The sequence below is a fragment of the Passer montanus genome, unplaced genomic scaffold (genome assembly GCF_014805655.1).
Source record: "Passer montanus isolate IOZ18808 unplaced genomic scaffold, ASM1480565v1 scaffold38, whole genome shotgun sequence".
Lineage (NCBI taxonomy): Eukaryota > Metazoa > Chordata > Aves > Passeriformes > Passeridae > Passer > Passer montanus.
This window is the reverse complement of record NW_024368596.1, coordinates 871648-1160005: the sequence shown is the minus strand read 5'-3', so window position 1 is coordinate 1160005 and position 288358 is coordinate 871648. Positions and strand designations below refer to the sequence as shown.

General features: G+C 42.8%; 3 protein-coding genes across 13 annotated transcripts in view; 2 read left to right on the top strand and 1 right to left on the bottom strand.

Moving 5' to 3' along the window:
* LRCH2 (leucine rich repeats and calponin homology domain containing 2) overlaps nt 1-6105 on the top strand; it is a 23076-nt gene extending 16971 nt beyond the window's left edge. For both annotated transcript variants that reach the window (XM_039717390.1, XM_039717391.1), the window contains 3 exons: nt 656-793; nt 1092-1169; nt 2319-6105. In XM_039717390.1, the coding sequence (XP_039573324.1) occupies nt 656-793; nt 1092-1169; nt 2319-2438 (336 nt within the window). In that variant the 3' untranslated portion in view covers nt 2439-6105. The remainder of the gene's footprint in view (nt 1-655; nt 794-1091; nt 1170-2318) is intronic.
* A 17258-nt stretch (nt 6106-23363) lies between these two features.
* On the top strand, nt 23364-37980 carry IL13RA2 (interleukin 13 receptor subunit alpha 2). 6 transcript variants are annotated; one of them, XM_039717648.1, is made up of 11 exons: nt 23364-23534; nt 24240-24354; nt 25240-25380; nt 29187-29338; nt 30991-31144; nt 31623-31743; nt 33498-33682; nt 34939-35096; nt 35862-36006; nt 36646-36748; nt 37634-37980. In XM_039717648.1, exons 3-11 carry the CDS (start codon nt 25299-25301, stop codon nt 37674-37676), a joined length of 1143 nt encoding a protein of 380 aa, XP_039573582.1. In that variant the 5' UTR covers nt 23364-23534; nt 24240-24354; nt 25240-25298; the 3' UTR covers nt 37677-37980. The 6 variants fall into 6 exon arrangements, with proteins under 6 accessions (XP_039573582.1, XP_039573583.1, XP_039573581.1 ...); XM_039717649.1 differs by having other exon boundaries at nt 24237-24354; XM_039717650.1 differs by lacking the exon at nt 23364-23534 and adding an exon at nt 23668-23795.
* Nucleotides 37981-48392: 10412 nt separating this feature from the next.
* HTR2C (5-hydroxytryptamine receptor 2C) lies at nt 48393-264829 on the bottom strand. 5 transcript variants are annotated; one of them, XM_039717617.1, is made up of 5 exons: nt 264708-264829; nt 124642-125020; nt 90599-91241; nt 63141-63341; nt 48398-52239 (listed from the first exon to the last, which is right to left on the bottom strand). In XM_039717617.1, the coding sequence occupies exons 3-5, from the start codon at nt 90981-90983 to the stop codon at nt 51407-51409; spliced, it is 1419 nt and encodes a 472-aa protein (XP_039573551.1). In that variant the 5' UTR covers nt 90984-91241; nt 124642-125020; nt 264708-264829; the 3' UTR covers nt 48398-51406. The 5 variants fall into 5 exon arrangements, with proteins under 5 accessions (XP_039573555.1, XP_039573551.1, XP_039573553.1 ...); XM_039717619.1 differs by lacking the exon at nt 264708-264829 and adding an exon at nt 183646-183991; XM_039717618.1 differs by lacking the exon at nt 264708-264829 and adding an exon at nt 132842-133086.
* Nucleotides 264830-288358: the final 23529 nt, after the last annotated feature.

The following is a 288358-nucleotide window of genomic DNA, read 5'->3' as shown; positions in this document are numbered from 1 at the left end:
TTCTGTTTTCAAGGCATTTAGCAGTTAGAGTAAACTAAATCATAGCTGCTTTGCTTTTCAGGGCAGTGCTGATTTGTGGTGTAACTTCTGTGAAGGATGTTTGTCTGTTCACTTCCTGAACAGTGAAGTCTTGTTGGGGCGGGAAAAAACATTGGTTGCCTTCTCTGTTTTGCAAAACAACTTTTCCCAGTTTTGTTCCCTTCTTTTTATTTTCCTCTTTCTCATAAAATCCTGTATGGTTTCAACTCACAGATTCTGCCCACTAAGCACTGATCACATATTCAGCATAACAGTTCTATCCTTCAGTTCTGTGCTTTCCTGTTACGAGCAGCGAGTTTGTTACATGGGCTTGAGAGCTGTGTATTCTAGTCATTGTTGGCAGAATATCTTTCTCGATGTATGTTGTTGTGTCATTTTAAAAAACCCCACAAAATAACATAAAACACATGAAAAACCCAGCAATACAAACAAAAGGAACGCAAGGCCTGTAAGGAGAAAAGGATGTTTATACTGAGTAAGGCGTAAATTTACTCTGTTTATTTCACTTCAGTATTAAAATGTTCCTTTTAAACATCTACATGCTTTAAAATACCCTGCTTTTAAAATGAAAAAACAGCTAATGTTGAGAGTAACTTACTTATGGCCCTTTTCCTAGAACCTTGAATCCAGGTTGAAGGTAATTTTGCCAGATGACATTGGAGCAGCGTTGATGGATGGGGTGGTTCTTTGCCATTTAGCCAATCACATAAGGCCACGTTCTGTTGCCAGCATTCACGTCCCATCGCCAGCAGTGGTAAGGCACAAATCATTTATCTCATTTTTGGTACATCTTACATGAAAAGAAGCTTTTGAATTTCAATATTAAACATTTGTGACTCATGTTTACCGCATTGATTTGCTACATTACTCATGTAGGTTTTTCTTGGAAGAAGCATTAAGTGAGGCTCAGAAGTTTAGTTTAAGAGCTATTTTCCTCATACTGAGTCTTCATAGAATGTGTCTTGTGCTTTAGTAACTGTAAGTGAATTTACATCAGAAATATGCACTCCTTCAGGAATGTCTGATGAAGATTTAATATCCTGTCTTCACAGCCTAAACTCAGCATGGCAAAGTGCCGAAGAAATGTTGAAAACTTTCTTGATGCTTGTAAAAAATTGGGCGTTCCACAGGTACACTAATTGCTTTATTGATTTATTAATAACTATGGAAAACGTCAGCAAATACTGAGTTTGGGGGGTGAGGGGAGCTTTATTTAGGGAGCAATAGTGATTATGACACTGACCAGGGGACTTGAAGATCTGAACAGAAATTCCATTCCAGGCTTATGGGGTGAACTTGAAGAAGCTATTTTATGGGTTTCTAGTCAGTTCTTAATAGTAAAAAAACCACTGACCTCCTTGTAAAATATATTGTCATCTAACCAAAGGAACGGACTTGAGAGGGTAATGTTTTATTACTTGAAAGTCTTGAGTTTAGCAACTCATTTTGGCATGAATTCAGGCTGCCTAGGAAATACTCTACACTTACAGAAATCTGTAGTCTGAATGACTGACTGTCTTTTTTAGCATGGCTGTAGTTGCAGCCCATTACTTGTGCTTCTGTTGGCCAAGTGTATCCTCTTACCTCCTTTTATGAGGGGGAAAAAAACCTAAAAAATAAATAATTTCCTGCATATTATAAGACAGAAAATTGCCTTGATCTTCTTTAGTGCAAGAAGTAAATTAGTTGATAGATTTAGAAGCTGGGTTTACTGCTCTGCCATGGCTTCTGCCTCATGTGGAGCCACAGGCCATTCAGAAGCTAGAGGTGCTCAGATTTACCTTGTGAATTATTTGTAACACCAGCTGGCAGCTGAGAGGACTGTCCAGCTTGTGCTGAATTTTGAGACTGAATGATGACTTTCTTGGAGAATGGTTCATTATTGAGTCTGTCAGCTCTTCTAAGTTATCCCAAGGCAAAGATTGGTAATAACTTTGCAAAACAGGGGAAGGGGGAAGAAGGCCACTGAGCCAACAGCACCCACCAGCTTGTTTTTCTGACTCTGCTTACGAAAAGAAAGTGCTTTACTTTACTTTAAGAATTTAACAGTCTTTTTTGTCTTTTCTGACATTGTCATAGTTTAACACTTCAAACAGATCCTAACTATAACAAGTTTCTGCCCATCCTGTTGCTGTAGAGAGGCACAGGGACATTTAAGGCCTAAGGTGTTTTCTCTGCAAGTGTCTTCCTGACATGTGTGTGGCTTCAGAGAATGTGTTTGTTACCTGCCCTGGGGACAAAGGCATGGAACTGGTTAAATGTCCTGTGTTCTTTTGCAGGAGAGACTTTGCTTGCCTCATCACATTCTGGAGGAAAGGGGTCTGGTGAAGGTTGGCCTCACAGTTCAAGCCCTGCTTGAGTTGCCTGCATTGAAAGTATCTCAGCTTTCTTCCATGTGACATGACTTCTTGGCAGCTAGACAGCTTCCCATTGCTCTGTTATGGATTGCTCTGAGGCATTTCAGTCTCCTACACGGGAACACCCAAGCCATCAAAAACTAAAACCTGTCCAGATGCTGTAGAGAGCCTTACTTTGGAGCTGTGTGTGAAAACCTTGGAGTCAGTTCACAGTTAAAAGAACATAACTATTCTTTTTTTTTCTTTTGTAATTGGATGTACTAAGAGAATCTGGTAGCATCAGGTTCTCTTTCCAGTTAAGTTAAAAGCTGCCATTTAACATCTCAGTGTTAGAGTTAAATGCTGGATTTCTTTTTTTACATTGAAAATGTTGTTTGAGTTACTTTTGAAAGTACAAAGCACACCCCCCGTCACTTTAATTTTTTGAGTCAATCATTTGATTTAAAGATGAGTCAAAAATGTAGCGATGGTATGATGGTAAAAATGTGAGCAACTGATCACTTGTAATCCCCTTTCACTCTCTGAAAGCTTAATATTTGCGTTCTTTGTTTTTTGCACTCCTGATTGTAACTTACGCACTTCTAACATTGCCAGTATTGAGTGTGAGTGTCTGGTGATTACACAGAACAGGATACAGTGAGAAAAGGACACAGTTTATTGAGTTTTTCCAGTCTTCTAGGTTGGTGCCAAATATTTTTTTTCAGTTGTACTGTAGATTGTTTACCTGTGAAGTGCCTGTGTAATTGATAACTCTTAATAGTCTTAAACATTTTTGAAGTTTCTTTGTTTAAAATAGATAAAATGGAAATTTTTTAATATTTTAATAGTTTTTTTGTAAAATCAGTATGTGAAGATTTAAGTAATACTTCACATTTTTGATGTTGGGTGTTTTAAGTTTGTTGCACAATTTAATTGTTGTCTAATAATTAGAAAATACTGTAAATACTTTTTATTTATGCTATTTAATTTGATAATACCTAATTACTTTTGATTTATTGTATTGTTGGACAAAAAAAAAGTTGTCTACTTTTTTTTCTTTGGGACAAACAAATACACATGATGAATAAGACATGAGGACTAGTGATTCATACAGAGTAATTTAGGACATTTTGATAAAACTGCCAAAATCTCAGGTTTACGCTGTGATGTTCAGGATTTTGTGTAATATTGCTCCTGATCTCACATGACATTTTTACAACAGGTATATCCATAATTTAGCTGGGAAGTATCAGTGTTTATCTTTTTAGTGTTTGCAGGGTTTAATGTGTAATTTACGTGAGTGTTGCATTAGCACACAGGTCAGTTTCTACAAATGTCACTGTGCTGAGACATTGGATCGATGGATAAATGTGAAAACGAAACATTTCCATTGTGGTGTTCTTTTGAAACTTCTGAGTTGATGTATTTGTTTGCTTCTGAACAAATTCTTGGTGTGTTGAATCATACACAGTTGAGTTCTTCTCCAAACAACTTGCAAATAATTTCATCATTTTGGTAGTACATCTGTTTGTATTAGTTTGTTATTCATGAATAGGTAGCTCAATTAAAGAAAAATGTTTTGACTGCCACAGATTTTCTATTTCAGGCTAAGTTATTTTCAGTTGAGGGATATGTTTGCCAGGCATGTGACAAGATTTGATTCCGTTCTTTCCAATTGACCAAGACCCTGTGTAAGATAATTCATAAAAGAATGGGGAAGGAGTATTGTCTATTGTACTGTAGTCTTATAGGCAATAGCTGACAGGAAAAATAACCTTTTTCTGGTAAGTTTAAAAATACCACTTATTTTTAAATCCATTGAAACAAGTTTGTGTAAATGTAATAGCTAAAATCCACTATTGTTCATATAGTGTTGTCTTAAAACACAGCTTATGGAGAGGCTGGTGTATAAATTACTTTGAAAAGTCATAGATATAAATCTTAGGTTAGATAAATACGTGTTTAAGGAAACTGGATTGCTTTGACGTTTGAAATATTGTATTTCAAATCTGTCTCTAATTGGTTTTTGTATCTTTTTGAATGGTTATTTTAACAACTTCAGTCTCTATTTTCATTAATGGCACTATTTGAAAAGTCATGTAAAAACTAAAGAAAAACTTATAATTCACTAAGCAAAATGTTTGCCTGCTACACCTAAAAAACCCAGCCACTCAAAAAGAATAAGTCCTTGTCTTTGATTTCCCTGTTGTTGCTACTACCAGAGCAAAGTTCTAGTTCAGTGTTAGCCATGGAAGTGCTAACTACAAATTATCACTTTGTTATCTGAAAAGTGATCTCCACTATTTCCTTGCCATATTTTAAAACATTTTCTGTGCTTAAGGTAACATTTTTCCTTCTTGAACTAATTTTATTAAGTTACATCACAATGTAAACATTAAGAATTCCCTTGATGTAGCATGGCAGCTGCTGACTACTAAGGGGTTTTTCAAACTCCTTAGTAAGTTGAAAACTGGATACGAAACTTAAGTACTCATTTTAAACTGAAATCTACTAAAACAACTTGGTTTTGGGGTTTTTTTTGTACTCTGCAGTTCTTCCCCCACAGACTTGCCACCAACAGTCTTGCTTTGCCATTCCTTGGAAATTATTATGGCTGCCTTCTTGCTTATGGAGGAGGATAATTATGATTCTTCCAAGGCTTCTCTTTTACCATGCAAAGATTAAAGCCTTCAAGTACCCTTAGGAGCAGTCTGAGAAAAGATCCTCTGTGGATGAAACTTTTTCTCATCACTAACTTCATTTACTACTACTACTAATAATAATCTAAAGCCTTGCTAACATTGGCTTGTATCCATTGTGATTTAACATCAATTTCAAAAATGATGCTAAAAAGACTTGAATTTGAAGTTTATTTCCAGGTAGCCTGTGGAGATAGTTGTGTCATTCCTGTACAAGAATTTGCATATACTCTACTCCTTTCCCCTTTCCTTTTGATTCCCAGCATCTTACTTATCTTTGTTCATTCTCAGATCTAGTGCATTCAGGTTGTTGGTCACTCTGGGCCACTTCCCTTCTTCCTCTTGAATTTGTTTAAGAAATTGTTCCAGTGGCACTGGTAAACCACTGTGATTCCAGAATCCTTGCTCCAAACATTTCCAGTGTTTGAGATACCCATTTTCAGTTTTGTTTAGGATATGATGCCATTATTTAATACTTGATACAGCTGATAGGGTAGGTAAAAACAGGCCTGCTCAGTTCCTGTTGCACTCTTTTTCCACTTACAACTTGAAAAGTCATCATTAAAAGCTTTAGGAAGGTGCATTAAGTTTTCCTAATAAACTTTGCAATAATGTGGCATGAACTGTAAATTACAGAGTGGATCAGCATAGTGACAGGGCTTCTGGCCTTGTGTATTTTTTCTGTGTTTTATGTCACTGCATGCAGTATGTCACATGTGACTGATCTTTCACTTGAGCAATAATGTCCCAGATATGGTGAGGTCTTAAAGCAGTGACAATAAAATAATTGTTGTGAAGTGTGATGTCTTCCCAGAGAGTATCTCAGAAATGCTTTTCATCTGTTCTCCAGCACTGCTAATCCACTGTGCTCAGTGGGGCACTGCTGGGGATGCAGAAACCATCCAGACCCCTGATCTGGAGCTAAATTCCAAAATCTAACCAAGAACTATGAACATAAAATAGGGAAGAATGGATTTGAAAAAATAAACAAATTTAAATGAATAATATTTTTTTTTTTTTTTTAATTCTAGGCTTTACTGAGATAGGGAAGAATGGATTTGAAAAAATAAACAAATTTAAATGAATAATAATTTTTTTTTTAAATTCTAGGCTTTACTGAAGTCAAGGCAGGTTTTACCCTTGACTTCAGTAGATTCTCACCTTTTTAATTTGTGGAACACCTGAGCTGGAGACCATAGCACACATGGCTTAAACTTCTTTGGCACTAGCAAACTTTAGTGTCAGTTTCTTGACTAAAATAGTGATCTCTGGTAAGTCAAATGAAGTTGTAAAATGTTACATGGATTCATTTAATAAAAAACTTCTGATAAGCCAAACAGTATTTAGATGGAAGGAAAAATTACATTGAAGTGAGGTGGGAAGGTGTTGTTACCTCAGTAAAATTGTAGGTGAGGACAGCCAGTAGGTGTTTACTGCACTAAAAACTTCATTTGAAATACTGTATCATTTAGTGGCAGTCTCATCAGATTTTGACATAAATCTGTAGCTAAATCCAAACAAAAACAAAGATATTTATTTTCACTAAAATGGAACTTTCATATGTCATGTTGGTACTGAAGAGAAGGACAAAGGTCTGGCACTTCTTCCCTCTGCTGATTATTCCTTAAGTGTTTATTTGAAAGGCTAATGCCACTCATTTCAGCTGAAAGCAACCTGTGGGAGTTCTTAGCCCTTCTGCAGATAGGAGATGTGGTAAATCAAATGTCACTTTTCCCTCACCAAATCAAGCTAATGTCTGTGTTTCTGTTAGAGAATCTCTACTTGAAAAGCAAAAGTAAATAAACACACCCCAACACACACAATTTGGAATTAAGACCAGCAATGGGAAAGGCAAAGTAGAGTTGTCCAAGCAGAGAGTGCTCTGAATTGATTTCACAGTGAATCACTTCAGGCTCAGTAAAGAGGGGGGATGTGTTTTGTAGCCAAGGGATGAGGACCCTGGCGTGTGTGGAGCTTTCAGCAGAGCTTAGAACAACAAGAGATTTGCCAGCTTTGTGTTCCCAGAGCCTCTTGGGTTTAGACAGCTTTGTGCCAGTGCTGCAGCAAGCGTGGCTGATGGTGCAGGGGGCACTGCCTGTGCCCAGCCCTGGGCAGGGGACCTGGCACGTGCCACTTGTGCTCCCCTGCTTTTGGGCCAGTGAGGCTGTGCAGGACAACTGCTGACAAAAACACCTCCTTGCTCTTAAAGAGATGCTGCAACCTGAGCAAAACCACCTAGTGATAATTTGACAGTAATCACTAATAGATATTCAGGAATATTTAACTTTCCCCAGCAGTGGGTGATGTAGTGAGGCAGAGGATGCTTTTGCTGTGGGAATTGCAGACCTTTCCTGACTGAAAATGGCATCCTGGCTGTGAACTGGTCAATGTGGCCCTCATGCCCTTCCAGAAGGGAATGCAAGCAGTATTGCTGAGTTTGTTCCATATGCCACACACCGGGTCATGTGTCATTCATTTACAGACAGAGGGACAGGTGAATTCTGTTCTTAATGATATGCTATGGTACAGGTTTGTTTTGGAAAATATGAAGAAAAATTCTGCTGATCTTCACTGCTTAGAGAATATATGATTAATTCAATATGATTAATTGAATTTTAGTTTAAACTTGTCACTGCACAGAAGCAGTTTTGGCTCCTGTGTTTGTTACATAATAAAATGCCCTTTGCTTTGTCTTTAAGTATTTTGCATAGTACAATTTTGCTAACATACTATCTTAAAATTGTGGTTATATGAAGTGTTCGTTCCCTCATTGGATTTGACCATTATTTTTTCAGCATGAGAGACAAAGGGCAGCAAAATTTCTGCAAGCTGCTTGGTCACTTTTAGGTAAGGCACAGCAGTTGTCATGAAACGACATCTAATCTATCATTTTTAGTTCAAATTATATATAGCTAATTGCATTTTCAAAAAAGAATTTTTAGAGTGTTTTTTTACATTTTTAGAATCCTAATCTTAAAACAAGCAAAAACCAAAATGTTTTTCCATGGCTACTCTAGTATCTTAGGAAATTCTAAAGGAAAAGGACGGCTCGGACTGACAGCAATTAAATTGTTTTGGAAAAACTTTGGTTTTGGCAGTGTTAAATTTGCAGTTGAACTTGATCCATTTAAAGTCTCTTCCAACCTAAATAAGTCTGTGATTGTAAGGCTTCAGTGAGACCAGAATTTCCCTCCAGAGTTTTGTAGCTCAGTTACTGCATAAACTCAGTCATTTACAGTAAATTCTTAGCACTAAGGAGGATTTCCTCACTTCATTCAAAGTTAAGTGAAATAAGGCAAACATAACTTTTTCCATCATAGTTTTATGAAGGCAGATTGTAAAATAGAGAATATTTGGAAAGGCCACAAGGATACCTTTTTGCTTTGTTTCATTTTAAAATGAGTGAACCAGTGAAATATTTCCAAAATGACTATAATATTTGTGTAGGGTTTCATTGTGCCATACCTGGCATGGGAACTTGCAGTAGCTGTTTAGTATTAATTTGTATTCTGAAGCTGTGCAGGACTGTGCTCCTCACGTGGAGCTGCTGATGCAGTTGTGTTTGCTGAAGGGATGTGATACCTGAAGCAAATTCCTGGCTGTAGCTGCTCTTGGCTGTGGCACCAGCAGCAAGGCAAGGCTGACATTCCCAGGAGGAGCACACACAGGTGTAGGAAAGAGGGTGGGTTGGTGGAATACATTGGGAGTAATGTGAATACTTTTTACTATTGTGGAATGTCTAGAACAATGAAAATGTGATTGCTTTACAACTATCATTCAGTTGGTATTCGGTTATTTTATTTTGTAACTTGTGGTTATAAAACTCAGAAGATGCAATGTAACCAGATGGTCAACATGTAAATGTGTGCAGGATGTGGCAAAAGTAGTTCTGAGGGCACAGCAGGAGAGTTATCATTAAAAACAGATGCTCAGATTGTGTATATACTTGCAAAGTTTTTGATAGTGCATTTCAATTGATTTTGCATTTCATGTTCTTGTAAAGTGCATCTTTCATACTTTTGAAGATTGTCTACTTGTACTATACTGTATTAAGCCTTTTTTCAGGATTTCCATTATTGCTGGAGCTTCCAACATGTTTCTTTTGAAAAATGTTCTTACTGTTATTTTGGTTTTGTAAATAGTGTTTTGTATTAAATTTGCATGGATAAACCCCACATTTCCAAAACCAGTGTACATACGCTGTGTATAAAATACAAACTGTTTCATAATTTTCATGTAGTCAAGTTATTCAATTTGATTTCATTTCAGTTTATATATTTGTAGTAAATAATGAGAATTTGTTGTATGTTCTCTCAAATGTCTGTGTTTTCATTTTGATAGATAAGTGACCTGCCTCGTTATGTGAGGAAATACATCCTCTGACAAACAAAAGGAAAGCTAACTCCTGGTTCAGGGAAGTAGGACACATCCACATATGAAGTATGCTGGGATTTTGGTTTTGACCAACACTGATGAGAATATACAAGGATCAAGATGCCCTCACTTGTGGCAATCTTTATACATCTACACACTCCTCTGAGAACCACCCAATGTCTCCTCACATTTATATTTAGAACAACATAGATTTTTGAGTCTTGCTAATGATAACCTTAAAGCAGCACAGAAATTCCTCCTGACAGAGGTGATCTGCTTCCCTTCTGTTCCCTGGGCTGGCTCTGGCACTAGCACAGATAATCTGTGTGGGTTTGCAGTCATCAATTGCTTGATCCAGCCTTAGGGAAACTGAACTGACAGGTTTTGGAGCTGTAGTTAAGTTGGGTTATTCTAATGTAGGTTAACAGAGTGTTTTATAGGACCAAATTTATTTTATTTTAATTTCTTTTAGATTATTTAAAAATGTAATCCATTTTATTATTAGACCTGAATATTGAAAATAAATACTCTGTTTTGAGAGATGTTTTTCCCTGTGAGACCTCATTCTGCACCTGCACACACCCAGCTGCTCTTTGCTTTCTGATGAGGCACACTGGGGATTGTAAAGCAGAAACTGAGGAACAGCATTCCAAGGAAAGTGAACACCATTCCTTTAGAAAAGCATCTCAACAGCTGGAACTTTTTTTTGGGAGTTACCAGTGATGGGTTTATAGTTGAAATATTCTGAGTCTGTTGTTTAGTTTTCAGCTCTGAAGAAAACTTGTTATGAAAAGGCTTTGGGGATGTTCAAGGGCAGTGATGCCACATTCAAAAGCCTCTGTTCTGAGCTGAACTCCACCAAGTTCAGGTCTGAGGAGGAGCTGCTGAGGGAGCTGGAGGGGCTCAGCCTGGAGAAAAGGAGGCTCAAGGGGGACAGTATCACTCTGTAGCTCCTTAAGGGAGAGTGGAGCCAGCTGGGGGTTGGACTTTTTCCCCAGCTAACAACTAACAGGATGAGAGGAAACAGCCTGAAGTTGTGTCAGGGAGGGTTAGATTGAATATTAGGAAAAATTTCTTCTCAAAGGGTGGTCAGGTATGGGAACAGGCTGCCCAGTGGAATCGCCATACCTGGAGTGGGCAAGAGCTGTGTGGATGTGGCACTGGGAAAAGGGTTTAATGGTGAGCTCAGTGGTGCTGGGCTAGTGGTTGAACTCAAGGGCCTCAGGAGTCTTTTCCAGCCTTAATGGTTGTACCATTCTAACTCTGTCCCTGTTGAAACCAAGACACTGATATACTATCATTTTTATCTTCCATGAAACTGTCATAGCTAAACTTCCTACTCTTCAGCAGTCCAGTGATGTGTGTTACTTTCTCTCCTAATGCAATTCCAGATATTTTTCTTCTCCACAGTTAGTGGAGGCTGAAATCCTTTTGTACCTTGAGTGATATCTGATATCTTCAGTGTAAATGTTATTTTGTTTTAATAAGAATGACATTCCAGGCAGGTCTGTCATGAGGTAATGCTGTGTTAATTTCATCCTCTCCTTTTTGATCTCAAAAATCTCTCAGAAAGAGAAGGCAAAGGGACAGCCAACACGGTATTTCCTAGCAGAAGATTCCAAGTGCATGAACTTCTGAAGAATACTTAATAAGACAAATCATCCCACACTCCCTGTATTCTTCAGGCCCACAGAAACAAAAGAAAGCAGGATTATCTCTGAAAACTCTCAGGGGTATAATTTAGAAATAGATAAGTAGTACTGAATGCAGTTCCAAATAATGTTTATGTGAAAGCTCTTCTCCACAAACCATTGGGTGATGTGTCTAGCTTGCACTTTTCACTGTGTACTGAAATAGTAAGTGCATTCTGTTCTTTCTCCAGTGAGGACAGTGATCATCTTGTAATTTTTGGCTCAAGCAACATAAACTTCTATTTCCCAGGAATAGTTTAAATGATGGCTATATTTTTTTTCTGGTGAAATCATAGGGGAATTCCCAAAGTTTTCTTCCTCCTGTATATGCAATAGGATTACAGAAGAAAGGTAGCAGATAGACCCCCCAGTGAATGAGCCATGGTTTATTACTCAGTGTTGCTGCCCTTCTCTGAGTAGTGCCATGCTGCTTTGATTATCAGTTTTTGTGTATTTCCTGCATATGGCATCATTGAGCCTTATTTGTGTATTTGGGAACTTTGAAACTCCCATTCCCAATTTGTACTTTTCCTGCTGGCTCAGAAACAGCTTTATCACCCAGACTGCTTCTGATGTGTGCTCTTCTTGATAACTTGCATTAGCATTTTATTCAAAGCGCTTTCATTGCAAATTCAGGAGTTGTGTTTGATGCATAAATTGAAATGACAAACATTTTATTTAGGAAAAATACTTGATTCTTTAAGGACTTATGTGTCCCCAGACACCAGACTGGGGTACATTCCTTTTTTTTTTCGCAGCGAAATCATTTGCCCTTTCAGATATCAACAAATTGCAAGGAGTTCTGTTTTGACTAAAAGCAAACTCAGAATTGCTATAATATACTTTGAAGACATCTATAAAACAGAGCAGATCCTACCACTTCTGTTCCCACAGGTACAGATGGGGAAAGAAACCTCACCACCATCTGTCTTTTCTCACTTGGACTGTCACATAAACCAGGAAAGCCTTATGTGCAATTTAGTAAATTTAGTTTCTGTAAATACAAATTTTTAAAACTAAATTTATTATTGTCTTTAAAAAAAACACAACAAATTCATGTCTAAATTGACAGTTTACTCAACAATGGTAAAAACATGAGGTATTTTTCACTTTCTGACAGATTGCATCTGCTTGACAACATTGCGACTTGAATTAATCCCATGTTTCCTTGTGAGTGCAGGTTGTGCTGTGCCTGCAGAGAGTGAAGCCCCTTTACTTTGGCCAGAGAACTGCTCCTGCACTCTGATCTCCAGAACTAGAGCATTCTGCTGTTTGCCACTTTTGCAGCCTGTTTGTACAAATAAACACTTCATGCCACTGAAGCTGTTACCCTTCCAAGCCAATAAACATGAAAATCCAAGCCAAGGATGTGGCAGTCAAAAATACACACCTGGGTGGTGCTCAGGGCTGCCCAAAGGAGTTTCAGCTCTCTGTTAGCTTCCAGCAGTCTCTGAGCCTTGGCTTCCCTCCACCCCTCACCAAGTCAGCTGAGCCCCCACCTGCCTGCCCTGCAGGGCTAAAACACATTCTGCTCAGATTTAACCCAGCTGCCCACTGCTGGTGTGTTTGAGCCACCTCTGCCAGGAGGTGGAATGGAGAATCTCCTGCAGTCCCTCCAGGCTGAGCTGCAGTGTCCTGCCCTGCCTGCAGGCTCCGGGCCCCCAGGATGGTGTCTCAGGCTGTCCTTGTTGGCCAGCAGGCTCTAAGCAGCTGTAGATGCTGGTTTGTGACAAATCCCACTGGTTTTTTTTTAGGAAAATGGCTGGGGAGCACACAGGTACTCCTGTCAGCTGGCAGAACAGAGGGTGGGATGTTTCTTCACAAGCAAGAGCATCGTGTGCTCTGGTATGTTCCAAATGAACAGCTGGATTGACATGAAATGTATCTCAGGTGCTGGTTAATTTGTCAGGCGTGCTGAGATTCTGGTGGACCAAAGAAGGAATCCAAAGGTGTTTTTACCCTGCCCCACGTTACACTCTTTAGTTGGGCTCAGTTTTGAGTGGGCAGTTCATGCACTGTGGTGCCATGAAAGTGCTGCTGCAGAGCAGAAATATTTTAGACAGTGTAGGAGACAATCTGGAAGTCAAAATAAGGCATTTAAAATTAGGCTGTCAGAAGTGATTAAGGCTGGGGAGTTTATTTACTTGCTTCCCACCCAGCAGGAAGAAGACAGTGGTTAACTCGTGTTCTGTTGACCAATCCTTCTCACAGGGGACAAATTTCTGACTTCTGATGAATGTTTTCTGTGCCAGACATTCACAGAGATAAAACCTACACGTACAGGAATATTTGGTTTATGCTTGATACTTCCAAACTGGGAAATAGGAAACCAGTGAGGGACAGATGCTGTGGGCTGGATGATGAGCCAAGGCTGTGGCTCCTCAGCTGAACTGCGGCAGTGTCCCTTTTGTCCTGGGCAGTGCCCTCCCCTCTCCTCAGCCCAGGAGCTCACCCCTGTGCCCAGGGCAGGGCAGGGTGGGCACCAGGCTGAGCTGGCAGCTCTTGCCCCAGCAGAGACAGCAGGTCCAGCTCTCTTTTGCTCCCTGCAATCCCAGCCTGTGGAATTAAAGGTGATGCCCTGGAGCATCCACTGGAGCAGAACTGCTGCAGCAGACCCACTTCAATGGCTCAGTGTCCGTGGAGACTTTCCCTGTTTATCCTTTTCCTGACATTATGTGGGTTTGTTTAAATATATTTTGGTGTGTAATGAGCCATAAAATTTGTTTAGGGCTGAGCCAATGCAGGGATCAAGGGAGTTCAGGCCTCCAGGGGCTTAGTGTGCTGCAGGACTTCACAAAGAAAGCAGCACAGGGTGCCTCTGTGCCCATGGCATCTTCCCATGGCATCTTCCCAGGGGCTTTCTTCAGAGACAGGCGGTGTAGGACTGGAAGATGCATCAGAAGAAGGCAACTCTTCAAGTTGCAAGGCTAGTAGTGGGATTAAAAAGTCACTGCTCAGTCACCTCGTGGGGAATTAAGGAGAGCACAACTCAATGTTACAAGAGTGCAGATTGCTGCACCCACAGGGTAAAGGAATGTCTTTCACAAAGCAGGCAAACTACTGAGATCCTTTCATTAAAATAAATATTTTTATTTTCTCTGTTAAGACAAATCTTCCCCCATCAGGTAAAATCCATCTTGTAAGTGGCAGTTGATTAATACACTGGTGAAGGATTTATTGGTATATTTCTTAAAACTTGTTGAAATATTTGTTTTTGCTGTTGTCAATCTTTTGAGTAGTATTACTCAAATCCATGAAGTCATCTCTAATGCAGGGCAAGCCCCAAGAACAGAGCATAACACCAGGGAAAGTCAGAAAAGGGAACAACTAGGAAATAACAGGATGATCTTTGGGCTTAATCCTGTACACCACAAGAGCCTGTACCCGTGGGACCTCTAATTTCTCAAGAATTTGCATGTCAGATATTAAGTCTTAGCCAATATTTTTCTTTGCAAAAGCAGTTTTTAAACTGTTTGAGCCCTGCTTTCAAGGTGAAATGGAGCACTCATTCTTTCTCTACCAGCAGCAGATCTGCAATGAAACCATCCCAGCATGGATTTGTTTAGTAAGTGTTGGTTCACAGCAGAGATGTGAATCCTTAGAGTCCTTTAACCCAAGCTAAAGTGCAGTGGTTAGTGCAAATGCTGCTTGGTGAACCCCTCTGAAAGGAAAACCCAACACAGCCTCTATTGAAAAGGATCCTCAGGACACTTACATGGGAATGGCCCTCTCAGGGCTCTGGCTTTGGAAATTTGCTGTGCTTTTGTAGAGGTCTGAACAGTGTTGACATCAGGTCTGGTCACACTGACCCAAGCCTTTATCAGTGCTATAAATTGTTGGTAAATTATCTGGAAAAAAAAAAAGAAGACCCCAACATGCCAGGGACAGCTCTGGCCAGAGCTGGTCTCTCCCACTGCCAAGTGCAGGGACAGCGTGTCTGTCCAAGCCCAGCTGGGGGGGATCAGCCTGACCACCCCTCAGGAGGGTCAGGGTGTCCCCCCCTCTCCCCCTGCAGACCACAGCCCTGCAGCAGCTGCTGCAGGAAAGCATCCTGCCAGCAACGCCTTCCAGCAGCACAGCAGCTCACCCACCCCTCTGCTTCCCTTTCCTGCTCCCTGATGGGGGTGTGCTCCTGGGCTGTGCAGGCATTTCAGAAGAGGCTGGCCTACCCTTTTGCCCTAATCATATTTCCTAATCATATTTCCTGCTGCAGAACAAACCTAGTAAGAGCATCCACAAACCTGGGGAGATCAAACCTGTGCCTGATTTCACTGGCCAGTCAGTGCTGGGAAGACCAGCCCGCTGTGCCTTGGGGAGCAGTCCTGTGAGCACAACCTTCAGCACAATGATTTATGGCTGGAGAGCTGCTGAGCTGCTGTCTGAGAGCTGCACTCATCTGGGCAGGACCTTGGTCACAGTTGATCTCACAGGAAATAACAATGGAGCAAGATTTTTCTCTGATGAAGGAGCCCCACCCAATTTGAAAGGACCCAGTGGAAGCCAAGAACAAAATTTCTCATTGGATAAAAAGTGTTTTACCTTCTGAGACTTATGTTTGTTTTTTGGGGGGGTTTTCCCCATAAATGGAGAAGTCCAGCAGCCATCTGCCTGTGCACACCTGTGCCCAGCTGAGATGCTGGTGTTAGTCCAGGCTGCAGCAGTCACCACATCACAGGTGATGGGGGCTGGCACACCTGAGACCAGCCAGGATTTCCAAGGTTTTCCCATCTGCTGGACACCGAGCCCCAGCCCGAGCCCCTTCCTGCAGGGCTCTGCCTGTGGCACTGTCCCCAGGGTGTCCCACAGCCAGCCAGGGCTCCTCAGGTCTCACTAATCCAGGTTTCTCCAGCCAAACTGCATCCTGTGAAGGGGAAGTCCCTCACACATGGCTGTGTGGCCACACGCCACATGTGCAGGGAGCTGTGCTGCTGGGAGGGGATGCTGAGCCTGGGCGAGCTCTCCGTGCCTGCCCCGTTTCTTCATGTGCATCCTGCACACACAACACTCCCAGGCTGCCTTCGGAGGCAGCTCATCAAAGATCACACTCTAGAAACAGGAACATACACAGGACTTTTTTTTTTCATTTCAGTCTTCCAGCTTTATTTTTTTAAGAGCTAATAAGTATTTTGTCTAGCACTTTACCTGGCTTAAAGGAAAATCCCAACATGTGATGGTAAGTTTTTGTTACTTTATATTATGATTTTATTTTGTGTGTGTGTGTGTATGTTTGAAACTCTCCAAAGCTGTTCATTTGTAATGCAGAATATGGATTTATGTATACCATAATTTCTATATAAATTTGAAATAATTTCTAGATAAATTTTAAAAAAATCTGTAAAAAAAATTTCCAGCACCTCTTTATTTTTAAGTAAGTGGCACTGATGTTTGTGTTCTTGAAATAACTTTGGTTGTATCTGCTCAGAGTGCAGGGCGATGTTTAAACTGCAGAATTTCAGACAGTTGTGTATGTATGTGTGTGTTTAAACCATTGTTACACCAATATGTCTCATCCTTTTCAAGCCACATTCTGGCCATTCTAAAATCCTTGTGGTGATCACTCCTTAAGTCTCTTCCTCTATTTTTTTTTTCTTTTATGGGAAGATTTAAACAGCTTTTTATATCCTTAACAGCCTTTAGGCTTGTCCTAATCCAGCACTGGCTTGCTGATAAGAGCTGTCAGCTGATATCATGCAAGGGCTGTCTGGCCAAGCAGTTATTCTGGGCTAACACTTCTCTCCTGGGGGAGGTGTCAAAGATCTGCCTCTGAAATGGGCAAATCCATTCAGCATTTTTGGACTTTTTTAAAGAATTTCTCTCAGTTTGTTCACTTTCAGGCCAAACTGCACATCTAATATTTCACAAAGCAGCTTTCAACACCAGAAGTTGTTGATGTGAGCAGTAAAGGCTCGGGCTGCTGTTTGCATTGGTGGTCCCTGGTCACCCCAGGGAAGGCACAGGAGAGCAGCCCAGCACTGCTGCCCCTCAGACTCCAGGAAAACCACCTGCTTCCAGGGAAAATGCTGGTTTATATGCCCAGGGTTGCAGCTCAGGGTTCCAGGACCATTCTGTGAGGCTGACCTGGAGCTTGCCCTTTCTCCTGAGTGTGCCAGCTGCCCTGCTCAGGCACTGAGCCTGGAGGCTGCCAGATCCTGCCCTCAGCAGCAAAGGCAGGATTCAATTCTGGCTGCAGGGCCCCTCCAGGGCTCCCTGGCTGACCACTTCTCCCTGCCAGCCTCCTGGCTGTGCTGCTGTCCCTGCAGTGACTGGGGGGTGGTGGCTGCTCCACCCCTGGCAGATCCTGCCCTGCCCATGGCACCGCTGGAGACAAAGGCAGGAAGCAAAAATGAAGAGACTGGGAACTGCCAGCTCCCAGGTCAGGGCGTTCAGCTGTACGAATAGCAACTGCATGTATAAAAAGCAGAATATCTGTTTTTTCACTTGTTAGTCCCATTGCACAGTGGTTGCACCAGGACACCTATGCCAGCATCTCCATAAACTCTCTGGTGCATGGAGTTTAAAGGAGAAGTAAAGGGAAATTTATTTTCCTTATTTCAAGGGCTTGGAGGCTTGTGGAGGACAAATCAGCTTTAAAAGACAAGGCAGAGAAGAAGAAACCAAGAGATTATTCTCATTTTCGGATGGTCTGACTGGAGCACTGGCTCCCTTTGCTGCCTGTGCCAGAGCCATCAGAGGCAGCTGATCCCTGCCTGCCCGGATCCCTGCTTTGCCTCCCCATCCTCACTCAGAGCCTGCAGAGTGCTGCCCTGCTGCCAGCCCTGCTCTCACAGTGTCTGGGACAGCACCTCATGTGAAACATTTCTGCCTTAATAACAACTCTCAGCCTGGATTTCTGTATGTCTAATTCTGGAGCAACCTGAAAACGAGATTGGAAGTGCTTACCACTGGGGATAATTACTTTAATTACTTTTACCACAAAAGCAATTACTTTTGAGGGCAAATGCTGCTGGGATAAGAGTGGTCCAAGGGAGGGCAGGTGGCCAGGGGAGATGGTGATGGCCTGCCTGCAGGATGTGCTGGAAGAGGCTGGGCTGGCACCTGGGCATTCCTCACAGCAAAAAGGCTGGGCAGGAGGGTCCCAGTGGGGTGTGTCAGCCCCTCCCAGGATTTAGCACTGAGGAAGGGATTGCACACCTGGCTGCCATTGCTCACCTCACTCTGGTGACAAAACTGCTCTTGTGGAAAGGCAGCAGCCTCTTGGCTGCACTCAGGTTTTCAGGATGGCAGCTAGCCTGGGAGCTTGCTCTGCCCACTCCAGTAACTGCACACTGGGTTCAGGATTGCAGCAAGATTTAGGACGTTTGCCTTTCCAGATAAACTCAGTCTTGAAGCCAGGCTCACAGCCATGTGGTGGGAAGATTTTGGTCTTTCCTAAGGCAGCCTCTGGGCCAGGTAGGGAACAGTTGTATTCACCTGCCCCCTCAACAGGCTGGTGGATTTGGTGGCAGGAGGAAAATGGAGAGTGTTTTCCTAACTCTCAATGAATGCCTGCAGGGTCAGAGCCTGGTGCCCAGGAGGCTCCTGCCCACCCTGCAGGACAGGCAGGGGAGCTGGTGTGGGTGAGAACCATTTACCTTTGGATGTCTCCATTTTCTCTGCTCCAGCAGGGCTCAGTCTGCTGGATACAAGGTGTTCTTTCTGCCTGCCCTTGCCTGAAGAGCAGAGAGGGCTCCTGGAGCAGCCTTGGGCTGCCCTGCATGGGTTCAGCAGCTGCCCCTGACTCTGGGCAGCACAGGTCCGAGTCTGCAGGCAGAGGGGAGCAGGAGCAACAGGGGAAATGGCACCTTTCCCAGAACAGGGGTGCACAGATCTTCCCTGTAAGCCCCATACCCCTGGCAGAGCCAGGCAGGGCCCCTGGCAGGACACCCCTGCACCCAGTGCTGGGAGCAGCCACGAGCAGCCACATGGCAGAGTGCTGCCTGCACAAATAGGTACAGTGGCTCCTTGTCCTCCCTAATCCTTCTGTGGCAGAGCTTTTCTGCTCTGGAGATATTTTTTGCCTTCTTTTACATCTCCCTCTGGATGTATTCACAGCCTGTTGCAGTTGTTGCTCTGCCAGCTTTGTGTCTTCAGCTGTTTCTGTGATGCCCTGGTGCATTTAGTAGCAAAATTTGGCATTCCAGGCTGTGCTGCCATTCCCCTTCCAGCATCTCCCCAGCCTGCCCTGCACACCCCCAGCCCCTGGAGCCCTGTTTTTCCTGCAGGCTGGTTCCCAGGCACTGCTGTGCACTTTGGTCAGCACTAATTCCTCAGCCTGCTTTGGAGCTCTTTCCTGCTAAAGTTTTGTGTGCACTGCTGCTCCAGGGTAGAGTCACCAAGTTCTTGACTCAGCCTGGCCCTGTGCCATGAGAAGAACTCGATTATCTCACGGTCTCTGCTAAACCTAAGCCCAGCTGCATCAGAGGCAGAGTCAGAGCAAGTCCTTATGTGGGCTAAGGGTACGTGCAGGCTGTGGAAGAAATTGCTCCAGGGGCAAAAGGTGACTCAGTGTGAAGACAGGAGCCAGCAGGTTGTGCAGACTTCAGTCAGGGTGTGCTCCCAAGACACAGCACACAGAAACCATTTCGTCAGGAATTGCAGGAAACTGCTGGTGGATTTGTGCAAGGGCTGCCTCATAGGCAGTGGAGAGGCTGAAAGGCATCCACTGAGAGGCTTTCAGTCATCTGAAAGGCAGAGGCAGTGTGTGACATTTGACTTTGGGCTGGATGGGTCTTTCTGGGAGCAGCACTGGTTACAGAAAGCAAAGATTTCAGTGGAGCCAGCTCCATGGCAGCTGCCTTGTTGGCTCACAAGATACAGGCACATCCAAACAGCTGCTGTCCTTCCTGAGATGCCATCTAAGCCAGGATAGGAGCCATCAGCAAAGAAATATGAAAAGCTGAGGTCTCCACTCACCAGAAAAATAAATATTGACAGTGGACATTGCTAGAGAGTCTGGATTCCTTCCATCATTTCCTGAAATCCTCTAACAGCCATAAGTGTTTAATTTACGAATGTAAAGAAGGGATTTTTTCTTGCAACACTCAGTCTGTCTCCAGCGCCTCGTGCTCCTTTTCCTAGCCCTTGTCCTTGTGGTGACATCCCCTCTCCAGTGCAATCCATAACTCTGTGCTGGAGGCCACAGGTCTGCTTGGAATTACTGAGTCCTTCATCCTGGCACCTTGGAAGGAGCTTGTTTAATGCAAGTTCTGTAAAAGAGACTGATTTCCCTGAACCATGAGGCAGTTAAGAGGCTTTTATAAATCATCCATTTTCCATGCCCCTGGCAATTTAAAAACTATCCTTCTGGATCAAATGAAACATGCTATTTTATACCAAATGGTCTGTTCATAGCTGGAGCTTTTCTGTTTTTATTTTGGTGATTAGGAAGCTGCTTCTAAACATGGAGGTTGCAAAGTTGAGAGCTTTTATTTTGAGCTATGGCATCCCAATATTTTAACCTAGGTTTACAATGGATTGCTTGACAGAACCAATTTAGCACAAATGGGACAAATATATCAAATATATTTCAACCAGAAAGGATTTGGCCCATTTTTTATATTTAGCTGCATTAATGATCTTTGCCAACTGCTTTGCCATTTGCAATGAAGTATTTCAGCAATGATGCTGCTGTTCCTTTATTTCCTCAATCAGAAGCAGATTTATACAGAAGGGCTTTTTAATTTCTTTGTGCAGCTGCATATCTGTCATAGTCCAAGAACCTAGCTCAGGGGATTCTTGGCTCTTTGAAATCTCTTTTTCAGCCTGGTGGCACCTTTACAAGCTTGCATTCCCTCAGCTTTAGTGTTTTGATTACTCTTTCCCCCCAGGGCAGCTGTGGGGCTGGCCAGGCTCAGGGAGGAGGAGGAAGCTGAGGTGTTCCTGAGCATACAGTGACTCCAGGGTTCAGTCACCGAGCTGACAAATCCTAAAAACTCTCATTCATGAGCAAACCAAACGAGTCAGCTTCCAGATATTTGCAGCAGGGAAGGCAGACAATCAAAGGAGACACAGTGCCTGTGGCTCTGCTCGGTGCTGGGCTCAGGGGAGCTTTGCTGTGGCACCAGGGGCTTCCAGGAAAGGTGGCACAGGGGACACAGGCAGGGCTGAGCCCAGCCAGCAGTGATGGCACCAGGCTCAGCTCATTGCACAGAGCTTTGGCAGGGCTTGCTGGTGAGCCAGAGCTGCTCTGGTTTCATTTATGTCTTTTTCCATGATCTTGTCATCACCTTATGATGGATATTTTTTTATATTTTTTTGCAACTTAATCCCATTTACACAACAGTTTAATAAGATGTAAATCCACTGCCTGTCCCTGCCCTGACCTTGGGGCTCTGAGGCTCTGGTACAGCACACACAGGGATTGTCCCTGCCTGTCCCACAGCTGGGACACTGCTCACAGCTTCAGTCAGTGAGGCTGGAGCCAGCCAAGCCCTGAGCACGTGGCCTGTGCAGAGCTGTGCCCTGGGACACCCATGTCTCTCCCACCCGTGGCAGTGCCTCCCCCAGCGTTGCTGGAATGGGCATGGATCCTCTCCAGTGAGCCTCAGCTGAGCCCTGCAGGAGCAGCCTGGCTGCAGCAGCACTGCCAGGGCAGGAACAGAGCAGGAGGAGCAGTGCCAGCACAGTGGCACGAGGAGGGGAAGGGAAAAGCACCTGTAGTACACAAAGGGGTTGTTTTGGGCAGGACATGGCCAGAGCAGCTGGACCAGCAGGTCCAGCACAGACCTGCACCCTCTGCTCCTTCCCAGGTGCTCCAGTGCTGCTGGATGTGTGGTGGAGCTCTACTGTTGCAAATCCCAACTATTCATTTTTTCCAACCTAATCTTCTCAGGAATTGACCCAGTTCTAGCATTTGGGAACTGGCATTCACTCTACTGGCAAATGTTTCTTATTTGTTTCGAACAATGTGTCCAGTGTGACCTTTTCTTTTTAAAGAGCTTACACAACGGGAATACATGAATGCTAAATTCTAATCTTGCATAACTCTGAAAGCAGGGCCGTACATTTACCAGCAGTAAGGGACTTTTCCCCCCCATCCTTTGCAGGAAGTAAGAAGGAAAATCCAGCAGTGTGCAATTCCAGAAAGAGCACAACTCTCCCATAACCCCCTTACCCCCAAAATTCACATGGCTCTCAAGGTTGCAGTGTTAGCACTGCACATTTCTGCATGTCTGTGCACACTGAGAAATGGAGAGGACACCTGGCAGCTGGAAAGGGGCCTGATCCTGCCCTTGCTGCTCCAAAACAGTCCCACTGACAACAGCTGGGAAGTGACAACACATCCATTCAGCCTCCCATCAAACAGTGATACCCTGAGTCCTGTACAGGTGCTGGGAGGACACTTTTCTTCCTAACAAGAAGCACTTCTTCAGTTCCTGATGTCATTTCTCATGCTCTTTGTATGCCTGAGCTCTTTCCCAATATGCCTAAATCTGGCCCACGGGAAGAGTCAGCCTGAGCCACAGCCTTGTCAGGGCACGCACAGCACAGCTCTGCTCTTCCCAAAACATCCCATTGTCCCTCCTGGAGGGCACTCGCTGCAGTCACATTCCTGCAGCTCACAGGAGGCAGCAGGGCCGTGGCTGACTCATGTGTGACTGGCCATGACCTTGAATGATCCTTGGTAGGTCAGCAGGAACCACCAGATGCTTTTCCAGCAAGGTGTATTTGGTAATAGATTTCTCACCTGGAATAAACCAGGTGTGGTGGAAGCACCTGCTCCTTGCAGGTTCTCCAGGCTGGGGAGGGCTTGCAGGAGAGGAGGGGTGAAGGAAATGGAGGCAGGCAAGGCTCCACAAACTCGTGGCTGAATGCCTGGCTAGAGCAGAGGAGTGAGGAGAGGGATAATTCTCTGCATTTCCTGCAGAGCCCCAGGAGCCAGGAGAGGCTGGATTGGTTCCAGAGGCAGGGAGATTCTGGGAATGCTCTGTGGTGGGTCCCACTGGGGGTGGTCCTGGGGACCTCCTGGTGGAGCCACAGGGGTGCAGGCAGTGCCTGGGTCTGCAGTGAGCCAGGGCTCCAGCCACAGCTGCTGGGGACAGCTGTCTGTCACCAGCTCCAGCAGACAGCCTGCACTGATTCTGTCATTTGGTTTTCATCTTAATGAATCACTTCAATATTTCAAACATACCTTTGACCCACTTGAGCACGTAACAACAACAATTAGCACCAGAACCTCATAAAACCCAGCAATGTTCCCTCTGATCATTAGTAAAGCCTCTGACCGTGTGGCCAAAGCCACCACATTGCAATGCAACATCTGATCCCTGGGGAGCACAGAGAGGAGTCTTTAAAAACCACAGGATTTCTGTGAAATGCAAAGCTCTGAGCCATGGAACTGCCGAGGAGTCCCACACTCCAGAGATAGATGGGTTCCCACGCAGCTAGAGGTCAAGGTAAGAGCACTCTGACAATTTTAAACCTCCCCATGAAAGCATTTGTTTATTTTTACCTGCCTTCTGAAATCATATGAATATATTCAAATCACCTTACTGGAAAGGAAAAGAAGCTTTCTGTGCTAGCATGCACAGTCAGTCCTTGGATGCTGCTGCTCATCAGCTCTGAGCTAGAGCTGCTGCTTCTCCAGCTCTGCAAGGCAGCTCTCCTTTGCCTCTGCTCCCTTGGACCTTTCTGAAACACAGACCCCCTGCCTACAGGTTGGTACTGACACTGGTTTTATCCTGTGTTTGATAGGTTAAAGAAGTAATTCCTCTGATTTCTTCTGCCTACATGTTCTCGCTTCACGGTGAAACAGAAAAATTACTGCTATTGCTGTAATAATAATACTTATGTAATAACTATATTTATGTGATGGATTTATGTGATATAATAGTTACAATTATATGATGGACTGGGGGGATTTGATATTAATTTAAATAGAAGATTTTTTGTTAAAATTGTTGTGTATTTTTAGTTGCTGCTATGTGCAGCCAGCTCGAATTTCTGGTTAATTTTAAACACATACAGACACCCTGGCCAGCACAACCTGTCTCCTCCTTTGGCTCTCCTGAGCCACTTCGTCCAGTGATGGAGGGTTTGTGTTGGCTCCAGTCCTCAGATTTCTAAAGACCCCTCTGACCTGAAGTTCTGTTGTTCAGCAGAGCCCAAGTTTCCCATTGCTGCACAGTAACTGTGGCTGCTGAAGAGGAAGCAGCTGTGCCAGAGTCTGACCTGGGATTTCACCTGCTTAAGCCAGGCTTGTGTAGGCAATATAAAGTGAGTTTGTTTTCTGAATAGATCTCAGTGATAAATTGCATGCTCACACTGAGGCTGCCAATTTCTTACTCAAGTTGAGCTCAAGCAGTGGCCTCAAGGTTCCAGGAAGATTAATATCTATATCTAGACCTATTCATATACCAAGATCTGTATCTATATCTAATCTATATCTCTCTCTCATCCTTCATCTCTATCTAATTTATACCTAGACCTGTATCTATATGAAAAAAATTAAAACCCTGTCAGAATCCATGTGCTTTCTGGCATAGGGAAGCGTGCTGACCTGGGGTGTCTGTAGGCAGTAATTTCTACCCACCTTTAGCATGAAGTCTGAAGGAAAGAGCAGCCCCCTCCCTGCAAACTCTGCTCCTTTCCCTCTCAGTCCCCATCTTCCCTCCAGCAGACTTGCACATGTATAGAAATTTGTCCCCTTCAAATATTGCCATGACAACTAAGAATTCTCACAAACATTCCTACCATTCTTACCACGTCCTGAAACAGCAAAGGCAAAAGGTGGGGATAGTTGCATAAGATGTGCCTAGATAAGACAAGGCTCAGGCATTCTGTTTTCATTTTTTAAATGAGTATCACTGGTCCAAGGCTCTTCCTGTGGCAGGGAGTTGAATCACTTTCCACAGAAGGCATGAGACAGAGGGCTGGTGATTGAAGTACTGACACACTTCTGTAGAGTGTACTTAGCTGGCCAAAAACTATTTCAAATGAAGCCACATTTGGCCATCACCAAAAGTTGCAAAGAGAAGTCCTCTGGGAAATAATTAATCAGCCTTGGTAAACAAGTAAAGCCACGCTCATTGTCAGTGCTGAGCCTGCAGAGGGAATACCAGGGTAATGCTGAAGCCTTCCCCCTCTGCTGTGTCTCCACAGCCCCTCAGAGCCCTGCTGCAGCACTGTTCTCCTGACCTGCCACTGGCAGCCTGGCCCAGATGGCTCCCTGGAGGCTTCCCCTGCTCGCCGTGGCTCTGCTGTGGGGCTGGGTGCTGGCCTCCTCCTCCTCCCCCAGCACAGGTAAAGCTCAGCATGCTCTTGTGTCACTGCTTGGTGCTCACTTGGGCCCTTTGGGGGGTTTGTTCCTCTTTTCTTCTCTCTGTGTGCATTGCTCTGTGAGTGCTGGTTCATAACCATGTAATCCATTGTAAATATGGCATGTGTTTGGTGGCTGTTTTGTGAGTGGATTTGAAAGGAGAAGAGGCAGTTTTTGGTGCACAGCAAGTATATTTGTTTGATAGAGAGTTATCAAATAGAAACACTGCTATAAATGCTCCTGAGCATCGTCCCAGACAGACAGACTGTGCTGGGTGTAAGAAACACAAGGCTTATTTGTACTTGGAGATTAATGCTTCTGAGGGAATAATGCTCTGCAAGCTGTCATTCATGCGATGGCACTTCAAGCACCCTTTGCTTCCAGCCCTCGAGCCGCCCTTGCTGCACTGCACCTGCAGGCTCTCTTGGCAGCTGGCATTTGCACCCAGAGAGATGCTGAGCAGGTGTGGCCCTCCCTGATGGAAGCAGTGCATGGTGCAGAGGTGAGAACATGCCCAGGAGGCCACTGAGAGACTGCCTGTCCTGCCAGCCAGCATGCACAGAAAGCTGCCACAACCCCCTGTTGGAATAAATCAGGCAAGGCTCCATTTTCTTCATGTGGGAAAAGCCAAAATTTTGTTCACATAACTTGTTTTATACAGTTTTCACAGACCTCATGCGCAGCATCTATTGGCTGGTAGTTTTCTTACTCCATTTTTTGGTCAGAAGGTGATTTGTGTGTACATGCTAAGGTTCAGGGTGTTCACATTCTTCTTTTGTGGGTTCTCATGGAACAGATCTAATGTTTGTGCAGGTGTACTTATTTTTCACCCAAGCATAGGTTGTTATGTTAACAAACTTTTCATACCAAGATTGTTTTCACTTGGGATCTTGCAAAGTACAAACTGCTCTTAGAAGAACTGACAGGCCAGCTATGAATCCAGCAGAACAGGCATGATTTTATGAGGCTTTTCTTTTATAGTTCTTTTACCTGTCTATGACACGCCCCCTGCTTCCACTCTGAGCAAAGCCTGCTGCCTTTGAAATGGGCTCCAGAAAACATGAGTGTCACCTCCACCTGTCTGAGCAGCACGGGGAAGGGCAGACATAGAGGGGGGACATTTGGGGGGACACCTGGCAGGCTGCTGGTTTTCCACTGGCAAAGTAGGTGGAAAATTGCAAACCCAACCTGCATCTCAGAGGGCGTGGTGTGGACAGAGGTGGTGAGGGGCAGCTGACGACAAGCAGGGGTTTGTCACCTGTGAAAAGCTCCCCCTGAGTTTCCCCTGACGTGGACATTCCTAAAAGGTTCTGTGCCAGGATTGAGAGGTACACAGCACTTTTGTTTTTTTCTGTCATCATCAGGTTGTTGTTTATTTTTCTCTTATCAGCAGTTCAGCACACTGTCTAGACTCCAGACTTAGCACACAAAGAGAAAGGCTCCAAAAAAGTCACAAGACACACAGGTTCAAGGTCTTTTAAAACTATTTTGTCCAATTAACTCTTAGAACATATTTTATTTCTACCTTTCTACCAATAACTAATTATTTGTCTGTTCACACAACATCTGCATTGTGGCTCTTTCTAACAAATCACCCTGTGCCACCAACACTGCAGAAAATGGAGCAGATGAAGAGCAAGAAGGAGATCAGACAATGCCCCAAATCCTCCATCTTGTCTTCTATCCACCTCCAAACTGAAACCCCAATACTCTGAGTTTTTCACTCTGTGATAACCTATACCACTGTCTATTTCACACGCTCGGAGATTCCAGTCCATCCCAAAGTCTTGGCAGCTTTCTCCACGAATGAAGATTAAAAGCAGTGTTCTCCTGGGGGTCACACTTCTCAGGAGAGCCAGAGGAGCATTCCCTGTGCCCTGGGTTCCAACAGTCACCAGAGCAGCGATGCTGGTGGCAGCGTGCCCAGCCAGGAGGGTGGCAGTGAGGGCTGTGGCTGCCTCACAGCCAGCTCAGCATTACCTACTCACCACCACAGACATTCTCAGGGGGAGAAGCTGTTTGTTTGGTTTTTTCCAAGAAACATCCAGGAGCAGCTTTCCTTCCAGACTGCGTGGTGAAATAGAGCGTTTCTAGTCCTGTGTTCTGTGTGAGTGATGGGGATGTGAGTGAGACTGCCAATGTATTATTGTGAAAATGAGAAACTGCAAGAGGCAGTGCTGACATTTAAAAAACAATGAAACTCCAGAATGCAAGCAACATCCCAAAGAGAAGCTTTTCTGTTCCCTCTGAAATCCAGTCAATTTTTTTTGCAAGAATTGCTGTTTACAATTACAATTGTTTTGAAAAAATACTTCTGTTTTGCTCAAGCTCAAGATATAAATAAATTTCAGAGCATTCTCTTATCCAGACAGAAATTCCAGTTCTGACCAATCTAATCCTCTCTTGACAGCTTATCATGACAAAGGCTAGCAGTTCTTTGCTTCCTTGTTTGCACTTCTGTGAGGCACAGCATTTATACACTCAGGAGGAGCCTCCCAAGTGCTTGGTCCAGTATCATCCTAAATGCATTCCTACTTCACCATCTGATGTAGTAAAAAATCTCCCATGGAACTTCACATACTGGGAAAAGTGGGATTTTCAAACTGCTGCCTGGATTGTGTTTTATTTGGGAAAATTCCTGTAGAAGAAACAAATCCTCCAGCAATGTACCCTGCAAACTTTCCAGGGAGCACATTGAAGCTGGATTTATATCACCATCTTCCACTGAAAAATATCCTTATGGTCTGCTTTCACAATGGATTTATTAAAAGAATAAAAGAAAAAAAAATGGTGTAAATCCTGATGAAGACATGAAAAGGGTGTTAGAGAAGTCAGTGATCTGGAGGCCAGATTCAAAGGGAGAATGGTGGTAATTCTGGACTGGCTCTGCCAGGACATGGGCTCCAAATTCCTGTGAAATGAAGTGTATCATGCAATGAATATGTAAAAACCAAATGGATAATCTCACCTCTAGATAGTGGAGAAAAATTACCTTAGATGTTGACAAAAATTGGCTTTGTTTCAGCTAATAAAACTGAGCAGCCAAATGATTTTTGTCATGTGAATGACAACTCCATATAGAGCTGGACCTTCAGGACATGTCTGAGTATGGAATTCATCCATACTTCCTTATTTATTGACACATATCAGCACCTTGAAATAGGTTTATAAAAGTCAGCTCAACTGTAAAGGCACATTTTTGTATAGGTGATAGATGTCCAAAATAAGAACTATTCTAATTCTCTGCTTTTTACCCTTTTTTCCCCTGTTTTTTTTTCCTTCACAATAATCTTTAATACACTTGAAAGAAATATTTAAAGCAATATAGGTTATTTGTGTCTATTATGGCAAAGGAATATAAATCCCCCTGAGAGCATGCTTTGATCTGTGTTGTTGGATGTGCTGAGCACAATGTTTGCAGAGATAAGTGTCCTGAAGGTTGGTAAATACCAGGGGTTGAAGGTAAGCAAATACAGGACATGAAAGATCATCCCAGTTCAGCAGTTTTGCTTAAAACATCTTGAAAAAGGGTGTGAAAAAGTGTCATTCTGTGTCCTTTTCAATGATCCTTGAGTGCTTTCTCAGCAAAAACTGTTTTTTGGGGGGTGGGCAGGGGCAGAGCTCGTGTGTGTTTGTTGGACAGCCAGGGCTGCAGCACTGCCCTGCACATCCAGCAGCTGCATTTCAACAATTCACAGCAAAGTGTCACACTGGCTGTTGCCTGACTGCCTTGGGTTTGTTTTCTCCACTTTCACTCTCTGTTTCACCCTCTGCTTTGTTTTTAATGCAGTTGCTCCCCCACGGGACCTTCGGATCACCGACCCCGGGCTCCTGGGCTCTCTGGATGTGGAGTGGAAGCCTCCGCCCCACACCCAGACCTTGGAGGAGTGCACAGTAAAATACAAGTTTGAATATCGCAGCACTGGGGATAGAGACTGGAAGGTAAGGCACAGCAATAATCCTCCCAAACCAGGCTGTTGTTCTGCCCTTACTTCCTGCACAGATTTATGTCTGCACTTCAAGCAGGAGTAGAACCAAAGCTGTTCCAGTTTTCCATGAGAAACCAGACTGTTTCAGTGGTTTGAATGGGAATGTGCTTTGAAATGTAACTGCAGCAGCAGCCAGGGAAGGGGTTCTTTCTGTCACAGGGCTGGGTGTTTGCTGATGCCCAGAATAATAACATTCCTCATTGTAAAAGGAAAAAATATTTACAATTTTCTAAAGCATCTTTATGGGGCTTGAACTGAAACAACAGATCCTTAGGGATGCAGAGCGGTGAACAAATAAAAGTTAAATATCATTAATTATCCTAATGCTCTAAAATTCCCTGTACACATAACTGTGTTTCTAATTACCATTTACTTTATCTTTTAGATGTGGTTGACTCTAACTCAGCTCTTTGACAAAATTGTCAGTCATCTCTCATTGACGTGTAGCAGGGCAGAAGCAGGCACAGCACAGGAAGGGTTGTTGGAATATATTTTGTGAGTGCTTAGAAGATGAAAGCTGCTGAAGGGTTAGGAAGGTAAATGGAATGGGGAGAGGAGAAACCCAGCAGTGGGGGGCTCTTTGGTTGGCACAAGGTACTGAGGAACACATGAAATATATGCTGAGGATCTCCCCCAACAACCTAAAATACAGATTGAAATCCTGAAAGAAAAAGGGATTTTTTGCACAATCCTAAAGCAGGAGAGATAGAGGGCTTAGCCAGGAGAGAGAAGGAGCACTCAGTCAGGCTGGCAGTGCTGGAGCCCAGCTCCTTGCTGGAGCAGGTCACTGCTTCACCTGCCTGGGGCAGCAAAGCCAAGGCTGCCAGGCTGTGCTCAGCCCCCACAGATATGGGGTTAGGCCCAGCCACCCCACAGGAGCCTGCAGAGGGGAAAATCCTGTTTCAGCTATGGGTTGCAGTTGCAAGGGCATGGAAGGGGCTCCTGGACCTGATGCAGGTCATGATGCACCCCATGCTCCCAGCTGTGCAGCAGTGTGCATCTGTGCAGAGCCCTCCAGGATGATTTTAACTGCAATTTACAAGAAAACCATATGCAGTTTAAAAAAAAAAAAAAAAAAAAAAAAAAAAAAAAAAAAGAAACCTTCAAAGGGGGTGCTCAAAAAGTCCCACAAAGGCCAAGCCAGCTGGTACACAGTGGTGGTTGAGGCTGGGCTGCACTGCCTGGCTGTTGGTTCACCCTTTGAGGGGCTGCTTGTGCTTCCCACAGGAATCAGCCTTACAATACTCATTGTTCTTTCTGTTTCTGATTATTTCATACCATTAAAAAAAATGCCTTTGATGTGGATTTGTGGTGGTATCCTCCTCTGCAGTGCTTCTTGCTGCTTGGGGTCCCATTAATCAGCCTGCTCTGCCCTGTCCTGGCTGGGTCCTGTGGGGTGAAGGGACTCACAGCCAGCAAGGCTGGGCACAGCAGGCATGGATTAGTGCTGGAGGAGCACTGGGCAAGTGAGGCAGGACAGAAATATACAGAGACAGTAAAGCACACAAATGAGACTATTTGCAGCTGGAGCAAGAGCAAGGGTACCTAATTCTGCAGCCCACTTAGTGACAGAAGAGGTGCTTAAAAAGTCTGTCTTTCAACCAGGTTATTTTTACTAGGAAGCTAAAACTCAGAGTTGGATTTGACCTGAGCAGGACTGCTGAAGTGAGGCTGCAGACACTGCTCAGAGGACAGTGTACAGGTGATGTGGAGGTGCAGAGTGACTGGATTTATGCAACATTTCAGATCCCACCACAAGGTTAGGACCAGCTTGTGGTACGTGCTGCAGTTGGGTGCTTTGCTTGAGCCTGTTGCATGAGCCAGTGCTGGCTTGAGGGTTCCTGGATGGATAAATTATTGCAGGGCTTGCTGCTGTTTAAGACACTAGAGTAGCTCTGCTGCCAAAGGCTGTGGTGGTGGTTACTGGATACCTGGGGCTTCTTTCCCTCTGCCTGTGCCCAAGCTCTGCTCAGCTGCCCTGCAAGAGCTCCACTGCTGAATGAAAAGGTCATTTAAGCATCTTTCTACTCTGAGGTGGACTGGCTTTTATGAGAAACAAAGCACTTGGCAGTAAAACTAATAATTCTGACTGGCTGACTTTTCTTTTTTCCTTTCTTTTCTTTCCATTTTTTATCTTTCAACTGCAGCACACAGTTGTTCAAAGGCATAAAACTGTGGTTTTGCTGCATCTGACTGATACACTGCTGAACAGTGGTTATTTCCTTCTCATTTGACAGGAAAACTTGAATCAGAGGTCCAGAATTTCAACTGCATCTATCATGACTGGGAATACCTGAAGTGCACCTGGCAGCCAGGTCTCCTCACACCTCGTGGTGTACATTATGGGCTATATTATTGGTATGTAACAGCAAAACAGGAAAACATCCAGACAGCAATCAAGTGAACCACTCAGAGTACAAAAATGCCACAGTAAATATGCTTTTACAGCTGGCAGTGCTATTGCCCAGTTCACCCAGAATGAGCCAAAATAATGTCCTAAGCAATACACAGCTTCTGGCAAGAAAACACCAAATCCTTTCTTACTTTCTTGAAATCAGGCCCATGCTGATCTTTGCCAGGAAATATCTTCTCACTTCCTCCTTTCCTTTTATTCATCCCCAGGAGGTGTTTTCTGCTTGTTGTCCACCATAAAGACTTGTGTTTTCACTTTGCTAAACACACCTGGATAGCTCTGGCTGCACATTTCCCATGATCACAGTGCATATATCTCAATTGGACAGGATTTAGCACAAGGCTACCAAGCTCAGTGAACCCTAGACACAGAGTGGAGCTTCTCAGCAACTTAGAGTTTTAGTGTTCAAACATATTTTCATAGCCTCAGCACATCCCATACAAGCAAACATGCTGCCACAAGGTAATAATAATAATAATAATACATAACTCTCAGCTGTTTCTTTTAAACTGGTGCCTAAATTCTGTTCTGCAAGAAAACCAGCTAGAATTAGTGGTTTGGACAAAAAAAAAATGCTGTGTTTGTGCTTCAGCTCCTATGATATTACGGAAAGGATGACTTAGGCTGGGTTTTGTGCCACTGGGCTATGTGGAGAAAAGCATTTTAAAGAGATTCCATGTAGTTCTTGGAAATAGTCTTCAAAGGAGAAGCACCAATTCAAAACCATCTTGCTAACTGCAAAGATCTGCTTAAAGGAAACCATGGAAATGCATGATTCATGCCTAAAAGGAAAACAAACACTAAAAAACCCAACCTTGATTCAATTGCCTTCAATAAAACCAGGCATTTGGATCTGGGTCCCATTTTATCACAAGATTGGGTGGACACCACGGCATCCTTTGATCCCTGTGAGCAAATTTTTATAGTACTAGAACATGAAGTTTTTCCCCCAAACATAATGAGCTGTGCAAGGAAACTTTCATTAGGTCTGGAGTACAGGGGCCAAATTCAGCCCTATCATGAGGGCATAAAACAGCAGGAATCTTAAAAGGCAATATGAGACACCAGTCAGTATTTCCAGGATGCAGCCAGCAGCTCAGCTTTGGGGAGTGGCCCCCAAAGGCAGAAGGGACAGGGTTGTGGCTGCACATTAAATAACAAACAGCAAACCCCTTCCTGGCAAACCCTGAGTTTCCATGTGCCCAGGGAGCGCCATGGGAACCACCTGCTGTAAGCCACAGCAGCTCAGCAGCACTCACGACGTTCATGGCACACATCTCCTGCCTAAAACCACTTCATTTTGGTTTGGGAGGGGACTTTTCTGCAACTCCAGGGTCTGTGGATGATGATGCAGGAAGGGCCCTAGAGGAGCAGGACTGTCTCTATGAATAGAGGCCAGATCCTTCCCCAGCTCCAGTAACACAGTGGCACCTGTTGTGCTCCAGGAATGGGCTTGGGGAGAGCCTGGCATAGCCTAAAAACTGACCTGAAAAGCTGTCTGTGCATGTTAATTTGGGTTTTTTCTCTTCTCCACACTTTTGCCATAGCAGGAGTCCAGGTGACTGACCCACAGCACTGTTCTTTGGACAAAGGCTGGGATATGAGCAGCACTTGAAACTTAGGTCCAATCTAAAAAAACCCATCCTACTAAGCAGTAATTTGCTTTGGTTCTTTTTTCTGTTTCCCTGCCCGCTGCCAGGTACGAGGGGCTGGAGCAGGCGCTGCAGTGTGATCACTACATCCAGGAGCACGGCGTGAACCTCGGCTGCGTGCTGCACAACCTCAGCCAGGCAGAGTACAGGGATCTCAACATTTGTGTCAATGGCTCAGCAGCAGCCACTCTGCTGCGGCCACTCTACACCACCCTGCGCCTCCACAACCTCGGTAAGGATGGCAGGGAAGCCTCTGGGGACCCTCGTGCCACCACACACCCCAGGCCCGCTTCCTGCCTTAGGGGACTCCATTCAATGTGTGCTTTTGTAGCTGGGTGCTTGGGACGTGTGCCTTTCCCCCAGGGAAGGGGCTGTGCCATGTGCCAAGCAGGACTTCAGTTTCCAGGAGTGTTTGGAGGCAAGCAACACCACCCAGCACAGCCCTGGAGGTCGGTGGGTGCCTCCAAGTGCTGCATTTGGCAGCTGGACAACTCAGGACATAAATGCCTGCTGGGCATGTGGCAGAGCAGCTATGGGGTTTTTGGCTGCAGCAGCACGGTCACAGAGATATCTTCATTTACTCCTGCTGGAATTTAAACCACTGCTGCACTCCTTGCAAGCACAGGAGAGATCTTTGGGCTTTGCTGTTCAAACCAAGCTAAGGTGTGGGGTGAGCTGAGTGCAAGGTGTCATGGGGTCTGCCAGAGATGGATTTCAAACCCACGGGAGACAGGAGAGAAAGGGAGCAGAGCACGGCATGATGTGCAAACATTACATGTACTTAGTGTTTATTATGGTGTATATTAATTAAATGCACTCACTGTGCTGGAGCATTTGCCTACATGCCAGAAGGACAAATAGCCAATCGTCCAGCTGAGCCGCTGGGCTAACGAGCAGCATTTCTGAATTCAATTAGTGCTGCCACGTGCCTCGCATGTGGCTCGGGGTATGGGACACGAATCAGAGCCTTTCCTGTATGCAGAGCGTGCAGGTTGGGTATGGGACATGAACCAGAGCCTTTTCTGGATGCAGAGTGTCCAGGGTTGGTATGGGACATGAACCAGAGCCTTTTGTGGATGCAGAGTGTGCAGGGTGGGTATGGGACACGATCCAGAGCGTTTTGTGGATGCAGAGTGTGCAGGGTGGGTATGGGACATGAACCAGAGCCTTTTCTGGATGCAGAGCATTGTCCCTGCAGGGCCAGGCTGCCCCGGCAGCGCGGGGAACGGCCGCGCTCACACCCCGCGCTTCCAAACCCCTGCACCCAGCCCAGAACAAGGACCCCGGCCAGCCTGTGTGTCAAGTTAAAATAAACAACACACCCTCCACTCTCGGTGACATCCTGCAGCATGGTGGCCGAGAGCCAGGAGCGCTCACAAATCCCATCGGCGGGGACAGGCGCAGCGGCTGGCGGCGATGAACCGCAGCCTTTCCGCCAGGAGCTGTCCGAGCGCGCTGCTGACCTTGTCCCTGTCTCTCTTCCCCCAGCGCAGCCCTCGGCCCCGGAGCAGCTGGTGCTTTCCGTGTCGGCAGCCCAGGAGCTGCTGGCCGCCTGGAGCCCCCCGGGCGGGCGGGTGCCGCCGCACTGCCTGGAGTACGAGGTGCAGGTGGCGGAAGATGCGGGGCAAGCCGCGGCTGCCTGGGCGGTAGGGACAGCACCCGCGGTGTCCGGGGACGGGGAGGGGTCGGGGAGCCTGGCCGAGCCGGCGGTGGGGCACAGGCTGCGGCAGGGTGGGGATTACCCCGCGGGATCGTGAGCGCTGCTGCACCGCACACGCTCCTCCTTAACCCCCTGACCTGCAGCTGCAGCTCTGCTGGAGCAGGGACAGAGCCCAGCAGGAGGCTCCAAGAGAGCGTTTCCTCCTGCCTGCTATCTCAGAAAACTGCCATCGAGGAAATTTAAAGGTCGCCGCGGTTTGCTCCCCTGAATGGGGTGGCATAACTTGGACCAATGAAACTATAATTCTAATCTCTCAAAAGGAGTGGCCTGGCACAGAACATGTCTTTTATGCACGGTGCTTTTTCCTTGTATGTAATCCAGGTGCAGTTTGGAGGCAAAATCGAAAAGGGATAATTAATCATCAATTAATCATCGGGGACATCTCTTTTTTAATTGCCATATTCCACTCCTGAGTCTACTTGGGTAATTAAAAGAAAGATTCCATAAATTAACAGACATAAATGGCAATATACATGATGACACCTCCAGAAAGTATTTTCAGTAGATTTGTCTTCATAGTCATGTTATTTGCATTAGCTTGTACAAACTATTGTGAAATCATTTAAAACTGCCAAAAGATAATTCAGAGGTTCACAGAGCCTGGATAACGTGCAGGAACATCACGCCACACCAGACAGATCCAGGTGGTGACACATTGTTCCTTGATATTTCTTTCTGTTTTGTTTCTCAGTCTGTTTCGACCCAAATGGAAACTGCTGTAACAATTTCCAGAGCAAATCAAAGCCACGTTTCATGTGTTCGTGTCAGGGGGAGAACAAACATTTTTTGTGCTGACCAGGGCTTTTGGAGTGAATGGACGCAGGATTGTTTCTCTGGTATGGAACTAAAATAAGTGGTTTTTCTTTTATATGATTTATAAAACCTGTTTGGGTGCAAGTGCTGATGGCTGCCCAGGGGATCTGCTGGTGTCCAGCTCTGGAGGTGGGCTGCTGGCTTAGTTCCACCTTCAACCTGCTGCAGCACAGCCATTCCTGCAGCTTTTCATCTCCAGTGCACTTAGCAGGCGAGCCCAAAATATTAATGCTTCTGCAGCAGCACCTTTCCCTGCTGCAGGGGGACAGCTGGGGTGGAGGAGTGGCTGCTGAGCAGGAGAGGGCACGGGGTACTTACAGTCTCTGCACAGGGCATCCTCCTGGCCATCCTGCACCACAGATCAGCTCCTCTGAACCCTGTGAGCTCTCTTGGGCTGTCCTCGTGTGCACTGGCTCTGCTGCAAGGTGCAGAAGGCAGGGGAGAGGCACCTAGCATTGACTGCATCAATGTGCCAGAGATATAATACCCTGAAGGAGGATGTGACCCCACCCAGTAACACGTACCTGTAACAAACAAACAAACAAACAAACAAATAAACCATGTAGGATAACATGGGCAAAGTGAGTTTGTGTCTGAGTCCAAGCTTGTAGGAGGTAATTTATCCATTCTAACATCTTATTTCCTGCCATTTATCTTTGCAGTGCCCAGAAAAGAGGACAAGCAGCTATTTATTCTCATTCCAGTCATCCTGAGTTTGTCAATTAGCCTCATAATATTTATGTTGATTGGCCAGTGCAAGAAAAGGTAAGCACCAAGGATGCCTGTCCAAGCAATGTGCTTCTTTTGTTGGTGTCTGTAACTAGTTATAAGTACAGTTGAAACCAAAACATCACATTAAATATCTAAGGGCCAAACCTTAATAGATGATCTAAGATTGGACACCAAACAAGAGTTCATTTTCAGTAAACAACCTTCCTGAGTGTGTCTGTTTCTGATATGAAATGCCCCTACAGCAACCCATAAACTCACTGCAGAGACTCAAATACTGCTCATAAGAGCTTCTGTTAAATTTGTTAAATGCAGCAGTTACTTGCATGCACAGCAGCATAAATAAAGCTATTATCATGCCCCAAACCACTCAAGAGCAGAGATTTGTCCTAGCTGTGTTATAGCAGTGCCATTTTAATGGGCTAAATCCTCATTCTTTTGGCACTCACATCCCAGCTGTTTACATTCATGTCAGTGATGGCACGAGGGGAAAGCAGATGAGTGGATGAATTTGTCTGGTTTTACTGATGATAATTTCTTCAAGTCAGAGAGAACTGATGCCCCAGTACTATTTTATTTTCCTGATGGCTATGTAGCATAAGCAAGCAGGAAGCTTTTCCAATAAGCCTTTTAAGGCATCACTCACAAGAGAGAACTGGCTCTAGAAATACCCTTCTGTGGTCCCCAGAGATGAACTGACACCTGTTTGCAGTGCCAAACTCACACTCCTCCATCTTTGCTGTGCATCTGCCTTCCAAATGTTTTGGTTTGTGAAATTCAAACTTGTAGATACTAGTGAGAAATCTGTGGAAAGCAAATGCTTCCTGTATTGCCACTGGGATGGGGCAATGCCTGACAGGGATGCTGGAGCATGGCCTCAGCTCTCTCAGTGTTGGGAATAACAGCCTGTGTTCCTTTCAGATCCCCAGCAGGAAAGCCATTGCACACACCTGTGGGATTCTAACTGCCTGTGTCTGCTGTACTGCTCCTGTTTGGTGGGCTGCTCATGGAACCACCCCAAGGACAGCCCAGGAGCCCTGAGCTTCCTGCAGTCCAGGTGGGTCTTCCCTGCCTGCTGCCACTTGTGAAGGCAGCTGTTGCAATTCCAGTCCTTAACGGCCCAGGAAAACTGGAGGGGCTTAAAGTGACTGCAGGAAAACTGGAAGAGATCTAACCTGACTCTGAAGCAAGGTGTTTCTGAGAATAGGACAAGGGAGAAAAAGAGGCAGTGGAAACTGCCATAAATAAAGACAACAGGTTGTTCTGTGGGCTTGTTTGGGTTTTTTCTTTTGTGAGGACTCCAGAAATCTGTCAGCAGGACACACACACTGAAGGGCAGCAGCTCACACACAATGCTACACGTGTGCACACTCCTGCATCCAGCCCCTGTGCACCTTGCTCTCACCAGGTCTTCCCTGTTCCCACACACTCAGCCTGCTGAGAGCATCTGAATGCTGAGCAGGAGATATCTGAGATATTCATTTCATCAGCTGATATGCCTCATCTGTTGAAAAGCTGCGGTGCAGAGGCCTTGAGATAAACTTTTACTCTAAAGAGGCATGACCACAGCTACTGCAGGGGACAGATGATTCAGAGAAGAAGTGAGGGTCACTCCAGCAAATATGACATTGGAATTTCTCTAGGAATTGGACATTGACATCAGAATTCAATGAAGCACACCTGATGTTTCTCAACACCATATAGTCAGGTGATGAAATTGCTGACTGATTTTTTAGGAATCATTCCCTATGATGATGATAGAAAAAAAAAAGATTTAAAAAGCATCACTGGACGAGATACCCTTTTCCAAGCCCATTCTGGGTTTTTTTGCTTGAAGAAATAACCAAGACAAACACTGGGGTTTAGTGTGGTTTCATTTCATCAGAACGACCCTGAAAATGTATTTTCTTGAAGGAGCATTTATTCAAACTGGGAATTTCTAATGAGCAGTGGAAGCTCAGACAGAAAATCAAGTTTGTGTCTATCAGCTATGTAAAGAGCCATACTAATCCAATCAGAAACAAAACAACACAGCAAGTGCTGTCTTACACATCCAACTGCAAAATTATTCATTCACTATCAGCTGCTTCCACTACTAAATGGGCAACAGCCCAGTGTAATTTGGGGAGCAACCTAAGGAGGAAAGAAGCAGGAAAAAAAAAAAGGTCAATGCAGAGACTGAAGCAGAAATGAAGTTTCATGGTTGCTGTAATTCTGCTGAGACACAACCTGGGTCTCTACTGTCTCCTGGGCAGCCACCACAGGACGGCTTTACTTTGAAAAATACCTGTGAGCATGCACTGGGTGTGGATTTTCAGAACTGCCATCAGGCCTCTGATGTTCTGCCAGACTCTTAAACAGTTAAAATGTCTACTAAAAACAAGCGAGTGCATTGTGAATGTCCCCAAGGGAAAAAGTAGGGCAGGCAGCCAAGCCCAGCCTGCTGTCCTGGGTACATCTGGTGCAATCTCACCTACTTTACCAGGTGGGAATGCTGGGCAAGGCATTTGGATTGGGACAAATACTGCAGCAGCCCCAACCGGATGGGTTTAAACTGGGCTAAAGCCTCTAGTTTAATTTTACCCCAAAAAAAGGCAAGAAGAGAAGAAGAATTAAAGTGCATGGGTGCAAGTAAGAGAGAGCAAATGAAAGGCTGTTGTACCTCCACAGCTAGAACTCACCCCAAAAAAGATCAGAGCTATTTCAGTAACCACAAAATATAAAAGTTAGGCTGAAGCCTGCCTAGAAACCTGCCTAGTAACAGAGTGATAAATTAAGTACATCTACTTATGGTATCTGTATGCTGCAGATTCACAGGAGCATTTAGGTGAGGAAAGCTGGGCTTGGCCCCAGTGCAGGGCTCCCTGCTCCCCAAACTCATCCCTGCAGAGGGTCCTCACTGCAGCAGCAGCAGCAAAACACCTCCCTCCTGCTTTCTCACAATGTCACGTCTGCAGCATTTGCAAAATCCAGCCCTAATAGACAGCACTTGCCTTCCTAACATCCTGAACCTCGCTGGAATTTCAGCAGTGGTTTTTTATTCTGTGTTTATGGAATGACACCAAAGTATTTCTTTCACACAGTTGTCTCATGAGAGTGTTTTAATTCATTTGCTGTAGTTCATAATTAGTATTTTTAGTAAAGCACTTTTAAAATCCCTTCTTTAGCATGCTCTGCTCTTATTGTTCCCAGCTCATGTCTGGGTTCCACGTATTTTTACCAACTAAGCTCCACATGTTTGGTGAGACATGTCTTTGTCTTTGCATACCCATGAGTTTAGAGTCTTCTTTCTGTCTTTGACTGATAAAGCCTTAGAGCCATTTGTTGAAGAATAAACCCAACTTTTCCTACACAGCTTTTTTCTCCCTAGAGAATGTCAATACTTGTCACACATACAAAAGTACACTCCTGTGCATGCTGCAGGGAAATGCAAAACCCTTTTAGTCTGTCATATTCAGCTGCTTTTGGGAAGTAGCAAAACAGGAAAGAGGAACACCAAGGTCTTTGAATTCAAAACTCACCATTCTTCTCTCACTGACATATATTTTCAAGCTGCCAGCAAGAGAATTTGAAAATGAGCTTACATTCCATTTCCTCATATCCATCCTCATATTTTAAAATTTTTTTGAGTGGCCTCTCAGTACAAGTGTTTCAACCACTGTAACTTGACACAAAGCAAGGCTGAAAAGGAACACAGGAATTTCCACCTGAACATGAGGAGGAACTTTTTTACTGCAAGGGACACAGAGCACTGGAACGGGCTGTCCAGAGAGGTTGTGGTCTCCTCTGGAGATATTCAAAAGCTGTCTGGACACAATCCTGACCAAAGAGCACTTGGGGACCCTGCTTGAGAGGGGTTTCAACAAGATGAGCTCCAGTGTTCCCTCCCAGACTTGCCCATTCTGTGATCTCTCAGGAACTCTTCACTCCTCCTGCACTCGAGGAAATGAAAAGCTGGGTGTTGTATCTCACCTGCTGAGGCATCTCTGCCGAAATTTTCCATCTTGTACAGGTGCTAGAAATCCCATGGCCACTGGGTGTCAGCATCTGTGCTTGGATGCAGAGGACATGGAAAGCAGGTGCAGCATCGTGCCGCCAGAATTTGGTACTTAGTGCATGAAAATGAAACAGAAGGGATAATGTCTCTGTCACCATAAGGAAGAGGAGTCTTGTTCTTTCTGTCCTGCGAAGCAGAGATGTGTCACAGCTTTGCTCCATCATTCATCTCTGGTGTGACCGAGGGGTAACCTCACCTTGTGTCTCGTGCCCACAGCCCACTGCTGCTCCTCTGACCAGATCTGGGTCCCCCATGGCATGTGCCAGCCCCTGCCACTGCCCTCCCCCATGCTCGTGCCACTGAGCACCCACTGGAAGGTCCCATCAGCCCAAACGGGTCTGACCATGCCCTGCTGTGTGTCCCTGCCTCTCTGGCAGCAGCTCCTGCACCCCTGAGCCCCCATGGATCTCAGCAGCCACCCCTGAGCCACTGCAGGCATCTTGGAAGGACAACACAGCCCTTCTGGCTGCAGCTTCTCCATGTCAAGGCTTTGGGACTGCAGCAGCTAATGATTTAATCTGAAATTTAAAGAGCTTCACAGGCCATGGCAGGTTTGCAGCTCACTGCCTTGTGTGGCATTTGTACATTTGAGAGCATTGTCAACCTCTTTATTTCTATGTAGAAGCTAAATTTTCTCAGGAGGGTCTCTGGTTTTCACAGCTTCAAGGCAAGCAAATACAGCTGATGCATGTGCTTGACAGAACAATTTGAGGCAACATATTGTGGCTGAGCTGTCTGAACAGCTGAAATGGCTCTGCAAACTGTCTGTGTCAAGATACCCTTCCCAGAGCACAGAGAGATAAAACAACCAGCTGAAAAATGACACACCACAAGGCTTAGCCCCAAATTGAGGATTCATGTCCCTGCCATCCTGGGCTGCTTGCCTCCTGTGTGGATCTGCATCCAGACACAACACGGGACTGCTACAGCCAGGAAATAAAATGCCACTTCAGCAAGTCTCACACCATCAGACAAATTACCAAAAAAAAATTTTAAAAAAAATTAAACGTGGCTTTGATATTTCCTTTCTTGATGGGTCTGCCCAGGAAACAATCTCAGTGTTTAAGTGGGTCTCAGCCAGGGAGGGCTGAGTGTGGGTGCTTGCTTAGGCTGGGAGGATGGGAGGATGGATGAGCACGGTGGCAGTGCTGCTGTGGTCCCCAGTGATGCATGCACTCCTCTGGGACAGCAAGGACAGCCTGCACAGCACCTCTGACTTCTCTGAGATGCCAAATCAGGTCGCACTGCCTTGCCTTTGATGGAAGGTGTGAAAGGTTCCTGCAGCTGCAGTGAGGAGCTTTGAGCCGTGGCCATCAGCGATCATCCACAAACGATGGGTTTTGTTTCCTTGCCTGGGAAGCTGTGAATGGAAGTGACAAAGGCATGTCACACCTTTGGTGTGCTTGGAGGTCCCACCTCACCACAGCACCAGCGACTCCCGGGAGTTATTTTCATTTGAGAAGAAAAAAAGTACTTAATATTAGAAGTGTCTTTGCAAGTCACAGAACACCTTCCTTTAATGTTATCTAGATATCATTGTGATTTAAAAACAAACAAAGAGTGGCAGAACACTTTTCACTGTAATTCATGCAGTGATGGAGAAAGCATGCATAGCAAGCAGACATGCAGAGCCTGACCTTCCTAGGGGTTAGAGCCTCTCTCCAAGGCTGCTCTTGGCCATGTCACCCACCTCAAGCACCCTTCCTGCATGGCCATGGCACACAGGTGACAGCAAGCAGATGCCAACAGTGTGTTAAACCACGCAGAGCAACAGATATCCTGCAGGAGACACAAACTGCAGCAGCACACACAGGTGTGAAGCTGCTCTAAACATTAACAAATGCAACCAGGCAGTGGTCTAACATGCAGGCGAGTGTAACATGACACGGTTACAGAAAATTTACACAGGATAAAGAAATAAAGACAGCAAACACAGGATCCCATCCTGTCTCTAGGTACCCAAACATCCTTTGTACCCCCACAGGGTCTGACTGCAGAGCCAGGGCTGCTCAGGGAGCCTGGGAGAGTCATGGTGCCACCAAGAGTTCCCCACCTGATGCATGAAGACCATGCAAGAATAGTCCTTGCCTTTTATCTGATGATGTTCCAGCTCTTACCTGTTGAAATGGAAATATGTCCCAACCTTTGGGACTCTCAAATTGATCTTGGCTGGTAGCTGCCCAGAACTTTATGCCTGTGATGCCAATTTGTTTAGAAACACTCATGCTGAGAAAACAATAACCTTGTTGCCTGCCAGGTTCAGCAAAGTTCACTTTTAACAACACAGAGCTTAAAAGGCCAACAGCACAATTTACTTCACTGAAGAAAAACCATGGAGTTCCTGGCTACAGCAACAAGGAAAAGTGTTTTTTAAAAGCCAGGCAGTGCAGGCACAAAGCAGTCTCAGCCCTGAAAGTTTCTCAGCAGTCTTTGCTGAACCACACCGGCTGACGGCAGCCCAAAAGGACATTACCTCAATGTTGTTGCTCTCCTGAGCAGACTCCAGTACCACCGAATGTCCATGGAAATGCTGTTGTATAAAACAAAACACACTTCTGTGACTGCATGCAGCCAGGTTGGGCTAGCCAAACTGGTTGATTCTGGATGCTTCTGAGAATGCAAGTAAAATATTGCTTCATAGAACTTGGGGCTGGCCCAGAGCTGGGAACATTCAGCCTTTGCCATGCCTTGACTTCATGCGTGTGGGAGTTGCACCGATTTGGCATGGCCTCTCCTGCCTTCCTCCAAAATTGTAGCATTTTTCGTAGCTTTGCTAGGACTTGGAAGGACCATGGCCCAAAAATAGTGTTCTCTCTTCGGGATGTTTGTTCCTCCCACACGTTGGGAGGTGTCTCTGGGGCGGTGCTGCTGTGCAGATGGCTGGCGTGGTGCCCGAGCTCTGCCAAACCAGAGCATGAGGACAAATGGGGTGACCTGGGCCCTCCTGCTGTGCCTGTGGGATAAATCCAAGAGCTGAGCCCTCAATAAGCATTTCAGTTCCTGTTACTGCTGCCTCACCAGGAAATGCAGTCCCAGGCTGGAATAGCCCACTTGTTGGAAGCCTGCTTCTAATTCCTACTTTATTCCCACCCTTTCTGTATATCAATGCCTTCCTCTAGCCTAAGTAGCTCCTCTCTCTCCTTAGTCAGAACAAGCACTCCCTGATATCCTGATGGAGACCTTTTTCCACCCATCTTTGGCTGCTAGGAGGAAAAGGCCAAGGTTTCTGCTGTTTTCTCATAAGAGGCCCTGCCTGGCCTTGTGTCCCCACGCCGTGCCTACCACCAGGGCTGCGGCTCAGGCCCAGCACACAGCCCCTACTAATCTCCAAACAAACATGACAACTGCCTACAGACCAACAGGAAATCACAGTCATTTACCCTCAAGGGGTAAAGTCCTGCCCATGGTGTACTGCACAGTCAGAACTTGTCCCTGCACTTCCTAAAGGCCAACACGGGACGGCCTGGGGCAGGATCTGGGCAGCTTTGTCCTCAGAACACCTGGAGAAGGGACAAGAGAGAGCAAATGCTCACTTGAGGGTTGTGCCACCCGTGCTCCAGCCCTGTGGTTGTGATGCCTCAGCTTTTAGCTTTTATATTTTTCAGATTCTGTGCTTCTTTAATGTGTCAGTCTAGGCTTCATATTAGGGGATGGTGAGCTCTCTGCACAGAGCACGGAGACAAAACAATTCCTGCTCTAGCTGGGGACCAAGGACAAATGATCCAAATCTCAGGCCCAAGAGCATAAACAACGCGGAATGAAGAGAGAAAGACAAGAAGGATGGGAATTCATGGCCTAAAGTTGTAATTGGACAATTAACTCCAATTTGCAAATGGAGCAGAACTGATCAAAGTGAGAGACCCTGTGACCAGTCAGGGATTTTGTGACCATTTTGGCTCATCTTGGGTGTAGCCCTGGCTGGGCTCTTGTGCTGCCCCAGGTGGATCCATTGAGGCCTTTTAATAAATACCTACTTTATTCTTTAACTCCATCTAGCCTCTGTTCTAGGTCAGCCTTCACAAGGCATCAGCTGTGCTGCAAAAGGAAAAGGTGGAGAGCACTTAGCTGAGGGGGCCAGACCTTGCCATGGCTTCACAGGTGAGTCACTGTGACCTGTGGAGATATTGAGGGACATGAACCACTGGTGCCTGCAGGACAGGAACCCCCAACACCCCTGAGATCTCTGCTGGGAAATTGCTCTTACCTGTTGCTTTGGGCAGTGTCATAATGTTTTTGAAGGCTCCAGAGGAGAGGCACTGAAATCCTCCTCCCCAAATGTCACAGAAGAGCTGTTCTAGCTGTCAGTCAGGGAAAAGGACCCTGATTAAAATCTTCAGAGCCTTTGATGAGCATCCATCACTGACTTCCACCTGTCCTTCTGCAGGAGGAGACACCAACATCAGCAGCACACACAGATGTAAAGCTGCTCTAAATTTTAACAAATAAAACCAGGCAGTGGTCTTACAGGCACTAGTTTTCAGATTTTTTTTTGTGTATCCGCAATTTAAATCACTCAAAATGCCACAATTAGATCCTATTAAAAATATTCACTGGATAATTTGAATGTATTTTAATTAAACATTAATTTATCCAATTTATACAATTCAAGCACAGGAAAATTCAGAACAGTAGATTTAACATGTCCCTGTGTGGTGCTGCATGATTCATTTTTCAAGTCACCTAAGTGTTGGTACCAACTAGAGCCAGAAAGCAGCTACCATTGTCCCAGGAAACTGCTGGGGAAATTGCATTTATCTGCTAGGAGAGCTTTGGTTTTTGGGGAAGCAGAACATAAGACAACATTAATGAGATGTAATACAGAAGAAGGATTGCTCCAGAGTCTCAGTGTTCCACAATAATTTGTCACCCATTGCCTGCTGTGAGCAGTCTGTATAATTCTCTTGTCACCACCCCAGAGCCACCTTATTTGGCCTTTGTCACCAGCAGACACTTACCCACTTACCAGGAGCCTGCACAGACCCTGGGAGCTGTGGCCCAGGAGGATGGGCTTGTGTAACCTTTTGTGTGGTTGGGAAGGGTGGAGTGAATCCCGGGGGACAGCGTGCTGGGACACGCCGTGCTGGTCCTGAGACAAGAATCCTCCTGGAGGGACCATGTGGGAGATCTGCCCGGAGCAGAAACCCTGCTGCTGCCACACTCCCTCCACATGTACCCACACACCCTCCTGCTGTCAGCAAAACTTGGCATTTAGGACAGTCTTAAGCAAATTTTTTTAGTGTGTAGCTCATGTACTTGACTTCATTAAAGACATTCTGGTGTGGTTTTTTTAATCAGCAAGTGTGCCTCGTTGCATTGATTGTCTGTGGCGTATAGATCTAAAATCCTTCACCTGAAGCCTTTCCATCTCCATGTTGTTGTGGGGTTGCAGCATCCCTGCACAGCTGAGAGGGAATGGCACATCCCATGGATGTTTTCTGACAGCTTCAGAGCACAGGTTTCAGTGTGTGTGAAAGCAAACAAGCAAAAGACCTGAGACTTCCAGAAAAACGGGGAAGAGATAAAACAGATAATAACAACTTCATAGTTAAAAATGAAAAAAAAAAAAAAAAGCATGTTTTTGGATACATGGACCCCCACAAACTACATTATCACTGGAACAGCCCCTACCTGACAATCACACCAGCAGGTATATTTGATCTCCCCATCACAGGTTTCCTCCCCAGCTTTTCAGATATTGCCATTTTTTTTTTCCGAGGGAAGAATAAAGTGTGATGACATCTGTGGCTCTCTGGGATGTGTGCACACATCTGTCTAGCTCTGTCCTTCTGCTTCACCTGCACAAAGCTCGGTGCTCTTTTGTGTGTCTTTTCCTAGGAAAAAGCCTCTGATGCCTTTTCCGCCCCTGAAATGGAGACAAAGCCAAGTGCAGTTGCTGGCACATAGCTATCCTAATGATACTGTGACACAGGGAGGAAAGCCATCCAAGAGACATCTGCTCCTTTGTCACATGACAGGCTCTGCTTTTGGAATACACAATTTGTCTGCCACAGCATCACACACCCTTCAGTAGCTCAAAGGGAAATGGTGTTTCTGAAGGGCTGATTGTGGTTTGCTTTTCTTCCTCAAAAAACATGTTTCTTCTTTGGAATTTGCATCTCTCCAGGGCCCTCGTGGCTCCAACATCTTGGATGGCGACTGGGAAGAGCACCAGGCACCCTCCAGACCACTGATGAAACTCTTCACAGGGCTGTCCAGAAGAAAGGCTCTAAGGATTGACATGAGTGTTTCTGCAGAGAAAACAGCAAGAACAACACTGTTCACAGTGCTTACTCACACATTGCCTCACATTTACATCTGTAAATTATCACTCAGATGAAAACTATTGAAGACTCACAGTTCTTCAGATAATAATGAGCTGTGCTGAGGTGGGATGCCTTAGGACTCCTCAGCATTGGCTCTGAACCTTGTCGCCTCCCAAATGCCACCGCCTTTGGGTAGCTGCTCTTACCTTCCTCAAGCACAGGACAGGAGGAGCTCACCTTCTCCTCAAAGCACACTCTGTGAGGCACACACGGGTCCCCAAACCCACCACAGCTGATCCCATGGATCCCCCCAGACCTGGCTGTGTGGGGCAGCATGTTACAGATGCAGATGAGTGGCTCAGATCTAGAAACAAGGCTGCTCAAGAAGACTCACAGTTCTTCAGATAATAATGAGCTGTGCTGAGGTGGGATGCCTTAGGACTCCTCAGCATTGGCTCTGAACCTTGTCGCCTCCCAAATGCCACCGCCTTTGGGTAGCTGCTCTTACCTTCCTCAAGCACAGGACAGGAGGAGCTCACCTTCTCCTCAAAGCACACTCTGTGAGGCACACACGGGTCCCCAAACCCACCACAGCTGATCCCATGGATCCCCCCAGACCTGGCTGTGTGGGGCAGCATGAGCAGCTCAGATCTAGAAACAAGGCTGCTCAGTCACAGGGATTTGTGCCTGAACACCATGGCCAGCCTTGCTTCTGACCCTGGGCAGGGAAGACTGCAGGCCCCTACAGCTCAGGAAGATGCCAGCTCTGAGCTGGGCTGCCCCCAGAGCAGATTGCCCAGTTCCAGTCCAAGGGGGTGGTCTGTTTGCTGGGGCAGAGCCTCTGCCTGTGTGTGCTGTCCCATGGGCAGCCTGCCTGCATGGCTCCATCTGGTTTGGGAAACAAAGCAGCCAGCACATCTCAGCCTCCAACCATTTCCAAGGAACTATCTTCACTTCTTCAGTCCAAATCAAAGCAAAACACTACCACAGACACTATTTGTAAGACAAAACCATACCTGAGCTGGGATTTGAGGACTCACACAAAGTTTCCAGTAGATGTTTCCACAAGACAGCCCCAGGAAGGGCTTCTGAAGGCACCACCACAGTTAATGGTTACATCTCAGGAGAAGCAAAGGAGCTGTGGGAACAACCTGACTTTGGTTAAGTTTCACAGAACTAAATCAGTTCTTCAAATTCACATAGTTTTAAAAATTGTAAATTTGAACAGTTGTTCCTGAAGGGGAGCAATTTGAAGAGGGAGAATATTCTATCACTGCTTTCACATTTAACAAGTTTTGGGGTTGGGAATGTTGGGACATCTGCTGACACTAATTCCTGTGATTAAGCACCGGTGGGCCATACTTCAAGTATAGGTCCTTATCCTCATTTTTTGTTGTTGGTTTGGTTTTATGTCAGGACATATTTTAACTGGGGACAGATGAAAGAAAGAGAGGGCATGTTCATTTATTAATTTTCTGATAGATCATGAAAAAAAAAAAAGAAGAATGGTTAAACCAACAAACTTTCTTTAATAAATTAATAGCAGCATCACAAAACCCTGATGTGAATGACCCAAAGAAAGTTGGGTACGTGACAGTATTTAACCATTCAGAGAAATGCTCTCCCCTGCTGGCTGGGAGGAACGCAGGTGCTGTAAGGCAGTCAGTCCCCTTGGCTCTTCATCCAGATGAGAGATGGACATCAGAACGGGTCCAGCTGAGGTTGGCATATTTACAGTTCTGGCGCTGAATTTTTTTTAAAAACACTTATAAAAATTCTGAAAATTTTCTGTTCAATTCTCATTATTTACATCCAAATATAGCAGGTTCTCTTTTTGCCCATAGAACAGAAGTGGCAAGGGTGAGACATGAAAGCTCCCATGCGAAGACAATGCCTGTGTGAACACTTACGCTGAGCTCCAGCTGGAAAATGAGCTATTCACACGACTCACACATGTGCTAGAAGCTACTGTAATTCAACTTATTGCTAAATGCTTTCAAATCTGTGGTTGGTTCTGAAAGATAGATATGTATATATGTGTATATATATAAGTACAAACTCACACGTGTGTGTGTGTGTATATATATATATACACATATACATGTTTGGAAGAGATGTGCTATAAATTCACCCAAAGGGGGGAAATTAAAATGCACTGTGATTTTTTTGATTTTTCTGTACTTTTTGAGATAATAAAATCTGTCAGGATAAAGGGCAGTTGCTGAAGGTGCAACTGTGTCTCTGGCCAGTGGTTTTCCTGCTGATTACTTGACCTTTTTGGAGAGGCAAGTGGATTCCCAAGCCTTCAAGCCCATGGCGGTATCTGCAGGCTGGCACATGGAGCAGCTCTGCTGCCTTCTGCAAGCAGTGAGCTGCACTCTGCACTGGGATACCTCATCTGCCTGCAGGGGAGTGCTATGGATTTATCCCAGGAGGGGATGAGGGAGAAAAGATGATCGACTTCATTGCATCATTCTGGAATCAACCCAACAGCAGATACAACCCAAATGTTGTGTTTTAGTAGTGGCCTCAGCAAGGTTGTAGCTGCATACAGCCATGCAACAGCACCTCAAGCACTGGCAGAATTTTCCAGTTCTTCTACAAGTTAGTTTTAATGGAATGAACACAGCAAACTGAGAGTACAAGCAATTCATGTAAATAAAATGTGATTTATCCATGCCTAGTGTAAGCTTCTGTGTTCTGACAATTATCGTAGCCAGAGGCTGTCAGTGATGCTAAATGCATCCGTGTTAGATGGGCACTGCAGCATCTGTGTAGTAGTTAATGAAGATATAAAAACCTTATGGGTGATATCTGGCATTAGACAATACTCCACATAAGGAAATCTGCATGAGAGGCATCACCCCAGAGGCACAGTGCCAGAAAGACACAGTGCCTTGGAGGGTTTGTGTACACAGGAATGCAGAGGAAAATTAATTCAAATTATACATGGTGTATATTAAAAGCAGATTACCTAAAATAAATTCATTCCCAATGTGGATGCTTTCATTAAAGATGTAAGTGGTGTTAATATGATAGACTCTAATTTACTTTGGGAGTAAAATGGAATAAATCAAATTTTAAAGTTTCTCCAGATCCATACTCCATGCAGACTAGCTCCAGGTCTGCTTCCCTGCTGTCCCTGGTCACCATTTGCTTTAGAACCATGTCACCAGCAAATGATTCCAATCACATGCTCTGTTCAGCTCTGCCCACCTCCTCCTGAGACAGAGCAGGGACCTCTCTTACTCCTCTCTCCAGCATTCCCCAGGCAGGCACATCCTGCTGCTCACAGCCTGACCTGGCCAGCACCACACACAGAGAACCTTCTGCTCTGTGCCCAAAGCACTGTTCTGTCACCAGCACTGGGCTGGAAAATAAAAGCAAATGCCAAACCAGCTAAAGAATATCTAGATGTGAGGAGTGAGAAGAGAAGAGATTTGGGCTCTTCCAAAGCCAGAGTGCTCTTCCTCAGACAGGCCAAAGCCCCTGGTCCTCCAGAAATCTGTGAAGGCAGTGCTAGCCACACAGCCTGCTCCACCCCAGAGCTGATGGTTATCTGCAAGACCAGAGGAGGGATTTTAATGGATCCTGGGCCTTCCATTTAGTGAATGTTTGAACTAAATAGCTGGGGATCGTTCTGCCTCTCACACTTCTTCTCCAAGCCTGAGAGTGATCCCAGCCAGGACTGCAAAAAACCACATTCCCTGCCTTTCTTAGGGGAGCCAGAGCCTCCTGAGGGATGGAAAGAAAACAGCAGGATTGAAGAGGGAGCCAGAATCTAACAAAGGTCCCTTGAAGTGCAAGATTGACCCATTATGGCAGAAGCCCCTACACATAACAGGACATGTCTGGCCAGGTGCCTGCACGGCCACTACGCTGCTGTGATGTCTCTCTGCCAGGTTTCTGTAAAGTCTTTACACGGCACAAATAGGGGTGAGGATTTAAAGTATATATTTACTGTCAACTTGAAAAAGAAAGTTATACTGACCAAGTCTAATAGCATGTATTTGATATATAACTATTAACGTGCCATTCTGGACTCCAGCAAATTCCACCTGAGATAAATATTCAGCATTTTTGTTCATGCACTGGAAGAAGAATTCAAACATTTTGTCCATGACATATGCAAAGTAACTAATAGTTCTGATCTAGTATTAACAGTAAATATAGAACCTTAAACTTCACTGCAGTATATTAATATATATTATTTTAAGTACTGGACTGGAAAGACAACTCTTTTTTCTCTTTAAAAAAAACCGAAAGCTTTGTTCAGAATGCAATATTTACACAGTCCTTTGACCGACACTTACATTTTTACACAATATATTTTGGCTACAGATACCCCGTAGCAAAGGTCTGTGAGAGTCACTTTTACACACAGCTCACTCGTTCACTTACAACATTACAGCTGTTTATGGAGAGCTCTGAAGTCCCTGGTTGCATCTCAAGGCCCTCCTCAGCTTCATCTAGTTCCATGCTATTGAACTCATTGCCATTTCGATAACTGGTTAAAGTCAGGTCTTTCCCATACAAAGCTGTTGAAGCCACATTCAGACATTGGTTCTGCCGCAGTGCTGATTTTTTCCCAGGCCTGTATTGGCAGCGGATGTAATTGGAGAAAGCCCTGCGGTAGGTTTTGTTGAAGAGGGTGTACACCAGGGGATTGACCCCAGAGCATACATACCCCACCCAAACAAACACATCCAGGAGTTCACTCAACAGGTCTTTATCACAGGCTTCCTTGCAAAGGACAGACATGACATTAGTGATGAAAAACGGGCACCACATGATGAGGAACAAAAAGAAGACGATGCCCAGGACCTTGGAGGCTCTTCGCTCGTTGTTGATGGACTGCATCGTTCCTTTCCGGAAAAGCACCGCCTCCTTATTTACAGGGGAGTTCAAGTGGGAGGCCCCCTCGTGATTGTGAAGCATTGAGATGTTCTCTGTGTTGTTTTCCTTCTTGAGGCAGTTCACGCTGCTCCTCCTCTGCTTGGGCACCTCTCCACACATGAACACTGTGGCCTGTCTCTGCAGCACCTGGACAGTCAGGCAATACGTGATCACCATGATGATGAGAGGGATGAAGAAAGCCATGAAGGATCCAATGAGGACGAAGTTCTCGTCATTAAGGACACAGGTCCCGTTTACAAACACCCGAGAGTCATCCTGCAAACCAATGACCGGAATAGGCATAGATATCCCTAGGAAAATGAAACCAAAAAGGAGACTGTTACCTTTGGAGACAGGGCTCCAAAGAGGCAGCAGAGACAATGCAGGTCCTGCACGCATTCAGCCCACTGCCTAAAGCTGCTTGGAAGAGAAGTTACTGCTTCCAGGTGAAAGGGAAAACAACCAGCAACACTCCTGGGAGCACAGCTCCAGAGTAGGACGCCCTCTTCCAGGAACAGCAGCAGCTTTGCTGTGCGCCACAGCTCACTCAGTGAATGCAGCCTGACTCCTACTTTTCTAGCATTAATTGGAATTTCATTAATTGGAATTTCTGGGTGTAGAAAAGGCAGTCACCACTCTGCTGTGTTCCACTGACCACTCCATGCCCTCCAGTTTGAGGGGGGTAGTTTGAAATCGCTGTCATAGGGTAGAAAGGAGCAAATTTTAAAGAGCAAAATTTTTAAAATATGAAAGCACTACGGCTATGAAGACTCAAAACCAAGATTCTTACAGTAATTAAAATAGCCCTGACAGAAAAATAGCCACTTTTGCCATGGCATCACAGGCGCATGAAAGTAAAGTTCTGGATCTCAGGGCTGTTGCAGACAATCTCAGTGCAAACAGAAAGTGGTCTCTGCAAGACATCACTCAAATATTTTTCACATGTACTGAGATCCAAACTTCATCCCTTGATCTGTGAAGCTCAGTCCAAAATCAGGACAGACCCAAAACTGTCCAGAAGAAACAACATATTTTGGAATGCCACAACCTGTGTGCATGGGAAAACAGGTGATGGGCCAGATCTAGTTAAAGCATCATGGGTTCATCTAGTCCTGTCTTGTGTCTTTGGCAAATACCAGAAGTTCAGGTCCGTGGTACAAAATGGGGCAGCTGTAAGCACTATACTTCAGAAAATTCCCAATCAAGAATTTGCATCCAGATCTCATTTTTAAAATAACCTTTGAGAGATTTATCTTCGTGATACATCTTATAAATCCTTCATCTCATTTCTAAATCCACAATACTCAATGGCATTCAGCTCCTCAAACTCTGTTTTTCATCTGAACCAAGTGTTTCTTGCTCATTTAAATTTGCTGCCTGATAATTTCCTTTAACCTCCCTCAATACGTCTACTGTGAGAAGCAGTGAATAATCACTATCTGGTCACATTTTCCATCTTCTTAATGATTTTATAGACCTGTTATCATCTCTCCTGTCTGACATCTCTTTTGGAGCTGAAGAATGCTATTCTATTCACTCTCTCCTCATGCCAAACTCGTTCTGTGCCTTTGATTATCTTTATTTCTCTTTAAGTTCTTTTTTGCCCTTTTAAAGAAACAAAAGAAACCCTGCACATCCAAGCAGCTAGAGAGCAAAAAAAGAAATTCTGTGCTCCCCTCCGGGCACCTGGCTGCCATGGAGCACCAGTGGTCTGCAGCTAGAGAGCAAAAAAAGAATTCTGTGCTCCCCTCCGGGCACCTGGCTGCCATGGAGTACCACTCCTCAGTGGTCTATGTGTCTGTGGCTGGCCATGCCCTCCTTGAGCTCCTCCACCCAAGAAATAACCAATACTGAGGCCACTGTTGTGCCTGAATTGCTTTTCTGGAGTTGCTGTGAACATCACACGTTCATAAAGCTAATCCTGTGGGACTCCGAATTTCTTAGCAGGAAGAATTACATGCTAAAGAGATTAACCAGGGCATTTTTAACACTCCAGCTAAGTGTTTTTCAGGATTCTGGAGAATTCATCTGCAATTTGTCATTACCAGAAAATTACCATTTGGCAGTAATCAAGTGATGGAATTTCTTCTGAAAATTAAGGATTATAAATGCCTTCTGTGACTGTAGCATGTGTTTTCTTAGCTCAAGTACTAGTTCCAGGATTTGCTCTTCCTTTCCTCTACATGGCAATGCTCATCAGTTCACCTTTGGCAAGGCAGCTGCTTCCTTTCTGGTATATTACTTATTATCTTGCTTGTGCCAATTCCCTGCCACTGCAATAACCTTCACCTTATAAACCCATCATTAAAGACATCATCCTAATGCTTTGGCTCCATCAAACCACAGACATTTGGGAAATGGTGGAAGTTAGACTGAGCACTCTCTATACAAAGAAGAAATCGGAATTAGGTCAATGGCATTACACTGTATAATTTTATGCTTTAGCAGCCTCTAAAAAACACCTACCCTTTGAAATGAAACTCCAAAATGAATGAAAGTTCATTCATGAAGTAGTCATCCTTTAAGATGGTGTTATTGCTTTAGCCAAATGAGATGAGGTTTTGGGATGTCTTTACACATAAACTGACATTTATGTGATGCACATGAGGTACATTTGGGAAGAATAACATAATTCTGGGATATGATGGATAAACAAATCAAGAGCACTGATGGCAGCTTTAAACTCTGAATGAGCATGAGATAGCTCAGCATTAATGACAGGGAATGAGGGGGCAGCTGCTGGAAAAGTGGAAAAATGGAAAAGTGTCTCTCACCTCTCACATAAGAAAGTGAGATTTCAAACTGAGAATGCACAGAAGAAAGAGAGCACCAAATCTTTGCACTTTCTTCAGATTGGGAAAATCCAGTCTGATTAAGAGCAGTAGGAAGAAAGATGCCCTCAGATGAGCTGGCCACAGGATTTGACTCAGCTGTGTGCTGGATTCAGCACTGTTCAGGGGGCAGCACTTCCCTCATCTCTAATGCCTTCCTTCACCTCACACCTCTCCTTTGGAACTCGTTCTTTAATATATGATTTATCACCAATCCACTGCACAATTGAGTCTGAAAGGGAACTAATTCTCTACACACCTTGGGCAACAGGGACTGACTCACAGTGAGAAGTGCGAAAGGTCTCAGACACCTCAGAGGGGCTTCCTTCGTGGGGGATTACTGCAAAATCACTGCTGCCAGCATCCCAAGTGCACTAATACCTGCTTGCAGACACAGCTCACAGCCTGGCCCTCATTTCAGCAGGGGTGCCTTGATCACCCCTGAGCATTTCCAAGGCTTCTGGACGTGAATGAACACGGATGCCTGCCTGACTTGAGTTCTGCTGTTTGAACAAGTACAGAGAAGGCATCCAGCCTCACTTGACTCAAGCAATCCACAGCACTAACAATGCAGATTTAATTGTCCATAATCAAAGAACTGAGGTGGTCACAGAATACCAAACTCACCACGGCAGTGCAAGGAGGATGAGTGTCAAATCAGGCAAGAGGCTCTGAAGCTGACTGCTGTCCACAGCCCTTTGTCAGTGCTGCTCTCTGAGCCCCAGTGCAGAGCATTTCCTGAGTTTCTCCCTGACACACTCTTCATCAACAGACAACAGGCTGATGTGGTGAGCTGAAGTCTCCAGCCTCAGAGGCATTTTCCAGTTGTGTCAAATAACCCTTTCTAACTAAGGTGGCAGCAAATTCCCCAAAAGAGGCAGTGCTGCTCCAAAAATTTGCAAGGTTAAAGTGCTGCATATCACAGTGCTCTTCAGAGCAAACTTGGTCCTGTTTGAAGCCTGAGCAGTGCCTGGCACAGCTGGATTTGCCCCAGCAAGAAGAGACAACTAACCACTACCAGCCAGTAAGCCAAAAACCAAGTCCCTGCCCTGGGCACCCTTCTGCCAGGCAGCAGCTTGAGCAGGACATCCCTTTACACCACAGCAGAGAAGGTGAATGTGATTTTTTCCTCCTTTAGCTTCTGTTTGACAGAGCAGCAGGAAGCCACAGAGAGAGGGATCCTCTGGATTACAAATCCAATTACAAGGGTTGTCCTAATTGCTGCCTGTCAGCTTTAAAGATGTCCTTAAGCCAGCAGAAATGTTCACCAAATGGGGATTAGATGATACTGTGGGCACAGAGTAACAGATGCTCTTCACAGATTTTAAATTAATAAAACAAAACCCAAATGACTACAAATACAGATTTATAAAATATTTACTAGAGGAAAAAGTTGGCTAAAATGTCCAAATTTATATTCACAGATACTTTGACTTAAATGCAAAACAATACATTTTTTGTGTTTAATACCTTGTTTTCTTCAGTGAAAGCCCAGGAGCCTGACAGACATTACAGAGATTACTGAATAACTGTGTCTTTGATGGTTATTTCCACTAAAAAAGGGAGTAATTTCCACTCTTCTATGAGAACACATTTTCTCCAAGGACAACTAGCTAACTAAAGAAAACAGAGGCATATGGGTTTACTCTGTCTTTCCGTGTGTGGAATTCTCAGGCTGAATACAAAAGTGGTCACATTTTGCTGCAGCTACATGAGCTTGGGAAGGCCAGGGACCACCTCTCCTGGTGTCAGCACTGAATTCAAAGTCTGCTGTGTCCATGGGAAGAGCTCTGCTGCTGCAGGTGGCTTTGGACCTCACTGCCACTCTCCTGACATCTACAGACAATTGAAAGGAGAAAGCAAAGAGAAAGCTGTGTGCCAAACAAGTCTGTGGCTGCCACAAATACACCACTGTAAAAACAAGAACACTGCTGAACACTACATATTCAAATCTATGTCTTTAACCTCATATTTAACCAAACATAAGTGAAAATAAACCTCATATTTAAACTAAAACAAATCTGTTTCGTATTTTAACTGCCTCACAAAGTTCCTGAACATTTCTCTCATTCAGACAGTGAGAAGCAAACCCCACTAGCCAGCAGCTTCCTGACTTGCAGTGTGCAAGAAAAGGCACTAGGTTCAGAAACCACTAGTGTTCGAAATCACTAAAATTCCATATTGTCCCCATATTTCAGCAGACTAACTGCAGTGCCTTTCATGTACTAATATTGCAACAATGCCTCTTCAGGGCAGGATTAGGTGTAGTTTTACCTGACCATTCCAATAAAACAATTGCGCCAGCCTTGTATTGGTTGAAAGCCAAAAATAAAAGGGGGATGAACTTTGAAGGATTTCCCTGCCTGCAGCAAGCACAACTGCAAACAGATGAAAGCCATTAGTGACTGTGCCTGGATGAGCTGCTGACCTTTACTCAAACCTTGGGAGACACTGAGCAACCTAAGCCAGATGGAAAACCAGCAAATAACAGTATAAGACAGAAGAAATAAATTATTTTCCCACCTGCCCTTCTATTTTGCTAAATTACTTCTGTTGGTTTGCACAGTGTTTCTGACTGTGCATTTGAAGGAGGGTGATGAGGATCCTGCTCACACCAGAGCTGCTGCCAGGGCTGGGCTGCCCCAGGCAATCCAGCAGTGATGGTGCTCAGAACCTCAGACACAAACATCAGCCTCCCCCTTGCTCATGGGAACAGATCTGGTGGGATGGCTAGGCTAATTTCTGTCAAAATTCTTCAAATGCACTGTCACCATCTGCTGCTGTCCCAGGCAAAATCTTTCACTGACATCTAGTGACAAGATCAAACCAATCCAAGCACCCTGAAATCACCTCAAATCCCAAGGTACTTTCCTTGCTATGAATTCAGCTTGTTATCAGCCAATATGTTCTTCCTCACCTTGATAACTTTTGGTACTGTGCTGGGGAGATCAACGACCCTCTTGGGAATCATGGAACAAGCTCTCAATCAAAAAAATGTCTTTAGATAAAATAACTTTGTAGACAACTCAAACAAGAGGGAAACAGGCACCTTTTGCTCTAAGTTATAAAGCAAACATTTCTGTCTCACCCACAACCAGAAGGCAGGTCTGAAAATGAGCAGAAGCCAGCCCTTCTGCTCCACAAGAACTTGCAGCCCAGCTTGCAATGCTAATGCCACCTCTGCACTCTGGTGAGGCAATCAAAAGTTATCAGACCACCACCACCACAGCACCTCTGCCTACAAGCCAACCAGCTATGATCCCCATGCTCTCAAGAGAAGAATTTTAGTCAAACTTACCCTGTCACACATTCAATGTCATATATAAAAAGGCAAAAAAAATTTAAAATACATTAACACAGTATATTTTAAATCTCCCAAATCTGGAGAGATATTAACCTCCCTTAGGCTTTACTAGTATGCAACCATTTTTCTCAACAATATGTGTGGTTGCTGTCCTTCTGTTAAGGCAGTGCTCATAGTCAGAAATGTGTATGTTTTTCCAGGAACTGGAGGGTGCCTGTCTAACCTTTGCTTTGCCAGTAACAGTGGTTTCAGCACTGCTTCCTTGTGTCCAAGTGATGAGCACGGAGCCTGTCTGCTTAGTGGGAAAGGTTTGAGCAAAATCCCAAATGAACACATTTTGACCTTCCATGTGTTGTCTTCTTCACTAGCAGTGGTTTTGCCCCTTTTTTCCATGAAATCTGTCCAGAGGTTTGTGATAACTTGAAGTCTGCAAAGAAATTCCTGGGGTTGTGGTTTGATCCCGAAGCATGATCCCCCAGGAGCAGCTACAGCCCAGCACAGAGCAAAGGGTTCCAGGAGCAAACACATCCCACCAGCACAGGAGCCATGGAAATGCCTCTCTGAGCAAGCCCCTGGCCCCAGAGACACTGGTGGGCAGAAATGCAAACAGAACCCTACACGTGCTCAGGAACTGTGACCTCAGGGAGGCTCTGAGAGCTGTTCCAGACCCCTTTTTCTCCATGCACAACCTGCCCTCAGCACATCCCCCTGCCCTATGAGACCACAGTTCCTTTTGGAGCAACAGTGCCTCTCCAGGGATGTTCCTCAGGCTGAGGATTGTCTGCAGTGAGAGAGGGGAAGGCTTAGCTGGTACCTGGGGGCTCTTGAAGGACATCATTAGAGCAGCTTGCAAGCATCAGGCTGCTCAGCCCCTGAAAGAGACAAACACTCAGGGCAGAAGCAAAAAGCTGTGAGATGTAAGTTCACTTAGTCTGAGATGAGTGTTTACTGATCCTCACAGCACACATTCATACTTTTCATACTCTTCCATATTTCTATAAATAGATCTCCTCAATAAAACAATGAAGCACTATGAAAGTTAAATGAGGATTTAAATTTCATTGTTAAACCTTAATGGTTTATCGTATACACAAACCTCAGGTTCCTCCCTGAAATCAAAATTATAATCTCATTAGTGAGTCAGAGAAAGAATGAAAATGTTTTCAAACATCACACACACACAGACACGCACACAATTTGTGGCATCTGCCTATGGCACTGACACACAGAGCAAAATTGCCCTATCTTGGTCACTTATGAACTAAATTGAATTTACACTGCTTGTGAGGATGTGAAACTGTGAGCTGGAAAATTGGTAGCATGTGTAATTTCAGCACTCTATAGCAAATGACCAAACCTTGAACACACCAGGAAGCAGAGGAAAAGCCCTTCCAAGCATATATTTGGGTCACAAGGAACTGCAGAATTAAAATGTGTCAGTTATTTTCATATCAGAAGCAATGTGTATGTACCTCCCCATCAATGAAGTGCTTTCATTCAGATTTTCAAAGGGATATTTTGTTTATTGTAATGTCACCCAGTTAACACTTTCTCCTGTATGAGCCAGTGTGCTCCCAGGGTTTGGCTGGTTCCTTACCCCTGCTGAGCCCTGCAAGGGGATCTCCAGTCACCTTCCCCACAGCAGGGCAGAGGGGCTGGTGAGATGGTCAAGTCCCCAAGTTACTGCTGAAAACTTTGAAACTACACAAAGCCTGAAATCTTGAAACAATACCAAGATTCTGCCAGCAGGCTCACACCTAAAATTGATTTTTATTTTCAATTGTGAGGATATTCCTGTTGCCTGTGTTTTGATTTCCAGCCTCAGCACAGTGCTATCTACCACAAAACTAATTTTTACAAGCCCAGTCCTTTACAGCAGTCACTTTTTCTCTAAGTGAAGACAAAAATCTTGCTCAAGTTATGTTTGCTAAAGCACAGAACAATTGTCTGTGATATACTTTAATCTGGAACAAAGAGAACTTTGGAAAAGACCTATTCACAAAGAAATTGTCAAGAGACAGGAGGACTCTGTTATGTTCCCCTACTTCAAAAGCTAATCAGAAGTTTAGGCTTGTGCACCTTGACAAATTTGTAGCTTAGTGAGCAAAGAATCTCTTTTATATTTTGCTGCCAGCATTAACATTTCAGAAAAATGGAATGCAAAAGCTACCAAATTAAGATAAAGTACATGCTTTTTACTTTTTATTTTGAATTCAGATTCAGAAACTGAATTCAAGATTCTTTGCATGGAATGCTTTTAAAAGTTTCTTCATCTGAAGCAGGATTTAGGAATTGCAAACTGACCAGCCTGCACTTAAGTGCTGCTTTGAATTTGATGCTTAATCACAAACAGAAATGCACAAATTCTTTTGTGACACTTAACACCAAAGTGTGGATGAATTCATTTAACCTATTTCATCCTCCTGAAATTAACACAGGATTTCACCAAGCCTTTCCAAGTGACAGGGAAGGTAGTTAAGCACCAGAAAACAGCAACAATACACTTTGAGGGAGTTCTCTTTCATTCCATGCTTGGTTTATTCCCATGTCTGCCACATCTCTAAATTCAGGTAGTTAAGCACCAGAAAACAGCAACAATACACTTTGAGGGAGTTCTTTCATTCCATGCTTGGTTTATTCCCGTGTCTGCCACATCTCTAAATTAATTTATGAAGTACAAATAGTTATGCTAAAATGAGCTAGATACATACCAAGAGTACTTTTCTTTCTCCATTTAATGCAACCTACTGCATTAGGTTGTAAAAGTAAAAGGGTAAGCCCTATCATATGCACTGTGGAGAAAGTCTAAAAGCATTTCAGTGCCTGAACAGACTGTCTGAGGAGTGTGAATTCTGCCTGTATCTTCAAAAAAATGGATGCAAGCAAAGGCTCTCCTAGGTCAGCAGTAACTGCATCAAAGAGAACAAACTGAACATAAAGCCCAGATGTGCCGCACACGCTCCCAGCTGTGATCCTACCACAGGAGGCACACAGGCACAGCTGCACCCCGTGTCCTTTCCAGCCTGCCCAGGACAGCCCCCCAGAGCTCTGTGCACCACAGACATCCCACAGAGCAGCTGCTCACAGCTTCCTCCTAAAGAATTTGGGGTGCTGGGGAACAGCTGCAGCACCCCTTGCCTTATGGAGGGCTGACAAAGCATGTGCCTTGTGGAAAAGTGCCATTCCATCTCCTTTCCAAGCTGTGTCTTGTAAGCTTCATTCTTTCACCTCTTTGACATCCTATCCAGTGCAGAGTGGTTAAACACCTCCTGGGGGAGCTGGGTAGGGGGGAGGTGTTTGCACTGTCCAGCAGCACAGTCACCTCACCTGTCCTGGCTCAGGTACCTTTTTCCTTGGGTGCAGCAGAGGTCACAGTGTGCCTATCTTCCATCGTCATGAGCCCAATCCTCTCCAAACAGCTCCATGAAGAGACTGGCATGTGTCTTTACTGCTTGGTCAGGCACCAGCTTTCCTTACCAGTCTGCTGACTCAGTGAGCCCTGCATGAAGTACTTACTTTTTCCCTTGGACTCAGAGTCCAAACCACAACTTGTTCCTCAAGGCGTCAGTGCAGGCAGCCACCTTCAGCACTGGCAACATTTCTAAGGATACGTCAGCAACATCTAAGGCAGCGCAGGCAGAAATCTTCAAGTTAGCTCCAAAAATGGAAGCAGAACAGTTTTATTGCCCAGTTTTATATTGGTTTTGCAATGTGATTTATACATCTTAGCTGGGGGGTTGTCTATCAGCTCTCCCTCTGTGTTCCAGTGCGACATGGATCTCAAATTCTCTGCTGATTCTGAACTGCCTGTGAAAATCAAGCCCACGTAAACTTGTCCTCATGTGACTGCTCTTATGTACTGAATTCATCAGCTTTCTTCCCCATGTCAAATAGAGAGCACAGAGAGTTTAAAATAATAGTAATAATAATTTCAAAAAAATCTGAAATTAATTGATTAAACCAAATACAATTTCAATGTGGATTATATTACCTAGGGGAAATGTAGCAGGCCTGTGACACATGAAAATTTGTTTCTAATAGATATTCTTGTTATATTCATGAGGAGAAAAAATATATTTTCCCTAATTTATCATTTTTTGGTTTTCCCCATAGCCTTTTCCCAAGGCAAGATTCTTCAAAATCAGTCCCTGTAGCACCCAGACATCCAGAATCATATTCCACTTCTAAAGCAGGCAAAAACCCAAGAGAAATTCAAATACCTGGAACATGCTTTTCCTTGCAGTACAGCACTGAAAGCAAAAACCACTTCATAAAATAGAAATTAAATGTTAAATCTCTGTAGGACTGCATTTTAAACAAGCACAAAAGGCAATACAGCAGATGGAAGTGGTCATACAATTCTGCCCCTGCCTCAAATGTCTCTTTTTTTAAACACATTTAAAGAGTTCTACAAAAATTTTTTTCTCCACATAATTCTCAGTATCACAGAGTCATCTTGCCATCATTTTGTGTTTTGTTCCCTATTTTACTGCTGTTTTATTTATTGTGCTTTATCAAAGTAATACAAACATGTCTTCTGTTATGCCTACTCCTCATTTACTAAGACATCAAACTTGCTAGCTCAGTACCAGCAGCAATCCAGCTGTGGCAGAGAGCAGCCCGGGCTATGAAGGCTGAGCAGGAGCAGTAAACACCTCGCTGACAGCCTGCCTCCAACCCTGGGCATCTCCACTTAAACCATTACCAAGCCTTGAGAGAGTTTCACCGCAGCGACCGCAGCGCAGCCGCGCACTCTGAGCTGGCCGGGCTCTCCGTGCCGGGCTGTGCTAATGCTGTTTTCTGCTCTGTTTACACAGCAGTTTTACAGCACCACTTGTCCGTGTTATTGCTGTTATCTGCACATTGACAGGGACACAGCAGCAGTGGAGAGGGGTGGTGCTCTGAAAAATGACTGCTCCCACCAGCTGCAAGGAAAGGCTTCCATTTCCAGTTATTCTGCTCAGGCATGCAGGCCAGGGAAATTAATTTGAGTATCCTCTTAAAAAAAAAAATCCTAAATGAAAATTGGAGTAACACTATTATTCATTCAGACACAGTCAAGAGCCACGTTGCTTACCTATGGATATGGTCCAAACTGCAGCAATTTTCATAATGGCCTTGGTGCGGGAATTGAAGCGGCTGTGCTCAATGGGATTGCGAATTGCTACGTACCGATCAAGAGAGATGGCACAGAGATGCATAATAGATGCAGTTGAAAAGAGCACATCTAGGGAAATCCATATAGGGCACAACTGTTTAGGCAAAGGCCAAGCATAATCTGAAACATAGAGAGAAAAGAAATGAAAGGAAAAAAAGGAAAGGAAATAATTCGGGAAGCTAGGCCATCATTTCTGAGAAACCGTTGGGATATTTTAGGTCTGTGACACCAGTAAGGGGCACGTGCATGAGGGGTGGTCAGGAAACTTCTCGTGGGACTTCTCTAGAAGTTCCTGGCTCTGGACACTCCATAAACCCACACAGCCAGTTCCCACACATCTGGTTTCTGTGACCAGTAACTAAAGGGCAGTGCCTGCAAGCGACCTTTAGCACTCTTCCCCACTCTTAACCTTTCTTCCATATCTTTACAAAATCAAATGTTACATTCCTTTATAACTCGTTCATCACATTGTTTTCATGGATTGCAAAGAACTTTGTGGCATTAACTTGAGTCAGATCCTTTCTAAAACTCCCTTGACATATCTGTCTCAGCTTCTGTCTGCTGAGGAGAAAGGTAGCAGACAGTTTTTGTGCAGTCTAACACATAGCTAAATGACACTACTTCACCTTCTCTCCCCAGGCAGTGTCTTGATATCAAAGGAATACTTGCCTCCTTACAGAGCTGCTGGGACTGAGTGGCTGAAGTTCAAAAACTGTTTTGAAGATAGAGTGGGGTGTTATTCTTTACAGAAACTATGTTAGCAAACAGACCAGACTCAATAGCCACATCTGACAGCAGCTGGCACACAGCTCATTTGGGTGCCTTCACTTGTTAAACAGTTTACTCAGTGCTGAAGTACAGCTTGAGAATAAAAGTGACCCAGAAAGATCCTCAAAGGCCACTGATACTTAAATCAAAGCTCAGAGAAAATTGATTTGTGAATGATACCCCCACATCAGTGTTGAGAATGGATTCTGTGAGATCAATAACATGTCCTGCCAAGCTCTGGGCTTCTTATCAAAACAAATCAAGAGTATCTATAGCAGCTGAAAACATGAGAGACTTCATAATAGTTGAATAATGAATTCTTGTGTCCTCATTCAGAACATGAATGTCTAAAGCAATCTTGAAGTTTACCCCAAGGATCAGAATCATCATTCTGCAGAATCAATGTTATATTAAGAATGGTGCAGCTCCATCCTACTGATTTCAAATGGAAAGGATGAAACATTAGTCTCAGAAATCAGTTTGAAACAAATTACCCAGCCAAGAGAGACCCAGGATACCTTCATGCAGAAACCTGAGATTAACTGAACCAGAGTGAATTATTATGAGATGTCCCAGAGAAGCCGAGGAACCTTTCACAAAGAGCACAGCAGAAGGAGATGGACACATTAGTTCATTTTACCAGTGGGAAACAAGCAGATGAAGTGCTAAGTATTCACCAAACCCACACAGCCAGGCCTCAGCTCTGGGGAGATAAGCCACTCATTTCAGGGAGTTTGCACCGTGTCTATTAAATGGACTGTGAGTGGACTGAAATCCACAGCAGCGAGCATTTGAGAGGTCCCTTCAAAGGGAGCTAAGTAAAGCACTTTGTGGCTGGTGCATCTTTACTTTAAAAGGCACCTCTGCTGTACAAATGAATAGAGCTTGATTAAATATGACTCAGCCCCTTTATAACACTAGGATCAAATTCTCTGCCTCTTGCTCACTTCACACTTTGTTATAGCTGAGGACATCGTTGCCATCAGCCTGCAATTGAGCTCAGAGCTGCAGCTAACACACCTTGGATTTGCTGGGCGATTCCTCAGGGAATGCTCTGGGGAAGAACAAGTCAGAGATCCTACAAGTGGTATCTGTGCTCCCTGCACAGCCCCAGGGTGTCTCTGCCAACCCACACTACAGCACATTCAGCACACTTTACCCCTCACTACTTCTCTGAGCTGCCAGAGCCAGCTTTGTGCTGATATGAGCCACGAGCACAAAGCCCCGAGTGTGCCCTGATGGAGGGAGCAACCCTGGCATCTTGTGCAGCGTGACCATGACTGTGCAGCAGCCTCTGCAGAGGGGAGCAGTGACATTGATGGCTACTCCCCACATCAGGCAGATGGCCAGGAAACCCCCAGTGGCTCCAGAAAAAGACAGCCAGCCTCCAGGCTTCCTGTGCGTGGGAGCCTCTCCAGGCTGAGCCGTGGTGCTGCGGCGCGCACAGTCTGATGCCTGACATTTGCTAGACCTGGAAGAGGTTTCTACAGCAACCACCTTTTCAGCATTATTGAATGATGAACATCCTCTCTTACTTCTTCCTTCAAGCTATCCAAACACTTCCAGTGGCTGATTCCCCCTGGAACAACTTCTGCTAGTGAAGTGAGCCAGCACACCTCCCAACCCAAGAGCTCCCAGCAGCAAAGGCTGTGAGGAGAGGAGCCAGCACCTGCTGCCAGCCCTGGCACTGCAGGAGCCACAGACACCAACACACCCAAGCCATGCTGCCCACAACCACTGCCCAGGCAAACTGGCTGGATGCTTTTGAAGATAAATTCCAAATCCTGTTAGTCCTTCCTGTCCCAGGGCGCTCCATTACATTTCCAGCTGAACAGCCACGAGTAGACATTTTACTTTCTCAGGAAGTTTCCTAAAATGATCTGCAATAACAAAATGTCACTCTGGAAATGTGTAGAATGGCAGCTTGTAACACATCACTGTAGCTCGATAGGAAGGGCATAATATATATTCTAGCTCAAAATGTAATTATTTTTAAGTAAGCATGGTGCGTGCCTTTGAAAAACACCTACACAGCCTACAAAGCCAGTAATTTGTAAAAAAGGAAAAACAGCTTTATTCTAATTCTGTTTTGAATAAATGTACAAAACATAGGAAATGTGCCCTGTGACTGTGCCAAGATGCAAACAAGGATTAAAAAAAAAATCTGTTAACGATGTTATACCTTTAAAACAATTTTATCCTCAGAAACACTCTAATTACAGAGGGTAACATTTCTCTAATTTGTTCTTTTTTCTCTTATTTCATTTACAAAGAATAGCAATTACCCTATATTTAGAAGAGCAGATGACTGAGTGAAATGAATTCTTGGGCCCCAGCAACTCTAAGATGTAGTAATTGCATTTCCAGTGGAAAACATTCATCTCAGTCCAAATTTGGCTCCAAGAATGAAACAGTGCTAAACACCTGCATAAGCAAAAAACCAAATTTTCTGTAACAACCACTGATTTTTGTACCTTGAATTAATCTGAGCCCTTAAAATAATATATTTAATGCACTGGCAAGTAGACCAGTGTAGATAGGTAGATAGGAGAGTGCTGAAGGGAATTAAAGGAATGCAACACATCAAAACAGAAGTTGGTATTTCTTTACATGCATGTAATCAAACCACAGATTTTTTTGCCTCCAGATATTTTGTGGATGGTAGAAATTTACACTGGCCAAATTCACAGAGGAAAGTGTATAGAAAACTATAGCAGTAATATTACTTTGAGGTCAGTGTTAGTTTCTGGCTCTGATCAGAATAAAATCAGCATGTAAAAATCCTTGCAAGAAGGAAACTTCTGCAGAATATTGCTTCAGCCTCTAGGAGTGAATAGCATCTCATGGCATCTGTGGTTGATGTGGTTCCTCACAGGACACATGGGACAAGCACTCATATTTAACCAGAAGTCATCATCCCCAGGTGGGATTTCATCTCCTGCCCCAGGATGAAAAAGCAAACCACAGTTTCTGCGTGTCACTGAATAACTGAGATGAGCACAAACTGCTGGCAGAAAAACAAAGAAACTCAAAGGCATTTTGGCAAAGTCACAGATCATCTCTGTGTGTAGTTAATTTGCTGTCAGATAAGAGCTCCTTACATTTTTTGTGTTTTTCATCAAGAAAGATGGCAGCTATGAAACTGAGTCACTTTTGTCAGAGGCTTTATGCATATGGGTAAAAATTGTTGCTTAGCACTGTTATAGGCATTGTTCAGTGCATGAGAGTCAGAATTATCAGCTACTGTAGAAGGAGGTGACTGAATAATCCAAAACACAGCAACTTGAAGCAAAATTAATTAAGTCAAATGGCAAAACAGAATTACTCCAGATTGTAGGAGAACAGTTGTACAGAAAAAGAAGGGAAAAAAAAGTCTCTTTCTTGTACATGTTCAGTACTTCTACAATGCAATCTGCTCCAGGATATCTCCTGGGAAAATCTAGTATAACACCTAGAACAAATCTGGAATAACAGCAGCAAAATACCTGCTTACACAACAATAAAGTGAAGAGTTATGTAAAATTAATCTCTGTATCTTCAAGAGTTTTTCATGAGAAACTCACAGCAATCTGCATCAATTATTTCTTTTCCAGCCATGAACAGGAATTTGGAAAAGGTTTCAACACACATTTGTTGTGCTTAGCCAGTGCCTTGTATCTATTGGGATGGATAAAAGGATAAAAACCATCCTTCAAAATGACACAGGAAAAAAAGGTATCTTTTGTCTCATTATGCCATTTGACATGTATATACATATATGCACACTATATATATTCCAAAATGAGCATAGTGCCCCAAGCAATGACAGAGCTCACTTGGGTTTCTTGCAGCAGCAGACAATGCAAACAGCAACCCAGGACAGACCCCAAACCTGTCACTTTCTGAGAGGTTTTGCTGCTTTTGAAGATACTTCCACACATCCCAGGGAAACCCACTGTTGTGGTTTGTAGAATAAAGCCTACACTTTCCCACTGCTTTTTACCCCCACTGCACCATTGATGCAACTGCAGAACTTTGTACAAACCAGAGTTTCCAGTGTTCACTTTAAAGTTTCATAGCAGCCACAGGCTTTACAAAAATAGAAAGCAATTACATACAGTTTTAACATTATTGCATTGCATTATTCCCAAGGGAATGAAAGAATTTAAATTATTCTCTTCTCTCTCTCTCTCTTATCTAGGAAGTAAAGCATTTCTAAGTCTGAAATACCACATCAGGGAAGAGTAAGGCTACGTTATCTCTTTTCTGCTTGTTTGTTTTCCTCAGATTTACATAGACAAATGACTCAGAGACATCCATATCACTCTGAGAGTCACACACCTGAGAGTGCTGAAAATCTCCATTGTGCCCAGGAAGTACAGAACATCTGATCCTCCACAGCCATCAGTGTTTACCACTGTCCACAGAGGGGTTCAGGGACATGCAGCCTCCTGGCTAAAGCAACAGCTGATCTCAGGGGCAGCACTGCCAATCCTTTTGATTTTATCATCAATAGAGTGGAATTTTAAGTTTTTCCAATATACTGAACTCCCGGGCACCAAGTTACATGAGAAATTATGTTTACCTTTAAGTTTCTAGTGTGCATTTTTCTAGAGGAAAAAAAGGCTGTCCTAAGGCTATCTGGATCTCTTAAACATCACATGTTCCAGCCCAGCCAAGCACAGGGACATAATCTACACACAAAGAATGATGGTGACTTTCAGGAGAAGGACTCTGTTCTTCAGTGCTGCAAATGCAAAAAGGCTTGAGTGTCCCAAGGGGTGCTGAGCAGAGGATGGGCTCTCAGGTGATGGGAAGGCCAAGGGAATGGAGGAAACCACCAAGCAAGAAAAGCAGGGGGCCCTGTGTCCAGGCACAGCATTGGAGACATCACTGCTGGCATCCCACACTTGGCTTGAACATCTGTGAGTAGAAGATGCCATAGAGCAACACCACACTAAGGATTTATTTGGATCTGTGCCACTGCTGGGTTGTGACACTCTTCCTGAGCTTTGGTTTTCCTCTGAGCTGCTTGTTTTACAGCTCCTGGAGCTGTCAGCATGGCAGAGAGCAGCAGGAAAAGGGCATGGAGCAGCGTGGTCTCCTTTGGAAACCCCTCACCACTGAGGGAAACTCTAGAGGAGCCTCCAAAGACATTTTGGTTCTTGTCTCACAAGTTACTAGCAGTGTGGTCTCCTTTGGAAACCCCTCACCACTGAGGGAAACTCTAGAGGAGCTGAATGTGCCTCCAAAGATATTTTGGTTCTTGTCTCACAAGTTACAGTGATTAATTGATGGGACTGTATTTTACTGCAAATTAAACAATTGCACTCACATGCTGTTTTAAGAATTTTAGCTGTTAGATTTTCCTTTCTATCCAGTATTGCAATGACTTCCAGTCTTGACAGAATGTGTAAGAAAGAAGGAAAATTAAAGCTAGAACAGATATAATTATCTGAGCTAGGGAAAGGTTGCTTGAATACCATTTAAGTAATATTTTAAATGCAAGAAGCCAGCTCTCCATACACTATACTTTAAACAACCCTGTTAATAAATGGGATGTTTTCTAAGAACCAAACCTAGTGAATGTTGTTTTCATCCCAATGTCAGCATCTCTTCTCTTATGGAAATATAAAATCATTCTGGTGCGATTTGTCATTCCATAAATCCATGAGTTATATTGATTTCTTCATTTATTGACAGAGACTAAAATTATGTTTGAAGCCAGAGGATAAATTTCTACGCTCAGTGCTGTTCTCTGCTCACAGTTATTGATTTCTTCATTTATTGACAGAGACTAAAATTATGTTTGAAGCCAGAGGATTTCTAGGCTCAGTGCTGTTCTCTGCTCACAGCTGAAGCATCTGTAGTTGCATCTGGAATTTTTGCATTGAGTGATATGGACAGTTAATGGAGCAATGGCACAATTAATTGAATTGTTTCATCAAGTTCATATAAAGGGTTCCTTCCAGCCTTTTAACTCCAAGAGAGCTATGATCTTTTCACACATTTCTGAGCTACATGTTCTTCATAGTAATTGATCTAAATGAAACCACTGCCTAATAAAATATCCATAACAGTAAACATTTTCTATCCACTGATGTTCTGTATGCCAGCAGAGCACCAGGAGAGCATCCTCTCCTTCAGTTTCCTTCATGCAGCTCATAGATCAGCCTTCACCTGTTATTTAAACACGTAACAAAACAACAGTTGAATGAGCACCATGCTGGAGAGTAAGCCCAAAAGCAAACACAGACCTCACACAAATACCTTCTAAACATGAGAATATAAATATTGTCAGATAATCTGTCTCGTAACAAAGTGCACAAATGTGTCAGTAACAGGTGGTTTTCCCCGGTTCTGATGAAATTGAGAAAGATCCATTATCACAAGAAATAGCTGCCAAAGCATACAGATCATTTGAGGAAACTAAAATTCAGAACTGAAAATGATGTGGCATTATTAAATTACAGCTGACTGCTGAGCACAAGGCATCTGCTTGAACTCAGAGTTCCTAATACCAAATCAAGTTTTTAAACTCTGCCTCAGTCCTAGGACTGTCTCTAGGGCTAGGGAAAGGACACAAAACCAAAAGAGTTGGTTTTTTTTTTTTGGGGTGGGGGGGTATTTGGGTTTTTTTCAGCATAACTCAGTGGCAATTCAGATGTTTGTGCTATGCTGACATCTGCCTGGGAGCCTACATGGGATTAATCCTCTTTCTCATCTCAGGCTCCCTCCTGACAATGCAGCTGGACAAACTGGCCCCCAAATCGTCATAAAATACCTGATATCAGTAAGAGATAAAATATTCCTTGGATATAAAGGGTTTCTTATTCAGAGCACACAGATCTGTCATCTTTCACTAGCCAACATTTTTACTAAATCTTCCAGGAAGATGACAAATTTGATAAGAATTTACATACTCACTGCAAACTTTGTTCTGCAAACCAGCAGTGCTGGCTCTGAGCATAGGATGCAGATGTTTGGTCTGCTATACCTGGCATGTCCATTCAGTATTTTTCCCCATGTCTTGGGATATAGAGCATGATGTGAGATCTGCTGTTTGAAAAGTGTCAGTGATTTTGCCTCCCTCTTGCTGCAGGCTGCCTGATGTGCCCAGGATGTGATCCTTGCTTTGGCCCCTGTTCAGTGCAGCCCTGCACCTGCACCAGCCCTGTGCCAAAGCAGAGTGTAACCCACACTCAAGAGCTTCAGGGAATTTAGGGATATTGAAGGATTCAGTGAATCAGCTTTCCCATTAGGGACAGTGGGTTAATGCTCTGCTGCACTTCATGCCAGTGTGAGGCACAGTTTGTTAGTTGAGGTCAAAACCCTGTACAAGCAGTTGTTGAGACTGATGCTGGCAAGAAATCACTTCAGCCAAAGGAAAGAAGCCATGTTTTGGTCGTGCTTAGAGATAATCATTTTCATTCTTGACATTTCTCAGGATTTGCAAAACACATTCCACATTTAGCTTCCTCCAAGGAAGCTGATTCCTCCAGCTCTGATTCTAAGTGATTAAACAGGTAGGAATGCCAGTGTGTGAGTGTTCCACAGCAGCCACTGCCAATAGCAATTATTTGGAGGTTGCTAAGAAGCCTGGAAATTCTGGTCCTCATCCTTAGTGCCATCTACTGACCTGCTGTCACTGCATCCCTTGGATGCACACCTCTGATGCCCTGTGAAGGCTGACCTAGAACAAAGACTAGACAGAATTAAAGAATAAAGTAGGGATTTATTAAAAGGCCTCAGTGGATGTACCTGGGGCAGCACAAGAGCCCAGCCAGGGCTACACCCAAGATGAACCAAAATGGTCACAAAATCCCTGACTGGTCACAGGGTCTCTCACTTTGATCAGTTCTGCTCCTTTTGCATATTGGAATTAATTGTCCAATTGCAGCTTTAGGCCATGAATTCCCATCCTTCTTGTCTTTCTCTCTTCATTCTACGTTGTTTATGCTCTTGGGCCTGAGATTTGGATCATTTGTCCTTGGTCCCCAGCTAGAAAAGGAATTGTTTTGTCTCCCTGCTCTGTGCAGAGAGCTCACCATCCCCTAATATGAATCTGAGAAGTACACACTAAAGCAGCACAGAATCTGAAAAAATATAAAAGCTAAAACCTGAGGCAAGTTGAAACCTGAGGCATCACCTCCCACTTGCAAAGCATTTCTGCCCCTGTGCCCAGACCTCTCCTGACCGAGAACACACTTTTCATTACAGCAGAAATGTCAGGCTGGAGCTCAGCACCCTCAGGGCTCTCTCAAGGGAATAATTTGCTAATGAACGCTGTTCCACGTGCAGTAATCCCAAGGAAGTGTGTGAGCAAGTGAGCAAGTGTCACTTCTCTAGCAGTTTGTTGATCACCATGTACCAGCTCAGCAGAGAAATCTGTGCAGGTGCAACCTGCCCCAATTAAAAGGCAGCACAATGAAGGATCATGGCCATTGCCTAAAACAGGAGTGGAGGACAACTCATCCTGCATGTAAACAAGAGACAGGCATTTAATTAAAGAACTCTAACAGCAATCTAGAAAATGCCTGTATTGCTAATCAGTTCTGTACTCTATAGGAATAGCCTGCTGAACCATGCATGTATACAAAATATGCCCAGTTTGCACCCAGAAATGCACAATTATCCAGCAGGATTCTTGATGTGTGGTGTGACCCAGACAAAAACATAGGGAATTTTGCTGATAACTGTCTTTTAACTGAGGAATAAGATGTAGAAATGAGAAGAAGCAAACAACAAGTGCTGCTGAAATAGACCAAGTTATTTAACTGTTTGATCTCTTCTCAAATCTTGAATACTTGAAAAATATTATTTCAGTAGCCTTTATCTTCCAGCACAAAGTCTGAAGTTAACATCAGTTACCTAGCAGTCCTTCTCCACTTCTTCCCCATTTTCCCATAATTCTTAGACGTTTCCTCATTTTGCCACACCATGGAAACCCTGGAGGCTTCTATCATAGGCCTGGAAAATAATTTTCCACAAGGAGACTAGGTTTGAAAGCTTTATTGGCTGATAATCCTGCTAGGGAGCTCATTTCTCTCAGCAGCACAGGAGGCTTTCCTAGACAGCCCAGACACCCACAGGACATGGGGAGAGACAGCAGAGAGCTGCAACCCCCCCACCTCTGTCTGTGGTAGCAAAAAGTACCAACATTAAAGGCTCATGATGGGGACTGAGGACAGAATCATGGTCTGGGGATGTCTCTGCACCAAGCCTTGGAGGGAAGAAGGCCTAGAGCCTCTGCCTGGGCATGTGGCAATGCTTCCCTTTGCACCTGCCAAGGCCTGCAGGATAATTCCATCTTCAGCCCAGGAGCAGCCAGAGCCACAGATGAGAGGGGGCTCAGCTGCTGGCCCTCCTGTAAGAGCCTCCATTCAGACTAGCTGGGAATCAGCCTCCAATATGACAAAATGCTCAGAGAAGGCTGGCTTGCCCCAAGCCCCTTGCTGTGAACAGGGCAGGTCACCCTGTCACAAGCACCCAAGCATCCAAAGCAGCCCTGGGAATGCAGGAGTCTGGGAAGGCTGTCTGGGAATGAAGAACAGGGTTCCTGCAATCCTGCTCACCCCATGTCCTCCCAGAAGAGCTGTTACATCCCAGCCAGACTAACGAAATGTGATTTAAAATCATCCCTTTACTCCAAGCAACAGATTTGTCATTTAATGTCACAACCCAATTCATAAAACCATGTAATGTGACGTTAAGGATTTCCATGATTGTAAGCATTTAGTGCACACCTTGTTACTGGTTAAAGCTGCTCATTTCTCTGAATCTGTTATAAAAGACTTGAAGTTGGAATGTGATTTAACCTGAAGTTAAGGTGTTTTCCTACTGCAGTGCTTACAGCCCATAATATGCCCACTTGTTGTCAAACTGTTGGATAAGGACACATAAGAGTCAACTCAGCACAGCTTTTCTTACAGATCCAAAGGTTTAGAAACACTTCAGACTAAGCTATGACACATACCTCCATCCTCACATTCTGAAGTTCAGGTGGCATTCCTCAGCCAAAAACAAAACAAACAGGCAACAACACCAATCCTGCCTGACTTTCTGTCTCTCTCTCTGACAAATGATGCAAATACCCAGTTTTGAATCCTGAGAAGGTCTGTGCTGAAAACTGCAGTTCAGGACAAGTGATCCCATTTCCCATAACAATGTTTTGGCATGTGGACCCTATTCCCCATGGGTGACATCAGAGAAAGTGAGAGTTAGCATGTGACCACCCTCTGGGTGCAGTTGTATTCCTCTGAGTTTGTAGAAATTGTAGACCTACTGTAAGGTCCATTCACATGAAGTAGAAGTTTAATTTAACATGGATAAATGAAGCGTGGGCGTACTGATATATTAGAAAGAATACTATTACCCAGAAAATTATAGTGGTCTCATGAGGTGGTAAAGGAAATTAAAGAAATTATATTTAGTTAAGTTATATCATTGGGGGTTTTGATAGGCTTGTTTTTGCTTTGTAATCAAGTGCAACATTATTTTATTATCATGGTTATACTATTATTACTGTGTAATCTTGCACTTGATTACAAATCAAACCCAGTGATAACTACAATAATAAAATAATATGTTAACATAATAATCTAGCTAAACATAACAAAATAGGTGCTGTTCATCATGCACAGCATTGCCAACCAGTCAAAGCAGGGGATTGTCCCACTCTGCTCTCACTAGGGTGGCCTCACCTTGAGTGCTGGGGACAGTTTTGGGTGCCACAAGAAGAGGAGACTGACGACAGACCTCACTGGGGTCTGCAGCTTCCTCAGGAGGGGAGCAGGAGAGACACACACTGATCCCTTCTCTGGTGACCAGAGACAGGACACAAGGAAATGGCCTGAAGCTGAGTCAGCGCAGAGTTAGGGTGGGTATTAGGAAAACATTCTTCACCCAGAGCGTGGTTGGGCACTGGAAGAGGCTGCCCAGGGAAGCAAACACAGCCCCAAGCCTGAGAGAGCTCAAGGAGCCTTTGGACAATGCTCTCAGGCACGTGGTGGGATTTTTGGGGCTTCCCATGCAAGGCCAGGAGGTGGACTCAATCATCCTTGAGGATCCTTTCCAACTCGTAGGATATTCTATGATTCTAAAATTCTAATTGTTGTCTAAAATTTCACAAACACAAGTGAATAATATTAGTGCTGTAGTATAATTAGCTACTCCCAAGGTACAAAAGGCACCTATCCCAATATGGACTAAAAAATCTTGGAAAAGTCATTATGGAAAGCAGATAAAGTGTAAAAGGTATATTTCAAGGACTTCATCTTGAAAGTTGTTTTTCCTGTATTCATGCTTGTCAACATTGAACTTGCTGTGTTCTATCAATCAATTAATCTTGTTCTGCTGCTGTGCATCTTGGATGGACACAGCCAGTTAGAATTGAACAAGAAAGTGACTCACTGCTCTTGGCTTCTCCTGTGTTAAAATGTAAATCTCCCTTTCTGTTAATTTCAAATTGACTGATCAGAAGAAACCAACAAAAGTCCAACCGGCTGTGGCCGCATTTCTCTTCACAGAGAAAAGCAAGGCACAACTTCCCAAGGATATTTTTGGGAATCACAGCAAGGAGCCTCAGAGAAAGAAGAAACAATTCTTATCTTATTTTCTGTGCCTGTGTTTGTGCAAAAGCAGAATGCAGTATGGAGATTTTTTTACCCAAAGTGATGGGGTTTTGTTTCCTTGGCCTGTGAGGGCCAAGCACGTCTCCAGACTGTCGGTCAGGAGACAGTCACAAGGTTGTGTGCAGAGTTGAGCGCTTGGCAGGTTCAGTTCTAATGTAATATAATGTAATATAATATAGAATAATATAGTGTAATAAAGTAATCAATTAGCCTTCTGATATCCATGGAGTCCTCCTCATCATTCCTCTCCTTCGTCGGGGTCACCCTGAATACGATAACCGGTAAATTCAAAATTTTACCCAACAAATCCAACATTTAGATAGGGGAGGGAGAAGTAATTCCCATTCAGAACAAGTGCACAGGCAGAAGGGCAGAGCTCTGCTGCCTCCCAGCCCCAGCCATCAATATTCCTGGGTGTCAGACACGCATTTACAGGCTCCTGCATCCCAGTGGGTGCCAAGCAGGTATGGTGAAAGCCTGTCATCCAATTTCATATCTCAGCAACACCAAGACCTTTCCATGCAGCTGCTGCCTCTGATTGAGGATGGAAATAGACATTTATAAAAACAAGCAAAACACCCCAACCTTACCAAAAATAAACACGCTGCAAAACAAATTATACATCAGAAGATGGAGAGGTGTTGGTCTGAATAACAACTGGTCTGTCTGATAACTCCAGCACTGCTGGAGAACTCAGGCTCCCACCAATATGTCAACAGGCATGGAAATCAAACCACCCAAAAAAAACAACCATGAGTCACCAGAGCCTTATCAACCACCCTGCCTTGCCCATCAAATCCCACACCTAAGAGCTGATAGAGGAACACTTCATGTTTGTATATTACTGATTGAACTTTCTAGTCCTGAACCTTTTTCATCTAGGAAGCAAGACAGCATCTTGGGTAAGAGATTCACTCACTGCTGTCCCTGTGCTTATCAGACTGCCTGCAGGAAGAGTAAACTTTTCCAAGAAAACTTGTTACAAGCAGAAAACACAGAGTGGAAAAATTGAATATATCTTTGAAACGAATACATGAAACCCAAATTTTGATGTAGCACATCAAATTACAGCCATTTTTAACCATTTAAGCATTTGATGGAGCATGTATTTTTAATCACAGCCCAGGCTCCATGACAGGTTCATGCACAAATTCCCCTCATGCCATTAGCATCTTCAATGACAATTTTGGCAGAATAGGCAGTAAGGATCCATTTGGTTCCTCTTGTAAATTGTCCATTCAGGAAAATATTGGATTTTGTCAATGAGGCAGTGTGCAAAATAGTGCAAGGCAGAGCAATTGGCATGTGGCCCCTCTTCCATCTATGTAATTTTCATTTCATTTCCATGCAAGCAGATGAATTACATTGAGCCTGTTTCCCAGCATGTGCTGATAAAACACAAAGTAGGAACTTACTGCTACTCTTACTGTTAAGTCTCAGGGAAGTGAAGTAACTTATGAGGATATTTTAATGAATAATAGACAACTCTAGAACCAGAATTTCAAGGAATATATCATGTGAATTGGATAGAGACAGTAAAATCATAATTTGCTGAGTAGAATTTAATGATATCAATTCAACCAATGGATGGGAAAGGAAGTAGAATGAAAAAGTTGAGTTAATTTTGAGTTAATTAACCCAGTCCTGGAAACATGTATAATTAAAACTAATGTTTTACAGTGGAATATTTGTCTTACAACATATTGTTGTAAGGGAGTGGTAGAGATTTCACCTCACTTCTCTGTATTTCTCTGCATGCTGCGTAAAGCAGCTGTCTATTGCTGTATTGGCCTGCCTAATGGCAGTGATTTTCCCCATATTTTTGAGCACAAAGGCTGAGCTGGCCCATCACATCCATCTCTTCTAAAATTGCAGCAGAGTATTGATCAGGTCTTGGCATTTGACCAGCATTCAGGTTGAGCCCTTAAGGCAAGAAATTATGATATTATTGTATTGATCACATGAAGTTACCTTGCACTAAAAATAAATCTTCCTTATTTTCACACGGTGCTTCCCATAATATAATACAGCAAAAGCACCAAATATGTTAGGAGGTACACAAATACACCAAACAGCAAAATGCAGATGAGGCATCCATCTACATGCAACAACAAATTTCCTGAGTGATGAAACAGCCTCAAGTTGTGCCATGGGACATTTTGATTGGATATTACAAAAAAATTCTTCACTGAAAGGGTGGTTGAGCGTTGCAAAAGTCTGCCCAGGGAAGTGGTGGAGTCACTGTCCCTGTCAGAGCTCAGAGACAGGAGGATGTGGTGCTCAGGGACAGGGTTTGCTGGTGCCCCTGGTTGTGGCAAGTTTATGGTTTAATTTGATGATCCCAGAGGTCTTTCCCAACCTGAATGATTCTGTAAACACAGAATAGAGGCTGAACAAGGATGAAAGAGCTGTTCCATGCAAAGTCCAGACAGAGAACACAAACACAGCTGACCAGCCAGGGGTTCTGGGTTTTTCCCTCAAGTTTGTGCTGTCTGCAGGTGCAGCCAGGGAAATGAAGCCATTTGTTAATCTTTACAGCAGATAGGACCATTCCTGGAAAGTGTGGCTGCTCTTTGACAAGTGTGGAGAAACACATCCTACTGACTATTTCCTCAGCCCAATTTCACTCTGCTGAGAGCAGGTTCTCAGCATGAGATAATATGTCCCAGATATTTGGTGCATGGAAGTGTTGCTAGATTTAGCTGCAGTCACCTTCTAGGAAGGAAAACAAGGAGCTTGTGAGTAAGAGAAAGCAGAAGTAAAAGCAAAAACTTTTGGTATGGGGATGGACAGAGTGGCTGAAGCCATTGAGATGCACTGCTCTGTCACAGCTCACCCGTGATCACTGCTGTGTGTTAAAATCTGGGTCACAAATACGATGCTTCTACGTGGGGAATATTTTATTTCTCACTTAACGAATGCTAGAGTAAGGATTAAGAGGAGTCAGGTGTGGGCAGCTCCCTTGCCCCATGGGCTGCTGGCACTGCTGGGACCCCAGGCTCTTGGGGCTGGGAGTCAGTGAACATTTAACTGGGTCTTTCTCTGAGGAACAGACAGGTCAATCTCTGTGTACGACTAAAATTAACTCAATCTTGGTAAAATGTTTGCAGTTCTAGTTAAATCCTTTCTCTTGGTTTTAAAATTTTAAGAATGGGGATGAAACACACCCAAGGAGAATTCTGGGTGTGTCTCACATGGCTCCTGTGCCTGGAGCTGTTCTTCCTCTCAGATGAGGCTAAATCTGTCTGGGGGAAACACATAACCTGTCTTCATTTTATTTGGTATCTCCATGATCTGCCTGGTGCCTTTATAAAGCACCAAATTTACTGCTTGAACCATTTATCATCACAGAGTCCTTCTTTTTATACATAACAATTCAGGTTTTCTCATTATCTTGTATCAATTTCTGGTTTGCTACAAAGCATGGGAGTTTATATTTCTTTTCAACTAAACTCATAAAAGTTAATTACAATGAGGCAATGCACTTTCAAAACTACTACTGGATCTAACAGGCTATTGTAATAAAAAGTAAATAAAGATTCATGCATTTTAAAGCACATTTAGCTTCACTGATCTAGAAGCAAATTGGGCATGAGAAGATTGCACTGACAGCATAAAAACTGCTGCTGTATTTAAATTGACATCAGTAAAACAGAGGTATATAAAACAGAAATGTAACTATACACACTGCAGATTTTGGGGACTTTACACTCCTGTGAGTTTTAAAACCTGTTGTATCTTCCAAAAGTTTTGAGCAAAAGGATGAAATAAAAACTATAATTGGATCTAAAACTTTATTTGCATTGAATAAAAACATTTAAATGAGTGCAATTCAAAATTATTCTAATGAGTCATTCTTGCGCATAAAAGATTTATTTTGGTTGGGCAATTCTCAATTTCACCAAGCAAACAAGGCAGACCCATCCAATTTGATGTCTAACATATGAAAAATAGCTCCCTGATTGGCTGCAGCACACGAGCTCTGGGTAAACTAGAAAAATATAAGGCCATATGTTCAACAAGTATAATAGGATTTACTCCACTGAAATAATCTGAAGTATTTTAACATTTCCCTTCAGGCAGGGCAAAAGTGGACTCTGCCAGTTTCTTCTCCACATTTGTAGAGGCACCATCCAAGGAAGCACCTTGAGATGCCTGGGTGATAATTTGTGTGGTCAGTGCTTACCTAGCACTGCTTCCATGGTGTGTTTTGGGGTGACACCACACCTCCAGGTGAGCTGTGGAGCTGGGAGTGCTGAAAAAGTCTTGCCCCCACTTAGCAAGAGCCTGTGGAGGCTTTAGCTAACCTGCTCTGCTGCTCTCATTGCCACGGAGCTCCTGGCTTCGCTCCACACCCAGCCTCACACTGTGCAGACATGATGGGCCCAGCTGACCCTGAGGTCAACTCTGAACATCTCAGACCCTTCCAGAGCTGTGAGAGAGGAGATTCTGGAACAGGTTTCACTGGATAAATCTGAAAAGGGAAAGCAGCCCAGTTTATCAGCTTTTGAAGGAGAGTTTCAAAGCTCATTTGCCTCTTAGGAAGTACCAAGGTGAATGGAGGCTCTGTTTTTTCACACTGCAGTGTTAGGATTTTCTATTTTAAAACTGCTTCTTGCAAGAAAGTTAAGGGTTTTGATTTCATAAGTTGCTCAGAGATTTGTCCTGGCTTTCTGTTGCTACACACTACAACACACATATTTTTGTCATCAGCTTCCTAAAAGAAGGCAGCTGGAAGGAAAGAGGCTCTGGAAAATGGAAGATAAGACTGCAGCAGCTCAGTGTCTTAATGATGCTTGGTAGAAAACAAGGACACAAGAAGTCAGAAAGTTCTTTTCAATCCTGCATTCCTGTGGAAACTCCCTTTGTGATCTTTGTGATTGCTATTTCTTATATGAATTATGTAGCTCAGCACAATATTTTTCTAAGGTGTGTTTGCTTCCTTTATATTTTAAATATGTTTGGCTTCTAATCAAAACCAATTAATTAAAAAACAAAAACCCCCACAACAATCTCAGCCAACCCAGAAGAGAGGAGTTCACTCCTTTCACAGCAGGAAAAGCAAAACACAAGTGTCTTAGGGAAAGCCAGCCTCACCAAACCAACATAAAGTGTTTCATGCCAAACCACATTAAGCAACTGGATGCCCACAAAAACACACTTTAGAATCAGGCCCTGCACAGACCAGGAGACATTTCAGCACTGAGCTGAATGTTCCACACTGTGCAACTCTGGGTCACCTCAGCTGGACAAATGCCAGCTCATTTCTCATACCTGTGTGTTCCATAATGCTCCAACAGGAGCGTGCCTCGTGCTCTGGGTGAGGGTGCTGAAACCCAAGAACAGCAGTGGCATGAAAGGAGCTGCATTGCAGTGGCAGAAGAGATTTTACTCACAGCACAGCAGCAAAACATCTCAGACCCTTTTAGCTGAGGGATGCTGCTGCAGTCATGCCAAGACCTGCAGTCATGAGCAGGCAGGAAAAGAGTAAAGAGGTTGGAGGAGACAGAAAATTGCTCTGGCAGAAGCCCTAGCCTCTCTGCATGTCCTGTCAATGTTCCCTCTGGCTTTAGCATAGCCAGAATCTCTCCTCATGACATTTTTAGGAAACCATTCCCCAGGTCCCTTACGTTTACTGTTATTTACCTGTAGCCTGATGCCACTGAGCAAAACAGAGGAGCAATCCATCTAGAAAATAAAATCTAAGGTGCTCTGTAGCATTCCTGGCTTTCATTTTTCCATATTTAGGGAGGAAAAAAAGAAAGCACTGGACATGTCCTTTCAAATCTCAGAAATCAGGTCTCATGCTCCCATGCAGGTCAGAATAACTGCTTTTGTTCAGGCCTTTCTGCAAGAACCTCTGTCTGTGAGAAAACCTGTCAGACCCTTGGGACAAACATTGAGTCTGCAGTATCCTTTGGCAAGCTGTGAAAATCTGAGCTACAGATTTTCCTGGAAAAGGCCAGGATGAGCTCCCAGTCTGGCAGTGCTGCCATGTGCCAAGGCTGTGGCTCACACACACCTGACCTGCCCAGTGCCAGGCTGGGATGCTGGCACAGCCCCTCATTCCCTGATGTGGAACGTGATGGAGGGCACACCTGGAGCCTTTGGGATCTCTGCACCTCCCTGGAGGGGTGTTATTTATCCAAATCTAACACAGTGTGACTCAAAGGGTGTGAAACCTGTACATTTTATTGCAGCCAACAGAGAGCAGCCATACAGTCTTCTCCATGACAATCTTCTCCAAGCTTCTCTCACGATGGAAGCTTCCAGAAACAGAGGCTGCTGGAAGTGCTTGTGCTCTGCTCATCTGTGCTGGGCTGAGCAGCCTGAGCTCCATGGGCAGCAGCCTCATCCCTAGCAGATCACAGGCTAAAAGCCCCATTAACCCACAGCAGGCAAAGGAGCTGCTTGCTTAACAGCAAGGGGTTTGGAGAGCAAAAAAAGCATGTTTACAAATGTGGAATGTTTATTGTTCTCTCATGTTTTCTCCTAATGCTGGCAGATTGACAAGATCCTCTTGTCAACAGGAACAGACACAGAGGGGACAGTAAAGAATATCTCTGCCTGTTCCAAGAAGCCAGCCAGAGTCAGAGCTGGATGATATACAGGTGGCACAGGGTGAAGAAATAACAAGAAAGAGGCAGGTGGTAAAAAAATTAAATAGCAACTGCTCTGCCTTTTTATCTGACAGCAGAATTTGGTCTTCAGAGTCCTATAAACTAATGCTCCAAAATGTGGATAATGGCTGAGCTCAAATGAGTCACAAGGACCTGGCACAAAACTGCCAGGCCCTACCCACAGCAGCAAGCAAGGTGCCATTGAAACTCTCTCTGAAGCTGGCATTGATTTATTCCAAAAATTATCTTTGCACCACAAACCCTCTGCTGCATCATCCAGAGCTCAGCAGCAGAGGAAGCAAGATCAGAGACCTAAGGCAAGGAGTCTTCTGCTTTCCTCCTGGAAACAAGAAAAGGCTTGCCACATGCAAATGGCCCTGAGCAACGGGCAAGAAGTTGTAGGGAGCAGCTCCTGTGTGAGATGGGGCACCCTGGGAGCTCAGGCAGAGCTGCTGGCACCACTGGCAGGGGGACACACTGAGCCCTTTCCTTGAGGAAGGTGCTTGCTGACCACAGAAAGCAGCTCCTGCTCCCCACAGGCTCCAGGCAGCTGCCCAGCTCATGGCTCACACCAGCAAACTGCAGCTCCATGGCCCTGGAGTGGCTCCTGCTGCTTGGACATACTGGATGGAATTTGAGCTTCCCAGAAATGTTACAGGGTTGGAAATGAATTTTCATTCAGCATTAGAATAAATGTGAAAGTTACCAGATTTTTACAAGGAGTTATATTTAAAAAAAATATATTTTCAAGGCAGAAATTCTAGTTTATGGCTTAAAATATAGCCTGAAACACTCCAGTGATTATGGTGCTTTTGGCTAAAGTTTTAATTTTTTCAACAGATCACCATAAAGCTGGCAGAATGGGGACTTGGGCTCCACATGTTGCAAAGTACTTCACCAGCAACAAGAGTAACCCCATCCTTCTACCAGCTTCCCAGGAGAAGGGCTGCAGGCAGGGATACACTCCCACAGCCTCAATCAAAAGTGCAATTAGACAAAAGCACCCTCAACAGCTTTATTTGCCATGACATGCTCCTCGGGATGCCTCCAGAGCAGTAGCCAGGGAGAGCCCCTAATTTCCCACTTTCCCACAAGGCACCACATGGGAAAACAGAACCCAGGCTCCCAGGAGCTGCAGCAGAGCAGCTGCAGGGGCTGCCCTGGGGAGAGCAGAGGCTTCCAGAGCGTCTGGGGAAGAATAACAGCATCCATTTCCAGAAGGAAGGTGGAGAGCAGAACACCTTGTGGAACGTGACCTTCCTGCCCAGAGCAGGGCAGGACAGGACACAACAAAGCTTTGCTGAGAGGCCAGGAGGGACACGTGCACTTATTATTATTATTATTAATTTTATTATTAGTTATTAACCCCAGGTTACTCACGCTGCCTCAGCTAACACACAGCAGTGCAGGCAAGATTCCAAAGCATCCCAGAGCCCAGGGGATAATTGCAGCTGGCTGCACGCAGGAGTTGTAGCCCCAAACACTTGCTCTGACTTTGGCCCCTACACCCTGCACAGCAAAGAGCCTGGGCCAGGGTTTGGGGTGGCTGCACTCTCACATGGGGTGGGGGAAAGCCTCAATCCATGCTGCCAGACAAACCTGGGGAATTGCTGACAGCAGGGGCTGCCTTGCTGTCCCTCCTGCTGGGGCACAGGGCTCTGAGGATGCAGCTCAGGTGACACCTGGGGCACTGCCTGCTCCTCTCAGATGTGTATTCTGGTGGTCACATCCTGCTTACCATCACACTGCAAATTTACCAGCCTGCCAAGGGACGGACAGACTTGTCCTGAGGGAGGAAAAGAGCATCCATACCATCCATACAGAAGACTTATGCCAGGTCTCCATGGAACTTTTTAGGAGGAACTTGCAATTCAAGCCAAGGTTTTACTAAAATCTGAATTTTTATGGGGCTGATTCTTATTACATTAAAAGTGACAATCTTTCTAAATCTGTCTGTACAGGTGCAGCATAAGGAGAAAAAACAGCTCAGCTACCAATAAGTACATGACCATCTGCCCAAAGAAGTGATGGCAGGTCAAGTGCTGAACAGTGCTATAATTTAATCTACCAGAAGACAGACAGATCTAACACCTGCAGGTGTTAGAAATGAAGAAAAACTGCTTTCCAGAAGATCCAAATACACTCTGTAGCTCTTCTTGCTCTACCCAAATGTAGAGACACTGTTCAAAAGACAAGTACAAATCCATTTAATACTTTAACATAAGTAAAATAAACCTCCAAATTGACAACAGTCTGTTTGCAGACAGCAGAGACTTCCCTGACTTGCTTTCCTGAATTTATATGATTTATTTATTGACTGCTACATTGTTTGCAAGTCTTGTAACCAAAATCCATTCCCAAAAGGAGGAATTCAGCAGAAAGCAAGCCAAGACATAAGCCTGACCAGGGAAATTTCCCCTGTGCCCTCCCCAGAGCAGAACCTCACCATCAGTGCTGTGTTTTGTTTTACTCAGCACAGCTGCAGCTCCTCATGGAGGAGGTGGAGATCACCCCTCTCCAGTTTTATGGGCTGCTCACCTTTGCATTTTTCTCTTTCTCAACCTGGTGAGGACCAAAACTTCCACAGGGATTAGAAAGGTGTGTATGAGGAAGCCACTTCAGTTAAATCAATATTCCCAGACAAGAGGAGCAACCAGTACAAGTATTACTGGTTACCTTTTACTTCACTGAAATAAAAACTGCTTTAAGCACTGTCTGTATCTGTGTCCACATAAACTGCATAATGGTTTTACACCATTTCTGCCTCCTCTTCACTCCTGGTCAGCCCTCAACACACCATCAGGGCTAACAAGCTGGTTTTGGGGGTTTTAGCATAACTACTATTAAACTGCAACATGCCTACAGAAGAATGTTTAGGAGATTTTTCAAGGAAATTAATTGAGACAAAAGGAAAGAAATGGAAAGGAGTAGAAAACATTCAAGTTAATTTGCTAATTTCATATGAAGTATTTATCTCAAAGGGGAATATTGCACTCGAGCCATACACAGCCTGGCTGTCAAAAAAGCCCCGGGGATGGGGCTGCTGCATGGAGGAATAAATGAAATTTCATCAGTTAGGACAAAAAAAATGTATATATCAAGTCCAAATGACTGCATCCATCTGATATTGGTGTCATTCTGCAAATATCAAATTTTGCTTCTCATCTTTCATAACAGCAGCATATAAAAATCTTGAGGAGATTTTCAGACAAGACATCAGTAAAACACACACATCAAAATAATGAGAAAGAATAACAAAAGGCTACAATAAGTTAAATTGCTCTGACAATTTTTTAAAATAATTCTTCTTTAATAAGACTAGTGAGAAGATGACTTTAAAGTACTGTGAAGCACTGAGGTCTTTCCTTCAAAGTGCTTTGTACTCCTCAGATAATGACACTTTCCTCACTCATCTGGTTTCCAGTCTTTATTGTCCAACATTAAAAGTATAACAAAACAAAACAAAAAAATTAAATAAACTAGATAAAAAGGCAGATATAAAGTGTAGATAATTTCAGACAAAATCAAAACTGAAATTAAGAGGAAATTTATGTGTGTGGAGCAAATCCAGCTTTCACTATGACAATTAAAAGCTCTGAGTCAAATGTTTTTGAAGAGGGTGATGAAAATATAGGTTTAATAGATTAAATCACTGCTGAGAAAGGGTGTGGAGCAGCACTCTCTCCTCTTGACAGGTATCATCACCCTCTCCAGTGCTGATTTCAGCCCTTCAGCCTTTGGCTCTCCTTGACCAGAAGCCACCAGTGCAAGCCAGGGCTGTGCAGGTTCCTAGTGCTGTTTCCAGCAGAGAATTATCATAGGGTGCTGTGGTGTTACATTTCAGTTAAATGCTGTGCTCTGTCTCACCCCTCCAGAATGTACAGTTTATCCCAAGCTGTGATCCTCCCCGAAGGATCTGTAATCCCATTGGCCCAAGTCTTACTCTGTGCCCACCTTGATCTCCCTGTCAAGCTGTGTGAGGGAGACCAGGCTCCCTCTTGGCCCTTCTCTCCCCCAGGCTCTCCCCCTTTCCCCTTCCCCCTCAGTCACCATGCTGCTCCTGGGGGTGGGACCCCAATAAACCCTCATCAATCAGCACCCTCAGAAGCCGTGTGGAGTCTCCTTGCCTGCCTGCTGCTGCCAGTGCACTCACAGCTTAGGGGGACCCCGGGGAGCCCCAAACGAACTGCAACAGGGTGCCACATTTTCAAAGGCTCTGAAAAATCCTGCAAATTAACATTTAGCTGCCTCAAGATATTTTACAACCAGGGACCCATATTCAATGAGATACAGAAAGTATCATTTAGTATTCCCCCCTTCCTCTCACTCTAAGCACAATTTAAACCTTGGGTAGCAGCAAAGAAGCTATTCCATGGATTCAGGGCACATCATACAGAGCTTTCTTCCCCAACAGCAACAGAGATACACCAGAACTTAATCCCATTTGTCACATCAGGTAAACAGGCTGTTGTTCATGTGGAGAAAATTCAGTAGCAGGACACTCAATATCTCTGCTAAAGTTTCCTATGAATCTAATAATCTGGAAAGAGGGTAAATAATGATGTAGTAGGATTTCAGATTTCACAGAATTATTTAGGTTAGCTGAGGGACAGGAAAGCTTAGGGACTTGAAAAGAGAATAAATGCTGCTGGGTGAGCACAGAGTGTAGCAGCCTATGGATCCTACTGATAGCAAAAGATAAACTCACACTTCCTGCTGGATATAAATTTCAATGCACACACCCCAGGTATAAGGTGTCATTGGAGAAAAAAAAATAATCCCCTCTCTGAATTTATGACACAGATAGTGCAAGCAGTGTAGGAGTTTCCATTCAGTCACACCCTAGCAGAAGAATAAAATGTAGTGGTTGCTCAGCACAAACAGAAACATTACAGATTTAAAGCTAACAGGAATAAATAATAATTTCTGAAAGCAATTCAACTGTCAGCTGGAACTCAGTGTAGTCAAGATGCATTTAAGCCCATGGCTTGATGTGGTGTTTTAAATGCCTGATCATTTCCAGATACCTGAATGTCACATCACAGAGCTGAGCTGCACTGCTCCCCCTCTGCAGGGAAACCAGCATCAAAGTGTGCCCAAGTGCTCAGCACATCTCTGTCACCACACCATAATGATGGTAATTATCAATAATAACAATGCTGTGGGTGTAAATCTGCTCTGGCAGCTGGGGCTGATGAATGCTGCATCCAACACCAGCCCCCTGGGAGCTGCCTCAGCCCCTGGCTCCGCGAGGGGAAGGGAGAGCCTGCACTGGGGGTACACAGGGGTCTGCTGGCCACTCCTTGGCCACGCTCTGGCAACTTGTGTTGGCAGCTGTGAACCTTCTGCAAGAACCCAGAAAGCTGAATATCCTCTGCAGCTCAGATCAGCTGAGGGGATTCTCTTGTGTTCCTCCACCAGCCCTCTTTCCTGCTCATAAACACATGACAAGATGTAAACCCACTGCTGCTTGTCCCTGAGTGCTCAGAGGTGAGGAGACAACCTCCACCTGCCCTCTGAACCTCCATCATGTGTGAGATACCTGATGCCCTATCAGTATTCTTATAAAATACCAGTATTTTTAATTAATCAGGCATTTCTTCATTGAGATGAAACGCTGTGTACATTTCTCATTTACCCTCCCCAATACATGCTTATTAATTAGCAGACTAATTTGCTTACTTCTTTAGGAACTGCATGCCAGGGAAAATGTTCTCAGTTGTCAAATGCAACTCATCGATTACTGTAAGACACTTAAGACTAATTGATAAATATATCCAAGCCCTGATTAATTGGTGAAAAATCCATCATGCTGCATCCTGCTGTCCTTTCCTTTATAATAAGATTCTTGAATTAATTTGAAACTTGATTTTCCCTTCTTTTAATTAAGAAAACCACCAAAAACCAGAAGTATTTGTGGAGGGTGTCTATTCAATTTTCTGGTTATGCTTGAAGTGAAATCTACTTCATTTACCTTATTAGCCAAAAGTAAGGAAATGAACCTACTCTGAAATTAGTTACTCTGTCAACTAGAATTTATCTTTGGGGCTGAGAGAGCTGATGTGGAAACTTGAAAGTAATTTCTTCACTCCTATATTTGTTATATGTATTTTTTTAAGGTTCCTTTCTGATTACATAAATTAAAAGTGACTTCTACAAATCTGGAAGAGATGTGCTGCATACACTTCTCAGTACAGCACACGGCAGCCTTTGAAACAGCCCAGTGTACAATTATGTAGACTGCATGGAATTAAAAAGGTCAGATAAACAGAGTAAAAGTGACTGAACATTCACAGTGATGTTTCCAAGCACTAACCCTCTCCCTGCTCAGTCCATGGCCATGCACCCATGTTATTCTCACAAGAATTCTGGTGATGTCCTTCCACAATTTGTAGCTTAAATACTATTAAAAAAATTATTTCACTGGAGTTCTACTGAGATCAATCCACAAGTTCCTTTGAGGCTCATTTTTCCCCCAGTGGAACTTTTCCTCCTCCTCCCCTCACAAAGCCTGGAGGCAACACACTTAGGTCCAGCACCCAGTACTGCCCCAGCAGCCTCCTCATTTCTCAAAGTGTTTCCCCCAGTGGAACTTTTCCTCCTCCTCCCCTAACAAAGCCTGGAGGCAACACACTTTGGTCCAGCAGCCTGCCCCAGCACTGCCTCAGAAGCCTCCTCATTTCTCAAAGTATTTCCACAAATCTTCCATGAAATTGTGATTTTTGCCAAAAAACCTACATTGTACTGTTTGTCTGTGGAGAAATGTTTGGGCTATCAACAGCCAGTGCTGGTTCTCTGGCAAAAAAAAGAGGATAATTACAATGCCTCTTGAAATCAGTGATATTTCCTTGCTGCTAAAAGGGTGGCATGCTTTACACCTTTAAACTACCTTAAGTAATCATTTTCTAGTCAGAACAGAAAATCCATTTCTATTAGTTTCCAAAGACCTTGAAAGTATGGATGTAGGAAGACCACTTCCATAAATTCACCTTTTTAGAGTCACTGGCTAACAGAGAATTTATGCAAGTGCAGGTCTGTCACATAATTCAGTATTTATATGCTCCTTTTCAAGCTCCAGGGAGCTGGAGTAAAATGCTAAAAATAAAATACACATGTTGTAATACACACAAGATTTAGAGATAGAACTATTCTGACAGTTCAAAATAAAAGATCTTTGTGCATAAGATCTCCATAGCTAGGCCTGTACCTAAATCACATATTGATTTAACTCACTGTAGACAAGTTATATAAGCTTTGGAATGATGTATGCTTGATCAATGTGTTTTAGAAATTAATCTCTGCCAGACTTACTCATTTAGGCAAGTGAAGAAGTCAGATAAATATCCCTACATTTTACTTTATAGGACAGTAAACCAATTTCTAATCAAATTTGTAAGTAAACAGCATTATTTGTTTCCAAGAAATATCAATATTAAAATACCTTTCTAAGAAAATCTGAAAACAGACTTCAAAAACTTAAAGTTTTATCTATGAAATACACAGATTATAAAATTGACACAAGAGTATACAAACATGATGATCAGAGATACAGAGGAGAACAAAATACTCCTTTGAAACACCAGGGATGGAGACTCCTAGCACCACACTGAACAAAGGGATCTGGAGTCTGAGCCAGATGAAAGTTAGATGTGTTTGATATTTTACTTCTTTGAAGTGCTAACAGTGGCTCCACACCTGAGTGCAGGAGTGAGGCCCCACTGCATTGCAAACACACTGACCCTGGCATGGGGAGAAATAAGTGCTCACACCTGTACAGGCAGGCCTCTGGGTGCTTTAAACCAGAGCATACCCTCAGGTTAGAGACAGGGAAACTGAGGCACAGAGAGGCACAATGACCCCCTGAAAGACACAAGGCAAGCTGAGGTACAAATGCCAGGAGTGAAGGCTTTTATCTGAATGCCAAATCTACTCGTGCAAACCTCCTTTCTGATCCACACTTTTGCTCAAATCCCGCTGATCTTAGCAGTGGGAGCTCAAGGACAAATCCTGACCTGGCTTAGAGCTGAGTAGCTCATGAACAATGAGCATTCTCCTCAGCTTTTCTGTGAGTTTTTGTGTCCTAGCTCAGTTTTGGGGCAATCCAAGCCAAGGTAAAAAGCTGGCTCGCTGCCTCAGGCTCTCATGGTGGCCCCAGCAGTAAGAACCCCCCAGTGTCACATTATCCACAGGTCACTCCTGGCACTGTGAACACCAGCTCTGCTCCCTGCAGAGCACGAACCTCAGCACAGAGCCACGACCAAGGACACACTGACACTCCCCAAGCCACCAGCACAAGGAATATCAGGCACAGCAGCTGCTGCAGCCTCAGGGACCCCCTGCAAAAGGAAATATTCAAACTAGGAGGGAAGGCACTTACCGTACAGGACTGCAATGAGCGACACGGGCATGACCAGGATACCCACCAGCATGTCTGCTACTGCCAGCGACATCAGGAAGAAGTTTGTGGCATTCTGCAACTTCTTCTCCAAGGACACAGCCATAATTACCAATATGTTCCCCCCAATGGTCAGCAGGATGACAACCAGGATCAGGAGGGCCGGCCAATTCTTCTCCCTCACGGACATCCGAGAGACTTCGCCCTTCTCAGAGGTGTTGAGAGGATCAGACGTAGGCAAACTCTGGTTCAGAGTCAAATTGCTGCTTAAGGACCAAGCCATCAGACCACCATGCAAACTAAAATCCAGTGTAACAGACACTGTTGTTAAGCTGAGCAATATTCCAGTGCTACTTAAAGTGCTCATTGTCTGGGGCTGGTTGCTCTGTCTCTCAGCCGTGCCTCAGGGACGATCCCTTTTCCAAACTCCAGGTCCAAGGCAGATGCCGAATATCACAAAACCTGAGCCAGAAAATCATTTGATCTTCCATAGTGAAGGAGACCTTACAGAAGTTAGAGTGGAGCTCTTCTGCTTTCCTTGGGTGTGGTAGAGGATGACCATTGACCACCAACCTCAAGGCAAAGGAGACTTTGCAATCTCCAGCTGGTTTCCAAGTTCACCATTCTGAAAAGTAAAGGAAAAGGATATTCTTCACTGAAACCACAGTAAACACAACACCTTCTTTATTCCCCATGCAACTGACATCCTTATTCTTCCCCCTCCTGCTGTCTAGGACAGTCTCCAGACTGCAAGCAATTTATCTGAAGGGTACAGACTATGCCTACAATCATGGGGGAGAGAGGCAGGGAATCACATCAGTGTGCTCTGGCTGGTTAAAAGCTGATTATCACTAATTAAATGTTTTGTGAAACCTGAAAAAGCAAGTCTGAAGAGCAAAATATGTTTCAATTGATATCCACTTCACAGATACTCTGCTGCTGTGTAAAATAGTAATTGCACAAAATTCCAACCAATCCAGATAGCACAGCCAAGCACAGGGTAATCCATCACCTTAAATGGAAGGGTTTGGATATATTTTACATATTCTGAGGTAAAATGAAGGTGTTGTAAAAACCCTCAGATCTTAATGATTAACTCTTCTACAATAACAAATGCTGTCATTCAGTTTCTGTTGGGAAATGAATGAATGGTGGATGAGATGCAATATTATGAGGCCACATTGTATGATCCTTCTGGAAAAAACAAAGAGCTAAGAGAAAAGAAAGGACAAACTTTCATAAAAGCTGAGCACCTATTTCTGCTTTTCATCTATTTTTTGTGCCACTGTTTCCTGCTGATCATAAGCACACAGCCAGGCCAGCAAACCTAATCCTGCTGCTCAGGACTACTGTCCCAACAGCCTCACCCCACACACAGTGGGATCAGATTTCCTCACAGCATCTCACATGATTTGTGCTGCCTCAAAAAGGAGCTGACAGTGAGGGCAAGGCTGATTACCACCCCTGACTGCCCATGTAACACCAGCCAGAGATCATCATGCTGCTGCTTCCGAGCTCCTTCAGCCTCATGCATTGGGCTAATTTGGTAAATTAAATGTACTCCTGACTTCAGGCTGCAGCCACTGAAGCTAAGGGCATGTACTCCCAGTCCTGGTTAAATCAACTCAGTAATTCTGCCTGCCAGTCCTGTACAACTGATGAGAGGCAGCAGCTCTGCTTTGCACTTCCACTGCACTGGGGTGAAGCTCCTGACAGCCACGTGCAGCACAGGGCTGGGAGCACAGGGGGAAAGCACTTAGTCAAGCAGGGGTATGGGAGTGGACCAGGAAGCAGGATAAAATCAACAGCAGGCAGCTTCATTCAAGGATGAGCACATCCTCAACTTTCTGTGCAGCCCACAGGAAAAGAGCTGTTCTATCACTGTTAAGCAAATAACAACATCAAAGATTTTAGCTGCTGAATGCACTGCGGCACACATCTGACACAGCAACCCAGGTATCAAAAGCTAGACGTAATTCATGAGATTACACTAGATTTCATTCAAATAGGAAGTGCTCAGAATCCTATAATAAAGTGTTTAACATTCATGAAGGTTTTGGAACCTTGTTAATGGGCTTTGTGCACAAAAATATTTCTTAAATGAGCAGTTTATACAATGAACCCAGATTTGCTTCTGCATTGTAGTTAATTACTCCCAGAGGGTCTCTAAACCTCATATTTAGGAAGAAGTTTTGCACAGCACAGAAAATAATTTTGCAGCTGCACATGCAGATGAATGAACAAGTGGTCACTGGACCGTTTATTTTTTCCAACTTAGCTGGTCTCAAAAACAAAAAGAAAGGTCTCTAGAAAGTTTCTAAATAACTTCAGAATATTTTTTTCAAAGCACAGCTTTTAATTCAAAGCTGTGATGACAATTTTTCCAAATCATCTTTCCACATTGAAGGAGACACTGGGCAGCCAAAGGATCATAGACAGGACATGATTTAACTCTAGATCCTGAAATCAAACCAACAACCCCCAGACAAAACCATACCACAAAAAACAACTCCAAGATAAGGCTTCTGAATTAAAAGTGTCTATTTTTATCACTGCTCAGGTCTGTATACTGAAATGGTGAGTAGAGTCATTCTCTCTTGCATCTTAGATATTCAGTTTGAAAAATCACGTGGGAATTTGATTACAGGAATACTCAAGCCTGGGCTCCACCTTCTGAATTAACTGTTCTACTGCTTTGCTAATATTCTTGTTATTATTTTACACAATTCCTGGCTTGAAGTCATCAGTTTTCCTTTTCACTGCATCCCTCAGTCTCCTCAAGGTAAAACTTTGTGACTAATTCCTTCAGCTTCAGTCTTCTAAGCACACCACTGTACCAGAAAAATAATTCACAATTTATTCATGGATTCTGCATTTATTTAAGAACCATCTCCATAATTTTAAATTGAAACATGGGACCATCACAGATTTTTTTCCCAATAGCTAACATCAAAGTACACATACTGAATTTTGTGGTCAATCATCAATTCCAGTTCAATCTACTACTGACAGTCCTTAAAATTATAATTTAAACATTCAGCAAAGCCAAATTCTCTTCTATGCCACTCTTGCTTTTTGATGAAGTAAAATAATGATTTCTTTTGGCACATTCTTTCCTTTCACTCTTTTAGTCCAGTCTAAAATAAACTGAAGGTAGAAAAGGATTTTTGTCTATCAAGAAACACATGAATTATTTAAAGCAGAGGTTGGTGTGCTGGAGTTTTTGGATATTCCAGAAGGTTAAGTTGGAGTGAAACAGAAGCTACAATGGTTAACAGCTGGTACTGGTGGGGCACTGAGGGAGGGCCCACATGCCTTTGGGAGTACTTACCACCATTACACTCACTAAAAGGAAAAAACCCAAACCTTTCTTGGAATAAACACATTTTTTTCCCCCTTTGAATTAAATTCATTCATCTTTAGTCATTTTACCCTTCAAAGCTCAGAGCACTTTTTCCTGGAGAGAGGCAGCTGCCTGCTGAGACTGGAGATGTTCCCCAGCCCCCAGGCAGGATCCTGCTCTCCTGGACTCTGCAGAGCTCCTGAGCCCTTGTGAATCACTGAGGGAACCTCTGGATGTTAACACCATGCATCTGAAATTGGGTAAAAAATCAGGGATTGTCAGCTTAGCCCAAAAAAACAACCTGAGTTTCAGGCAGACTGAGCTAATACATTAATTAATGGTGACTCTTGATGTAAAAAAAAACCCCAGAAGTACTTAATGATCAAAAGTGATGGCTTTCAGCAATTCCCACCCCACAAAAAACCCAAAAACATCCAATGGCATCACAGATACAAAGGCCATATGCAAGAGAGATTTCTCCTCCCAAACTATTGGCAGTGTCCAGGTCTCCAAGTCACATTCACATCTCCCCAGTTAACAGATGAAAGCCAACAAGCTGATAAAGAACAAACATTTTTAAATAATTTTTTTTTCCTTCAGCCTTGACTTTGATGGTAGACCTACATCAAGGAAAAAATAAATCTGAAGTCAACTAAACTGAACTGTAAGTACTGCAATTTTTGACAGGAAAACAGTTGTAGATAGTTCACAACTATCTGAGCCAGATAGTCAGATGACATAAATTTTTATAGCTCCATGAAGCCCTTTTCAAAATGGCAAATAATTTAAAATTATATAATAGAATACACAATTTATGTTCAGGAAGGAAGATTTAAGGCTTCATTCTTCACTCTAAACCCTGCATTTCTGGCTATTTGCATCTTTATTATTTTTTTTTATCCATTGCCAATTTAATTTTCACTTTTTTTGGAACAGAAGGTTGCATTAAAATACAGATTCTCGTAGAAAACTTGTAAAGAGCCATTTTCCTTTTAGAGGTTCAATAAAGTCATATCTTTATATTAAGAGAATTCTATATTTTGGGCAGTTGGAACTCATCTTTCTCCTTTTTGTAGCAGCACTAGGAAACATCCCTATTTCTGTGCAGTTCTATTTTTAAACAGTGTGTGAGAATGCTGCAAGTCCAATGGAGATGACCAGGGTGATGTGGGAGGAAGCACATTAAATAGAGAGAAAAGGCTCTGAACAGGGATGTCTTTGCTGCCTGCATCTACCTGCTGGTACTTCCAGAGGAAACAGGAGAATTCCAAAAGCTGGGCAGCAAAACAAGAAGCAATTGTGACAGTGACAGATCTAAGGAAATTGTGTATGAAGTAAGAAAAAAAAAGAGATAAATCTCAGTGCAGGTGGTCAGACAAGTGGGTAGTAGAGACTGTGGGCTCTCCATCCTTGCAGAAGCTCAGAACACAGCTGGGATCTACCCCCAGCCTAACCTGAAAGTCAGTTCTTCCTTGAGCACCTTGAGGTTGGACTAGAGACCTTCAAAAAGTCCCTTTCAGGTTAAATTATGCTATAATTGGATCAGAATTGTGCTTCTGAGCAAAGCTGTGCCAGCATGGGGATGCTTTCAAGCTCCTACCCTTGGCTACAGCCCCTGAGCTTGTCCCTGCTGCTCAAGCTCAGGATCACACCAGCACATCCCCTCCCCTTCAGTTTCCCCAAGGCCAGAAATAAAAATGTGCGGCCAGGTGGGAAAACAGAGCTGTGAAACAAAGGGAAAACAAATCCAGTGTGCCTGGTGTGGGATCCAGGGCCCCCCAGCTGCCCCAGCTCACAGCAGAGAGAGGCACACACCAGAGCCAGCTCCTCACCTTGCCCACCTGCTCAGGCCACGTGCTGCATTCTCTGAAAAGTGGCAGTTTTGGAGAGCTCCAACTCATTCTAGGCACTTGGCAGCATCAGGAAATCTCCTTTCTTTTGAAAGCAATGCCTCCACTGCCAACACAGAGACAGTGTTTTCACAGTCACTGCAGCGGGAAAGGAAAAGTCAAACCCCAATGATTATTCTGTAGATACCCACTGCAATGTTAACTGAAGTTGCAATCCAGAGAAATGGTTAATGCCTAATTTGACTTTTCCTGAGCTACTCTTGAACTTGGGAATATATTATTAGCCCCTTGTTTAGAGATTTTCTTTCTAAGGAAGAATTTGATGCATCCTCTTCTGTTTTGCAAAAAACTCTGGAATTTTTCCCAATAGATATTGGAGATAAATCAGTGTAAAAAATCACTTAATAAAACCTTAGGGAAACCTCTCCAAAGCTTTTTACCAGTCTTTTTTTTTAATTCTGACACAGAAAATAACTATTTAATTATTTGCAAATTAAAAAAAGAGTATTTCATTTTTTCGCAGCAAGAGGAAAACGGATTTTCTCAGATACGAGCTCAAGCAGTGATATTTTGTAGGGTCATAATAATGAATCACTACCATTCTGTCCAAAAGCAAATAGCATCAATTTCCCTCTCAGTATCTTCCCTCACACTGAGTCAGAAAGGCATTAATTTCTTTTGCAGACATTTCAAGGCAATACAAACACAGAGAGATCTTAATCTACCTTCTGGCTTTAAAACCAGCATCCTTTTTTATTTTCCCTTTGTGGAAGAGCACCTGGGAACCTCACAAGAAGATGTAGATACTCTGCCACTCCCTGCAATGATAAACTTGCTCTCTTGGCTCAGACATGCAGAAACACCACAACAGAATAAATCTGAATCTCATCACACACTGTTCTAACTTCTTGGAATGATTATACCCTAGTTGTTCATATTTCCTATGGGTAGATATAATTCCAACCTGCCTCTCTGGTTTTTTATTTCCTTCTTTTTTAAATACACATGTCCCCAGTGGCTGAAATTCGAAGCACATATTAACTCTCTGCAGTTAGTGCATTTATCATGGCAGTCCTGACCCTGCTTTCCTGTTGCTTCAATAAATCACATTATTCATGAATCTGGATCATGCAAAGTCCTATTGAATGCAATCAAACCCACATTCCTGGACTGGTGACTGCACTATTTGTACAGCTGTGCTCCTGGAAGTTTTTACTGAGCTTAACCAGCCCCATAGTCTGAATTGGCTATAACCTGAATTTGAGCCCTGCCTCGAATTTCTGAGGACCGGCTGGAACACAAGGGACATTTATCTTCTGCCAAACTTTTATACCCTTAATGCACTAGTATTGTGGGTATTTGGTCCTTGGCACATGGAGCTTTGAGAGTCCCCAGGATTCCCAAGGCAGCTCTTGTGGTTGTAAGGACCTGCCTCCACTGCAGTGACTTTCCCTCTGTCCCTTTTAATTCAGCTGCACAACATGGCAAACATCAAGTGTGACATTGGTGGAAAAATCCTGTGAGCTAGCTTTTTTATACTCAGCTTTTCAGGGTTCTTGTAGCAAACTACTGTTAAATATTTTCTTACTCTTTCTAAACTTTCTTTCTCTCTAGAAAACCAATTTTTCTTCTTCTCTCAAATGTTTTGCATGGCAGCCCTTTGTTTACATCATTAAAGTCTGGAAGTGAGCACTTACCCAAAATCAAACATAATAAACCAAAACAACAAAAACACTTGCTTAGCTTTCTTTAGCTAACTTTTTTTGCAAGTTTTAAAGCCAGGCCTACTTAAAAATCAGAAGACTCCACAATTTTCAGCAGTTTCTGGTGTACAGTGCTCTATCCCACGTGTGGTTGAATAACTTCATAGCTCTAAGTGCAACCACAGCAAAACACACCTAAATATGTACATGCCTCTAAATAAAAAATAATCATCAAGTGATTTACATTAAATTCGTGTTTTAGGGGAAATATCACACCCAGTATCACTGGGCTGTCATTCCTTAATGAGTGTGCATGGTTTGCAGCAGTAACAGAGAGCAGCAGCAGTGTGGCCAGGAGCAGGTGAGCAGCTGTGAGTCACAGCCTGGCACACACTCAGCACACCCACCCCTGCTTGGGGAGCGCTGCTGACTCACCCTTTACTTAGTAAGTCACATTTCTTAATCAAGCAAGAAATCCCTTGATGTTTCTCTCTGAGCTTTCTCTTCATCCCAGCTCTCCGTGCCCTCTGAAATCACACCACAGGACCTCTCATTTTCCAGTGAACACAGATTTCTGATGCTGTGACATGGTGCTCACCCTGCAGCTCATCCCACACGAGATCCAGGGGAAAATCTCCCCTTTTCCTTTGCATGTGGCCCTGAGCTTGGGCACTGAGCCCTGCTGCCCCTGTACATCCCCAGCACGGGGCTGCTCACGCGGGGGTCACACAGCTCAAACAGCTTCTCCCCCAAATCTGTTTTCCCAGTGAGCCCCTCAACCTGCAGAACTCTCTAATTCAAGGCTCAGGGAGTGATTTTTTAATAGAGGTCTCCTCCCTGCTGTGGTGGTGCATTCTTAATATAGGTTACAGTGTGCCTCTCCTGTTGTCATTGCTGTCCAAATGTCTTTAAAAAGAATAAATTACAGCATCAAATAAGCCAAGGAAGAGGAAAACAAAGCTCAAAGCATAATAAAAAGTGTGCCTAATGAACTGACAAATGGCTTAGGGCTTTTACTGTAATAGCTTAATTAAATATGTGTATTCACATACCTGTGCAGTGTCAGAGAAAGGATTATTGAAACATTCATGAGTTAATTGACTTATCTTTATCTCATGCATAGCAGTTGATACAATAATTACATAGAAAATGTAGCTACTCATAGGGGGTTTTCCCTTTTATTTTCCTTTTCTTTTTTTTCTCTTGGGAAACTGACCAATATGGACCCAAAAGGGAATGGCCGACAGTATAAATTCAAAAAGCCAACACTTTTCTGATGTAAGTATATTATATATATAACTGGATATCTTGATAAATCTGTAGTAAGGGAAGCTCTAATGATAAAAATAGGTAGAAAATAAAACTCTTAAAAACTAGTATTAAAAAAAAAAAAACAGGAAAAGGACAAAGAACATAAGACTGAAGCAGTTACAGCAACTGGTCTTAATTTAAAGATAGAAAATTATCCACACAATTATAAACTTCTTAGTTTGACCTTAACCAGGCAAAAATTCAGAACAGATTTAAAAGGAAAATTTGAGACATAAAAATGTGTGGAAAGTGCTGCTAAAGGCAACATGAGTTTCCCAGATGTACATTGTAAGTCTTGGCTTGGTGTCTTGGGATTTTGTTCATCTGTTCTGTAACACTCCATTCTTTAGGAAAATAAAATTAAAAAATAATAATAATAAAAAGGCAGTGTCTCTAACTCACACTTCATTAAACCATTTGATATGGTGTCACCAGGGAAGTTATTATGTAAACTCCAGAGAACAAGATGAACAGAACAATTGTGAAGCTGCCACAGTATTGGTTGCAAAGGAGATGAAAATGGATTAGATTGGAAAAATAAACGCTGGTCTGGAAGTAAGGTGTCTGTTGAGATTGGTAGGGTTTGATCTTGGTAGTAAATTGGGTTGGGTTTTTTTTAGTTTGTTTTATTAATGTTGCCTAACTAAAACATTTACTTTGGTAACTAAACACATTGATATTTCAAAACCAAGATTCAGCACTCACGTCAGTAAAGGTTGGTATGTAACACAGGAAAATCAGAATGACTGAGGACTGAACAAATCAAATAATAATGAAATATGATAACACAAGCCATGAAAAATGAAAATAATTTGTCTGTAAACTCTGAGTTTATCAGTTGGAAACAAAGATAATTACTTCAGCATCTGAGCCGTATGCAGGCACAAGTAGGACAGGAAAGAGATAAATATAATCCAAGCTATAGATATAGCAAGCAAGGGATTTCTGCGTGCTCCATCACTCCAAAAGCAAACAAATACCTGCCTCCACCCCCGTCACACATTGACTGTTTGATGCCATAAGAGGCCACTATAATCTGGATGCCTTATTCCAGATAAATTCTGCATTGTGATGCTGCTCACAGCCCAAGCTAGGGGACATCTCTGAGCTCTTACACTATAGTAAATCACAAGTATTTTCAATTAAATGACAACGCCCGGGGGGCCAGACAGAGCTCAGCATAGTCACTCTTGATTTGCACTAGAAAACAGGCCAATTGTGCTGAAACACCCTCAATGTGATTAGAAGCAGACTCTTTATTTAGGGAAATAATTAAATTTTCAAAGCATTTGACAATTTTAATAGACATCATCTATGAATAAGTCAGGGTGTGTAATATGCCTGGAGCAGGAAGAAAAAGGCTCATTAACTTTGAGAGAATAGACAGATGGGCATTGTTGGGGTAGGGCTCTGACAGCTCCCAAATTATGTAAGCAGAGGAGTGAGGAGTCGGGCGCATGTGTGCAGGAGGCATTTCCATGGGAGCAAATTGCACTGACACAAACTGTCATCTCTGACATCAATATGTGAGTCAGGGAAAATGAACTGAAGGAGACAAAACATAATTGAAAATACTTCATTTTCCAGGACGACGTGAAAGGCAAAGGAGGTCTGTAAAAGCTGATGTAATTTGGACTAAGCTGCTTCTCCGTATGAGTGTACACATGCAAGAAGGATTTTGTACAATTCAGATTCTGTCCCAGCTGAGGTGTGCTGAAGCTGCAGCAGAGGGAGCAGTCCTGAGGTGCTGAAAAGAGTCCGCAGGTGCTTGGCTGCATTTGACAAGATGGTTAGGACCACTGAGAAGAACATAGAAATAGGAGAGAAGCTGCAGACAAATTCAGCAAATTCAGCAGGAGAAAATATGAAGGTTAAAGGCTAACAAAGAAATGTAAAGGACAACCTCTAGTCTCAGTGACAGTCTAAGGGAAACTTGCATTTAGAAATTCAAACAGGATCCAAAGCAGCCACTTCCTTTTTAAAAATGAATATTCTTCTTATATTTACCTAAAATGTGGGTGAAATCTCTGAGGTGCACCAGCAGTGCTTTCTGGACAGGCAGTGGGTGCTGCTGTGCGGGGTCAGACCCAAGGGGAGCTGTCCCCGTGTAAGCAATGGTGCCAGAGGACCAGGCTCTCCTTCCAGGGGCCTCACCAGCACGGCTGTATCAAAGGGAGAGCACCAAATACACTTTTATTGAACCCCACAGAGGAAAGATAATGAAACTACCGTAGCAATTTATATATGAATCAGGTAGTGTCTGCATTTTAATGGCTGAAACAAAGACAGCTGAACTCTAATGGTGTCGATTTTCTCTTGTAAGTGATTACTAAATTGCTTCCACTTTGTCAGCAATGTAATATCTCTGTGAACAGCTCAGAGTTAAGGAAGTGACAAACCACCAATTGTCAAGTGGAGAAAAACAACACACATCCACACACACTGAAAGTAGGTTTGAAAGAGAAACACTTCTGTTCCTCTGGAAACAGCAAGCCTTTCACACGAGGGAAATACTCCATCAGAAGCACTGGGGCAGGTCCATCATTCCTGGCTTCTGATCTCCAACAAATTCACTATCACCACAAACCAAAATAATTTGGGTGCTGACACTATTGATTATAAGTGAATGAGAGTTTTGCTGCGTCCAGTGAGCTCAGCAAAAGTGTGTTTGGAGGCAATATCTGAAGTCTTTGAGCAAGAAGTGTGTCCCTTTCTTGCCAAAGTTCAAACACTGGAACAGTTTGAGACAGAAATTGCTTTAGTTCAGAAGTACAACTACAGCACACAGCAAGCACTACATGGAGAGACATCAAATGAGGTTGTAGAGCCAGAGAATCAGCAGCAGAGACATCTCCCTGGGCACTGAGCCCATTAATTACCTGTCTGGTCAGTGTGGGGTGAGGATCACACGCCCCAGCCAGGCTGTGTCTGGGGCTCAGCTCTGCCTGGGCTGAGCTGCACCAAGGAGAGTTTGGGATTCCCGGGGCACACGCCTTGTGACAAATAGATACAGCTTCCCTGCAGGCTGGGTTAATTAATTACACTGACCTGTGGGTCTAGTAGCAAACAGGAAAACCAAGAAGCAAAAGCCCAAAGCCCTGATTCCTGTATTGCTACCATTTTTTTCACCATTTGCTGCACAGCAAAGGGAGGTCTTGTCCCCTGTATCAGCCAGCTTGGAACAGGTGCAGAAATAGGGCCAGGGTATATTTGTGCAATAACACAAACACCTCTTGAGTTCTTCAGTAAATTGTATTCTACATTTTCATTTTCCAAAATCCAATGCAAACAAATGATCATAGGAATATCTAAAGTAACAATATTTTAAGCAGCTTTACACCAGGCAGCGTAACCTTTACAAACATGCTTTGATAAATAGTAGTAGTCTAAAATGGAAACAATTATGCTACTTCCATTAATTAGCAGGCAATAAAATTCTTCCCTGTGCTGGTAACCTAACAAATACAATAATGTAATTAAAAAATTACACTGGCAATATTTTTCTCCCACACACATCTGACCATCAGAGAAGATTGGGGTATAAAGGGCAAAAAAGTAGCCAACACTTTTTTCAGATCCCAGTTTTATCAAGCTAAAGCAGCCCAAATAGAAATTAGAATAGTAACTCCTCAATGAGGCTGAAATCAGCTTCATCCACACGGGCAACAGGAGCATGTCCCAGCCTGCTGATGTTGGGAATCAGTTTGTGGGGCTGAAATTGTGCCCTTCAGTCTGGGGGACATGGCACAACACCCTGCTGCCACCACTCCTTGCTGCCTCCTTAACAACTGAGAGGAAGAATCTCTGGACCATCATGTGGCTGATGTGCAAGGTGCATGGCTTTGAACTTGTGCCTGTAGCTTACAGGGCCTTTAGTGAACTGTCTCAGGAAATCCCAGAACTGAAAACAAATTCACTCCTTTGATATGTGCCCCTTCCTTAAGGATGAAGAAGGTGGGATACAGGAGCCCACACAGGGCTACAGGAACATCTGAACCTTAATGCAGGAAAATTGTGTGACACAAGCCAGGATTCCAATTGCAGAGTTAAAGCTTCCATGAGATTGCCCCAGGCAGAATGCTCTGCTCAAAATTATAACAGACCTCTCAATGTACTTAAAAATAGTATCTTACTCAAGCACTTTGTTCTGCAAGTTTGAGCTGTTAGAAAGCCAAGGAGCTCAGTACAGACACTGACACAAACCAGGATGATGTTCTGTGATGGAAAACCCCTTTGGGCAGGAACATCATCACGTGGTGCATACCAAAAACTGCTGGTGGTGATGTGCTGCTGCACAACACAAGAGCTTCAAAGAAAGCAAGATCTGCCAAAACAGACACATGAACATTATTCCATAGAACTTCCAAAACCTGGGAACAGCCATCATTGCACCAGAAAGGAGGACTGGATAAAGGCACATGTGTTCACCAAAGTGGGGAGCACCATATAAGCTGTTAAAACCTCAGGCAAGTAGTTGATGCCACAGCTCTTAGCTTTTATCTTTTTCAGATTCTGTGCTGCTTTAGTGTGTATTTCAGAGCTTCACATCAGGGGATGGTGAACTCTCTGCACAGAGCAGGGAGACAAAACAATTCCTGCTCTAGCTGGGGACCAAGGACAAATGATCCAAATCTCAGCCCAAGAGCACAAGCAACATGGGCTGAAGAGAGAAAAACAAGCAGGATGGGACTGCAGGGGCTAAAGCTGTAATTGGACAATGAGCTCCAATATGCAAATGGAGCAGAACTGATCAAAGTGAGAGACCCCGTGAGCAGTTGTGCATTTTGTGAACATTTTGGTTCACCTTGGGTGCAGCCCTGGCTGGGCTCTTGTGCTGCCCCAGGTGCATCCATTGAGGTCTTTTAATAAATCCCTGCTTTATTCTTTAACTCCATCCAGCCTCTGTTCTAGGTCAGCCTCCACAAGGCATCACAGCCATTAAACATAGTGGGTAGCAATATCAGTTTACAGCTGTGAGCAAAACTGAGCATTTCAGACCTAGCTGCAGTCTCAGTGTTTATGTGTGGCTGTGAGAGCTGTTGAGATGGAAAATGTTAGAAACCAAACATCTCTGAAACACTGGAGAAGGTCACATATGCACAGCTGAAGCAAACCAAGAAATCCTCTTGCAGCAGTTTGTATCAATCAAAATAAGCATGGGACACGAGGGGACCCTGTTTGAGCTGATGGCAAGCACAAACTAAGACATGTTAGCTTAAACCTCTTTCATTACTGCCAAGTTGTGAGACTTTACATTTGCTGAAGACCAAGGGATGCTGCAAGTATTATCACCAGTGCATACACTGACCTAAGGCACAGAAACTTCACCAAATGCAGGGACCTGAGCTCCACAAAACCTGCAGACAACTCTGTCCTGGTTAGAGAGGAGCTCTGAAAGTAAAGAAACATTAACTTAATCCTGCTTTCCCTTCCCCAGCAAAGCTGTGTGGGAGGACAGACATTGTTCAAGAGCAGAACCAATGATGAAAGCCAAAAAAACCCACTACCAAAACCTAGAGATTGTAACTTCATTGAGGATTCATAAGGCATAACAATACCAAACAAAAGTTTTTCTCTTTGATGCTTCTATAGCATTAAACTCATTTAGAAAACTGAAGTAGATTATACTTTGTGCTTTCCAGATAAAAGCACTATTGTAGTCATTTGGATGCAGAAGGGCTTCACTCTGCCAACAATACCATCCTCGTGCTGCAGAGCAGAAGCCCTGAAACACGAGCCCCAGCCCTGAATGGGAGCCCAGGGCTCATTCAGAACCCAGGGGCTGCACTCCCCACCCAGAGCCTGCCCCCAGCTCCAGAGCCAGCAGAGATCTGCTGCTGTGAGGGTGAGACAAAGCCACCCACCCTGACAGCCCAGGGACAGGGGCATTCTCACCCAGCTCCAGAGGGGCTGAGAGGCTGCACAGCAACAGCTACGAGTGCAGCTGGGAGGGCAGGCTGGAAAAAACTGGAAAAACAAGGTTTATTCCTTGAGAACTAGAGGTTTTTCTTGGTGGCCTGCTTGTTAAAATAATGCACTTTAAAAACATAAGAATAAAGACCAAGGAAAAGCAAGAGCTTACATCAAAGCCAAGTGCTCCATTCTGCCTTCCCCAAGAGGGAAACAGAGATAGCCCCTCACAGATCTGAGTCTTAACACATAAGAGGAAGAACACAGAATAAGCTGTTTTTACAGAAATGACTGAAATACAGGACAAGGCTGAATTTTAATAATAAATTTCTTTTTTAATGATTATAAAGAATTCTTGTAAACAACTTAAAATACTTCTTGCTCCTACTTGCTACTATTTAATACCAAATGAATTTTTTTTACTTCCTTTCTTTTAAGCTGCAAAAGCACAGACCAGCTATGTGAAGTAATGGCAGTGTGAATTATTCTATCCCCGCTTTCATATTACTTTGGGAAAAATGAAACTCATCCAGTACTGCAAATTGCCATAGGTTTTCCTTGCAAGACTTTTAGTGTCTTGTGTCTTGGGTTTTTAAATTCCAGTCCTTTGAGACAGAAGGTTTCAGGGCTGCAGACAAAACAAGAAAAATACACCTCCTAAAGGCTTCAGAAACAGAAAGCAAAAATATATATAAAAGCAGGTTGCCTTATCTTCTGAATTTTCTGATCTTGGGCACTTGACTCACGTTTCTTAAAGTTATCTTAAGGCCAGTGACTTTGCACTCAACAACTTCAATGAGAGATTTTTTTTAAAGCTACACATCCAGAACACTTTGTTTCCTTTTTTTCTTTAATATTTAAAAAGCATAACAGAAACCTCATACGAGCCAAAGCCCACAGAGCCTGAGTAAAACCACAGGTTATACCTCCTAGAAGAGGAATGTGTTTGATCTTTCACCAGCCTTTTGCCTACAGATGTTGTGTCAGCAGTCAGCTGAACATTTCCTTACTAGTGAGACCACCTCAATTTAGAACCATCTTGGAGAATAAATTAATCTCTGCTGTCAGAATCACAACAGAAATTAAAGAAGCCAAAATAAAAATTAGAGGCACACAGAAAAAAAGGCAACCCCTCAATCCTAACCTGTACTTTGGGACCACTAATGCTGCACTGACAAATAACAGCACTGCACTATTGCACCCCAGCAGGCACCTCCCTGATCACACTTCACCAGAGGTGAACTCCTGATTACATGATTATTTTTCTGACATTCTTTGTGAAGTCAGAAAATAGGAGACCCTCAGTGATGCAAACTGTACCCAAAGAATACATGAGCAAAGCTATAATCCTAAACAATCCCAGACAAGACAAGAACTGGAAAGACTTCAACAAATATTTTCTTAGACAAATATTATTTAGAAAATTTCTTTATCAATACAGGTAGAAAGAAGCACATTTGCTGTGGTATACCTCACACAGAGATACCAAAAACAAAGCCATACACACCCCTGTGTGCCTGGTGTGCTGATTTTTATGAGCTTTAGCCTGAATTTGAGTAACAACAGCTGTGCACTTAACCACTTTCCTCCTGCCATGCTTCAATGTGCCTCACCTGCAGAGCTGATACAGTGATAGCAACAAACCACCAGGGAATTCCTGAATTCTTCCATTCCTCCTGCCAGGATCTCCATTATTTTATGAGTTGGTTTAGTGGATGGTTTTCTCCCCTTTGGCGCTTTTGAGGTTTTTCACAGAATACCAAGCTCTGCCCTGTGTTTTGTGATCTAAGAACAGAGCCTGCTGCCCTACCCTTGCCATGTCAAACTAAGATGGTTTAGTGGATGGTTTTCTCCCCTTTGGCGCTTTTGAGGTTTTTCACAGAATACCAATCTCTGCCCTGTGTTTTGTGATCTAAGAGCAGAGCCTGCCTGCCCTACCAGAACACTTTGCCATGTCAAACTAAGGTTTCTTCCCAATTTATCACCATCCAGCTCAGGCTGAGAGGTAATAAGTTTTCTGTACATGTATGTAAATATATTTGCACCAATATATATAATCCATGCATGATTTTGATCTAAATTCACTTGTCACTAATAAATAACTCAGTAATAATTTATTAGTCTAAAAAAATTAAGGGCAAAAGAAAAAAAAAAAGGAATGAGAATAACAGTAGACTTCTGGGTTTGAGTAATTTTTTGTATCACAATCTCTGCCTCAAATCCCTGTTATTTGTGTAAGGACCTTTCCACCTGGAAGAGGGTTTGGAAGAATTCAATGCTGAGCAGCATTTTCCTATGTGACTTTTATAAAGTAACTTCCACCCTTCCTTTTCCCAGTGACAGCTGTATCCTGGGGTAACACTAGGTTCTTTCCAAAACAAATGTGCCACAGCTGCTCTAATTTATCTTCACAGCTCATAGCTTAGAGTTACAGACAGAAAATACACTTAACAAGGGAATATTTCCACTGTGTGTTCCCACTTGCTGCGAGTTTCCTCAGTGGCAGGAGGATGCTGCAAATTGCCTGAAAGGGTTGGAGCAGCCCTACCAAGTGACTAAACCCACATTATGTTTCTCTACAAAATTTGGAGGGCTGTACCTAGTTTTGGTGAGTTCTCCAGCCTCTGCAGCAGCAAGAGTTTGTTTTTGCCCCAGGCAGAGGAAAAGGCTTCTGCAAGTGCAAATAAACCAACAGAGAGTTGCAGGAAGGTTTGGCTGGGCTTTCTAAGAAATGACCTCATAAAATCCCTGCAGTAAATGTCCCAGGTTCTGAAGATTTCATAAAAGACTCAGAAAAGGAGCAGCTCTTGCACATCACTTTCCTCTGGGCCTGGCACAGGCTGTGGTTTAGGGGTGCCAGCACCCCTCCAGCATCTCACTCTGATTTGCTCATCACACTTGCTTGCAAATGCTAAGATGCAAGGAAGGAAATAATTATTACTGTAGCTGCTTGGGAATAGTTCCACAAACTTATTTCTAGCTGAGATTTTTAGTTTACATAAGCCTTCAAACATTTTTACACATTCTGAGATTTCACTGAGAAAAAAAAGATGGACTCCTGAAAAAACAGCTGTGGGCTAGAAGAGCTGTTTCCATCTAGCACTGGTTGAGTTATTAGGCTAGCAGTGAAAGAGAGAGACACCATGTTACTCTCAGGATCCAACAGCTTCTTCTATCACACTAAGATAAAAATGTGTGAACATCAACCACATGGAACACAAGTTCTTTGTTTTTCTTTCCCTAATGAACTCTGCAAAGAATGCAACATAATTATGCCTCCAAAAGAAACTACTATGCTATCAGAGATACTAAAAAAGCTCTGTTCTTTGGCTGGAACCCATCTCTGCAAATGCTGTCACAACAGACTCCAAACTGTCACTTCAGCAACTGCCCCTCACGGGAAAAACATATTTCTTCTAATTAGGCAAAATTCTAACTCTGCATCTGAAGAGTATAATTTGATCTTTTCTCTAGAAACTCATTAACCACTTGAGTTCAATTATTAACATTTGCATTAATAACTCACGGAATTAACTACCCATTGTGTGAGTGCAGCTCCTGCCTTGGCAGGATGATGCTCTGAGGAGCATCCATTCCACTGGGGAGGTGGTGAGGGCCATGTCCACCTAAGGAACTCCTCTGAATGTTGCAGAGATGTAGCCTGATACTGGATGGCTTTGGGCAGCTTTTCCTCTTTTCCTTTCCTTTCTACATCTGTTTAAGACAGTCAAGCCATGAGCAGGGACTTCTCATTCTCCTCCTTCCCTCCCTCCAGGATTAATAAAGTGCACAATACAAGGACACCATGGTAAAAATTGCAATAATACATTCTGGCAAGTGTGGAAGGTATTAGTACCCAGCTCCTGATGCTGGGTCTGGTAACATGAAGCTCCCAATATGAGAAAAAAATAAATAAAAAACTTCATGCCTAGGTTGTGTTTAATGCCACAATTACTCATGCTGGGGCTCCCGCAGGGCCCAGAGCAGCAAGAAACCTGCTGAAAGCCCTAGGGGTTCTGAGATAAACCCAAACTACACTGATTCCTTGATGGAAAGCTTTCATAGCAATAGGAACCCATGATTTATTCAGTAAGAAACAGGTTTTCAAGCAGTGTAGTAAACACTGAACACGCAGACATGATTGCACCTGGCCTGGGTTATAAAATGAGATGAGTTCCAAATCCAGGTCACAGTGGGGTGATGCACAGTAGAGCCTTTCAAATGCAGAAATGTATCTTCAGAAAGGTATTTCCTCCCAAAAGCTCCACAATTTGAGTTTAAAAAGGGAAGGGAAGGGGAAACACAATATGTACACACACACAGATGCACAAACAACTAACTTCTACTTTTGGTTTACATCAGGTGGGTATGTACATTCCACACTTTTCTCAAAAGTAAAGGTTCTACACGTCTTTGTCAGGTAATTTCCCACAACAGTTATGGGTGAGTACCTCCATGTTAAGGATTTCCAGAATCCTTTTAAATTCTCCAGCTGGTATTTGCTACAGTGTTTTGGATATGCAGTAATGTGTGAACCTCAAGAAGCTGAAAGGCTCCAGCACCAGCTCTCTGCTATTTGGATACTAACTCAGACATTTCTGCTTCACAGCAAAGGAATGTAACAAAAGTCAATTTTTGTTATGAGATTTGACACACTTAAGCAGCCTTAAAAAAAAAAAAAAAAAAAAAAAAAAAAAAAAAAAAAAAAAAAAACCAAAAAAAACCCCAAAAAACCACACAAAACCCAAAAAAAACCCAACAAAATCAGTGCTATAAAGGAGCTAGCAGAAAAAAATAAACCTTTCCAAATTCCCAGTGCCATATTTTCAGATGAATAAAGGCATAAACTTACGCAAGAGCTTCTACACAAACTGTAATATCAGCTTGGGAAGGAAAGGAAAGGAAAGGAAAGGAAAGGAAAGGAAAGGAAAGGAAAGGAAAGGAAAGGGAGGGGAAGGGAAGGGAAGGGAAGGGGAAACACAATATGTACACACACACATGCACAAACAACTAACTTCTACTTTTGGTTTACATCAGGTGGGTATGTACATTCCACACTTTTCTCAAAAGTAAAGGTTCTACACGTCTTTGTCAGGTAATTTCCCACAACAGTTATGGGTGAGTACCTCCATGTTAAGGATTTCCAGAATCCTTTTAAATTCTCCAGCTGGTATTTGCTACAGTGTTTTGGATATGCAGTAATGTGTGAACCTCAAGAAGCTGAAAGGCTCCAGCACCAGCTCTCTGCTATTTGGATACTAACTCAGACATTTCTGCTTCACAGCAAAGGAATGTAACAAAAGTCAATTTTTGTTATGAGATTTGACACACTTAAGCAGCCTTAAAAAAAAAAAAAAAAAAAAAAAAAAAAAAAAAAAAAAAAAAAAAAAAACCAAAAAAAACCCCAAAAAACCACACAAAACCCAAAAAAAACCCAACAAAATCAGTGCTATAAAGGAGCTAGCAGAAAAAATAAACCTTTCCAAATTCCCAGTGCCATATTTTCAGATGAATAAAGGCATAAACTTACGCAAGAGCTTCTACACAAACTGTAATATCAGCTTGCGTGAGACTCAGCTGCTTTTGTTATTCCTGCAGTTGGTAAATTCAGGAGTAACAATTTCTGAAGTCCTTTGGCTTTTACAAACAGGTATGATTGACAGCCTCTAAATGCTCTGCTTTTCATAACAACCATGATTGACAGCCCTTTGGTGCATAGCCCAATCAGCCTAACAATGTTATTGTTCTCTAATAATTACCTGATTATTTTTTTTCAATGTGTTGCCGTTAGTTATGGTTCAACTGAGAGTCCTCTGAACTTCCCAAAAGTTTATTTAACTTGCACAGATTTGGGGCTGCCTTTCTGGGAGCCTCACTCAGTGGTGGCACTGGGATTACACACACTGGTTCCCAAGGTGCACAGGCTGTCACTCCGCCTGTAAGCGATGCTTTCCCTGGCAAACAGAACACATCAGAGCCCCAAAAATGTGACAATCCGTGTGTCATTCTGGCATACATCACTCACAAAGTTTTTGTACAAAGAGAAATGTTTCTCAACTGAACAGTCCCTGGAGCATGGAGAGCACAGCTCACAGTTTGCAGGCGCCCAGGGCCAGAGCCTCGCATGGGATGCGCGCTGGAGCTCAGCTCCACTCACAACAGTTTACTACCTCCAAGCTGCTCGAGATGGCAACTTGTTTAACCTCTGCTGAAAGCAATAATTGAGGTTTTTCTGCTACAGAGAGAACACTCAGCCAGGGAAACTGACTTGTGTGAATCATATGAAGAAAATCATGACCTGGCAGGGTCCCTTTTCTGGTAGCTACAAAATAAATGTCTGAAATTGGAAAGTGTGGGTTTTTTCATCTCTTGATTTTCAGATAGGATGGGAGCAGGAAGGAAGCAGCAAAATAAAAACCCACATTGCTTCCAATTTCTGAAACTTTGTGAATATTTTTTTCTTGAGTGTGTTGAAAAATATGATAAAGGCCACCTACATTGCAAGAAGGGCAAAAGAAATATTTCTGTCAGAGGGCTATGGAAAGTTTATTATGATGCATTTAATTACTCTTAAAAGGGCCAATTTAAAAAAAGAGAACCCTTAAAGAAGGAAGCATGCCCAGTCTGAGTTTTTCCGAACATTTCCAGTTTTTAATGAGGGTACTGAAAAAGTAAGTAGGTATCAGAAGGAGAGAGCTGGGACTTTGCTTTTTAAAACCACAACTGCAGAACTTGAGCACGGCTTTGCAGTTCAGTTGTTGGGTCACCTTTACAAGAGCTAGTCTGAAGTTTGACCTCTGCACCAAGCTACACTGTGCATCACAAAGAGCCTGCAGACCCAGGGCATGGATTTATTTGTGTGTATAATGCTGTAATACAGAGGGTTTGTGCAAATTTACTGCAAATGGAAGCAAGTACACAGTGCATAGACTGTATAGCCAAATGGGCTAATTCTGCTCATAAACATTTGCTCCCAGAGATTCAGGGGCTACACTGGGGCAAATTGAATGGTTAGACCATGACTATTTGTTAATTTACCTTTCAGTACTTCTGAATTTTAGCCATATATTTACAGAACTGGCCATTTCCATAATGTATTAGCCATGAGCACAATTTCTAATTATCTACAGAGCTCATTTCTTTATTGAGTGTTTTTCACATCCTGTAAACATACTAGGCATTTCTTAAAGTTGGGTTTGGGTTGACAAATCATGTAGGGAACAATAGTGAGGTGATGAATCATTGCAGTGACAGCACTGTCTCACTACAGGCTGAGCAAAATATTCATTGCATACTAGATACAAAGCAGAGGACAAAAAACTCAGCCATCTGTAGCTTATGCCAACATCATGAGCAAGAGCTAAAAACAGCTTCCCACAGATCCTAAGTCAATGGTGTCTCTGACAATTTTTTTCAAGGACTTTCAGGATGCATCACCGAGTTCTCACCTCAGCACCCTGCAATCCCTCAACTCCAACTTGGACTCAGGGACTCAGTGCACTCAGCTTGCCCAAAGTCTGTTTTGGCACCTAAAACTCACTTCTTCCACATGCACACTCACCAAACCTCTGCTTGCTCACCAAAAGGCAGCTCAGAGAACAGAATAATCACTGTGGGGATAAAACCTTTTAGGGGTGCAGAAAGGGTTGGGAGGACCCATGTGAAATACCTGGGGACCCATGCCACTGCCAGGAACAAGAATAAAGTTTCCAAACAGATGAGAGCAACATCCTTCTCTGCTCTCTAAGGCACAGCAATGTGTGGGAGAGAGGCTCTGTGAAAACTGCAGAGGTGCTGGTTTGTGGGGAGTCTCTTGCAGATCTAACACTTTAAAAAAATAATTACAGCAAAAGGATTTCTTCTGCTGTTTCATATCAGATTCCCAGACATTTTTGTAGCACAAACTGACACCTGCCAGGCACACAGTGCCATGGATCCTGTCATTCCTGCACTGCAGAGGTCAAGCTGCAGTGGGTTGGCCCTGGCTGGATGCCAGACATCCTCCAGAGCTTCTCCATCCCTCCCCTCTGCAGCTGGGCAGGGCAGAGAAAACACAACCAAGGGTTCAGGAGTCAAGGACAGAGAGAGCTCTTAGCCTGGAGGTCACTCTGCCACCACAGGAGTGAGATGAAGGAAGCACTTCATGCATTTTCAGGACTAAAAGTGAGGATCAGAAGCCACACCACCAGCTGCCCACAAACCATGGAGAAAACCCTGCATGTGGAAGAAGTGTGGCAGCATCTAACAAGAGCTCACTCCAAGCAGCTGCACAACCACAGTGTGTGCTGTGTTTGAGACACCAAACTAAGAGAAATTAATGCTGGTATGTAATTTCTTTCCTGCAGTGGGTGGGACAAGATTTTTCTTCAAGTTTTTGCTGTGTTTCAATTCATTTATCTCATCTTGCTCTCATCAGTTCTACGACACAATCCCCAAAATCCCAGATGAAAATCCAGAGAATAATCAATAAATTTATTTTTTTCTTATTCAACACAAGTTACTGATTCATCTAAGTTTATTCAATAAATTCATGGTCCTCAAAGCAATTTTGAAGACTCCCACTTTCATTTTATAATGGAAATCTTTCCTTAGCACTGTTTCACTGTGGGAAAAAATTGAATAATGTCAGCTAAGGACATTTTAAATCTTGAATAAATTACTTTTACCCTCTCTAATTATTACTTACCAACAGTTCCAGCATCCTCTTCCCATTCATATTTTCTTACATTCACAATCTAAATCCAGATGCTAATGAATCAGCATCTATCTGATTTCTAATTTCACTAATTATTTATGAGATTGGATAAATCAATTTCATTTAGAATTATAGACTTAGTTACTCAAGGCAGAATTTTTTTCACAATTAAGAATTTTAAGCTGCCTTAAAGTAAATAATACAATAAAATTTAATCTCTGTTCAAGGTCCAAATATATTATTAATAAGTTATTTTCAACTGACAAGAACATACTTAATTCTAGGGATATCCTTTTAATCCAAAATGAATTAAACAAGAATGGAAAAATAAAAATGCACTATTGAGTATAAAAGACTCTGAAAAATGCATTTTTACATTCCAGTGATAGCACTGAAACCAGCCTAGTTTTGTATCTTCTAAAATGCTATGAAATATGAACATATTAATCCTGTCAATAAATTAGACAAAATTTAAGGTGCTGAAAGATGCACAGACCTTCAGCTGCCAGAGGTCAGCTCCAGGGAGGGGAATGTCACAGCTCTGGCATCAGAGCCCAGCAGGTGACACTGCAGCACGTGTCACACCAGCTCCAGGAAGGGCTCTGCCCCACTGCTGACTGCACAAATTCTTTTATTAGATTCTGAGAACTTGTTAAAATTTTTAAAAGTGTGTTTGTATCACTAAAAGTAAATTATCTTCTGCTCTTACAAATAATGACCTCTGCTGCCCACAGGTGCAGTCCCAGCCCTCAACCCCTGGGGAGAGTTTCCCCAAACTCCTGCTGCATTCCCCACCTGTCCTGACCCTTTCCTCTCTTTCACACACTAAATTTTCACAGACTAAATAACCTGAAGCCACATCTTTGAAGCGACACGTTCCCTGCAGCCCAGGATTCCCAGGTCAGGAGGTTCTGGGGGGTGATGGGGAGTGAAGCTGCTGGGTGTGAGCTGGTTCCAGAGTCCCAGCCCTGTTCCCCTGCTCTGCTCCAATCTCAGCCCACCACCACTTCCTCCCGAGGCAAAAATCACTCCACTTGCTCTTCACAGATTAGCACCTGACTGTTCAATCCACATTCCTCTGCTTCAGTTCTCCAAGGAAAGCCAAGTACTTAGGTTTTTCAGTCACCCCGAATCCTGTCATTTTTGACAACAAAAACCACATTGCTGAGGTTTTGTGGTTTTTTGTTTTGTTTTTTTTTTGGTTTTGTGGACTGTTTTTCTAGCCTGAGGACTTTGGCCAGAAAAATTTTCAGCAAAGTGAAAGAGAATGGAGCAATGATATTACTTCTGTCCCATTTCCAGGCAGAGTGGCAGAGAGCCAGTTCTCAGAATTTTTCTCAGAAGCCAATTGATTCATGTTTGTCTCAAGTCCCAGTATCCTTGTGAGAAGCTGTCAGAGGGCAGCCAAAATTGCTTCACCTACAGATAAAAGGCCACTCTCTTTCAATCATATGCAAAACCAGGGAAGTGCCACAGAGCAAACAGCTTTGTCCAAAATTCAGATTGCACCCAGAAGTTCACCAGCCATTAGTCATCGCTGTAAATCAGCATGACTAATCAGCTCAGCTCCACATCTTAATGACACTGATGGATTTTCACCAGCCCCAGGACCCATCCAACAGGGCCAGGGCAGCTCTGGGGAACTGCACAGCGGGTGCAGGGTCATGGTGAAGAAGCCTCCCCACAAAATCCTCAGCAAGTCTTGAAGGTGTCCTGTGACTCACACAGCCACTTTCCACTTTGATGCCTGGCCAGTGGCAGGAGCCATGCAAGCTGTCAAACTGGATGGGAAAAAAAGAGCAAAATGGAGAACACCACACCCTGGGTTTCTTTTGGCTTTGCATCTTAGAAATCAGCTTGTGTTAGATACAGAGAGAAATGGGACTACATTTCAGACATGTTCTTTCTTTAGGTGAACTAATTCACCAGATTATATCTCAAAGTATCTTTATAACAGCAATATATGGGTATATTCAAATGAAAACTCTTACAGAAAGCCTAAGAGGAAATTTAGCATGATTCCTTCATTGCAAGTTCTAACACAGCTTCTCTATTATCTCAGGCTCTCAAATACCTTTTCAGACACACAGTATCACACACACATGTAAACATACTTATGTTCAGTCTACAAACAAATAAATCAAATCCTGATGTCTTGGAAATAAAATCTGGGAGAAGGAATAGAGCAGACACAATGCCCAAGCTGGGTTCACTCCTGGATTCTCACTCCAGAAAGCCTGGACTGAATACACTCAAGGTTTTCACTCTTTTTGCTCAGCCACGAGAGCAAAGCACACCCTTCTATCAAACTGGAACTCTCTGGTAACCACTCTGCTTGTCAGACCAGAAGCAGTAACAGAAAGACAGAGGGAGATGGTAAAATTAAGACAGTCATGACTATTTCACAGAACGTTCATGCTTCGGTGCTGTTCCATCAGACACCCAAGGGAAAACCTGATTTTGGGCATGTTTTGGACTGGGAATTCATCTTATCTGAAATTCAGCACTTTGCAATGAGCTGCATCAGCTCACTAGCCCAGGGGTTTTTTTTCCCTTTTTTTGTCTTTATCTTATTGTTTTTTTCTCAGCTGGGAAATATCCCAGCTAATTAATGAGTTGAAGTAGTCACTAATGGATTCAGTGAAGGCAAAAATTAATGCAAGAGAAGTGCTGGGAGCATAGAGCCATGAGTGAAGGCAGGGTGGGGAAACTTGAAGAGGACCATTCCTTTTAAGAGAGCTAAATGCTTAGCAGTTAATTGAGCAGAGGAGCTCAACCCATCTTATTCAACTACAATGCAACCTGAATATCACTGCTGTCTGTGCAATACTCTACAGCTGCCTGGCACAGTCTAAGCTAGATGCCTGAATTTCACTGTGAATGTCTGAAAACAGTCTGATGGCTCATGGACCATTTCTGTTGTGAATTTAAAGCAAATGTAATGTCTGAGACAGTTTCTTCCATGTCCATAACTGAATTCAAATTAAAAGCAACAACCAAGAGACATGAGCCTAACTATCTCTGCCTGAGGCAGAAGAATTGATATATTAACTGAAGGATAAGGTGGAACACATTGTACCTCAGGAAATGCATTTGCTCCAAAACACATTAAGACTGTCGACAATTTGGCTTGGACGTTCACAGCATGGTACACACAAAAAAAAAAAAAAATTACTGTGCCACGATATGCAATAAAACCAGGCTTCAACACAGACAGTAATGCTCTAGAGAGAAAAAAAAAATACATGGCCAGCAAATCAAAGAAAAAGGTTGGAATCATAAGGGATGAAATTCTGTAGCTTATTTGGTGTGACAAATTCCAATTAGATGCCAAGGTTTCTTCTGGCATGTGAAAGTACTGTTTAATCCTGCTGCCCATAATCTCCATGTCTGCATCACCTGTGCACTCACCCAGCACGTGTGGATCAAGGCTGGCCTCCTGCACACCCTGCCCATCACAGGCAGCCCTTCCACCAGCCCAGGCAGGACTGGGACAAAATCAGTCTTAACCAAAATAAACCCAGTACTACCAACTGGGACTTGCTGTGTCTTTTCACTAACCAAAGTACCTACAGTAAATAATTATTTAGTGTTCCAGGACTTGGCTTGTTTTACTTATACCAACATTAAAGAACGAAAAATCATGGCCTAGACAAAAATGCAGTGCATTTTCTATGCAGGAGAATAAAATTTGCTGTTTGGTCACAAAAGGACAGACTGGCTGGTGTTGGAAGGGACTTCTGGAGATCACCTAGTCCAACACCCCTGCCCAGGATGGTTCACATAGAGGAGGGTGCCCAGGAGTGCATCCTGGCAGGTCTGGATCTCTCAGAAAGAGACTCCACCATCTCTCTGGGCAGCCTGCTCCAGTGCTCTGCCACTCCCACAGAACTCTTCCTTCTGTTCTGATGGACTTTCTTGTGTTTCAGTTCATGCCCATTGCCCCTGTCCTGCCACTGGGCACCACTGGAAGGAGCCTGATTGGGTTCTTGTATACAGAGCCTAAAGAAGTCAAGGGAAAATGGATGGCTGCTACTGAGGGGTAGAGTTCACAGATGAGAACAGAAACAACTGTGGATATTTCAATGACACCTTTTTGCTACTGCATCCAACCTATTATCTTGAAAAAAATTCACCAAGATTGGTTGATAGGTTTTCTTTTCACCTGCAGTAGATGACAGTTTTTGGGGTAAGTGGAGTGTTTTCTGTAGAGGTTTTAAAGAAACTTTAAAAAATCATTGAAGCCAAACCAAAGCAGAGCCATTAACTATAAAAAATACTTTCCTCTCCTCCTTCAAGCCAAATAGTTTGTTAAGAAGAAAAAGTCCAAATTCTCAGGCTAAAAGCATCAGGCAGTGGTTGGAACCAGAAGATGAAGTTCATGCTGCACTGGAAATTTGCTGTGCTCTGTGAAACCACTGGGTCTGTTCTCCACATGGTTTGAGTGCCTCACTGTGAGCTGGAAGCAGAACAATCTGGTGGGTGTGATGTTTTTCAGTTCTCTACAGTTCCACTCCTTGGAAGCTTATCTTCCCTTATCTTCCCTTCTACTTACTCCTTTAGTGACCTTGGAAAATGGAGATAGAGATCACAGAAGCAGAATCCTGAAAGGATTATTGCTTTTATTATCTTACCATTGGGAAGCTGATTAAAAGCACACATCCTTTCACAGACTACCCTGCCATTAGCACTTTCAGCTCTCTTAAAAAGGTCACTGAGCAGGATATTAAACACAGCCTTAAGTACTGAGCACTCTTTATTCCAGTACAGGTGTTGCCATGGCAAATGTTGTAGGAAGTTGTCTGTCCCTAGTTCAGGAATCCTATCTTAATCCCTACACAACACAGCAACAAGGATTTTGATAAGAAAACCTCACTGGCCTGATAGCAAGGCAAAGAATTGTGGTGGGTGATGGATAGTTACATAAATACTGCTGTTTTATCTGCTCAATTTCAGCCAAATCTCTGCTCTGTGGTGGCCCCTGAGCCACTGCCCAGGCCACAGTGACAATATGTTTGACCTGGTTTGGGGCCATCAGCACTTCCCTGCTGAGTGGCAATCCAAAGCCAAAACCACTGTGTGAAATCCCTGCAGATATCACCTCACACCTTCACAATGCCAACCCAAGGGCATTTTACAAGGTCTGAAGGTAGAGCCTTTACTGCCTTCCCATTATAACAGCAAGCACTTTCTAATGTCATTTCTTTTGAAGCTACCAGCTGCTTTGGCATCAAGGAGGATCTCCTGATGTCTCCTCCTACGACATAGAATGGCAAGGCAGGAACCCTGAAGACACTCAGTCAGAGAGTCTCTTAAACCCAGCAAGAGGTTAGACAGGGAGAATATGCTCCCAGCCTCTCCAGGCTGTTCCAAGTACCAGTTATAAAATCAGTGTATTTAAGAATAGACTGCAGCAGTCATCTCCATAAGCACCTAAGTCCTTTTGTGTGGTCACACATCTTCTTTAATCCATAGCTTTTATTCCATACCTGGTCTGAGCAGCAACAGATCTGCTGGAGCACCAGGGCTCTGTGGTGTTTAATTGAGGAAGAGAGCACATTGCCAAATGGACAGAAATAACTCACAGGAGCGGGAGCTTTTTCTTTTTTGGCTGACATTAATACATTGCTGCTCTTAGGGAAGAATCCCCCACAAGTTTACAGAGCACTGAGTCATTCATCCCTGGGAATGGATGTGGTGAGGGTCGGCTGCTCTGCTGCTGGGTGGGCACAAGGAGGGAGGGAGTCCTGCCTGCTGACAGCTCTTATGCAATGCAGATAACCCATCTTCCTGCAGTCATTTGTGGGTGTCAGGAGAAGCTAAGAATAAACCAGGAAAAGCCTCTGGAAAGGTCTGCTAAGCAGTGAGCTGAAAGAAACATCTCTCAAGGTACAGCGGGCATACCCTGGCTTCAGCTCAAAACACAGCCTTAGGTGACCTCTGCTATGTGACAATCACACATTGCACTTAAAATTACTGATTGACCTGCCCAGGAAGTGTTAAAATCAGCACAGAAAAGTAGAAATTAGGAAAAAAACCCTTACATTCCTGTCCATATGGGATAGATTCGAGTTGCTAAGCTAAAGAATATAGGCAGGTGCCCCCTCCTGCTCATTAAAGGGAGTTGTGAAGCAAATTGCAGCATTTAAGATCCAGCTTACCCATAAGCCAGATAAATTAGAATTTCTTTCTTTTTCTCTTTTTTTTTTTTTTTTTTTTTTTTTTTTTTAAATTTTTTCACAAGTGGAATAATTCTGATTAGTGGAAGTAATGTATGCATGTGCCTAGAGATCTGATGGTGTTAGCATTAGAAGAGAAGGGATGGGAAACCACCCAAAAGATGCTGCTCTGGCTGCAGTCCAGGCTGAATCCCCAGTGTCAAGCATGTGGCTGCGGGTTCCTGTGGCACAATGAGCTGGGTGAGTTTGTCCTGCAGCCAGGGGACTAGTGCAGCTCAGCACTGGGGCTGCTCGGGGAACATCATGTGGAAAGGCTTCACCTTGGAGCTGGACTTGTGCTTTAGGATATTTACTATTTCACAAGGACAAAGGAGTTTGGTCCAGGAAGGAAAAGAGGCTGTCTGTCCAATTTTTTTTTTTTTTTTTTTTTTTTTTTTTTTTTCTTTTTAACAGCTTGTCTCAAACAAGCTACAACAATATGCATCTCCAGCAGAGAAAGCAGGTCAGCACTGACTGCCATTCAGGAGAGATGGTCAATTAAAAGAAAGAAGCCAATTAAGAGACAATTGGGCACTCCTAGTTAGGAAGATACTCGGGAGAAAAGAAAGGAGATAAGGAATATGACTGTCTGAGAATACCCAGTCTCCCCAGCAGAGGCTGGAGCAAACCTGGGGCTGTGGATGAGATTCATTCATGTCCTTGCCTGCAAACTGAGGAACCATGCTATGATCAGACCCTAGAAATTCAAAACACAATCAAAATCCAAGCGACAGCACTGTGTTTTTGTCAGCTTTAAGCTTCTTGTTTTCCTTGCTAACAAGATCAAGAAATTTCTTTGCCAGAGAAAGTTCTATAATTCGGTAAACTTACAAAAGTTTGTGAAAGACAGGATTACTGATTAACTCCTGATTAATGCTGAAGCTTTAGGGCAGTCTAGCAGCTAAATTAATACTTAAACTGTACATGCAGGATTCAAAACCAACTGTTAACATTCTTGAGACTCTTGCAAAGCAAGCTGCCTCTCGAGGTCTTCAGAATAAGCATAACAGTCCTGGGTTTGGTCCCATGCACCCTAAGCACAATGAAATTGTGCCCATATAAAACCACTGAGAACAAGGTTAGAAGGAAGCCCAAGCAATAAAAGGTCAGGTCACACGAAAAACTGACCTTCACTTTATTGCAACAGAATTTTTGCAAAAAGAAAAAGTTGCAATCCCTTTCGAAAGAAAATGTAAGATGTAACCTAACCCACATCCACTGCCAAATCAAAGATCAATAATGTTAAATGTACCTTTTTATACTGCCCAAAAAACCTGAATATACTGGATCTGTTGAAGTGTCTAATACCAGCTAGAATCAAGAACAGCAGAAGGTAAATTTGGATGAAAAGTCTCTTCTGGAATGTACCAGATAAGGCTTCTTTCAATATCATAAAAATATATGGAGAAGAAGCTTTTAATTCAATTTACATTAAAGAGTTTCAATTAATTCCAGGGGGGAACAAAAAAACAAGCTCTGCTCAGCATACAAAGCAACAGTCTTTGTAATGGAGTAGAAGGACTCACACTTTTCTCTCTTTTTCAGAAATAAAGCTCTGTAAACACTGGGCCTGCTATCAATCTGTACCTTCTTGATGCTCTGAATGACTTGGCCCAATAACAGCAAAGCCACTGCCCTGCATTGCTGAGACAAGGCACAAAACCTGCTTAGACTTGGCTTCAGAGCAAACCAGGAACAGGACATGGGCTGTCTCACCATGTTTGGAATTTGAAGAAATTACCTTTTTATTTTAAATTACAAAAACTATCACCCTAAATCTGTATTCAAACCCACAAATGGTTCCTAATGGAATAACATGTTGATTAAGTCATCAAACAAAGCGCTCTGGTTGCTGGTAGCAGCAAGGCACCAGCTGCTTCTGAGAGCAACGTGTGTGTCAAGGGCAAAAGCTGACAAGTTTTCAGTTAAAATCCAGCTACCTGTTCATGCTGTCCTTTTCAGCAACAGAGCCACAGCTCACTTGGTCAGAGCCTGGGATTGATCCCTGTGTGCCCATTCACTGAAGGGCTGCACTCAGTGATCCTTGTGGGTCCCTTCCAACTCAGAATATTCTGTGATTCAAATGTGGAGTCAGCAGGAATGTTCCTACCCAAAGTGCACAGAAGGAAAGGAACCTCTGCCTTTCAATTAATTATTTAAATTACTTGATGCAACCCTTATGTTCACAATCTGCAGCTACACTGAGAAACATAAGCAGTCCAAAACCTCTAAGGACCTCAATCATTACAGAATACGCAGGGGGAACTTGTTGACAACTGCAGCAGTCATTTAAATCTGCTGGCACTTTTGGAAACAAACAGCCCTGTATAAAATCCAGCTGGAGCTGGCTTCTCCTCCCCTTGGTCTCTGAACACTGACAGCAGGACATCCCCACCTCCACCCACCAGGTGCTCAGCAGGGCAGGCAGTGAATCCTCTACCTGATCACGTGGAGCACACGGGTGTTTTTGCTCCTGAGAAAAGCATAAAGCAATTCTTCTGCAGCTGTCACTGAGAAATGCTTCCCCCAGAAACAGCTTGTGTTGTTCTTCAGAGTGTTTTTACTGCTGGACAGCAACCATGGGTTTTTCGTGGAAATGGTTTCCCTCTCCAAAAGGTAATTCATACAATTCTTCACTGTTAAAATCCACAAGCAATAATGGGTTGGTGATGTTAAAGCTTTCTGTCTTCCCACCAGAAAGTTATTTCATTGTTAATTTTTGGTCAAAGCCCAACAAATCATTCCCACCCATCAGAGGAGGATGTGCTGCAGCAGTCTGAGACTTCAGAAGTCTCCAATCACCAGTGAGACATCCCTGGAGTCTTGACCTTGTGTGCAGACTTTGTCTTTCTGCTGAAGTGCTGCTCAAAACATCCTTTGAGTAACTACTGATTTTATAGAATGTAAACTTCAAAACACTTCTCTGAATTTTAATGGACAAGGATAGTACAACAAAAATCAAGAGGATGAAAGGCAAGACCATGCAAAGGAAATAAACAATTTTGCTATATTTTTTTTTTAGGTTAAGTGTACAGAGCTTTTATGAAGCTAGTGAAAATCTTCTAGATGAGCCTTTAGGGCACATCAATTTAGAATTATTTTCTTTGTGCTCCCTCCTCACTAACATTGCTCAAAAACAGTGCTGAAAATAGTTGCCAGCAATGCAATTGAGCCTGTGAGAGGCACCATAAAGGCTTCTGTGCCTCAAGGCACATCACTTCTGCTCCTCCTGTTATTTTTCCATGTATTTAATTGAACTTGGCAGTAACCTTTACCACATGAAACCAAGATGGCAAAACAGTAGATTTGATCTGTGTGCTGAGTCTGGACTGCCTTGCTGTGAGCTGCTGGGGGAAGTGGTGCCTGGAGATTCCCTGTGTTTGAATGGGAGATATGTTACCTGTCCCCCAGCTCCCACTTGGTGGGAAATTTAGCCCCACATCTTGTCCATGTAGCAGCCAACAGCAAAAAAGTGGTCAGGATAGCAAACCTCTGCAGGATGGTTAAATGACATGTGACTGTTGATAGGGAGCACTGAGTATCTCTCACTAGCACAAGCAGAGGAACCTGATCCTTTACCATAATCCTTAAGCTTTCAAAATATTACAAATCATGGGCAATCAAAATAAAAGCAAAACTATAAACTATACAACCAAAACCTTGCATTAACCTTGTAACTACAGCCCAGTCTCCCCTTCACTTTATTTTATGCTGTGTTTCACCCCAAACTTTATGTTTGCCAGAAAGATTTTTCAAAATGGAAAGCAGTATTTTTTGTGTTCAGCTGAAATCCAGCACTGCAGGACAGGTACAGAAGGTACAGAAACAACACTGCTAAATGTGTTCAGGACTACAAATATCTTCTCATTTGCACAGAGAATAAGGAAAACCTATAAGATAAGGGCCTAAAGTCTTAGATTAAAGTTCTAAGACTCACCACACAGATCTAATTAGCAGAGCATAGTGTACAAGAGAGTGCTAACCTTCTGTGTTTGGGTGAGATTGCCCTGAATTGGCACACCTGGAGGGCAGGGTTGGACACCAGTGCCATCCCATCCCAGAGACACCTGGAGCATGCATTGTGTGGGCTGGCAGGCAGGGGCTGCAGGCAAACACCCCTGAACTGGCCCCTTCTTCCCCCTTGTAGAGGAGAGCAGAGAGCAGGGTCCTTCCCTGCTCCTGAGGGAGGATGGACAGGGCTGGGAGGGCAGCAGTGTCTTACTCACTCCCCAATGGCTTCACTGCATTGGTCAGCAGCCAATGTCCAGCTCTGCAGCACCAATCTCAAATTACAAAGCATTTCTAATGCACAGGATCATAGAAGTTGGTGCAGAACCAACTTGGTCCTGAAGCTGCAGAGGAGAAATTCTGGCAATAATGGAAGGACATAATCAGTATTACTGTCATAAAATGTCTGTAGTTACTACACTGGCAATTTTTCCAAATGGGTTAGCTTAGAGACCGGCCTCTTGCACTGATTACTAAATTATTTTCTTTACAAAGGTCTAAGTGGCTCTGCTTTCCAGATGAATAGCCTGAAGCCACTTGGTTCAGAGCTTCAGTCCCCTGAGATTCATCTTGGACAGTAAAGAAATGAGACAGATGAACACTAAACTATTCTGTGTACAAATCCAGCAGTGGCTTGGCTGATGAGAACACTTTGTGTAGAGTACCACTGAATTTAAAATAAAGACAGAGGTGAACTGAGCCGAGTTAAAAGTTAGAAGTCATCAGAAGCGGTATTTGATAACAAAGCATTTTAAACCAAATGAAGCTTCTTGAAGAGAATTTTGGCTTCACCACATCTCACTTCATGGGGAAAGCTGCCTTGCCAGGCAAATTAGGAGCAGTGTGCTGGAACTGGCACTTTCCCAGCCCAGCCCCTGCCAGAATTCTGGAGTGCCCTGTTCCCCTCGCCTGCCCCCAAGGAGTAGCAGTTTCTTTATCTGAACATGCAGTTCTACATTGGCCCAGCTGCTGCTGAGCAACACTTACTTTTTTCTTGACAGAGAGCACCTGTGCTCGGGGAGGGGAGCTCTTTGCAGCCACTTGCACATCTGGTGGGTGGTGATGGCAGGGCCAGGAGCAGGAGAGGCTGGGGGTGAGCGGGGCGAGGATCTCACGCAGAGCCACGGAGACACAGCTTTCCTCCAGCCTTGGCCCTCATGGAGCAGGATCTGGACAGCACAGCAGGAAACAGGGAATTCAGCCCCTCTGGCAGCTGCTCCAAAGGAGGTTTGGTGATGAGCTGGGCAGGTTTGCTGTGCCTGTGGCTCAGGGCTCTCCTAGCAGGAATTCAGTGGGCTCTGAGCCTGGGGTGGCACTGGGCTGAGCTGCTCACCAGGGAGGAGACTCACACATGCCAGGGAGACCTCTGGGGAAGAGAGATGGAGAGAGAGATGAATGAAAAACAATGTTTATCCTTGAAATTTAAATGTCTGCGGCTTTTCTAGAGTATGTTTGGAACATCCCAATTAAATTAGTCCATTAGACAAAATCCCATTAATTGGACAGCTTGGTCAGCTGTGGTTTACTCAGAATTTGTTCTGGTTTTAGTATTTTATCATTAAACATAGTTCTGAGTAATTCAAACCTCACAAGACCAAGAAAAATTGCCCATAATTAACATCTTCAAGTGTTAGCAGCTTTCACACAAACACCAGCAAGAGCTCACAGCACTCTCCCCCACTCTACTCCACTTGTTTATTTAATCTGGTTTATCACTGAATTTTTTCTCTGGGTTCCACTGATGTAAACTTGCACTGGTTTGAAGGGTTCCTCTGCAAACACAACAAACCAGCTCCATACAGGAAGGTTTAATCTGTCACCAGAGCTTTTCAGCAATCAGATCCCTAAGCATTAGCTTTGTTAATTAAAGTAGCACGTCTGAAAAATTAGCAGAAGGGAATACATTGGCATATTTCTGTGCAACAGGGAGAATTTATAACTTCAGCAGTCACCAGTGGATTGAAAAAAGCCAGTAGAGCATGCCACATGATGTTGCAGCACCCCTGGGCTAGAAAGACAAATAATATGAGTCATTTAAAAACCAGAAACATTCAAAAGATCATTAAAAAGCTACTATACCTCACAAAATCATATAAATACATTAATCAATTAAAACCTCTATGAAGCATCCTAATTGAATTTTCCTGTAGTAGTGTCATATGGCTTTGGATACTGCCCTTCAGTAATCCAATCAAAAACTGGCATGTTCCCATCCCCACTTATTCTCCCTGATTAGTGAAATATCAGAAGGAAATAAAAAACAAGGTGGAGGGATTCAGGAAAAATAAATACTAGTATTTAAATTTTATCATGTTCTCATTCGTGAATCTTAAACTCATTTATCCAAGACAGTGGATGGCATCCTTCTGCAAGAGTGAGTTATGGCCAGGAAACCCTACAGGTATCATGGAACACAGAATCAGGCAAGGGGAATCATCCAGCACAGGAGAACACGCCAGGGAAAAGCTGACACTCTGAGGGACTGAACAGCTCTTGCTCCAAAACATCTCAACTGCACAGCCCAAGAAAACAAAATGGCAAAACTCCCCTGTGCACCCCACAGCCCCTCACAGACCCCAGGGCTGGAGCAGCTCCAGGGAAGCCTCCATGCAGAGGCTGTGCAGGAATCCAAGAGAGTCAAAATCTCTTCCCAGGATATCTAGCACAGCACAGAAGGGCTAAACAAGAGGGGGAAGGAGCAGGAAAAGCAGCAGCAGCCGAAGGAAGGCCAGGAGCAGATGTGTGTTGCCCACAGTGTCTGCCCCAAACCAGCCCCAAAGCAGGGTCAGCAGAGGAGCAAGAGCTTAGGGGAGCTTAGCACTGACATCTGTAAGCACAGTAAATGGGAACACTACTGATGTAACTGATCTCAGCTAACCCACAGCCCTACTGTCACATCAATATACCAAATATCACCCATCAGTGCTCTCCAAGGGGAGAGGAAGCCAGGAAGGAGGCACAGAAGATGAGCACAGTGTGTTTGTGTATAAGGGGATCCTGTGATGGACCATCCAGTGCAGGTTCTTGGCACTGCAATACTGTCTGTTTTCAAGTACCACAAAATTTCTGTCTTTAAAAAGCCCTTTTTGCAACAAAAATCATTCTCAACTGGTAACTCTCCTTTACCAGGCCACCCAATATGATGTAATTATGTAATTTATACTGCACACAGATGACAAACCCCAGTGAAGACTTTGCTGTGCTACAGTCTGAGCCCCAAGGCTCTCATGCTGGTGACCCTCCCAGCATGTGACAGCTGCTGAGAGGAGCCTGTGAGCAGGGGACAGACTGCAGCAGCTGCTCTGAGCCTTGAAGGAGGGAGAAAACCCAGCCTTACACACTGCACACTGCCTCCTCCTTTATCTTTTGTAAAATAACGTCTCAGGAAAGCAATTTCCAAAGTGAGTAGTGCTGCCGGTGACACAGCTAGGTGAAAGAGAGAATTTACAGTGATTAGAATAGATCAGATTTATGGACTAACAGGAGAGGTGATGCGTGAAGCAGGAATGAAATGTAATGAGGCCAAGAAAAAATTAAACACATGCTCTATTGCAACCTAAACAGCAGTGTACAATTAGACAGGAAACACAATCTAAAACAATTCACATAATGCTTCATAGCAGTATCAAGGAAAAGCAGAAAAGGTCTTGCAGCTTTTACAGACCTCACAATACAGAGAACAAACCAAGGGAAGACTGTGAGGCTGCTTGAAACATCTGTATGAAATGCACAAAGAGCCTGTCAGTCTCAGGAGCACTTTTTGCCACACTGAAAAACGTGAGACAATGCCAAAGAGGCTTCTAGGAGGTTCAAACTCAGTCCTGAAATATTTCATAGATACTGTTTTATTTAGGCAACATGAGCATTTTTGCAAAATTAAACCTACAAGTTACATTAAATCACCCTAAAGCTTGCAGGACCTGGAGCCTTCAGGCATGTGACAGATAAATGCAATAGAGAAGTTGTTTCTCAAAATGAAAGGGTACAGCAGGGAATAAAAGTGGTCTAGAAGAGAGCAGGAATGAGAAGCCAAGAGTTTGAACTGGTCCTTGAAAAAGCCTTGCTGGTCTGGTAGTGGGGCTGAGCCATGCTGCAGAAAATGCTGTGCCAAAGGATGTTCTGGGTTAGCAAATACTGCTGGGGGGAACATCTGAATGCAAACAACCTATTTACAGATAGGGAATAACCTATTTACATAGAGGGACACCCTTAAAACTGTGAAAATGTTCTCTGTGCAAGGTTTATATTTCTACTCTGAAAATATTTACATACACGCTTAACTTTATATGTGTTGACTTGTGATAATCATGGGCTTCCATTTTCACTACAAAATGCAAGAGGATTAGCAGGTTGGTGTGTTTTTATCTGTCTTTGCTTCACTGTTTATTTTTTGCAGTTGTACTTGGGGCAACAGAAAGAACTGCAACTCCCAGAAAGCTAAGCGAAAATGCAAGATTTTGAAATAGTATCAGATGCAACGAAATTTTTCTTTAGTGGAGAGCACTCATTGTTCAAGATCCTCTGTACATACTTTATTAAAGTATTTCCTTAATCACAGCAAATTCTTAGCTGTATTCCTGACTAGCTTCTTTATTTGGCTCAGAAGTAAAATTATCATTCAGATATTAGCAGTTCAGATATTAGCAGATATTAGTGTTCAAAGTCTAATCTATTTTGAACACTTAAACAAAGTCAATAAATATTTAAATTAAATATAATCTGCACTTGCTCAGTGATTTTAATTAAGAATTAAGTTGATGTTCCATTGAAAAGTGTAAGTGTTTAAAGCCAGTGCAATAGGAGAATGATGTTAGAGCACTGGAGACTCTGTACCATTATAAATATATTTTTCAGTATATTGCAGGCTGAGTTTAGCACTGTAGTCAATGTTGCTACATAACTACTCAGATTAATCTTTTAAAAAATATATAAAATTGAAAGCTTAACTAAATCTTGAACTTCTTTGACTGAGATACAGAAGAGTGTTTTACTAAATTTTTCCCTTCATTTTTATTTATATTTTGAGTTCAGTTCCTTCAGGATTCCCTCCATGAGCCCTCTGGGTGTGACAAAGGAGTCTCATGGAGATTTATATGACTTTAGGAAGAAAAGTCTCCTGTGCTGGCTTCACACAGTTCTTTTTAAACAAGAGTGTTACCATCCTATTTAAGACAAAACCTTATTCCTTGCATGAGGATTACAAAATCTGAATCCCAGCCATGGGCTCCCCATACTAAATAAATCCAAGACCAAAGGGTGGCCCACCCACCCCAGAGCACGCCCCCAACTCTGGAAACCTGCACAAGTTACAAATCTCACAGTCAGCTGCAAGTTTTTTCTGTTGTAGTCCACAAACAAGTAAAAATATTTCTTCTATTTGTTCTAGTCTCTGAAAATATGCCTACAGAGACTGTAGTTGCATTTTTATCCCAACATGGACACTGTATTGGACAAATTTTTCTTTGGTTTAAGGGACAGAGTCTGATGTGGAGGGACAGGCTGTGTCTGCCCTTTACCCCAGAACTGGGAACCAACAAATAGAACCCAAAAACACAAACAAACAAACAAAACCACCAAAAACCCAACCAAACAAAACAATACAAAAAAGAAATAAGAAAATAAATACTTAAACCTACTTCCAGTAATTCTGAATGTTACTAACTAAAGCAACAAAAGAAAATTGGTATTTTGCAGAGTGAAGCTTTCAGTTCTCCTTTGAGCAGCTTTGTGGCATGTAAAAAGATAATAAGAAGCTAGCTGTATTCCTCTGGAGGCCTGATTTTAAAAATCTCTAATTCACAACCAACAGCCACTTTCTGATCCAGAAATAAATAACCTACCCAAAAACCCCAACTCAGCACCCCACAGAAGAGCACCACACACAGACACAGTCACAAGAGGGTGGAAGATTAACTCTCTTTTTGATCTGTTGATGAGAAAGAGCACAGTTTTGACACAAAACTGCATTTTCTCCAGTGGACACCAAACAACTCAGGGTAGCACAGTCCAAGAGAGGATTTTCAAAACTGCCATCCATCTGACTTTAATCTGTTCTACCAATTGAGCTGGTGACATCCAATGCCCCAAGCCATGAGCATTTCTCTGCTAAAGAGTCAGCATAGGCAATATGGGATATTTAAGTATTTTAGAACACTCTTAGGAAAGAAAATTAAACACAGCAAAGCCCAGCCAGAAAAAGCCAGCAATAACATTTTCCACCACAGCAGAATTTTCATGTCATGGACGTTTGGCACTGGGTGCATAGAAGCAGGGTCTCTGCCAGCAAGGTAGGGTACAGCAAACACATTAAACCCACAGCAATTCTTCATGGCTTCAGCTTTGCCCTCTGCCATTCTCCTTTGTCCTGCAGTCCTATTCATAGAGAATGAGGCATATGCCAGCATCACCTTTCACTCTGTCCCTCAGACAACTCTCTTCTGGCTTAATTTCCAATTAGCATTCCTGTTTTATATGCCGTATATCACTCATAATAATTTTGGTGCAGTCAAACAGTTCCTCCCCAAATGAGAGGAAGGTTAATGACACTTCCTGTGGCTGTCGCTGTATGCTTTGCATGAGAAAGGGAGTGGATTTTAAATACCAGGAGACAGCCTCTCCTGGAATGCCTCAGAGCAGATGATGCCCCTTCTTCATTGACAGGGTCTCTGAGGTCAAGATGACCTCGAGGTGTTGTTAGAAAATCTCTTTTTCCCAGCCTCACAATCAAAGAAAAAGTCGAGATTCCTTGGCTCTGCTTTTCAAGGTTGTTTATTTTCTCTTTTCTAACACATTCTTTCTCTGACCCACTGAGGTCTGTCTGGCAGGTCAGTTCATGGCACACTGCCTGCCCTTGGGGTGGTGTCAACATTTTATACTAAAAACTACATGTGTTTTATTTATATAATTTTCCAATACCTATCACCTATGTTAGACAGTCTGTCTCTACTCTAAACCAATCAAGAAGTGTCACCATCACAGCAGAAGATGGAGGGCAAGATGAAGATGAGGAAAGACAGGACACACCCAGATTCCTCCATCTTGCCTCTTGAACCCCCATTCTAAAAACCCCAAAATTCTACTTTTTCACCCTGTGACAAATTAACTATCATTCTACTTAAACTCTTGTGGCTTGTACATCTTCATACAGAGCTGGTAGTTTTTTCCATGGGTTAAAATCAAAGGCACAGGTGTCTTTGACTCCATGCCAAGGTCTCTGAACACCCTGCCAGGGCCTCAAACCATCCAGGGCAGCCAGAGGAATGTCCTGGGTTCTGACACTTCATCACTGACATTCAGCTGCACTGCCCACCTTTTACAAACCAGGAGGTGGGATTTTTTTCAGCCCTGACACTCTTGTACCCTGAGCAAACCAAGAAGGGGCCCAAGTATCCTAAGGCTGGATCTTTGGCTGTAACAGAGCAAAAACTGTGCCTTGGGAATGGAGCAAAGCAGCAGGGACCACTGTTTGCAGTGGTGCACTGCTGGAAGTGTCTCCTCCCTCCCAGCTCAGAGCCACACACAGCCCTGGGCTGGGCTGGGCACAGGGAAGGTCCTGCTGCTCCAGGGCCAGGCAGGGTGACAGCAGCGCCAGGTCCCTGCTTCACCTCCCAAACAATGCAAGGGGAATGCAACTTCTGTATTAAAGACAGAAAACATTAGAGGGAACACAGTGCAAACAGAGAGATGATCTGAATAGGAGTTTGACCCAGGAGCCACTGACTGCAGCCAAAATATTTCCATTTAAGTAAGTGTTGTTAATCTTATTGTATAATTCCTGTTACTTGTTATTCTTTTCCCAAAGGAAAAAACAACTAATTCTGATTGCCTGGTAAAAGTTGCCACTGGTTGTGGCATTACAGTAGCTTCAAATATTTTTATGCTAACAGCACACCATATTAGCAACTATACTTTTTTCCTATTTTTTTACATTTCTTGTTGTTTGCATAATTAATTTTTTGCCTCCAACTTCTGTCAAACTGCTTTTGAATTCAACTCACAATGCAGAAAAAAAAGTATTTTAATAGGTGCAGCAGCTACAAAAGAAACCATTAAGTTTACATTTAAAATAGAATCAGCACATGAAGAAAATTATCTACATAATTAGTGACTTGAGGCAATTGTGGCTGATCATATTATGATCAAAAGATTAGAAAAGGCCTCACCTCATCTTTACCTAAGAAAGGATTGATGATAGCTGCTGTTTTTATGAACTACAGTGGTTTGCAATTAAGCACATAATTTGTGTGTTTAGCCAGAGAATTCCCTGGGTTGTAGCTTTCTTTACATGTTAATAGGAAACATCTTAGGCTTAAATATTTGGTTTATGTGAACTTGAGATATTATGATGGGGTTAAATCTTAATACAGAAATTATGCAATGTCATTTTAATTCTGAAGGGGTGTATTTCAAACATTTTTATGCAAGGTTTAAGTTAAAAAGACAAAACCAACCTAAACAAAACCACCAACAAGCCTCCCCCCCTCCCCCAATACTTCACATTCCCTGGAGATGGAACTGATTTGAAGGATGTCATCAACAAGAAAGGTCAGCTTCAAAACTTAATTCTCATCAGAAGCAAAGCAGATGGGACAGGAAATGTAATCCAGCACCCCCACATAACCATTCACAGGAGCAAAGGGGTCTTATCCAAAATAAGAGACAGTGCCTGGGCTGAGCAGGATGTCAGGTACATCATCTCAGCTCATCACAAGGCTCAAACACCCACCCCTTCAGTCTCTGTTTCTCACTGGATCCCACTGGCCCCCTTGCCAAAGTGGGAAATCTCTCTGTGTGCTGTTTGTGATGGAGAATTTCGTGTCACTTTTACATCACAAACAGAAGCCATGCTGGGCCCAAGAGAGCCCAGGTGCTCAGCAGGATCCATCCCCACACCAGGCTGTCTTTTCCCCAGGACAGCCCAGACCTGCTCAGGGCTGAGCTGCCCAAACACCCCACAGCCCCTCTGGCACAGGGCTCCCCCTGACCCTGGCACAAATCTGGGCTGAGACCTCCTTCCCCAGCGCCACGGCCGTGGTCCTGCAGCTGCAGCTCTGCAGTCTGGCTTAAGCTCTGGCTTTAGTTCAAACAGGAATCAATTCAGGGAAGCCCTCAAAGATCCCTTTTGCCTTTAGGAACACTTACAGCACAAATCACTGCGTTTTGTCTCGGTGCCAGGCTTTGTACTCACTTTGTGTTACCATGAAGGGCTGCCAAAAGGGAAGGAGAGGAACTGGGGTCCATTAGCCCGACTTCACTTTTTCATGATCTTCCCAGAAGTCGCTGTCTGTGCTGCTCTGATGCATCTGTGCAGTTCTCATCCAAAGCCCACACTGCAGCCCTGGGGTATCTACAGCTTTTCATGCTGGGTGACAGCAGCACAGGCAGCAGAGAGAGCTGATCCTCCAGAAAGTACCACTGGAAGGATGAGTTCTGTGTCAGCTCGCTGTCCCCACGGAATGACAGCACTGGCCAGGCTGCAGGCATCACATCAGCTGCTGATCCTGAGTACATGGCAAATGAAGGAAGTGGCATTTCTATCAGCAGGAAACATTTGGGTCCAAGTTAAGATAACTGTTCAGGAATGAACAAGTGTGCTTAGCCAAGGGGTCATGGCAAGTGAATTTTGTCACCTAAAATTTAATGACCCCTACAAAAAGGGGTCTGGTTTTTCTGCCCCTTCATGGGGCACTCACCAAAATAACTTGCTTAGTGCTCACAAAGAGGTGAAGAAACACCAGGGCCTCTGTTACAGCCAGTGCCTTCACAAAATGCCTATTTAATGTTTAATGGCTCTGAGGTTACAGTTTGCACTGTCAGCTTTAAGACATAGCATACCTAGGATGGGGAAAATGCAGCTTATTTAAACTAGTTATTTGTCTTTCAAAAAAGACTCAGGGAAGGTTCTTTAAGAACACTGAGCAATACCAATTAATAATATCTGAGTCACTGGGTTGGCTTCATTTTAGACATTAAGGGGTTCTCTGTGGATTTTCCCATTTATTAGTATTTTAAATTTTTTTAGATTAGACCATTATTTTTATAACTGCAGTTGGGAAATAAATATCTTAAGAGGGTTTTTTCCTTTTAATGCAGGGTTACAAAGTGATTTACAGTGAAAATTATGAAGACTTAATATTTGAGTTTCCTCTGGAACATACTGTTCCTGCAAGGTCAGTACCATTGAATAGTATTTAAAACTCATGGAAATACATGTCTTGTGGGGCAGCCAAAATGCTGCAGTCCATAATGACTGTGCCACAGGAATAAGAACAAGCAGCTGCAACTGCCAGCAAAGTTTTGGTCACCAATTTGGGAATTAAAAACCCTCCTAAACTGATTACAGCCAAGATTTGCAGGAACAGCACAAAGGGCATCTCTTCCCCTGACATGAGTCATTAACTTCTATATTATTTGCTTTCTATGTTTTAAGATCACCCAAACACTTTTGCATTAATTTCATTAATGCAAGTAAGCGAAAAATACAATTAAAAAAAAAAATCACAGGACTCATTTACATTTCCCAGTCACCTTCTAATGAATAATTTTACATGCAGCGTCCACTCTGTAGAACAGGCCCCTCAAAGGCAGGGTTTGAACAGCCACAACCCAGCACTTTAGAAAGTGATCACACCAGTCCCCATTCAACAAAAAACCACATTTATTTAAAGGTTTGCACCATTTCAGAAGGCTGCACAATGTCTCACAGATAAGCAGTACTGCAGAGGAAACAAAGGCAGGGAAAGGGCAGGCACTGGGGACAAGGACTGACTCCACAAGACATCCATCATGGCATAACAAGCACTGCATTCTTGGCAGGTTTATCGCTGCAAAAAAGGAATTAAGAGCAGCCTGAAGAGCCACAGCACATGGGAGCTGCCTAACGCTCCAACTTCACACCTGGATTTACTGATGTTGTAAATGTCCATGTCACGAGTCTCTCACAACACTCATACCCTGCAATCAAACAGCCAAGTGAAAATTTAAATTTTTGTAATATTGGGGGTAGGAGGAGGGGATTATTCCCCATGACTGAGAACCAAGAACTGAAAATAGTGTGATGTTAAATGAATAAAACTTACAGAAGTAGTTAAAAGAATCATGAAATCACTCCATGTAAAGGTGCTGAGTCAAGTTTTTTTGAGTGTGTGCCAAGACTGCATTGCTCAGAAAACAGATGAACTCTTTAGAAAAGATCTATCATAACTCCTCTGAAAATAATTTTTATTTCAATTCACTTGACAAACTTCCCAGTAGGGACAGTTGGGAATCACACATCCAATGCCACACTGTGGAGCTGTATACCTAATGCCTGATCCAAATCCCTAATGGACATCAATTATTATTTGAGATGAATTAAACATGAAGATTATTTATTTCCATAGCACATTTTAAGTATGTACTTGTATGTGATGAAAATTTTATTGTTTGTGCTTGGGAAGTAAAAGAGGCAGGATGCCTAGTGTTAAAACGAATTTTCTAATTGAACTTTAATGAGCCTTGTCAAATCCCTTGATGCAGCTTTCTCACTTCTAAGGATCACTTGGTCCTTATCTAAAGAGTGAGCCTACATTAACATTTAAAGGCAGCAGGGCTGTGCATGTTGAGCCTTAGATTTAACCTCAGGCAAAATATTTTTCCTTTAAAAATTAGCCAAATGGAATTAGCTAATGAAATTCTTTTACATTATTTTAGATAAGGTATGTAATTTATTTACATTATTTGATTTATGAGGGAAAACACTATGGAAAAAGAAGAAATAATAAAAAAAAACCAACCAGCCAAAACTCTGCTAGCTGTTGGCAGATTAAAAGCAACAGCAAATTCTATATTTCAGAAGTAAGTTTTCTCCAGAGTTTCCCCTTGAAAACAAGAAAATTGTTTTGTCTTTTCAAAAAGAGATTCCATTTTGACCACTTTGCTATGACCAAGGTCATGGCAAATGCCTTAGAACCAGCAGTACATTTATGCTGCTGACACTACTGAGAAACTGTTACCCAAGTTTGTAAATTTTTTTAATACAAACATTACTATAGCAGAGAAACATTTTGTGTGATTCGAGCACAAAACAGTTCCAGAGAAAGTGAAGTCCCAGAGGACAGAGTGGCTGTGCTCCTCTGGATCTCTCAGCAGGTCCCAAAGCACCACAGAGGGGCCCAAAAATAGAGCAAATTTTAACAATAAAACACACATGACTTCCTAGTCTCACAGACCTCCTGGAAACATTTTCTTTCTCTTCATGTCAACCTTTTCCTTTCACACACAGCTCTTCAAGGAGGTTTTTATAGGCACTGCATCTGGAATTGGAGATCTGAAATGCCAGATCCAGCTACAGCAGGGCAATGAATTATTCCTGTCAGTCCATATCACAGACTCAGGAGCTCAGATTGCTGTCACTGTCAGTAGTGCTAAAATTCATGAACATAGTTTATGAGTAACCCTTAGTTCAATTTAATTACCTTACACCAAACCAACTAGCAAAAACCATGGCTTCAATCCAGAAAAGAGAGTATTATCCATCAAAGTATAAAAGCACTCCTAATCTGAGGTTGGGCAAGCACTTACTCTCATGCCTTTGTGGTATCAAAGGCTTCTGTCATTCAAAAGGCATTTTCAATTATGATGTATTCCTATTCTTTTTTAAAAAGGCACCCCAAAGAAATATAAAATCCTCATTTAATTACATCCCTACCCTTACAAGCCCAGTGCTGCTTTGTAAGACTAAAAATTTCCTGGATGTTAAATAGGAATATCATTCCTAAGGAAAAATAATGTCAAGGATAAAACTTTGTTCCTGAAGAAAACTAGAACTTCACTTGGTATTTTAAAGACTTCATTAACAAAACCCTCTGTGGGTATCTACAAATGTTAAATTAAGATCAAGACCTTAAACAGTTTGTCAAACAGATGAGCACATCAAAGCATTTCAAGAAGGAAGAACCTGAGACTTGAAAAGCTGTCAAGAGAGGAGAAGTGAGAAGAAATAAAGGCTAATGAAGTAACTGCAATGCCTGAAGAAATGTCTGGAATAGGTTTTCCTCTACATTATCATTTTAGAGCACTAAAAATGAGGCTGAATTCATTTTATGAGCCTGAATTCAGTTCATCACATTCAATATTTTATTACATAGAGATGCATATTTCTGTGAAGACCCATTCCCCCCTTTCTTAATCTCTTTATAACTGAACGATCTCTTTGCTGTTATTTCCAAGTTATTTCTCATGTTGGGAAAAAGAGGAGAAAATATTGCATCCATTCCTGCACAGCTGCTGGAAGGTGCCATAGTCCTGGTGCAATCCCTGGGCCAGAGATGGGGGGGAAATAGTCCATTTACTGTGGGTAATTAAATTTAATTTATGCAAATAAATCTCTACAAAGATCCAGGACAAATAAATCAGACTTTTCTTTGTCTATAACCTGAGGCCCAAGGAAACCCACAGCACCCTCATGGTGCAACATCTTCAGGCTTGAGGCTTTAATTTGGGGAAAAAGCACCTGCCCTGGTGTTCAGCATGGTACAACTCTGTATGTGCACCTCTCTTCCCCTGCAAAGGCAGGTGTATGAAAAGGTCCATTTGTTGGATATCTACTGCTGATAGTAAAGAAATTTTTGTTAGAAGGAAGCCAAGTTAACAACTGATGCCAACTCTAAAACTGCAGAGCTGTGTAGTCATCTTTGTGTCTCCTCTATGAGCTCATAAATAAAGGGGTATAAGCTGTTGAACTACTTCTCTTAAGTTTTCAAATAATATTCTTTGTACACATCATGATTTTTAAAGAAATTCCATTTTTATCTTGTGTAACACACACTAGGTCTGCAGTCTGCCTGCTAATTATTTCAGATCCACAAGGTTTGCATCCCACATGGAAAGAGCTAAATCTTCTGTGAGAGCTGGAATTAATCCTTCTGACTTGGAAAAATCTATTCTCAATCCAGCCTCCTTGTATTCATTGCAGTGTTGTCCCCCAACACAACCTGAATTTTAAGTGTACTTGCTGTGACACTACTGGAAGATGCTGTTCCAGTTGCCTGTTTTATTGAGTGTAACGCTTCCCAAAATATGATGGGGTTTGATGGATGATTATTTGAAAGCTCTGCTTGTAGGATAAAAGTTAAGCCAGCAAAGCAATGCTTTTCATTGAGCACACTCCATTTGGGAACACTGCTGGAGATGCACCTGGAAGTGCTCATTGGTGGAGACACAACGTGTCTGACTGTAGCCATGATATTTTGTGAAAAATATAAATCAGCCTTCTGAGCAAAATGGAGTCAAGCCTTGTGTCCCCACACATGGGTGGTTTGCCACATCTGACTGCAGCAGGGGATGGTTGTGGGCAGACCATGAAAGGACCATGGGTGGGCTCCTGTCAGCAAAGGAGGCTGCAAACCTCCAGAGCCAGCAGGAAACCTCCTGGAGCCCTGGGAGCCTTGGCCACCTTTCCTGCTCTGCAGGCTCAGGGTCACCACCACAATTTCCTTGCTGGATTCATCAGCTGTGGCCCCAGGAGGGAAAAGTCCCTGCAGCCCAGAAGACAAATTTTAATGGGTCAAATCCACTTCTTCAGGTTCTGGAGGCTCACCATCATGAGGATCAGAGAATGTGGTGCTCACTTTTTAAGCTCATTTGATATGGGAAAATAAATTTTGTGCAGGATGAAGACAATTCCTTTGCCACCAATGGGAATTCATCATCACAGAGTCCTGCACAGTCACCTCCCTGCTGCCATCTCCCTACAAGGTTTCACAAAGACACCCACACCTGTTTTCAGGGGCATATTGATAAATAAGAAACCCCTGACATCATCTTCCCTCCAGAGGAGCACAGGCAGGGCTCCCAATTACCATAGAGTGTATTTTTTATCTTAATGCTTAGCAAAGCCTAAAGCAAACACTCACTATCAGAAGCAAAATACAGCCACAGACCATTGTTGGTGCCTCTTGGAAATTATGTGATAAGCTGCCTGCAAGCTCATTATAACCCAGCTTCCAAAATATATTAGAAATTTTCAAAGCCCGAAAAGATGAATAATCAAGGAAATTTAAAATGTCATTTACTGAGGGAATAGCATTATGAAACAATCTTTTCTGCTGCTACAAACTGACTTTAGCCACAGAATTTATTAACCAGTGATAAATGTCAATCACAGTTTTCCTCTCCAAACAAAGAAAATATTTTTGTGTTCACCCTATGCCCCTCAGCTGGCTCACTAATGTTCTACTTAAAGCTAGGAATAAAAAGAATAATGGGATTCAAAATACAGTATTGTTTCTAAAGCTTAATAAAAGGAAAGTCACTGAGTGCAAACCTGAGTAATTACTTGTACTCAGAAGAAAATTACTCAGGCAGTTCCCCAGTTTAAAACACTCAGAGAAAAAAAAAAGTTATGCTAGGGCTTATTTATATAATTGAGCTGGTTTTGAGTGCATGACTAAATAAATAACTTCTTCAAACAAGAAAACAGGACCCATGCTGTATGCATGCAGCTCCTACTCATTGCTTTCACCTGTATTTTACTGCATTTTTTACAGTAATATTTACTGTAAAATATTACAATTTTTATTTTAAAATTATATCTTTCCTTAGATATAACAGGAAGCTTTTCAGTTACTAGTTGGCAGAGTTTCATTGAGGTTAACAATAGCAAAGAAATCTCTCTCACAGTACCCTGAGGAAAAAATTTCTTAGTAAGAAGTCCCAGACAGCAGTAAGAAAATTATTTGTTTAAAATTACACCATATTGCCATTGGTGAGAAATAGCAGGAGAGTAAAACTTCTTGAGAAAAGACACAGGAATGTCACCTTGTCTTTCACTGAAGCGGGAATTCTGTCAATAGGCATATTGAGTATTGCCTTTGGGGACAAGCTCTGTGAGTGGGTAATAGCTGTGATCACTTCCCACAGGAGTTCAGTGTGCTCCTGGTCTGGTTGTCCCCACCCCGGGGAGGGACAGGGCCAACCCAGCACAGATTGGAGATGGATCCAGCTATCCTGGCTGTGGGTCACAGTGTCTGTGACATTTAACCAGCTTCAGGTATTTCTCCATGACTGACTTTCCTAGAGGATCAGACAGGTTTGTTTGCAAATAACCAGCTGCACATGGGGGCATTCTGGAGCCAGCAGCATCTGCAGGGGCTTGGCATTTCTTTACACACACAACTTCTGGTAATGACATTTCTCCCTGCTGCCAGGCTCTGCCAGAGCCACAGCTGGGAGTATTTGGTGTTACTTCACAAGCAAGGGCCATCTCCAGTTCTGGTGCCTCATCTCATGGGAGAAAATTCTCTCATTTTTCCTTTCAGCCCTTCTGCTTTACTCCTTTGGTGATCTTTCTCTTTTCCCAGTCTCACCCAGCAAGATGAATCAAGCACCCTACTAGATGCATCTTACAATGCCACAAAGGCACCCCAAAATGTCTGAGCTCAGCTTTTTCCTGTCTCAGGAAAACCTCAGCCATCCCAGAGCCATACAACAGCTCTGACCCTAAAAACCTTTGGATGCTACCACAGGGCTCATGATTACTGCCCTCTGACCTCTGAGGGAATCCCATCCAGCCTCCTTGTCTTAGGAGTTGGTTCAAACTGCAGACATGCCAGAATCACCAAGCAGTTTGGGATCAAAGAGCCCCAGAAACTGTTTATAGCACAAACAGCCACTGCAGAGAAGCTGAGTGATAGCACCCACATATTTATAGTTCAAGGAAGGAATAGATCTTCCCTGCAAACCAGAGCCAGGAGGATTCTGCAGAACATGTCAAGCTCCACTGATGGAGATGGGTCGAGCAGAGATGAAGTAACTGATAAAGCAAATAGATGCAAAATGGATGTGAAGGTCCCATACACCCACATATGAAATACCATCCTGCAAATGAAGCAGTTTATTATCTCCCAGAATGCTCAAGGAAGTCAAAAAGCAGGGAAATGTGATTTATTTTAAACCACAACAGCCAAAAGAGCTCTCACAGAAGAGAAAATATTCATGGTTTTAAGCATATCTACTCCACTATTTGTGCCATTTTCAAGACCCTCTGTGTGCATAATGAAAAATTAAATCATTTCCAAAGTCACTTTGCATGGCACTACATGTAAACCAGGGCAGTTCAGATGCCTTAACAAAATTTGCTCTTTAGTGCTCTGCATCACCTTTTGTCTCTGCTGTGAATTTGGTAGGCTGGCACATGAATGTCCCCCTTGATCTCAGATTTTGCTGTATTCCTACCTTCTTATTGCTATTTGTCTTAGTACTACAGTTTCTTTCACCAGCATGCTGCCAACTGCACACCTACACTCAACAACTCCCAAAACAAAGGAATTTTGAGTTACAGGTGCGGAGGGAAAATGTCCTTTTGCAATCAGAGTCTCTCTCTCTGAAGTCTCTGCAAGTTATTCTGTTGATTTCTATGGCACCGAAGCAAACAGCCACATCAGATGCTGAGATCTTACTGTTCTTGGAGAGATGACAGCAGTCACTTCTGTTATCTAATTATTCATACTCTTCAAAATTAAGGGCTGTGTTTTAGCACAGGTACAGTGCCACTAGGGATTTTGTGTTATGAATGAATTAATATTTACATATTCTCAGCCCTGGCATGGAGGAATCAGTCTTAGCTATTTCTCCTCAGTTCACGTATCACATTCTGAATTCACAGTGGCTGACAGTACCCTAAGTTCTACACAAACAGGCAGGGTTTTAATTTCTACTGGTGTACAATAAGGCATGCCAACATTTTTTGCTCCACCTGTTTCAGGGCCAGGTTCCAGTGCACTGGTGTGGTGAGACCAGGAGCATTTCATGTGAGCAGTGCTGTGCTCCCAGAGCATCCTGCTGGCTCCTCTGCACTGCCCTGGAGAGCACAGGCTCTTACAGCTCCTGCACTGGGGGCTGAAGCTGTTTTTAGCAGTCAATAGTGCTGCTTTAAGAGCATCAAACAAACACATAATAGCAAATCCTAGACCCAAACCCAGTGATTTTTCAGCTGACCACGCATCCTATCAAATCGATGATTCAATGCATCTGAGGCTCAGGGAGGAGGGCATCAGCTGTGGATTCACATGAGAAAAGGGCAAGAGTGTTTCATCCCCTCATCAGCACTGCCCAGGGAGAAGATCAGCTCCCATTTCCTACTGTGCAGGCTCTTCCTCCTCATTCACATCCTGGCCTATGCCAAAAGACCTTTTGGACCAAAAACAGACCTACGAGCTTCAGTCTTGTAAAATTTCTGTAAAATCCTTCCAAGGCTTCTCCTGCAAAGGGATCTGAACAGCCCACATGAACATATCTGCATTCTCAAAATCCTCTGCAAGCAATGGAAATTTACTTCAGAGTCACGGGGAAGGAAACAACAGCACAGAAAAAAATTGAATATCCAGCTCAGTATTTCACTATGCCAACCTCAGAAACAAACCAGACCACAGGGACAAACTGCAAAGGAGATGCAGCTTCAGCTGAGCCATGGTGCCATACAACATAACAAAGACAGGGTCTGTAGATAATGAAATTGCCACAGTGATCCACCTAATTGAAAATCTTCTATGAGTCCAAATGTTAGAGGTTCACCAACCCCCCTCAAGCTGGGTGCCACATTACCAGGTGATTTTTGATTATCAGGTATGCAAGAATTTATGTTGTAAGGTATTACAAGAAAGAAAATAAGGTCAGATCTACAATGCTTCCATAAAGCAAAAAGCTCACAGTAATGTTTTTTTAATAATACTGGCTAGGATGCACAGTTCCAGAAACATACAATTCAAAATGCAGTACAAGTTACAACGGGAACATTCTCCAAGCCCTTCAAAACCTTTACAAACTATTTAATGATGCAACCTTATTAGGGTAATAGTAAAGATGCTTTTCTGTTAGGAAGATGTCCCAAATTCTTGTTTTAAAATGTATGTTTATAAAAATACATGTCTACTCTAAAGTATTAAAAGTAAATTTTGTTTTGATGATTAGAAAAAGAGGACAAAAGAATGCCCATGTTTCCTTCTTACTTAAGCTTGTGAATGGCCTTTTTGGTGTCCAAGTGTGTCATCTAAAACCTGTTCTTCTCCTTCACATCTACCCAGTCCTTGAGTGCCAACTTCCCTCTTCAGGGAAAAAAATCTTGATTAAAGAATTATCTTCTGCCTGGAGGGAAGATAAAAAAGACCAGTGCCAGGACTAGAAAGGGGGAAATAGAAGTCTTTCTCTCTGGGCTATAACCTTACAAGTCTTGGTTTTGTCCCCATGGCAGGGGGAGTCCCCAGTGTATCATCTTCAGTCATGCAATCCAGTGAACACTTTGTGCCCTGCACAGCCTTGGCCAGGTCAGAGCTCAGTTCACCAGCTGCACAACCCTGAGGCAGTAAAATGACTCTTATTGGACACCTTCCCATATTAATATGCTACTTAATAATCAAATCCCACCCACGTTATTTTGCTGTTTGTGTAAATTCACATTCTGTGACTTCCACAACTGGGAAAGGGAAGATTCTTTAATTAGACATTATAAAAATGAAAACATGAAGGATGAGATCCTCTAGCCTTGGCCATAATCCAAAATTGGACTGATTAGGCCTTGAGAGGGCTCAGCTGGTCATGCCCTGCTGGCAGCAGGCTGTACCAGAGATCTCCAGAGGTCCTCTCTGGTGTAAGCTGCTCCATGAGTGTTTATGGCTCCAAGAGCTTGGACTTTACTGATTCTGGGTTTAAATCCAAGTATGCTCTAAACTTGCTTGGAATAGTTTCCCAGTCCAGGTAGCAGAACAGAGTTTTCCTACTAATAATCCTTGCAGGGAGCTTTCCTCCCCTCACTGCAAAGCCAGCTCATCCAGTGACTGCACTACCTGCTTCCTCAGAAGCTGGAAAGCTAAGATGACCACCTATCTCAAGTTTATGAATCATCAGAGTCTTCAGTGAAAAATGCCTGGCAGCTGCAATTTCCCACCAGCTCCATCACCAGACAAAAAAAAATTACATCACTTCAATTTTTATTTTTTCTGAAGGAAGGAAATGACAAAACATCATTGACACAGAATAACAACAAAAAAATTCCTCCTCCAGAGCTGAAGCAACTAGCTCATAGCCCTCTCTCTCTGTGGGTAAGTGAAAACTGCTGCTACTGAGGTAAACAGGATTTCTTTGTGAAGGTGCCAGTGCTCCCAGCTCAAGGGTGGAACAGGCTGGCTTAGCAGGGCTTCCTCCTGCCCCGTGGCTGGCCCTGCAGTGCCTGCCCTGGTCCAGCACACACCAAGCCTGCTTGCCCTCCTGCACATATATTTACATACTGCTGGCTGATTACCACAATCCGTCCTTCAAATCACCTGTTCCTGCTGCAGCCTCCCAAAGACAACAGGTAACATGTATGGATCGTGTACAAAATATCCAATGTATGATCATCTTGTTAGATTCTTTGTTAATAATTTGCCAGGAGTGTCACACAAAACTAGATGATGATCTGGTGAAGCTGACAAGTGAAGACTCTGTGTGGCAGCAGCTCCCTTTCCCAGCCTTGGCTCTACAGATTCCTCCTGGGAACCCTTCCCAAATGAACTGAAGCCACAGCAGCCACACATCCTGCAGCCCCCAGGGCTGAGCACTGGCAGCTGTGTGAATGCCTGAGTTTGGCCTGCAGGGAAGTGAAAAGATGGTTAAAGTTACATTTAAAAAACAGCAACATTACCAGAGGCTAAGGGCTCATATACCATTACCACGGCTCAGGTGATCTGTAAAACTGATCATGAACCTGAAACCTTATCTATTTACATTGCAGTGATGATACCCATCTGTCCAAAATCCCCTGGAATCAATGCAAACTCTCTCTGCATTCAGTGCCTTATGTTTTCTGCTACAGCCACATTATTTACTTTGATTAATGATCACTTTGTGTACTATTAGCTGAGCAAGCAAAGAGTGATGCTGAGCATCTGAAATAAGACCAGGGAGATATTAAAGCCCTGTAGCACAATCAAACGGCCTTGCAGCTCCCTGCCCTCTCTTTTCCAGATCCGTTTTAACCAGCTATGAACTACAGGATTTATTTCCTAAGAATTATCCAAAAGGTCCCATCTTACTACTGAAATAAAAATATTTAGAGCTCTACTGGGTTGTTATGAATAGCCTTCTCCAGCTTTTCAATTTCTTTCAGGCTAGAAAGCTAGCAGCACTGGAGCAGTTAGCCAAAATGAACATTTAGTTTATTGAACAGAGTACCACAGATAAATTGTCATCCATTGTTTGGAGAGTCTCAAAAGAAAATGGGAGACTAAATGTTCCCATGGTACCAAGAAGAAATAGCTTAAAAACAAACAAACAAACAAACAAACAAAAAAAAAAAAAGGTAGGAAATTCTAGCACTACCTACCTATATTTAATTGAATTCACAGGTATAATGGTTTGGTCTGATGATTCATTGAACCTTCATGGTCAGTGCCCTGTGGCCCTTGCAATAACATTGTGAGAGTCTTAAACTCTCAGTGAAAATTTTCAATGATCTTGTTGTCCCCTTTCAGTTTAGTTAAAAAACACATACAGTGGTTATTCCCTTCTTCTTCCCCAATAGAAAAACTATCAGGAAACATGTTTCTGTAGAAGAGTTTTTGTCATAAAGTTTGTTAGCAAAAAGAAAAAGTGTTTAAGTGTTTAAGAATATGTGTCCCCAAAATCAGCAGATCAGATAAACACAGTGGATATTTATGAAACATGCCAGGGAGATCAGCAATCAGGCTTTTCTTTCTGGAAGAAAATATAATCATGCAATGAAAGCTTTGTCTTCACAGACAAAGTCAGTCAGAACCAGGACTTGCAGCTGTCCTAGGTCCCAGTCTGGGCTTTTTCCATCCCTGCACACACTGGATTATTTGGCCCAGTGAAGCTTTCTGATGGCTTGGAGCTTTAGGCAAATTCCCCAATGACTTCTTACTAAAGCATTTACAGATTAAAGAGGTTAGCTGCCCTTTTGCTACCAAGGGAAGGAGAGGCCTAGTAAGGTTCAAGCTTTTTCACCCTCTATCAAGAAGAGCTGCCAAAATCATGCTGCAGATCACAGCAGCTTCCTGGCTCTTGCTACTGGCAGGATATGAAGTACTGAGAAAAAAAAACAACAAAACAAACAAAGCAAACAACCCAAACACATAGCAAATTCCCCAATGACTTCTTACTAAAGCATTTACAGATTAAAGAGGTTAGCTGCCCTTTTGCTACCAAGGGAAGGAGAGGCCTAGTAAGGTTCAAGCTTTTTCACCCTCTATCAAGAAGAGCTGCCAACATCATGCTGCAGATCACAGCAGCTTCCTGGCTCTTGCTACTGGCAGGATATGAAGTACTGAGAAAAAAAAACCAAAACAAACAAAACAAAGCAAACAACCCAAACACATGAACAAAACTATTTTCAGAAGTTTCAGCAGTTGTCTGAAACCCAGGGACTTGGCTGTGTGTGCTTCAAGATCTGATCTGATCTCTCTCATTGACACGGGGAGGGTTTCACAGAGCAGATCTCCAGCAGCTCTCCCTGACACTCTGCTCCCCTTCCCTGAGCATTCAGAGCTCTGCAGACACTGGAACAGAACAGAGAGAGCCAAGAATTGTCCAGAGACCAATGCAGAGCCCACCTGCATTGCGTGCATCACTGGCCTGCTGCTACAATACAGAGAGAAGGTGTTCACAGCCATTTTCCACACTCAATAATTTAATCTCAAATATTTAATCTCAAAAGCTGCAGTTTCAGGAGCCTGAAAGGTTGGGGTCACAAGCAAGTGCTTTCCAAAGCCACCTCTGAGAGGAAAATACAGAGGCTGCAGCTTTGATTTACAGCTACTTTGAATCAATTCTAAAAGTCTCTCTATAAAAAACCCCAAGAATTTAGTATTTCAGGATGGATCTCAGCTTTTAAGATAATCAGGATGATTTAAAAGACTACCAAACTGCAGAGCCTACAGACATGTACTTTGTTCAGAACTGCTAAACCTGGCTCATAGTTTGGACAAAAATAACCCTATTTTAAAAACTGCCAGAATATATAGATCAGAAATCTTTCAGTTTTTAGAAATCTAGCATTTTGTTAAGGTGAAGAACTCTCAATGTCCTATTTTAAATTTCAAGAAAAGCAAGCTCTGGAATTCTTCATAAATATCATCCTTTGATTCACAAGGGAAGTATTCTTCTTTTATCCCCTTGTAATTCAGAAAGAGGAAGGCATTTAGAATATTTTCCTCCAAAATAGCATTCCCCTGGTTATCTAGATCAGAGGTCTGCCTACAAAAGTGATAATGAAACTGCAGAACTATTTCAGTAGAAGCTCAGCTCCAATAAATTACGTGACTACTTTAAATAGATGTTATGCATCAAACTAAAATTCTCAATCTTATTTTAGCATAACACCATATTTCTAGAATATTTTATCTCCTAGTTATATATTAAACTTGCAGTTTAAATCAATATACAAAGGAAAATTATTGCAGGACTTAATTGTTCCTGTACAAAGCAAAATGCAGAGATGAAGTTCCTAGAAAGCAAAATGCTGATAAGAAATCTAAGAACAGGGGACATTTTGCTAATTTGTTTTGAATCTGGGTTTGATCTTTTCTGCTTTTATGTCCCCTTGAGTCCCCTCACAAGTAGAGTGTTCTAGATGCTCTTCCCATCCTGAGGCAAAACTTTGGCCCTTGGGAAGGGGATGGGTGCCAGTTTCTCCAGTTCTTCACCCAGCAAACATGAGCAGATTTCAAGGGGAGGTATTGCTGGTTCTCCTTCTTTTCCAGGAACTTACTACAAGAAATTCTCTATACAAAGAGCAAATCCTCATGCAGAAATCAAATCTGAACAATTGCCTTTAAAGCCCACTTTGAAAACTGTCTGCAAGGTTAGAGTGGCAGGGCAGTTCAAGCCATGAAAGTCTGGGAGCAAACCACGAGTCAGGAGAGAACAGGGCAGGGCTGAACAATTTCCAAATGCAAAAATGCAAAACACAAAGTCAAAAAAACACTCAATGGAAGGAGAAAGAGAGTGTTTCTCAGTGAGCTTCACAAATCAGCATGCTCCAGGGAGGTGATATTCACATCCAGAGCGTGTGGAGGTGGCAGGGGGGTGGCTTTGTTTTGAGAATTGTCATATTTCTTCTGGCAGCGGTCGCACCACACAGGGCTCAGAGCTTTGATGCTTGTATTTGCCATAAAGGCTTCAGCACTGTCTGCTGCCTTCCTTCCTCACAGAACAGCCCTCTGGAACCTGCTATCCCCTTTTCTCCACCTCTTTTACACCACCTAATTCATGGTCTGTGAAAGCTTCTCAAAACTTCATGGAAATATGCTAAAAACAGCAACTTAAGGCATGCATTGAGGGCTTTGAAAAATAATTTATTTAAAGCTAAACACCAGTGAAAATCTAAGGTCACAAAGGTTTAAGTAGCAATTAGCAAGGAATATTTTGTTACTGAATTTAGCTTTTTTTTTTCTTTCCTGCTTGCAAAATATGTAGGAGTAGAGTAAAAAGGTGTCATAGTCAGCATTACTTCCTAATTTCTACACAAAATATTTGATACAATGGTATTTTCAAACCTCAGGTGAAAATATGCAGCATACAAACTTTTAGGCATGCATTCCTGTCATGATTTTGTTACCAATGAAATGCAACACCAATCAGCACAACACAGGACTCCTTCCCAACTATAATTATATATATATGTTGAATTCACATTCACAAAATATAAATATTGGAAATTAAGTTGATTTTACATAAATGTGCCTGCTACAAAAAATACATATCTCTAGGCAGTGAATTTTAAAATAGTTTTTCCTTTAATATTCCAAAAGAAATGGCAGTACTTTAGACATATATTGTCAATATACATATCAAAAGCATGTGCTTGCTGAGTGCTTGAGAGCAATAGTTTTCAAAACAGACAGATTATAATTACCAGATTGCTGATTGGCTTCATCTAGCAAAAGTCAGTGGGAAAAGACACTGTTCTGCTCCCAGGGTTTCCCCCTAGGGAACATGGACAGTTCAGTTCTGTTCAGCTTCTGGAGGCTCTGGCACTGCCTTCAGAGGGGGAAACACAGACACCCCTTTGCCCTGGCTCCTGGACAGGCACAGCCAAGGAAATCCTGCTGTGTGTGAACTGGAAAGAATTTACCCAGGCCAGAGTGTCTGTGGTGGGATGCAGAGAAAGAAATGACCAGGGAAGAGACAGGGGGACAAGAGCTCCTCATGGCCTCAGCTTGTGCTCAACACATCCCATCTTCCCTCTGCTGACATCCTCTAAACTGACAAAGTCAGTGGATAAAACTTATTCAAAACTGTGAATTGGGGTTCCTTAAACAAGTTTTCTAAGCAATTCCAAATCATGGAAATTTTTTTTTAAAAGAGCCCTTTGCCCTGGCTCCTGGACAGGCACAGCCAAGGAAATCCTGCTGTGTGTGAACTGGAAAGAATTTACCCAGGCCAGAGTGTCTGTGGTGGGATGCAGAGAAAGAAATGACCAGGGAAGAGACAGGGGGACAAGAGCTCCTCATGGCCTCAGCTTGTGCTCAACACATCCCATCTTCCCTCTGCTGACATCCTCTAAACTGACAAAGTCAGTGGGTAAAACTTATTCAAGGTCTGTGAATTGGGGTTTCTTAAACAAGTTTTCTAAGCAATTCCAAATCATTGAATTTTTTTCAATCTGATTCAGAACAAAACCCAAGAACAAGAAAGAAATCAGACAGGGGAACAAGTGAAACCCCTCAAAACCAAAATCTAAACCAAAAAACCGCAACCCACAATCCTGCTTTTTGGCCTACTTCATGCTTATGCTTAAATTTGGTGTCTAAGAAATTCATACTTGACCCACATTTAAACGACACCAGTATTTTTAAGAGATCTTCATTGCATGAGCAGCAGTGTTCAGTTGTTTGAAAGGCACTTGGAGCTCAAAAAGCATTTGCTGGGTTCTGTTCATAGTAAGTTTATTTAGCATGGTACACAGCACTGGGCCTCTCCCCAAATGTCAGAGCCTGTGAACAGCCAGAACACGATTCCTGTGCTCTGTCAGCACCTTGTGAGCTCCCACTGCAGGAGCACACAGCCCCTTGACAAGATTTGTCATTCTGAGCTGACCTGGAAATGACCCTCATGATGCTTTATGGCTACATGAAAATAAACATTCTGAACACATAAACCCACAGTTGTCCTTCTCTCCAAGTGAGCACTCAAAGAAGAAGAATTGCATGGATTCTGGCTCAGAGCTCTGCTCCAGGGTGCTGACCTCCACTCACACTGGCCAAACTAAAACCATGACATCACTTTGTATGTTATGTACATGTGTAAATGTTCATTTACTTTCAAGCTCCTAAATAGCCCTATAACTATCATACTTTTGATAAGGTTTCAGAAAAAGTTATCAGAGCCTTTTTGTCCTCTGACACCACAGAATGCAGTTTCTCCTCCTAGACCATCAATTTGCTTTTGCTTTATTCCTTGTCATAGCGCTGGTAATAAAGAAACTCCTGGGCATAGCTCAGAGAAACTCTCTAGAATACATTTCTTTTGTTACCAAAGAGGTTAAAAAAAAAAAAAAAGAAAGAATGAAAAAAAAACCAAAACCTCTCACCCTTTTCCCAAGCAGTAACTGAATCAGAACTTCTGACTTTCAAAGCATTCTAATTTGCCCAGGGCATTTCTGAACCCCCATGCCCCAGCGTTGGGACATGGATGGCACATGTGGAACTCATCATGGAAGGCATCCTGCTGCAGACTGCCCATCCTGAAGAATAAAACACTTCAACTTTCTCCATCCAGACCTCTAGAAACTTCTTCACTATTCTAGCATCACACCTTGGCAGTTGTAAACACTTTAATTTGATGTGATCTGACATTACTTTGTGCTTTGTTCTGCTCTGACTTGCTACAAAGGACTTAGAAAGGTGTCTGATAAAGCATTAATACATTTATCTGTTTTTATGCAAAGAGAAACAGCAAACTTCCTTTTTCATGCACTGGAATTAAAGTCAACGTGATCATGAGAATATGTTAACATAGTAAAATCTCTGATGAATAATTCAGGCTCTTAGGAGTGAAACACTGAAGGAGACAGTTTCAGATGACTGTGTTGACAGGCTCTGATGTCCAATATGTTCAGTGCAATAGAGAATGAGTTGGAAAGCCCATGAATGTAATTTTTCTAGTTCATTTACTTCTCAGTAATAATAAAGGGCATCATGTTTTCATTTAAATTCCATACTGGAGAGACTGGAACACTCATGCTAGAAATGAAAAGTGCATCACAATGACGTCAATACCCAGATGCAGGAATGAGTCAGTCGTGTGCTTCTAACTGAGACACCATTGAAAGGAGTCAAGAAAAAATATCCCAATATCACCACAATATTTACAATAAGAAGTCACACGTGAGTTAATACCACATGTGAGTTTTCTCCTCTGCTGGCAAGTTCAGGTTGGTAGGAGATGCTTTCTCTAATGCCTTTAAGGTACGTGCTGGGCTCTGGCCAGGCTGCCTATCCATCTGTAAACTCCAGTAAACACCTCCTGAATTTGTTTACATGCAGCCTTTTATCCCTCCCAGGCAAAGATTTCAGAAAGTCAAAACAGCTTGCCTGGATCTCAAAGATTTGAAGTTGGCCCACTGACTGATTTTGCAAACAGAGACCAAGGCGAAGGCATTACAAACATGAACAGCAAAGCATTCAAGTTAAGCTTTTTTGTGCCAAACAAACCATTAAAAGTTTTCCTCCCTCCCACAAGATGCTCAGTAGTCAAGCTCATGGAATCACAAGCATCATTTTAAATAATTTATGATTTATATAATCATGCACAGGTCTATTGAGCACAATTAACCTCCACTGCTAAATCTCTCAGGAAAAAAAATCCCAACGCAAAAAACCACCAAACCTTTCACTATCACACTTCTAATTAGTAAATAGCAGATTTCTCTAATTGCTAGAGAAACAAAGCTCACCTGTCACAGCAACAAACCTGCAGGTCGGCAGCACAAGGGAAAACAGGCAGCACAACAGCACTGCACAGACCTGAAAGAGCAGCTTGCACCAAGTGGACACATCACACATCCCTTTATCACCTGCCTCAAAGCTGTTCCTCAGGTGGGGACACCTCACAAGCTGCTGAGAGCTCAGACCTCTCAGCTCCGTTGTTTTCCTTCCTGGCCTTTCCCTGCAATAGCAAAGCAGAGCTATAAAACCAGGGGTGTTGCCCAGCTGCCTCCTGTGCCCATCAGTGGCTGCTCAGGCAGAATAAAAACCTGTTCCCTCTTGCAGATCCACTCAGAGATTGGCCATCAGGCACTTTATTGGGATGGTGTTACCCATCAGACAAATAACCCTGTTTAAGGAGAAAATCAAGCTCCTTGCCCCCTTCTTAGCACTGTGAACTTCTCCCAGACAACCCAGACTCATTCTGGTAACTTCTGACACACAGGAGCCTCTTTCTGTGTACAAACTCCCAGGCTGAGCTGGCTGCTAACATGAAAGCTGGTTTGCAAAGTTCCAGCTCTCCTTTGGCTCCAAGTCTGGCAAACAGAAGATGTGTCACAAATCCCAAAGCTGAAGCACAGAGCAGTGGTTTATAGATTGGTGCAAGATGGAAGTCCCCACAGACTGGATTTTTAAAGGCATTTGCCGATCAATGCAATATTAAGAGGTAGATATTTGCAGCTGAAAGCCCTGGAAGGATCTGAAGGTCTGGCTTGGCAACTGTCCACATCAGTGCCCCATGAGAAATATTTTTAACTTAGCCTCTCATGCATAGATCTGTCTTTCCAACACTGCAAAATTAAACTGCATCACAGCTCTAGGATAAAACTAATTAATGTTTTGACCATAAAGCCATAACTCTGACAAAGATATAAGATTTAAAATTACCTTTTGTATGATTTCAACAGGAGTTTATTATCAGAATGTCAGGTGCAATCAATAACATTACTTTTTGGTATAACCCCGTGTACATGATTTATTTGCACTGATGTTCCATAATTACAACTAATACAAAACGACTCATCAAATTCCCATTCTGACACTAGTTCATCACAGATAACAAATCTATACACAACTTCCACCCTATTTAACATACTTTAAAAAGGAGCTCCATGATCCTTAAACAAGCCAGTGAATCATGGTCCTTCATGCAGATTCTTATTTGTTTTGTGTGTGTATACATGCACATGGGGAGCTGACCAACGCTTTCTGTCTGCCCATTAAAATGTTTTACAAACTTGAAAACTTCACATCAGGTGAAATGCTTGACTATTTGACAAGTGACACAAAATAAGCCAGCTTCTACTTCCTTTCAGCTGGTGTCGTTTATTTTATTGGATTACAGTTATTAGGAGCTGGGGGAGGGAAGTGGGCAGCAGCAGGGGATTGGGTTTCGTTGTTCAGCTGACAATGTAACTTACTCATTCTGGCACGTACTGCAGAGCCTATTTTTACTCAGCCCATGGCTCCTCTCTCCCCAAGATGTGCCTGCACCCACACACCACTTGTGCACGGTACAAGTCACACTCCTTATGCAATGGTTTTGGATGGGGTGCCCAGGCTGGTGCCAGGGCCTGTGCAAAGGGGAGCAGGCTGGCACAAAGGAGCCAGCTGGAGCCTGGGACAGCTCCTGGGGCAGGCTGCGAGGCTCCCAGCTGGGATGCTGCTCGTGGCTTTGGAGATCCTCAAACGAAGCAAGGATGAAAAGAATGAGCATGGCCAAGGCAACCTTGAGAGCACAGATCAAAACCAGCCAGTCTGGCAGGCAAGGATTTACAGCATGAAAGTCTCTTTCGCTTCATTTGAAATGGCCAGTGGAATTTTTCAATCTTTTTTTTTTCCTCCTTTTTTAAATACCATACCATGGTATTAGTAATATATTGCTATACTTCCGTGCTTTGGAACCACCAACTGTTGCTCCCTACACATAAAAATAAAGTTTAAAATTAAAGGGAATCTCTCCTTTTTCCTATCATTTAAAAGCTATAATTATGAAGCAGATATTTCCAACTTCAGTCAGTCACATGTCTTGCTCCCTCACATTATCTAAAAAAGGATCACTTTAGAAGAGAAATGGAAACTGAAGTCAAACCAGTCAAATGAGGGGTTTTGGCAAAACTATATGCTGCTATTTGCTCATGTGAAAATCCTAATAGGAAGTTAAAACTAGCTTAACAAACCATTTTACATTATGAAACCATGATCTTGAGTACATGTATATATTTCATATAACCACTTAAATTTTGCTTTTCCTTTCTTGTACATTGATTAACAAACACAATTACATCTCTTTTCAGAAATTTTCATCAATTGCATTCTAGAGAAAGATCTCTAGAACAGTTCATACACAAACTACAAAATATTAAAATTACCTGTATTTGTCCTGATGCATTACTGATATAAGAAACGGGGAGGGGGACGTGTATACCAGTGTAGAAAAATACAGAAATATGTTAACCACCAAACTTAAATATCTTATAAAGGGACAGAGAGCAGTGGAACTGGAAAAACTCAGGACCTCAAGGGCTGTAGGATGACTCTAATCCCTGCTCCCTTGCCCTGGCTGGCCAGCATCTCAACACCAACTTCTTTGCTCAAGTCCATTACATGACTTCTAAAGGATTTATACAGAGCACATGAGATGCATGCTCGTGTTGTCCACAATTACTTTGCAAATTACTGCCAACCATATTCAGCACCAATACATTTCAGAGGAAGGTCAGTTAAACATGCTAAAATATTACTATTAATGATATAATAATTGAGATGACAAGCAAAACAGACAAGCTTTCAAGACTCCCCACAAGGAAACCAGCAGGCTTTGCTGTGCTATCTAGGGATACAAATACATAAAAATAGCTAATAATAGTAAAGCAGAGTCATTGACTAATTCAAAAGATATAGTGGTTTTCATTCCTACAGATTAAAATTATACAACAAAAATAAGATACTAACAGGCTAATTCCATCATCATCATTATTATTAGCCTGTACAGTTTATGCAAATGTTAACAAGAATTGTCAAGACAGTTCAATGATAAAGCACATGCAGCAGATAGATTGGTTCAGTTTAGCATTTGAATTTACATTTTAGCTAAACAGAACAGTTTAAATATGAATTTAATTTGAATTAAAATATACAAAATTATTTTCATAAACTGACCTTGTTCCCTATAGATCTAGACAGATATTTTAGCAGATTTCTTTCTAAAAAGACATGAGATGGGTGATAGGAAAGTGAATGAGCCTGGCAAAGTAAATCTTCCTCTTCATGCTTAGCTTTTCCCAGGGTCATGGACAGACTGTGGACATGGCAGGATTCTAGAAACAGCCCACAGCCCAGTGGGGGCCTGTAGACTACAAAAATATATGATTTTTGTAGTTCTTTACTTAACAACTATAAATTGAAACAATGGCTGGGTTTTTGAAGCCCTGTGGAGCAGTGCCAATATCCTCCAGGTCTTTTTTCTATTTCTGAAGAAATCACAATATCTTCTATAAAGTCTAGACACAATTTTCTCAATGTAAGCTCTAATTAGACACCAATATTGTTGTTTCCAGAACAGACATCTGTTGTCGACAAAGCAACACTGTGCATCTGGAACAACTGAATATATTATTTAAATAGGATTTTAGTTCTAGATAAATACAAACTTAAGTTTGTATCTGTAGAATTTAACTTAAGTCCAGTGCTATAGATATAGAAAATCTGTCTGCCTCAGGCAAACAGAAATGCTGACATGTTTTGTCATTTCATTATTCCCTTGGAATAATATTGGTTTTCCCTCCATACATAAAGCATATTGCAAAATAAGATTGGAAGGTAGGCTTTCAAAAAGACAAAATACTACCTCAAAATGAAATCAATGACTTCAGCACTGTTGATTATGATGACATGGAAGACATCATTCAGTCAGCCAGAAAAAAAGATTGGTTGGAAGGGAAGTAATCAACTAACTGTGGCAATACTCAAAATGGAAACACACCAAAAAATGCAGCATATTTTCATTGCACCTTAGGAAATCAACAGAGATCTGCTCAAGTTGTGCCTCAGGACCTGTGACGTCCATTGGCACATCCCCAAGGGCTCCTCTGCAGCAGCACAATTCCACAGTCACGTGCAATTGCTGCTGCATTGAAGTTTCTTTTTTCCATTAAGGTGACTACAGCTGTTTTCCTACCATTCATTGCAAGGCTTCACAGTGTGAATGACATCACAGCATTAAATCTTTTTTCTTACTCTAACTGCATGAAGGAATAAAATTGGGATTATGCATGCTGGCACACACACACACTCTGCATCTACAGGTCATAAAAGCAACAAATCCAGTAAATTGCCATCACCGTTTTGCCAAGCAAAAATGAAACACATCATCACCTCCATAAGAAACAAACCTACTAAGTCTTGAAAGTCAGTGCTGTGTTTATATAAAAAGTGATCTAAGTATTAATCTTCACAGACAGCATGAACTTGAGAAAAAGGATTATGAATTTCAATGGTTATGCTACTGATACTTAGCAGTAGTTTCAAGGTATTCTGTATGTTTGCTGAATGTTTTTACACCATTGCAAAAGAAGTGTTGTATTACAGCTCATTACTGTAGCCTGAGCTCAGACTGTACATTTCACACAGTTGCCCCACTCCAAATATTAATTTGTTTGCCTGGCTTTTTAGCAACAAAAGGAACAAGGGAAAAAGTGCAAATAAACAAGAAATGTCCTACTGTGCATTTCTGAGGAAAGAGGAAGGGAAAAGTGATTTTACACAAGAATTGTGACCTGTTGGAAAGCAAAGATTATTCATATATGGATGTCCAGTGGGGAAGCTGAGACCACATTGTGGGCATGGAGATCCAGGCAATCAGTGAGAATTGAACTGAACTGAAAATAGCAGCAGAGAAATCAAAATCAATGGGTTGATGGGGGAGAAAATGCCAAACAAGGAAACAATCCACAGAGAGCACACAGAAAAAGAGGAAAGACTGGGGACACATAATTTAGGAGGGCACCAGAAGTACAGAGAAACCCTTGCTAGGGCAAGGAAGGCCATGCATAAAACTCCCCTGGCACTGAAGTTTGGTTACGGGTTCTTGGAGACACCTACAGTGATTTTATAATGTATAATTCAGATGGGAAAGAAGAACACAGTCGAAAAAAAACCCAAAAGAAATCACCAGACTCAAGGTGTTGATCTGGAAAATCATATCCTAAATGTTCTGCTCTCACCACTCAGCTAGGACAGTTCAGTTTTGGTGACTACAAATGCACAGACATTGTAAGACAAAAGGAGAGATTCTGAATTTGAGCTTTGCTTTCCTCCAGAATGCAAAGTTTTCCTAGGACAACAGATGCTTGCTAAGATTATTGTTTTTGTAGCTGCACTAATTTTCTCTCAGATTTACATTCACATTATTATTTGTGGAAGAAAGAAGAATGACATCTTTAAGAAGAGAAAAACAAAACAAATTCAGGGAATTTATTATCATGTTCTATTAACATATCTCAAGAGCAAAGCAAGAAGAAGGCCTAAGGGAGGCACTTCACCATTTGAATTTTCAGGCTCAGTTTCCATTTGCAGGAGCTTGTTTGGAAAAGCTTTTTGGAAAAAAAATAGAAAGAGACAGAAAGGAAGATTTGCTCATTAGCAATTCCTGCTGAAGCTGCACAAACCATAGATTTATAATGGCAATGTTTTCTGCTTCCACAGATATGACAAATATATAGCTTGTAATTACAAAAATGAGATATAACTAATGACACAGTTGAGTTTTAGATAATGAGATGGTATCTTGGAAAGCATAATTACAGGATCAAGGGTGAATTTCAGGCCATTTCAGTGCCATTGCTTTTCTAATGGTTCCCAGATTTCCATTCATTGATAAAATAAAAGTATTTGAGTTAGGACCCAGTAAAAATTCAAGTTGAGCTTTCTTCATATTTCTGAAAATCCTTCTCCATAGGCCTCACTAAAGAACAAGGGTGCAGTGCCAGTAAAAGAAGTGAAATGTAGCAGAAAGTGCAGTACCTGCCAGGGTGGAAAAATGACAGAGCAAAACCAAGGGAAAACAAGGGGATGAGACCTGCAACACAGAACTACCAAAAATCTACCAAACCATTTACCAAAATCATTTTCCAGCCCCACTGAAGTGCACTGTCACAGGAGCCCAAAGATGTTCAGCTGAGGGCAGGGCTGAAATCATTCAACAGTTAAAATAACCTTAGTGTTGCAAATCCAAAATGCCCCTTAACCAGTTGTTGAAAAAAAGGGCAGTGAAGACCAACCCTTTTTGAAAACTTATGGCAAGTCTAAATTATGACTGCATTGTACAGTAAAGACAAACAAGTGCAAACCAGAAACTGAGATTACACAGCATCCTGCCTTTATAGACTCCCAGCTCTCAGTGACGTTTTGGTTTGGGGAAGTCCATCAGGACCACTTTGCACTCTGCACTGCACCATTCCTACAAAGGCAGGTTTATTACTTTTCATAAGTAAAATATATTTTCCTCTTGGCTGATGGGATGACTGCATATGGCAATTTATCTTCATCTGAAGAAACACCTCCTGACGCCGCCTCATGACGTGTCCTTTAAATGATGGTACTTTCCACTCTTCCATTATCTCTTTCAGTGCACATCAGTGCTGCTCCACAGGGCTCTCATCCTGCTGTTCTTACTCAGGCAGGACTCCAGCAATGCCTCTAGGATTCCCATATGAGCACACTCACTGCCACAAGAGACATTTTATTCCTTTATTATTGAAAAACTAAGAGGGAAAGAGCCTTCCCTTTCCCACTTTAGTGCACTGCATTCAAAAGCCACAAATATAATTTCTCTTTCCCACTGATCCTCTGGTATGGTGAAGGATTATTTTATTAATTTTTTATATCAGGGATGTTTTTTACTACAGGGAACTGGAGTAAATCATCACTTAAATGAACCAGAGCGCCTGCCCACAAACATGAACTGTCCAGGCCAAGGGATCTCTGTGCCAGATGGCAAAGTACTGAGCAAGGGTGCCCTGTTGGGTGGGAAATGGGTCTGAAAGCAAACCTGGGCTTCAGCCAGAGAAACAACCTCCCCAGGACACGAGGCAGAACAAGCCAGCACTGCTCTGAAGGGCAGCCAGTGGTTCCAGGTGTGTGAATGCCACTATATGAAGCTACTCATGATACCCAATTAGCTATTCCCTCCTGGAGCACCCAGCCTGCCTCACTGCCAGTTTGCTCCTTTTTGTCATTTTGCATTCTGCTTTCTCTCTCTCTTCCTTACACAGATCCACTTCAACACATAAGCTCTCTAAAGACAAGTGGGACAAGTTTCAGGAACTACAGCTTTAGTGCTTGTGCCAAACTCTCCTCCCAAAGTTCCTCTTTATAGTTTGAACAAATAGTTTCCAAATAGTCAAATGGTTTTGGTTTTGTAAACATTTAATAAAAGTTTAATTAACTGATGAAAAGGGACAGGAGTGGGAGAATTATGAAATGGAAATATTTTCTGTGAAGCACAGCCTCTGTTTGAAGAGCCTTATAAAAACAGTCACTTCCTAGGATCAAGATTTCCACAGAACAGCTCCTTTGTGACCCATTGAGAAAGCACAAATCTAGAAAATTCATTATAGTCATCTTGCATGTGGTTCATTTCCCTGAATTTTCAAGCATAAATGAATCCATAAGGGGCAAAAAGTAACCAACCTCACTAAAAAAAAATCTAGAGCTACTTTGGACAGATTATTTTCTGTATTACTGACATTTGCATAAATTTTTGGAAGAGCACAGAATGTATGCTGGAGGGAAACAAAGGAAAAAGCTGCCTGCATTTTCCCTGCAGTTTGTCAATTTTATCACTTTGACCACACCATATTCTAAATCAGTACTAGCATCATCAGCAACTTCTGCAGTACATCTGATTTTTTGCAGATCTTTTGAACTCATGGAAAAGTATCCACTGGTAACTGCATAGTCCCAGCTATGACTCACTACCACTTCTAGAGATGTACTTTTGGACATCAACAACAGTGATGCTGTACCTATAAAATAGATTAATGGCTGGATATGCTGATTAACATCCCAGTGTGAGTCCTTACACAAAAATAAGTAGTCCAGAGGAGCTGGAACATCTACAAAACCAGAGCCAACACTGTTTTGCGTATTCATATTCACACATTCAACCCATTCTAGGTGTCCCCTTACACCGTGTATTCATTTATTAGTCTAACAATCCATCTTTTACTGCGCAATATTTTTTGCCTATATTTAGCCAATATAGCTGTTATTATCACTTTGTCTTCTTGGCCTCCCTGATGCTGAACATGTTCTTTAACTCTTGTTTTCCACTGTGTCTGTTCAGAGAGCCATCTCACAGACCAGAGTCACTTAATTCCAGTGTTCAGGCTTTCCTCTGGCCTCACCATCCACTCAGTTGATGTGTGATTTAATTTCTTGCCTCAGTCTTTATTTCCTAACAATCTCAAGCACCTTCCAACCAGTTCCCTATTCTCTAAAGATTTTTATTTTGACTGTTCTAGGAGCAGATCCCATAGGGTTGCTATGTATATTCATTATATACATATGTATATAATAAACATATTTATATACAAAATACATTATATGTACATATTTACTAATATACATATATAACACATATCTATATATTTACCTGCTTATTTCTACAAATGTGCCTACAGTTCTCCAGCAATTGTCCCCAGAAATTCTGAATTACCAACCTCGGAACAGGTCTCTGAGACATCAGTCTCAGAAACATGTGACAGCACTCAATTTAGGGAGGAAATGATTCATTTTGTCTGAAATTATGGACTTTGCCTCTTCATCAAGAAAAAAAAAAACAACACTGCAGAACAATGAGTAGTCACATCAATCAGGAAAGTCAGTTTCCCTGGCATATTTAAATAACAGAAACTTTTCAATATCAGACATGTGCAAACAGGAACTGGAAGAACACTGCAAGCTGTTGAAGAATTCTCCACAGTTGAATGACACCAGCCACAAGTGCCACAGGAGAGAAGGATGAATAAGAAGGGGCACTTCTGTATTTTAAAGTGAAGTCAGCTGGCACACAGCACATCACAAGATCCGTGTGTTTGGAAATCTGGAAGGCTAGGCCTGGAAATTGCAAAGAGCACTGCAGAGCAGACATGCTGTGAGTCAGGGGAGAGGTGAACAGCTGCCTGTGTGCATTTGGGGAACCCCATAGTGAGGGATACCTGCTCTAGGGGCCAGGAAGGAAGGTGTCTCCCTAAGAGATGCCACAGCACAGTCAGAGCACAAGGGAAAGGCAGATACCCAGAACAGGGAGTCTCTGAAACTTACAACTTACAGCAGCTGAGCTCCCCAGGTCCCTTTCTGAAGGGGTTACCAAAGCTCTGCATGGAGTCCCACCTCTGTTTGGATTGGAGCTAAAACAGTTCCCATGTTTGGGAAGTGCACAGGATGGGAGCACAGATCCAGACACAGCTGCTTGATGTGGCCACACAGGGAGAGGGCACAGTTGGGCTGCTGTCATGAGTAATCCCCAGTCCTGCACCAAAGGAAAAGGATAGTGGAGATTCTTAAGATATTTTAAGATGGAGATATTAAGATATATTTTGCCACTTGGAGATGGGGAGCACATCACACACCATCTGGTGGCAGCTGCGTTCCACACCCGGATAACCAGCCCTTGCTCTCACTTCTAAGGATAAAACCCACAGTAGCAAGGAAGAACATCTTTAAAAATAGGAGTGGAAACCTCCAGCACAACAAACATGGAATTATTTCTTTAAATACATTGCATTTATAACAGCCTAAACGTGCCAAAGGCACAACAAACCTCTCCCCAGCTGGAGTCAGATGAGTCCCAGGGATGTCTCTGCCAGGAGCAAAAATCCAGCAGTGCAGAGGTGCTGGGCAAATTCCAGCAGTGTGCAGGTACCAGAGTGGCAGAGGATAGAGAAAAGGCAAGAGCAGATAAAAAAGGTAGATAAGTTAATCAAGTGTTTAGATCCAAGAATCAAGCCAAATTTCCTCCAGTTTGATGAAAGATTATTAAAAAAGGACTCCTGAATTTCCCTTCCAGCTAATACACTTTATTAATAACAGTATTCTGAGAGCCACCCTCAACACAGAGCTGAGCTGTGGGGAATGGAGACCTGAAGGAGGCTTCCTTGCCTATAATTCCCTGCTCCCAGGCCTTGGTTTTTTCCTCATTAAACCCAACTAGGGCAAAACTCAGTTCTGTTACTGTCAACAGGAATTAAGGGCAACTGAGAAACATAAAGGATAGGGACAGAGAGAAAAAAAAAGTGCATTTGCCAGAAAAACATAATCCTAGTGTCTACTATAATAAATTGAGCAAAAATCATCACCACATGTTGCTCCCTATCTCTGTATCTTTCCTCACACATTCACACTGTAAGTTTTCCTTCACAGGTAGGTGTGTGACAATTTGGAAGAGAGCTCAGCCCAAAGAGGAGCCAGCCCAATCATAAATACTCAGAACAACAGCTGGGCCCCCAGTGCATGGCTTATGTGGAAGGGTGAGAACCATTATAGGGAGCAAAACCACAGGCAAAACCAACCTTTCCAGTGTCATATCAGCCACTAAACTGCTGCCCCAGCACAGGCACCAGCTGCAGCAGGTGGCTGCCCTCAGTTGGGTTTGATTTAAAAACTCACACCCTGCCAGAAATCCTCCAGAGAGCTGACTTCAATGGCTGGAACTAAAACAACAAAATAGCCCAACAACCTACGAAACCCAAACACTGCAACCAGTCCTAGTGGCCCCAGAGGACTCCCCACCCATTCCTCTCACCTCAGCACAGTTTATCCCTGACCAGAAAACTGGGAATGAACATACCTGCCCACACTGTGCAGGAAAGAGAGGAGCTGAGGAGAACTCTGTGTGCTCCAGTGCAGCCCAGGCTGCAGCACTGCAGGTGGCTGCCCTGCAGAGCAGAGCTGAAACTCTCCCTCCTTCTCCCATGCACTGAGTCCTGCTCCAGCCCTTGGTTCAACCCAGCTGTGCCAACACAGCTCTCACAAGGGCCATGCTGCAAATCAGGTATGGTCCACCCTGCAAATAACTTCCATTTCCTAACCCCAGCAAACTTAAACTTAACCCCTCAGCAGCACTAACAGGATAAACACACCCCTCATTTGAGGAATCAACACACCATGGCTCTTGGGGGGAGCTTATCCAAGGATTTATGTGAGGTCTGAACTGACTGGAAGATCACTGGTTATTTTTATTTAAATACTTTCAATTTTAATTCTGATTTTTTTTTAATTCAAATGGGTTTTTTTATTTTTAAAATATAGGTTTGCAAACCTATGAGCCCATGCTACAAAATCCATTTTCAGTTGTGCTGCACTGCTAGAATTTCCAAGGTCCCTTCTTCTGTCACATACTGAGACTATTCATTCCCCACACAATCATTCAATTTCCAGTTTGATTTTATTATACTCAGATATGATGCAACCGGTATTTAACAATGCATTACCATTTTCAAGGGCAAATATTTTTCTGTAATCCCAGCTATGTCATTATTCTCTTTCTATTACACATACTTTAAATGTCAAAATCCATCTCCTAGAACTAATCAAATATAAAACAAACCTAGCAGGAAAAAGTGAGATTGAAAGGGGTATTCCAGATGAAATAAAACCTTACATGTCCTTTTTTAAAAAGAGACCTTGCCTATTATTTAATTCATTTTTTCAGGTTTTGAAAAGATGTCCCAGGGACAACATTTGGAAGACCAGGTTTATGCCTGTCAGAGCTCTGTTGAAATTACCCCCAGTTTGGGGCAGTACATGCTACATGCCTCAACACTGAAGAATTAACCTGTGTGTTATAAAAGAGATGGGGAAGAAACACACTCTCACCATCTCTGATATTAGCTTTTCTCTCCAAACAGGCCACCAGGAAAAGGAAATGTTAATGCCATGAATAACTATTGTATGAAAATGGAAGTGTCAATATCAGATCTTTAAGCTGCAGAGTTACATTTCCATAAATTCCTATCCCTGTGCACTTTGCCAGAAGTACTTCACTCTCCTATCAGTGTTTTACTGCTGGGATAGTTGGAGGTCTGTCACTAGGGTTGTATTAATCTTACATAATGCAAATAACTTTTTGCAGCGGTTGAATTTTATTTGGTGCTGCAATACACAAATAATTTTACATTTGTAGAACAAAAATCTTTTTGGGGGTTGGTTTTGGTTTGTTTTCCTAACAAGAAGTCCTAAAGTAAAGCCTCTCTTTATGTTTATATAATTACCCTTAAAGTGTTCAGTGATTTAAATTGCTTTTTCTGTTTGGGAGTTTTAAAATTGTAAACAAATTCAACACATAACTTTTATTTTTCAGGACTTTTAATCAGTTGAGAAAACATTTCCCTTGGGGCACAGCTCACTTTCTGAAAAGGTGGACCAACACCACAGTTCCTTTCCTGGCTTAGCATAGACATTTTCTGGACTGGATAAAATGAGCAAATTCCTCAGGGATTCCAAAATTTCTATGCAATTTAACACAGTGAAGTGTTCATCTCTTTTTAGGACCTAGCTCCTTCAGCAAGTATGGAAACACATCGAGTCTTAGGATATCTGGAGTTTACTTCTAGGCCACAGCTGGAATCTTTGTTCCACTCCCCCCTTGATCTGTTCATTTACATTTCCAGTGAGACCCTGTGCCTTGGTCTCCAAATGCTGAATAACAGCAGAGAGTATGCTTCTGCCTAATTTACCTTTTCTTTGACTCAGATAAGAATTTTGATATCTACTTGTCAGGTTCTTCATACTGAAACCTATTTTGAACATCCATTGACAAAAAGTAGATTTATTTTTGTAGGACATCACTGACAAGACTGAGCTGTCCTGATGGCAGAATGGCATTTAGTCCTGTGTTCACCACCAAGTTTAACACTGACTTGCTTTTCTGGAGCAGCAGTGGTGTCATATTTGGGTGCTCTCACACAGATGGGCAAGAAAATGATACCCTCTGTAGTGTTAATTAAGCCTACAGCAGCTCTGTAAATATCTGTTCCTCATCTTAACATGCAGATGGAGATGAGTTAAAAGAGCTGACAGTGACTTCAAGTGGCTGTTTCCCTTTCCCCTGTTCTGAGGCAGGATAAAAAGCATATATTATCTGCCTTTACTATAAATCATCCAACTGGGCTTTAACCCACAGTGAATTAATCACTGAAGCACATTTCATGACTTCCAGAAGCAACCAGCTCTAATGTTTCACAGCCTCTGTAGTTTGAGAGTCAAAATTCATTATTCACTTCTCAAATTTTCTGCAACAGCCAGATAATAATTCATGAAAATTTTCTTCACAACAAACCTTTATATATTGCAAAGTCACAGGAGCCTTTTTTAGTCTAAAAAACCCACAGCTCCCTCAGCCTGTTCTCAGCAGTTACATATTCTGTCTCTCTCTTTCTTTCCACCCTTTGAACATTTCCATTTGTCTGCAGATTCCCAAAAGATGAAGCACATAATGTATCTCTTTAGCATAACACCCAAACCTTTGCCATCACCACTCCAAGCTTTTTAGCAGCACATGAGGCAGTTTATTTATATCTGCATAGCATTTACAATGTCAAAGGACCTAAAAAGAAGGGTTTTTCACTCTAATCAGTAAAGCCTCTGCTTAGGGCAGCCCCATGCTGGGCAGTCGATGCTTTTGCCTTTGGCAGATTCCCCACTGTGAGTTCCTGCTGCATTTACAGCTCCTTTTAATGCACACAAAATTTTCATGGCACTCCAAGCCTTGTGTGCTACAATAGAGATCTTTATAGATGTCCCCCTAAGGTGCAGTGAATCCAATTACATCACTGCACCTTCTTCCTCAATAAATTTTAAGATACAGACTTGTAAGACCATCTACAGTACCACAAAAGAAATTCATATATAGATATATATAGAGATATAAATATAGATATAGATATATATAGATTATATAGATAGATATAGATATATATAGATGTTATAGATGATATAGATATAGATTAGATATATATATAGATACAGATACAGATATAGATATAGATTAGATATAGATATAGATATAGATGATATAGATATAGATATATAGATGATATAGATATAGATTAGATATAGATAGATATAGATATAGATATAGATATAGATATAGATATAGATATAGATATAGATAGATATAGATATAGATAGATATAGATAGATAGATTCCAGATCTCTGTTAAATGTAGTCTTCCTCTTTAACCTGCACACACGAGCCCCAAGTGCCCATTTGCCACAGCTGTTTCCAAAGACAGGCACACTCAACCGACTGAAAGTCAATGAATTTTATGCAAAAATAAAAAGGTGTTTCAAATTTTACATTTCTTAAATACAACTTCAATAGATGAAGAAGTCAAACAGCTTTATTTGCTTCTCAGTAAAAGGTGTTTTCATGGTATACAATCCTAGCACCAATACACACAGATCCAGGTGAAAAAACTGTTCCCTTTTCACATAATATAAAGTTTCATAATATTTCACATAACATTAAGCTTCATTTGCTGGTTTACACACAAAATTTACACACACAGTTGCCATAGTATCCAAAGGAATGGGAAGCACTGGTAAAAAGCAGACATTTGTAGGATGGAGAAAGATGATCCTGTGTCACTTTAAAACCAGTTGGAGTTATTATTTAGCTACAAAACCAGGCACCTTCAAGGGGGGAAAAAATTAAAATTGACATGTTAAACAAATTAATGGCAGCAGTTTGCACACTTGGGAAGATTATTTTTATCTGAGGTTTCAACAAGTGAGTTTTGAGAAGCTCTTATTTATGGAAACATAATATTTTTTTAAAAGTGAAAATTAGGCAGGGTCACCTGGCTTTCACACCAGGAATTCCACAATCTGGAATTGAACAACACACTTGAGCATTTCTCAGATTATATTTGGCAGTTAAAAAATATACACAGATCGCACCACCCATACATGTACAGCAAAATCACACCTGAAAACATGCCAGGGACAAAGCAGGAGCACAGGACAAGGCAAAGGAGGAAGGCAGCCAACAAGGACTGGAAAAATAAGCAAGCTGAACATACTGGTGTTCAGGGCCACCTGTCCTTAGTCGACACTAAGGTAATTTCTATTTCTAATCATCTTCTCCCTCTTAAACCTATACTTAAAACATGGTACATGTTTTGACACCTCCAGAAAAAACACTGAAGTTTCAGTGGAAATTGATCTATTCTCCAAGTCAGCTCAGTTTTCAGCCAAGCACACCTCCTGGGTTTAGAAAGGCCACATATCTGCAGAGAAATTTTGGAGCTTCTCAGAAACCCAGCACTGCTCATGCTGCAGAGATTTAGGTCCCCTCATTGCTCACCAAGGGTGCAATGCATGCTGAGAGTTATCAGTACAAGGGAGAAAATTATAGAGAAACTGATGAGAGACTTGTTGATGAACATAAATTAAAGAAAAGGCCCTTAATCTGCCAACTCTGTCTCTTAGAACAAGGCAAAGTAAAAGGTGGCACATCGAAAAATATAATTACTTACCTTCCAGCTGAAATAAATTATAAGCTCTTAGGTTTAGCTGACAGTTCTGAGGCCTGTGGAGCAGGAAGTAAATGGAAGGTAGCTGCTCTGCTAGATAGTTCTTAAATCTCACTCTTTCTTTTCTACCCTTCCTAAAGTTTCAAAAGGGACTAGACTGTCTTCTTGAAAATCATAACAACATAAAGTACAGGGAGCCCAGCAAGAACAGTGTTCTGACACAAGTTCTGCATCTCTTTTGGACCTATTTTTCCTTCAACTGAAGCATGTGATTAATAATTTTGGGAGATGACTGGATGGAAATGCTCTTCCTTCACTGCAGCACTAAAACAGCAGTGACGTGACAATAAACTCAGTTACACACTGACCAAGGGCAGCTCATCACCCTCAGTATTCTGACTCTGTCAGTGTATTTTTTTATTGTATTTGTATTTTTAAATTTTCCTAGTAAATAAATGTTATGATTATTCCCATATCTTTGCCTGAGAGCCCCTTAATTTAAAAATTATAGTAATTTGGAGGGAGAGGGTTTACATTTTCCATTTCAAGGAAGGTTCCTTAGCAGACACCTGTCTTTTCAAACCAAGACACTCATCCACAGGTTGTGGGCAGGGAGGGATAAGTCACCTTTCATCCAGACCTGTAAACAAAACTCTCCCAGGAGTCTAAAAGGAGCTTTACCTTCCAAACTGAGCAAATAAGCAAAGGATAAGTATGTACCTGGGCCTCAGCAGCATGCAAGAAAAAACAGCCCAGGGGTTCATGGATTTATGGTGGCTGAGGAACTGTGGTCATCCTGTATTTCCTGGCAATGAAAATACCAATTTCTTGTCTCACTGTCGTGCTTTGAATTATCATTTGCACCTTAATTTCTGCAACTTCCTTGATATGTCAGCTATTTCCCAATGGGACTGAGAAGCAGAAAAGAGGAAATCAAATGGTGCTGAGATGCAAAAATGAAGTGGTTGAAGAACTGACATAAACCTGGGGAAATTAATTACAAAAGTGTCATCAAAAATGTCATGAAGAATAGAGTCACACATTCTTTTGTTAAAGAAGGGCTAATACTGAATCAAGAGAAGAAGGAGAAAGAAACTTGCAGCATTTCACATGAGGTGGGAGCTAATCAAAATGCAGCCATGAAGATGGCATTTCTTTCAAATGAGTTTCCCTTCAGCTTGTCAAAATGGTGATAATTTTAAGCAGATTGTACTTTGCATTTTGTGTACTACCAGGTTTTGTTTTGTTCTTTGGTGCTCTTTATTTAAGAGTAGGTATTAGATTAGCCATCATAACCATCTTTCTCAAGACTTACTTTTACAAGACATTAGAAATTTTAACAAAAACTTTTGAAAAGCCGAAAATTAGTGCACATAGCAAAACTTCTAAATAGAGTATGAGTGAATATTTCAACATTTACTACATACAAACAACATAGATTCATCATCCCAATAGATGCCGGGGCTTGGAACCACATGGTCACAGATCTCTTTCTCTTCCACATGCTCTGAGTTAAAGGCATTTACTGCCTTTAACTGCATTTACTGCTTTAGTTCATTAACTGCTGAGTAAAACTTCAAGGAACTTTAGGAAAAAAGCAAACCAGGCTTGCCTTTCCAAAGGAAAAACTGGGGCTTGAGCTCCATCACACACCAGACCACCACAGACAGAAGCCCAGCATCTGTCTGAACTCCTGAAGAAGAGCCCCAGGAGACTAAGAAAATAGAAAATAATTAAAAAGTCAGGAATATGCACTGTTTGTGTAACCTGTGAAGAGTAGGAGTATAATAGCCATGTTCTGAGAAACAAAGCCTCATCTTATAGTAAATGCAGTATTTTCTTTTAATTCTCTTCACTGGAACAAAGTTAGTGTACTATATCAGATTATAACTTCTCCAGGAACCAGGTAAGTGAAATAAAGGACAGGTGAAGTTTTGCACCTGCCCTGAGCTCAGACTGAAGCTCCAGGTTGTGTTCATAAGCACCCACATCCTGCTGCTGAAAGAGGACCCCAGGGAATGGCTGAAGGTGTGTCAGGGGAGGTTTAGTTCACATCAGGGACAGGCTCTTCCCGCAGAGCGTGGTGGGGCACTGGAACAGGCTGCCCAGGGCAGGGTCACAGCAGCAGCCTGCAGAGCTCACGGAGCCTTTGGACAATGCTCTGGGACACGTGGTGGCATTCCTGGGGCTGTCCCATGCAGGGCCAGCAGCTGGACTTTGATGATGATCCCTATGGATTCCATCTGACTCAGGATATGATATTCTATTCTATTCTGCTCTATTCTCTTCTATCAGCAGAGTTTTCAAAGTCTGCACGTTGAAAAGGAGGATAATAACACAGGGTCACCACTCATTAGCAGCTGTCTCTGAAGACATAAAAGGGATAAAAAGCAATGACCTATGGAAAGGAGAGAGAGGGATTGTCAGAGGTGCCACCAAATGGTCTGACTGACAGGAAGGTGACTTCCAGTGCAAGTTCAGGTCCATCTTTAGGACCAAAAGAGATTACAGCTGAGCCTGAACACCCATAAAAATGGCTCGTTGCTATGGCTATGAAAAGGGAAGAGCTCGCTTTCCTCAAAAGCATACTGGAACAAGAGGACAAGCTACCATGATTACAAGCAATACAGAAATACAAAGGTTTAGATTTTTAAAATGGTTTTCAGTGTCTAAATCAGACACCTTTCTCCAGCTCACCCTGCACCAGTAAAATCAGCAATTTTGGGCTCCTCTGAAGAGGAGTAACAGGAGAGCTACAACATGAATTTTTTGACAGAAATCATCTCTTGTCTACTGTTCTTCATTAGCTAATTTCAAAGTGATTTACAAAAAAAGTTCCACATCAACAACATACTGATGGCTCAGAGAAAGAAGGGACTTATCAGTCACGAGGAGTGAAACATGGGGAATTTCAAGAATATAGGGCTGCCTACTTTAGTAATTTTTTACTTGCATGTGCCTGGCTAATCTGATTTTTAGTTTTAGTGAACAAATGCCCTCTATCTCTTCTGGGATTTTGCTTTCAGCTGCAATTGTTAATTTCATGAGATGATTGTACAGGTGTACATGGATAAGAAGTTATCATAGTAATTTCCAAATATTCCAAGCTGTTTGCATGAGGAGAAAACCAAGCCACAGAAGCTTTTCACACAGAGCAAAGCCACAGCAGTTTAGTGCTTATGTACAGTCCCAGGTATCTATGGTAACAGCAAATTCTATCACATTGCCACAGCACTCATCACACTTGTTCCTTCCTTGCCTTTTATGTGATACACTGGCTGGGACTGAAGAGTCCCACAAGAGCATCCAGTCAATACCTCTCCCAAATGACAGTCAAAATGGAGTATCCTATCATGCAGCATGTTTTCCAGAGCTCAGTATTGAGGCAGGGAACACCTGCCCTTACACCTTTCTGAAAGGATTTCCAAAAGTTAGAATGCCTTCTGGTAAGTAACTCATTTTTTATTGACTTTTTTTCGACATATAGTTTTTACCTCCTCTAACCTGACTTGTCCTCTCTGATGAAGGTATTTCCCTTGGCTCTGCCTTTATCTGTGCACACACCCACACCTACCAACACCAGAAATGCCTCTGTCCCAGAGTAATCACAGCTGCTCTTAACCCCCATATCTCCCCTAGTGCTTTTCTAATGTTGAATGAAATTGCTATTCCAGATCATTGCTATCACAGACAGCAGTGGTTTCTGCTTCATTCTTCCAGGACTCAGCACTGACACATTATTATAGTTGTCATTTCTGCTGCTTCATCATGTCACACAGTCATGCCTATTTGTCAGTCCTTTATTACCCTTACATCTCCCAGAGCTTTACTAGCCTTCCCCCTCTCAGCTCTGATTTATTTATCTTGGATTACAAGCCCTAAATTCATTAGCTTGTCCTTTCATGGATTGAATCTCAAAGGAGTTTTTTTGGCTGCACTTGGAAGGTCTCTAGATACCTTTGATTTTTTTTTTTCCTTGGCATTTAGAGAGTCATCTAATTTACTATAATCTGTCACTTTTGATACAGCACTGTTTGTTCACTCTTTTAGATCAAGGGACATATCACCATTGGGGGGGTGGAAAAAGAGATGATGTTATTGGAACTCCCTTCAAATCACCTTGCAAGTGAACAGAACATCCTCTTTTCCACACAGCTCAAGCTGCTGAAGCATTTTTTTGGATATTAATCCAGAGGAGGCCACAGCCAGTGCTAGCTACAGGTATGCCCACAGACTCCACAGCAGTTGTCCAGAAATCCTCCCAGAGAATTCAGACATATGATTTTGCATTTAATTGCCCTGATCCACAAGATGAGTAACAGAAAAACAGATTTAAGAAAGTGTAAGCTTGGGATTAAAAACAAGAACTCTGTATTGAATACATTTCAATGTCAGTTGTCAAAGCAAGGTCCTGTATGTCACAAGACAGTATTTTCTTTAATATTCAGAAGCAGAAATAAGTCATTAACTCTGTACATATCAATGATGTTTAGAACAATCCCCAGGAGGAATTCTCCAGGGCTTGCATTTAACCAGTTATAAGTGACTGCAGTGGGAAACACACCCTACAAGACAGTGTTCAACGTGCAGGAGTTCTTACGTGCTGTGCATTTTGAAATTACTCTCCAGGAGATGGGAAAAGCCACGTGTTTTCAGAGATAACTGAAAACATTCTAAGATGAAAATATCTTGCAACTCTAAACAATATATAAATTAAAACCAGAGCCAAGAAACCATCCAAGATAACTGACAGAACAGAACATTTCTTTCTGAATATTAGAATGACAAGATAACAAATTATTTTCAGTGATAGACCGAGGCAGGAGCAAACACACACAAAAATATTAAAATAATCTAGGATAATTGACAGTCACTCAAAAATACTTCAAAAATGTTCATTGTTGACCTGGTCAGAATGGTGATTAACAGATTACAAAACTGCATCCAAATGTTGCCAAGCTGCAAGTTCAGATCCTCCAAACTACTCCAGAAACCACCAGATTTGTGCAAACTAAATGTGAAAGAATTTTTATGTTCTCTCCTTGAAAGAAGACACTAAAACCAAAATCTCCCAAGTGGTGACAAGCCAGGCAAGAGCTAAACACCTCTGTCAGCAGGTATCAGGAACAGCAGAGTGCATGGTTCACCTTCCATCGTTTACAAGAACTGCCAAAAAGCCATTTTCCCCAGATTTTCTACAAAATGTTTTGGATTTCAGTTCTGTTGAATAGTAAACTGCTCTTTTAATCATAATCCCAAATGACAGGCACTACATAGTGCTGATGTTTACTTCATTTCTCCTCATTACTGGCCATCTTAAAATCATTACCCTTTCCTCAGTATTATTTATGCAGCCCATTATCTTCCCACCAATCAGAGCAGAGTCACAATTCTTCAAAAGCTTGTTTAACTAATAGGTGAAATTGTTATTTACTGACTCCTTGTACCAAGCCTGGCAGTCTGTGAACCAGAGCAGACACAGTTCTCAGCCCACTTTGCCTAAGCGTGCTTGACACCAACAATAAGGAGCAAAATAGCATTTCAGTAAAAATAGACATGAAAATGCAACTGCCATGGCTTTCATGAGTTTGGAGAGTCCAAGCTGTCAAGTGCCAGTAGGGTGTAAGGCAATAAACATCTAGAAAAATCAAGCTTCTGCCTACCCAGTTCATTTGCTGCTCAAGTACTTCCCCTGCAGCACACTGCGTAAGTGGGACATTAAGTCAGGGGAAGAAAAGAAGAGACATGACAAAGAGCAGGCAGAAGAACAGCAAAGAGAACAAGTTGTTATTTCACTTCAGATTTCTTTATTCAGCTTTTCTTCCAAGGAAATCTAAAAGTAACATTTATCTCTGTAAAGTCACATTGCTGTTCTGTGAAGATATTCCTAAAACCCAGCAGCAGTGTCCCAGAATTTGGCAAAAACAACACAAAAAAAAAAAGCCATCCTCACCAACAGTTTGGAAATATGGCCTTGCTCTCATTGTGCGTTCAACAATGTTCTCTCTCCCACACATTCAACCTAACCCATATGATCCGTGTCTTCAAAAATTGCATAAAATTCAGAATTAAATGGTTTGATAATAAATCGTGGGTACCAGCCATTTCCAGACATCACAGCCTGATCCCTCTTTTCTGGAATGCCATGTACCACCTCCATGAACAGCTCTTTTATATATATATAAATTATATAATAAATATATATCTATATATATATATAGCACCTAGAATAAGACTTCCTTACATCCTGAAGGAAAAACAATGACAGCATTTCTTCATTCAGTTTCAGCCAAAAAAAGGGCTTTTTTTTGAAACCCTTGGCTGGGAAAAGGTGAGGTTTTTTGAAACCCTGGGCTGGGACTTTAACTAAATGTACCCTTTCTGAAGCGGAGTGCAGAGAGGCAGAGGTAAATCTGCACAGGAACACCCAGGCACAGCCTTTGGCTGCTGAGGCATCGAGCACCTGCCCAATGCTGGCAAATTGGTGGAAGCAGCTTGGAGAGCTGCAAGGGTTTCAGTCCTGGAGTTGAAAATCAGACTAAATGTATGTAAAGGCTCAAGATTGCATATTCTGCATTTCAGATCAGCCGGAAAAGCAAATAGAAGCTTCTTCTGAGCTCTCAACACCTCATTTATTCAACAACATGAACTCCACACTCAACCCCAAACATTGCATACAGTGCACAGGCATTAAACACTAAAGGGAACACACAGCACACTCTGGAAAATCTGTGGTCTTCTAAATTAACATATGCCATGGAAAGCCATTCATTGAACCTTTTGAAAACTTGGTTCAAAGCATACAGACATGGTGGAAAATTCCTACACAGCTTGCCATCCAAAAGCATGCTCCCTTCTATGATTTCTGATAACCTAATGTGCCTGGCAACAGATCATTCCCAGGCAGAACACTCACACACCATATTTATTGTGCCCAGAAACACAAGAAGTCATTCTCAGTCATGGGGAGCATTGAATTCCAGGGTCATTCCAGGTCAAGAAGGAATTTCTGGAGAATGACCAACCTGGCTAAGGAGACAGGATTGAAAAATAACAACATTTTCTCTCTATCTAAGGAAGACACAAATGAGAACAGAAATTTTCCAATGTTGCAAGATGATCTAGTTCTTAGATGTCAAAACTAATTAGTCAAATTAAAAGCCTTTTAGTCCTGCTGAGGGTTAACCTCTGAATGGTTAACCTTGGCTGAAGGTAAGAGTACTTCAAATAAAGTGAGTGGAGTCCTGAATATCCAGGAGATCAGGTCTGTCCTTGAGGATAGACCTCTCCAGGGATAGATAGAAAGGGAACACTGGATTCATACTTGCACAATAAGCACATGCTTATATATGGGTGGTAAAATATATCTCACATATTTTAAATTAAAAAAAAAATACACACATTGATGGATGAATGTGTATTTTAAGAATCCACAAAAGTTTTTGCTTGGATATTTTAGTTCAATATCAACTTCAATATCATCCTTTACCTATAGTGGAGCCAAAACACAAAATATTTAAACCAAGTGGTGTTTAACTATTCAGCTATTTTATTCCCCCAGTGGCAGCAGTATATAACAGATTTTTGTGATTACAGACTTAATAAATCATATTTCATATTAGTGCTACATTGCAAACACTCATTGGATTTATTGATTTGTTCTTTTTTCCTTGGGTCCAGTTAAAACTTTCTTGTGTAGACGAATATAGATTCAGAGCTAAAAAACCACCTGAAGCACATTCAATTTGAGGTTTCTTTCTCCATACTGTGTTGTAGGTTATGCTACCTCATGGCCAAAATTGAGAAGCCAAAATCCATCTTCAGAGATAATTAAAAAAATTCAACTGTGAAATGAAACTATCAGCATGCCACCTTTTAACTAACAAGATTAGAGCTACAAAAGCTGTGAGCTTATACAGGTCTCACCAGTGTAAGTCCCTGTGGAACTGAAAGCTTTATAAAGGACTTCAATACAAACCCACAATATTTGAACATGCCTGAAATACACAGAAGCAAGTTACTTTATTTTATTGAGGCATCATAGCAGGAGACACCTCCAGACAGTCCAACATGAGGAAAAACAATGACTTGTGGGAACAAGGATTTTAAAGGCTGTCATTGCATCTGCAGCACGCTCCTGAAACCTCATTTTGTGCCCTCACTCTTGCTCTTAGTGGGTTCAGTGATACAGCAAAATGAAATGCACAAAACATGGTTTTTCCATGCCCCACTTGGGCCAAACAGAACCTACTCAGCTCTTGTACACAAAAAGCATTATGGAAATAAATACTAAAGCAGTGATGAATCACTTTATCAGTTCCCACTGGTGCCCTAGCCAGGCTTCTCATCTTACTCAGGAGAATCCAAACACTTTACTTCTGCACAAAGGCTCACTGCATCCATCTCAAAATTCTGAAAATTGAATTTTCATCTTTGATTTATAAAAGTAACATCTAATCCTTCAACCCTGTGTATACATTAAAAGGAAGATTTCTATTTCTAACAATCTTTAGCTCGCGAAGCACCTTTTTAATGATGCAGATCCTGGAGCTCCTGGAGAGTCTGAACAAAGTAGTGAAGGGTGGTGCCCTGAGAGCAACAAGAGGCTGTGGGCCCTTGGTTTGCTTGGTGCAGAGGGAAGAATAAATCCTGATGGAATATGAACTTACTGCACTCGCAACACTGCCAGCTAGAGGGGATCCTCTGCCAGAAGTTGTAATTTGGGCATAGTTCAACACACGCAGCCCTCAGCACTCACCCCTGTAGTGGACTGGGGTAAACAGTCCCAGTGTAATCCTAAAGGGCAGAATTTCCTCTCTGGGATCCCACTGCATTGCTGCAGCTCTGGAAATCACCTCTGGTGCTCTGAGGTTTAGTGCACAGATGTGAGAAGCCCACTCATACAAACCCTTGAGGCAGAGAGTAGTGGAGCTAAACAACAAAGATCAGCAGCTAGAAATGACTATTGAAGGAAAAACAAAACTGGGATCACACAGAAAATCTTCACCATCTCACAGAAAATCCCTCTTACAAAGGGCTTGTAGCTGTCCAGATGCTCCTTCCAGCCCTCCCTGTAGGTTGGCATCAGAGCTGCTTGCTTCCAGTCAAGGGCACCTACCCAGCTGGCCAGCACTGCTGGGGAGGGATGGACAGTGGCCCAGGAGCACTTCCAGTGTGGATCCCACCCAGCCCCAGACTCTCGTGCACGTCTGAGTGGTGCAGGAGGTCACTGATCCCTCAGGCCATGGGGGCTCATTCTGCTCCCCCCTCTCTCTTCCCACTCAGGGGCTGGGCACCCACAGAACCATTAAAGACTGAGGCAAAGAGGGCATGAAGCACCTCAGCCTCTTCCTCATCCTTTGTCACTTTTCCTCTTGCCTCCAGTAAAAGTGGAGATTGTCCATAGCCCTCCTTTTGTCACTGACATGATTACAGGAATATTTTAAATTTTTTTTTTACAGCAATAGCGCCAGATTTGGTTCTAGTTGGGGTTTGACCCTTCTAATTTTTTCCCTGCATGAACTCATGACATCCTTGCAGTCCCCTGATTTGCACACCTCTTCCTCCAAAAGTCATAAACTCTCTTTTTTATGCAGCGTTCCACATTTGGCTGCTCCACTGTGGCTCTCACACCCTCCTGTTTGTTGCCCATGCTGCGTGCACTGGTGCAGAAGTGCTCCAGCTGAGCTCCAGTTCCTGCCACCCTATTGGAGGGAGAAGACATAATTCCTTTGTCACCATTCTCAGGTGGATCTGTGGGTTTTAAGACAACAACAACCTTTGCACCTTTGCTGCCACATGGATGTGCAGCCCCTACCTGCAGAGAGGGCAGACCCAATGACCTTGCTACCACGTTACTCCTCAGTGCTGATGTGCCCAGCGAGCCTGGAACATCATGGCAGGAAGCAAAAAACCTCACTGAAGCAAGGGGAAAGCAGGGCCTCCCCCATGCAGTCACACTCATTACAAATCCCCATCAAAAAATATGATTCTCCAAGCAAGCAACATCTCCAGAAGAATTTGAAACACAATATCTCTTACAACTCAGGGAAACAATTACCATGGTTAATTAAACAATCCATAATAAAAAAATTACGTGTTGTGACATGCACAAGGAAAGTGTGAGTGCTCAATACCACATCTGGTCATAAAGAATAAACAGTTTGCACGTTCTGTAATTTTAATCTCGGAATTCAGAGCAGTCAATGAACACACTTTGGGGCAAAGGTAAGTGGTTACCCCACAGGGAAAACAGGAACGCAAACTGCTGAAAAGGCTGATAGCCCAGTCAAGCACCAGCCAGCAAAAATAACACACTCAAGTGGGAGCAACAGGCTGCCCTGAATACTGGAAGTTTAGTTTTGATGAAGAAAAAAAAAAAGTATCCTCAATAATTTACATGCCATCTGATACCCATGAACTTTAATTCTAGGTTGCTAAGTCAGAGCTATTAAAAAACAGGGTTTCTTGAAGCTATTTAGCGACTTACATGGTTCTAATTTCAGCCCAAGTTGGCAAGGTGAACTGGGGGGAAAAAAGCAAAGAAAATATCTATGCCTCCACGTGATCTTATTTTTGCTAAATAAAAATTAGTTCCCACACATCAAGTCATATTCTGAAGTGCCACACTCATTTTTTGCTCCTAGCAACTGTTACATAGATCTGGTCCAGACACCGAGCAGTATTTTTGAAAGCATTTCTACAAAAATACTCTTTTGTCTGTTCCACTTCAGAATTGCATTAATATGAAGAAAAATAAAATTTCTCAGAGACATCCACCTATGAAAATGTGAAATTTCATTGAAAACATGACTGTGATGGCAAATTTTGTACAGCTTCAAACAGCTCCAATAATTGGGTAGTAAAAAGAATATTTGCTTTGCTTTCTTAAGGTAACAAGAAGATTCCATGTCTTCAAAAGTGGCTTAAGACCCAAGATCTTGAGCACAACCATTTACAGGCTCTCTCCTATACAAGCAGCTCAGTGGGATATACTTTTGCACCCTTTACATTTGTATCCCCCAGCTTTTACTTTTATCACATATAATATTCTGAAATCACACTTCTAATCAGACATTTCCCAATTCCCCTCGTGCTCCAGCCCACCCCCTCAAACAATCCAAAATAGAAAGATAGGGAGAGGAAAAAATGAAGCCAAAAGCAAACCTTCTCAGGCACAAATTCTGGCTCTAGTTCTTACCATCCTCAAAGGCCACAGCCACCCAAGGGTGACACAACAGTTCTGGGGCTTCTTCTGTGTGCACACACATCAACCCTTTGGCCAGCAGGCCAAAGAAGAGGCCAGGAAAAAAAACTAAATCATGTGTCTAGAGCAGAAGCATAAGCTCATTCTCAGACATGAGATGATGATATGAAGCACCCAGCTTCACCTTAATGGTATGAATCACACATTTGGCCCTCAGACAAAGTTCTTGTCTTTCTTTGCTGCTCAATGTGAAAGCACTTCCACTGAGAAATCTGCCCACAGCAAGGTCGTGCTTCTCTGGAACCTTTCACACGTTCCAAGTAAACACTCAGGCACTCTGCTGAGCTAACACACATAGCCTTTGTGAGGGGAATAATGCAGCACAGATGAGCTACTTTGAAATACCTGATGTTTCTCCCCAGAGGAAACAGTAAGAAGATTTTTTGGACTAACTCAATATCACAACAGAGTCACACGAACCAGGGCAATACCAGTTCTGGAGCTTTACATTAACACTAAACCGCCCTAAAAGCAGATGGTATTCAAATAAAGCTAGAAATGTCATGATCTGTGAACTTACATAATAAGTGGGTTAAAAGAACACATGGCCAAGTCTTTCCACAATCAGTGATGGTGGGAGAATAAATTAGCATTGACATTTCAAAGGTCAAGCTTAAATGACTCGAGAGCCTTCACTCCATTTACAAAAATGACAATTAACAAAGAGACACAGGAATCAGAACCACCTGCAGCAAGAGAATCATGAGTGTGACACATTTTGGCAGCCCCAGATGAGCTTTAAGAGGGCAAATGTCAGGTAACAGCAGCATGGTAGTGACAGAGTGCAGCAGGAGCTGCTTCATCCCCTGGGTTGGTGCTATTGCCTGAGCACGTGGCTTGGTTATCTTCACATGGTGAAATGTGACTCTGCTACCCTGTTCAGGACATGAACAAGTCTAATGTAGGCTTTATTTGCCATAGACATACTTCTGTCTCTGCCCTGTGAAAATGTTCTCTCATGTTGTCAGTGCTAGGACCTGGCAACACCATCTCTTCCCATGAACAAGTCAGGCTGTGATGAGCTAAATAAATTCCAACCAAAATGCAAGGCACATGCTTCTGTGAAAGCCTTTTCAGAAAAGTTCTTAAGAATGGGTATCTGGAATGGAAAGCAAGTCAGGAACACAGGAAGGTGAGAAAAGAGAGAGAAATAGGGAACGATAGCATTTCACTGTAGCAGAGATGGGACTGAATGAGCCTACACCACATGCTGAACGTGCTGCAGCTCTACAGAAAATACCAAATATGTGACAGACACGAAGGATACAGCACGCTCCTCTCAACTGCATGGTATTTAGGTAGCAATCAAAAAAAAAAAAAAAGAATAAAAATAAAAAACTCACTGCTTCCATAGGCTAGACTTGTAATGAAAGGCAGGTCTTTAGGTTTGTCAGTGTTGAAAGTGTTGGCACTCCTGAGCCACAGCAGTGCTCTCCAGAGAAGCAGGGAGCACATTTCCAGCCTGCCATCACCATGCTGCTGTCCCATGGCACACACAGCACTGGGCACAGCTGCACACTGAGCTGGCAGTGCTTGGTACGAAGGTGAGGAGGGATGTCTGGTCAGGAGCTGCTTGCAGCCACACAGCTGGACAAACTGCCCTCAGGACAGACCCTATACACAGCCAACAAATCAGCCCTGCAACAGAGCCTTCAGGGCAGCAACAGCGCCTGGGAAGATCCTCATATTCCCACAAAAACAGCTCTTCCCTCTAAAATACATTTAGAGGTGACAATCTCACCAGCTCTGCAAGGGCTGGCATTCCCTTAGATTAGGGTTTATTGGTGGTTTCTAATTCATGGCCACCCTGATGGTTTCATTTGGAGAGCCAGGTTGATTTCCAGATTAGCAAAGGGAGACAGAAGTGGGGCTGGAACTTCTGGCTGTCCTCATCTCCAAGGAGGTCTCCAGGGGCTTTTCCCACACTATTCCTAGGACAGGGCTGCTGGATGGACTCACCCTGAACTTCTACTACTTTGTTCCTCTCTCCCAAAATACCTGCTGGAGCCTAAGCATGATTCTCTTGGCTCTTTGTAATCCGAGCTTGTATCTACAGATGTCAATATATTCCCTCCTACCCTCTTCTCCACAGAATGATGCATATGCACAAGCCCCTGCTTTTTTTTCCTCCCTCAAATTTCCACCTCTTTCCTTCTATCAAAGTACTTCTGGTCCTCTCACCACCTCCAGCACAGAACACACTACATTTTTAGCAGGCAGTATTTAACGTCACTATTTATGCCTTTCTTTTTGTTTGGTCTATTACATCTATGGGGAAAACATTTCCATTAATGGACACGGTGTCAATTCAGAGTCAGAAAATGTTAGATTTTGCAGCTGCCTCAGCTGGAACCTTATGACCAGAATCCCACAGCCAGCTTCACCCAAGAGCAGTCTGAGCTCTGCTTTGGCTCAGGACAGGCTGTGACTGTGGCAGGCCAGGCCAGACCTGGTTCAGGGCAGCTTCTGCAGAAATCCCAGGCACTCCCAGAGCTCTGCCAGGGGAGGAACAAGCAGTAACAGAAGAGAGGCAAAACCGACCCTGGCTGCCAGGATTTCATCCTCCCTGAGCTTCAGGAGGCTGCTAGCACAGACAGATAAAATCCTTCTCCTTTAACACCTCCTCACTCCCAGCTCCAAGGCTTTATGATGGGCACAGGGCACAACCCCTGCTCGTGAGCAGCCCTACTAGGACAGCATTCCTATACCCTGTGGGCATTCTTCCCTGGCAGGGGCCGGCAGCTCCTGTCAGCAGCAGACAGGACAGCATTCCCAGGAGCACAGGAGGGAGGGAAAGGTGAGGAGTGCTGAGCTGAACCTGTCCCCTCCTCACTCTGCCCATTCACACACCCACAACAGGCAGGGGGGCAAACAGAGAAGTGGCTTGGGAGGGATGACAGAGCACATCCACACTCTAGTCACTGTTGGGGTGCTCAACAGCAAAGGAAAACAAGAATAATCTATATTCAAGACACATGTTTCCTCATCTATAAATTCTGTAGCAAATCTGACACTAAAGGACTAAACCAATTGAGCAGTTCTGCAAATACTGTGCAGATGTTTCAAAGCCCCCCCAACAATTTATACTACAGTGAATACTGCTTTACTCTTGTGGTTTTTTGAACACTTTTTCACACAGACCTTGAGCGCTATGTTTCCAGCAATATACTTTGATTTCAGTATCTTCTGCATATGGAAAGTACCAAGACAATGGCACTTTTGAAATATTTCAAAGGAATGAGGCAAGATGCTGACTGCTTAGTGCAACCCTTGAAAATTAAAGTATTCCTTTAAAGACATAAATGAAATTACTAGATAAAGCAACTATTGCATTAAGATTAAAACATTAAAGATTATATTTGTTTATTTGTTTTAGTTGTTTAAGACAGAAGCTTCAGGAATACCAGAGTTGGACAAAGCATCAATTACAGGTGGTTACAGCCCTTGCAGGGCATTTTCTCCCCTCTCATTTTTCTGCTGGAGCCTATAAACTGTTTAAACTTTCCATCAGGATGTATTTTCTGAGCATTCCCACACACAGAAACAATGGCCCCATCACCCTGACAGTGCCCAGACAACAGGTGGGCTGGGGGATGCACAGGCAGACCAGGGCCAGTGCCTGCTCTTGCTGCTCATTTCTTGTGTTAGCAGCAATGTTCTCACTCTCCTAATGAAGACAGGACTGAAAATTACTGTGTCATCTTTCAAATTTGAAAAGTGCCTGACTAAAATTCAATTATGATAAACTCTGTTCTAGTCCTGTTAAAGTTTTGATATGAAATTTAAAGGTGAAGGAGTAAAATTCTTACTGTACCACTGAATATCTGGTTAAAGGCAGCTCCTCATCCCATTATTTTAATTTTTATTTTGCAAACAAAAATCATTCTCCATGCATATTCTATTACCCTACCTCTGAATTCCCTGGACAGGGTGTGGACAGCAGCAGCAAGGGAAATTTAAACAAGAAAATAATTTTCACAGGGGCTGTGAGAAGTCGGAATAGCTGTACTGTAATGAAAACGTGTTGGAATGAATTCATTGCCATCTGTCTTTATTTTGCTAACCAGCTCAATCAGACACCACAAATTTACTCAAACATGAGAAAAATATTTAAATTATTTGTGTTCTGTCCTTTTTCAACACGTAAATCTCAGTGTCAGTGTTTTTGTCAGTTTGAATGCTCATCAATAGCAGTGAATTCATTTGTGCACAGCCTTTGGGGATATACCTATGCAACTTCAAATCCACATTATCAGCATAATACAAAAAAGCCCACAGTGAAAGTTAGACTATTACAATTTTAAAGTTGTTCAAGGAAGCATGACAAAAAAATACAAAAGAAACTTTGTTCCTCATTGACAGAGTAATTAAAAAGCCCTACAGCTTTTCTAATTGACGGATAGGAGAAAGCTCAAAACAAAAATATCTTGTAGTTCTAACACAACATTTCTCATGCAAAGCATAATCCAATAAGAGTAAGAAGGAAATTATGGAGAAAGGGGAAAAATTGACTGTAAGAAAAATACAGAAAATAACAACAAACTATCAGAAAACAATTAATCAACAAGAATGAAACAAATGTAGAGCTGCAGGAATGTGCCCTGGAAGCCACCTTCTCCCTGGACCCTGTCCCTCAGCCTTCACAAGAAGCCCCAGTCTCTCCTAATCCTAAATTTCCTTTTCCTAAAGGAAAGGTGCCAGCGAGGACTGCTTTGGGGTGAGACCACATTGCCCAGAGTCACTCCTGGGGAGATGAGAATTTCTAGACAAGGTCAGCCTCAGCAGCTGCCCAGACACAGCTCATTTCTTTGCACCCTTCAGCTGCAAGGCAGCTTCAACCCTCCCAGCCTGCAGTGCAAGGAGGTAGAACTAAATCCAGGGCCATTCCCCTGGGCACAGCCTGGACCTGCAGATGTTCCTTTTGCTGCAGACAGGACTCAGCAGCAGAGCATGGCTTTGCAGCACCTGAGGGGAGCTACTGCTCAGGAAGTGGTGCAGAGTGAAGGTTTAGTGGACTTGATGATCTTAAGGCAGTTTTCCACCCTAAATGCTTCTATGGTTCCATATCTACTCCAGAGCTTGGCTTTGTCAAAAGAAGAGGTCCGGCATTATAAATGTGAAAGGCATCCCCTCCTCCCACCACACCACTCCACCACAGTTTTCTCAAACACCAACAGGGCAGGAACCAGCAGCACACCCACACCAAACCCTCCTTACACACACCCACCTTCCTCTGCTCAGCGCTCCCGATCCAGCTGGTCCCCAGCAGGAGAAAACAATTAGAGGGGTGCAGAATGAAGGACTCCCGGCAGCAGGACACACTCACAAACCACTGGGCACAGCAAACCTGGGCAGGTTTAAGCAGCCCCCTCTCTGCAGAGGCAGCAGCAGAGCAGCCAGGGCACAGGCAGAAAGTGAGACCCTGCTGCTGCCTGGGAGCCAGGGCACAGGGCAGCACCTCTCACTGCCTGGCAGAAGGGATTTATGCAGATAAAAGGGCTTGGTAGTTCAGGTTCCTGCTCCACATCCAGCTTTAGGGAAGGGGAGCAGAACATGTGGAAGGTAGAGGTTTGCAGAGCTGTTCTTTAGTGGTTATTTGGGGCAACAGGCAAAGTTTCAAGTTCTCTCTGTATTTCAGGCTTCAGTCCCCATCATTCATTCCCTTCCACCAGCCCTGCACATGTGAAAGGCTCCTGCTCCCAAAAACAAGAGTTGAGCAAGGCTGTTGACAGCAAGAAACAAATTTCATACTGTACCCAGCAGAGCTGCAAGTGTGTTAGCAGCGGAAAAAATCAGCACTTCACTGAGGTTCAAGACTTCTACAGTGGAAACACATGAAGGAACACTCTGCTGAATCTTTGCATTTCTCTTTTTTTAGCCCTTTTTTCCCCAAGTTTGTATTTTTCCACCACATGCAGACAATACTAAATTTGGAATTCCTCAGCTGTGCACAGCAGTAAAAACATGTAGTCCTTTAATGCTGCCTCTTATGAAATCTCTTTTTCTGGCACAGCATCTTTCTTGCTAGAACAGACTAGAGATACAGAGAATTCCTCAGCGCAACCTAGAGACTAAATTTATTTTATGTAAATAAACATTTTGAAATAACTTGGACTAGCAGCTGGTGCTGCCATCAGGCACCCCAGAATATAACCATGACTGCCAGGCTGAACACGAGCAGCCAAACCCCAGCACAGAGCAAGGGGAAAATGAGCCAAGGGAAACACAAATCAGCACCTCAGCAACTGCCTGGGACACCAGCAACACTGGATAGAGGACAGAAAGCTGCCCTAAATCAGACAGAGAAGAAAGTCAGCATTGCTTCTGACACCCCAGAAAAGTCAAGCACAAGCTACATGGGGCCACTTGCAGGAGAACAAAGATCATAAATACGCCATTAGTGAAAGGAAAGATCAAAATATCTCTGTGAAAAGGAACAGGGAAAGCAAATCAAGGAAGGAAAAAAAAGAAAAACCATCAAAAAACCATACCTAAACCAGAAAGGAACATCAGAAAGAGCTTTCTTCATTGAAAACTCGCTGTAGTAAATGGATATTTGGGAGGTAATTTGTTTCCATCCCTTTTGCAGTTTAGCACTGATGCTCTAAATTATTTCATTCACTGCTTCAGATGCAAAGCTCATTTACCATCAGAGGACCAAATGCCACAGACTGTCAGGTGAAGGATGTTTGAGTCTGCAAAGTTGAGCAAAGCCTAGGTGGAGGAGATTCTGAATAATGCAGTTTGAGAGTCATGTGGGTCCACAATTTTTCATCTAAATCTTCCATCAGGGAATAAGTATTTCAGCATCCTTTCCTTCACAGAAAACTCATTTCAGTCAAAATACCAGAGACAAAATGAAATGCCTCCCTTTTGAAGAAATCAAAGGTCAAAGAAAGTTTCAATCTTTGGATTAAAAACAATAAGAGGTGACTCTAGCCCCTCAATTGATTTAATTATAAAGAGGTAATTAAAAAGTGCTCTACTCAAAGAGTGAAAAAGCAGGCTTGCAAACTGAGTACACAGACAATTGCATGCCTGAAAGCTGGGCACATGGCATGAATAATGGGATGGCTGAGAGCTGTTCCAGTTTGCCATTTTTCTTTATCCAGACAGGGTTTGATGGAAACTACAAACGCAGAGAGGATAGTTGATAAGGGAGTATTCATTGTGAAAAGATGGCTTAAGATGCAGATGTTGAAGACTGGAATATGCCTCAATCCTCTTACAGAGGTGATTCCCACAGCCCTTGTGCCCTGAACAGTCTGTCACAAACTCTTCTGGCTTTTACAGTATTGCTAGATTAGCTCTTAAAAATAAGAATTTTCCTGAAATGTGAAAAAAACAGGATGTCCACAAAGCATATGAGAGGCAGGCTGTTGTGGATAGCTTATGGCGCACATAGAAGAGAGGCAAACGCAAGCAGAAGTTATCTGCAATAAAATATTCAGTAACTGGGCCATTATCAGGCACTTTCATCATGATAACAGCCTCCCAGCTGAGATTGGGGTATTAATATTGGTAGGTGGATACCTTCCTCTTATAACTTTGCCCTAAAAACATAAGCAGCTTTTACATTTTTAATTACGACTGGATTTTATTCTGAGGCTATAATCCTTTTCGAGCAATTGGATTAATGAAAATACTGATTTATAGGGAGGAATAAAAAATAATCCAGTGAGAGCAAAACTACCCTGGCAGAGGAGAGTCCCAGCCCTCAAGGAGTCCTTCAGTACAGTGGGACACAGAGCGAGGTCAGAGGAGCTCCATCAGCTCCCACCAGCCACAGCCAGCAGGACTGAGCTTTGAGGGGTCACACCCAGCTCCTCTTGGGAAAACACCTGGAAGCCAAGCACTGCTGTCCTGGCACTCTCAGCACTGGGTACCCTGTTTTCTTTAAGCATCAGAAATTAATTTTCATCATCTCATGTCAGGTCTTTATTTGCATTCATGTAGGCTCGGGACAGGCAGTGAGATGAGGATGCTGAGATGATACTCCCACAGTGCAGCTCCCCCGAGAGAGTTGTTTGTTGGCACGTCCTCACTGATTGAAAATGTGTCCCATGCCACCACACATCCCTCCTTTTTAAATTTCAGCACAGAATAAAGAGCAAAATTCCTGTTCTTGAGCAGGGTTTCAGCTCCAGAAAGCAGATCTTGGGCCACTACAGATTCAGGCTTTATCCAGCTGAGAATGGACTTTCATTTTTGCAGCCTCCACAAGTCACCTCAGGTGCAATATTTTGCTCCTGAAATAAATTTTGCTTTTAAATATCTAATTCCGTGTATTTTAGCACTTACTGGGGTAACTGCTATTCACACAAATGTTCAGTTTGTCAAAATCACCTAGTGAAAAAAAAGCCATCATTTAAAAGTGTTAATTCATGGCAGAGAAAACATGGATCAAGGTTCTTTGTTTGCTACTGTAGATAAATGAGTACAGCTGCCTGAAAAAAAGAACATTTAAAAACTTCTTATGGAATAACATTGTAAAAAGCTAGGATACAAATTATAGGGTTTGGGGCTTTTTTATTTAAAACAAACGAGAAGGTTTGGTTTTGCTTTGCTCTTTTGGTTTTTAAAATAAACTGACCAAACAAAAATAAAAACAATACAAGAAACAACAATAACAACAAACCCCAAACTTAAATATTGATACATGATTTACACAATGTTTTCCTGTTACATGAGAAACACGGGTTTATTTTTCCCAAATTCTCAGTGATAGTAGAAAGCACAAAATGTGCAAAAAAATTAAACACCATAAAATAACACTAATAGAATACATGTACCCAAAGTGAATCACCTTGCTGTTAGGAGCCAAAATTAGATTCCTGCTATTATTTAAGTCCTGCAAAAAAATTCTTTTGTGGAGATCTGGAAAACTGCAATGACCCTGTAAGATCTAATGCCTTATTTTCCTGCATCTGCAACACAAATTTTGGACAAGAACAGCATACATGCACACCAAGGAAGCTTTAAAAACTGTTGTGTTTTGGAGGGTCCCAGGACAAGGGAAGAGATGAATCTGACTCCATATTCTTAGAAGACTGATTTATTATATGATGATATGATATGATATGATATTAAAATAAAATGCTATACTAAAACAATACTAAAGAATAGAGAAAAGGATACATCAGAAAGTTAGAAAAGAATGAACAATAAAACCCCATGACTCTCAGAGAGTCTGACACAGCTGGCTGTGATTGGTCATCAAGAAAAAGCAATTCACATGGAACCAATCACACATGCACCTGACACATTCCAAGGCAGCAAAACAGGAGAAGAAAAATCAGATAATATTGTTTTTCTTTTCCTCTGAGGCTTCTCAGCTTCCCAGGAGAAGAATCCTGGGCAAAGAGAATTTTTCAGAATATATCATGGTGACAGACAACAACATAAAAAAATTAAAAATCCAAAACATAAGCAGGCCCACAACATCTCTTGCAGGTTCTCTGTTCTCAGGTGGCCATTGAGCTCCATTATGTCCACATTGCATGCGCTGTGTATGTGACAGATACACACAGCATGTACAATGAGGACACGATAGAGCCACACTGGAGAGGTCACAAAGTTGCTCCAGAGAGGAAAATCAGCCTCTGGTGGCCCAAGCCCTGCAGCAGCGCTGGGAAAAGTTCTCTGCTGGAAAAAGAGGTGATGCAGCCAGCTGGAATGCCCAAGAGTAAATTGGAGAAAGGAAGAAGCTGGTTCAGAGCTAGTGAGTTTAAAAAAGGGAGTACATCAAAAGGCACTGTGAGAAGAAAGCGTACGGGAAATAATCTAAGTTTAATTGCAATTACCAATATTTCAGTCTAATGGCACTGCGGTGTTACTGGAAGCCAACAGATTTATCAGTGATAAAGCAGAACTTTCAGAAACAGCTGCACTTGCACTTTTTTTTCAGCACTTGTACTATTACCTGGATTTCTTAAAAAACATTATTGACAACTGCAAGGAGTACTGCAAAATAGGAAGAAAAAATTTCCTCATCCCCTCAACCATGAGTATTTTGAAAGCTTTTGAAAAACAGCACTAAAAGTATACCTTCAGAGCTCTGCACTTCAGGCAAATAAGTTCATAACAAATAAAATTTTATTAAAGCCCACAGATGTTTTTTATGGATATTGCAACAAGGTATTTATAAAATCACAGCAGAAAAGATGGTCTGGAGACATATTAGCAATCTCTGACAAAAGATCAAACTACAATAGATACATTAATAAAGTTTAAAATAAGAAAGATCAGCAAAGAAAAGATTAAAAATAAAGCAATATCACAACACAACACATTTCCTTCTTCCACATGATTTTGTGTTGCCGCTGACAACACAAGAAAAATGAGGTTTTTCCACATGCACTGAGAGCTCACAGAATTATTCTTCCTGGCATTAAGGTAATGAAGGGTGTTTTCCAAATGAAATTGTCCCAATAAATATTTTCCAGAAATTTCTTCCCATTTACATGCCACAGAAAGTGTTCTTCTTTTTTATCCTAGTGGAGAGTTATTTCATACAGAAAGCAATACAGAAGTCTTGACCTCACAATATTTTCTAAACCTGTCTCAGTACTCTCCTCAAATATTAGGTGGAAACCAAATAATTCATTAGAGTCTTTGCTAATATTACATTCTTGCTATTTTCTCACCTTTCAGAAAAAATTTTCACAAATTTTTCAAAAATTTTTCCTTTTTCACAAAAATTTTTATTTCACGTTCCATTATGCACAATATTTTCTAAACCTGTCTCAGTACTCTCCTCAAATATTAGGTGGAAACCAAATAATTCATTAGAGTCTTTGCTAATATTACATTCTTGCTATTTTCTCACCTTTCAGAAAACTCCTTTTTCACAAAAAATTTTGTTTCACGTTCCATTATACAGAAATAAATAAACATAAGCATCTTTGTTTCACAAAAAGGGAATGTGAGGTAGAGAATTTAGTTTTTCTTGCCATTCTTCACAACCTTTTAAAATATTCTTCAAGACAGCTTTGAGCACAGTCAGCAGCCTAAATATATGTTCACAAATCTGACTTGCCATACAGTACCACAGCACAGCTATTCTCATACTCTTCAGCATAAAATAAACTGTTTCTCTCAGGCAAGTCTGATTCTTGAGAACCAAGGATTTGATTCCCTTTACCTGAAACAAGGTCAAAACCTCGTGAGAGAAGGCAGAACCTTGGGTGTTATGCAAACACCAGTTGTTCAATATTTGGCTTAATTCAGGTTTTCTAATAACTGGGACATTGCTAACTCAGTGCACTCCTATGTTGCTATGGCAGCATAAGATATATTATAGCGGTTCCTATGAATGCAGTCAGTTTCCAAAATGCAATTCTTCTTTCCAGGTATTAATTCATAGAATGATAAATAAAATTCTTCCCTTCACACCAAACACAGTTTCTTATCCTTGACCTAAAGGAACTGCTTGGCCATTGTGAAAATAAAGTTCACTGGAGTTTCAGGCAGTCTCAAGCACAGTGTGAGCTCAGCAAAACTGCTCCCCTCCCTGGCATCCTTCACCAGCTCAGTGAACCGTGCTCCTTCCTGGCTCAGAGCCTGGGGGAGCAGAAAACAGAAAACCCAAACAGAGGGGTTTTTTCAGCATCTTCTGCTCCTTACAGTCACCTGCCTGGTCAGCACTGAGAGAGAACCAGCTCTGTGCAGAGACACACTCAGCACAGCTTTTACGCCAGGGAGCAGCGGTCCCTCAGAGTGCCCAAGTCCCAAGCCCCAACCTGCAGGAAATAGGATCCAGCTTTTTATATTGGATCTGTTAAGCAGGTGAAATATATACTCTTTAAATTAAAAATACAGTAAAGAGCACATTGCTATCAATATCATTCATTTCTTTGTCCACTTCTGAAAAACACTCTGATGCTTCTGATGCACAGGGGGTGCAATCTCTGCAAGCCAGTAAAACACAGAAGATGATTCAAAGAGCACAGAAAGGATTGCTAGAAGTAGAGAACTGACACCCTGCTTTGTGCACCAAGGGAGGTGGATCCTTCTTTCGCCCACAAACCTCTCTTTCATGAATTCAAAAATTCTGAACTGAATCTTCATAAAATGTGTTGTTTTTCACCAGACCTCTTGGCAGAAAAAGATTTAAATTTATATCAAGTGTAGGCATATGTAATTACCCAAGTATATTTTCTGTATCAAGCTGATAATAGGTGCTATTGAATATCCATTACATTTGAATGAACAAATACAACCAGTGAATGCCAGAAGTAGATTCAGAATATTTAAAATTTCATATAGTGAAACCACTGACAATTTTTGAAATACAATTTTTGAATTATGAATTCTTAAACGCTGCTGGCTCAGGGAACAGAAAATGATGATCAACTGCATAGGTTTCAAGCTAATTTCAAAGGTTGTATGAAAACTTTTCATACGTTTCCATAAACTACCAAAAGGACAGAAAGGAGAACAATCAAAGCCTCCAATATATATTAAACCACCATGTTCCCATATACAGTATTCATTTCTCAGTTATGTAATTCCTGTGCACATTCATGTTCTAATTTTATAAAAGAGGCAGGTCTTACTATATCTAAAAGCATATCTATCTACAGGGCAGATTAACCATTTGGTTGCTCTCAGACCTGTTCATCAATGACACAGGATCAGACTGACAACAGCATTTGGCACTGACACAATTTCTTTCTCTGGACAGCTTCAGCAGTGGTACAGGGACACTGACAAGTTTTCCAATAAAATAAGGGAAATCCTGGAAGCTTTCCAGCCCTCTACCTGTCACCACATGCCCATACATACCGTTATGTGCCCAGAGACTTCCCAGCCCAAAACCAGAGATGGGGCACATTGCCAGGGTCCTGTGTTCAGACTCCAAATGGCCGGGAGTGATTGTACTCAGGGCAGCTGGAGAGGGGTCCAGACTGCAGACAGGTCCAAAGTGCTATCTCAGATCCACACCTCAACACTGAGCTGAGAGCCAAAGCCCCAGCAGCCCTAAAAAGGTGTTAGTGAGGGTTCAGAAAGCCAGGAGAAGGCTGAGCTTCCACTGTGGTGAAAGAGGAGATGTGGGGAGAAGGATGATGAAGGGTGCTGCCATCACAGCTGGTGGTGGCCACTGTGAGGCAGATGCTGGAGTAGAGTGTTTAGAAATTCATCAAGAGCTGGTCCTTTGTTCCTCTGCCAGTGCAGCCACGACAGTGACAGGGGCTCCCCAGGGTTTTCCAAACCTGCTGGCCATGCCAGACCAGCACCTCCCCAGAGCTGGTCATGTGTCCCCAAAAGACTCCTGGGTTACAGCACTGACCTCCAGAGTGCTCCATCTGCCCAAAGCTGCTCACAGCTCCTGAGCTGAACCATTATTTCAGGAGAAGGAGAATTATTAATGAAAACTGGAAAATTAACGCAGAACTTGTTTTTCTTCAAGGGCATGAATCCAAACTCTTGATAGTTAATGTTTCCAAGCACCACTTGAAGTCAGCTCAAGTTTTACTAATTAATGAGCAGCATTGCTCCTTATCCTTTAAAGCATGCTGGCAACAGAAATCCCCAAATCCAAAGCTCTGAGGAGGAGGTCATGCCCAGCCTGTCACTCACTCCAATGAACATGCTTCATCTCCAAAGCTTGGGGGAGGATCTTTTTCCTCTTTGAAACAGTGCAAGACTTACTTGGAGGGCATCTTTGGATGGCATCTGCTTTGGGACACAGTGCAAGCCTGCTGTGCTCCTAAAAGAGGGGATTTAGCATGTCCTGAAGCTGCACTGTGGCCTTCCACCCCACAGTGCCGCATCCCTCACCTGGAAGTGAGGATAAGGGCACACCTGCACCCTCTTCTCCTTCCACCTTCTGCAGCTCTCTTACCTGCCCATACTCCTACCTGGTTTCCCTGTCCTCCAGGAAATGGAGAAACTCAGAGTAGTCCAACATCTACTTTTATGAAAGCATGCCATTTCACACAGAAAATAATGTCATATTAAAAAGAAAGAAAACTGATTATTTTGAGATCAATCTAATTTTATTTCTGCAAACAAACATTAAAAAAACAAGGACTGGGAATGCTAAAACAATTCTCATTTCTGCAATGGAATTTGAATGGACTACTATGAGTAAAAAGGATTTCAGATAACTTTTTTCCCCCTAAACTCCTGTGTTATCAAGCCTTGTTAGAAATTCTACAGAACCAAGTCCCTAATAGTTTTTGTCTTCTTACTGGGATTTTGTCAGACCAAATTTATTTATTTGCATACATCATTTATTACACTACAAAGCATTTGTTTGAGTCCACTTTTAAAAATAAATAAGCATTTAAAACACTCAAATACCGTGCCTATCCAGCCCCCAGCATTTCTATTACATTTATAAAGCCACACAAAATCATCAAGCAAATACAAGCTGCCACTCCTTCCAATAACAGCATGTTCTTCACACCCTGATTTCATTTTCTTCAACCGCATTTCTGATTCTAAAATAAAACCAAGAACTTCTTGCAAAACATGCCTACAAACAGGCCCACAATAAAATATTTCTCCCATCTTCACAACCATGCACAAGGACAGAACCAGAGCATGCTCAGCCCCTCTCTGAAGTTGTGACTCTGTCAGATGTTACTCCCCTCAAAAAATATAAATGTGACACTTTCAGCACAGCTTGTGGACCACAGGTGTTCATGAGGCAAACAAAAAGGTCCAGCATATACAACACTCTCCATTTTTAGCATGGGAGACAAAGCTTTAACAGATCAGAAGCAGAAAAAGCAAAGTCTCTCCTCTATAAGCAGAACACCTGTGTGCCATCAGGTGGAGGACAGTCAAATATTAAATGGGCAAAGCAAAACAGCAGAAAACCTAAAAGAAAGCTTCATATGCGCAATTACCATTCTTTCAGAAAACACTTTACAGAACATAACTGTTCTGACAACCAGCTACTAGGAAGGTGTGCTGTATTTTAAAAGTTACTATCTGAGCATCTGGGGGCAAGATGTCCGCTGGGTGAGAGACCACGGCTGTGAGATTTAGCTGAAGAGATACTGAAAGCATTGGAGAAGTGCACAATCTTTAAAAGAATTCATTCCTGCACAGCAGGAGAGCTCAAGGATGTGTTTTCACTGAACAATACAAAATGACAGTAAGCAATGCACAGAATTCCATCAGAAATGAACTTTGCACAAGCACAAAGCATCACCCAGAGACGAAGGCTCGAATACTCAGTGCCTCTCCCCAGACATCACAAGGGCTGGGGTGAGAGTCAAAAATCCCCCTGCAATACTGGCCAAGTTTGTGCTTCTCCTTCTACCTCCTCACTGCCAGTGTGTACCTGCCTCCACACTACAGCCAGAGCAATGTGGAACTGGGACAATCAGCTGGAGGAGGAAGAGGTGGAACACGTCAGGGAAGAAGGGATGGGCAGGGAGCTGTCAGGGCCTTTGGCAGATGGGAATGGAGTCTCACATGATGCTGTCACACCTTTGCCTGCAGCACAGGTGCTCCTTGAGAGCCTGACATTTGATGGACATCAGCTCCAGTGCAACATGGCAATCTTTGTATTCCTGAAACAGCTCAGCATTTCACATTTGTGCTCGGAGCAAAGCTCCGAAAGGAAGATCGTCATTTTGATGGCTGGAGCAGATATTGATTAAACACTGAAACCATCTTAGAGGTGGTCATAAATACAACAGCTGCTTCACAAATACACCTTTGGCAAAATGCTGGCCAGGCTCAGACCTAATAGTTCAGTATTTATAGTCACCCCACACTATACACTCTCTAGCAACAATAAAGCACCTGAAATGCTCAATGCTTGATTTAATGCTTCCTGGAGGAGAAAACTGCTTTGCATAATCTTCTGTAAACTACATTTTGTAAAATCTCCTTATAAGCCCATATTTTCTCAGATTACACCATGTTTGGTACGCTGTATCTTTCAATGTTTTTTAATTCCATTAAATTGCAAACAACAGTGAGATAATGGGAAAGCCAAGGAAATTCAGCAGTGATGTACTACTCCAATTAATTAGAAATATCTCCAAGTCATCACTGTGGAATAAACCATTTTAAATATGCAAGGTTTGCAGGTTTCAGCCATTTGTGTAAAACTATCAAAGACTTTCTTGCTATAAAGCTTTAATTCCCATCTCAGAAAACTTGGAAGCTAACCTACTTTTTTCATTATTAGGTCAGGAAACACACCATACAAATTATCCTGGATGAATGTGCCAGTATTTCCATATTAATAGACTGCATCCACAATGTATAACATCATCTGCTGGATAATAAGAAGCTTTGTTATTATTTTTCAATAATTCACTGGGTGAATACATATACCTAGTAGCCCTGTTGAAATGGTAATTAATTATACTTTAATAGAATAAACTGAGATGTTGCCTCTGAGCTACAATACATATTTGAGTTAGGTTACATGGTATTACAGTACTTGGAAAAGATCCTTTCCTCACAATTTAACTACTCACAACCATCTGGACATCACGTGGTGCTCCTGGAGATCAGGGTGAGGACTGGGGAGTAGGGAAGGAAAGGATGAGCACATTTTATTTTGAACACTTTCTGTTCTGCCTCAGTTGCCCAGTAGAATCTGAATCAGACTCCTCACAGTCCAAGTTAAAGCAGCCTGGAGTCCAGCTCAGCAGTGGCAGCATCCAGGAGGGATTTCACACAGGGTGGCACTGCCACTGAAGTGTAACAGCACTGAGGAACCCTTGGTGGCTGCACACAAGAGGGAAAATGTGTTCCCCAAGACTAGAAACGAAGAGGGACCTGGGATTACAAGGCTAGGTTCATCAGGAGCCCTGTCCCACGAGCAGATGCCCCAGTGAGCCCAGCAGCTCTTGGCTGAACACCGAGAGCCTCCTTGTGCCAGCAGGAGATTGCCTGGTGACTGCAGGTCCTGCTGAGCTCTCCCTGCCCAAAAGCTCTGTCTCCCACAGAGCCAGCAGCTCGGGCACCTTTTGTCACCCTTGGAGGGACTCAGCAGGACCAGTCAATCCCACCAGAGCTCCCAGGGCAGGCTCTCCCTGCTCTGAGGTGCCAGGACAGCACACAACTGTCCCCTGTCACCATTCACAGCTGCCGCCTCTGTGGGGGCACTGAGAGGCAGCTGTCACCACTAATGTCACCAGAACCCGCCCACATCACCCGCTGGATCTCTCCAGGGGCCCCGGGGGTATCATCCACATTAGGGAGGAATTACTTGGCTCAGTGGCTTAGACAGCCTCGGGAAAAAGAAACACGGAGTTGTTCAAAACAGCAACTGTGAGCTACTAATTGCATTCATCATGGGTGCTGGTAAAACCATCTTTACTGAGTCAACAACAAAGCATCAGAGTGATACTTTTATAATTCCAGAGAAAAGGTGAAATACTGTATCACACTCAGTGCTGATCAAACTAGATGTCTTCAAAACCAGTCAAATCTAAGAACAGAGAATTTGTCTCCATTATAGTATTCGTATAACTCTTTGCCTTTCACTCTACTACTGCATTATAATTTTCTCAAAAATGATTTCTAAGTCACAGCTTCCAATTCAAACATTCTCCAAATTTATTTCACCATGTAAGTTAACTGGAAAAATGCACTTTTAGAAAGAACTTCATTCCTGTATGGGTCTGTGGTTTCCCCAGTGGTTGCACAATATGCAAACACACATTTTAGGACAAAGCAAAATGCACTCAAGCAGAGTAAGCCTAAAAGAGCCACCAAGTGTAATTACACCACGTAGAGTATCTAGTAAATTCAAAGTACTTTGCAGATGTCATTCCATCCACAGACATGGAGCACATTATCTGATAAATGCTCTTTTTGGAAATACAAGCATTTACTTGGTAGATTGGGAAGGACAGAAAGGAAAGGGACATTTCCAGGATTACCAAGGAATTGCTGCTGGGCTTGTTATCTACCAGAACTCACAATGCAGATTTCAAATCAAAGAGGTTATCTGGGGCATAAGAGGTTTTCAGATATTCACTGAAGAGCAATTCATCCCAACATCTTTGAAGTAAATCACCATTCCGTTTGGAAAATTAGGAGTACATCAACATGATACGAGAGCTGGAAGCAGCAGATGAACTCATAATAGGTTAATAGAGAAAGAATGTAAATCAATAACTTAGAGTCACACTGGAAATGCTTAGCTGGGAATAGGAGCTCTTCCAGCTATTGCAATGTCCCTTTTGATATAAATAGTGTCAACTGGTACACAGATGGTGCCACACTGGGTACATTTTCACATAACAAATTATGCAGTTTGTACATCATTGTTTGGAATGTTAACTAACAAGGTAGAACAAAGGGCTATAATTTAAATGATCTTTTAAATTCACTATTTTTATCTTTTGTAGTTTTATCCACCAGAGAATTATCAAGCAATCTGCAGACTGTTACATGTCTACACTACTGGAAACACAAAACTGTTTCAGTCAACTCAGTCTGTGGAGAAATACATTCCCATTGTAATCAAAAGAAACTTATCAAAGACTTGTTTACTGATCACAAATAAAACCCAGAACTACATGGAGATGATCTTGAAAGTCACCACACTAAAAAGCTGTACAAAATAAATGGTCTTTTTGAAACTGCAGTGGCAAGCATTTTTTACAGAAGAAGATGTCAGGTGAAGCACCAGGGGCTAATAATGCATCCCTGGTATTGGAGTATGCCTTATTTACCTTACAAAGTACCCTCAGTATGAGTACAGTGCTCGAAATACCACACAAAAGTTAATCCTGCACTTTACAGGGAGGTGGCTGATAAATGAGATTAGCAAGCCAAAGAGGAGAGGGGATGGAGGCACCGAGTGAGGCAGAGATGAAGCTGAGCAAAGAGAATTTCTGAACCTGTGCCCAGGGGTCATCAGCCGGGGAAAACTCCAACAGGAGCAGCACACACCCCACACCCAGCCAGGTTTCCGCCCCTCTGATGTCCACAGCCCCTCTGGAGCCCACCCACCCTCAGTGCTGCCCGTGCCCACAGCCAGGCAGGCAGTGCCAGTGTCACCTGCCCAGCACCCACCAGCCTGGAGGCACCGAAATGTCAAGGTGAGGATCTCACTTGGAAATCAGCAGCACGTGGTTGTGTTAAACTGCAGCCCTGTGTGTACCTGCAGTACCAAAAATACAATCCTTTACCGTGCCAATCAAAGCTGTATTTATAGTGGCTGTGAGAGAGCAGCAGAGCTGAGGTGGATTGAGGTGATAACCCTGCTCCCCCCATTCCCAGAGATGGGGTGCTTTAGTGCAGGGTCTGGTGCTGTGGGCACGCTCCATGCCAGCCTGATAGACTGTCCTTTCCACTCAGAAAACAGGCCAGGAGAATTAAAAAGAGACAGATAAATAAATATCACACACCAGCCCAACAATCCTGGTATTAAAACTATATACAGGGGGGAAAAAGTAAGATAAATCAGTGTACACCTAATGCTCATGGTTGGCAAGTGGACATCTCTGCCCCAAGGAAAAAAAACTGTAAGTAACAAATCTTGCTATCATTTTCAGCCTGCCAAAGGGAAGCATGATATGTCATAATCTGAAAGTTAGATGACTCTGCAGCCTTTCTGGTCCATCTAATGAGGGTATATGGGATGGCAACACCAGCTTTATAGTCATAGAGGGAGCACTTTGGATCTGTTAAAAGCATGAAGCTCAACTTCATTTATATTTATTAAGTTTGTTTCTTAGCAATAAACCAAAAACAGATGCCTGAAAATACCTGGTGTGTTTCAAAACTGCAGAAATACCCCACTTTAGTTTTAAAGAGATCTTTCTGTAACAGAGAATACTACACAAGGAGCTGAACTATCACTGTTTTAACTCTCCCAGCCTCACACTCAGCATCAGGGGTGTGAAAGCACTGACCAGCCACACTGCATTAATACTTATTGTACAATAAAGCTGGGAAAGCCAGCATATGGCTATTATTTATTACTAATAAGAAAATTCAATTAACAAAACATCATAAATAACAGGAAATAACCAGACTGCAAGTGCAGGCAGACCAAGTTAGACCATTCATTAACAGCCTGTCGCCAAAAGGGATAATTCACACCCTGGGGTACCTGGGAGAGCTCTCCACAGCAGAGCTTTCCCTGCCACTCAGACTCCTCTATTGCCTCTGTGAAGAGTGCAGAAAAAATTCAGTGGCAGAACATTGTGTGCTGTTTTGAAGATATTCAACAGTATTTATAATTATATATGTATATATAATATACATCAGTATATTCTTCTCTTGCCATTTGTTTTTTGGGTGTTTTTTTTAATATTGCTCAACATTATCTAAGCAGACCCCAGAGGCTGTTGCCACTCAAGAACTCCCAGGATCACTGCAGCTCAGACCATCAGCAGAGTTTGTAGCTGCATTGAAACAAATGCTAGTGCAACAAGGCAAATGGGAGAGGATGAGGAAAATTGTGACACAGAAAACCATGCATTGCAGCAAGTGCCTCTGATCACAAGCAGCCCCTTATAAGAACAGGTGTGTTTAAAACCAGAGGGATGTGGCTCTCCACTGGTCACCACGATCACTGGGCACATCCAGGAAAATTCTGAAGCACTCTGACACTCAGCAACCAATTGCTGACCTTGTAAAAATATTTGCCGAGCAAAAGGTGCGTTTATTCATTTTAATTTTAGGTGTAGAAATGAAAGTCATGAAGGAAAGTGCTGTGGAGAGGCTTCATTATAATCAGTATATAAAAGTGCCACTGCATATTGATAATAACATCCTTCACTCTGAAGTTTTCTCTCACAGTGGAACTTAAAAGCTGATGCATATTAAGGAAAGCAATGATAAAAAAAAACAAAGTTTAAATCTGTGAAGATTCTTTGAAATATTTATGAAACAGGGCATTTTAAATCTAGCTATTCAAGCTCATTGTTCTATTATAAAATATTGCCCACAATGTTTTTGTGCTGCTTCCCTTTTGAGTAGTATAAAAGACTGATATCCTTAAAGAGAGGTGCAAGGAACTATTTTAACACCAACCTCTAGTGCTTGCTTTTTCTGCTACTTGCAGAAAAAAGAGTGATCAGAAGACAGTTCTCTCCCAGTTACTGAAAGTAGTTGCATTTGACTTTTGCAAATAAATAAACTAATAAATAAAAATACAGACATAGAAATATGAGATAGCACCATCAGCATAAGACAAGATGTTCTTTCCCCAGATCACAAACCATCCAGGATAGAATTTCTCTGGCATTTTACATTGGCCAAAGTAATTTTTGCAGTCACAGAGTAATGTTTTGAACATTTCAAATCTGAAGCTGAATATATTACTGCTTTGAGAAATTTCATTTAATCCCTTCATTACTTAAGAATAATGCTTCCTTTTCACTCTCTGGAGAAGTTTGGCTGTCAAAAAGAATAATGATTTCCAGTCTTTTCAGTAGAAAAGACCAATATTGCTGCAAAATCTGTCTGTATGGATTGAGTGGTTACACTTGTACTACATTACAAAAACAGAGGATGGGTAAAAAGTACAACAGAAGTCAAGGAAAACCAAAATTGGCTCAGGATGTGCAGGGACAGCCCCATGTCCCTGACACAGCAGGGACAGGAGCACAGCCCTGACCTCCCCACGGGGCTGCAAAGCCAGCAGGGCATCCCCTGGGTTTGGGATCTCCAGAGCTTTGGGAAGGAAGCCAAGGCATCTCCTGCACCACCCAGGCAGCTCCCACCCCCATTCCCCTCGCTGTTCTCTGCCTTTCTCGTTCTGCCCCAGGCAACAGCTCTGTTCAGCTGGCTTTGAAGAAGTGTTTAGTAACATTTTCCCAAAGACACAAACTGGTGGAACACACTGATCTCCTGCCTCCTGCAACAGCTTTCATCCTTCTACAATCTGTCCTGGCTTAGTGGCCAGAGCTTTTATCATCCCCCCTTTGCAGATGGGAAACGAGCTTCCAGGTGACTCAGCCTCTTGTTCAAGGTCATGCACAAAGGTTTTCACAAAAAAAGAGAGGCTGCCCAGGCATCCAAACCTCTCTGCATCTGGTCCCTCCAAGGGAAGGGCTGATTCCCAATGAGTGGGCATCCTCTGACACACTGGGACTGGAGGCTTTGCAGATGTGTCCTGTGCTTTTGTGAATTTTGTGAGTTAAGTGGGACCAAATGTAGAAAAGCCAGTGTTAAAAACTCTGCCATTCTGCTGCCTTTTTTTAATGTGTAAACTTATAGAATATCTGAGTTTTATCGAAACTTAAGTGATCAAACAATTTTTTCTGTTAAAGCCTCAATGGGATTTCATTCCATATTCAAAGATTTGTAGTTACTCTGGAATTCATTGTGAATTGTAGAAAGTATAGAAGTAATTGTACCAAAGGCAAAAGCAGCAGACTCTTTCTGTCTTAACCTGTATACCAGTATATTTAAAAATAAATCATAACTGTGATTCACACTTAAGAAGGATTTTGTAGGGCAGTGAACATTTCCTTTCTGCCTGCAGCCACTCAAAAAAAAAAAAAAAAAAAAAGAAAATATTGTAACCAGAAAATCCTAGCTGTTCACCTTCATAGCTTGGAAATTTAACCTGGAAAATTAAGGTTCAATGGCTATCCCTTTCCAGTGCTTTGTCATATATACTTAGTTTGAGTAAAGCCCAGGACAAGAGGTGAAAAAGACAAATATTATCACAAGTGTCTGTAGTTTGTGCATCACACTGGCAGCACAATTTCTGAGAGCAGGGAAACATTGTGGCAGTGCTGTCCTCCACCCATCTGCTGGGACACTGAGAAGTAACAAATCACATTTCACTGTTTTATCTGACTTTTTATTTTTTTTTAAAAAAGCCCTGATATGGAAGCATTGTCTATAAGAATGTATTCAATATCTGGACAAATGGGGAAAGCATCTTTCTAAAAATGAGCAGGGGGTCTGCCAAGGGGCCTGGTGCTTTATTGGCAGCTGAGAAAGCCCAGAGACTCTCCCTGGCCCATCCCTGGAGCAGGCTGAAGGCAGGCAGAGAGCCTCTCCAGGGGGGACAGGGCTGCATCCCTCATTTGCTTGCAAATTATCCTGGAAAGTTTCCCAGACCACAGTTCTGCTCCTCTAGTTTGCAGGCCCGTGTGTAAGAATGGAAAGGAAATCTGAATTGCTGTCACTGAGGTTTGCAGGAGCCCTCTTTGTTATTGTGTTGTTTTAGGTCCCAGTTGGATATTTTTTCTTCCAGTTGTCTCATACTGTGTAATGTACAACAGAATCTACAAAGCTCCCATGTCCTGCTGCAAGATTATGAGTTCAAAGCAGTGGAGTTTCTTCCTGAAAAGCTAATTCATTTACCACCAGTTAGTTTAGCACCATCATTTTTCTCTTGCTAAAAATAAATAAATAATGATGGAACAAGCAAATGAAAAAAAAAAATCCGTCAAGTAAAAAGAAATAAAGAAACATTTAAGAGGTTACATTTATCTTTCCAGCTGGCAATAAAGACAAGCACTTCTGACAGTCACTTTTTTAAAGCTCTGAGTGGATAATTGCAACATAAAGCTCACCACAAGTGCTGTGTTTTAACATTTCCTGAAGCACTTGTGTTGCTTCAGGGTTCAGTGAAAGGAGCTGCCCCACATCCTAGACATTTAAAAATTGCAAGGGAAAGCAAATACATCCCTTCACACTTCTCAGAAAAGCTACATTAACTGTTTATTTATGTGGCTCAAATCCTGGGGAAAAAGAAATAAATTAGTTTTTGTTAATCCCTTTTGCTCTGAGCGAGATTGTGGTCAACCAAAACTGATCCTTGAAAACAGCCAGGACAGTCCTTGGCATCACACACTCCAACTTCCTCCAGGAGGCATCTTTCCTCCTGCTGAATCTCAGATCAATTGGAAAATTAAAACGTTTCAGCAGCAGATAAAAGCACTGCCAGCAGGACCAGGGAAAGTGCAGGTGGTGAACAGGAAATCCCAGGGGTGTGTGCTGTCTCCTCAGGTCAGCTCGTGCAGTGAGCACGGAGCAGCATCCAGGCTCCAGCCCTGCCAGGGGAAGGCAGGCAGGGAGGACAGGGATGGCAGCAGCTCAGCTCAACCCAGAAATGCTCTAATGGATCCAGGGAGGGCAGCAACCCTCAGGAAGGCAAAATGCAAGGGTAAGACTTTGAAAAATACTTTAAAATTAAAAAAAAAAAAATTAAAAATAAGCATTTTATTAAAAATGTAAAGTAAGAAAAAGAACAAAACCCAGTAGCAACTCAAAGTTCCTAATAATTAAATAAAAGGGGTTTATTGGTTTTTTCTTTTTTTTTTCTTTTTTTTTTTTGCTTTTGACATTTATGCAGCACATGTAAGCTCATGATTGGTGTTTGATTTTGTTTTTATATCTACTTATTTCAAGCACTAGACCTCAGGTCTGGAAACCATCAGCTACAGGTTGGTGGCTCTTTGAAAATCCAGCTGGCCAATAGCAAGGCACTGAAACTTTTCAGCTGGCACGTGGTTACAGGTTGATTTGAGAAGTTCTCTCAGCACATGAGCCCTCTCTGACAGCAGTGCTCCTTTGGAAGGTCACACCAAGTGTCAGGCACGTCCATCCCTGATGCTTTCATCATCTGCAATGATGCAGAAGCACCTGGAGATGCTTTTCTGAGGGTGAGCAGGGTGTCTGCCCCTGCTCCAGGTCTAAATGCAGCTCTGCCAGGTAGGGAAAAAGAAATGCTGCCATAGTTTGGGAAAAAATTAGAGGTCTTACAATGAGAAATGGTTTGCAGCACTATTGTTTCTTTCAACAGAACAAATTGTAATACATATAAAACCCCCAAACACATTTCATTTAAACACTGTGCAATAGCTCAAAATGCTGAATTTCCACAGAGGAGGGCCAATTTATACAAGTATCTAAATCACCAGGACTTCCCCAGACATTCACATTAAGCTAAAATCTAATGTTAAACACAATTAAGAAATAAAGAGAGAAACCATCAAACACAAAAACCCCAATCAGAAATCTGGTGAGCGGGTGAGGGGATAATTCATAGAGACAACTACTAATTTCTCCTATGATTCATTCAGTGAGTAACCCCCACAGCTGCTGTTCTCCAAGCAGCAAGGAAAAGTTGATCAGCTACAAAATAGCTGCATGATTAAAGTTTTTTAACACTGTGGGATCTACAAGCACAGAAGTCTGGGATGAGGTAGGTGCATCACTAAACCCTCATGGCAGGTATGGGGATGCCCCATTTCTGCTCCCTGTTGTGCCTACAGGAGCAGCACCTCACACCACCAAAACTTCTTACCCAGGGCTTGCTGCCAAGATGCCAATTCACTTTTGTGTGTTTTGCTGTTCCCCTGCTTTGCTGCCACATTAATACTCATGTAAATTCTTCACCTGAGAAGGGATTGAAACATTTAACTACTATTCCTGTCAAGCCTCTCCAATAAAATGCTTTTCTAATCTTAGCACTATTCCAACTCATTAAGCCCTAAACTTTCTGAATTCATTGTGGGACAGAGTTAGCTCATTTAAGGTGCATGGTCTCAAAAAGTACTGGTCACACAGACTAAAAAAACCAAAAAACAAACAAACAAAAGATAGTTTTGCAACAGACAACCATTTGCACAAGTGCAGAGCTGGACTCTCCCAGCATAGAGATATTCCAGAGCTGTTCATGAGGTGTTTCCCCAAAGCTAGAGCAGCAGCAGAAACTGCAGGTAACATTATAATCCACCTTAGACACCCAAAACCTCTCCCTCCCCCAGCCCTCAGCATTAAACTCTACAAGATATTTAAGATGCACACACACAATAAAATAAAATGCACAAATGAAAATGCCATTTTAGTGCTGCATTATCTTGGCTGCTGGGTGTGTCACTGCAAATCTCTTCCTAAATTGCCTCTTGTTAACAATTCCTCATGCCCCAAGCACTCTGGACCAGAGGGTGTCCTTGTCAGTTTTTCAGCCTCAGGCTCCTACCCCTCTCTCACACACTGGTGGCATTTCCAGTACAGCTGCAGCTGCTTTGAGTGGACCAGAACTCACAGCCAGTACAAGTTACCTGCCCAAAATCACCTCCCAAGGCATTTAGACCCGAGCACCCCTAGGAACAAGCTGCAGACTGACCTGCCAACAAGGACAAGCTGGGATGGGAGAGCAGCCAGACACCAGCTGCATTCTAGGCAGCAGCTTAAGCATCCCACAGAAGATGCAGTCTGGTGAAAGCAGGAAGGAAATAATTGTTGGGGTTTTGGTTTTTTTTAAGCTGAAACAATAGTCTTTTAGCATTCTTCCTGCAGAGAGCCTCCTATGTGCCTGCATGATGAGGGAGGCAGACAAGTGAGAGGCACAAAGCTGTTCAGACATATACAGAGCAAAGCTGCAGTACAGAAGTCAGCCCTTGGCATGATTTGGAATCAGGACATGTAAGAGGGGACCAGAGATCCTGCTCTGCCTTGGCCTGCAGGCAAGGAGAGGGTGTTGGAAACAGCAGTGTGCAAAGGAATGGTGAAACAGCTGAGCCTATGACACAGCACAGATCAAAAACTGGTGCCTGAGATTCTATTAAATATATATAAGCACAGCCTGTGCCACAGGTACGGCCCCTGCACCACTTTGAGTGACACACAGGGAGAGCAGCTCCTGGGAGAAAACAGCAGCAGCTCTCCCGTGGCAGAGATCACAGTGTCACAACAACACTTCATCCCATCCACCCTCTGCAGGGCTGCAACTGTCACATCCAGGCTCATTTTGTGGCAAGTTTTTAGAATCTAAAAATGACTCAAAGTTTTCCTGTGTCTTTTTTAAAGGATGTGCTAAGGTCATTTCATCTTTTAAGCTGCAGTTCAAAGCAGATGGAAGGACTCCATCCCAACCTGGTGGGCTGCTGGGGAGACATCTCCAACAGCTGAGCAGGGATGGGAGAGAAAGGGACAGAGCTGGCAAAATTCAAGGGGAAAAAGATCTACCTGGGTGAGGAAGGATCTTCCCAGGAGGCTGGGGGAGCCGTGCAAGAGGTGACTGTGAGTCATCCCAGCCAGAACAGGAGAAAACAGAAACTACCACGAGCTGTAAACCACCTAGCCTGTGCTGTGTGGGCACAGTGGGAATGCCCTGGTGCTTCCCCTTCCTGCTTCTCCTCAGCTCCCTGCACGCCTGAAAGGCACTGACTATTTAGCTCACAGCTGCAGAAATAAGCAAGGAGAGGTAGAAACATCCTTTTTGTCACCTTCTGTCTGTGCTGTGACAGAACATTAGTGCTTTTACTGAACAATTTACCACTATCAGTAGTAGAGGGGAAGAAGCAAGTCTGAGTGGAAGGAAGAACTGGAAATAGAGCCAGCTGGAAAAAAAGATTTCCATAAATCTAATTTTTAGCCAAAGCCCTCTTCTCCTCCTCCATGTACATCTCTGTAGGAAATTTCTAATCATAATTACTCTAGTGAATCAGTCCATGGGAGAAAAGGCAAACACACTTCAATACTTGGCCAGTTCTAGCTGATACACTTTCCAGAAGAACAATATTTAGCATTTTACACAAATGGCTTGCATCCAGCGACTAATTAATCCTCTTTACACACAGGCATGTGATTCTTTTTTCCTTAATGTTAAAAAACCCCAAAAAGTGCACCATCTCATGCTGCTCTGCAATTACAGAACGTTCACTTCTTTACCAGAGAACAGGAATGCTGCCTTAGAACCTGATGCTGCAGGTCTGCTCCAGCTCCACACTTCCTATGAATCCAGTATTCCCTGAAAACCAGGGCACCATGGCTAACCACTGCCAGCCCCCCAAAGGGACAAACATTCCACAAGGAATTAGCTCCCTTAAAACCATTTAGAGAAACTGGTTTCCTAGCCTAGTGTCTCATTAGGGGTGATGATCCTTATTTCCCCACAAGGCCTGGATTAAATTCAAGCACATTTGGATATACAGCAGCATCCACCACGGTGATTTTCCAGCCAAGCACTGATATGTTTTATAGTCACACTGCCATAAAATATTGGTGCTTGCCTATCAGGAGGAGACCAGCTCCATCCCTGAGACAGAAGATTCTCTGGGGGCTAATACAGCTGTGTCCTGAAAAAGCTCTGTACACACCCTGCTCCAAACAGCCAGGAGAGGTTTGGGAGGCTCTTGCCCATGGCCTGGGCATGCTAAAATTGATCTTTGCCTGACAGCAGAGCAGAACTGTGTGGAGCAAGCAGAAGGGATAGATTTAGGTGCTGTTCCCAGGGCAATCACCAGCTGCAGCACCACAGAGTGGGTCATCCCAAGACTTGGGCCATCATGAAATATCACACACACCCCACTTTTGGCTGCCACACCAACCAAGCTGACCCACTCTGCTCCTTACACCCATGTAAGAATGTGCCCCCTGTTGACAGAGTGACCAAACAATCCTTTGTCTCCTTAAAAAGGAAAAAAGCCCAGAAGATTCTTTCCCCAGTTAGGTGAAAAGACACCTCATAGGACCGTAGGGACTTCACCTCAAACTTAAGGATAGCCAACTGGACAGGAGCCAAAAAGGCCCACCTGGGTAATTCAGTAGAAAAAGAAGAGAGCAAAGGAAGTGATGGGTTTTGTGAGGTGTTTTACCAGGGGCAAGAGCCTCTTGCCCCTGGCTCAGTTTTTCTCTGTAAAGAGCTTTGTTATTTTGCCTTTTATTAAAACTTTTCCGTTTCCAACACTACCAAAGAAGCCATCCTGCTGATTTTATGTCATCTGAGGTGGCTGAGCTATCTCAGGTGTGATACAGATCTCCAAGAGCTTATGAGACCTGGCTCAAGGAGACCAATATATCACACCCAGAGCAGTGTTCAAGGACAGTCATCAGAGGTGGGTTACAAAACCATGAAAGGACAGCAGACAGGGCTCTGTGTTGAGGTGCTCCTGAACAGAGGTGTCAGGAAGCCTGCAGGGGATCTCACACAACTCTTATGTGGCCATCATGGCAGGTAAATGACTTTTCTTCCAATGTCCAATGACTTTTCTTCCAAAGTGTCTGAGAACATGTTTTGGGGCTTTACATTTCTGATGCAGTAATTGTTCAAATATAAAAGCACAGACCACATAGGACTTCGTAGAACACAATTCACTTTCCATGCAAAGCTGCTATGAATTTAGGCAAATTTTCATGAATATGTAAAAAGGTAATTTTCAAAGATTCACGGACTCATTTCATGGAAAATATTCTTCTTAGCCACACCAGGCATTGACCATCGGGCAATGACTCACATCCTGCATGCTCAGGTCGACATGAATTGCTTTCAGCTCTCCCATATGCAAGTGAATCAGCATAAAACTTGTCAAACTGCACAAAACTCTAATGCAAGTCACACTCAGAGTTACAACCTCAGACAGCGAATATTAGATCTGTTCCTTCCTTGGTAAAATATTGTTGTCATCATAAGTTTATTATGCAAACAGCTAACATCTTCAGAAAATTTCCCTGAGGTCAAAAACTAAACAGGTACGACACATTTCAAGCGATAATGTGTTTAATATCTCAAAATCTTCATTATAAAACCATAAGAGTGCACATGATGCACTGTAAACCATCATCCAACAGAGAGACAGCACCTCTGCAGGGAAGATGGGAGTGCAAGGGCACAAGGAGAGAGAGCACAGCACAGCACCTCAGCTCTGTCTGAGCAATCCCAGCTTTGGGAGGCGGGAATAAGTGCAACAGATATGCTGGGAACCAGGCAAGGAGGCTGGGAGGACTGGGATAACTCTGACACACCTCTGAGCCTGGGCCAGGTGTGTACAGAGGAGCAGAAATGATGAAGACAGAAAGTAAAAGAGGGTGAGGAGTGAAAATTTGGTGAAAACTAAATTAAAATCACAGAACTCATATTTGAGGAGCCCAACTCTCTGCTGTCCTTGAGCAAGATTCATAAGAGATGAAGGAACTCAGCATGGGAGGGGAGCACAGAGGCAGAAAGGGCATCAAGGAACAGAGACAGACAGGAGAGAGGAAGAGCAGGGCAGCTCAGTAAATCAGGTTACAGGGAGCACAGATCCTGCCACAGGACAAGCAGAAGCCTGGGTTTGTCTGAAGAAGCAGGAGGATCCAAGAAATTCCTCTTTTCTGAAGACTGGCTCAGGACATGCTGGAGCCAGAGGTGTGGGCAGGAAGCAGGACAGGGGATGGCTGCTGGGGTCAGAGGGCACTTGGAGAGGAGACACAGAACAGAAACACCTTCAGAGGCTGCAGATGGGAATAAAGCTCTCTAGGAATAAAAGTGGAAGATGGACCACCAAAATGGACAGCCTCTCAAAAAACAAACAAGGTAGAAAATATGACAACAAAATGAAACAAAAAGCCAAACAAAACCCAACCAAATGAAAAAGCTGAAATTAGTCTGTAAAATTATAGAGCCACCGTCAAAACTCAGTGAGGATCATTGTACTCAAAATTCTGAGACTGTTGAAGCTACATTATTTGAAGTTGGGTTGCAAATATATTACAAAAAGTTGCACACAAGTTGAGGACAACTTATATTTTCAAATGACTGTCTGAGCACACAATTACTTCAAAGATTTCACTTTGCAGTTTTCCAAAAGCTACAAACCTTTTAGTCCCAAACTGTGAAATTAAGACAATGGGCACTGATACACTCAGAAGTAAAGTCCCACGTATACAGAGGAGAGGGTCAGTTTAAATACAGTCAGAAAAGTATCTGCAGTGATGGTGAGGATTATCCTGGGACCTCCTGAAAGTGAGAGAAATTAGAACCATAGCGCAGATGGAAGAGGAAGGTACAGCTCTGATGTTAGAGGGAGGAAAGCACACCATACCCAAACCTGCACCACTGAGAGAGTCAATTTGAGCTGGAGTGATCCACCCTTTCTTTGCTCATGAGCTGGAAAGATTTTCTGTCATGCACAAAGCAGTCTTGGCTTTTTTAGGAGAAGTAGAGAATCCTGTTCCAATTGATCTGCCTTGCTGCCTGTTCTACCAAAGAAATGCAGCATCTTTTGCCAGCAGATAAAGAGGTCACCATGTGAACTTGACTTGCATTCTTGGACTGCTTTAATTCAAACAAGACCAATGTATTTTGTATTTTTTGAGCATCTTACTGAAGGCAGTATCAAAGAGGAAACTACAGACAGACACATATTTGGCTTTGCTCACAGCTTTCCATCAGCAGATTTCAGTGCTGATCAAGATGATTTCATTCAAAGCAGTCCCTCAGCTGGCCCAAACTGATAAACTGCCCCCATGTACTGGATTCCTAAATCATAGGAACATCTGACAGGGTTTCAAAGTCACTTCTTATGCTGTTCTAGAAAGTCTGAATTAATTTCTTCCCCCACTGCATAAGGAGGAGCACTAATTCTTATAACCGATCCAAAGAACTATCACAGGATGAATCACCTAATGAATTACTCAAGTATGTGATTCTCTCACTTTCTGCTGCAGCTCCCTACATGCTGTTCTATTTCTCTCCCCTTGTGCCTTATGCAGTACTACAAGCCAAAGCATGAGTCTTTCTATTCCAAAACAACATCACAGAGACCTCAGACAAACACTGCACTTCACCCTGGAGATGGCTCCCACAGCAACTTGTAGTGCCCTGTAGTGACCCCTAGGACACTGCTGAAACACTCCTACATAAAGTTAAGCCAGTCCTAACCATGTAAAGTTCAGCCAACCATACAGAGCTGCAGGATGAAGTTTTGTGGTCATAGCACGCACAGCTCAAACATGACACACTGCATCCTGCAGCCATGCAAACCCAGCTGAAATCCAAGAAGGAAACCTGTTTCAGTGGCAGCTCTGGAAAGAGTGGCTGCACCCATTGCCTGCCCCAGGCCTTCTCCTGCAGGTTTAACCAAAATTGTTTTACTCAGCTGTGCACATTCAGCAAAGTCTTCTCATTCAATGCAGAAATACAAGTGGGTTCCCTTGTACAAAAGGAAGAACCAGCAGCACCAGCAGACTCTCAGCTCCTTCCACAAGCCAGAATCAAATCAGTGACATAACTTCAATGGGCTTCAAGAAATATTTACTCTGAGTCCCCATGGAGTTGTATTCCCCCAGAGGTACTACAGCTTGATTTTTCCTGCAACCACATAGACTGATGTAGATATTTATACTCCAACTACAACATATCATGCAAAATTAAAGTGACTAGTCTCAAGGAGCATTAACCAAAGCAATGAAATTAATGTCACATGGGTATATGGCTTACAAGGGGCGTCTGCTTAAAAGTGCAATACAAGAAAAAGACTCAAATCCCTGTTGGAGCTCCAGAGTTGCATCCAGGACTGACTGCCACCACTGTGATAAACAGTAATCTCAGCAGCAGCAGGACTGCTGTCAGCAGGGTGGGCACAGAAGGGCAGCCAATAATCCAGTTTCTCTGGTGGTACAGGGCTCTTCTCTCCCACCTGAAGCTGTGGCCCAGAACTGCCTCGACAGCTTGTCCCCACCAGAGATTAGAAACCTCCCCATGCATTTGAGGTGTTTCTATGAATAGACCTTAAACTGTCCCAGCAAAAATGAGCCTGCTCAGCTCTGATAATTTCCTTTTTATTATCTGAGCTCACTCAGTGCTTCTTTACCCATTCCAACACAAGCTGCTCAGACAGGAGATCAGTGCAGGCAGCCTTGTACCTGTCACAGCTGTCAGTGCAGAGGCTGCACCCCTGATTTAGCACTGGCACGTCCCATAACACATAACTTTACAATTAACAACATTTCAGGCACTTTTTTAATAAAGCAAGACCTACTACTATGAAAATTAATTAATTTTTTATATCTCCATTATGCCAAGCCTGTTGCATATTCCAGACCTCTGTAAGCATTTGCAAGCCTCTGCAACCCATGGGAAGCAGCACTGCTGTCTGTGGTCCTTGTCTAGATGTTCTGCTGTTAATCAACCCCTTCCTGTCACAAAAGGGTTTGTTAACAACAGCACACACTTATTTTGTTTTTTTCTGTAGGGCTGCATCCAGACACCTTGGACAGTTTTCTAGTTTTGCTTCAGCTTTTCTTCTGACAGATACTTTACCTCAAAACTGACAGTCTTTCCCCAAGGTGCAGCACACAGCCATGCCTTTACACTTCTAAGTGGATTTTCTCCACCCTGATTTTCCAGATGCAGCCCCACAGCTCTTTGCCACAGCATCTCCTTTCTTTAGCCCACACCTCAGTCACAAACCAAAAAGGGAGGCAGGATATGTGCAGATGTCACCAATCCATGAGAAACTTTTTATGCATCTTTCACTTTTCCCTACCCCTCCCACCTCTACATTTATTCCCCTTGATAGAGCCTCAGGAAACTTTTCACCCTACATGACTTAGTCCTGTTTGGGCTTTGCCCTAAAGCCCAGAAGCTCCCACTGTCTCCAGAACTAAACAGGAAATTAATCTCTCCCTATCCCATGAAAACCAGCCAAAATTGGTATAGCTATCAATAATAAGTGGGCAAAGTGCTAATATGTTTGCCTATAAGTGTATTTTACATTCAGAATTATAAAAGAGGTATTATTATTATTTCAAAGAACTGTAATTATATTCTTCTGTTTCACCAGGCAACAGCACCGGTGCCTGGCAAAAGGCCACTGGCATACAAATGATAGAAGGTAGAAGGAACAATGTTGAGTGTACAGCAAGGAGAGGACAGGACAGGCTGTGGGAATCATCAGCATTTCAGCACAGGGAAGTGTTGGAAGGTACAGAGTCAAATTAATAACTTCAAGGGCATCAGCTGAGCACAACAACCATAAGAAATGCACCTGAATGAAATGGTACAGAACAACTGATAGAAGTTTATGAAGTGAAAATACACTTCAGTAAACAATGACTGACCTTAAAGAGATCAAAAAGCTCAAGCCATGGTAAGGAAATAGATCTGTTGAAGGAGAGGTGTTAGCCCTCAAGCAGTTACATTAAGAGTGCAGCCTTTCACAGGAAATTTGTTTCACAGGCTTATTCTAAATTAGAAGGAAGCAGAACTGATGCTGCTGCTACACACTCTGGCTGCAATGTGCCACCCCATGAGCCCAGTGACACTCAGGGTCCTCACAGCACTATAAGGCTGTAACACCACAGCCTGCAGGAGCAGGGCATGAGGACAGAGAAACTGCATTTCTGCATGGAGCAGAATTCAGGATGGTGTAACTCCTACACAAGTCTCTTCATCCCGGGTAATCCCCGTGCAGGGTCACACTTCAAAATGGAAGACCCCAAAGACCAGAGCAACAGACACAAAATCAGTTGCAGAGAAGAAATTACTAAAAGAGATGCATCACTCTAGTCTTCTTCATTCCTAATCCAAACCTTGTACCACAAAAATCCCAGAGGAGTCAGGAGGCCAAAAAGCAATTATTCCCCAGGCACAAGCAGAGAGCTAACCCAGCCTGATTTACATCCTGAGCAGGTGATTGCTACACTCTGCACTACACTGACCTGGGCTTTGCCTCCTCTTTCAGTCAAGTCCCACCTCAAAACATCTTTCCAACCCCCTGGGCAGAGGGAAAACCTCATCCCTTACCTGGTGACCTCTGCGAGCAGGGACAGGCACGAGCACGGAGGAGCTTTCTGAGCATGAGAGCCAGCCCACTCATCCTCCTGTGCTCACAGATTCTCTTCTTCTCTGGCCTCACTCACTGATAAAACTAAGCCACTACATAGAGACAAATCCTAAATATTGACAGCTCGTAAAAGGCTTAGTACTGAGGACTGCTATGAAGTATTATTTCATGGAATAATTTGATTTCCAGAGCAAGCTGCATTTCCCTACCGGAGGAGAAGTTATCAGAGATTCAGAGAAAGCTCCTGAATCACAGCTGGGGAGGCAGGCACAGCACAGGACACTGGGTACAAACACTGCTGGCAAGTGCCAAACACCTAAGAGCAATGATGTACATTTGTATTTACAGGAAAGTATAATGCCAACAGCAATTTCAAAACACTTAGCATCGTGCACCAAGTGCGTGAGGTTCATTCTGAGCCTTAGGAGTAAACTAAAACCAACCAAGCCCCATCATAGGAAAAAAAGTTACTTCTGGTTTCAAACAGCTTGTCAGTTCAGTTTGCTGCTTGTGCGAGCACACAGGATGGAGTAGAGCACTGATGCAAGTGAAAACATAAGAATATCAAGATTTTATTTCAGCATCAGAGCAGACTTAAAGCCTGCAGCTGACTTTACAGACACTCCTTGATTTACTTTCATAATATTCACAGCAGTGTTTTATGATTTCGCCTTTTTTTACCAAATGCTAACACCTAATTTCCAGAAACAGATCCTTTGCAAAATGGATTTTACTAAGCTGATTATTTAATATGTCAACTTGGTTCTTTTAATGATACTAAATATTTGCACCCTTCACATTCCATGGAAAGCCCAGAGCATTCATGCCTGCCTCACTGACTGGCATTCCCTTCCCAGCAGCTCATCACATCCTCAGGCACATCTGAAGAGCCTTCTGTGTCCAGAGGGAGGGGATATTTAGCAGCAACAGATACTTTTGGAACCATGTGTTTCAGAAACTTCCCACCAATTTGACAAATAAATTATAAAGTACCTCCCTAGTTTCAGCAACGTACTTCTGATTTGCATTTCTGCAGATAAAAATAGGATTCAAGGGAAAAGTCCAAGACAGGCCCAGCTTGATTCAATTCCCTGTTTATTCCCAGTGTTAAATGAGTCACTAATAAAAGGCTTATGGGACAGCCAGCATCACTGGCCTTTTCTTAAAAAATCCTCCTGGAAACAGAGGTGATACCACAAGTATTTGAATCCTGAACTTCCCTGCCCGTGTCAATTCTAGACAGAAAAAATTGCAAACCAGAGGTTAGACCAGGCTCACACCAATGCAGTGGTCTGGGAAGGTTTCCTGGGGCAGCTCTGGTACTGGGTTTCCATTCTGCAGCTCAGCCCAGTTTCATGCTCAGCTTGTTCCCATCTGCACAGGCTGTTCATCTCACTTTTGACACCTTTATGTCACAAATTATAGCAATAAAAACACAAAGGCAGCAAGCAACCTACAGACACTAAGCCATAAATGTCTGGGCTTGTCCTTCTTGTTGTGCTGTGAAATGAGAGAACAGACTCAGGGATGAAGAGCCAGCCATTTAAAACATAAAATATCAGCTAATCCACCGGAACCTTGTGCCAAACACAAGAGGTTAAGGCTGAAGCAGGAGTTAAAAGAGGATGGAGCACCGATATCACCTGACAAGAACATTTAGGATTCAGTACAATGAACAAGACTCTCCAGTGACTGCAAGCTCCTGATTTCCTTGTAGGGGACACTAGCTCAGCCTCAGCCTGTTTCATCCTCCCCTGCAGGAAGATTCTTGCTGCTCCCCTTGAAGCAAAGGTCCCTGAGAGCAAGCAGGACCAGGCTCAGCCCGAGCAGAGATCTGAACAGCTCCCATGCCCCAAGAGTGGCACCCCTCTGTCCCAGAGCACTCATGTCAACCCTTGGTCCCAAACTGGGACTACACATCATCCTATGACCCAGAAAACCCATTCACTGCTGCTGTTCCTGGATTCTGTGAGTGCCTCCTGCTGAGTACTTGCAGGCTTCCCTTGGCTTCCCCTCGGGGGCTGTGGATGTTCCCAGGCTGCAGGGCTGTCCCCAGGGCAGTGCCCCTGCTCACAGATCCACTGCTCTGCATGCCCCCATCATCCTCTGCATGCTCCTGCTGGAAACAGGAGGGAAACAAGGGCAGCAAGTGGGAAAAAGACTGAAACAATCACCTCAGACAAGAGACCCTCCATTTCTCTGACTCCCATCTCTGTGAGGTAACTGCATGCAGTGGCAAGACCTGGCTTCCCAAACCATCCAAACCAAACCAAACCAAACCATAGCAGCAGCAGCAGAAGCTGCACATGTTCAGGAACTTTTTACTTGGTCACTTTGTCCACTGGGACCCCAGGGAATTTTGATTTCTCCCAGTCCCTGCAGAAGCTGTCCTGCATCTCATCTCCCAGTCTGTGCCCAATCTCCCTGCCAGTCCCTTGGCCCCAGTGTGTCTGTCCCTCCTCCTGTCACTGCTCACCTTTACCTGGGTTGTTCCCAAAATATTCCCAGCTGACATTTCTTGGCCCACTGCAGTGGCACAACCCCCAGCATCACTACCCATCATGGCTGTACAGGGCACAAACAGCTATTTAAAAAATATCTGGTCCATTCAAGCCAATGATTTTCCACGTATAGATCCTTTCTGAAGCTCAGATTTATCACCACCTCTCCTCCTGATGCATGGCATAGCCTTGCTGCAGCTATGCTTTCACTGCCTTTTAAAATTGAAACCAGTAAAATTAATTTCATTAGATTTGCAAGGTATGTAAGGGACACTTTCTTTTCCTTTATTATCTTAATCTTCAATTTTCTGATTGTTCCCTCATCAAAAGAACATCGTTACTAGAGTTATGGAAAAAAAAAAAAAGAAAGAAAGCCTAAAATCAGCTGAGACTGCAACAAAATGTAGTGGATTTTGGCTCACCCTTTGAAAGGATTGAAGCATTTCTGTCAGCTGCCTGAGCTCATGAAAAAAGCTCAAAGGTGGCTGCAGGGGGTTGTAAATGGAAAGCTCTTCCTCTCCCCAGGGCTCACTGAATAGTTTAAATACTCAGCTTAAAACAGTAGAGGAATGCTTTTATATACTTTAAAAAAGTATTATCCTCCACACTACCACCTTTTTCACGTGAAAAAAGAGCCAAGAAACAGCTCTGAAGTGCTCCCTATCTGTTCTGTAAGTAGACAGGACTGATGGCCCATGCAGGGCAGTTGGACAGGATGATCTTTAAAGGTCCCTTTCAACCTAAACTATTCTATGATTCCAAATTCTGCATTGCTGTTCAAGCAACGTGTCCCTCTTTCTGGAGATAAAAATGTACTCCAGAAAAAGAATGCAGAGAAAATGAAGTCAAGTCACCTGTATTTTTGGCTTCATTGTCCAAAACCAAACTGTTCCACTTACATCCAAATTAGACAAGAGAGAAAATTTGAAACTAACCCAGAATTAGGTCCTTGGCATTCAGACTGTGAACAGAGGCAGAGCTGGATTGTTTGCAATGAAAAACCTTGAGGATAACAATGCCAGAGAGCCGTCATGAGCTCACTTGGATACACAGAGCACATCAGAGCTGCCTGTTCAGGCCTTCCTGAATTTTGGTCACCCAAGTCTAACTAAAACTGTAGCATGAGGTCATACATTCAACCCTAAGGAAAGTCAGACAGATTTCAACCCTTAAGTGTCATTTTGTTTTGTGGCTCATAGCTTACCAGGGACTTAGCAAGAACAGCAAGCAGTTACACAATGTAACATACTCAGAGGAGTTGCTCTAGCAAGCTGAGACCCTTTAGAAAAGTGATGTGAGCATTACCAAGGTCTAAAGGCAATGAGATTTTACAAAGGCCTTCACAGGCTTTACATGTTGGGCCTTCTGCACGTAAGGAACCCAACAGAAATTGAGCCCTGACCTCTTCTTCCCACCAGCTGAGCCAGATCACAAGGCAGTACTTCCATGAGAAAGAAAATGTAATAACAATTAGCTATTATGTTCACATCAGGAACTCCTGGCTTTTAACAGCTCTGTTTCTGGAGGATTCCCACCTGCTCTTTGTAGGTGGTGCACAGATAACTGTGATTTCCTCAAGCTGCATGCACAGCCAGGTCAAAGCTGAGTGCAGCACATGGAGAGCACTGGCCTCTCACTCTGCTGTGGGTTTAGAGTATCCCAGCAAGGAATCTCTGAACCAGTGAGCCCTGGCTGCTCAAGTCCAGGTGATGCCTCAGGTTTTAGCTTTTATCTTTTTCAGAGTCTGTGCTGCTTTAGTGTGTGGGTCTGAGCTTCACATCAGGGGATGGTAAGCTCTGTGCACAGAGCAGGGAGACAAAACAATTCCTTCTCTAGCTGGGGACCAAAGACAAATGATCCAAATCTCAGGCCCAAGAGCATAAACAACGTGGGCTGAAGAGAGAAAAAAAAGAAGGATGGGACTTCATAACCTAAAGCTGTAACTGGAAAATTAACTGCAATATGCAAATGACCCAGAACTTATAAAAGTGACAGACCCTTTGAGCGCTCGTGCATTTTGGGACCATTCTGGTTCATCTTGGGTGCAGCCCTGGCTGGGCTGTTGTGCTGCCCAAGGTGTATGCATGAGGAGATCCTTTTAATAAATCCCTGGTTTATTCTTTAGTTCTGTCCAGTCTCTGTTCTAGGTCAGCCTTCACCAGACATCACTGGAGCACCCGATATTAGAAATCCAGCCAAAATAAACTGAGTTTCTCTGTAGGGAAGCGCATACCCAGTCTTGACACAACCCCCAAGCCCTTCAAACATCTCAGTTGTTTAGCATTTTTCTCATTCTCCTTGTTAAATTACTGCTTTAAAAATATCTGGCATGTCTGGAAGCTAGGAGCATAATCTTAATCCTTCCCTCCATTATTAATTCATTCAATTATGTCTTCCCCTGGTTCTCAATAAACGTTTTGCCCTGGTACCTCAATGTCAATTGTGCTATTAGCACAGCAGCTGGGAACCAGGGCCCCTCTGTAGCATTAACTCCATGTCTGAGTGCAGGGAAAGGAAAAAAGGCAGGCCCTGCTGCAGGTTTAAAAGCAGAGCCAACAGCAGGTGGGAAGACAGAGGAAAGAGATAATAAAAATAAAGACATGCATAATTCTTCTCCAATCAGAAACAGCAATCACAGCTCACCACCTGCTCTTAATGCTCTTTTTCAGTGGACCAAGTCATCAGAGCAGTTTGCAGATAAACACAATTAGTTGTTTAGTTTAGGCATCCGTAGAGATTACAGGGCTGTAGAGATTACTGTGCAAAGAGAGCCGAGCACACACGTGTGGACACAGCAGTCGTGCAGTGGATGCTAAATGTTTTAAGGGGATTGCAGAAAGGAATTAGAATATATAAGAGATGGAAAAAATGGAGAAAATTAATCAAAGAAGAATAGAGGGATGAATGTCAGGCAAGCTACAGGGGTTTATCTCTTCCCATTCCTGGAAAAGCCACTCAATGGAAATGATTAAATCATCTCTCTAATCAGAAAAAGGAAAAAACCCACTGACATACACATTTGCCTTTTATGCAGCAGGAGAAAGACCAAAAGGTCTTTTTTCATCTCCAGTTCTAATGACAAATACAAATTACATAAATTATTTAGCACCTGAACACTTGTGCTATAAGAAGCATGAGCACAATCCCAGCAGATAAATTGAAATCCTGTGAGAATCAAGTGGAACTGGCCAGGTGTCCCTGCATACAAAGCCATGGCACTCCCTTTTCTATCCTCTGCTGGAGAGCAAACCTGCCTTCTCCTTGTAAGCCATCAAATTTTTATTCCCATTTTTCCTGTTTAGGAAGAGGGAACCATGTTGCTAAGGTAGCTTGCTTTAGAGATTAAAACATAGAAAGATGCTTTTTTGAACTCAATAGGTTTTCCAGAAATATTCCTTTTACTTTCACTGGAAAACTAGCACCACATCAACCTTGATTTGTTCATTCACAAACATATTGCTAAGCTATTATTCATATGCTGGGAAGTATTTTGCTAGATGGCAAGTCTGTCAAACAACAGTAATAATTCTTCTTTGCAACAGCTAGGACACATGAAGCATATTCCCAAATAAAAACTGTTTATAGGGTTTTCTGTCCTGCTCTTGTCAATCACTGCATACCAGACTGGTTAGAGCTTTGACTTGCTTTTTGTTTTCCTTTGAATGTTTTCACTCTTTTAAGCCTGTTTTTACAGACACAGCTGACATTGTTTTGAGTTCACATCTTTATATTTTCCTTATGGTTTTGCAGAAATGTCTCAAAGATAACTGCAGGTTGCTTCTGGCATTCAAACCCCTCCTCTGGTTTGCAACAGATGCAGTGCATAATATTGCCTTGGCCATAATCTAAATTCTTAATGGCATTTTTTCTTCAGATAACTGTGGGATGTTTTTATCTCTTCCTTTTTCAAATCTGTCAGCTCTGAGGTAATGGGGATGAGCTCAGGCCAGGGTTGGACATCAGCCCATAGGTGGCTGGGAGATACAAAGTGAAGGTCAGCACCAGGATTTGTCTTGTCCTTTTCCACTCCTCAGGAGGTATCCCAGGGACTTCTGCCCCACCACAGAAGTTGTGCCACACCCTCTCCATCTCTCATCATTCAGCACTGTCTCCCAGCTCTTGAACACAGCCCTGCAGGGCACAGATATGCTCCCACCATGAAGGGAAACATTTCCTCCCCTTGCTGCACACAGATCTGGCACACACATGGCCCCAGCCATGCATGTGCCGCTGAGTGAGCTCAAAGACGTGGCATTATTAAAGGGTGAGCAGCTTTTGTTTGAGCTCATCTAGAATTAATCAAGATGTAGGCACCACTTGTGTACAAACCCCCTTTTCCTGAAGCCATCTGCACAATGACATTAAGAATGAAAAGTGAGCTACTGACAAACCATCTGATTTGCATTTGTGGTTACAGCAGACAAGAAACTGTTGGGCTACAAGAGAGATCCAGAACTGCTTTTTCTCTCTAGTGTCAGCTCAAGAGAAAAACCTACCAACAACAGTCAGGGAGAAAGTACTGGAGATCTGTGCAGGATAAAAGAAACTAGACCTGAATGCTGAAGTAATTCAGATACACAAACACTTTACAGAGCACACATCCATAACTGCTTAAATTGTGTATTAGGGCAGACCTTAAAAGGGGAGGAAGTGGGGGGAAGAGCAAATACTAATTGATTAATTTGTGATGACATACACCAGCAAAACCATGGGGTATCACCAGTGCACACCAGCCCTGATTTCTGCCAGCCAGCACTCCCAGACTGCTGGCACTTCCCTCTCCCACCCAGGTCTCTGGAAAGGTGATGTGTAGCAGAGTGCAATGTCTTCATGAGATGGGAAGCAAAGTGGCTGCTGGTGTTTCATTTTAAGTGGCTCATCTAAATTCTATAAAATCCTGATTCCAGAATTACCATATATAGCTGCCTTCATTGCAGATTCCAGCTTTCCCTGCTAGGGCAATGTCAGACTGGGTTGCCATTAATAAAAAGGCAAAAAGCACTGAGATTGTGACCCAAAGAAGCCTTTCTCTCTATAACATTTAAATGTTCTGTTTGTACATGATACCATGCACTCCTTTTCATGATTTATCAAGTATCTATCATACACTTATTTGAAAGACTGTTTAATCCATATGGTAACTATGCACAAAAATTCAAATTGTAAGCAGTGCTATGAGTTTGGTTCATGCTATGTGTCTTTTAACATTATATTTATCTCCCTGTCTGCACATCCTCCTCACTGGTGCCTGGTGAAGACTGCAATCCCTTCTTAGGCTTGCAGATACTCCACTCAGTGATATCTAATATTATAACTCACCTGCTATGGCCTGTAACCACACAGGTACAAATTTGGATTTATGGTTTTTTACACCTTTGCAGCTGTGCTTTATCCCACATTACAGTAGTAGGTGACACAGCCTACAAGAGACATTCAATTAATTAAAGATCACTCCCTGCGACTTCAGGCGCACACAGCTTGGAACACTTAGAGTCCAGCCTTGCTCTAATTTGAACATAATATTTGAAGTTGCAGCAACAGTAACTCTGTGCCTGCCAGTGGAATCACATCATCATCATCACCACCTGAGCAGAATCTGCCTCTGACCACATACACAGAAACACAACTGCAATAATTTTCTTTTAAATACATAAAATAGAGATGGCTTAAATATTAAAGCTAACTACAGCTGTCACCAGGCCAGATTTGAGTTTCATTTCAACACTGCAGCACCCATATTTGACACAGAAAGGACTTTCAGATGTAAAAGAAACCAAACACGCAGCAATCTCATACATGTTCAGGGTCACATTTCTAGGGCACTGCAATGTTTTGCTGCTTTACAGTCACAATAATTTAAGTTACTCCAACCTCAGGAAAAATGTTAACATTGGATGAATGAGCCCCTTGGGAATTTTTATCTGTTTGCCCAAAATATGCTGCAGATCGTGTGAGCCTGCCTGGCTCCTCTTGCCTCCAAGAGGAAATATTTCCTGGGAATTTCTCAGGAGCAGAGCTGACAGCTTGCTGTGAAGGGTGAGCAGTGGGAGCCCTGTGCTGGATTAAAACCCACCACTGTCAGCCTCACTCCACTGACTGATTACTGCCTTTGCTGGGGGTTTCTCCCAAAGGTAGGCAGGCTTTTAAGGTGTGATTATGGGCTCTGGAGTTTGCACTAATGAGTGCCCACACTCCAGCAGCACCAACAGCTGCAGGGGCCATCCAGGCAGAGATGGTGCCATCACATTTCAGAAATCACATGCCATGGTGCCTGGGTGATCCATGGGGATGCCCTGATCTGCACAGCACCATCCAAAATGTTGTGGCAGTCCAGTGAGGGAGGAGGCAGCACAAAACCTCTGCAGCTGCACATGGAGGGCTCTTTGGAGAGCACAGGGAGAGGCAGAGCAGAGTGTGGACACTCAGAACTGGCTACAGGACGAGCTGGAGGATGCACATGGGCATTCCCTGGGATGAAATGTGCCCATTTCCTGGGCATATCCAGGGAGCTTTTCCTGAGCAGCATACGATTGACAGCTCCCATCCCTCTGTCTGGGAAGATGCATACAACTAACCTCTCCTGCCTAATAAAATGAAACAAGCAGTGTAGGATGGGATAAACCCATACTGTTGGGATAAACCCATACTGTATGGGATAAACCCAGCTCTTCAGATAATGACAGTGGTACGGGAGAACACAAAACAGCAAAAGAAATGGGTCAGAGGTTCTGATTCAGGGTCTGAGAAGACCTTTGATTTCTTCTGTCCTGATTTAAAAAACCCACACCATTACACTTGTGAGGTGGTTGGTTGGTTTTTGGTTTGTGGCTTTTTCTAAAATACCTTTCAAGCTGAAAAATTTAGTTCTGACGCTCCTGTGGGCACTGAAATAACTCCACAATATGGTGAAACAATGAGGCTCCCAGCACGGGGAGAACAGGCAGATCTCAAGGCCAGGAAGAAGTTCCTTGGTATCCTTAGGAGCACAAGAAGGTCATCCCAATGTCATTGATTAGTCAGATGCATTTTTGCCATTTCAGACACTAAGGGAGATCAGACTCAGATACAAATCATCCAGTGTCAGAAAACTGCCAAAAAAAACCCCTTGGCAAATGCCAAACTCTCTGTGCTATGTGCAAACTGGCAGACACTCCAGGTTTCTGCCTACTCATATAATTACTCTTTTAAAATTAAAAAAAAAAAAAGAAAAAAGAAAATAAATTTTTGGCCTAATTTTTCCATTTTTTAAGACAAGAAATCTGCTAGATTCTATCTTTCTCTCAGAGAGCTTTGTGGCATAGGTCAGACAGAGATAACCCGAAGTAGATGCATTTTTTTTTTGCTGCTTTTCTCCCTCAAGAACCTACTCCTTGTTCATATTCCCAAGGTACAGACTGCTCCAGAGCATGGAGATTTGGGGCACAAGATCAGCCTGAGCTGAGATGTGCATCTCCTCCAGCAACTGAAGGTCTACACGATGAATGATTCACAGCTGTCCTCACCATCGCCTACTCTCTGTCTTCAGAGAAATGAAATCTTGCCTTGGCAAAAAAGAAAAGCAACTGCATTTCTACCTCCTCTTTCAATATTTTTAAACTTTTCTTTCATTCCTGTTGGAAATTAGATGTTTTAAGAATAGGCTTAAAAACAAGGTTAAAAAAAGAGCATGCAAATACATTTGCACATCATGAGCAATTGCTGAGGTACTTCCATGGCTTTTCTTCATGTTTATTACCATACAGGAAACATACTGAAAAAAGTTTTTAAAATGAAAAGCACTGAAGTCTCACTGAGGTATTTCGTGTTTTTCCATTAGGGGATAAAAGCACAAATGAAAGAATTTTGTCAGTATTCAGAAAAAAATGCAGTATCTCCCTGGAAACTTTGGACACAGTAGCAGCTGGAACTATGGGAGGTTCTATGAGAGGAGCTCAGCAGAGCCCCTCAGTCACCCAGAGAAGACTGGCTGTTGCCCTCCATGCCATCAACTTCTTCAAATGGAAGGAGACAAGCAGGAAAGAAAGGCTTAGAAAAGGAACAAGAACAAGTGGAAAAAAACATCTATATACTCCACCATTTTCTGAATTCTCCAACACTCCTGACTGATACTAAATCAGAAATATGCTTCTAACTGAAGATAATTTTTCTGCCCCCCAAAAGACAATAAACACCTGAATTGTGTTGGTCTGAAAAACAGAACCACCGAGGATTGCAACAGCAACAACAGCTTCACTCAGAGAAGGAAAAGTTACTCCCACTCCACTGGAATTGTGTATGGCCCAGGTGCCCTGCAGGTGAGAGATCACAGCCCTGCATATTGTCACTCCATAGTGTGGAGTGGCAAAGCTTCCTCACACATTTCAGCATCTTTAAGCTTAGGGCATTTATTTTGCTGCACAATTGAATCAGTAAATGGGCTAAATGGGTAAAAGTCCCTAGAGTGATGGTGGTTTCTTTCCTTCTTGTAAATTATGCTTTAAATATCGTTACTTATTCAAGGACTCCCTTTAACCAAGGAGAATCTAAAATACATAACCAAACACTCATCCAAGAACATTTAAAGTGTCATAGGAAACGCTGTTATATTGCCATAATTAGTCATAATCATGAACTCCCACATTCATCATGTTTCTCAGTATGTTTCCATACTACCACAGCACCCCCGAGTCACCAGCACGCACTAGGGCTGCAGCTCTAAGCACTTCATAAACACAAACCACAATGACTCTCCTTGTTCCCAGTTTATAATTCACTAATCACAAGCTCCTTCTCTTGCAAGCTTTATATCCCTGGCACAGCTCCTCAAGCCAGGTATTTCTGAGCCCAGAGTAAGGTGCCATCACTTTTTCAGACTCTCATCCTCACCATCCACCTCACCTTGGGGTAAGAGGGAATTCTGCAACCTGTGGGCAGGAGGTTACTTGGAAATTCACTGGGCAAGTAGTTCACCATTTTCACTGCAAAAGGATTGCTCTGCAGTTGTAACTGTGCTTGAGGGCACTGCTAGCACAGTCTTCCTTCACAGAAATGTGTGTCATAATTTCTGCATTTATTTCTATGGGAGATATATTTCAAGAAGGCACCCATTTTTAATACAAGTATTTAAACAAACAAAAATTATCTGGAGCCAAGCTTTACATGCAGGAAATTAAATATTTTAACAGCACTGAAAACAGAACTTGAACTGCAAATATTCTGCAATTTGTATCTTTTTCCTGTTACTGGAACCAGTAAAGCCTCAGAGCCTCAGATGAAACCCACAACTGAATTTTTAGTGTTCATTGGTGTTCCTGTACCCAGGAACCAGAGTTATGTTATCGGAAGATGCTAAATTACTCAAGCCCTAAAAAGCAAGTCTGTAAAGCCATTCATGGCTGACCACTCTCTAAATAATTTCTCAGGTGCCTGTTTCTTATTTAGATTGTGTACGGTGCACATTTTAGCATTTGGCTGCATTATACAGAGGAGAAGTAAAAGGAAATATGTGCTGGTAGACAGAAGAAATTAAGCTCAGCTAAATTTGATGATTTGATCTGCCATTCATTTACAGCAAAAGTAGCTGTTGCTATCTGTATTAGTCTCGCACAGTAAAGTATTTACACTTATTTTCTTAGTTTATCTAATTAGAATGATGAAAAAATATGGGGCCCATATGGCAAATGACTTCAATAAAAGCCTTTGATACTACAGCATAGCATAGAAGGGCAAGATTTGCAGTGCCATTTATGTGATGGCTTAAGACACAACTCCTCCTTCCAAAAAGATCTCCACCGTAACAGAGGAGACAGCAAATCCACAGCACACCTTGTCTCAGTTCTGCTGAGATGTTTTCCTGTGCCTCCTCCTTGCCATTATCCATTCTGCACACCCACACCTGTGGGAAGCTGTTGTATGATTTGGGGGCAGGCTCTTGCTCATAAGGAGCTATTAACATAATTACCAAGGTCAGATTAATTTACAATATCACAGAACCTCTGTGCTGCAAAGTTTATTACCACCCCAGGAGCATCCAGAGCTGCCGTGCACAAGGGACAGACCTCACCTCACACACCTTCCCACCAGAGCAAGGCTGCAGCCTCACTCTCCAGTCACCTCAACCATCTCTGGGGAAGGCCATTCAGCTTTTCTCTTGGCTGCCTGATCCCCAACAGCAGAGACACAATAATTGTGTTATTACCACAGGTGTTTGCTCAGCGTTTCTGCTGCCATGATTCACAGACAGACACACATACAGCAGTCCTTTCAGAAGGGTAATTTTTTTGGTGGGGCACTCCCACAGAGCAGGAAGCTCCTCAGATCTCACCCACAGGCAATGAGCAGCTTCCCCCTCACAATGCTATCTTACTGCTAGTGCAGGGAGCTGCTGGCAGTCCAGCTGGTTAATTTTCCCTTCAGGCATAGTTGTATTGAAATTAAACTAAAGCAAGGAAAACCAGCAAAAAGACAAAAATCCAAAACCGAAAAGAGCACCAAAGAATTCCAAAATACTGAACACCCACCAAAATTAAATATGATCACTTGTTTTAATCAGATTTTTTAAATTATTTTTCATTTTTGCCAGTGTTTGGAGTGACCACTTCTATTCGAATATGAGATGAAGAGCAACCACCTGTTACTTGTCAAGGTATCTGCACAGAGATGGAAGCATTTGCTTTGTTTTCTGTGGCATTCTGATGCACCAGAATGAGATGGGAGCCCATGAGAGGTGTAGCTGGAATTTAAAGGCAATGAAGAGGGGAATTTGAACTGACCACATTACCCACTTTGCCAGTCCCTCAGACCAACAGGAACATTTCTAGAACATCCCCCAGAAAACAGTAGGATCACAAGTCACCCCCAGCCACACAGATGTGGTGTGGAGCAGTTTTCAGCAGAATAATGATATTATAGTTCAGCAGAATATTATATGCAATATAATAGATGCAGAGAAGTTCTGTCCCCTCAAATGAGCTCTCATTTTCATTCCCAGCCCTTCACACTGCCAAATCCAGTTTTTGTGCAGTGCACTGTTCAGTGGTGTGGACCATCAAGACAAATCTCTTGCTAATGTATAGGTTTGACATTTTCAGATTTATTCAGACATATTACCCATAAAATGGCTCTAACACAATAAAGGACATAATCAGAATTGTCTGTTCCCAGGATATTTGGCACTTCTAAACTCAGATGCATTCATCTCTTCAATAACTCTTGTACATTTGGATAATTTGCTGTGGTAATGCATAATCTTGCCTAGAGGATTCATACCTTAAGAAATTTAATAAATTCAATAGAAACCTGCATAGCCCACAGTTACTAGTCATCATTCCATTTAAAAAGCCCATCCCAGAGTGTCAGCACTGCATGATCTCATTGTCTTTCTGCAAGGCAGTGATGATCAGAGAGCATTTCATTCCAGGTTTCACCCAACCAGAGGTGGAAGTGGTGGCTCATCCTATTGCCTTCCATTGTTTCCAGGCCAGAGAGAGCAGAGGTCACTTTAGGCTCACAATTCAAGGGAAAAGGCACATTCCAATTCTTCCCACACCAGCCAGAGAAGGATGCCAGAGGCAGACAGAGAAAGAAATTAAATACCTGCTCACCTCTACACACTAGTAAGAGCCAAGACATAGGCACCAAACAGGAAGGGAAGGGAAGGAAATACCTGTCAGTGCTACATCCTCTGTGCATACAGGACTTCCATTTCCAAGGCAATCTCCTCAGCACCACTCTCAAGGAGTGCAATCACCATCTCTGGGATGTTCCAAAATGTGTGGACATGGTTTAGTGGTGGACACGAGTGTGCTACACCAACGGTGGCACTTGAGCATCTTAGAGGTCTTTTCCAGCCTTAAGGATTCTAGGAGTGTGTGAATTCCTGAGCCAGCAGCAGGGCATCAGTGCAGACTCTGCCTGTGCAGACAGATTTCATCCCCAAATGAGCCTCACCATACGATGAGCATGGGCACTACAGAGTGGGGCACCCCAACTTCTTAACAGTGCCTCATATCCACTCCTTTAAACAACAAATCCTGCTCCCTGCAGAGACATCGTGGACTCTTTGAGCTGAGGGATGTGCTACATGAAAAATTCATTTGGTCCAGAACCCACAAAGGCCCAAAGTGCAAAGTGCCCACCAAATGCCTTCCCATGCCTCTCAAAATCCAGCTTGCTACTTCATAATTCAAGTTCCTGCCTGCTGTTAAAATAAATAAATACCTAAAAGTAGAAACCCTCAGACCCACCGAGTCACAGCATGGTTTGAGTTGGCAGGGACCTTAAAAATTTTGTTCCCACCTCCCTGCTGCGGGATGTCTTCTAGTAGACTAGACTGCTGGCCTTGAACACTTCCAGAGGTGGGGCATCCACATTTTCTTTTGTCAGCCTGTTCCTGGGCTCACCACCCTCACAGTGATTTTTTTCTTAATATCTGATCTAAACCTGCTCTCTTTCAATTGAAGGCCATTCCCCCTTGTCCTGTCACTGGATACCCTTGCCAAAAGGCCCCCTCCAGTTCTCTCAGAGCCCATCAGGCACTGGAAGGGGCTCTGAGGTCTCCTTGGAGCCTTCCCTTGTGCAGGCTAAACAATTCCAACTCCCTCAGCCTGTCCTCACAGCAGAGGGGCTCCAGCCCTCCTGAACAGCTTCGTGGGCTGCTCTGGGCTCTCTCACAGCCCATCTCTCACGGGTGTCAAAGTGCTTCCAGCCAGAGCTGCAGCTGCCCAGCTGGGCAGCTCCTTCTGCCCTTGGAAGGATCACTGTGTCCCTGACACAGGAATGTTGAACTCCTGAATTTCAGGCAATCAGTCTCAAAGTTTCAATCTAAGAATGACATGATCCCGCAAAGAGAGACAAACATTCAGGTCTCATCAGGGCTTTAATTACACCGGGTTATTTGCCTTGTTTGCAGCTTTACCAGTATGAGGTAATTACACTTCCAGGAAAGCAACACTTACAGTTGGAAACACTAACAGGAACAGAATCTATAATATCAAAATCCACCTAGAGAGTGATATTTTATTTCATTTCTCCTCTATTAAACACTTCTGCAAGAAAACTGCAGGGCAGACAGCATGGGGCCTTTCTCTCTGAGGCTTTCCCAGCACAGTGGTGACCCAGACTGTTCCCATCATCTCTGGGCACAGGATTCCTCCCATCAGTGCCAGACTGGGTGGCAACCTGAGGCCACCAGAGCTGGCCAAGGCTCTGTGCAGGGCCCTTGGCACCTGCCCCACCTCTCACAGAAAGAAAACTGCAGCAGGGGCTGGCTGCTGTGAGGACCTAAATGCTGGAATGGAGAACTGGTGACAAAACCCAATATTGCAGAACCATACAAACATTATAAACTCCACACTCTCCTAGCAGAGCCAGTGGGAAAAGCACCTGCACATCCAAAGAAAGGGCTAAAAAGGTTCCTTATGTCTGAGCCCTATGCCAGACACCTTTTCAAAAAATACAGGGTTAGACAAACTAGACTTATTTGTTTCATGAACTACTTGTTCATTTATTATGAAGTAGATATAAAAGAGCCTTCCTTTTAGAAAATAATTTTGTTTATGATGTTTTTGATAAATTATTAAGCTTCTGAAGAGCTCTGGAAGCATTCATTCATCACTAAGCTCTTTTTTAGTATTTCCTCAAGTATTCGCCTCTTTTCCTACTGTGATTTTTATTTTGAGGACGTAAGTGATGATGTTTTTAGGGTCAGCAGGCACACCAATAACTCATTGAAAAGTATACTTCTCTCATTCTTCTGCATCTTAGCACAGAAAGCTGGGGACTTTTGTTTTCTTTAGGTATTAAAGATTATATATGTAAACAGCAACAAAGCTAGGAGTAGAAGCCACTGAGCATGGTGTAATTATATATGTAAACAGCATCAAAGCTAACAGTAGAAATCACTGAGCACGAGGCCATCTGCTGCAATGAATTTTCAGAGCATCAGAGGAGGTAAAATGTCACTTTGTCATAAATTTCCATGAATTTTCTTGCAGCAAAACCTTACGTTTCTGTCCAGCATCTCCTTACAAAAGAAGAATTCCTATTCATCTCACAGGCCAGTCAAATTATATTTCTCAAGAGAGGCTGAATACTCAGAGTCTGCTACAAGATCCTATGCAATATAACAAAATAGGCGAAGAAATGCAGAATAAAACTACATCAGTGGGAAGGCAGCTAAGAATATAATTAATCAGGCTAGAATTTAGCAAGAGTATTCATATTAGGATGTTAAAATTCAGAGTTTAAATCATAACTTGATTAATACCATTAGGGAATATCCCAAAAGCTGTGATAACTCCCCAGTGCTGGGGTCTCATGTTTTGGTGCCTTCCAGAGGAACCAGCCCAGTGTGACACCATTGTGCCAGGGGAGCCTTTGCTGCTGCCCCCAAACCTTGGATGGAACAGTGGATGTTGGGGAAGATGAAACAGGAAAGCCTTATAAATATGATTGTCTGGCAAAATATTTTGAGAATATGGAAACTATAAGAGAGATTGAAATGACAGTAAGCTTTGAGATACCAAGCCTTAGTTACTGAAAAATGATATGGTCAGCTGAAGCTAATCCCCTTTTGACTAGACAATACCCTCTGCTTGCAGACAGGTCCAAGGGTCAGAGCAGACCCTACTAGCATGGCAGAAGGGTCCAAAGAGTAGGTTTTAGGGTTTAAAATGTGACACAGTATGGTAATATAATGATTCTTATAGGCTGTATATAAATGCTGTAGGATATGTATCTTGTACTATATTGGTTAGTGAGAATTAGAATATTCAGCACAGAAGAAGATTTATTGTATTGTAACAAGAACTTCATCCTCTTTCATCTTCTTTCTCATCCTCTCTTCTTCTTCACTCTCTCTCTCTTTGGGGCTCCTCTTCCAGCCCTGCTCCGAGGGAGGCACGAGCTCCTCCAGGCTGAGCCACGAGCTCCATCCCCCCCAGCCTTCCCCAAAGCCTCATTTTTCACTCCAAGCCTGCAGCCAGGATGTGCCAGATCCCTGCAAGACTCATTTTCCTGCTGGGTGTCACACAGCACACTGAAACAACTGTGGCATTCAGGGACAGGTAATGGGCATCAATTACTGTGACAGACAACAAGAGATTGACCTAATATATGTACTAATACAGCACCTCTTCATTTCTAAAAGGTAGTTTAGATTCATTGCTCCTGCAGCATATTCCCATCTCAAATATAATTCATTCCACATAAGTGCAACAGCTAAAGACATTCAAATATCAAATCTGAAAAACTTATTTTGGATTCTATAGCAACAAGCTGTTCTCTTCATAGTAAACATCTTACAAGAAAATTACTTATCTCTTTTTTTTTCTTTAGACTTCAATGCAGAGAATTACTTTCTGACTTGAATTTTGCATGACAAGTTTCAGATGTATTTGAATTTATAAGGCCAAACAAACAACTCCTGAAAACAGTGATTTAAAGTTTAAACACCAGCCTTATGAAATAGATGATGTGGTTAGATTAGTTCTCCAGAAGTTATAACACTTAATGCATTCAGTTTAAAATGTCTTAAAGTGTGACATGTGGCCAAATATCTGCATTTCAGGAAGGTGATACAGTTGGATTCTTCTCACTGGCTCAAACACGTTAAGAATTTATTTTACTACTACTCAAAATTTTACTTTTTAATTTGCAGTAATAAATTATTGCAACAACTAATTAGCAACAGTGAAAGTCTCAGCAGGTGCAAACCTTGCTCAGTGCTTGTCTCCAAGCTCCCATCACATCCTTTTCCCTACACAGCAGCCCCCAGAGGGGAGCTCCCCACAGAGCCCAGGAGGAGCAGATCTCTGGGCAGTCGCTGCACGCTGGGTGCCAACAGCACCTGCTCAACATATCCAAATTACACTTCCAAAATCGCAATCCAGGTAACTCTGTGTGTGAAAAATACCCAATGTTCAATAACACACTCATGCTTGATACCCTCTGAGTTTCCAGTTCAGGCTCTGGAGACATGACCAGCAGTGCTGTGAGATGCCAGGTGCTTGAGCAGCACTCAAGCTCCTGCCCCTCAGAACTACTCTCTATTTCCTCATTCAAGAGGCTTTCTCTTCCAGAACCAACAGTAGTTTCCTTACTATTTACAGCAAAACACATGCCACATGCAAAATGCTGGGAGTTTATTTGCTACTACCCAGTTCCTGTATGAAACATAGATTTAAACACCTTTTTCTTCTCTGTTCTAGGAAGAACAGAGCATTGCTTGACTGGCCTAAAAGGAATTTTCTGGGAAGGAGGAATTTCCCTTGAGCTTCCAGTGCCATACCCAGGAGGAGGAAATGTAAACAAGCCCCTGAGTCAGGCAGGATCCTTAAATGACAGAATCAGACCTCCAGTGCCACGGGGCACAGCTGTCCCTGTGGTGGGCTGGACATTAACCACCTTTCCTCCCTAAAAGGTGAAGTGTCCTTAACACAGAGCATGTGGGGATTGCATGATTCAGGGAATGCAAGTTTAATTCTGGCATTTGCTTATTAGAGGTAACTAATTAAAAAAGAAAAAAAGATGCTACAGAACTTTGAGAAGACATCCAGGAGGCTGATTTACAAATCCCTGTTCTCAAACTGGGAAGCACCCTGCCCAGTAACACACAATGAGCAAGAGACCAGCAGTGGGGAGGACACAACATTCAGAGCTTGGCTTGCAGACTGGGTCAACACCATCTGCATTTCTTCTGTGCCCGGAGCATAAATCAGCAAGCACATGGTAAATGGGTGCAACATGAGCAAGCTGCAGATTTCCACCACATCAGCTGCTCCTTGCAGAGCTGTCCTGAGCCCTGACAGTCAGAATTCAAGGAGCTGCCAGGGGCAGCAGTCACCCTGCACATCCATCCATGTCCTGCATTCCCTGCACTCTGCTGGCAGAGCCCACCACGGTGTCTGCAGCAATCCCAGCAAGAACAGGGATCCTCTGGGCCTCCACAGACTGCACCCATAACTCAGGCTTTTGACAAAGCAAGTCTGAGAATCCATGTAAAAATCTCAGCTGAGCTCAGTAATCAATAAAGTATAAATTTCAGCCTTTTGCTCCTGGGATGATGTTCTCTTGATTTTTTTTAATATTCTTGTTAATAGGTGGGTTTAATTGTTATACAAGTATTGCAGCTATTGCATTTATCCACTGGTTTTATGGACTTGCATTCCTGTTTATCTGGATAAATAAAGCTGAAGTTTAGTCAGGATCACAAGACAGGTTCTGATGAACAATCATCATTCTTATCAAATGAAAATTGCACAGAGAGGGGTTGACTCAAGAAAGGCATTGTAACTAATTACTATGATCATTGTTATTTTAAAATTAATTTTGACAAGATCCATTATTGGTAAGCACCATTAATTTGTTCTATTCTCCTGACTGGTTTTATGGGACATTGAAATTACATATGTCATAAAAAACAGTTCATTTTAAAGTATTATTAAAACTTAATACAGTGACAGTAAAATTATCCATACTATAGAATGTGTTCATTGTTATGAAAAACTGGTAAATTGCTAATAAATAACAGGTTCAGTGAAAAGGAAAGCCAATTTGTACTGCACGGGAACTGATCTACTCTACCATCCCTAGAAAACAGAAACAAGGGGTATAATATATTAAAGTTACATATTTTTGCAGGCACATAGAAGCTTATATTGGAAATTTCTGCTTTGTGTTAATATTTTCTCCAAAAGTTCCATAAACAGACAATGACCTTGCAATGAGGCAGTAACAACTTATCTGAGGGAATATCTGGACTATTTTCATGTATCTTCCTTAGAATAAACCGAACTGGGAATTCTCCTGGCTGCAGATGATGAATCAGAGCTGGATTATTTGCCTCCCCTGGGAATGCTGGCTGTGCATTCTCATTTGTACATGCACAAAGTGCAGAGGAGCACATTTGCACCACCCCTTTGTTCCAATAGAAACCTCAGGATCAGGCACAGCTCACCTCCCTAAACTAAGGAAAAGCATTTGCCTGTTGACAAAACATTCAGAGGTGAACAATTCCACCAAATACAAGCAATGCCAGGGGAATACTTCTCCCAGCATTCAAGGCATGACTATATTGAAGAACTACTGTAGAACTGAGTCCAGGTGTCTGTAGGGGATATTATTTAAAGAATAAGCAAGGGTGCTGTGTCAGAAAATGTGCATTATTCACATAAACACTAAACTAGGAGGGGTGGGATTTGGTTTGTGTGGTCAGGCTGTGGGAGCAGGAGGAGACCAGAGATTTGGCTTCTCTGAAGAGCTGCCAGAAGCTTCCCCCATGTCCAACAGAGCCAGCACGTGCTCCAATAGACCAAGGCTGAGCCCATCAGCAACACCAGAGAGGAGAAGGAGGGAGAGAAAATGGGAATGAAGCAGGTCCCTGAGGAAGGGAGGGGCTGTGGGGACAGGTGTTGTAACATTTGGTTTCATCTATCTTTACCCTGGTCTGATTTGATTGGTCAAAAAGTAAACTAATGTCTCCAAGTTGAATGTTTGGGGAAATCAAAATCACTTAAGCAACTACTAAGTGATTTCCCTGTCCTTACCCACAAACCTTTTGCTATATTTTCTCTCCCCTGTGCATCTGAGAAGTGACAGAGCAGCTTTGGTGGGCACCTGGTCCCAGCCAGAGCCAAATCACTCTGGTCCCAATACAAAAACCATAATGGTATTGGATCTTTGCTGGTAAGAAAGGAGGAAAACAGGTTTTATGGAAATATATCAACTATATATCAATACAATATGTATATATCAACACAAAGCAGTACATGCCCAAGCTCATAACATCAGTCTCTCAGTACTTGTTTATTCTTTTGTAAATTGTTGCTTTTATTTGCATTTAACCAGCTCTTCCACAAGGCTGCCACATTAATACAGGATTTAGGTCCCTCTGAAGAATTTCTTTGCCTTCCCAAATAAGATGCTGCACTAATAGATTTTCCCACCTTTCATTTTATTTTTAATAACCTGTGGAGAGGAGCCTTGGGTACACTCCAGGAAGCACTGGGGCTATTTATTCCACTGGATAAACTGATTCCTAGTGATCCAGCTTCAAATAAACTACAGGAACACTCCCACATTACCTTGTTTCCTTCTCCACAGAGCTGCAAAGCTGCTCTAGAGCTGCTATGACTGTGAAGATGAGCAAATGGATTTTACATGGGGATGCTACAGGCAGACTTGTTGCTACAACCTTTTAAGATGAAGTTACTGATGCTAGCACATCTATGCATAGCATCTATTTCAGTAAATAATCTCAAGTTGCAGTGAGGAAATGCAGAATTACTGTGTCCCACATTGCTCCTTGCAGAGGGGAGATCCCACATCCACTGGCAGCACCTCAGGCTGCTCTCACCTGGGGTCTGAAGCTTAATTTTGCACAGTCAGCACCTAAACACATCAGAAACACCAAAAGGAAACTTAGCAGCAAATAAAGGAACAAGAGATATTGAGGATATCCAATGAGCCCTAACCTCAGAGCTTTCAGGTCTAGATGGAAGCGGAAATGCCAAAAGGTTTAAGAAAAACAAAAAATACAAACTGCTTCTGTGCTAACATTATCCCTCAAAATGGAGTAAAGAGGACAAACTGAAAGTGAGCACTTTCTATCTTTCTCTGAGGAAGTCCTAAGTGATTTTATAAAACTTGTTTTCAGCCAAAAGAAAGACATTTTCAGCTCTCAAAGAATATCTGATTAGCATATTTCAGCTGTTCTATTTTCCAGTTGAACACAATAAGCAAAGACAAGAAAAAATCAGTTTAATTAAATATGAAACAGTTATTGCTGAGCAATCTGAAATGAAAATAATTTGTCTAGTAAACAAGATGCACATCAACAAAACAAAATGCTAATAAGTTATAGGTCATGTCAATATATCCCTCATTAGCAATCAAAAAAACCCCTCAAACTTAACAGTTATTTAAGAGTTATTGCACCACTTCAAAGATATCATCAGCTCCTCAGCTAACATTTTTTGCTGTGCATGGCCATACACCTCACCATCACTTTAACTTGACAGAACTTCCCCAAAATGTAGATTTCTTACAAGCAGAGCCAAACACTTTTGTAGCAGACTAGAAAGAAAGACATAAGCAACTCAAAATCAGTATTTGATAAACTGTTAACTTTATTCCCCAAGCTCTTTTTGCAGAATGAGATGGAAAAAGATTCCTCAGCATACCACAGAAAGTGACATATTTTAAACAGAGAAAAGATAAAGCATTTCAAAAATTTATGACCCCACAGAAGGTGGCTTACTGTTTTATTTTTCACCTAAAAAATAGCATTCCTATGATCAGTATGTATTCAGTGCAGTGCTGGATGCAGTTGCCTATATTCATTGGATTTTTCAATGTATTACAATGTTGGGAAAGAAGGAGAACCTTGGGAAAGAAAGGAGGAATAAAATACAATTTAAAATAGATAGCAGACATTCCAAGCTGGGGTTTTTTTTTTCTTTTATAAGTATGCTAATTTATATTAATATCAAGAAAGGGAAATTCCTCACCAAGGAATTTAATAAGAAGGTAATGATCTGAGAAATAATAGAGTGAAATACATACAGATTCTGTATTGTACTTTCTGATGGTTGGGGTGCCACCAGTCATGGAGCAAAAACCATTCAAAACTGCAACCCCAGATTATCAGGGATTTTCATTATTTCAGTCAGATCAATCACAGGTGAGCCATGACTGCCAGAACATCCACATGAAGCAGAAGGAGTCAGCAGTGCAGCTGCTAAAGAAAAAGCAAAATGTGTCCCCAGTGTGATGAAGGCAGGACCCTGCCTGTGGCTGCAGGAAAACTGAAGCTACCTGCTCATGCTCTAAACCACCTTGGCAGCTCCTTTTTCTGTGTGTGGGGAACAAGTATTCCCCAAAGACTGGCAGGCCACTTACACAGGATCTGAACAAAGAAAAGGGAAGGATGGAAAGGGGATACCAATAAAATTCAGGTCCCATAACCATTGGAAAGACTTTCTCTTATGCATCCTGCATACTGGAATCTGTTTCTTTCCATTTTCCACACACAGATTTTAATTATGGAGCAAAAGTGCAGGGACTATCTGAACAAAACAAATCCTGGTAGAAGAATACACAAAGAATGGCACAGAGTTATTCCACTGACATTTAAGGAGGGAAAACATTTAACATGATATGCTGAGAATGAAACCTTTGAGCTACAAAAAAGAACAGGAATCAGCAGCCTCTTACTCCTCAGTCTTGAGATTACCATGTTTGGATGGTGTTCAGTATGAAATCTGCTGGTTGGAGGCTCTGTGGGAGCAAGGCAGGGCTGTGCTCCATTCCCTGACTCCTGAGTGCTCCCAGGCTCATCTTTCTCACGCCCAGCTGGTCCTGCAGCTATGCAGATTTGTTGGCTATCCATAACTGGAAATGTAGGTTTGACACAGACCTGGTGTTCCACACATCCTGTAGAAGGAAGAACCCTGCCCCCTTCTTCTGTGTGCCTGTGCTCATTCCATCATTTCCATTTTTTGGCCAAACCCATCTCATGTCATTGTTGTTGGGCAGTGTGAGCCTGGCTCAGCACTCAGGCATTGACAAGAACATGGATTTAAACATCACCTCCAGCCTGGTGCAATTCCCTCCCACACAAATCTGATAACCAGTCACTGAAACCAACTCCCAGACAGGCACCAAATTCTCCTCATGCTGACATTTTCAAATACAGGCCTCAGAGACAGAACACCTTCAATACTCTAAGAAATTACACAAATAGAGAGGGTGGACCCTTCTTAGCCTTATAGGCTGATTGGTAAATGTTCATTTTATCCTGGTAGTATTAATCCTATGGGTCTGCAAGCTTTTGCAATGCTGCTGCTACCAATTCAGAGCAACTTTCATGGGAAATTAATATATTTTGCACAATATCTTGAACAAATATGAGCTAGCACTTGAAGTGGATATGATGATTGCATCAGTTCTACTCAGGTTCAAGGCTTATATCCTTTTATAGCTTAACCTTAGATAAGAGAATGAACTTCGTACAAGAATATGCCAGTATTTATTACACACTAATTTTTAAAAGGCTTAAATAATTTATCAAGGCTTCCTCTCTAAAGAGATGTGTAATTTCATTTTCAAACTGGTCATCACAAAGAATCCAAACACATATTTTCACAGAGATTATCAAAGCATCCTGCAACATGGAAATATCTTGCAGGAGGATCTATAAATGTTTATCTTCTGTAAGCATGGGAAAATAAAGGATTTTGGTGCCAGAGGCATGGACATATTCTTAGGCATATAAACATTTTTGTGCTGAAAAGATTAGGGCTTAAATGGAAATAGCAACAGATGAACTGCACTGATACATGTTGGATGCTATTATTTCCCTTCTTAAAAACATAACTTCAACTAAAAATCAGTTCCAATGGAGATTAATTATAATCTGATTTTTAATGGATAAGTGAATACCAGAGTGGATAAAACTTCATACTTAGAGCTCAACTCCTCCATACCCAGCCCTGGCAGCTCCCAGTGCCCAGCACTGGCACACCAGATAAATATAGTCATCAGTGGGAGAAGTCCTAGCAAGTTTTACCACTCTGTCATGAAGATTACTTCTATTATGTGTTTTTAGCTGTGTTTTTTATTGCTCTAGAAGTTATAAAAGATTGGCTTATACAGGTTTATGTCCACAGCACTCAGAAGTTATTTTGGAGCCCTGGTTGAACCAAATTAGTCTGGGGACTGAGAAGTGAAGCATATTTCAAAAATCAGTATAACTTTTTTTGTGGCAGCTGTATTACCCCTATTTAGGGAACAACTTTACATGACAAAGCCATCAAAAGTGATAGCACAAAAAGAACAGTTGTCGTGGAGATGACAATAGATTTAAAACAGTTACAAATACAAAGTATATCATTGATAAAAATACCATGGACTTAAAAAATGAGAGGCTAGTTTATACTGTTTTCAGAGAATATTTAAGCCATGCCCATGAGAAACACCCAGCCCAAAAGTTTCAAAATGAGCAGGGAAGGCCCAGGATCAAATGTTTGCACACCAACAACAGGACCCCACTGACAGCTACAAATATTTACTCTCTGCTCCTTCCTTTGAAGAAAACAAAGCTTTAGTGTGTTGAGGAGCAGCTGTCTCTCTCACACACACAGAGCACAGAAGAATTTCACTTCCAGATGAACAAAGGATTACAGGATTTGGCTTTTCTTTTTAAGTTGCTTTTATTACAGAACAAAAAAAACCTATAGGTTGGTCTGCAGCTGATGTTGGATGTACAGATGTGTACCAGAATTATTACTGCTGGGATTCAGTGTTCTGCAGCAGATTGCATTTCCTTATCTAAATGAAATTAAAAGTGGATAATACACACAAAGAAGGATTGCATCTTAATTCCCATACTAAGATGCCTTTGGGGTTTTATGCCATTTACAACAAACCTTGGAGATACAAAACTTGTAGGCAGTATTTTACATTGAAAATGTCTTGGTTTCCACAAGTAACCAAACAGATTGAGGAACCAATTGCTTTGAAACCAGCAAATCATGATTTTATTAAAAATATTTAAGGAGAACTTCAAATATATCTCTACAGACATTTCATCCACCTCCGCCATGAATGAAAAATATGATAATGCATTACTGCCTGTATAATTCAGCATCATCTGCTTGCTTTTCTTCTTCCCACTGACAGCCAAAAACCACAGATCTCTGAGTAACAGCAAGGCTGGGTAGGGGACAAACCTGTATTTGAACCTCTCAGTTGTACACTTCAATATCACCCGCTCCCAGTCAAGCCCAGTAGAATTCAAGATGCTTCTCAAGCCTACTCTCCAGGAATTAATTTCCATGTATCTCCTTCTGGAACCGCCTAATGCCAAGCTAGCAGCAGTCTTTTCAATGATCCTCCACCACCTTCCCACTTCATCCTACTCTGCTCACTGACTGGAGGACAAGCCAAGCCACCTCAGCAACGCTGGCACCAAAGCTTGACTTCCCTTGGCTTTCACCACACCCTGACAATATGTTCAGGGTCACAGATTTGAAAATTATGACACCTCTACTAGGAGTGTGATCCCTGGTGGGTTTTGGTGGTCCAGGGCCACATCTACAGCCCCAGTGGAGCTGCACCTCAGCCCACACCAAGAGTCTGCAAAGCCTACACCAGCACAGTTCCTGCAGAGGAGGGTATGTAGAAGAGAATATGTAGAAGAGAATATGTTTGGTCACCTTTGTCACCTCCCAGCCTGCTCAATCTACATGACAAATATTGATGAAGCGCTCTTCCCACCAAAAGGAGGAGCTTGCTGCCAAGAGATGGAGAATACAAAAGAGAAAACCAGAATACCACTAATACAGGCTGCAATGACTGCCTTGAAAAAACTCCAAAGATAAAGGCAAATAAATCAGACTTCTGAATAGGACCTGAGAGACAAGCAAGCAGGACAGGCATCTGCAAAGGAAGGATAAAAGTCAGCCTCAGGGAGAGCATGGGAAAGCCTCCAAACAGCTTCCTGGCAGGTCCTGCCTCTCCTGGGAGGAACGCTAGCCAGCAAACCTGGGAGGGAAGAGGAGAGGAAAATTGTGTGGGCAGTGAGATATTTCTTTTTTCCAAGAAACTGGACCCGAATCCTTCAACTTGGTGACTTCTGAAACAGAAGCTGAGGAAGTCACATTCTAAAGGGGCAGCTTTCAGTGTGGTTAAAGGGGAAACGACCTCACAGATGAGGGGCCATTAACTCCTAAATGTTTTTTATCTGCTGTATAGATGTTCCCTTAGGATACAAAAAGAAATGCAAAAGCAGTTGGGCTCAGAAACAAATGCCTGCCTGTAATTTACTGTCTGTCAGAATTATCAGCTACCTTTTTATTCTTTTGTCAATAAAAACTCAGAGTGAGGCCACATCCACAGAACATTCACATGTACTTGGTTTTCACTGTCCTTCACACTTATCTTTACCTACCACTGAGCAAGACAAATGACAATTTTCATAAAACTTTTAAGTACATACTAAATCCAGAAAGTCTAATAATTAATAAGTCAATTAAGTGCCAGCATGTCATATGTTTGGCAACATTATGATGACAAACTGACAGCCTTAGCCCTCAGAAGAGCATTTGGCAGCAGCTTTGCCCTCCTGCTGCATTGTGGGGTGAGAACATCTTTAGGGAATCCAGCTCAGAGCCACAGGCCAGGCCATAAATGCAGTGCTTCAATGCCTGCCTCACAATCTGCTATGCACAATTCTCCCAGCTCCCCAGACATGTATTTCATAAAAAGTAAACTACAGTTTTAATAGAAACTCAACATCAAGACTGCTTTGAGCAGAAAATTCACCCATTTTTAGAGTTGTTAGATTAAAATTAACACCTTCCCAAAGAAACCAGCTAATTCCAAGGAAAGCAACAAACACAAAAGTCACCAGCAAATTCAAAACTCAGTTTTGTCACATTTTCCATGCAGAAATAGCTATTTTGTCAATGTCATGAGAATTTGACATTGATGAGTGAGAGTTTGACAGGACACATTTCATGCAATTTTTGCCTTTAAAAAGCACTTTTTTTTTTTCCTACTTATAAATAGACTCAAAACCTCGGAAATTATTTCTGTTATTCCACATCCTTGGCAAGTTTTTGCCAGAGCCTTGGCCCAGTGGGTGCAGCAGCACCAGGGTGGCAGTGCCCAGCTCCCAGGTGGCCACCACACCCCCTGAGCCCCAGCCACGCTGGCAGGGACAGAAATTCAGCTGTTCACCAGGAGCTGGGGTTTATGTTGTTTAAAGACAAAAACAAAAAACAAGCAGCAGTATTACACATTGATTACCCAGCAATTAAGTCCCACAACAGCAGGTGATTTGCTCAAATCAATACAAGGAATCATTTGAGAGATTATCAGTTAAAGAACATCTCAATAAGAATAAAACAGAGTGCCAGCAAGACAGTAATGGTTTGGGAAATCACATTTTTCTTCACTTTGCAAGGACTTGAGATTAAGGCCCAGACTGTACTGCCTAGGACAGCCCACTTCAAATGTATTTTATTTGTATTTATAGGAAATGGCCATTTGAACACTGACACTCGTACACTTCCAAAATATTAGAAACCCACAAGTCAACAGTATTGCATCCAGTGTGATGATAATAATGCCACACACAATAGATTTGTCACCTGAAAAACTTCTGTTTCTAAGGAAAAGGCTTTCAAAATAGTGGTGTCCTGTATCTTTAATTATTAACATTCATAATCAAGAAAATTTCCTTTCCTCAATTGTGAAATACACTGCCTGAAGTCAAAGCACATTAGCACAGCAAATTTCACCCCAAAGTGACGACTCCAACTGCTGTATTCTCTACTTCCAGGAACAAGGCAGACTATATCAGTGACTGAGGGCAGGAAGACCTTATTTTTAACAGTAGAAATTCACTTTGTCTTCCAGTCCCTTGGAAAAAACAGCAGGCAAAGAACAGCAGCTGCACAAAGTCTGCAGGCTAAGAAATGCCCCACACTTTGGTAAAAACAAAACATGAAGGACAAATAAAAGCTGTGGACTCAGTAAGAACAGAACCTACAAGGGAAGAATATTGCACAAACCCTCACTCTGCTCTCTCCTGCAGCAAAGACTTCACACAGATGCTTTGTGCACAAAAATTTCAGCAAAAGAATATACACATTAGCACTAAACTACATAAATGTTTGCTTAGTGTCTGCAATACAGATAACCCTAGAGATTAAGTACCATACAGCCCTACAGAGGCACCCCAAATCAAAGGGATTTCTGCTTGGAGCTGAAATTTGCTAGGAATCACACATTACCAATTGTAGGCACACAACCATTACCTTCCCAGAAGGATGTGCCAGCTTTGCAAAGTAGAAAAGGATAGAATTTTGTGAAGGAAAAAGCCACCAAAATTCTGTATTTTAGATGCTTCAACTGTTAAGTTATTAAAATCTTGGAAAAGCCAGATTTCAAACACAACCTGATCAATGGCAGCTGATATTTGCAGAAGCTACCATTACCTCCCAAAATCTCAGGAAAAAAACAGCTCCCAAGATTTTAGCACATAAAGTACAGACAAGCTTTAGAAAGACCTCTTCAGCATCAAAAGAATTCCCAAACAACACAAACCTTGAAGTGCACCTGCAACAAATACTTGAAAAAGAACAGCATGAGTGATAACCACTGTGAAACAAACATAAGGAACAAACCTTGGTCAAGGAAAGAGCAGGTTTTACACAAACACAGCAACACGTTTAGGGATGGAAACTGGAAAGGGAAATAGCCAAACACCCCTACCAGAAGTGCAGAAAGTTCTGCTCACTGGTTCATTCACAGTTTGGGTGCTCTCAGGGACCACTCTGCTGCTCAGGACACCCCACAAAACCCATGGCTCTGCTCCAGATTTACACTGTATGGTGTGCAGCCTCACCAGCACCATCAACTGCTAACATTCCATTCTGCCTGTCACATTCTTTTAAATAGACAGACTCCTTTATTCCCACTTACTTTTATTTCTTGCATCTGCTTCATTATCTGGAAGCATCTCTGGGGCAGTTTCTCTGCAAGGACCAGTGAGGCTGATTGCATATTGTGCTTTTGTTATCTGATGAGCTGCTTTGCTTCTTCATTTCTTCTCATTTCTGGCTTGTTAGGTTCTTTTTCCCCAGCAGGAAGGGGCACATTAAGCCACTTTAGTTAAATTTATATTATTCTTACTCCTATAATACCCATGTGCTGCACTTCAAGAGACATTACTGTTGTTAAAATCACTGGTCTTCAATATTAATAGCATCAGCCACACCAGGTCATTCCAAGGCTTTGTTAAAGCAAATGAAACATTTTAAAGCAAATCAAGCAGGGTAGAATACTGTTATTATTATTTTCCAGAAGTACAATTCTGTTTGGCATTAAAATGTTATCAGTTTGTATTTTGTGACACTGCTGAACTGACCCACACCCTTTGCTTCTGCTGAAGCTTAAGTTTTTTTGTGAATTTAAAAATCTCCAAGGCAAGAATGCAGCCTACCCCTTCTCAAGGCAAGCCTGCCTTGTGAGTATTGTATTTCAAAAATCAAAATCACTTTCTGCTTCCAAAGCATGTAATTGACAAGCAATTAAGGAAGATGCAGGACACAAACTGCTGCCACGTGGTCATGGGTAGATCTGTCTGTGAGGAGCTGGGATGAGACCCTCACAGGGGTGATGCTTTCAGCTGGGCATGGTGTTGACAGAACTCAGAAATGGAGAGTGCTTCTCAAAGGGCATTTATTCAGTTTTACCTTAATAAATGGTGTATTAAAAAAAAAAAAGTAGCTCTAATCTCAAAACTGTGATCTTATATATAAAATCCTGTTTGCAACACACACAGTGACCTGTAAATCTGATGACAGTTGTTTAAAGGAAAGTAAAATCTGGGAAAAAGAAATCCTCTTTGTTATTTTATACCTATTAAATCTGTGAGCAACATCTAAGATCCCTACAGCTGAGAGATGTGGATGAAAAAAAAATTTGTCGATTCTTTCTTTCTTCACTTACTTAATATGTACATTTCAAAGGGTTTCTTAAAGACAGTTTCATTACTTGCCCAGAATATTTAGCTACAGATTTTTCACTTGGGATAAAACATTCATAAGCATCAGTGAGATAGTTTTATACATAGTTAAAAACATTACATCTAAAACTTCTCCAGCAAAGATATATGCTAAGAAATATCAGTTTAACAGTATTAACAAAAACCATAAATCAGACTAGCAAAGAAAAATAATTTAAAATAATTGGTTTTTTTAATTATTGGATTCTGGAGCAGTCCTGGGTGGTAGAGTCTGGATCCTTATGGAAATTATCACCTAACAATGTGATAAGCCCTCTGCAACCATCAAGTCCCAAAAAAAATCCAGCACTGCCAAGCCCACCACTGAAGCACACACCCAGGTGCCATATCTAAGTATTCCAGGGACAGTGACACTTCCCCAGACAGCCTTTTCAAGTGCTTGACAACTCTTTCTGTGAAGAGATTTTTTCCTAATATTCAATCTAAAACTTTGGAAGGATTTTCTCCAAAGCTCCCTCACATCAATGACTGCCAAGTGCTTCGATTTTAAGGCCAAGAGTAGGGTGTCTAAATATTTAATGAGGTCTTACACATAGCATAACCCAGAAATCTTTAATCAGAGTCTCCTGCAGCTACCCTGGAAGTCAGTAATGTGCTGACCTTCAAAATTGATATATTCCTAAGGACTTCTAGTGATAAAGACCTACTCTGTCCTTATGTAGGATTTTTTTGGGGGTTACACTTCTTCCAGCATGTACTGGCTTAATTTTAGTTTCCAACCACTGATTTATATAGTTTCACTTTTGCCTATTAGTTTAAAAAGCCTCCTGCAGCCATAAATCTCCTGCTGCAGTGTTTATACAGTTCCAATAAGTATCCTCTTAACCTTATTTTAACTAGACTGAGCCTCTCGTTAAAAATGAATGTTTTACAGACACCCAGTCATTTTTGCAGAACTTTCCTAAGCCCTTTACGAATTTCTATAATCCTTTTTTAAAACATGTTGACATCAGAGAGGGGCTGAATGTCTAAGCAGTTGCCATCAGCAGGGTGCATGTGAGCAACAATCCCTCCCCCACAGGTACAGCCAAGGGCCACATTCAGCCACACAAAGCTGGAGCTCACACGTGGCTGGGTTTCAGCCTGACATCCAAGACCCTTTCAAACATCATGGCACTCTAAGATTGAATCCTCCCACCCTGCAGATGCAAGCAATTTTCTTCGTTCCTAAATGCATGACCATTGATTTGGCTGCATTAGAATGCATAGGATACTACACCAATTACAATGGGCTTTGAATCAGACTTCAAAAGAAAATGTGCTGTGAAAAATGGGGCTTTTCGAGGAGCAGAAGACAGGCATGTTAAGAGCTTGTTCCAGCAGCATCCTGCAGCAGGAGGCACTTATGGAGGTCAAAATGCTGGTGTGCACCAGGAGCCAGCAGGAGCATTCCCACCCCAAGCACGAGCGAAGCAGTCAGGAACGGTGAGCGGCCACCTTTGTGCTGACAAGGAGTATCTGCACCTGTTAGAACAGCCCTGTGGAGGGCTGCCAGTTTCTGGCAGTGTTCACGCATAAAGTACATCCTATCTCATCTATTTTAATCATTGCAATAAGCTAACGAGAAACAAAAAGCCAGCAGAGCTGATCTACACCGCTGAATGGAAAGATTCCATCCTGCTATGGAACCACAGTGCACAGATACAGTTTTACAGAAAAGAAAATGGTTTACTTGGGATGTGAAACCCATTCTAAGATGCAGAGTTGTGGGCATTTTCAACAGTTCCAGAAAAGATTACTATTCTTGCATCATGTTAGCAGAAAATCAGCAAATCCATGGTCTGATCACCCCACTCCACACTGCAGAAAGTCCTGCTGCTCCCACCTTCCAGGCTGCAGGCCTTGGAGGCCCAATTCTGCTATGTGAACATGATACAAGCTACAAGCCCCCTTTCCTTGTGTTCAGGGGGCTCTGTGGCAGTCCTGAGGCTATGGCTGTATGATTGACAACATAAAAAGGAGTTTCTGAGACCAAAATGTTGTGTTCCTAAAGCAGAGTAGCTGCAGATTTTTGTAAAAGAACTTCCTGACACTGATCTCTTTCCAAACTGATGATTTTCTTTTAGGGTTTTTCAAATGTAAAGTAACAGCCATTAAAAAAAAAAAAAGTGCTCTGCATCTCTGCTCTCCTCCCTCTTCCAACTCCTCATTTTCACTGGATGGAGAAATTCTCTCCCCTCTGCTAAGACAAGGTTTTCCCTTCCTCTGAACATCTTAGCATCCATCAGAGACACCAAACAAGATGACCCTGCAGCCTTCTCCACCTTGACAGTTCTTGAATTCCTGTATTGTTTGCCAGCAAACAAGTAAACTTCAGCTTTTTAAATAGCAATAAATTCTTCACTTCTCCCTGTCCTCTAAAATACCATGTACATTCACATCTCTCTCAAAGCAGTAATTGTGCAAGCTAGTAATTCTTAATAATTACAATGAAGATGCCTAGACTATTCCTGGCTACCAAAACTGAAGTTCTTATAGAGATGCAAATATATTATTTTTAGAGATGCAGAGCCACATTTTATCTCACAGTCTAATGGCTCTTCCTTGAAGGGTTGCAAATTTTCTTGTGCACTGTGTTTTGTCCTGCTAATGTGGCACTTAGAAAATGGGGTTCCCAATATAACAGCATCTGTAAAATTTCTCGGGAAAGGGAGAAACTGTTATTTTAGGCACAGTACTTTTGCCTCCACAAAAGTAAGCTTTTTTCTTATGCTGATATTCTTCAGAGAAAACAGTAGGAATGGGGCTGAAAGAAGGAAGATATTGCCATGAGCAAATTCCAGGGTGCAAACAGAATGAGAAATATTGATCTAATCAGCCACTCTTCTTCATCACAGCAAACAAAAATTGCCTCACATACTTCCATGCTCAATGATAGAAGTCAGCCCTTCACTCCAAGGCACAGTTTGCAGTTAATCCGATTTTCCTGGAAACAACATATTTTCTGTTTAACTTCTTTTGCTGCTGTTGTAAATCTATTCTTTTCAATATGAATTTTGCAGACAGGCTTTTACACGCAGCCCAAGCTATTTCTTTTGAAAATGGCAAAATATCCCTCCTTTCCTATGAATAGAATTGCTGTGGGCACAACAGCTTTAAGGAACACCAGCCAAAGGAAACTCCTCTCCAGGGGTGCAACAGCTGGCTTCAGCAGCTCTTCCAAAGCCTTCAGGCTCCCATCAAGTTTTGGTGACCACGTGGCCTCTCCTGACACCATATTGACTGTCTAGCAGGACATATGATGAGCAAACATCCAGAGCTGAGGATGCTCTTTAATGACAGCATTGTTCATGCACCTGACAGTATTATAACTTGAGTTAGGCTGGGAGTTTCCATGGAAACAAAACATGACACTAAGAAATAAAGCAGAAAACAGATTTGGAAAGAGGGTCCCAGGCTGTAGCCCACTGACAGTCTGGAGGAACTCCAGCACTTGTCACAGCAATGAGAGAGGAAAATAGGAATAAAATAATTCCTTATGAAATGGTTTCATCCTGTCACACTTCAGAGCTGTTTTATTGGTGATGAGCAGCTTGGGCAGAAACAGGACAACCTGTACCACTGCATAAGCAGCAGCTCCAGGCAGGCAATGGGCAAAGGAGGCAGCAGTGCTCGAGCTCAGCCACGACCAGCGAGACTCAGCCCTCCCAGGTCAGAATCAAACACCTTAAAACATGCTCAAAAGCTGGTAGTTCCAGCTTCCCCTACCCAGTGTGGTACAGGAGCTGGGATCTCAGATGCCCTGCTAGCAGCCTATTGAGAAACTGGGTTTGCTCAGGCTGAGTGTCCCAGAAGAGCAAGCACAGTAACCTTGTGTGGAACCACTTTTCCACCAGCCACCACTGCAAAGCATAGGTGCAAGATGACTGATAATCACTGCCACCACTGCCATCACCTGCTATTTCACCACAGAGCCAGAATTTTCATTTGATCCAAACACTTCACCCTGTCAGAGGAAAAGGTTCACTGAAAGGCAGCAGTTAAATGTTGAGATCTAATGCTTCCATTATGGCCAAAAGCAAGTGAAGAAGCATTATCTTTCTTTTCAAACACCTCCACCACCTAAAAACTATTTCCAGGAGGAGCTGCACATTATTAGGATTAAGCTCATTGCAGTCTGGATAGAAAAATGGGAGCTCTAGCTCATTTTTGCTAGAAACCCTGTACAAAAGGCATCAGGCACACTGAGCCAGCATGCAGTGAAATGGCATTTCCCCCAGCCTTAAGCAATGTCAGGCTGGGACAGAGCTGAACAGCCTCCTTCTGCTCCCCAGCTCAACACAGACATCACACTGGCAGAGCACAACCCTGTGCTGCATTACCAGCCCCTAAGTCAGCTGCAAAAAAGCTATTTTCAAACCAGCACAGCTCATGTTTGCCTGGGTTTTGGAGCTTCACTCCTGAAAGCTGCATGGCCATGGAGGTCTTCAGAGCCTTCTGCATCCTGAGCAAAGAGGGGCACACTTTGACCCTTACCCAGAAGGGTCAGAACTCAATGCAGAACTCAACAAGTCAGCATGAGATTTTTCTTAGAAGCCTGATAAAGGACAAAAAGTTCAAAAAGGGAAGAAAAAGAAGGTTTTGGCTTTAGACTCATTCCACCTACAGTAAAACTTTCACTTGAATGGTTATATGTGCTGTTTTCTTGCACTTGTCTGACAAGTTACTCCTTTTTGTGCAACAAATTCTTATTCGAAAATAACACTGCCAACAGTTTCTAAGAAAAATCTGCACAAGACAATATACCCTTAATTTCTGAGCTCTTTGTAACTTCTTACTCAACTCCTGTTGAGACACGAGCATGGCTCAAGTGTGACAAGTCTGAAGAAGGAAGGTTCTTGCAGAAAAAGCCTGGATTGCAACACAGAGAACTCGGTGATTTCTCAGCTCTGCCAGGGTGCTCATCCCAGGCATGTTGTGTGTCTCAGTGCTGTGCATGCCTCAGTTCTCAGTGGCAAAAGGAGATCAAAGACAGCCAATGTTACCAGCAGACCCCCCTGAGGCATGGCAGATGACAGGCCCCTGGGACAGACTTGCTTGTACTCACCCTTGGCCTTTCTCATTCTCTTTGTAAAAGCAAGTTCCTCTCTGGATATGGTATTTAGCACAACAAGGGATGTCACAGTGCGTGTGACATATAAGAAAAAACAATGAAGTCAAAGACATACCTCAAACAAGAATCACATCCCAATAGATTTCTTCATAAATACCAACTAACACATCCTACAATAATCACTGAGTTTTCAGTTCTGTCTTGAACTGGAACAACCCATTCCAGTTTAACTTTCACTTTTGCTAATGCCACCTGAACTTTCACGGACCCCAGCCTAGGCTTCCTCCCCACCCCTCCACCTGGACCAAAGTTTCCCCATCTTTGGTCCAGCCAGCACTGAAAGTCATATTCTGGGGATGATTTACACTATTTACATCATCCAAACTGCACTGAAGGACATCAACTACATCCTTGGCTAACAGCTGCCTCCCTTTCAGGAAAAGCAACAGTTGTGGGGAGGGCAAAGAGGAGACCTCCCTGCTTAGGAGCACCACAAAAGGAGTTTAAATCCACAAGATCCAAAGAACTTTGCACATCTATAAGGTCTAGGCCCAGCACTAATCATGTCCCTGTCCATCCTATTGCAGCTCACAATTTAATACACTCAGATTATAGTTGAACAACAAGTACCACATCCCTGTTTAAGAGATGCATGAATTATTGATGATGTTCAGGAGCCCTATTAAACTGTCTAGTGGGCCAGCAAGAACATTCAGTAGTTCAGACGCATCAAAATGAATAATAAAGCTTTCTATTTTGAAGTTTGGCCGTTAGAGAAAAGAACCCTGGCAAATATATAATTTTGTGTAATTTCACTTGGATGCTCACTGTAATAGCCGTAGTATTTATGACACCATGAGTCATAACCATACACTCTTCGGATAGCAAAGACACCATTATCCACACTATTTAAAATCACAGTCCTTATGCAGGAAAATATTCTACTAAAGGCAAGGCCTGCTTATTTGCCTTAAACTATAGGCTTAGTCTATAAATATGTACTATTTCTCTACGTACATCTGTGTTAGCCATGAAATGCGTGTAAATACGTGTCATAAAAGGAGAGTTGTGAACATTATGAGAAACACCTTCCAGTAATCCTTTAGATCCTGCCTGTAAAATAGAAAATCCAATTAAATTGCCTTCTTCTTCTTCTTCAAACAAACCCTTGTCATACAATAATTAAATCATAAAACAAAGCCTCTCAGGAAAAAAAGACTATTGCAGATTGAGAACACGATACCCACCCGCATTCTGGCAGCATCTCTGTGTTTCTCTGAGTGCAACGAGAAGACAGAAGACAAAGTTATCATCTTTCTTTCTTTTCAACGAAGGGCAATGTGGGCTAAAGCTGTTTTGAGGAACATTTTCAGTAAACTTGAGACAAAGGAGATTTTTCTCCATTCAGTTCTGGCAGATATTCAGCTGCAAGCTGGAGAAGTTCCTGCACTGAGGGTCAGCATCTCTCTTTCCTTCCTTCTCTTCACATAATGTGTGGGAGACTGTGGCTCCTGAGGATATAACCCCGTGCTGATTGCCAGCAGAGTTTTCACAGCTGCCAGGGACCTTTCCTGGGTATGATACTGCACACAGCCTCTGGGATTTCACACATTTATTCAGTGCTGTTCATAATCACTCAGGGTGAACCTGAGCAGTAAAATATTTATTCTGAAAGACCCAGTGTCTTGATTTAAGGAACCTTTCAGCAGTTTGGGACTCAAGAGTCCACCTCAATCACTGCAGTTACAGTGAAACAGTAATTGGTATTTGGAGAGATGTTGTTACATGCTATTCAAAGGCATTTAACAGGATGTAGTTGCTATGTAAATATTACATCATTTTTATTCACAATATGCTTATAAAGCTTCTTTTTTTAATATCCTTCCATGTTTGCTTGCAATCACTGTCCACATAAAAGTAACAAACTTGGGAAAAGTACCCAAGTACCCAAGTGTAAACACAGGGTACTCTTAAAAGCTTTCCTGATTGTGAAGCAATTGTTAACAGGCAATTTTGCCTTAGAAGACACTAAAAGCTGAATGCATTTCCAGAATTACACGTGCCCCAACACTGCCATTGCAAAGCATTTTTACATAGCAGTGCAGCACAGCTATTATAAAAGATGACATCGACTGCTCCAGGCAATATTTTGTCCTTGGATCTTCATCTTTTCCAGAGTCAGCATCCACATTTGAGCAAAACAAGAAAAGGATAACAGGGTCTGCTGTACAAAAAGAGCTACCTGTTCCTATCATCTTTACAAAATAAACCCCTCATTTCTTATATTTCATCTCCAATCAAAAATCTGTCATCCTGACAAAACTGAACTATCTTAGAAAATTATATCAAGATTTTCAAGCTTGACCTCTTAGCTACCAATCACCCAAGAAACTACTGCCATTACGACATACATCCAACCCCCTTAGGATGCTTTTCATACTATTAGGAAGTCTAGTGTTCAATTTCAGCATTTTCTCATTTTTCCTCAATCAGCCAGAAGCAAAAAAAGTCCCTGAGCGACACAGAGCAAAAGAGAAAATTCTATCTCAGTATCCACTTTTCTCACAGAAATCTCAAAAAGAAATCAGAGGTGAATATAGCTCTATAATTATTATTCACAAAGTGCTTCCAGTGAGCTTTTTCCTCATCTCTGAGAGATGCAGTGTTCTGCATCAATGTCAGACGACATGGAAAACTCACTTGCAAACTCTATAAAGGGTTGTGAATTCATCATTGCTTGGGGCAGTGATGTGGCTGGTAGTCATTTCCTGATCAAAATTAACTTCTGGAATAACCCAGGACATAGAATATACAATAAAATACTGATGCAGCTGTAGAGCAACACTTCTTAGAGACTAAGAAGAGATTGGGGATTGTTTCTTTGCTTGTTTATGACAGATATATTGAGAGTCTTTCATTTAGGGTCTGAAGTTAGTTCTTCCTTCAACCACAGCTAATAGTCAGATGACAGAGCATTCAAGCTCAAAGCTTGTAAAGTTTTAAAAAGAGATCCATTGCAAAGCATTCCACAAAGATTTAAGTATTTCTTTGTCTTACAGGCAGGTGATGTCATTTCTTTTGGCTTCATCCCTGTCAGGGGGAGCTCAGGAAAGTGAAATCCAGAAACATGGAACAGGTTCAGTTTTCCATCATGCCAGTTTATGTGTGCCCATGCCACAGCCAAGGGATGCTTGCGATGGACCTCACTGGTTTCACTGGTCAGGAAATTTCATCCAGAAAAACATGTGCCTGTGTGCCATCCAACAGGCAGCAGACCTGAACACAGAGACTCCCCAAGACCTGCCACCAGAGTAATGAGCTTGGCTGCAGAGCATGAGACACAGGTCTTTCTTTTTCCCTATAAAATGTCATTACTGTGGAAGCAGTAAACACCCTGTGAGATTAATGCAGTCATTTCACATTGCTCTGCAAGCCACTACATGAGGCAGATGTCAATGCTGAAATTTGTATTGATTAGTGAAATATGAGCTTTCCTAATATTTTGTAAAAATAGTGATATTAAAAAAATACCTGTAGAGTTTTTTATTTGGAAATTTAATAACACCTAGGTAGTTAAAGAATTTGTACCTGCAGGAAGAGTGACAGTGTTAAGCAGCCCACTGTAGAAACAACACCCTAAAGTCTGGATAGGTTTAAAAATATCTGGTTAGAAAATAAACCCAAAATGTATGCTTCCACTTATAAAAAAATAGGAATTCCCTCAGTCTGCTTATCTGTGTCCTGGCACCTTTTTATTGCCTGGGACAACAGCAAAACTGCCTCTCCCCCTGCTGCCCACACACCACCCTTCAGCTGGCAGTCGGTCACTCATGGCATTCCCTGGGCTCAGCACTGGGGACAACGAGGGCATCAGGGCACCCCCAGCCAGGTGACACCAGTTTGGTGGGAGCGTTGTGCTGCAGGGCAGGAGGGCTCTGCAGAGGGATCTGGCCAGGCTGGGTCCACGGGCTCAGGCCAGTTGTGTGAGGGTCAGCCAGGTCCTGTCCTGGGTCACAGCAACCCCCTGCAGCTCCAGCTGGGCAGAGGGGCTGGAAAGTGCCTGGAGGGAAAGGCCCTGGGGGTGCTGCTCAGCAGCAGCTCAGCAGGAGCCAGGTGTGCCCAGGTGGGCAAGAGGCCACTGGCGCCTGGCCTGTCCCAGCCATGGCTCGATGATCTTGGACGTCTTTTCTGACCTGAAGAATTCTGTGGTTCTGTGATCATGTGCATTTACTGAAGAGTTTACATGGCAGAACAATAAAACAATCACTCTAGGTCATCTTGCCCTACTAAGATAAGCATTTTTAAAACCTGTGAATTTTAAACCCATGATTTCTGAGCTGTGAGGACAGATAGAGACAGGTGAGCATAGGCAGCCAAGCCACAACAGAAGAGACCCCTGTAAGCACACGCTGCTTATTGCTTCAGCAGGAGGGAGACAACGTGTCCTCCTGACTATCTCTTCTCCCAAATTAGCATCATTAACACAGTATTCACACCTTCTGTTTCCCAACCCACAGGAGATTTCACTCAAATGCTGCAGGCAGACATAATATTTGCCCTGCCACCAATGAAAGAGCCAGGGGAAAGCCTTACCTTATCCATTACAGCTCTTCAGAAAATTACTTGGAAGTCCAAGTCTCTCCAGCCTACTTTGACAGGCTAAAGCAACACAAACCATACAACACAAATTGGAGGAATAAAAAGAGAACTATCATCGCATCTGCAGCCAGCAGCAGACAGGGACAAAGTTTAAATCTCCAGTTAATAGTGCCTATTACTTTCAGGGCTCACCACAGACTAAAGAATTTCATCTCACTTTGAAAAAAAATACTTTTCCTCAGGCTGAGGACTTCATCAAGCACTCCCACGGCCTGATGAAGTCAGGGTCTGTCTGACCCTTCAGAAGCCACTCCTGGGGTCACACTGGCACCATTCCAGGCTGTCCCTGCTGGGACCAAAGCCTCAGCAGTGGCAGCTCCAGTCACCCACCAGGTCCCTTCTTGTCTCCCTGCACACCTTCCCCCACACAGAGACAGGTTTCCCTCACTGGCTCAGCCCCAGGTGTCCCATAAAAGAGCCCCAAATATCCTGGTTCCTTTATATCATTTAATCATGGTGCAGGATATGACAACAGCTGGAACTGGTGCCTCCAGGGAGGGACCCCAACAAAGGAATCCCTGGGCTTTTCTGCCCTCACAGTGTGCACCCATTCCAAGGTAACATTTATTCTGGGGTCTTGCTGCTGTTCACCAGCTCCTGCAGAGTGTCAGAGTGCCTGGCCACCCCAGGCAGCAGCAGAGGCCCCGTGTCCTTTGTCGGGTGCAGGGGCAGTGCTGGTTCCCAGCCCCTTGCCTTGCTCTGGCCATCTCCCCCACCCAGGACACAACCTGCAGCTCTCACTGCAGCTGCACAGGGAGCTCCCTGCACCAGGAGTGTTCCTCAGCTGTCAGCATAACTTCCTCTTATCACAACCATGCTCCAACCCAAATTCCAATCCTCTCACATTAAAAAATGCACACCTATCTTTTAATATTTATAAATGAGTACTTCAAGACAGTAAGACTTGTTTGTTCTAATTTTTACACCACAACTAGAAAGCACCTGCACTGTGAGATAGCAGCAATAACTCTGATTTAACCAAATTTTGTTTGCAAGTAGCACAAGGTTATCAATTCAGCAAAGGATTTTACAGCATGCCCCCACAGTGAAAAACCTCCAGAGAAATAAAGAGGGGGGGCAGTAAACACCTCCTAGGTAAAATGTCTATTACCTTTAGCATATTTATAATTTGGCTTAATGTAAAATTTGGAGATTTATTTTTGCAACATTTCTTTTTATTCAGCTTTTACAAAGACTCACATTCTTTTTCTATGCACCCTATATGCATTAACAATCATTAAAGTAATATCTGCTTGACATGCCCTTGCTCATCAGCCTAACTTGAAGCATGGTCTGACTTGGCAGCCTGATGAGCAGTCCTTCTCTGAGCTTTCCATCGTGTTTAGGGCTATAGGCTGCTGGGCTGCATTTGCATACATTAGATGAGCACAGGTGTCCCTACTGCTAAGATACCAATAAAACATTCTTTTAGGAACAAAATGAATCCACTCAACCTAAAAAGGAATCTAAAACATTCTTAAATACTCATGGCATCTTCATTTTGAAAAAAAATTTTTAAAAAACCACAAACAAAAGCAACCAACTTTCAAGTATCCATGGCTTAAATATAATTAGGATTTCTAGAAGAAATATTCTTCAGCCCCAGCATAGCCCATGTTTTATTTAAATTAGCAGTACATCTAAGAGCTTTAGCACATATTTTCTTCTCAGGCAGTCCTTATTACTTTGTGACTGTTTCGTATCACTCCTAAATAACAGTGTCACCAGCTAAATGAATAGAGTGAACCATACTTACAGATGATTTATACAGAACTCAAACATGTATCAGGAGGCATATTTCCACCCTGAGTCTCTGGATACAGTTCTCTGTGGCAGCAAAGGAGCTCTGTGCCTTTCTGCCCTGAATTTCTAACGAGATAATTTGCATATGCTCACACTCCTGAGCTCTGGCACGCACAACTTTGCACAAAGTTGGAAACCTCCATCTGGGAAAGGCACACTGTGTGCCTCACCCTGTTCTGAACATCCTCTACAGCCACTGCAGGCATCACTTGGCACACTAGAGGCACTCCTCTGCTTCTGCGAGGAGAGGGCAGAAAACAGACAGGAGGAACGATGCCCAGCCTTGTTCAACAATCACACAGCAAGCATTGGAGCAGTTGGAGCTGTAGGGACTTGTGGACTCACCTCCATGGACAGAAGAGAGGAAAAAAGATCCCTTTTCCTCACTAGTGAAGTCAAACAGTGAAGAGCTGGGTGCTGATGACCAGTCACGTTAATTTCCCTTTGGTCCTTCATGTTATCCTAAAGAAGTCCCAAGGACTCCAAAAATTTTGTGGATAACGTACAAAGTAATAACCAGAAAAGAAAACATGTGAGGAAAATAAGACTCTGAAAATAATTCTATTAGTCCAGTTGCCCATCACATAGGATAAATCAAACTGTGGTGTTGGATGCTGAAGTGTTGGAACCCTGTTTGCTGAGAATTTCAGACTTTCTGTGCTGACAGACACTACCCCCAAGAGAACACTGCATTTGACCTGAAGCCGTGGAGAAAGCTTCCAAAATTGAATGATAGAACTAAGATTATGTGTGTGTAGTTTGATTAAAAGTGTATAATATCACATGGTAAAACCTTAGAGTTTAAGGTTTTAGAATACAGTAATACATATAAAGCAAGATAGAGGTTTTAAAGCAGAGGCTTCTTTACCTTCTTCTTCATAAGTTTAAGTGGTGTTGTGCAGCAGTGATGGTAACAGAGGAAGCATCAGATGAAGGACTAGGAGCTGAAGGTCTAACACCTGAAGCATCCCTCACCTTATTTAGCTGCTCAGTACCCTGGATAATGTATTCTACATACTAACAGAAGAATTTTTAAATGCAACTTCAAACCTAGCATTTGTAAAATTGAAGTACATTTTTTATCTCCTTCACACAGTTCAGACTTTGTTTCAGATTTGAAGGAATACTGGAGAAAACAAATAATCTGTAAATAAAGAATGAACCCCAAAGCAACCATGAAGATGCAGAGAGAAAAGTCCCCCCAAACATTCCACATAACTTCTCCTACTGCTTTGGGTCTCTCCCTTCCCTGTGTGGCCATGATTTTCATGGATTTTCAGCATCACACTTATCAGATTTTATTGCAATCAGCTTGAACACCACAGGAATCTGTCAAGCAGCACAATCATATAAGGGCTCATAACCAAACACAAGGACTTTTCCCTTCGTCTTGCCACACTGCAACCATCTCAAGGAGGCAGAAGGGAGAGAACACAAGCTCCTACTCCATCAGGTACAAGGAGTTCTGTGAATAAACCTCAGGACTGGCTCAGAAACAAGAGTGAGGCTGTTTGTGCTAAGCTAAGCAAGGCAGTGGCACGAGGAAAGGCCAGCACTTTTGGAAAGAGGCAGTTACACAAGAAAATTTGCCATCTAGTAAAATTGTCCATTCCTCGCCCACATGGTGTTAGGAGTAGCCCCCACTGGGCTGTGCTTAAACACATTCACAACAGTCAGGCAGACGTGACGTTGATCACTGCTGCCAGGATATATTAGGATTATTATATTCTCACCCTGCTTTTTACATTATTCTCTAAGCATCTGCTATTTGCCACTGTTGGAGACAGGATACCAGGCTGTCAGTAATTGTTAGTGTCAAGGAAACAAATGGACTGCTCAAGAAAATACTGTGAAAAAATGAAAGTGGCAAAAAGAGAGAGGAAGAAGTAATCAAGGTGGAATCATAGAGTCTCAGAAATGAGGTCAAGGGGTGCTAAATAAATAATAAATACCAGGGTGAGCACTGAGGGGATAGGAAATAGAAAACAACACCTCAGTGATTGGAAGAGGAAATATTTTATTCCATATTCCTGCTAGAAGGGAAGTATCTCAAGGGCAGAACAATGGAAAAATATGATCAAGCAAAGGAAAAGACACAGATGAGCCATGGAGCATGGAGCATTTTGGATGGGCCACAAATATTAGTCCAACAATTGCAAGTGGGCACCTGGACATGAGACCCAAAGCAGCATCACAGAGCAATTGCTAGAGGACTGAACTCCTAAGGAAAAAACAAACAAACAAAAAGTATTTAAACACCAGCAGAGACCTCAGAACCAATGAAAAGTATGGTGAAACAAATTACAAAAACCAATTTTGTAATTTGCTTTTTTCTCTTTTTCATGGATTTTATGAATGCCTCAACAGCAACCTGTTCAGTCTCTCCTGGAAGCCATCACCCAGTGGCCACCAGGAAGCTGAACCTGAAAGCAGCAGAAATCATTGTGACTGCAGGGCCTCCTGAACCTGCATGGGATGGAACCTCCAGCAGCCTTTTGAATAATCCTGAATTTTTTTAATCTACTTAATAAAGGGGGGAATGGGGGAGAGGGACTAGCAGCTGTGCCAGCACTGCAAACTTGTTTTTTGCAAATGGCTCAGTGACACACCACACACTGATTGTAAGAATATCATTACCTGAAATTACTACAGCACACTTTAAAGATCACTGATAATTGACAAGATGTAATTTTAATGAGGAACAATCAGTGAATGGAAGTGCTTTTAACTGGGTCTACAGAGACAACTTTCACAGCCCAATGCCACTCAGAACTGGCTTAAGTGATAAATATTGCCAAACTTAGACAACACAAACAGCTCAGTCCTCTGCATGTGCCCAGCCCTATCAGAGAAAAACACAAGCCTATTTGTCTAGGATCAAAGAATGCAGTGGGGAAGAATCTACCCCACTTACAGAATGGGGAAATGTTACATTGAAAGTTGGAGAATTAAAAATATATATGGGAGTCAGAGGATAAAAATGGAACACAAGGTCCCAGGGCCCTGTTGGAGCTACAAGATCTAATGACACTTTCAGATGTTTGGAGAGAGGCAAGGTTAGAAATGTCATGTTGTTTCTGTGCATGGTGCTAGTGAGAATATTAGTAAAATCTGGGATTCTGCTGTCCCAGAGAAGCCACCTCTAATGTCCACAGCTCAAAAAGATCCTGAAAAACACAGAGAAATGCATAGAATTTAAGTGCCTGAAAACAGATTGTGTGAAAAGGGTTTAAATTATATGATCTCTTCAGCAAAAAGAAGGCTGAATAATGATTTGTCCACATCATGGGAAATTATTTGCATTACCAGGAGGCTCCTTAATTAAGCAGACAAAGGACAAAGATGATTCAACTTATGGAACAAGAAAATAAACAGATTGGATTTATTATTTTATAAATCACCAGAAATAATTACTCACCAAAACAACTACCCTGAGGATACCTTTGAGATCCAGTTATCTGCACTCTTTAAATAAGCCTGAATATTCTTCTGAAAGGAGGGGAGAAGTTGCTGGGTGACATTTTCCATAGCCTGTGTCATCAGGATGATCCCAAGGATCATACAAGCATTGCAGAACTCAGGACTGCTAGAGAATATTTGCCATATTCACACTACAGTGCTCAGACCTACTTACTTACATGAGGTTTTATATTTGCACACAGGTTTAGAAAATAGAGAATGAGATGATTAACATTTAAAAGCAGTTATCAAGACAAGAGAGTTGTTTGGTACATTTATTCCAGCATTCAGCTATTTTATTGTTGTAAGCTGAGTACATAGCACTGGGTACCATAAAATATAAAAAATCAGGCTTTTTTAGAGGGAGCGTGTATTAAATTTAATCCATAACTGTAAGAGTTTCAGTAGATGTACAATACCCCCATTAGAAACATTAATATTACAGTCTTCCAGATAACAATGTCCACAATAACTGTGTGCAAACCACCATACATAATAAAGTGTGGATAATTAATATGCTTCTGCCTTTTTTTTTTCCTTTGCAAGCAATAGTTGTTCTAAAATCATATGTCTGCCCAGAGCTTCCTAAACGTCACATATGCTGAAAAAGAAAAATTGTGGTCAAATGCTGCAACTCTTGGCATGAAAGCACTCTAAAATTTCCACATTTTGGCTGAAAGAAGCCTGCTGGGTAAATCTCAAACATAAAATTCTTTATGGCACAAATCCCACTGTGCTGGTCTCCTCTCTGCAGCACTAACTGCCTGCATACAGTCAAGGTGTTGGGAAGTGGGCAGGAGCAGAAGATCCACCCACTGACACAAACATGTACTATCCACATCAGTCCATAACTGACACAGATTTTGCCACTTTGGTTTCACCACAAAGCCTTGAACATACAAGTCTGGTAGCTAAAACTGCTCTTGAACAGGAAGCATGACCAGCAGTGCCAAAGAGATGGTTTATAGAATCAAGTAGCAGCATTGCGTCCCAGTGAGCAGAAACAGAGCAGCAGCTGCTCCTGGGATGCTCAGGAGCAAACAGCAGCACACCCTCCACAGCCCCACTCCACCACAGGCACTGGAAAGGCTCTCAATTCAGCAAGGCAGAGTCCAACCTGCAGGGTCAGATCCTCCACCAAGCCCGTCAAAGGAGCCTGGAGCATCCCAGGTGGGGCTGGTGGCTTGCTGGATGTGGACCGAGACCAGCTGCTGTTGTGGGGGGTTCATCTCACCCAGTGCTGCTGCACCACCCCACACCAGCCCTGAGCCTGTCACACAGGCTCCACCCATGGGGCTGGGGAGGACTGGGCATTTCTGGCCTGTAATTCATCTCATCTTGCTGTAGACAAGGGTGATGGTTCCCTCAGGAGGCTTTTTCTCTCCTGCAAAGAAAATCTAACACATGAAGCTCCAACACCAATGCTTTCAGTGTCAGATTAATGCCCTCCTGTCTGTCAGAGCCAGGTAATTATATCTGTAATGACCAGTGAGACCTTCCACACTGTCACACCTAACAAATAAAGCTGGGACAGAGCAGAGAGAGCAACTTTGCCACTGCTTGAGCTGGAATCAGAATTTATTACTTGTTATCTAATATCTGTGGAGGAAAATTTAAAAAAAAATCAAAATTCGTAAATTGGTCATAAAGGAACAAATTGGTCATGAAGGAACCAGAACATGTCCAGAAGACCAAAGTGATGATCACAGTGTGTCCTGGCTGCAGAGCAAATTAGCTGAAGTAGTTATTGTGCAACTTGAATTCATGGACCGTGGCCCAAGGATGGAAAAACCTTGGTTGGCAGTGGGGCTGATCTGTATCATGTCCTGGCTCACCACTGAAGTGCAGCTGTGCTGTGCAACAACCTCCCACCTCTATTTTCCCCTTTATGATCATGCAGAATTCATATAATATTTATAGCAGGGGAGGAGCACCACAGTGATGGGGGGCGATGCCATTTCTCTAATGTTTGTTGACTTATGGCTAGAATGTGCAATTCTACATCTGAGGGATGTATCATTCCTATTCATGCTGCACTGCTCAGAAGGGCTCACATTTCAGCCCGTGTCAGCTGAACAAAGGTAGCCAGATCCTTGGACACTTGCCACTGCAGCTATGTAGTAGAATTATGGTTCCTTGAACATTTTATGATCTCTGATGATAGCAGCATTTACACTGGGCTGATGGTTCAAATTAATCTGATTTTCAGAAGTTACAGCATTTAATTAGGACTGGTAATAAAAATTACAGCATTGAAGGAGCATTATGACAGCATCTGTCCTGATCCGGGGGTGGGGAGAAACAGTCGGGATTTTTTTTAAAAGCAATAAATTATTAAATTTGGTTAGTCACAACCAAAGAAAATGACCTTCTGGAACAATAAACAATAGATAGCAGCTGCCTCATCTTTGGGGTGGAAAGACACTTGATAATTTTGCACCTCAAAACATTGCTTTGATGTGTTGTAAAACCCACTCAATACGGATCCCTTTCTGTACGTTTTCTAAGCAACTACATCCTAGCACTCCATTTTTACTTTTATTGCCTTTCAGACTGGTGAGAGCAATATAATGATTCATCATTAAAGTACTCCTTAAGCAGCTTTGTTCCTATTTGTTGCTATATATATTAAATAGAAATTGCTCTTTGAATTCACCTCTAAAGTCAGACTCAGTTTTTTATCTAACAAGAATGATCTCCAGTCGTCATCTGAATCTAGCAAAGTGAGAAAACCTTTTGCATAATATAAATATCTGCATTCACTAAGAGGAGACTGATGCCACCACCTACCGTGAATGCATTTTATAAGTGGTACAAAGCCAGATAGGTTTCAAATGCAGTCTCTTAAAGACACTCCAGGCACTCTCAGAAAGGCACAGTTTTATCTCCAGCTCAACAGTTTCTGGACCACAGGCTTTACTCACCTGTGGCTGGTTTACAAGCAGCATACAAACCATAAAAATGCAATGGTTGCTGAAAGAGTGCAGGTACCTAAAGACAGGCCTGTGTTTAAATCCTTGAAGAAACCAAGGGAATCACTCCCTAGCAAATAGTTATTTCTTTGGCCTGTCTGTCACCATCTCCTCACCTCTGTGACTGATGAGCAGCACATGACTCACCAGCTAGTCCAGCATGGCTGGGCAGGCACAGGACCTAATGGATAAGGGCAGGCATTGTCTCCAAAAGGGCAAACCTGAAGAGACCCCAGCATCTTTGCTGCCAGGTCAGCATTGGGCCCATAAGAACATCAGATTTAGATCCTTGTTGCAGAGGGGCACAGTGGAGAGTCCCTGCCCTCAGTCTCCAGGGTGGGCAGAATGTGACTGTCAGGGAGAAGTGACCACTACAGCGTGTGTGACACAAAATGCTGGCCAGACCCAATTTAATAAATAATTTGTTTTAATTACCATTATTATCTCTCAACTTCCACACAGAGTTTAATGCAGAACTTTAGTGCTGACCAGAATGGCTGCTCAGAAATACTCAATGGTTCAAATACACTGATTTGATTTCCTGAGCAGATACAAGGCAGTAAGGAAGATATTCCCATCCACGTCTTCAGAACACAACACATGGAAATATGCCCCAACATTTTGTTGTTTTTGTAGAAGGACCTTTTGAAAAAGACACTTGATGGAATAGAGGCACAAAGATGACCAAAATAGTTGCTGGCCAGCAAGTGCCCAATCCAATTCTGAATTTTGAAATCTTGTTTAAGAACCATTTAGCTTTGATTCAGCCAGTTCTAATCACTATTCTGTCCATGTGCAAACAGCAGTAAATGGGATGACTAATACATATTCTTTTCTAATGTTTCCTGCACAGGCAATGGTGTTAATGTCCACCACCTTCTATAAGCACTGTTCTAGACAGAAGTCATTCAGATGACCTTATACCAATTCCACACTGGTGAGACTCCACTGAATGTTCGTACGTTTGCGTTTTCACCACTCCAAGTGAAGCCAGGAGAGGTTTCTCCTCTTTGTGGGAGAAATAAGAGTTGCTGTGGAGCACTGGATATCACCTAGTGTGTGGGTAAGAAGGGATCCTCTTTCTCAGGACAGAGAGAACAGCTGCTTCCCAGGTATCATCACAGCCTCCATCCCTGGCAGGGATTGTGGCTTCTTGATTCATGCACAACAAGAAATCCACCAGACCCGCTTCTGTTTCTGCCTCCAACATAGAGGTCTTGCAGAACAGAAGAGGTCTTCTCTACAGCATCCCAGAGGAGGACACACAAAAGTGTCCTGTTCTAGCAAAAAAGAGAAGGAAACGTGCTTGACTGCATTTGGGCCCAAATTACAGCGGGGGGGGGGAAAAAAAAAAAGAAAAAGAAAGAGAAAAAGGCAGGGGGATTCTACTCCAGACTTCCCTACGAGATATGTCAGTGCTGAGTCAAACACAGCACAGCAGCCCTGGGGAAACTGAGGAGGCAATTACAAACGCTCTGACAAAAGCGCTCAGGTAGCAACATGTTCCAGTTAAGAATGTGTTGCTACCTGAGCAAAGAAAACAAAAGTGACTAAAGAGATTTACAGTGCAGGTGACAGTGCTGCTCTTTCTCCCGAAGAGTGCAGTCATGAATGACACATTTGTTCTGCCAGGGTGCCACAGAAACGCTTCTGAAACTGTTACACAGCAATGGCACTGCTGGCTGTGCTGCATCAATAGCTCTGCAACGCCAGGAGCAAACACAAACCACTCTCCATGTGATGCAGATGTGTAACCCAGGCAGCACCTTCCTCTTCTGCACAGCCAGGCTTCCTTGGCAGGTCTGCACTCAGAAGCCAACAGGCAAACCTACACATGTGGGTCAGCCAGGCCAACAAAATCAAAGAGGTATCCAATGCCCAACACCGCTTTTCCAAAAAACTGGAAACTTTCTTCTCAGCTTAATCTTTACAGAATAAAACTCCCACTGGAGGTCTCAAGACAAACCAAAAAGAGCATGCCCTGATGGTGAGAAGGTAACAGTATTAGCTGCTGTTGATTTTGTTAGGGATTTCTCAAGAAGGCAACTTTCAAAACAAGCCTAAGTAAATTTGATGGCACTGACAGATTTTTTTCTCCCAGGTATTGGTGCAAAAAATCCTCAAGCAAAGATTTTGGGTGGTAAAGTAGTTAAGAGTTAAACAAAACTCCTCTTCACAGGTCTGGGAAAGCAAAACACAAATCCCAGACTCATACACTGCTGCTTCTAAAACAAATTTCCTTCCCTACTTCCGAACATCAAGATCAACCCTTAAGGACCTCAACATTCCCTCTTCCTCAGAGAAGATCATCACCTTTTTTCTTCCTTAGTGTAATTTCACTCCTCAAAAAAGCACCAGCTCCCTGCCAGCAGCATTTCCCCCATCTGTGTGGGTGCCCTCTGTCCTCCCCACGTCCACAGGAGCAGAATGAAGGGACCTGTAGAGTGCACTGTGTCCCAGTTTCTGAACCAAAGCATAACCCAGCATACTGCAGCCAACCTCATGCAAAGGTCATATAGCAGGGAAAAGTAAAAGCTCCCAGGTGCATTTCGCTGAGACAGAGGGTAGTTTGTTCCAATTAAGTGCAACAACTTTATTGCCAATCAGAAAAGGTATCGCTCAGGTATCCTTTGCCCTCTCCTCCCTGCTGCACACAAAGAAATCACGCACGTATTTTCTGTCCGGCATTATAGATTGCAAATTAAGCCCTGTTCCCAAGTAAAAAATTTTAAAATTGTATACCCCAGACCGAGGAGAGGACTGTATCATACCAGAATAGATCACGGCATATTGCACAGGCAGCAGCACCTACCTCCGTGAGCCGACAGAGCCATCAAGGCAACATAATTCCTCTTGGCTGGAGACATTTACCCCAGCTCAGACAGCCGGGGCTCTGCTGCCATGCCTGGAGCTTCGGACACACCAAGAAAGCATCTTCTGTGAGCAGCACGGCTCCTCTCACACACCGAACTGCAGCAGCGGCAGCCTGGCAGAGCAGCAGCAGTTGAATTGCTGCACATGTATCTCTGCAGATTATTTCCTGCTCAAACACTTGGCGTAAAAGCAGATGCTCTTAACCCTCTGGAGGCCTCTGCCTTTGTCCCCCCTCGGCAGAAGAAAGCTAGCAACTCCAAATATTCTGCGGTGAGGCCGGAGAGGAATGACCAGAGACACGCAGGGCATCTTCCGAGAAGTAGTCCCAAGCTCGTGTGAGTTGCAGTCACTTTGTGCTCAGGGAGCCAGGCATTCCCACGGCAGCCCCCAGCATCCCCAGCCAGGCACCACAGCGCATCACCCACTGCAGAGCCCCCGGCTCCAGCGCAGGAGCCCGGGCCAGGCTGGCGCGGCCAGGGGTCTGACCCTGCGGCCGGAGGGCGAGGGACACGGGGAGCAGCGTGCTGTGGCGAGCCCAGCGGTGACCCCAGGCAGGCTCCTGCCCGTGGCACGGCGCTCCGCGGCGCCGGGCGCTGCCCCGGCACCCCGGGCACGGCTCGGCACAGGGCACGGCGCTGCCCGCTGGCACCCGGCAGCGCTGCTCCCGCTCACTGCCTGCGAATGTGACTGGAAAGCATGGCTGAAAACATGCTACAATTAACAGGAGGGAGGGAGATACTATTGCTCTCCTGCTAGTCTTAAAGGCACATTGCTCACATGCGCCTGGGGAGGATGCGAGCGCCCGCAGCTTCGGTGCCGGCGTCTCACCCATGGCAGAAGGAGCCCAGGCAGGAGCCCCGAGCGGGGGTGGGGAGGGAGAGCACCCCAGGAGCCGGGAACTGAAGGGACAGCTAGCAGGAGTGCCTCCGTCAGGGCTGGGAGCGAGGCCTGGCACACCTTGGCTGTGCTGGGAGTCCAAGCAAGCCCCTGCCACCCAGCCCGACTGCTCACCCCTGTCACTGCACCTCCACTAGCATCCCAGCCAGACATGGGGCACACTGGCCCCGAATCCCACACGGCACCAGCCATTGTCTCCAGCAGGCAAGGAGGGTCTGGTACCCCCAAGGACCAAAGTGTCTCTCTCTGGTCTCAGCAGGAGTGTCAGGTCAGTGGCACTGTTCCCACTGGTCCCAGCAGCAGGTGCAGTTTTGCACCTTGGTTTTGCACAAGGCTATCCCTTCTGCACAGGCAGAAACTGAGGCACAGACACCTAATGTGTCACACATCCTAAAGCTGTGATGAATTCAGCAGGTCTTAGGCTTGCTGTAGCATCTGGGGCCATCGCTGCCTCCCTCCTGCCCCAGGCTGGGGCCAGCAGGCTGTGCACCAGCTGAATGCCACATGTTCTCTCTTTGCTTCTCCTTGTCCCCTCTTCTGAGTGCCTTAGGATACTCTGGCTTGTCCTTCGTCCCATCATAGCACATATACAAAAATAACAATGCCAGTAAGTCCAGGCCACATCAAGATTTTCCCTCTCTTGCCCCCATACAGCTGGCATCTGAAACTCAAAAGTCTGCAAAGCAGGTGATTTACCCTATTAAAAATCTCCACTTTTTTTCTCAGTAGCAATTGTTGCCATAGACAATATGCTTTTCTGAGCAGGACAAACTAGTGTGAAGCCCTGAACCTTGTTAAGCCTCTTTGCGTCACACAGCAACCCGTTAGCACCTTTGATTCTCCAGGGCCATGGAGACACCAAAATTAACCTAATCAATACCTGCCTCCATCACCGTGAGGGAAGCTGTTAGCAGTGGGGATATTTTAGCCTGAGCACACAAAGCCAAAATAAATTACTATGGTGAAAAGTAAGTTAAGCATCGTGTAACTTTGATCCTGAAAAATAGTCTGAAAGGGAAGGTACCCTTAAAACCAGCAAATGCTTGCCTCTGATGTAAGAATGCATCACAGCAAAGCAAATACTTTCTTTCCTGTTGTGCTAGTCCAGAGGGGCTATTAAAACATGATCCCCTGATGAAACAAGTGCAATGCATGTTTCACTGCTTCCAGGCCATTCAGCTTTGTGCAAAAATACCACAGTGAATTAATTAAAAATGGTCTTTATTAAGCATTGCATGTCTTCAAGAAAGTCTTTTTAACATCAGACCTACCAAACATGTATAAGTAGCAATCAAAATGCTAGGCAGAAACACTTAAGGCTTTATGCTCCTGAAGTTTCTCCCTTGAGTATCAAAGATCAAATTTGTTCTCCAGAAGATAGCTGAGGATTTCTTGAGTTTAATGCTTCCTGAGCTCATTGATTAGTATGCAAACACAGCACAGTGACTTCCAGCACATCACTACAAGTATCTGTCCTGAAAGAAGGCAGTCCTTTGCAGCACACTCAATAGAAATATTCTGTGTACAGGCACTATTACTTTTTTAAACTACAAGACCTGATGGACCAATCAACTTTAACAGGGGAAATAATTGCCTATTAAATTCATATGATCAAATGCTCATTTGAGTTATTCCATCTTGTACAACAGAGTGCTTTGGCATGAGAAACTCAGGTCAGCAGGGTCATATCTTTCTGTCAGACACCAGGCCTGCCACTAAAAGTTATGCACATGCTTGCAAGGGTAGTTTTTTTTATTTATTTAGTGTAATATGAGACTTCATTCTAAAAAATATTTGCGTGTAAGGAAGCCATCATATTGGCAAGTGTCACACTACAGAAAGCTGAATCATTAAAGATGTCTGCAAACAACTGCAAGACCCAAAATCCACATCACAATTGTACTAAACTGCATATTCCACCAAATACATGTATTCTAATTAGACTGCACTGCAAAACAACCTTTCTCGCAGACTTTAAATGCATAACAAATAAATGTAAACTGTAAGAAACACAGACATCATTAGAGTGGGGGGTTAAAAAAAAAAAAAGAAAAAATAAATAAAAAGAACTTTGGAAGTCAGAAACCTGACTATAACTATTCCCAACTATCAGAAACACATTTTTCAAGTGTACTGCTACGTGATGTCTGAGGAATAACAACTCTAAAACCTTTTGGAACTCAGAGCTCCCAGGTGGTGGATGTGTCCATGCACACAAAACAAGCAACTACCCAAGAGACAGCAGGCACATTCAAGAGCATCCAGCACACTGACCCTACTGGGACTTATAAAAATAACAACACTTGTTTAAATGGCTACTTTGAAAAAAAAAATAAAACCAAGCAGGAGCGAGATGGAGGCCTGGCAGGATGAAACTGAAACTGTACCCGCTTGCAGGGGTCCTGTAAATATTGTGGCTATCTCTGCTCAGAAATCCCAGAATACTGACCTTGGCCTTCATGTTACAAAATTCTCATGCTCTACTCCTGACACTCAACATCTGACCTCTCTTTATAATTATTCTTTTACTCCACTCATATAGTGCATGAAGACTAATTCATCTTCCAAAAAATGGTTTGTGCCCTGCTGTTACCAAGCTGCAAAAGATTGTGGTTGGTTTGTGGCAGGTAAGTAAACAATTCATACGTCATGTAAAGCATTCATACATCTATTGTCAGCTCATCCTTCAGGTCACATGCAAAAACCCTTACCAGTGGGAGGAAAGGGCTCTGTGCAGTGTGAAAAGCAATGTCAGCACAATCACTTCAGCCTTCTGGAGAGTGAAGGGGATGGCTGGAGTTTCACTTGTGCGCTTCATGCACTGAAGCGCTGCATTGGCCAACACATACAGGCAAGCACCTGAGCTCCTGCAGATAACAATGGAGCAGCACTGGAAGCAGCCTGGGTAAACAACACGCAGGGAGATTGCCCCTCCTGAGCCTTGCACCCAATTTTCTTACAAGTAGTAGGAGCCACACTCACTGCAGTGAACAGCTCCTCTACAGACCATGAACTGAAAATTTTGACCAAAAAAAAATTTGGAAAATGGTGAAAGCTTCTCTCAGAAGAACATTTCACACACATGTCAAAATCTGTAAAGGGTAATTGTCACAGCACATGCCACAGTCATGATGGCCACGTTACACAGTGTTACCATGCAGTTTCAGAAAGCTTTAAGCATCCCCATACAGAGTGACACCACACCTCATCAGAAGGCTTCAAGTGCCTGCCCATACAGAGTAATATCAGATCACCTCAGAAGGCTGCAAGCATCTTCCTTCTTGTTCTTTAGCCCAGCCTTTCACACCCCTGATGCTGATGCCCTGCCCCTGTGTGCCCTCTGCTCCCTTTGGTGGGTGCTCAGCACCCCTGGGCACTCCCTGGCTCGTTGCTGTCAGTGCTGCTCACAGCTGTGCACTGGGGATGGGGCTGGGCCAGCCCATCCCAGCCACCCCAAACTGGGTGCCTACAGGTAATGCCTGATTCTCTGCTCCCTGCAAATTCTTGGCTACAAATAAATTGGCTGCAGTCTCTGGCACATGCCAAACCTTCCACCCCAGGGCTTCCTGAACTTGTTCTCCAGGCTGCCTAACAGAGCAGTCCAACATTTTGTATCACCAGTCACTCTGTAGTTTTTCTCATCAGCCCCTGCCAATAACCAGCTACTGAGCACCTGCCATGACCCCATGGATGTCTGGAGTTCAGAACCACTGGATTGGGAGTGAGGGGGTTCCAACCAAACAAGGTGCAGTAGCAGATACCAGAGCATCGAGTTTGGGAAGCACCAGCACTGAGCTTTAATACCCAGCTTGCTCAGAAATTACCTCCCAGTCAAACTAACAAACGGAGCAACCAAAGCATTTACAGTTTTGAACACTCACACACACATTAGCCTGGTGAGCCATCAGTCCCAAGGTTTATTTATATTGGAAAAACTTCAGAAGTTCAAAAAAAGGCATCAGAATCCAAGTAAGTCACACTGCCAGGCTGCAGCACCTCACTGGGAAACATCACAGGACCAGTGTGCAGTGTTTACCCAAGGAGATGTACAGTGACTAGAACGGGAGTTCACTGCAGGGAAAAGCTAGGGACATCAGAGATCTAAATATCCTTTCAAACACCCTATTTGCAAGACAAAAACACACTCTTTTGACTTAGCCTATTTAGAAGTAGATGTTACTGATTATGAATCTTTAAGATATCAGCATCACACTGTGGTTTTTTGCAAGTTTGTGGGGGTTTTTTTTGCTTTGTTTTAAATCAGTATTTATGTTGTGCTTGAAAATATTCCGTTATATTTATATATCAGAATCCCACAGACCTCCTTGTATCTGTGATTTAGAAATGGAAGTGTTTGCACTGTGAGTAAGGTTTGCAGAATTCAATGAATGTGTTGGCAAAGAGTCAAAAGAGCATGTTTGGACAGCCTGGGGATTATAAGGTCCCCCCAGCTGCCTTTTACAAGCTAGCTGGTTTCACCTTATCAAGGCTTCCTACTTGAACTACTTTTGAGAAGTCAGTCTTGATTTCTCTGAAATTTTCAAATGTATTTGAGAAATTAAACATTAAAATAGGACCACAGGAATAGTTCATCAGACAATAATCTTATATCTACTGAATGTCCTTTGTAGTCAGAGACATCTGAGCCAAACCCTATAGCCAAAATCAGCTCTGGTATCTACAAGTACAAATCAATGTACTCAGAAGGAAGCTCTCAAAGAAGACAAACCATCATTCAGAAATGAGGGGCCATGGCTCTTACTGGTGGTGCTTCTTTCTGATCCAGTAATGAAATAAAAGAATTCAGCTATGAATAAAAGAAAAAAACCTAAAGGTGCCAAAGAGAAAACAGGCTGTAGCAAAGTGACCACCTGGGTATTGAAAGACAAACTCTCCTGAAATTCAACTGCAGCAAGAATGATTAAACATGGATACAGAGCCCAAACCACAGGAAGTAGAGCCTCTGTTTCTTGGTGCAGGCAAAGTGAAGCTTAGAAGTATTTTAGGAAGGTGAGCACTGGTAATAGCTTTACTGTAGGACAACTAGGTTAAATTGAGCTGGGATAAAAAGGAGTGAGACTGAATTATTTAAGCTTCCTTTCTGGCCATATGTGCTGTGAACAGCTGATAAGTCGTAGGAAGAACTTGCTACTTTTAGATCTCTTGACTTTCCTGTGCCAGGGTCCTTGTCTCTCTGCTGAGCAAAGAGGGAACCAGTGCCTACTGCAACTGGGAAAAGCTGAGGAACATGGGCTCCTCTGCTGCTGGCTGATGAGTTGTTGGGTTTGGGCTAACCAAGTTCATAACCCATTCTTTAAAATGACCCCAAGGTTCCATTCGTATTTGGGAGGTGCTCTGAAAAATGCCAATGCATTTTAGTCCCCATCAACTTCTGCCTGCAACAACAAAGGTTCCAAAACCAGAAAGATCTGTCCAGGCAACCATGATGAGCAAGCTCTGTGTTCAGCTGGGATACACAAACACCAGGGAAATATTGTGAGGAGAGGTCTGGAAGAAACACTGAACTAGTTAATGCCAAATGAGGAGCTCACGTGCCATCAGCTTCAGACCAGAGTTGCACAGGCTCGGGCCCCAGAGAGCCAGGGGAAAACCCCAGCATCAGTGGCACAGGGGGACACACCAAAGTCATTGGACACCTTCTGGCACCCTCCATACCTCATCTTACTTCTGGGGATTTTCTTTGTAATGAAATTTTTCCTTTCATCACAGGAAAATTCAAAAATTTCACACAATTTTATAGCCAAGTTCAAATTTCTATCTGTTTTACTTTTATACAGTGTTGCTGTCCTATTGGAAAGGTTTCATACCTTTTTGGTGATTTTCATGAGCAGCTCCTCACAGCACTGACTCCCTCTTCTCAGCACAGCCAACAAACTCCATCTCACATCTCACCTGACCAACCTACTCTTTTATAATACCCCTCTTAACTGGATCCAGCTGTGGCCTATTAAGAGCAGGCTTGTTCTTAATGCTTGATAATTAGCACAGCTGTAACTCCTTAGGGGCCAGATTACCTTCACCACTGTCTCTATTCTCCTACCTTTTATCTAACCACAATACAGTTTTAGAATAATTCTAAAAGGCGGTTGCCCCATACCTTTGCCAGAATTTGATAAATATTGTTTCTGTTCAAAAGTCCACAGGAAGCAACACAGAAAAAACCTGTCAAGCCCATGCTGGGAGCAGCAGATTCACACCTCCAACTTCCTGTTCCACTTCAGGAGACCATATCTCTGCAGCCAAAGGACAATCCCCACCTTTCTTTGCCTTGCTGTTGCCTGCTCTGCTGCTCCCAGGTGCAGCCTCCCTTCCCTGGGCCTCCACTGTCCCAAATACCAGTTACAGGGCATCTCCATGTGCAGGTGTAACATGTTAGCACTGACCACCTCATGAAAAGGAAACCAATTTCAGCACCAAAAAAGCAGTTTGCAGACTGTGGAAGCAGTGAGCCCTCTCTTCACACAGACCTGCATTGGGAACCTTCATGCTGGGGGTGTCCCTCTGTCTCTCAGCTGCAGCATGAGCTCATCCATGCTTTTGGCAGCACCTGATGGAGTCAGAGCACTAAAGAGTCAGTTATTTGAACATACAAGGTCCAAAAACCCCAGCTGAGAAAGTGAGAGAGGAGTGAGATATCACAACTGACACCACGGCAGAGAAGGGGGACCTGCTCATGCAGGCTGAAGAGGGGGGTTTTCATACAGTAGCTGTCAAAACCTTGTTCTGAAATGGCTCAGTAAGCTCCACCTCATCCTTGTCCTAGCCTGGACAGCTGGGGACAGCTCTGCATATTCTTCAGTTTCCCCAGGAATTCCAAGAGCTCCTGTGCCCCCAGGGATCCTGCTGGAGAACAGGGAGATGACACCATCCCCTTCTGCACCCATGACACCCATGGCTGTGAGGCCCTTGTGCTCCTTTGCCACTCTCTTGGCCAGTGGGTGGCAGAGGGAGGTGGGGGCAGCCCTGCAGAGCAGCCAGTGCTCAGTGCCCTGCTGAGCACACAGAGCCCTGTCCTGGCTACTGGGGGCCACAGCTGCTGCTCCAGCACGGGCTGGGGGCTCAGCTCAGCACCTTCCAGCAGCACTCTGTGTCCCAGCCCCCTGGCAGGACACTCACCAGGGAGCTGTGATTGCTCAGCCTGAGCACATTAACCCAGGAGCACTGCAAAGGTTTATCTGAACAGGGGCTAAAAAGAAAATTACAAAGAAGCTTTGGCAGAAAGGTGAAACCTATCATTAATTTTAGTAGTGAATGATCTAAAATATATAAACACATTGTCCTTTTATAGCAGGACTGGGTTTCTCTATTGCTGCCTTAAAAATGTCATGCTAGCTCCACCTAGCACACGGAATGCTTGTAGTAGCACTGGGGAATTATTCAGGATTAAGTATGGCCACTTTTGTTCAGTTTGATCAACTGGTTATTTTTTACAATTCAGACTAATGCTTCCATTTAATTCCTTTCACCATCTCCCAGAGGAAAAATATGGGCTTCAGCTAACCTCTCAAGGGTACATTTACTAAGAATGCAAAAGATTTTACAAATAAATGAGGGGGAAGGCAACACTTTGCTGTACATCACATATATTTTAAAAGTCCATTAGAGTCCTCTAGATTTATCATGCTACCAGAACTCATATGGGTATTTAATACAAGCTGATACAGAAACCTAAATGAGTGACTGACTGTCCAAAATTGCCTGGACAATTAAAGTGCTCGGGCCACCCCTTGCAAATACTGCCTAACAACTGATACCTTCCAAGCCCTGCTGGTCCCAACTGGAGCAGTGTTATCTCATTAAAAGTTTCTGCTCAGTCACTAAGCAGTACAACCACTAAAACAGGAATTCTGGAATATTAATTCCAAAGGAAAACAATCAGACATAATGCTACTACTACATTCCACCTAATTTTTTGTGATTGGCTTTCTACTAAATTTAACAAAAGAAATTGGCAATCAATAAACAATATTTTGATGGTAGACATATAAAGTTTTGGAGAAGGGGCAATCATTGAAGGAAGGCATGCACTTCCCTACAGAAATCCAGGAGGGATTACTGTGCCATCTAATGGGACAACTTCCCTTCTGAACAAATTGAGCAACCAAAAAAAAAATCATTCAGGGGATATTTTCCAGTGTTTGGGTCACAAGTTTAATGGGAAGCTTTACTGCCATTGAAATGGCTGGTCCCATGGGCCAGACTGAGCTGTCTGGGGATTATTCTCTTTTGGCTTCTGCCTTAAGTCAGAAAAGGCTGGGAAGATTTGAGGGGGTAACATGAAATTTAAGGTTTGCACACCCCTCCAACAGACTTAGGACTCTGTCATTCAAGTCCATGGGCTTCCTCATGAGAAGGATCATTACACTTTTTCTGCACTGAAGGCCAAGCACACTCCCAGCTGTGGCACTTCAGATGGGGCTGGAATGGCCCTTCCCAAGAGACAGAGCAGGGGCATTCACCGAGCACCCTGAGCCTCTGCAAACCCACACTGCCACCCCGGCCAGCTCTGGGCTCCAGCACTCCTGGTTAGGGGCCACTCCCAGGTTCCAGGAACACAGAATTTGCTGAGAAACCTGCAGACAAAGGGAGAACAATGGGCACGAGTTACTTGGATTTGTGAAAGAGAGGACCTAAAGCAGATTGCCTTTTACAATTACACAGCCACAGGGAGACAGCACAGCAACAAAGACATGGCAGAAACACAACAAAAGCCATCACACATCCTCAGTATAGCGTATTACCCACAGGAAGCAGGCTCCTCTGTACATACACCAGCAATCAGACTTTCAACACTTTCATTTTCAAAGAAAACTAACAACATAGAGAAAACATTTTGAAGATTAGGCCTTCTGTAGAGATAAGAAAAAGAGCTGATATAGACCTCAGTCACAGCACTGAATTACAGCAAAAAGAGTCAGGGAAACACAGATCAGAGCATACTCCACCCACGGGGATTCAAAAGGTGAGCCCATGCCTGAGAGCTGCACTGTCTCTCCTGTGTGGGAATCCTGCTCCTGATTTACAGATGCACATCCCTGCTGCACACATGTGGAACAGCCTGAGCCCGTCTGCCTGGGTGGCTTTGGGCTCACACCAGGACACGTGCCAGTGCCACCAGGGCAGGAGATGGGGAGTGTGTGTCATGAAACGAGTGCCAGCTCCTTGGCAGGAGCTGCTGGGCTGATGGGGTGATGCCACCCTGGTAGCAGCTGCTGCTAACACCTGTGGATGGGTCCAGCACTCTCTTTTTAAAAGCAGCCAGCCATGGGAGGCAGGGAAGCATGGGCCTTGTAGGCACAGATAATTGCTTTCCAGGTGCCAGTAAACAAAGGAAAACCTGTGCTGCAAGGTTACAGAGCCAGGCAGGACACAAAGGAATTTGCATCAAACAACAGCACCAGTCCTCAAGGAAAAGAAGCACCAGTCTGAAGCTGTAGGACCCAGAGTAATGGACTTCATTGTTTCCTGTAGAGCAGCAGCAGAGCAGAAAATATAAACCCAGAAAAGTTTCAAAGGGATCTGGGTCTAGCACAGAGACCAGACATCATTCAAAGATTCATTAAAAGAATTTTAGCTCTTCCTTTTCCACATCACAATCCTGAATATACCCTCTGCTCACTCTGCTTTAGAAACTCATTCTTTACTAAATCACTTTAAAGGAATATTATTTTTCCTAGACTGGTTCATTCAAGTGGGATACTGAACATAGTATTGAGGTAGAAATGGAACTCTGGCTTCCAGACAATAAAGCTTTCCTCTCCAGAGGCTGTGTCAAAAATAATCTACAGACTTGGGCTGTGGCTGCAAAGAACCCTTGCACCAAACAGGAGATGTAGCTGGTCAGTCTACTTTGTATGTTAGGGCAGTCAGGATTCACTTTACAGTGGACAAAATAAAGCCTGAAACAAATTTGTGTTGGGGTGCCCTCACTTTGCACCTCATTTCCTTGTTTCTTGCTGCATTCATGTTAATATACTCTTCCTCCAATGCCAGTTTCTTTTTAAATACCCACTTGGAGCTGCTGTGATAAGGGGTGCTTTCATTACAGATTCTCAATTATTGTTAAGTTACTAAAACATCCAGATTTCAAATAAGCACTTTTTTCTTTTCCTTCAAGATTCTATCAAATAATGTCCCAGTTAGTTATTGTCTTCTGACTGAGTTTCAAACTCAGCTTGTTTGATGCCACAAAAGCATAAATCCCAAGAAAAAAAAAATCCCTGGAAATGCAGTCCTTTGCTTCTTTTATTTTAAATTGGTTTTGTGCCATCAATGAAATCATCCTGTGGAAAAAAAAATTAAATTCTAGCCTTTGGGGAGAGACTGAAGAGAAAAACTTTTAATATGCAAAGTTCAAAAAGCAACAACAGAAAAGAGGTTTTTGGAAGGAGCACCTCTGGCTGGCCCTAACAATAGCTTTTGTCAGTCCCCAAGGCTCCAGCAGCACAGTCGGCCAGCTGGCTGCATAATTTAACATTTAATATCTTATGCATCTTGATCTTATCAGAACACTTCACAGAGGCTAATGGAAATGGTAGAATAGGCTTTGGAGACCTTCTACAGCACTTGCTTTAAACTGCCCGGATTTACACAGCATCCAGTCAATTACCTAATCCCATCTACAGACATCTAGGGCCAAATGAAGCAGAAAGTAAAAGGCATTTCATAAAAGCATGGATGGAACAGAGATCAGCTGACCATGACCAGCACATGACTGTTCAGTCATTCATACAGCGATTTATTTAATACCCTCAGAGTTCATATTTCAGAAGTCCTTTTTTTCTTAGGCTTGCTCCTTCTTCTGAGGCTTGCTATTGTAAAGATGACAGCACATTTTACTAGCAAATAACTGTGAAATACATTCTATTTCAAAAGTTTACTACAGAAAAAGTTCTTGTATTTTGCCACAACTAACAAAGAACAGAAAAATGCCATTTGTTTGTCTTTGGCTTTTATCTGTTAAATCCAGACAGAAAGAATTGAAGACACTGAAAATAAAGCATTCATACTGCATACAAGCAGTGCTGGAATTACATCTTTTCATGGCTGCTTTTTTGACTCAAGCAGCAGTCTGGCAGGGCAGACATCATGCCCAGAAAGTTGTTTTTCCCAGGGTGAGAACAAACCCTTACACTCTAGCTGTTCCGACCTTGCAGCTTTCCCACACACACGGAAGTTGACTGCATGATTTGTAGAACATCTCAAGTTTGAGTTTTTTCCCCACCCAAAGTTAATCCCTGTGCCAAAAATAGATCAATGTGAATCAGCTGAATCTAGGAAAACAGAGAAAACAGGTCTGTTGCTAAGCACAATAACTTCAAGAGAACTGCACTCATTGTAACACCATAATTATCACCACAGCTGTGCAGAAGATAATTATTTCCACTAAGATGTGGCAACCTTTTGCAACGATAAGACAGATACTTCCACTTTCAATCACCCAGTGCAATATCTGCATTTATATCAAGATATTAGACAGGGGACAGGTAAAAATAACTTGATTAACTTTGTGCATTCTTTTTGTATGACTTCTGTCCTTTACTGCATCTTGGCTTCCATATATGCCATAAATCAGCAAAAGGAGAGAGCAATAAAAATAGAGGGACACAGAAAAGATGAAGAACTAATATTCAAATCCTCCCACAGAAGGCAGACAAACCTCCAAGGAAATGTGGGCAGATTCTTGTTGGTAGGAGGAGAATGAGAACATGAAAAATATCAGCCAACCAAAATAATGGAAAAAACCAAAAACATACATACATATGGATGGCCCTGGGAAAGTGGCAGGGACCTCTCTGCAGGAGTAGTGTCTGGGGAACAAGATGTCTCAGGGCTTTTAAGTCAGACCATCCAGCCTTGAGGTACCACAGCCTGTCAACATCCAAAGCTAGCACAATGATCACAAAAGGGAAACAGGAACTAGGACACACTGATAAAAGCACTAAAATCGCCTTGAAAACACAAGAGCTAGGAGATTAGCAAGCTAAACAATACTTTTTCCTCCACGCTGTCATGGTTGATTGTTTAAAGCCTGTCAAAAGCTCCTCTGGGAAACCCTTCATAGATACACTGAGAGCAGTGGGAGAGTAGGGAATCAGTCAATATTTAATAACTTTATTACTCAGACAGTACCGTATGCAATTAATTGAAAATTACAATGGCTTTTGAGGAAAATGTGCTTTTCTTTTGCAATAACAACCAAGTGCTTTGCAGTATTTTCAAAGGCTTTATTTTCTTTTTAATATTTCAAAGAGGTAGAACACCTTTGTTAAAACCATAGCAGAATCTTGAGGGCACCTCAACTACCAGAGAATTTCCAGCAATAACTTCTGTCGCCAATGCTGAAAGTTTTCTTTTTTGCCATCTTACTTTCTTTCCAAATCATGAGCAAATATGAGACTGCACTGAAATCATTAGCACCGCCCACCAGGCAGATCTGCTTATCACTGCACATTGCCTCTCTCCAAGACAGACAGCTGGAGGCTGGATCTGGACACCAGGGAAGAGGCTGCCAGAGCACTTACAGCTCCAAATTTATGGGCTGCCTCAAGCTCCTTTCCCAAGGAAAAAAGACAACTTCTTTAGGAAGCCCATGAACACATTCAGCTCCTACATCACACTAGTGGAATTACTTTTGGAATGCTGAGCACGTATCAGAAGTTCAGAATTCTAAAAGAAAGATGGAACAGGAAAAAAAAAAAAAAAAGCCAACATGGAAGCAGCCAAAAAGCATTTAGGAGGTAGACACTGTGCTGCACAGCAAGACACCCAAAGAAAAACTTACAGGAAAAATGAATACCAGGCAGTGGCATGTAGAAGTGCATGAAAAAGTGTCTTGGAAAATATGCATGTGCCTAACTAGTGACACAGACAGCTTCTGGAACTCAGCAGAGAAAGAAAAGGCGGGGGAAAAACCCAGCACCATATAGTAAAAATTACTGAATCTGGTATTAAAGTCTACCAATCCATGTCTTCACAGTACTCTCAAACACCACGTCCCCTGAAGGTCTGGGAGCACATCTTTCATTGCTTTTCTGTCTTCCTCCAGCCAACAGCTGAAGAAAGTAATTTTATGAAAGAAAGTCATTCACCTTCTCTCCTCAGGCACCAAACTCTGAATTACAACAGAATTTAGGTCTCCCTAAGAGTTGGTAACTCACCTGCCTCTGCTTGTCCCCATCATTTTCCAAGGAGAAAAGCAGAGCAGTGCCACTCTCACAAGTTCATTTGGTTGGCAAGTACCTGAGGTTTTCTACTGATCTTTAAATGCACTAATGAATCTAATAAAATCCTCAGTATCAGTACTGGACTATTTCATACAGTGCAGTTTTATTTAATTTCTTGTTTATCTGACTACTGCCAAACAAGAGGATATTCCATGAAAGCTAGTGCAGCTAAATGAGATATGAACCATTCTCAGAATACCCTGTGTGTATTTTCTTGCACACATGAGTCCACAAATCCTACTGCTAGTTCTCAAAGAAGATGTTTCGTTTGTTTTAAATAATCTGACTGGAGACATTCTGCTTCAGAAATACCTCTACAAATACACCCAGGAGGAAATTTGACATATACAGTATAATTGCTTTGCTATCTAGACTTAATCCTGCATAGAAACCATCTGCTGCATTAAAAAAAAAAAGGAAAAAATCCCATAAACACAAAAGCCAAGTCAAATTCTTTTTGTACACAGCTTACTATTTCTGAAATTTGTATTTTATACTGTGTGTGTAGACCACAAGATCACCATGCACAAGATCATCACAAAGTGTTGTTAAAATACTGCTTAAAAAAACCCAGACGAGCATGTCAAGATGTACAGAGAAACCAGGTGTGTAAAGAAATCCTTTCATTCTGCTCTGCTCAGGAAAGAACCAGAACCAAGAAAAGAATTCAGAGGAAACAGACAGGAACATAAAATATTTATCTTACTAGGAAGAATGAAAATCACGGGCTGCTGCATTGGGAGAGAAGACAACTGGGAAGAGGAGGTGCTAAAATGGCCTTGCTTGATGAGAGAGCACACAATATTCTGGCTGGAAGGCACTGCTCAGAGGTCAAGGGCTGCTCCCTTCCCCAGCAATCCTTTGCCTTTCCAGAGGTGTCCAACTTGACCTTCACCAGTGAAGGCTCTAAATTTCCCTGGGCAGTAAATTCTGATGCTTTACTACTTGTCTTTAGCTTCACCCAGCTTCTAAACTATTTTCCTTGTCACAAGGAATATTTAAGTGCTATCAGGCACCCTGTGGAAACTCGCCCCGGAGGTTCTTAGGCTAGCAAAACTTCTGTTGAAAGAACATAATTACATGTGACCCTGCTCAGGTGCCGACTTGCTGAGAGCCTTTTGGTCTTGCCTGGGGGATGTGAAAGCCAGGAATGTTTCTCCATTCTCACATTTCTCTCCCACCTGCTGGTGACAGGGTTCTGTACCCAAGTGTGGCAGCAAACACCCAGAGCACCAACAGAGCTTCAGGGAGCTTGGGGGGGAGCAGGAGTCCTGGCTCTCATGCCCCAAAGGACCCCCAGCTTCCTCTGAAAGGGGAATCGCTTCCCTAGAGAGTGGGCAGTGGGGGAGTGAGGACGTGGGTGCTGTTCCCAGGGAGTACCCAACCATCTCTGCAGATGCAGAGCCCTTGTGCTTCCACATCATTTGAGGACTTGCTCCCCACTCCTTATCCTGCTCTTGTTCCTCCAGGTCTCAGCCAGAATTTAGCTTCTCTTCCTAGAAACCCCTCATTCCTACAGATTGATGGGTTTTGTCTTGATCCCTAATCTTCCAAACAAAGGCTCATGCTTCACTCCTAATGCAAGGCTCCATATATTAACAACTTACAAAAGCCATACAAAAACCTTTAGCCTGCTGGAAGCAATAACCTATCGATTTAACATTTTGCTCACTGCTACCAACTAATAACAGGATGAAAGAAAGGCACTATATCACAAATTGTCACCAACAGCTCAGAACAAATTGGGTTCTTTTTGGATCAACAGAAGCATGAAGGCTAGCACAGACTCAAATCACATCTCCTCAGCAGCTTCGAGCCCCATCCCACTGCCATCACCTGCATGTGACCAAGAGCACTCAGCACAGGACTAATGGCAGATGGCATAATTAAAAGGCTTTGAGTCATACATCCGTGAGTGTCGGAGTACTAGGCTGTGGCAATTAGCATACTTACAAACAGAAGGTTTTGAAAGACAATCTAAATTACAGCACATGATCTCCAAATTCAGCTCTGAAGTTTCAAAATAACCTTCCTGTCATCCCCAGATACCAAACAGCCATGCCCAAAGCTGGATGTTCCCTCTTTCATCAACATATCTCTGCTCCTGCCTTGTCCTAATGGATGCCTTACCTTGAGTTGTCACAGCTGATTACACACAGGATGTGACATAGGATGACATGAATAATGTCCCCCCCTTTGATCTGAACAAATTCATTAGTTTGGCTCTGGAGAAGAACAGGAAAACACAAGTGTACTCAGCAGAAGTTTACTTGAATCATTGTAGCATAATTATTATTATTACTGTTACTACTATTATGATTATGTTTGTGTTTACTTCCCCTCTCACTGAAGTGTAGCAAAAAAAAGGCTAAGCTAAAAAGAAAATTATTTCCTCACAAAAAGCATTTGGGAAAGCTTCCATAGATCTTTATTTCCAAATTCTACAAAAATTAAATGGGTCAGTTCAGCATTGGTTGGCATTGAACTATCAGTTACCACGTGCTTTTCATATTTCTTTTCAGAAGTGAAGGACGTGAGGAAGATCTTCTTTGCTGCTTGGTTTTTGACTGAGCAGACTTTTCCCTCCTATTGTTCTATAAATTGGATGTACACAGATACGGGAATATTAAAGCAAAGAGCCAAAAAAGGTAATTAAATCCCTTGTTAATTAAAATCTGAGCTAGTGAGCTTCCTGCTTACTCATGAGGAGGAGCAAGAACAGCACTTGGAGAATCACAGCTTCCTGAGGATTGTTCATCGTGGCCAGCAATCTCCCAGGGCCAGAACATGTAAGAGTGGGGTGCATTCATCTCTCCCTTTGGGCACATCCACATTCCCTCACTCTTCCAGGAGTAGAACTTATACAAATTCTCCTGCAGCTCTCTGGGTTGTGCTTCACACTCATTTCCATCTCCTGCATTCCCACCAGGGTTCGTGGCACCACACACAGCTCTGCAAGGAAGGAATCCAGCCCTCTGCTTTTATTTTTACCCGTTGTGCTTTCATCATAGCTGGGTGAGTGAGAAACCATCTGCTTCCTTGGGATGAAAAGGCAAGACAGGGAGCTACACTTTCCAGAGGAGTGCATCTTTCAAGATACAGCATCTGTCCTTTCTGTTCCTTCTGATTTATAAGGATTTTGGTTTGGGCCAAATTCACAGCTACATTAGGAGTGAGAATAGCCTAATGTGACACTGTACCCAGAATGAATTTGGCTCAGTGACTTCAGCTCATTCATTCTCAGGGATGATGTTTCTGAGCACTTGATCCATGATGAATAGTAGGCAAATCTACACTGATGCAGTGGGGGACTTTCTAATTTCATTTATGTTCAGACCATCCTGTTGCCTGGTATTAAAGAAGAGGTTTCAGCTGAAGCTATTTAGTTTGAATGATTAGATAACAAGGATATGTAACTTTCCTAATCAGAAATACATTGTGTTAAGATTTTGTACATGAATTTTTGTAGTGCAGCACAGAATCATTGGACATCCAATCCGATAATCCTTCACATTTGAAGGCAACAGGAGCTACAGCACCTAATGTAGAGACAAATATTGACAGAAAGAATGATGTGAGGAAGCAGCCAGAACTGAAAATCTAATCTTTCTGACACATATGAATTTCAAGGATTTTTCATCTTGAACATTGATAGTGGGATTCCAGACACATGTATAAGACTGAAAGATTTTCCATATCACAAATATAGTCACTGTAAATGCAGTTCAAATAACAGCCCTGATCTTCTAACTTTCTAGATAGTCGGTAAAATTTGAAATCACCTTTTTAAAGCTTTTTGGAGATCTTCCTCAACTTTCTTACTGAAAATGAACAGACAAAGCCTAATGAACAAATGAACCAACTTGCTATTTTCCTTTCAGTTATTTCTGTGGTAATCAATTTCCAGATTTGTTCATAATTGTGTTTCACATAAATTTTTGCCTTTGCAGAGGAATGTGTATTATCTTCAACACTGATCTGCCCAAATTTTCAATCCTACATTCTTTCTGAGGTGATGCCAGGAATGTTGTGAACAGTAAATTTGTTTGGGGGCCACAGAGCTGGGATGATGAAGGAGACAGTCAAGGCTGTCCACTTGGTGCTGAAAACCCCCTGACCTTGCTTCCCTTGCAGCCAGGTGCTCTGCAAGATTCTGGACAGGAAAGTGCTAATCCTGTCCTAACTAATACAAAAAAGGTATTTCTACTTAATGACTACTTATTCTGTTTTAAAATACCCACACTTAGAACAAAAAAACACAGTACAAATAAATCTTAAGAGACAGAGTGCAGTGAAAGAAGAACTGGAGATGAGCAGGAGGGAGATTTGTTGTGACAGAGGCAGAATGTGTGCAGCTTGGGAGCAGATTTCAGACCCTGGCAGTATCATCTAGAGACAGGACTGAACACAAGTGTATTAGTAACAATCTTAATCCAGGCCCTTTTAGCAGGTGACAGTGTTGATACCAGCTAAGCTGTGCCACTAGCAGCTTCCAAAGCTAAGGCAGAGAGCTCAGCAGCCCCAGCAACATGACCCACACACTTGGGTCAAACTGTGGGCAAAATACAAACATCAATTCTTGTTCAGCACTGGAGAACACTTCCTACAGTATTCAAGACCTTGGCATAGGGCTTGAAGGAAAGAAGACCTCCCAAAAACTTGTAGACCACCCCAAACAGCAGCTGGAAGCCAGGACATGTGCCAGGAATGAAAGCCACAGCAGTCCTGAGCTGAACATCGGGGTCATCTTCCTCCAGAGCTACCAGAACTTTCAGAAAAGTATTTTGCCAACAAAACTTTCTATACATATTTTCAAAACTGCTTAGCAGGTGTTATATGCAAGGCTGTCTCGAAGCATCAGTGTCCACAATTAACCCTCCTGGCCCGGACATGCCTCTGGAGTCAAGTCCTTGCCATGATTTTTATCACCTCATTACTTAACTCCCGTTATTGCCAAGGGGATAAGTACTGCCTTTGCCTTTGTGAGGAGTGAGGGAGGAAGTACAGCCCTGCAGCTGCCAAGAGAGGTTGCTGAGGTACTTTTATTGGCAGGAGATCCAGGCATAAGTCTTACATGAGTACTGCAGGGAGGGCTCTTTGGAGTGCTTCTTACAACTTTAGGACACAGCAACCTAGAAACTACAAATCTGTACAAAACTGGGCTCCAGCACAATCATATTCATGATGCAGTGTTGGTTGGACTTTGCAAAATTCATTTTAAAAACCCTAGAAGAACTCTCAGTAAGTACATTATTCCTGTCATTCATTAATATACCTGCTGGCTAAAAAATGACAAGGGACTTCCAGCATGGCAAATATGTTCTCAGCTATGGAAGAATCAAAATTGTTATATTCACTTTTGAAAGGTCTTTCCTATCATGGTTGGAGCACAGCTGTCTGTGTTCCCTTCTCTCTGGTAATTAATGCCACTGGGAAGTAACATTAATCCCACATACTGCCAGAAAGCAAAGGAGCAAGACTGGCATTTGTGCCCTTCTCTGCTTCAAGGGGGACAGCTTTGAGTCTGACTTGATTCAAGAGGGCTGAGATAATAACAGGAAGGTGATTCTCTCATGTCTGAGCTGAGAAATGAGAAACAAAATTCCAAAGCAGACCCACAGCAAAAACATTAAATTTGTCCATTCTCAGTGATGGTAAGGATGGCAGTCTGGCACCTAAATATATCTGTGCACTGCTTCTTGGTTGTGAGATACTCTCCTCCTAAACAGGTGGGTCTGCAATAAAGAGAAGTGCTGTTCCTGGACAGGCTTTTCCCCACCTAACTGCATCCTTGTCTCTCCAGGAGGAGCACAGCCACCCTCCCAGAGAGGGCTGCAATGAGCACCACGAGCCTCCAGCTGAAAGCACAGGATGGAAAGCGCTGCTGAAGAGTCCAACCAGTGACAAGTGGCACTGGGAGGTCTGAGAGCTGTGCTCAGGCAGAGGCTGTGAGAAGGTCAAAGCATCAGAGCATCAGGGAACTGCAGCATCCTCAGCCAGAAACACTGACAGCCTTCCTCAGAGCCACCAAAGCCTCCCACACCCAGAGCCATGCAGGGAATGGAGAGAGTGCTTTCAGTCTTCCTGTAAGCCAGTGGTCTTTCAGTGCAGGTGAACATACTGCTTACTAGTGATTAACAATTAGTTTGTTTTAGAGCAATTTGAATAATTTTGCACTAAAGCCATTACAAATCACATCTCCCAAAGACCCTCAGGTTGCTTAGATTCCCACAAAGCACATTGTGGCTACAAAGCAAAGCGCAGGAAGTCATCACACCACATTTTCAACCCTTCCTGCAAGCATCAGCTTGAAAATAACTGTGGGCAAACCCTCTGCAGTTCTGATTTTGGAAGTTTTAACTCCACAAAAGTAAACACCACTCCATTTAGGTGTGGACCCACTTGCCAAGCATGAGCTCAGCTCTGTCAGACCCACTTGCTCTCCCTGGGGCTGACCAAGAGCCCAGGAGCTGCTGTGTGATGTCATTCCATGTTTGTCTGCAATAAAGGCACTCACCCTGGTCCTGTCAGTAACATTTACTCACAGGTCAGCAGGAAGGAAAGTCAGAAGATCAATTTGCCAATCTAAGCATAGTGATTCTTCTTGAGACTTTCCAACAACAGGCTTGCAAAAAATAAAGGGCTGATCTTAGCCCTAAGGCAATGCTCAAGGTGTCCTGTGCTCCCTCTGTGTCACCCGGGGGGTGCTCAGGGGGCAGTTCCACACCAAGTGGCTTCCCATGCATTGCTCAAAGTGGACACTCAGTGAGTTGACTCTCCATGCCTGCAAATGAACTGTTAGGCAGCTGCAGAACAACTTTCCAGCTCTGCCTCTCAGTGCCTTATGTCAGGTGGTCCATAAATTCTTACCTCTTCAGACACCAGCTAGGAAATGAGCTTTTCCATTCTATTGATTCCTAAACTGCATTAAAAATAACACATTTGAAAACCTTCCATGTCCAATAGTGATTACAAAAGCCACGCACTGCCCTGCAGCTGTCCTTCAGTTCTGAATTGGCCCTCCAGACACACACCTGTGTGCATTTGCATTTACAGGAAACAATAACACATCCAGCTAAAAGATAAAGCTAAGAGACAGATTTGACCTCACTGCTTATAGACAGCCAGAATGCAAATCACCATGGAAATCTCAGCAGCTCGTTGTGAAGGGTGCTAGCTGAGGGGAAGCAGAACAGCCAAGAGTGATAAATAGATTCCACTGAAGCTCATGTGATTTGTACATTGTGAGTTTTTGTTGATACAGCTGTAGATGATACTGTAAGAGCTTTTTAAAGCCCCATTCCCTGTAGTCATCTCTGGGTTTCACTATGAAAGGGAGTAAGAAATTCTGGAGGATCTCATTTTTAGAAACTAGCCAGGTCCCAGGAAAGCAGACAAGCATGCAGCTGCCTTCAAAGGATGTGTCACTGGCCAGAGGATTTGCTATATAATTATTTTGGATTCAATAAGGAGAAGAGCAATTTATGTTAATCTTTTACCCCAGTTCAGGTTAGGCACCCTGAGGCTCCTCTCCAGGACAGCAGGATCAACAGTGGTGTCACATCCACTTGAATATATTTGTTGTATGAATACAGCACTACCTAAGGTGCATAAAATCAGAATTTCTCTAGCTCTAGTTGTGGACACCTAAATATAAATGACCAAGACTGAAAGTCTAGAGGAATTATTGGGCTGCTCCCAGAGCAAAAGGAACTCAAGCTGAAGAAAAGGGTTTGCCTATCATCTCCACCAGGCAGTGTTCTTTAATTCTGGCTTTCAGGAGTGATATCAAACACCTCAATGAAAAGGCTACAAGGAGAAACTGCTACTTTATGCAGTGAACTGCTGTCACGCTTAAAAAAAATTCCCAGCTTCATCACCAGAGACACAATCTTGAAGTGCAGTTCAGCCCTTAAGGAATTTTTTTATTATATACACAGGATGCTTCACAGTCTGAGAAATAAAATATTTTTAAAGGATTCTCTTCTCTCTATAGCTAAGATTGGCAGGTGGGAAGGGCACCAGAGGACAGGTTTTAAGAAGACATTTTTCAAGGTTCTGTTCAAATTCTAAGCCATTCCTACCTCCCAAAGCAGGTACATCATATTGAATCATTTTTCATAAAATGCACATGTAATTCTGGAAAATGAAGAGTACAATAAGCCTTCATTGTCAATGATACTCTGCTGTGAACAGGAATATTTTAACATACATTGAACTGATTTAAATGTTCTTAGATGTCTTCCAAATAATGCATCTGACAACTTTTCTGTTTGCCAACTCTTGATATTAATAAGTTGAAAACTGTCTTAACACTATGATTAAGAAAGAAAAAAAAATTGATTCCTATATTTATTCATTAGCTTATTAACACTTGAAAGGCTCATTCATCCTTTACCAGTTGACAGTGATTGGGTCAAAACAATATTTTTTTTTAACTAAAAGATGGGTCAAATCCAGCCACTGTGAAGTGAACAGAGCTACATCAAACTTGTATCCCAGCTTGGTCTGCAGCTGGAAAGTTGAGAAAACAATGGATGTAATTCACAACTGGAGCAAAACAATTTCATGCCTCCTGGACTCCTTTCAAAGTTATTTTAATTAAATTGACACCTTTTTCAGAGAAGCAACAAGTGCTGAGAAAAACATCTGTGATGCCTACAATTCACTGTCTGTTTCCCAGATCTCTCATTATATGGAAGACAACCACAAGCAAATATTTCCTTTTCTTCCTTTCTCAAAGGTCAATGGTTCCAAGCTAACTCACTTTATTTCATGCAAATATATAAAAGATCCTCCTTTTTTCAGACTCCCCAAAGCTAGATTAAATTAAAAAGGCAGGGGTTTTTTTAAGGATACAGTGCAGTTTAAGGAATATTTCTTCCATGAATTCCAGATGATGTATTAAACTGGCCCAACAATAAAAACACCTCATGCATTCCTTTGCCTTTTGACTATATTTAGGAGGAAAAAAACTATCATAACAAGTAGCTGACAGTTTTGTTTCAGTTATATAGACAACTAAAACTTCTGACCCTCTCTGATGCTGTTTCCATAAGAGACTTATTTCACTGTAAAATGACATTTCTATCAGAAGTTACTTCCAGGACCAGGAACTCTTAGCACCAAAACATTCTCTTCTAGAGCTCCTCTTTTTAGAGTGCCCTCTAACAGCATCATATATAAACCCACCACTCACACCAACTAAATGAGAAGCACTTCAGGGAATGGAAAATATATTATTATTAGCTAATCTACATTAATTTCATACCAACACTGGGACACTTATTAGCAACTGCTGTACAGATCCTACTTGCAACTTCCCAAGGCATGCATTTCTTCACAAGTAGATCCTTGTACCTAATGAAGAGCACTTAATTTGCATGCCTTAATATCTCAGTAATTAGGTAATAGCAAGCACACATGACTGGACAGAAAGTTGCAT

Coding starts and splice junctions, on each gene's coding strand:
- IL13RA2 (XM_039717647.1), top strand. CDS start 25,299: ATGGCTCCCTGGAGGCTTCCCCTGCTCGCCGTGGCTCTGCTGTGGGGC. Junction 35,097..35,861: donor AAGCCGCGGCTGCCTGGGCG/GTAGGGACAGCA, acceptor TTTGTTTCTCAG/TCTGTTTCGACCCAAATGGA. Junction 36,749..37,633: donor ATTGGCCAGTGCAAGAAAAG/GTAAGCACCAAG, acceptor TGTTCCTTTCAG/ATCCCCAGCAGGAAAGCCAT.
- HTR2C (XM_039717617.1), bottom strand. CDS start 90,983: ATGAGCACTTTAAGTAGCACTGGAATATTGCTCAGCTTAACAACAGTG. Junction 63,342..90,598: donor GCTCATTGCAGTCCTGTACG/GTAAGTGCCTTC, acceptor TCTATGTTTCAG/ATTATGCTTGGCCTTTGCCT. Junction 52,240..63,140: donor AGTTTGGACCATATCCATAG/GTAAGCAACGTG, acceptor TCATTTTCCTAG/GGATATCTATGCCTATTCCG.